This window comes from Dromiciops gliroides, chromosome 5 (assembly GCF_019393635.1).
Source record: "Dromiciops gliroides isolate mDroGli1 chromosome 5, mDroGli1.pri, whole genome shotgun sequence".
Classification (NCBI taxonomy): Eukaryota; Metazoa; Chordata; class Mammalia; order Microbiotheria; family Microbiotheriidae; genus Dromiciops; species Dromiciops gliroides.
The window spans coordinates 117,442,192-117,676,192 of record NC_057865.1 but is presented as its reverse complement, the minus strand read 5'-3'; the positions used below and the strand labels follow the sequence as shown (position 1 = coordinate 117,676,192).

Genomic DNA, 234,001 nt, shown 5'->3' with positions numbered 1-234,001 from the left:
TGCCTGCACTCTCCCAAGTTCACCTCCAAACAACTATAAAATAAGGCCTCGAAATAAAAGGTGGCTCAGAATGGGCCAAGCCCCCTTGTCTCTTACTCACCTCTCACCAGTAGCTGAGCAACAACTTTCCATTCAGGGAGAGAAGTGATTATGCACTTCTGGGTAGTCTTGTGGTAAAGGAGTGGAGGTATAGGAGACATACCATCAGGGGAAAAAAAGCCTGTTGGGAACCATAAAATTGACCTGTGTATGGGGTTGAATTGTTCTGATTTTCAGGTAGCAGAAATGTGCTATTTATCTGTCTATAATTCCTTATCTGTTAGGGAGGGCAAAGTTATCTCTCTGGCCAAGTGATTGATTACAGGTTAGGACAGAACCTCCTGGGTGAACTGCCACAAGCTGGACATGTCGTCAGGAGGCTTCCTGATTCACCATGAGTAAAGCCGAGACCAGGTCAAAGGGTGCACATAGAGGAATCCCAAACTCTGCTGAGACATCCCAGAGAGAAGATCATGGGCAGCGGCCCCATTCCTGGCTGGCCCAGGGGCAATCAGAACTGGCCAAGCCAGGTCTGAAAGAAACTTTAGTACAGAAGAAAGAGTGACTTGGGAAGTGTAGGGTCAGCCAGTCTGGGACCAGGTAGCTTCATCTGATGTGGATTCCAGTTACCTTAGCTTGGGGTCTATTTCCAGAATTTATATTCCTTTCCCCTTATAAATAAATAAATCCTAGAAAAATGTCTTTTTGTGATCTGAAGAGTGGAGAGAGTAAAGAAAAGGAGGGACTCGAAGGCTAGGAAAGCCTACCTGGAGATGGTGGGGGCAGCAGGAGAAAAGAGAGGGGAATTAGAAGTCAGAGGCAGCGATTATCTGACTTTGATGCCACGCTTGTCCAGGAGCTAGGAGGGCCCAGAAAGCCCTGGACTTTGAATTAGGACTCAAGGAAATTTCATAAGGAATATGTGAAGGCTGAAGGGAGGCTTCCTCCGCTAGGCTCTGAAGGGAGGACCTAGCGGTGGAGGGCGAGGGGCCTGGGACCTCTAACAGCTCTGTGAAGATGTAGCTGTTACTAGGGTGATACACAATCATTGCTCCTTGGCCCTTCAGTATGTGATTTTGTGTCCAAGACCTCAGGCAGCCTACAGCACGGCCCCCCAGGGCATACCCATTGGAGTGATGGAGTGGTGATACAGGGAGCCAGTCACCAGACTCCCCAGAGCTGCCCCACTCGGCCACAATAAGGTTTCACCGAGCCCTCCTCTTCTCCCCGTCTCCTGCAGGTTCAATTCTACAATCATAGAACGAAGTCCAGCTTAGGGAGGACCTAAGCCCAGAGACTTTGGCTGTTGCTCTGGCTGCAGAGATACAGGTAAGAGAAGAGAAGGCGGATGCCTTCCTCAGGGCTACTGCTTATTTCATTGTTGGGTTAAGTGGAATTGAAATAGCAGTTGCTGACTTTCTGCTTTCATAGTTCGATGACTCTGAGTGGGAAAGCTGACTTCTGGTCAAAGAATCCTAGGCTCAGAGAGTTAGAGCTGGAAAGAACCTTAAAGGCCGCCCAGCTGAATCCTCTACTTTTATGACTTGCAGACTAAAGACAAGGGAGGTTTTGTGACTTAATCTAGTCATAGTTAGTTCCAGAGGTAAGATTTGAACTCAGGTCTTCTTGACTACAAGTCTAATCTCTATCCACTGTTCACACTGCCTCTTGGGTCAGTGAGGCCAAAGGCTCAGTGCTGGAGCCTTGCATTTGTTACACATCCCACCTGGGGATCAGGTCCCTCTAGTTTCAATATGCCCGTCAGCACCACCACGATGTCTAGTAGATCAGAATGTTCCCCACAGGGAAGGAGAGGCTAAGGAATGAGGGAAAAGCTGTTCCCAGGTAACAGCCTCCTCCAGCTTCCAGTAGCACTAGGCCCTTAGATGTCTTCCTTCAGGAAAGCGTGTCTAGTTTGGGCAGCCTGGGACTAGTGGCTCCCAATCACACTGCCACCCTGGGGCCTTGGTGAAGAGAGATGACTGCCTGCTGCGAAGAAGGGCCCAGGGGGCATTTAATGTTTCAAGCACAGCTTACAGCACAGAGCCTCCCTTTGGGCTCACGTGGGCACTGGCCACATCTTCCCTTGTACCCAGGTAGGACATACTCCCCCCCAGCTCCTTCCTTTCATTTTCCTAGGCCAAGATGAGCTAGTCCTCCAACAACTCATGTATGTGAGAGAACCACTCTCTGGGCCACATCAGGGAGGGAGATGGATGGTGAACCTGGTTGGAGCTGGTGTGGAAGGCTGGTTTTCAGAGGAAAAATGGCAAGGTGGGAAGTACCTGGAGTTGGGATCAGAGCCCCCCAGTCCCTAGTGAGTACTAGTCTGAGGGGTATGTTATGAGGGGTATGGTATTAGGCCCACTCCCAGACAACACTCATGTTTTATTATGGAGGGGTTCCCCAGGGGTGGGCCTCGGGTCCATGGTAAGCAGGACAGGGGGGCAGGACTCAGGAGAGATGCAGTGAGCTTCATGCTCCACCAGTCCCGCTGGGCACCGGCAGCCGGGCACACAGGGCCGTATACAGTGGGCTTCTAGTTCACCCAGAGGCACATGTTGGTTGTAGCAGGTCCGGGGGCAAGGAGGGCCACATTCGTCAAAGATGAAGCCCCGGTCCAGGGGGCAGCCCACCACTGTAGGGAAAGTAGACAGTCTTAGGGCCAGGGATCAAGCTGGTCCAATTCTTATCTGCCCTTTCCCTGCTTCCCCGCCCAACCTACTCTAAGCAGCTTCCTCCTGTGAACACATTCTAGAATTCTAGAAGCTCAGAGGAGAAAGGGACCCCGGAAACCAGAGACCAGTCCAGAGGAATCAAGATTCCCAAGGGCCAGCTAGATTATAATGCCATTGGGAAATAATTAACAAAACCAAGAAAAATACCCTAAAACATAGATAATATTAGCCTGTGGCTTTCTAAGTCAACATGTGGCTTCGGGGGGGCCTTATGTACAGTTTAGTGGCTCTGTTTCTAGTGGAGTGTGATAGCATTGATCCAGTCCAACTCACCTGACAGGAGTTCCCTCTACACTGTACCTGGACAAGTGGTTGTCCAGCCTTTTACTGAAGACCCACTGATGGGATACTATCAGATGCAGCTCTGATGGGGCGCTACCAGAGGCAACCAATAATAGAATAAGCTCATGAGCCCTTTTTTCCCCACGATAGACCTTCAGGTAGTTGAAGGCAGCTCTTCTCTCCCTTGCCCCCTTTTGTCTTCTCCAAGTTAAACACCCCCACTATTTGCCCAGTCTTACCACAGAGTGTTGGACCCCGCCAGATGGGAATGATGCCGGCCTGGCGGCATCGGGTGGCATAAGCCTCCAGGGCATCACAAAGGCAGGCATCAGCGGCAGCACCAGTCCCACAGGCACAGAGATCATAGACACAAGCAGCAAAGAAGGGCTCAGGGGGCACAGCCTTGTGGCAGCGCTGGAATGTCGATGACTTCAGCATGGCACAGCGGGCATTGGCCTCACGCCGGGCTCTGTACCCGGCCTCCCGGCATGGGTCTACCTCTCGGCCTGGGGCACATGGGTGGCTGAGCCCAGGCCTTTCCGGGATCTAGAAGAAGGAAATACCGATGTGATGGGGCCCCCAAAGATGACCATAGCCAATGAAAAAGAAGCTTCTTAGTGGCAGGAACTGTTTTTGTATTCCTAGTGCCTAGCACAAGAGGGATACTGTGGTACTACATAGTAGGTTCTTTTAAAAAAATTTATTTTTTGCAGGGCAATGAGGGTTAAGTGACTTGCCCAAGTTCACACAGCTAGTGAGTGTCAAGTGTCTGAGGCCAGATTTGAACTCAGGTCCTCCTGAATCCAGGGCCAGTTCTCTATCCACTGTGCCACCTAGCTGCCCCATATTGTTTTCATTTTACAGAGAAGGAAACTGAGGCAGACTGTGTTAAATGGCCTGCTCAGGGTCATATAGCTAGTAAGTCTCTGAGGTCACATTTGAACTCAGGTCTTCCTGACTCCGGGTCCACATGCTGTATCTATTGAGCCACCTAGCTAGCTGCCTAGCAAAGAAAAAGGGTAAATGTCCTACTCACTCATTGCATGGTGCTAGATCTGAGCCACATAGCCACCTACCCCTTCTCTCTCCCCTTTATCCTCCCGGAAGCTTCACCTGGCTTTGTGCGCTGGAGAACCACTCATTTCTACAGCATTTGAATGTTCAAAGTGCTTTCTTCACCATGACTCTGCTCAAGGATTATTACCCACATTTTACAAACGAGAAGATGGAAGCCCAGGACGGTTAAGTGATTTGACCATGGCCATAGCTAATAAGTGTTTCAGAGATGGGATTTGAGTTCAAATATGACGAGGCCAGGGCTTTTTCATTCGTTCATTCATTCATTCATTCATTCATTCATTCATTCATTCATTCACTCATACATATATACATACACACACACACATATATATACACATACATATATACATAATTATGTGCATGTGTGTGTGCATGTGTATATGTATGTGTATATATGTATATGTACATATGATATAATGGGTAGAGAGAAAGCTTCTGAATCAGGAAGAGTGTGTTCAAGGCTTGCCTTTAATCCATACTGTTTTTGTGACTTGAGCTTCTTGGTGTCCCCAGCTATCTAAGACCAGGTGCTGAGAATCAATCAATCACATTCATTCAATCAATCGAAACAGGAAGTTTCTTACCAGGAGTTCCCTATGCTGATAAAGTCTCAGGTCAATTTCACTCCCCCTCCCAACAGTTATTGACACATTTAATCTGAACACTACAGATGCTTCCCAAAGACCCCTATAAAGACCAGTCCCTGGAAGAGTGAATTTGTCACCTTAGCAGGAGGGAGAAGCCTCCACTTTGCCAGCACATTAGTAACACTGCTGGTATTTAGCCGGAGTTTTGTTGCTTCTTATTCTCCCCAGTGCTCTCTCCACTGGACCCTGCTGCCTCTTGGGGGGGGGTGCCCTGTGCGCTCATCCCCAGCAGCCAAGCTCAAGGGGCTCAGCCACTCACCTGCCAGCTGTTGCCAAAGGCAGCCTCTGAAGGCAGGAGCAGCCCCGAGGGGCCCTGCAGCTCGTCCTGTGGGAAGCCGTTGAAGTTCCCACAAAGCCCACAGGTTCGGCCTCGGTAGGAACCTGGCACGGTGACCTCTACCTGGGATTGCCCATTCCACAGCACCTGTGGGGAGAGGCCTGACTGCACAGGGGAGGGAGAAGGGAGTGCTACAGCAACAATGGGCTGAGGACAGTAGGGGGAGCCCTGGGACCTGGAGAGGAAGCACTCTTAGGGCATCCTTGCAAACGACATCAAACAATAACCTTAGGACCATAGGGAAGAACACCGGGCAGATTTATGGGACAGGGATGTCTGTTATATAAGCTCTTCCCAAAAAGAAGCACGTCTCAGCTCATGAATGAGATGCCATCAGCCAAGGGAGTCCTTGAACCTGGGTCCCAGCTGTGAGATGCAAACCCATATTCTACACATTTCTAGAAATGTAAACGTGTTTTCAGCTACTCTGGTACTCAAGGCATAGGAAAGTGTTTTACTTCTAAATCCAGAGCTGGAAGAGACCTCAGAAACCATCTAGTCCAACCCCTTCATTTTACAGATGGGCAAACGGAGGCACAGGGAGGCAGGTGCCTTGTATGTATGTATGCTGGTGGGTGGTACTGAAAGCATAAACGGAACCCTAATCTTAGAACTAAAACATCCTCCTTCTCCCAGGCTACCACGGCCCCCTCCCCGCCCCCAGTCCCCAACAACACCATCCCTCCAGGCTGGGTCCCGCCTGAACCTGGTCTTGTCCCCCTCTTCCCAACCTTAAGGCCCAGCTGGGTATGCAGTAACACGGTGCCTCCTCTCAACTCCACGTAGAGCAGGGGCTCCTTCAGGAAGGGCGGGGACACAGGGTGTCCATCCACCTGGGGGTAGGCGGGAGAGCAGGTGAGCACAGCCAGCAAGGGTACCTGCGAAATGTTCGCGTCCCTCCCTCCCTCCTCTGCTTTTTCCCATCCACGTCCACACTGGGATAGATCTCGGGAGCCCCAGCCCCTTGACCACCCCCCCCCCTTCCCCCTCACCATGACCACTCGGTCCTGCAGAAGCCGAATGACGGTATCTCCGAGCAGGACCGTCACCTCTTTGGTCCAGGACACACCCTTCCGGCCCCGGTCATCGTTGGTCACATGGATGCTGTGGGTATAAAGGGTTCTAAGCCGTCCAGGGGACTGATTGTGGCCCCGTAGAGGGCGGGGGGGGGGGTGGCGTTCAGACCTGGGGCAGGATCTAAGGTAGGGAGGCACCTGAAGTCTCCCGCGTGGCAGTCTTTGGTCAGCATGTAGCTGCAAGAGCCCTGGAAGTGCAGCAGGCGGCCGTCGAAGGTGCGATAATGTGGATCCCCGAAGGCCAAGCAGGAAGCCGGGCGGGGGAGGCAGCGGGGACAGCAGCTGCCGGGATCCAGGACGGGGGCCTCCTCCTAGCTCAGCCCACAGAGATCATACAAATAAAACCATAGCACTGGAGAGGACAGCTTCTAGTTCCCCGCCCTCATTATGGTCAGGGGAGCTGGGACTAGAACCGCCCCCCCCCCTTGATTTTAACCCACAGCAAGGAAATGCTTTATAGAAGGCACTATCCCCTCCCAGAGTACACACGCTGGTACCTCCAGAGCTCTGTCCCTGTGCCCAGATCCTTTCCATAGGATCGGAGTTTGCCAACTTAATTTTTCCAGGAGTCTCCCAGAATCCCTAAAAGACTCCCAGCTCCCAGGCTGATATTTGTCTAGCTAGGGAGGAGTGGTCTTGATAGTCTTTGTGGATTCCCGACCTACCTTAGAACTTTATCCCCTTTGATGTTTCAGGAGCCTTCAAAGAGCTGGTACATGAAACAGAGACCCTCCCTCTCTGCTTAGCCAGATCCACATGGTATAAATCCCATGGCTAAGTCCCCAGTGCCTAGGGCCTTCCCATAGAAAGCCTCCTGGGAGGCTTGTGTTTATCTGGACTAGTACATTTCCTCTCCTTAGGCTGGAGATTCCTGGGCACTCACAGGGTCACAGGTAATCGGAGAACAGTGCTGACTGAGGCATTGCACGGTGCCTGCCACACAGGAGCAGCTGGTGCATTCATCCACCACCCATTGCTCACCTGAGGGCACCACATGGCCCTTATAGGAGCAGGAAGGGCTGGGGGCTGGGGAGACACAAAGCAAAGAAGGAAAAATTAGAGGTATAACTTTTCCTCTGCTTACTGCTTTTGCTGTGTCCCATAGCTTTTACTATGCTGTCTCATTATTGTCATTCCCTTTAATGAAATTATTGTTTCTATGATTTGTTCTTTAACTCACCCATTCTTTTTTCTTTTTGGTGGGGCAATGAGGGTTAAGTGACTTGCCCAGGGTCACACAGCTAATAAGTGTCAAGTGTCTGAGGCAAGATTTGAACTCTATCCACTGCACCACCTAGCTGTCCCCTCACTCATTCTTTAAGATTAGGTTGTTTAATCTCCAGTTAATTTTTAATCTATGCTTCTGTGGTCCCTTATTAAATATAATTTTTATTGCATGGGGCAGCTGGGTGGCACAGTGGATAAAGCACTAGCCCTGGATTCAGGAGGACCTGAATTCAAATCCAGCCTCAGACACTTGACACTTAATAGCTATGTGACCCTGGGCAAGTCACTTAACCCTCATTGCCCCACAAAAAACAAACAGAATAATTTTTATTGCATTGTGATCTGAAAAGGACACTTTTAATATTTCTGCTTTTTGGCTTTTAACTGTAATATTTTTATGTCTTAATATATGGTTAATCTTTGTAAAGGTACCATGAACCACTGAGGAAAAGATGTATTCCTTTCTAGTCCCATCCAATTCTCTCCAGATATCTATCATCCTGCACACAGGACTGTACTCCAGGTGAGATGTATATGTACCCTCCCCAGTGACACACCTTCATATTGGTCACAGCAACTACCCATATTGCATTCTCATGTCCAGTCATCAGGGCCGACCAGAGCTGGGCATTCCTCCATGTGACATTCTATATGCCCCAACTTGGGACAGACAATAAGATTTTGAATTAGAAAGAACTTTAGGGAATTAGTCCAAATGTCCACATTTAACAGAGAAGTGAAGTGATTTGAATAATCTCACACAACTCTTAAGGAGTAGAGCCAGCATTTGAACCCAGGTCCTGCAATACAAAGCCAGTGCTCTTTCCACTGTCCTCTGACGCCTCCTGTGAAGTTGAAGGTGGCTTCCGATCCAAGGGAAAGTGGCCAACACTTTTTACTAGACTTGGGAGTCAACAAGATATGGATTGAAGCCCTGGTGCTCCCACTGCTTTTGTGAACGTGGTGGGTAAATCATTTCATCTCTAAACCTCGGTTTCCGCCTCTGTAGAATGGGGACAATACTGCATGCCATCTCCACCTAACTAATAATAGCTAATAATAATAGCTAACATTTATTTTTGCAAGGAAAACGCTTCTTAAACCTAAAAGCATTATAAAAATACCCATCTTTATCATTAGCCCAGAGATTCTTCAGGCCTGAGGCCAAATTAGCTTAGAAGGTTTGAACCTTGAGATCTGGAGTCATAAAATCATTAATTTAGAGCCTGAAGGGACCTGAGATCAACCCTCTTATTTGAAAAGACCCAGAGACAGCTACAGGATTTGTCCTAGAACATCACCTAGCACAGTGCTTGGCATATAGTAGGTGCTTAATAAATGCTCATTGGCTGACTGGCTACGTGGCTGAGTTGGGCTTCAGACTAAGGACCTCTGACTTTAAATCTAGTGCTCTTTCTTCTGTATATAGGTCTTCATCCAAGCAAGGGTGGGACTTCCCTATGGGGGAAGGGGGGAGAGCAAAATGTTATTAGGCCTGGAAGAGTTCAGAGCTTTGAGCTCCCACAGACAGACATACCTCAAGGCACTGAACCCCAGGCCAGCTTCCTGAAACCCCGACCAAATGTCAGAGGGAGAGATTTCCCTCTCTGTCCTCTCCACCCTGTATAGAAGGAGAAGGCCTCAACCCTCATTGCTGCCCACAGGCCCTGTGGCCCACTCACCTATCCTGCTAAGGGCTGGCATCTAGGCATGGGGCTGGTTACTCACCACGGCAAATAGGGCAGCAGGTCCCTGGGACAGTGTGGTGCTCGGTAGGAGGGCAACTGAGCTGGGGGCAGGTTCGGTGAATACAGAGCCAAGTCAAGTCCTAGGTGGAGTGAGCAAGAGAGAGCAGAAGTTGAGATTAGGGACTTGTCAGTCAGTCAATAAACATTTGTTTACGCCAAGGATTGTGCAAAGGGCTGGGAAGGAATACAAAAAAGAAGCAAAAGACAGTCCCTGCTCTCAAGGAGCTCACAGTCCAATGGAGGAGACAACAAGCAAACAAGCCATACAAAAAACAAATAGGAAATAATTAACAGAGGAAAAGCTCTAGAATTAAGCAGGGTTGTGTATGGGGATTTTAGTAGGGACTTAAAGGAAGCCAGAGAAGTTCATAGGCAGAGTTGAAGAGGAGAGCTTTCTAGGCATGGGGGGGATAACGAAAGAAAAGAAATGGAGTGTCTTGTTCATGGGATTATAATGATAGCTGCCATTTATATATATATATATATATATATATATATATATATATATATATTTGGCAGGGCAATGGGTGTTAAGTGACTTGTCCAGGGTCACACAGCTAGTAAGTGTCAAGTGTCTAAGGCTGGATTTGAATTCAGGTCTTCCTGAATCCAGGGCCAGTGCTTTATCCACTACGCTACCTAGCTGCCCCATAGCTGACATTTATATAGTGCTTACTATGGGCCAGGCACTGTGTGTGCCAAGAACTTTATAATATCTCATTTGATCCTCACAATAACCCTAAGAGGTAGGTGCTATTATTATTCCCATCTTAAAGATATAGAAGCCAAGTCAGACAGGTTAAGTGACTTGCCCAGGGACACACAGCTAGTAAGTGTCTGAGGTTGGATTTAAACTCAGATCTTCCTGACTCCAGGTCCACTTCACCACCTAGCTGCCCTCAGCTGGCCAGGAGGCCAGTGTCACTGGATCAATGAGTCCATGGAGAAAATTAGGGTGAAAGAAGACTGGAAAAGTAAGGACGGATGGGTTATGAAAGCTTTGAATGCCCAACAGAGGATTTTATATTTGACCCTGGAGGTGATAAGGAACCACTGGAGTTTAATGAGTAGGGAGGCAACCTGGTGAGCCCTGCACTTTAGGAATATCACTTTGGTGGCTGAATGAAGGATGGACTGGAGTGGGAAGAGACTTGAGGCAGGCAGACCCACTATTACAGTAATCACGGTGAGATGATGAGGGCCTGCACCAAGATGGCAGCAGCATCCAAGGAGAGGAGGGGACATGAAGAATTCAGGAGACTGAGCAACATCTAGATGAATGGGGGATCAACTAGAATTCTCTACAGGAGCATCACTGGAAATGACCTTAGAGGCCACCCAGTCCAATGTGCCCCTCCCAATAGATGAAGAACCCAAGGTCCCCAGTGGTTCCATGATGTGCTCAAGGTTACACAAGTGTTAGCCGTGTGACCCTGGGCAAGTCACTTAACCCCCATTGCCGCACAAAAAAAGGTTACACAAGTGTAAGTAGCTGAGCCTGGGTTTGAATCCAGATGATCTGATTCCAAATTCAGTGCATTTCGGTCTCCAGAAAACAGGTAGTAACACAGGAAGAGGGGAGCTATGCTCTTTGAGCTGCTGGGCCAGAGAAGGGGTGAGCCCCTTCATTCTTAGGCTCTGAGATGGGTGGAGCTTGGGCCCACCTGACACTGACAGGTGTAACAGGGGTCCGGTGGGGTCAGCTCCCTCCCCAGCAGGCCAACAGTACAGTTACTCAGGGCTTCTGTGGAGACAGACACAGAGGGGCCAGGGCTGGGGGCCTAGGCCTCCATGCCCCAGACCCTGCACCAGCAGGAAACAACAGTTCCCAACACTTCATGGCCCGCATTCCCCTCCTTCCCACCTTCCCTCTTGGTCTCCCCACTTGCCAGCTTGGGGGACTCACGGGCACATGTTGGACAGCAGTTCTGGGGCCCAGGGGGCAGGAGCTGGCTGGGAGGGCAGCCCACCAAGCTGGGACAGAATCTTCGGTAACAATGAAGGCGTGGGGTGCCTTCTGGTGACAACTATAAGGAAGTGGGGTGATGTGTGTCAGTCTCCTGGTGAGTTGAACTACATGTGTTCCACCCCACATGGCCCACCAAGGTGCTTCCCTACCTCACAGATGCAGACCTCACAGGGGTCACTGCCTGGCTGGAAACTCTCCCCAGGCCTATATGTCTGGCCTTCATGGATGCAACCTGGGATGAAGGAAAGATCAACCAGAATCCCAGGGGACTGCCTGAGAAGGACTCCTTCCTTTATTCTTCTCCCAATCCACTTGAAAAGTTGGGGGTGAAGGGGAAACTGAGGCACAAAAGCCGAGACAAACTACTACAAGGTAGAAATTGGGGTGAGGTCCCTGGTTACAGCACAGGGAGGAGTCCTGGATTATCATTGTTTGTTGTTCATCCTTCATTCTCAAAGACCAATGAGGGTGATGGCTTGACTTGAGAGTGAATTGGGTTTAAGTGAGGCAGAGCTGCACAAGGTCATTGAACCCATTCTCTCCTCCAGAGTCATCAGAGTCCAGTGGTAAGACAAGAGTCAAAACACCTGGTGGTGGCCCCAGGAATCACCAGCCCAGCCTCCCCCCAGCCACCACCCTCGCCAAACTGTTCCCTCCTAGCCCTGACCCTCAGGTACCGTCACAGAATGGGCAGCAGTCTGTAGACCCCTGCTGGGGATGGGCACAGGAGCTGACACAGCGGATGTGGGCGCAGGTAATGATGCCCTCGTGACACATGCAGGAGGAGCAGGGAGCATCCAGAGGAGTCCATATGCTGCCCTCAGGGTGTTCCCCACTTGGGGACAGGCATCCTGCAGGAAAATGTGAGGGGATGGGTGTTCTGAGCGCCTGACCTCCACTTGGCTCCTTCCATCTCTTGATTGGCACAGGGTTCAAGGAAGGAAGGCAGAGATCTTGCTGGCTAGGTACAGTTGTGAGGGAATCTGCAATCTGTGAGGCAAAATTAACCCAGAAAGGGTCCTGAGGCTGAAAAGGCTGCCCAGCCTAAGGGAAGCCCTGGAGGAGGGAAAAGGAAAGAAGGGGTCTGAGGATCATTGAAGAGCTGAGAGGGACTTAATTGACTAAGCCCAACCTCCTCCTGAAAAAGGAAACCCAGATAAAGACCTCCAGGGAGGGAGGAAACCAGCCACCATTTCCACCTTCCGATCAATCTAATTGTTAGGGACATTGGGCAATTGGAAAATCCAGGGGTGTAGGAGCAACCAAGATACAGGGAAATGGAGAACACCCACTGGGTGGGGTCGGTACCTCTGCAGCGGGGGCAGCAGGTGCCAGGCTCTGTCACTTGCAGGATGCAAGGCAGCAAAGGGCATAGCACCCTCTCACAGGACACGTTCCCTTCCTATGGAAGATGAGGGGTCAGTCGCTCCCTTTTTCTCCCCTTCCCTCCCCTCAGTGTGAAATCAGAGCAGAGGGGTTGTTGAGGGACGTCCAGTTCACCCAATAGAACCATGCCAGATCCTTATGAGAGCCGTGATTAGGTGAGGCAGCCAAGGCTTTCCCAGGCACCAGACATAATGAGGGGGCACATTTTCTCCTTGCTGTGGCCCACAGACCCCTATCCCCACACTTCCAGGTCCTCTGTCTTCCTGTGTTCTCAGAGGGGTTGGAGAAGAAGGTGGGGTCTGAGAGAGGAAGAGATAATAGGATCGGGGGCTAACAGAAGGTGGGCAAGGGGGGGGTGGCCTCTTCTCCCATTACTACACCTATAGCTAGACTTTCCCTTTTGGGGGACTGACCAGCCCCCCACACCAATTCCTATGGTGGCACAAGCTGGACCCTTTGAGGGCCATCTCTCTCCACCCCACCCCCTTCATACTAAACTGGATTTGTCCAAGATGTCGGGATTACTGATTATAGCTTGGCTTCTCACTCCCCTAACGAAAGCGGGCCTAACCAAAGCTCAGGGTACCTGACAGTGACAACGCTCACAGCTGCCCACTGGACCTTCAAACTCTTCTCCATCCTGGTGCTCACGCCCCTCAAAGCTGCAGCCTGTGGGGAAGAAAGGAGCTAGGCTGGAGGTCGGCTCAGCCTTCAACCTTATGCTCTTACCTCCGTCTCCAGCAGGACAGGGAGCCAGTCTGGGGCAGGGTGGGGGTGCTCACTTTGGCAGCTAGGGCAGGAACAGGGCCCTGGGCTGGGGTGAGAGCAGACAGCTGGTGGGCATGGCCTCTTTAGGCACTGCACAGAACCTGCCTGGGGAGAAAGAACAGAGCCCAGTTCTTTAACTTCAAGCCTACCCACTCACCGCCTCTAGCTTCCCACCTCAGAGATACCCAAGCCTCGTGTCACATCTTTATATGGGAACCTTCTGGTCCCTCAATCTTCCTCCCCATAGCCTCCAGACCTAGGTTCTAATCAGTCAGTGCTTACTATGTGCCAGGTGCAACGCTAAGTGCTAAGGATTCTTACGGGCAACTAGGTAGCACATTGAATATATCATCAAGCACTGAGCTTGAAATTAGGAAGGCTCATCTTCTGAGTTCAAATCTGGCCTCAGACACTTACTAACTGTGTGACCCTCTGTTTCCTCATCTGTTAAATGAGCTAGAAAAGGAAATGATAAACCACTCCAGTATATTTGCCAAGAAAAACCCAAAATGGGGTCATAAGGAGTCGGGCACAACTGAAATGACTAAATTACAACAAAAGGATTCCAAGAAAGGCAAAAAACCCTCTCTCTCCTTATGGAACTTACTATCTAATGGGTGAGACAATATATCAATCCTGTCTCTCCCACTGGGTATCCTCAGGCAGGTACCAGCTCTTCCTGTGTCTCAGTGGACACCCCTCCCCTCTTCTTGCTCTGAGATCTTCAAGCCATAAGATCCCACCACTATTGAAAAAAGTCTCCCTGGAAAGGAAAGTGTAAGAAGCAACTTGTCCCAAGGGAAAAGTGGACCCTTAAGCCCGGTGGTGCTTACTTGGCAGGCACAGTAGGAACAAAGAGAATCACTGGGGTCTGGGAAGGTTTCTCCTAGGGCAGCAGTAACCCCATTATAGAAGCAACCTAGAGCATCAGAAGCAAGAAACAGTGATAGAAGAAAAAAAGACAATGAGTCAAGTGGATTTATGGAGTCCTACTATCTGTCCATCTCAATAGAAATTTAAGGCATGGTCTTGGCATGCAGGAAGTTTACCATCTAGTTGGGGGAATCAAAAATACACTTGAGGGGCAGCTAGGAGGCGCAGTGGATAAAGCCCCAGCCCTAGATTCAGGAGTACCTGAGTTCAAATCCAGCCTCAGACACTTGACACTTACTGGCTGTGTGACCCTGGGCAAGTCACTTAACCCCTATTGCCCCGCAAAAAAAAAAATCGATATAAAAAATACACTTGAAAATACAGACTCAGTATTTATGAAGCACCTATTAAATGATGGGGGCAGCTAGGTTCTGAAGTAGATAACACACTGGGCTGGGAATCAGGAAGAATCATCTTGAGTTCAAATCTGTCCTCAGACACTTCCTAGCCATGTGACCCTGGGCAAGTCACTTCACCCTGTTGGCCTCAGTTTCCTCATCTGTCAAATGAGCTGGAGAAGGAAATAGCAACACTCCAGTATCTTTGCCAAGAAAACCCCAAATGGGGTCATGGAGAGTCAGACAGTCACATCTACAAAACGACTCAACAACAACAAACTAAGTGAAAGGGATATAGACAAAAATGAAACAGTCCCTGCCCTCAAGGACCTTACATTTTCCTTGGAAGACCTAACTCCTACCTAGAAAAGTAAACAGAAACAGAAAAGGGATACAAAGTTTTGACAAAAGAATTTCCAGAAGAGGCGAGGACCAATCGGGAGGATGAAGAAAAGGCTCAAAGATGCTGGGGATACCAAGAAAGGTTGCTTTCAAGGAGTTTCCATTCTAATGGGGAGAAAATATGCTGGGCAGCTAGGTGGTGAAGTGGATAGAGCACCAGCCCTGGATTCAGGAGGACCTGAATTCAAATCCGACCTCAGACACTTGACACTTACAAGCTGTGTGACCTTGGGAAAGAAAGAAAGGAAGGAAGGAAGGAAGGAAGAAAGATAGAAAATGTGCAAACAACTACATCTACACGAGAAATATGTTGAATCAATTAGAGGGGATAAATTGGAGGGGAGCTAGACATTTCCCAAGACATGAGGACTGGGTATCCCATAGACATAAGCCCCACATGTCCAAAATAGCACTAATGAGCTTCTTCAAACCCAGGGCTGACCATATCAGCCTCCACACCTGCTGCCTCACCTGCCTATTCAATAAGCTCTGATGGCTCCCTAATTACTTGGAAGATCAAATACAAAATTTTGTTTGGCTTTCAAAGTCTTTCACAACCTGCCCCCACCCCCACCCCCTGCCTCTTAGGTCATCTTACACTTTAATCCCGTCAATGTACTCTCCATTCAGTAGTGACACTGGCTTTCTTGGTGTTCCCCATACAAAACACTCCATCTCCAGACTTGTTGCCTTTTCATTGTCTGTCCCCCAAGTCTAGAATGCTCTCCTTCCTTATCTCCCCCTCCTGGCCTCTCTGGCTTCCTTCAGGACTCAGCTGGAATCCTCTCTTCTGCAGGATGCCTCTTCTCTGCTCTGCTCCCCTGTAGTGCTGGTGCCTTCCCTCTGTGATCATCTCTAATTTATCTCATAGATATCCACGTGTTTGCACATTGTCTCCCTGTTAGAATGTGTGCTCCTTGATGGCAAGGCCTTTGTCTTTCTTTGTTTTCCTAGAACTCAACACAATGCCTGGCACAAAACACCACCTAATAAATACTGGTTGACTAGGAGGGAGTTAATTACTTCTCATAGAAACATGGCAAATGTAGGGGGCAGTGAAGAATGCCCTGACAGAAGAACGTTCATCCTGAGGAAGTTGGGGGACCTCATCATGGAGCCCCTTGGAAAGCTGGTCCCTATGTTTACCCTTTGGGCATCTGGGTGGCACAGTGGCTGAATCTGGATTCAGGAGGCTCATCCTGAGTTCAAATCTGACCTCAGACACTTCCTAGCTGTGTGACCCTGGGCAAGTCACTTTACCCTGTTGGCCTCAGTTTCCTCATCTGTAAAATGAGCTGGAGAAGGAAATGGCAAACCACTTCAGTCTCTTTGCCAAGAAAACTCCAAATGGGGTCATGAAGAGTCAGACATAACTGAACCAACTGAACAACAACAACAAAAATATTCACCCTCACAGGTTGGGCAACAATGCCCAGGCAAGGTGAGTGGGTGGCTGCAGCTTGGCTGGTCACAGGGTCTGCGTCCACAGGAGACAAAGCCCCCAATGCAGGTACATCGGTTACATGGCTTTTTTGGCTCTGGGAACTCCTGACCACTCAGGTATGGCTCCCCCAGGTAGTCACAACCTAGGGAGAATCAATGGTGAAAGGACAAAGAGGAAAAAGACACAGACAAGGGAGAGCTTAGCCCCGTCCTGGGTCCTCTTTCAAAGAAGCCTCACTGCTCAGGCAGGCAACTAGAATGAGAATGGGAGGTAGAGAATTGAGGAGGTACAATGCCAGCCAGCAACCCTAAATTAACACCCCCACCCTTCCCCACCTCCCAAATCCTAACTCTTGAGCAGGGGGCAGGGGCCCACTTCTACAAGCAAACACTGTGCTAAGCCCTGAAGACTTAAAGACAAAATGAAACAGTCCCTGCCTTCTGGGAGATCACATCCTACTGTAATCATAATTCAATGGAGTAAATCTTTAAAACATAGAGCTGGAGCTGAGAGTTCATCTTGTCCAACTCTGATCATTTTATAAGTGGAGAAATTGAGAGCTAGCGAGCTCTCCAAAGTCACACAACTAATAACTTTGTCTCTTTTTGTTATTTTCACACACACACACACACACACACACACACGTATGCACCTATGTTGCCTCCCCTGTTGGCATGTACGTTTCTAAAGGGCAAGGACTAGGTTTTTGCTTTTCCTTGGGTCCCTGGCTCTTACCACAGTGCCTGCCAACACTTAACAAATGCTTGCTGACTGACTGATTGACTCATAAGTAACAAAGCTGAAACTGGCCCAAACTGTTTCTCAGCTTGATGTGACTTCCTTTGTGTACCATATTAAGACCCTTCAGATACTCTATCATGATAGAAAAGTAAGGATGATCCAATGTCCTACCGTCCTCTTCATGCCCTTCCTTGGCCAACCCCCAACTCTGCATGCCAGGGGCACTCACCATCACATACTGGGCAGCAGGACCCTTGGGCAGGGAAGGGGCACTGGGCAGGGGCACAGGACTTTGGTTCACAGGTGACACTGCCCTCCCAGCAGAGGCAGACTTGACATGGGGATGTTGGGGAGGTGAACCGTTCCCCATTGGGCCACTCTTTTTCATCATATAAGCAACCTGGGGAGATGGGAAGAGACCAGAAGACTCCCCATAAAACTCCTCAGCCTCCTCCTCCCTCCAGACTTTCTTACCTCCCCCTCCTCACACACAGAGGAATATTACCATCACAAGAGGGGCAGCATTCCCCCTGCAGGGGGTGACTGCAGAACATTCGGGGACAGGGCAGTCTCTGGCAGGAGATGGAACCATTGAGGCAGAGGCATCGGCGACAAGGGTCCCCAGGTGGAGAGAAGTGTTGCTGGTGCTGGGCAGAGGGCATCCCAGGGACTAAGCAGTCAGCTGGGGGCACTAAAGGAATGAAATGTGGTATAGGGAGAGCTGGGCACAAAGATGTTTGCAGAATGGTAGCAGTGGATTTGGAGTCAGGGAACCTGGGTTCAAATTCTGGGCTCTCCTTGCTCCCTGTGTGACTTGGGTAAATCATTTTATTTAGTATTCCCAGGCACTTACATTAAGCATACATTATGCTTGCTGATTCAACTTAACTTCATCTCTCTGGACCTCAGTTCCCTGTTATATGTAAAATAAAGGAGTAGTTTCTAGCTCTAAAACTAAAGCATGATGGGAAAATAACTATATTTGGAGTCAGAGAACTTGAGTTCAAATTCTGATAGCTTATTATTAACTGTATGACCTGGAATAAGTCACTTCATCTCCCTGGATCTCAGTTTCCTCATATGTAAAATAAGGGGTTTAGACTAGATGACCTTTAAGATCCCTCTCGACTCTAAATCTACAATCCTATGATCCGCTTGGGGCATTCAGGTGGTGCAGTGGATAGGGTCCTGGGCCTGGAGTCAGGAGTTCAAGTCTGGCCTCAGATGCTGTGTGACCCTGGGCAAATCATTTAACCCTGTTTGGCTCAATTCCTCATCTGTAAAATGAGCCGGAGAAGGAAATGGCAAACCACTCCAGTATCTTTGCCAAGAAGACCTTAAATGGGGTCATGAAGAGTCAGACAGTGGAGGCCAGAACTGGGTAACTAATCGAGTTGACCTCCTCATGGCTTAGGGCAGCTGCCAACCTCCACCCCTACCGGCCCATCTATGTCCCACTTGCTTAGTGCTCCACTTGAGGGGAAGAAAAGAGGAGTGTGGAACATGACCCAAAGGAGGGAAGAGATAGGGGGCAGGAGGGAGAATGCTGGAAGTGGCTGGCTCTGTACCTGGACATTGTGGGCAGCACTCTCCGAGAGGCAGGAAAGGCTCTGGGCAAGGCAGTGGGGGGCACCGCTGGGTCAGGCACTGCACATTCCCATTCTGTGAGCAGAGAGACAAGGCAGACAGATAGGAAGAGGCCTTCCAGCTCAGGAGAACATTTCCAGGGGATTCTAGTATCTGGCCCTCCCTTCTTCTAGGAGCCTTCCTACCTTTAAGCAAGGCCAGTCCAAAGGGGTAGGGGATAAAGAGGGGGCCACCAAGACTTTCTCAATTGCCTTCCTCCCCACCTCCTAACTTTGGCCGTTGAAGACCCTCATTCCTTTCCTCCATCCCCAGGGCTCGGACTCACAATACAATGGCAGACCCTGCATCGATCTGTAGGATGGGGGAAGTCGGCTCCGTTGGGATACTCTTTCCCCCCAAAGTCACAGCCTGAGGGGAGCATCAAAAGGTTAAATGTAGGCTTCTCATGCTTCCCCAATCTGCTATGGCTCTCCTCACCAGCTCCTGATTATTTTCAGATAGCCCTATGAAACCTCTTCATGACTCTGTACTTTCTCCATGCCCCCCAAACTACTCCATGCCCCTGTACCCTCTCTATGCCCCCCAAGCCTCTCCATGCCCTGTAGCCTCTCCATGCCCACCAAACCTCTCCATGCCCCCAGATAGCCAACAAAGAGCCCTATCAGATCCTGAGAGATCCCAAGCCCTGCTAGAATTCTAACCCCATTGCCCCTCCCAGCCCACCCTCCTCATACCTCACCATTGCATTTGCTCTTGCAGCAGGAGCCAGGCAGTGGATGGGCACAGGGGGCCCCTGGGCAAGCACGGGGCTGGCATCGAGCCCAGCCTCCTTGGCACTGACATTCTTGGCAGGGATCCCGGGGATGAGGGAAACTCTCACCATCCACAAATACCTGATTCTCCAGCAGACAGTCTGTCCCATAGGTCAGGGTGAAGGGTGGGGACGGGAAATAGGAGACATGGAGATGTTGAGTCAAGGAGTGAACAAGACTGACTCCCTCACAATCACTGCCGGCAGATCAATCAACAAGCCTTTATTAAGTACTTGCAGTGTTGCAGGCACATGCTAATTGCTGGGGATACAAGGAAAGGCAAAAAACAGTCCCTGCCCTCAAGGAACTCATATTCTAATGAGGGAAACTATATGCTGACAACTAGGAATTTACGAGATATACAGAGTAAACAGGTAATCGCTGAGGGAAGGGCCTCACAGCAGGAGCTTTGAGACACTCCAGGGCATCACATGAGGAAGATGTCCTCTCATTCTGGATGTCCACATTCCCATTTACCAACTCAATCCAGCCCAATCCAATCCAACAAAGAGTTGTTTAGGTCCTCCTTAGTGGAGGGCACTGTTTGGGCCAGGAATAATATGGGTGTGATGACCATGGGAGAGCTAGGTTCATGTTTCTAGGAATGTAAATGTGTGTGTCTATCAGAGCCAAAATAAGACATTTTTTTCTCCTGGTGCAGAAGCAGTTTAGTTGATGGAAGAGAAGCCTAACCAAGGGTGCAGTCATCCTGGGACAGGAGGACAACCCTTACCCTTCTTGGGAATGAGGGGAAAGGTGAGCCCTGGGAGAGGGGCACAACAGTGATGGCACCCTGAGGGTGGGTGCACCCCAATGTAGCATAGACAGAGGGAGAAGCTCCCCTCCACCATGCCAGTACCCTGGTGGCAAATTCCTATTTTCCCCAAGGTCATCATGGCTCTAGTGTACATAGAAACATTTGTGTGGGAGACTGGGAGCAAGAGTGTGAGAGAATAGATATCGGCACCAATGGGTGGCTGAGGGTGTGAGGGTATGAGAGGATAAGGTACATCCCTGATGCCCCTACCCCTTCTCCTGTCTTTTGGGACCTGGGAAATGTATAGGGCTATAAAGGTTTGGAAAACCCTAGGCTAACCAAGAGGAGAGAACATGTAAGCTGGTTTGCAAAGGAATGTACAGGATAAATTCAGTGCATACAGGGGGATGGAGCAGAGCATCTGGGCCAACCTGGAGGGGGGGGGGGCTGAAGCAGGCAGGTAGTCGCTGAGTACATACCCGGACACCTAGCGCAGCACTGGCCTGGTTCTTTCTGGGGCCTGCCACAGGTTGTGGGTGGGCAGTCAATTGGAGAGCACTGGACTGTTCCATCCTGGGAGCAAGAATACAGTAAGTACTGGGAGAGGGAAAGATTCCACACTTACATGAATATTTTTATAGTACTATTCTTTGAATAGCAAAGAATTCTTGTCACAGAGGAGATGGACTAAAGATGCAGAAAAAGCATACATTACTAGACATGGCTGATGGGATTGTTTTAAACTGTATCTTCGTTACCAGGAAAGGTTCTTTTTTGGCGGGGCGGGGGGGGGGGGGACTGGGAGAAAGAGAAGGGAACAAGCATTTATTGAGAACATTAATAGATGCCAGGCACTGTGCTAAATGCTTTAAATTTTATCTCATTTGATCCTCACAACCCTGGGAAGTAAGTGTTATTATTATCCCCATTTTACAGATGAGGAAACTGAGGCAGACCACAATTAAGTGACTTGCCCAAGGTCATACGGCTAGTAAGTGTCTGAGGTCTGATTTGAAGGTGGAGAAATCATTGGGAAGTGGCAGAATTTTTCTTTTCAAGAGCAACAATAAGACCTTTTTTTATTAAAAAAAAAAAAAGGCAGCAGAGGGAAAATCCCCTGCCCTGGTGGTTCTGTTTTTGGTCTCACACACAAATGTGGGGGCTGTTTCAGGAGGTAGCATTAGTGGGAAGTACCTCACAGCGGCAGGTGTGACATGGGCGGCTGGGGTCGGTGAAGTTCTGCCCGTTGGCATAGATGTGTCCCTGGTAGGTACAGCCTTCACACCCAGGGCAGCAGGCACCTGGGAAGGGCTGGGTGAGCGAGGCCAGAGGCGAGGAAGAGGAGGAGGGGCATCTCATGGGGAAGCTGGGTCATCCGGGGGTGCTTGGGCTCTTACTGCACTCCGAGGAGAGGGATCCCGGTAGCAGGACACTCACCAGGAGACCGAGTAGGATGCTGGCAGGGAGGGGGGGTGCAGGGCACAGCCTCACACACAGGAACCCCCTGTTGGCAGGAGCAGGTAGTGCAGGGCTGCCCTTCAGGCTCCCATTGGACCCCTTCAGCAAACTCCTGTCCATTGAGCACACACACTACATGGATACACAAAGAAGGGACTGTGTCCATCACCATAGGGGATGTTGTGTGCACGCGTGCGTGCACACACACACACACACACACAATTCACCATGATGAAAGAACTTTCTTACTTTGGGTGGATATTGTTCATCTATCTGAGGGATTTGTGATACTCTCAGCTATGAAATCACGCAGCTGGAAGATACTTTGAAGAGGATCTAGTCCGATCTTCTCTTGTAAAATCGTACTGGTCTCTTTATGAGTCCAGTCCCCTTTCTCCTGACATAGCCTGACTCCAATTATAACCAAGGGATGCTAGAAGATCATTGTCCTGGGACTGCATGAGGAAGAATCATCGGTGAGAAGGAGGTGTAGTTGATAGCTTGGGCCATGAAAATGTGTGACTAGTCCTCTGGGTTCAAGGGGAGTTCTTGACCTCAGGGGACGCATTGAAGGAAAGGAGAAGAGAGGAGAGGAGAGGAGAGGACAGGACAGGACAGGACAGGACAGGACAGGACAGGACAGGAGCCTTGCCTCCAAGTCTTGCCAACCCCTGGAATGGAAAACAATGGAGTGAGAGACTCGAAAGAGGGGACTGAGTTTAAAACGAGAAAGCTGTTCAGATAACCTGGAGTTCAGGCAGTGAATGGTCATGCTTGGGGCAGGCTTAGAGCATCTACTATTGCCAAGACTAGGAAGCAGTGTGGTCTAGTAGGAATATCCCTGGATTTGAAGTCAGAATCCACTTACTACCTTGGGCAGGTAATCTCCCCTGAGTCTCAGTTTCCTCATCTGTAAAATGAAAGAGTTGAATAGATGCTCTCTAAAGTTCCTTCCAGCCCTGATTCCAATGATCCTACTAGGTTAAGATGAGAATTAGAACTAGAGGTGAAAAGCTGAATTTTTGCTAGAGGTAGAACCATTGCCAATAATAATAATCACTAATATATTGTAACCTGGAGGGGCAGCTAAGTGATGCAGTTGATAGAGGACTGCTGGGCTTAGAGTCAGGAAGACTCATCTCCCTGAGTTCAAATCTAGCCTTAGATATTTCCTAGCTGTATGACCCTGGTCAAGTCACTTGACCCTGTTTATCTCTGTTTCCTCATCTGTAAAATGAGCTGGAGAAGGAAATGACAAGCTTCTCCAGTATCTTTGCCAAGAAGAAACCCCACCCCCCAAAAAAAAGAGATCAGAAAGAGTTGGACATGAATGAAAATGATGACATCAGCATTGTAACCTGAGCCTCTGGGCATGCCCAGTTCCAACATGAAGACACCACTGAGGGGGCCTTTGGAGCCTGGCCAAGTGGGTAGGGCTAGTCTCCTTTGATTGGCTGCCTTCATCCTTAACACTGGTAAGACCGAGCCATTGTCTCTCTTTTCCGCCATCTTTGGGCTGAGCTCCTTGTGGCAAATCCCGTCTGAACTGAACCCATGATAATGGAAGGAAAATTCTTCCCCTGCTCCCTCTCTTTTATCCCAGCTCTGAGAAATGGGTGGTCAGTTACCAAAAAAGCATCAAGGTCTGTACAGAAATCTTCATACATCATCTCATTTGATCTTCACAACCCTGTGAAGCTGGTGCCAATATTATCCCCATTTTACAGATGAGGAAACTGAGGCTCAGAAACATTAAGTGATTTGCCCAGTCTCACACAGCTAGTTAATGGCTATGACTGGATTGGAACTTTGAATTGTGAGATTTAAAATTGGATATTAGATCATAAATCTCCCCTACTTAACTTTTCCCTTAATTTATCTCCCAGACTAGTAAATGGAAGAAGCTTTTGGTTTTCTAGATAGAGCCTTTATTGTATATAAGGTGTTGAGAACGATATAGGAATCTCTTAAATCTACTGGATCCAATCTGGTGTACTGTCTAGCGGCCTCACAAAGTCTATCATAAAATCTGTTTGGTCTTTCATTAGCCTCCTGAGGTAGGCTTTTTTCTACCAAAAGCGCTGTGGCCGCCACTGCTCTAAGGCAAGGTGGCGCTCCAGCCGCTACAGGGTCCAGCTGAATTGAATAGTAGGCTATAGGACGTTGGTTAGGCCCCAGTGACTGAGTCAGGACTCCAGAAGCCACCCCCCTTTGTTCTTTATGGTAGAAAATGTGGAGCTCCAGCAGTAAGTGACGGCTATCTTCCTGACAAATTTCAGCATTAGGAGAGGCCAAAAGTAAGTCATCAACATATTGTACTAGTATGGAGCCCTTAAAGGTAATAGAAGCCAGATCCTGCTGTAAAATTTGGGAAAATAGAATCATCCCGACTTCATGACCAGAACTTCATCATCTACAACTCCGAGCCTGCCTAGTTGGCAAATGTGTTTCAAGCACCCAACCCAACCCAAACAAAGCAAGATTTGGTGTGAGAGGCAACAACAAGGAGGAGCTTGTGAGTCAGGAAGACTTGGGTTCAAATCCTGCCTCAAACTCTGTATGATGCGGATTGAGGCACTTAGCCACTCTGTGCCTCAGTTTCCTCTTCTGTAAAATGATGGAATTGGGCTCGGTAGCCTCTGAGGTCCCTTCTAGCTCTAACTCTATGATCTTATGATCTATAGACCTAAAAAGGTATAGACAGATATAGATAGATATAGAAATTATACATAATTGTATATGTATATATGTGTGTGTGTGTTTATTTATTTATAAAAGGCTCCTGAAAAACCAAAGCAGGAAGCTGAGAAAAACCCAAGGAGGAACCCTGGGCCATCCTCAGCCCGGGCTGAGGTGATAAAGAATGAAGGGAGGGAGAGGGCTCCCTCAGGCCACACCAGCCAAGTGAATATGTGGTTGAGCAGATTGGTTTAGAAAAAGATTTCTGCCCTCTACCAATGAGCTCATCAGTTCTAGCATTCTTTTGTCCTTTGTCTTATTTTAATGTTTCCCTAATCCTGTGCCTAGTGTAGGATCTGGCACACAGCAGGGAGGAAGGAAACACACATTTACTAAAGCACCTACTATGGACCAGGCACTGTGCTTTATAAATATTCTATATTAAATATTATCTATAAATATTATAAATTTATAAATATATCTAAATAGTATATATTTATAAATATATCTAACTATTATATATAAAATATTATTTTAATCTCATAACAACCCTGGGAGGTAGGTGTTATCATTATCCTGATTCTACAGTCGAGGACACTGAGGCAGACAAAGGGGTCACACAACCAAGAAGTGTCTGAGGCTGGTTTGAACTCAGGCCTTTTTGACTCCAGGCCCAGCACCTTTTGCCCACTGTGAAGCAGATCCACTGGAGGTCCATGTGGAAGGAGAATCTCCTGGTTTCCATCCACAGAGAGGGCCCAGGCCTAGCTAAAGAGGGACGGAAGCTAGCAGGCAGAGGATCTCACTCACCTTGGCAGCTCGGGCAGCAGTGTCCAAGCCTTGCAACCGGGTTGGGACAGGGGCTAGGTGGGCATTGCACGGGCACACAGCGGACCAGGCTCCTCTATGACACAGAAAGAGGTGGAACACACAGGCAGAAGGTGGTGGAATCCTAGGGCTGGAAGAGAACTGGGAGGCCTTCCTGTCCACCTCTGATCGTTTTACAGATGGGGAAACTGAGGCCCAGAGAGGTTAAGGGACTTGGTAAGGCAGGCCAGAGATGTTCATGGATGAAATGGGCATGGAGCAGAAGCTGATCACAGCAGGCGGGAGCTTGGAGGCACATTGCTGACCTCCTGCCTCCAGACACGTGGGGAGGAGAAGGGAAGGGAAGGGAAGGGAAGGGAAGGGAAGGGAAGGGAAGGGAAGGGAAGGGAAGGGAAGGGAAGGGAAGGGAAGGGAAGGGAAGGGAAGGGAAGGGAAGGGAAGGGAAGGGAAGGGAAGGGAAGGGAAGGGAAGGGAAGGGAAGGGAAGGGAAGGGAAGGGAAGGGAAGGGAAGGGAAGGGAAGGGAAGCATGTGGAGGGGAAGGGGGGCCAAGGGCTCAGGCCCTAGGGAATGGTGGTAAAATCTGGAAAATGAAAATAAAAGTGCCCAAGTTTCCTAGCCTCTTGCTCCAGAGCAGAGCTGAAGGCAAGGGGTCAAGGGTGGTGGCTGAGGGTGGAGGAAGCCCTCACTCACCAGACAGGTGCAGCGAAGGCAAGGATTGGAGCTGGATGAGAAGACTGCCCCCTCCTCATGATTCTGACCCTCATACTCACAGCCTGGGAAAAAGGAGGTGCAGCTCATGGGGGAAACTGATCCCCTCTTGAGAGGCAGGGGGGAGAGGAGGGTGAAACCTGGGGAGAAGGGCCGTCCTGGGTCGGAGGAAATGTGTATGGGGTAGGGGCATGGGGAAGCACCATGGGTATGGGCAGTGGGGAAGGCAGGCTGTCTGTTTGCTTTCTTTCCCCCTGTCAGGCACTGGAATAATTGCAGGAAGCCTGAGCTTCCGGACCTGGCATGATGGAGATGGGGGGCCTGGGCTACCCCAGGGTCAGGAGGTTCCCAGTCCCAGTGAGTAAGGATACCTCTCTCTGGAGGCAGGAGGGGGAGGGGCAAGGAGGTCACCTGGCCGACAGACGGGGCAGCACTGCCCAGGTGGGGTATAACTCTCCAGGCAGCTGAGCTCTGGACATGAAGCCTCCATGCACTGAACAGTCCCATCCTGTGGGACAGAAGAGGAAGTCCTGTTCTCTGGCCACCTCCTCAATCGCCCTCTTTCAGCCCAAGATCCTCCAGAAGGTGCAACTAGCCCAAGGGCCCCCCCTGCAGATACCTCCTCATTACCTACCGCTGTGGCCAGTGCCAGCCGCATCTTTTACCTGACATCTGCAGCTGACACAGGGCTCGGGATGCCATGTTTCTCCAGCTTTTCGGTCCCCAGGGCATATCAGGTAGCCTTCGGGCCCTAAGACCAAAGATACAGAGGAAATGAACAGAGAGTTCCGCGTACATTAGTATGTGTCTGTCTCTCTACCCACAAGTCCTGGGTTCTAATAAATGCTCTACATCCATTCATTTGTTCTTCCTGGGCCATTCCATCCATTCTTGTGCTTTCAGTCTCTCCATTCAAATAGGACTTCCCTATCTTTATTGGCAGACCTGCCCTCAGCTCCCGGGCTGGACGTCTTCACTAGACTAACTTGCCAGCAACTGTAATTCAACCTGTCTATAAACAGCCCCTGGTCATTAACACTGAACATTGGGTGTTGAATTCTGCCCTTGGGCCACAGTAAGATGGTCAGATATGCTTTAAAAAAAATAAACTGCAACTAACAGAATGTCCCAGTTTCTTACACAATTCTCTTGTTCTTTCTGCTACTCTTTTTTTGGGGGGGTGGGTAATGAGGGTTGTGACATACTCAGGGTCACACAGCTAGTAAGTGTCAAGTGTCAGAGGTCAGATTTGAACACAGATTCTCCTGAATCCAGGGCCAGTGCTTTATCTACTGTGCCACCTAGCTACCCTTTCTTGTTCTTTCTGTATCAAAATGTTTGTGTTTGTGGGTGATTGTCAAAGTTGTGATATTATGGTTTTTGAAAAGGTAAGTGGGACCAGGTGCCCTGGCTGAATACCCCACATACCCTGGCATCCTGAGTGAGATGCCAGAGCCAGGGCCCAAGAAGCACTTGGAGAGGAGGGGGTAGGCAACTGACCTGGCTCACAGCTTGGGCAGCATCTCCTAGGTTCTAGGCAGGGCTTCCATGAACACAGTGGCTGGCTGCATGTCACCTTTCCTTCCTGTGGTGCAGAGGGGAATAGACATTGGGCAACCATGCCTCCAGAGAACAAGACCCCCAAAACAATAACCCCACCCTGGTGGGGGAGGCAAGAGGAAGAGGGGCCAGCTCAGCTCTGGTCTCAGTGGCATCTCTATCTCCCATGAGCAGAGAGAGGCCTCTGGCTCATCTACACTAATCTCAAGCTCTGGCATTTTGGCTATCCAGGGACTCACTAACTGCCCCCCTGGAGATAGAGACCAAGGACTGGGGGGAGTAAGGAAGAGCAGGAGTGAGAAAGATGATGAGGAGAGACAGGTGTGTATGTGGAAAGGCCAGGTAACAGAAAACGTCAGGGCTTACCAGGCAGTGACAGGTGGTGCAGGCATCCGGAGAAAAGGTCTCTCCACTGCTATAGGCCTGGCCTCCATGGCTGCATCCTGACCCCAAACACACAACAGTCATTGTGGGTGACCACCAGTCCCTAAGATCCCAGCCTCTGAGGTTTTTTTGTTTGTTTGTTTGTTTGTTTGGTTTTTTTGGTGAGGCAATTGGGGTTAAGTGACTTGCCCAGGGTCACACAGCTAGTAAGTGTCAAGTGTCTGAGGCCAGATTTGAACTCAGGTCCTCCTGAATCCAGGGCCAGTGCTCTATCCACTGCGCCACCTAGCTGCCCCTCAGCCTCTGAGGTTTGCATGTCACAAGGTGGTGTCTGAATTGGCCCTACTTTCCATCATTCCTCAGGAGAGCCAGAGAACTCACCAAGACAGTGGGCCTCGTCCCTGATGAGGGAGCACCGAACCACCCCCTCCAGGCAGACGCATGAGGTACAGGCATCTGGCTCCCAGTGGGCTCCCTCTGGCCACTCCTGGCCCTGCCCGGTGCAGGGGGGCCGGTGGCACTCACAGGACTCCAGCTGCTTCACCCTGCTCTGCAGATCTATGTTCTGGAGGAGAGGTGATAATGCACATGCTCATCTGGGTCATGGTTACTCCCCCTTGTCACCTCCTGACCCTCTTGGAGGGTGCCCATATTTAGAGCAGAACTAAATAGGAAATCATGGGCTCATAGAACACTGAGCAGGCCAGGGCCATTTGGTAGCATAACCAACCACAGTTCCAGGAGCCTGATGATGAGGCTGGCTACCCTTCTCCTGACAGAGAAGAGATGGGCTTGGGGTGCACAATGAGCCACACTTTTGGACAAGGCCATGTAAAAATGGTTACATTTAAACTAAAAAAGAGTTTTGCTTAACTGCATATTTTTCACAGGGGGTTTGTTTTTCCTTTTCTTTCTCAGTGGGGATAAGATAGGAGGGAGATAAATACTTGTTCATTTTTAAAATTAAAAAAAATAATAATAATAATAATTTTTTTTGCGGGGCAATGAGGGTTAAGTGACTTGCCCAGGATTACACAGCTAGTAAATATCAAGTGTCTGAGGCCGGATTTGAACTCAGGTACTCCTGAATCCAGGGCTGGGGCTTTATCCACTGTGCCACCTAGCTGCCCCCTCAACATTAATTTTTTAAAAAGACAGTCTGAGCCTCAGAAGCGGGTTCTACTCACTGAACCATGTTCTTGCTGTTGCCAGCATTAACCTATTCGTTTCTCTCTACTGTGTGGGACCTCAACAGTTCATGGGGTCTTGTCCTCTGCTGTTAGCCAGATGAATTATTATAGACAGAATTAAAAATAGGTTTGTAGCAGCATAGATTTAGAGACTATGAAAAACAATCCCCTCATCTTACAGATGAGGAAACTAAAGTTAAGTGATTTGCCCAAGCTCACAGAGCCAGTGTCTGAAGCAAGATTGGAAAAAAAGGAGCTAGGTAGCTCAGTGGATAACACATTGGGTCTGGAGTCAGGAAGATATGAGTTCAAATCCAGCCTCAGATATTTACTCACTGTGTGATCCTGGGCAAGTCATTGAACCTCAGTTTGGCTTAATCCACTGGAGAAGGAAATGACAAACCAATCCAATATCTTGGCCAAGAAAACCCCACGGACAGCATTGGTGTGCTATGGTCCATCAGCTCACAAATAGTCGGACATGACTGAACAACAGTCTATGACAGCTTGGACTATTAAGTTATGATTACTATAAGATTCTTTTAAATCTCTGCTACCCCTTCAAATAAGAAATCCTTCCATTTTCTCTAAGCTAAACACCCTCTTTTCTTTTTTCTTTCTTTTTTTTTGGGGGGGGAAAATGAGGGTTAAGTGACTTGCCCAGGGTCACACAGCTAGTAAGTGTCAAGTGTCTGAGGCCTGATTTGAACTCAGGTCCTCCTGAATCTGCCCCCTCATTTCTTTTTGTTTTTAATCTAAAGACATAATTTCTATACTGAGGTCATTGAGTCACAGAAAGAACCCTGATTTTGGTCAGAGGACCTAGGTTTGAACCCCAGTTTGCTGCTTACTCCCTATGTGAGCTGAGCAAAAACTTCTCTAGCCTCTCTGGGACTCGGTTTCCTTAGCTGTATAATGAGAGGAGTGCTATGAGATGATCTTCAAGGGCCATCCCATCTCTCAAGCCAGGCTCATTGTCCTTCTTGGAACCTTCTCCCATATTTACCCCTGCCCACCTTCCCTCATCTGGCCCCTGGATCCCTGTGCCCTCCTTGTCCCATATCTCCAAGGCCCCCTTCCTACCTGTTTCCTCAGTTCTGCCACCACAGCCCCCAGCTCCTGCAGCTGCATGTTCACCTTCTGCAGCTGTTCTTCCAAAGGCCCACAGAAAGCAGGTGGGTCAACAGCTGCATGCTTCTGGTAGTGGTCGATGGCACCGAATCTGGCCGACTGGCCTGGGTCCTGGGCTGCGGTGTCTACAGGAGCAGGATGGGCAGGGGAAACAGAGCTGAAGAGAGCTGGGTAGAGCCGGGTGGGACTCTCAGCTCCTGGGCCCTCCCCCCAGAGTTGGGAGAAGATGGCGATTTCCCTTCCTCCAGGTCCCTACACTGGCAGCATCCTGGGAGGAGGACACTTCTCAGGAAGGACTGCACTGGGCCTGCAGCCAGCAGATTAATGTTTGAAACCTTGCCCCCAGTCCTTCTGTTGACCGGCTGAAAGACTTTGGCCACATCTTCACCATTTTCCCAGCTCCTGGGTTGTCAAAAGTAGAGCTGGAAAGAGGAATGACAAGAGGAATTCTGGGTGCATGGGCAAAGTACACATCCAGATGCAGTGATAGCTCTGGCCATGAATGGGTGGGTGTGCCAGCCTTGGGAGTCTGGCAAGCAAGGGACAGCAGAACTGAGCCTTTCTAAGGCTCCTAGAGGTAAGAAAGTAAATGGTAACCTGGTCCCATCATCTAACGCCTGCTTGTTCAGGGCGCCAACAGCAGCCCAAGTAGTGACCTCTTGTGCAAACAGGTCTAAGCCAGGCACCCTGATGCCTCTATAGCTGGAGCCCTCCCGTAGAGAGGTCTTTGAAAGTCCATGCCCTGGTTCAGCCCCCCAGTATCTGCCTGCCCAGGAATTCCCCACCTGGGGAGTGATGGTCAAAGCCTCCACCACCAGAAAACTGGCAGAATGGGGAAAGAATCACCCCTAAGAAAAGCTCTAAGTCTCTCTTGTGCATCCCACTTCCCCTTATCCGCAGGCTCCTTTTCTTTTAGGGGTCCAGTTTATGAAAAAGATGATAAATGAGTTAAAAAAGCATTTAATAAGCACCTACTATGTACACTGAGGATACAAAGGGGGGAAAATGAAACCATTCTTTCCCACAAGGAGCTTACATTCTGTTGGGGCAACAATGCTTAGTCATATCAGTAAATGCAAAATAAATACAAGGTAAATTGGGGGGAGGCGCTGGTAGCTGGGGACCAAGAAAGGCTTCATTGTAGCAGGTGGTATTTGAGGTGAGCTTTCAAAGAAGCTAGGAGATTCTAAGAGGTATAGGTGAGGGGCTAGTTCCCCAGATACAGGGGAAAGCTCGAACCAAGGCGCCCAGGCCGGAGATGGAATGTGGGGTGAGAGACAGCAAGACCAGTTTGATGGGAAAACTAAAAGGTTCTTGGTCCTGGGACCTTCCAGTCACCTTCGACTCCAAGCCCAGCCTCAACTCTTCTCCCAGAACCTTTGTTAACCTCAATGACCACACTTGGCTCCCAACTAAGTGTGGCCTCTCCTCCAAGGCTCAGTCCTCAACCACTGAGACCCTACCCCCAGCCCCTGGAATCTCCTTGTAGACCCTGGCTCTGATTCAGAGATACAGAATGGGGGATTCTGGGAGGTCTCACTGATACAAGCTTCAGTGAAACTTGAGTGTCCCAGGCTTGGGGAGACCTGACAGAGATGAGGCCTAGCCAAAAGTACCTTGGTCCCTTCCTCCCCTCTTCAATCCTTCACCTCTCCCTACCCTCATCTCCACCAAGTCTCAGACTGTCTCTCTCCTTGTCTGTCTGTATCTCTCTGTCTCTGTCTCTTCTGAGTCTCTGTCTCTGACCTCTGTGGCTGCTTGTGTCTCTCTATGTCCCTGTCTCTGTCTCCTCCCCCTCCCCGCTCTCTCAGAGCCTCTGCCTCCCACCCCCTCCCCCGCCCCTCACGGGGAGGAGCAGGCACCCAGAACACAAAGGCCTTAGCTCCTACTGCTGCCTTTTGCTCCCCCCTCCCCAAGCCTTAGAATAATGAACTTCAGATGCACAGATTCCGAGGCAGCTCCCTTGTCCCCAGACTTCCTTTCAGGACTTGACCGGACACCCCATCCTCTTCCCCACTCTCTCCCAGACTCAGCTTTCCACCCCTTCCCTGCTCTGAACCCCCCCTCCCCTGCAAAGAGCCAGGGTGGGGTGGAGGGCTGGTAGACAGAGCTGGATGAAACAGGCCCAGAGCAGAGGCCAGAAGCAGGCAGAAGCCTTGGGGCAGAAGGGGCCCAGGCAGCCCCCCACCTCCAGCCTGGAAGCCTAGCTGGCGCTTACCGTTCTCCCCGGCTTTGGCCAGGGCCAGTTCCTGCTCAGGCAATGCCAGGGCCGGCAGGAATAGGAGAAGAGCCGCTGGGATCAGCTTCCAGGGGCCTCCCGGAAGGGCCATGCTCCTCTCCCCAGCGCTTCTCAGAGTTAGGAGGGGGGTGGGGAGTGGGGAGGCTGGGGCCGGACAAGGGGCGGGTGGGGAAATGTTGAGGCTGCTGCTCCTGCCTTTGTTCATACAGCCCAGGGTCCCTCCTCCTCTTGTCCTGCAGAGAGAGCTTAGGACAGTGGAAAAGTACGAGGTAGCCCTAAAAGACAAGGACAATGGCTTCAAAGCCTCCCTCTGACAGAGGCTCCCTCTGAGCCTCAGCCCCTTCTTGTGTAAAATTTGGGGTTAGACTAGACAACCTCTGAGGTCCCTTCCAGAACTAAATCTGAGATCTCTCCCAGCTCCATCCCCCTCATCTTCATCTCTTCTTTCTGCCCTCCCCTCAGTTTCTAGCCCCTAGAACCTCACCCATGGGGAAAAACAGCCCCCGTACCCCTGATATTCCTGGAAGATTCTTTTTTTTTTTTAAATAACCTTAGACGTGATATGTTTATCAGGTAGGCATCTATCTTGATGATTTATTAGGTGTGAGCAAGGCTTGGACACCACCTCCCTAGGTTCCACAGGAAATCTGTTCAGATTGGCTGAGGGATTGTTCTGGTCCTCTGGGTTCTGAATAAAACCATCAGCTAGATGGAATTCTGTCAGTCCTCAAGCAAAGAAACCCCTGAGAAGGAAGGGGTAAGTGGGGAGGAGAAAAGCAGAGTCTAGGCTTTGGTCCCAACCTCCTCCCCTGATTCCACACCCCTCCCCCAATATCCCCCTCCCAACTTCTCCCCAGCCGGTGGAAGACCTAAGAAACCTTGGCGAATTTGAACTTTCTAGCCTATTGGTATCCCAGTAGTATGCCCAGAAGGACAGAAGAACGGCCTGAATGAGATAAGGAAAGCAGATGAAAGTGTCTACCAAGAACCCAGCAGAAAAGCTACTAAGGGGAAACCCACCAAGTTCCCTAAGGGGAACTTCGGGAACTCTCTACAAAGGAGTGAAAAGGACTTCCAGCCACCCTAAGCAGCTGTGAGTTATTCCTTCGCCACAGGATTCTCCAAGCTTGAACCCACTTTCCCTTATAATCTGGATGTAGTGGTGAAAAAGTAGAGCGGAGGAGATTGATTAATCAATAATCAATAAACATTTATTAAACACCTACGATGTTCCAGGCACTGTGTTAAGCACTGAGGATACAAAAAGAAGCAAAAGATAGTCTCTGCCCTCAAGGAATTTACAATCTAATGGAGGAAACAACACACATGCACATATATATGCACATATATACATGTATGTATGTCTATATTAAATATTTGTTTGCATGTTGTATAAAACACACCTATATGTGTATATACATATATCTCTATCCACTGCGCCACCTAGCTGCCCCTTAACAGTTTAGAATTGGGGGAGGGGCGGGGCAATGAGAGTGAAATGATTTGCCCAGGGTCACACAGCTAGTAAGTGTCAAAGGTCTGAGGCTGGATTTAAATTCAGGTTCTCCTGAATTCAGGATCAGGGCTTTATCCACTGTACCACCTAGCTGCCCCCTCCCTTCACTCTTCTTCCTCCTCCTGGTACCCTACGAATAGGCAGCCGCCTCTTGTTTCTTTTCTCTCCTTCCTGCCCCCAAATGCTGCTACTCTCAGTCTCCCTGGAACCTGAGATGGAGGAAGACCCAATCCCTCTAAAATGTTCCCATGGACTGTCCTGTAGCCAAAGTATGGCAGGCACAAGGTGGGTCCCCAGTGGCCATTGCCTTCTCTTCCACTGCCACTCCTAACACTGGCTTCCCAGCTACTAGGTTCTGAGTTCCAGGCTGAACTATGGGATAAGTTGGTCAAGGCTGAGATAAAGAAGGGGGTAACTCAAGGTGAGGCTAAAGGAGAAGAGAAGAGGTTGGGGAGGGAGAGAGACAGAGAAAGAGAGATACATAGACACAGACACACAGAGAGAGAGAGAGCGAGCTGTTGTGAGGGTTGGAGCGAGACAGAAAAGGGAGCTGCAAGGCAGCTCTAGGTAAGAGCCAAGGCTCAGTAACTCTGTGTCCACCAGGCCAATGGACTCACGCTAGCTGGCAGTTCTGAGAAGCTCTGCATCCCTTGTCTCCTGATTGCCCTCTCTGCTCCTTACACTGCACCTCCCCAGTGGGGCCATGTCAGCTTCAGAGCTTCCTATAGGAAGATCAGAGGAAGAGAAAATGCAAAAGAGAATGAAAAGCACAGAATTCTTCCTTTTAATCCCATCAAGCTGTCTTCTATTTCTCTTTATAAAACAGGGGTTCTTAAGCTGGGGTTCATGCCACAGAGAGATCTCAGAGGTCTATGATCCTGCATGAAAAAAAATTGCATCATTATGTTCAGTTACCTCTAACTGAAATCTGGCATTTCCTTCAATGATGAATTTTTAAATAAAACAGTACTCTTAGGAGGGGTCCATAGGCTTCACCAGACTGCCAAAGGAGTCCATGCAGGGGAGTGCTGGACCCATGCGGGAACTGGCCGATATCTACAAAATCAGGACTTGATTTGTTGTTCAGTTAATTGTCTAGACTTAAGAAAGTGAAGGAGAAATTGTTAATAATTCAGATTAAACTAAAAAGTGTGTAATGTTTACAATTGCACTCTCCCTTCTCATCTCTACCTTCTGGCTTCCTTTAAGTCCCAGCTAAAATCCCATCATCTTCAGGAAAACTTTCCCTCTTATTTCATCCTTCTCTTAATTATTTCCTATTAGGGGGCAGCTAGGTGGAGCAGTGGATAAAGCACAGCCCTGGATTCAGGAGGACCTGAGTTCAAATCCAGCCTCAAACACTTGACGCTTACTAGCTGTGTGACCCTGGGCAAGTCACTTAACCCTCATTGCCTCGAAAAAATTATAATCAGGAATTATTTCCTATTTATCTTGTATACAGCCAGTTTGTATATATTTGTTTGTTGTCGCTCCCATCAGATCGTGACCTTCCTGACCTCTGGAACTGTCTTTTGCCTCTTTTTGTATCCCCATTGCTTAGCACAAGTGCTAAGTAGGCACTCAATACATGTTTGTGGATTGATTTGGAAACACACCCCTGGGTCCATGACACAGATAAGGCTAAGAAACCCTACTCTAAGGAGATCCCCAGTGAGGAAGGAGTGGTGATCCTTTTTCATCAGGAGCCCTCCGCATTCCTCAGTATCTCCAAGGAGGCAGACCAGGCAGAGGCATTGGGCTACAGCAATAATGTGAACTCTTATAACTGGATTCAAATCCACTTCATCAGCCCCAGATGAGGGATCTATGGTTAGATCCATGTGGTCACATCCGTGCTAGTTCTTATGGGGAATAAATAGGGATTTTAGTGGTCTGAAAGCTCATCTTAGGCCAAATTAAAAGAGGTGTAGCATCCAGGATATGGGAAGTGGTAGTCCTGCTGTACTCTGCCTAGGTCAGACGACAACTGGAATATTGTTCTGGGTGCCCCATTTTAGGAAGAACATTGAAAACAAGAGGGAATCCAGAGGAGGGCATTTAAGATGAAGACTTTGTGTAAATAAATATATTACATTCCTAACAATGAGAACTATACAAAAGAAGAATGAGCAACTTCATGAGGTTTGTGTATGTGGTTGGGGGTGGGGGAGTTCCACTTTGCTTGAGGCCTTCGTGCAAAGGCTGGATGATTACTTATTGGGGGTGTTGTACAGAGGATGTCTGTTCTAGTACAGTTGAACTAGATAGATTCTGAGATCTCTTCCAAGCCTTATCTAAAACCTGTGGCTAGGTGTGGGAGGGAGGGAAGTGGTGGTGGTAGGACTGGCATTACCCTCTTCCTACCAAAAGGCCCCAGGCCTGGGCTTATGAAAAACAGGTTAAGTCCCAGAGGAAGCCTAACCCCAAAGAAGGAAGTCAGACTCTCCTCATATTCTCTGGCTCAGGATGTCTACACCCTAAAACTCCAGGGGAAATCCCTTTTCCTAAAGCCTAGGACACAAAAATATTTAGCTGTACTTTTAGTAATAGCAAAGCATTGGAAACAAAGTAGATGCTCATTGATTGGGGGATGGTTAAACAAATAATGTGATACAAATTGTTAAACAAAATGTGGCATGATTGCAATGAAATAGTACTATGTGATGAGTTCCATGAACTGATGCAGACGGAAGTAAGCGGAGCCAAGAAAACAATATACACAGTAACTAGAACAACATAAATGAAAAGAATGACTCACCAAAAAAGAAAAAATCAAAAGTAAATGTAGGGGCAGCTAGGTAGCACAGTGGATAGAGCACCGGCCCTGGAGTCAGGAGGACCTGAGTTCTGGTCCGGCCTCAGACACTTAACACTTACTAGCTGTGTGACCCTGGGCAAGTCACTTAACCCCAATTGCCTCACCAAAAAAAAAAAAATTAAATGTAACAAATTATAAAGATCAAGAGGACTCAAGTGAAGTTATTTGAGAAGATACCCCCAATTCACCCCTTTATGGAGGTGGGAAGTCCACAGATGTTATACATTCCACATGTTTTTGGACTTTTTCTTTCTTTTTCTTTCTTTCTTTCTTTTTTTTTTTTTTGGTGAGGCAATTGGGGTTAAGTGACTTGCCCAGGGTGACACAGCTAGTAAGTGTTAAATGTCTGAGGCTGGATTTGAACTCAGGTACTCCTGAATCCAGGGCTGGTGCTCTATCCACTGTACCATATAGCTGCCCCCTGGACTTTTTTAAATGGATTGATCAGTTATATGGGTATTTGTCTTTTTAAAAAATACCATTTGTTATTTGGGATGGCTATCTAGCAGTGGGATGGGGATAACTGTGATATAAAAAAGAAAAAATATCAAAAAAATTTTATTTTTAATGAAAAACTCAAGAATTGATCAACCTCCAGAGGGGTTGAATGCCTAGTAAAGTGGTAGCTAGGTGGTGCAGTGGATAGGGTGCCAAGCCTGAAGTCAGGAAGACTAATCTCCTTGGGTTCAAATCTGGCCTCAGACACTTAATAGCTGTGTGACCCCAGGCAAGTCTCTGTTTGCCTCAGTTTCCTCATCTGTCAAATGATCTGGAAAAGGAAATGGCAAACCACTCTAGTATCTATGCCAAGAAAACCCTAAATGGGGTCACAAAGAGTCAGACATCACTGAAAGATGACTGAACAAAGACAACAATTGAATTTGGAAAAGTGTTCAATATACAAAATGGACCACAGATAGGAGAGTTATTTATTTCTTCCGCCCCAAAATACCTATGAGCATTCCTTGACAAGTACTTAAAACAGGTAAGGATGCTTACCCTGAGAGACTGATGCTTAAAACAATTTGTGGGAATGCTGAACAGACATTTCACCACCACCCTTACATCTTCCTTGTCTGATCACTCAGGCCCATACCTTCTGGCCACAATTGGGTTTATCTAATCCTTGGAAAAGTTGTTGCGATTGCCTCCTTCTGGGAAATCAGCACCTGGACCCAGAAACTACTGATTTTACAAACTCCTGGGAATGCTATATAAATGCTAGCTGTTATCATTGTAGTCTTCATCATCATGAGGCTGCAGTCCAGACTAGGGATATCTATCTCAGGATTGACATTTGGTTGCCCGTACTCAGGGAAAGAAGCACAAAGCAGAAGAGGCAGTTTGAGGGCTTCAGACACAGTCAAGCTCACTTGGACAAGCAACAGAACTCCAGATCGGACAATATCCACTCTGCTTGGGTACAGGCAGAAGGAAGACTAGTCAGCTCAGAGTCAAGGGGATATGGGTCAAGATGGTGGCAGCTGGTAGACTGGGTTAACCCCCTTAGGTCTGAGGAATGAGCTAATAATACCCTTATGGGCAGTCCCTCCTTATACCCCCTTCCCCCTCCCACTCCCATCGATAGCAGCTAATAAGATTATCTCATTCCATTCTGCACACACTATCCATCCTTCTGTTTGCTGGAAGGAGCCATGAGCACTTCTGAACTTGAATTCCAGTACAGACTATAGTCACCCCTTCCACATTGCGACTTTCCCCATCACAATTTCAATAGATTGTGGGTCAGCATTAGAAATTAAATGGAAATTTGGGAGGAGTTTTGCAAAAACCTCAAATGACACGCAAAGCCAGCAGATAACAGAAAAAGTTGAGAAACTAAGAAATGCATGAAATATATGAATAGTATTGTAGAATATTAACATATTCTATTTTAATACCATAATAATTCAGACTTCCCTGGTATGAAGGGAGGGCCCCAAATTTTTCCATGGATTCTCCAGATTTCCAGGGCACTGTACCCCTAACCCCTGTGATATGGAAGGGATAGCTGTAACTGGTATCACAGAGTGGGAGGGGGAAGGGGGTATAAGGAGGGACTGCCCATAAGGGTATTATTAGCTCATTCCTCAGACCTAAGGGGGTTAACCCAGTCTACCAGCTGCCACCATCTTGACCCATATCCCCTTGACTCTGAGCTGACTAGTCTTCCTTCTGCCTGTACCCAAGCAGAGTGGATATTGTCCGATCTGGAGTTCTGCACCCAGGGGCAGTAAAGGGGCACTCACAAAGTGATCCAGATCTCAGAGCCATGAGCTTCCTGAGCCCTCAGTCTGGGGCCTGATGGAGCTGTGGTCAGGAGCACTCAGAAATGAGAGACAGCTTCTCCCTCCAGGTAAGACTTGGGGGGGGATGGGGGGAGCTGGCAAGCTTAGCTGAAGACATTGGGAGGAGTCAGGTATCCGGGTATAGAGTAGATTCCTGGGTTTTCTTTTGAAAGGACAAGTTTGGCTCTAGGACTGAGGGGAAAATCCTAAGGGATCTAGAGAAATGTAGGCATGGATGAAAGACTGGTCACAGGGCCAACCAGTCAATCAGAGACCAAAATATTCAAGTTAGAAAAACAGAAGGGTTTCTGATGGCTAAAAGTCCAGGCAAGGGACAGTTCGTTTCAAGAGTCCAGGAAGGAGAGGCTGGGCATCTGGGCTAGGCAAAGGGGCTCTTTCCCTCAGCCTTATTTCCTAATTTTTACCTGACAGGTGGAGGTATCATTCAGCAATGGTTGAGTGAGGTCAAAGAATACAGTCTTCTCCAGGGTTTAAGAATTCCTAGACTGAGCCCTCACTTAAGGGCCCAAATGCCCAAGCTCTGGTTCTGCCCATCTGTGGGGCAGGCTACTACTTCGGTTAGCCTTTCTGCTTGTTGCCTTCAGTTGCACTGCTAACTCTGCCAACCCTTCCTGCCCCACATCCCGTCCCCTTCACCTTGGCCCAGGACAAACCATGCCCTGGGGGTAGGGGCAGAACTTGGAGTCACATTAAAAAGCACCAGCAGCATATTCAGGAAGAAATCTAAGGTTGAGATAGAGCTGGGCAGGCCAGGTTGCCACGTCCATCTGCTATGAGAGTACCATCCTTGTCACCCATCTGCCCCTGTTTCTTTCTCTCCTCTGATTCTTCCTTTTTATTACAGGGAGAGAGAGCCACTACAAAGAAGTAGGACTGAAGCAGGCCCCACTCCCCTCCCTCTGATGAGGAGATCTGGGCTCGGGCCCCTTAACCCAACAAAAGACACAGGGTATGTTCTGAGTCTGCCCTCTCCCTTCTCTATGGGTGGGTGGGAAGAGGTTGGGGATGAGTTGGGGAGAGGGATCTATGTGCTGGAATGAAGCTCAGGGGGGTCAGTAGATCCAAGGGTCATGTGATCTCAGGGTCTTAGTGCCAGGCTCTACCAATGGAAAGAAAATCGAGGTGGCCACCTTCTTTCTCCTGCAGTGGACGACAGAGAAGAGCAGACTCCGGAGGCTGGAATGGCTAAGAGGAGGTTGACATGGCAAGCCTTGCTGCTGACTGCAGTTGTGACTTTTCACTTAAACACAGGTACAAGGAAGAGGCCAGCAGCTCTCTTTCCCAGAACCACCTTTGGCCAGTAAGGGCAGGAGCTAATCCTTTAGGGTTATGGCCACCAGGAAAGTGGGTCAGAGTCTGGAAGGTTAGGGTGTAAGAGAGAGGAGCAGGGTCAGCCCTCCTCCCTAGAACAGGGTTAAATTTAGGGCTGGGGCTACTACCACCAAGCCCAGGCTCCTAGCTCAGAGTCTACAGCTGTACTTCTCCCATGGCCCTAGTATTCTGCCTTATTGATTTGGCATCTAACCAAGATTTCAAAAAGCAAATCAACTATATTGTAATTTAGGTGATAGAAGTTTTTTCACTTTATACCATTTAATTCAATAGACATTTATTAAGGTTTGCTATGTGATATTTCAGGAATGGATGAAATGCCTGATGGGGAACATATAGATCAGGGGTCTTTAACCTAGATCCATGGACTCCTGAGAGGGTCCTTGGATAGATTTCAGGGGCTTGTGAACTAGGATGGGGTAGGGATCGCATCTTTATTTTTACTAACCTCTAACTGAAAATTTAGTATTTCCTTCAATTGTTTAAAAATACTTTTCTGAGAAGGGGTCCCTATGCTTCACCAACCTGCCAAAGAAGTTCATGTCCTGGCACATAGTAGGCCCTTAATACATGCTAATTGACTGAATGGATGACTTCTTGATCTACACAAGAAGGTTAAGAACTGATATAGGTAGAATACAGGGCTGAGGGCAGCTTGAGGACGTGCCAACACTTGGGAACAGAACTATGCTTAGGAATTAAACTGGGGCAAAACAGTGTTGAGAAGGCGGCGGTAGGTGTAGTGGCCAATTTGACAGGGATAGGGGTCAGTGGCAGGGGGAACAGGAGACAGAACAACTCTGACTATTCTGAGGGAAGAGTGTCTTGACTCTCTCCCTTCAAGGATTGGAGGGGAATCCAGGATCACAGGAGCTGAGATTTGAGAGAGACTTCAGCAGTAGTTCAAGCTATCCACAAAAGAAATCCCCACTCTAACACATACAAATGGTCACCCAGTCTCTGATTGAAGACTTCTAGTGAGGGAGAGCCCACTGTCCTGGAATGAGGCCACCCTTTCCACATTGGCATAGCTCTGATTGTTAGCAATGATTGCTCCTGGTTCTGTCCTCTGGAGCCAGAAAGAAAATGTCTAATCCTTCCTCCTCAAGACAGCCCTTGGAATATTTGGATGAATGAAAAAGCACTGTGCTAAGCACAGTCTGGGAACACCAAACACACAAAACAAAGACTGTCCAGGTCCTTAAGGGATTTACATTTTAATGGGGGTGACAACACAAAGAAAAATGGTGGGTGGCCAAGGAGGGCCAGTCCAGAGAGTTACTGGGACAGTGAGGGGAGCTGGAGTCATGTAGATTGACACATCTCATGCAGGAACTATGGGAAAGTTGAACGTGGTCCGTAGTTCCAGAAGTTTGGGGGTGAGGGAGAAAGGCAGGGGCTGTGGAAGACATGAGTAGAGAGTCCAGAGTGGGGTGAAGTATAGCCTGAGTTTGTCCTGAAACAGAGGTCCTAGAGAGTGGGGCACCAGGGCAAATGTTTTGCTGGAGCTAAAAAGTGCTGGGATTTTCTTCTCTGGATTAAACATCTTCAGTTTCTTTAATTGACCGTTATATGACGTTAACATAAGGGCCTTCATCATCCTGGCTGCTCTTCTCTAGATCCTCTCTAGCTTGTCGGTGTGCTTCCTGAACTATGGCACCCACAAATGAACAAAAGATTCCAGATGAGGTCTGATCAGGGCAGACTAAAGAAGGAACATCACCTCTGTATTCTTGGTAACTATGCCTCCCTTAATGCAGCACAAGATCCCATTAGCTTTTTTTGGCCACCAAATGATAACGTTGACTAGTAGTGAGCTTGCATTCCACTAAAACTTCCACATTTTCAGAAAAAAAAATGCTCTCTAGGCTTTCCCCATCTTGTATTTGTAAGATGATTCTTTGAACCCAAGTGTAAGAATTCACATTTATCCCTTTTGAATTTCATAATCAGTCATCAAGAGTTGATTAATTGTGCCAGACATTAAGCTAAGAACTGGGGATACAAAGAAAGGCAAAAACATGGGATGCATTCAAGGGGCTTACATTCTAAGAAGGGAAATAACATGCAAAAAAAAAAAGCAGGTGCATAATGCAAATGGAACGTAATCTTGGAGGAAGGGCACCAGCAGTAGAGACCATGAAAGGCCTCCTGCAGAAGGTGGCACTTGCATTGAATCTTAAAAGGTAGCCAGGAAAGCCAGGAGATGAAGAAAGAAAATATTCAGGCATGGGAGGGCAGCCAGCGAAAAGAATGTAGTCAAGAGTTGGAATGTCACCTGTGAGGAACAGCAAATAGGCCTGTGTGATTGGATCACAAAGTGCATAGGGCGAGCCTGGAGTAAGGAAGACTCCTCTTCATGAGTTCAAATGTGGCCTCAGACATCTGCCAGCTGTGTGACCCTAGACAAGTCACTTCACCCTATTTATCTCAGTTTCCTCATCTGTCAAATGAGCTGGATAAGCATATGGCAAACCATTCCAGTATCTTTGTCATGAAAATCCCAAATGGGGTCATGAAGAAATGGACACGACTGAAAGATGACTGAACAACAATGAAAGTATAAGAAGATGGCAAAGGTTTTCAAGGCTTTAAACACCAAACAGAAGATTTCATATTTGATCGTAGAGGCAATAGGGATCCACTCTAATTTATTATATAGGGAGAGTAACGTGATCAGACCTGTGCTTTAGGAAAATCACTTTGTTAGGTGAGTGAACAATGGGTGGAATGGAGAGAGATTGGAAGAAGGAAAACCAACCAGAAGAATGTGGCAATTGCCTAGGCACGTGGTGGTGGGAGCATCTGTGAGTGGAGAACAGGGGATGTATATCAGAGAGGGTATGAAGGGACAATAACAAGATTTGGCAACAGACTGGGTATGTGGAAGGTAGCATCAGATTGTGTCAGTTCAGCCCAGTTTTCTAGACTGTCAAGATCTTTTTGCATCTTATTTTGTAATCCTGTTTATTAGCTACCCCTCTCAGATTTGTGTCATCTGCAAGTTGGATAAGCATGCCATCTATGCCCCTATCCAAGTCTTTGAAAAAATGATAAATAGCATGGGTTCGAGCAAAGATCCCTGAGGCATCCTACTGGAGAGCTACTGCCAAGTTGACACTGAACCGTGAATAGTTAGTCATCTAATTCTGAACCCTTCTAATTGTATTATAATCTAGCCCACAGCTTTCTATGTTTTCCAAAGGAAGAGTAAGAGATACTTGATCACATCTTTTGCTAAAATGTAGGTGGTGGTTGTTCAGTTGTGTCTGACTCTTGGTAACCCCATTTGAGGTTTTCTTGGCAGAGATACTGAAATGGTTTGCTACTTCCTTCTCTATCTCATTTGATAGATGAGGAAACTGAGGCAAACAAGGTTAAGTGACTTGCCCAGGGTCATACAGCTAGTAAGTGTTTGAGGCCACATCTGAATTCAATATGAGTTTTCCTGACTCTACTCTTAGCACTCCATCCACTGTGCCACCTAGGTACCTCCCCCAATCTAGGTAAACTATATCTATTAAAGTCAGGCAAGGGGACCATGCTGAAGGGATGCTGGCAATAGTGTTTGAGTAGTGTGACTAAGGAGTACATTGGAGGACTACAGAGAGAGACACACAGGGATGGTGATTCATTTGGGGAGGGAGAGCCCTACCTGATGTAAACAGCTTGGGCCTAAGTCCCTTTCACCCCATGCCAGTTCCAGTTCTGTTTAGGAGGTAGAACAAGAAAGACGAAGCAGCAGAGGAGTCAGTGGTTAGAGAAGAAGGGCAGTGCTCTGTCATGGATGCTTAGGGAAAAGAGTATTTTTTTTAGTATTTTATTATTTTCCAGTTACATATAAGGAAAGTTTTCAACATTTGTTCTCATAGGATTTTTAGTTCCAAATTTTTTTCTCCCACCCTCCCTTCCCTCCCTCCTCCCCATGATGGAAAGCAGTCTGACATAGGTTGTATATGTACAATCACATTAAACATTTTTCTATATTAGTCATCTTGTGAAAGAAGAATCAGAGCACAAGGGAAAAACCTCAAAAAAAGAAGGAAAAAAACAGTCCAAAATTAGAAACAGTATGGTTCAATCTGCATTCATAATTCACAGTTCTTTTTTTCTGGCTGTTGAGAACATTTTCTATCATGAGTTCTTTGAAACTGTTTTGGATCATTGCACTACTGAGAAGAGCCAAGTCTATCCCCATTGTTCATCACACAGTGTTGCTATTACTCTGTACAATGTTCTCCTAGCTCTGCTCCTCTCAGTCAGCATCAGTTCGTGTAAGTCTTCCTAGGTGAGAAGAGTATTTTAGAAGGGAAGGGATGCTTAGCAGTGTCCGATGTGACAGAAAGATTCAGGAGAATAAGCTGATGAGCAAAGTTGATTGAATTTGGGGATTAAGACCTCACCTGTGACCTTTAAGAGAGTGGTCTCTACATTCTGGTAGAGGTTCCTATTGAGGCCCTCAGAACTCATGTCTGTGTATCTCCAGCTGGTGCAGATCAGTGCATGGGGGGCAGCAACATCTTCACAGAGATCCCAGAAAACAGTCCCAATGGTTCCTTCGTGGCCAATCTGACAGGCTTTGGGGACCCACTGACCAGCGGTTTGCAGCTCTGCCTGAGTGGCACCGACGCCCACTGGTTCTACCTGGAGGGGAAGACGATTCGTCTGAATGTTTCCACAGAGAAGACCCTGGATCGAGAGGTGTGGGCAGCCCTTGGGGAAGGTCTGGCGCATGGGAGGAGGGCTCTGGGGGAAGCTAGGGTTCAGAGAGCGGGGTTGCAAAGGGAGATAGGTTTAATGTAATCTAATGGAAAGAATGGAGAGGTAAGCTGGTCAGCCACATATAGGCTGTGTGCCCCTGTGCAAATCAACTCAGTTTTTGATACACTAAGCAGCTCAAAGACTACAAGTTTCAGAGAATTGAGGGTGTTTCCTCCCTATACTGATGGAACCACAGGCCTAGAACCAAAGCAGAATAAAGCACTGGGCTCAAAATTTGGAAATCTGGGTTCTAGACCCAGAGTTGCTACTATGTGGTTATATAATTTTGGACAAATCATTTCCCCCTGGCCTGGCTTCAGTTCCTTCAATTGTAAAATAAGGCAGTTGAACCTAGTGATCCTTTTTTTTTGGGGGGGGGGGTGTTAAGTGACTTGCCCAGGGTCACACAGCTAGTAAGTGTCAAGTGTCTGAGGTTGGATTTGAACTCAGGTCCTCCTGAATCCAGGACCAGTGCTTTATCCACTGCACCACCTGGCTACCCCGCAACTGAGTGGTCCTTAAGGTCCTTTCTAGTCCTAACAATTCATGAGACTCTGAATATGCTGATGGAAATAAACAAAACTGTGACATTTCAATTGTAGGAGGCTTGATGTCTCAGCCCTCTGATTAGAGAGAGCACAGGCCAGGTAGAGGGAGACAGTGGTCCACTCTCCTTTTCCATCCACCCAGCTGGATTCGATCTCTCCTCAGTGACCCTGGGATCATGGTGATAGTGGCAGTGGAGAAGAGCCCTAGGGTAAAGTGGACCACGGTACTAGAAACAACAACATCAGTGATAATGACTGGCATTTAAGGTTTATAAAACACTTTAAATACACGACCCTATTTGAGTCCCACAAAATCCTGTGAAGTTTAGTGCGATTATTGTGATCGTGCCCACTTTACAGATAAGGAAGTAGAGGCTGAGAGGTAAATCTGCCTAGCTTTACACAGCTAGTAAGTATCTGAGATAGCATTGGAACCCAAGAATTTCTGACTGTAAGGCCGGCAGTGGGTGGGGTGTGAGGACCGGCTCTGAGAACAGTAGGATGTGAAGGACTGGGACAGCATCAGGAGCCATAATTACTCTGGGCAGGCTGGTCAAAGTCTGTTGTCTTTGACATTTGCTGTGGCCGGGCTACGATCCCTGATCCTCCCAGAGGTGGTCCTTGGGGATGGGACCAGACGTGGGTCCCAACAGCTAAAAACTTCACTAAGACTTTAGGGACACCAGCTAATCTTCTGGGTCCCTTTGAGGAAGAAACACTTCCCAGCTTCTGTCCATGGGGATGCCTACCTAGACTAGGCCATTGGTACCTCCATATCTTTGGGCAGTACCAGTGGGCATGGAAAGAGATTATCTAGCCCTAGGTTCCCCTTGCTCCTCCCAGAAGCCCCGCCCTGCCCCCAAGGCACTTCTCTGTCCAGAGCACTTTGGGTAGCTTGGGCTGAAGGGAAGCCAGGACTAACCTCAGTGTCCCTCTCTAAATCCACAGGCTTTGAATCCTCCTGTTCTGGTAGTGACCCTGTTCTGCTCTGAAGACAGCCTCCCCACGGTAAGCCACTCACCTCCTCCTGCCCCTCTGCTATCTCAGCCCCTTCTGAAGCCCCTCCCCTTTCTGGTGGGCTTCCTCTTGCATCCCATGACCTTCCCTTCATCCTCCCCACTGCTCAGGTGGAGTATAGGGTCATCGTACAGGTGCTCAATGAGAACGATCACCGGCCCCACTTCCAAGAAGAGCCCCTCATTACCCAGAACATCAGTGAGGTAAGGCCCGGAACTGGGGAGGAGGAGGCTAAGGAGAGGCTCCGGAGCCAAAGGTGGGGGTGATGGCAGGATAGGGTTTGGGTATAAGAGGGGGTATCTGGAAGGAAGGGAGCTGTAATGCAAGGAGGGTGCAGCTAGCTGGGAAGGCGTACCCAGGGCTCATCTCGTCTCTTCCTAGCTGGCAGCTCTTCATTCCGTGGTGTTTACAACACAGGCTGAAGATGGCGATGGGGACTCCCTCATCTATTCCATTGACAACACTTCTGTGAGTCTCTGCAAAGCAACTGGTAGGCCAGGGCTGAGGCTCAGGGCACAGTGATGGTTCTCTAGAGCCACTCAGGGATCTATCCAGTGCCTTTGTGGCTGGCCCTCTCCAAATTCCATTAAGGCTTTTTCTTTTTGTTTTCCCCCCAGGGCAATGAGGGGTAAGTGACTTGCCCAGGATCACACAGTTAGTAATTACTAGTGTCAAGTGTCTGAGGTCAGATTTGAACTCAGGTTCTTCTGAATCCAGGGCCAATGCTCTATCCACTGTACCACCTAGCTGACTCCCCCCCCCCCCCCCGGGCCAGTCGAAGCTTTCGTGAAGGGATCTCGGGATTCCCAAAGGGGACTTTGGGAGTAAGGAAGGAAAGAAGATCATTGGATCATAGATTCAGAGTTGAGAAGCTTTTAGAGGTCATCTAGTCCAGGGCTTCTTAAACTTTTTCCACTCAAGACCCCTTTTTGCCTAAGACATTTTTACATGACCCAGGTTATATAAGTATATAAAATAGGTATATGTAAGCCTTTACTGTTGCCAAATTTTTGGTGACACCTCCCCCACACACACACACACACTCAGTTATGTGACCCCATATTGGGTCGAAAACCACGGTTTAAGAAGCTTCGATCTAGTCCAACCTCTCATTTTAAAGATGAGGAAACCGAGGTGTAGGAAGGTTGTAATTTGCCCAAGGTCACACAAATAATGAGCATCAGAGGTAGCATTAGAACCCAGGTCCTCTGACTCCAGAGCTGCTGCTCTGGAGCACACTGCTTCAGAACTGAGCTGTGGCCAGCATAGTAGAACAGTCCAAGGCACGGTACGGGGGGCCAAAGGAGGAAGGGCCCACTGACGAACTCTCTGATTCTATCATTTCAGCCTGATGCTCTGCACTTCCAAATTGACCTGCCCAACAGCGGGAGGGTGGTCCTGGCACAGCCGTTGGACTTTGAGGCCAAACGCCAACTTGAAGTGGTGATCCAGGCCATGGTAGGAAGTGACAGGACATAGATCTGTGATCTAGGAGTCTAGAATCCTATGGTCCAGCTGGCTGAGACCCACCCCTTCCTTCCAAGGAGAGAGCTGAGAGCCCCAGTAGAAAGAGGACAGTCTGCAGTCTTCCTGATGCCCTGCCTCCTACCGCACCCTGGTGTCCATCTCCTGCGGCTGCTGCCCCCAATCCCTTTTTCTAATTTCTCTGAGTGGTCTAGGCCGCAGCCAGTCTCTGCTCCCCCTTTTTTTTTATTTTGTTTAAATTTTTATTTTTACGTAGGGGGAAATCAAACATACATTTAACCCAATTTAGTTGCAAGTTCCTTAGCTTTTGCCTTTTCCAGCTTGGCAATACGGGCCACTGACTTTGGACTCAGAATGTTGCCACCCCAGTGACGACGGATCTCATCATATCTGTCATTGTAATTGGTTTTGATGGCTTCTACCAGCTTAGCCAGGGCTCCCTTATCTTCAGGGTTAACCTGTGTGAAGGCAATGCTTGTGCAAGTCTTTCTGTGAACTAAACGGCCCAGTCTGGCTTTACCTTTAATAATACAGTAAGGAACTCCCACTTTTCGGCACAAGGCAGGAAGGAAGACCACTAGCTCAGTGGGGTCCACGTCATGTGCAATCACTACCAACTGTGCCTTCTTGTTCTCCACCAGGGTAGTAACAGTGTTAACGCCCGCCCTGAGGACAGGTGGTCTCTTAGTGGAGACATCTCCTTTGCCGGCAGCTTTTTGTTCAGCTCCAGCCAGCAGCCTTTGCTTCTTCTCTTGCTTTGTCTCAGGTCTGTACTTGTGAGCCAATTTAAGCAGTTGAGTAGCTGTCTGACGATCCAAAGCCTGGCTAAACTGGTTAATTGCTGGCGGTACTTTCAAACGCTTATAAAGGATAGATCTTTGACACTGCAGTCTGATGTATCGAGGCCATTTGACAAATCGAGTAAGGTCCCTTTTGGGCTGGATGTCCTGACCAATGCCAAAGTTCTTGGGCCGCTTCTCAAACAGAGGATTAACCACTTTCTTGGCCTCTTGCTTCTTTACAACAGCAGGGGCTGGAGCCACCTTCTTCCCTTTTGACATCTTGGCTGGCAGAACGAGAAAGGAAGAGAAGAGTCTGCTCCCCTTTATAGGATCAGAGCTGGTGGTCCTGGAACAAATCCCCACCCCCCCTCCCCCAACCCAAGTCCCTGATCCAATTGAAGGATTTGCAGGAGGCAAGGGAGGTCATTTGCTTATCACTCAGACCTGCTGTTGCAGTGGAGTGTATGTTTGTCCCCAAACATTGATCACAGGATGGAATGCTCTGGGCTCTCTGGGCTGTTACCTGGGCACCAGGGAGGATTCTGCCCTTCCTAGAGGCGGGCACCTGCTTCCTTACCCTCACCTTAGAATAGAATAATCATTATCATAATAAAGATAATAGCTACATCTATACAACCTTTTTTTTTTTTTTTTGCGTGGGGCAATGAGGGTTAAGTGACTTGCCCAGGGTCACACAGCATCTCACCTTTTAAGGTTCCCAAAGAGCTTTATGTATGTTTTCTCATTTTAGGCTCCCAACAACCCTGTGAGGTAGATAGTATTTTTATCCCCATTTTACAGATGAGTAAACTGAGACTGAGAGAGGTTAAGTAACTTTCCAAGGGCCACCCAGCTGGTAAGTGACCAGGGTAGGATTTGAATTCAGGTCTTCCTGACTCCAGGTTCAATAGATGTTGTTGGCAATGAGGGTGTTCTCTTCAGGTTGGGGTAACATGTTCTGTGTTTTGGGTGAGGGTCCTGTCCTTCCTAAGCTGAACTTGGTCTTTCCCAACAGGAGATGAGTACTAAGGAACGATACAAGTGCACCACCACTGTCCATATCAATGTCCTGGATGGGGATGACCAGTACCCAAGCTTCCTGCCCTGCCGCCCCCTGGGTCCTCAGAACTCCCACATCTGCCTAAGCCCCATTTACACAGCCAATGTCACAGAGGGAGAGATCCCGGTGAGTTCCCTGGGACAGCCATTGGAATGGGTCTCTAGGAGTGCCAGGAGGTTGAAGCCATACCAGTAACCTCCAGGACACCAGTTCCCAGGGGGACAGGGGAAAGAAGGGAGGGAATAAGCTCATGGGGTGGGGGTGGGGGAATAGAGGCGCCACTGATTTTCCCAAAGGAGTGCAGGTCACTAGGCAAATACCCAAATCCTTGTTCCCATAACTCCCTCCTCTAATTAGGTCCTTTGGTCTTCAATCCAACAAACATTTATTAAGCATCTGCTGGGGACACAAAGATGTTCTTTTAAATAACATGGTCCCTGCCCTCTGAGAGCTTACAATCTAATAGGAAGACCATCATGTGTATACAGATAAAAGTGGTATAAGAAATAATGGGAGAAGGACAAAGAAGAGAGCTGGGCAAAGTAGAATAAGAAAACTTGAGGACGGAAGTGGCCACTTCTTGTTAGGGGTGATTAGAGAAGGCACAGAAGCAGGTGGTAACCTGAGTTCAGCCTTTTCAGGGTTCGATGTAAAGGCTAAAATTGGGTAGTGTCGTGAGTAACAACAAAAGGTAAGGAACCTCTGGAATACCACAGTAATAATAAGATAGATACCATTTACATGGAGCTTTAAGACTTGCTAAGCACTTTACTTGATATCTGTTTGATCCTTGCAATAGTTCAATGGGCACGCCTTCAGATAAGATTCTTGGTTCTTAACTTTCTCTAAATTCCTGCTGACACCATCCCTATTCCAACCCCTACACCATCCTATCCCAGGCTAAAGTGTGAGGTGACCCTTAGGAAGTTACCTTTAATGAGCCTTGGGGTCTTCTCCCTGTCCAGGAAGGGCCTTTACACTTTCGACCTGGGGCAATCTATGCAGAAGATGGAGACCGAGACCTCAAGGCTGCTATCTCCTATTCCATCCTTACAGGTATGGGACAACTGGGCCTCCAGAAGGGATTGGGTCTCCAACAAAAAGTCAGGTTCTAGTCTTTGATCCCCAGTCTCCTTCCATACCAGCCACCCTCCCTCTTGTCTTCTAATGGGGTTACAGGTCACAAGTCCTCAAAGTAACTTTCAGAAGGTGATAGTAGTGGAAAGAATGCTCGGATTGGGAATCAGACAATCTGTGCTCAAATCCAGAGTTTGCTCCTTATTACCTCCATGACCTTGGATAAGTCCCTGTACCCTTTCTGGGCCTCAATGTCTTCATCTTAAAAAATGAGGTTGGTTGAACGAGATCAGTGTTCTTTAACCTAAGGTCTTTAAATTTGGTGTTGGTTTTTAAAAATATTTTGCATTGGTTTCCTTTGAAATTTTATGTATTATTTTTTTATGCATTTATTCTAAGAAAGGGTCCAGAGGCTTAACCAGACTCCCAGAGGTTTTCATGACAAGAAAAAGGTTAAGAACCCTTAAAGATGATCGCTGAGGTCCCTTTAAACGTCCAGCGTCCGAGGCACACTGGAGAGGGAGCTGCCAGACTAATTTTGAAATGCATCACTGTGGGACCAGACAGAGAGCAGAGTAGGAAGGTAGAGAGGGTGAGGGTCCCCATGGAGAGGGGCTGAGTCTGGCAGGTACTGCCCTTTAAAGGAATAGTGACTCACCTGTTTCCCCTCTTGAAGGAAGTTTCACAGGCCTAGTCCTCAGGGAAGCTAAAGTGAGGTTATTTAAGGAGTGAAGAGAGTAGGGAGTAGGAAGAGGCCAGGTAAGAAGTGAGATTAAGGCCTCTCACTTGGCCATTTTAATTTGCAGGGGCAGACGGTGACCGTTTTCATATGGATAACACCACAGGGGCCCTAAGCATGCAAAAAGAAGCCCCCAGCAACCAGCTCATGTCTGCCTTCCACCTCACTGTGATGGTATGGCCCAACAAAGATGGTGGTCTGGGGCCTATTAGCTTGAGGAAACCCCACGAGGCTCTGGGCTACTCCAATCCCTGGAAATAGAGGGTCCACGAGACTCTGTATACCTCAAGAAAGGGTGAACAACTGGGCAAGAGAAGCTGTCACCTTCAGGACTGTACAGAGGAGGGAGGGAATGGTAATGATAACTATGTGGAGCTTTCATTTCTCATCCTTTTTCCACCCAAGCCTGGACAGTTTTGTGGGGAAGGAGGCAGCCCTGTGCTGCTACTTATGGGAAGGGAGATGGGAAGAGAGATGTGATTCCTGATTGGCAGAGAGAATAATGAGTGAGATGCTTAATAACTAGGTAAGGAGTTCGCTTTTTGTCATTGTTGTTGTTGTTGTTGTTGTTTTTTGAGGCAATCAGGGTTAAGTGACCTTCCTAGGGTCACACAGCTAGTAAGTGTCTGAGACTGGATTTGAACTCAGGTTTTCCTAACTCCAGAGACAGTGTTCTACCCACTAGGACATCTAGCTGCCCCAGAGATTCACTTTAGACTATGGCAAGACATGGGAGAAAGACTTTGGAGACAAGTATGGAGAGAGGAGCTCTGGATAGACAGTCAAGTGAGAAAAACTTTTGCATGGTAGATGGGGCCTCTCAGGGTCCAGGACAATTTCCCTACCTGTCTGCAGCTCCAAGACCTCTATGCCTTTCACTTGCCCCCTTCCCTGGGGCTCTTTTCTCCACATATGTCTCCAAAATCTCACTCCCGTGTCTCTAAAACAAAACAAAATAAGTCCCTTTCACAGATACATAGCATCCCCTCAACATTCTCTCAGTCATCAGGAGTATTACTGTCCTTGGATTAAGCAGCCCTTGGCATAGGGTTGGTTGGGTTTCTTTCCCCTGTGCAAAGCCACCCCCGGTTTTGGTAGATGCAGAGTGGCACAGGTTTACAAAGGGCTCTCCTCCTAGTAATCAGTGAGGGAAGGAGTTCAGTTTCTATTATCTTCATTTCACAGATGAGGAGACTGTGCGTCACAAAGGTTACAAGATTTGCCTAGTTGTCACACAGCTAGCTCATTCATGAAACAACGAGAACAGGTCTTCTGCCTTGCAGTGCTCTTTCTACTGTGCCATGGAATAGTTTTAGAAAAGCAGGATGGTGAGGGGGAAAGAGGAGATGGGCTAGGAAAGCATTACGCTCCAGGAGAGGGAAGACCTGGGTTTGATCGAGTTGGAATCCTGGGACGCTGTGCAAACCACTCAGCCCCTATGGTTTACTCATCTATACAGTGAAGCCTGAACTAAAAAATTCCTAAGACTCCTTCCAGCTCTAAAATTCTATGACCTTGCGGCCCTGGAGGATTGGAATAGTCGAACCCACTGCATCTTATGGGGAGGAGGTTAGAGAAAGGACAGGGTGTTCTGCATTTCTGAACCAAAAACTCAGCTGGGCCAGTTGGGATTAAGAAGCAGACGCACATCTTGACTTTGGGCTGAGAGCTCAGGGTCACCATCCTTCTCCATGCTTCCGTTTTACCCCCTCTGGAAGGGGTCACTTGATAAACAGTATGCACGGGAGTCATTACCTGTAGAAGAGAAAGATAGCAGAACTGCAGAAGCTCAGGGACCAGGTGTGCTCCATCCTATAAGGAGATGGCATTTCCATCAGTAGGATGGGGCTTTTCTTCTTTTCTTTAGAAATTTTTTTAAAAAATGATCAAAGGCGGGGTGGCTAGGTGGCGCAGTGGGTAAAGCACCGGCCCTGGATTCAGGAGAACCTGAGTTCAAATCCAGCCTCAGACACTTGACACTTACTAGCTGTGTGACCCTGGGCAAGTCACTTAACCCCCATTGCCCCACACACACAAAAAATGATAAAAGGGGCAGCCAGGTAGCACAGTGGATAGAGCACCGGCCCTGGAGTCAGGAGAACTTGAGTTCAAATCTGGCCTCAGACACTTAACACTTAGTAGCTGTGTGACCCTTGGCAAGTCACTTAACCCCAATTGCCTCACCAAAAACAAAACAAAACAAAATGATCAAGCATTTGTTTCTATCACTCTCCTTCTCCTCCTCCCCTTGTCCCACTACTGAGGTGAGGGGCTGGGGGAGTGGGGAGAGGATAGACAAAAAACCAAACACCTAGCCAAACAAAAACCCCTTGTAACATATAAGTATCATCAAACCAAACAAATTCCCATATTGGCCAGTCCAAAATGTATGTCTCAATCTGCATCTTGGTCTCAGGAGGAGGGTAGCATTCTTTATCAGTGGTCCTCTATAACCACTGCGGATCAGATTTTTAAGACTTTTAGAACTGTTCATTTTTACAATGTTGATGTTATAGTATAAAATTATTTTGTTCATTTCACTCTGCATCAATCCATCAATATAAATCTTTCCAGGTTTCTCTGATACTTCCTCTTCTTCTCCTTCCTCTTCCTCTTCTTCCCCAATGAAAACATGTCATTCATCTCCACCGTGGGAAGGGAGCCTCATAGTAACAGTGGGAAGAGAAATACTCATCTCTGTCTAGACCCTGAAGAATTTATAGACCTGAACCTGGTATTCTTTCCCTTTCTCATGCCTCTACAGGCGGCCCAGGTGAATGACCCCAGAAAGTATGCTGTGTCAGAGGTGCTGGTGAGGGTTCTGGCTGCCAACCACTACCCACCCCGCTTCTCCCTGCCCCACCATGCTGCCTTTGTGTCTGAGGGTCCAGACACTGCCACCCTCCTGGTTACCTATGGTGGGCAAGTCCTTTCTCTGCATGCGGCGGACCCTGATTTCCCCAATGTAAGTTATAACCCCTTCCCCAGAGATTGGGGCCTTCGGTGAATATGTGAGATATTTCTCCAACCCTTTAAGAACTCTACCCAGACCATGGCTAACCAAAGACGGGGAGAGACAGCATCAATCAGTTGACAAGTCTTTATTAAACTCTGCTGTCCTAGGAATAAGACACCCCATCTCTTGACTCCTGCTTCTCTCTGGCTACCCCTCATGCCTGGGGTTTTCTTTCTCCAAATCTCTACCTCCTGGCATCCCTGGCTTTCTTCAAGTCCCAGCTAAAATTCCACCTTCTAAGAGAAGCCTTTCCTGATCCCTCTTTTTTTTGGGGGGGGGGGCAATGAGGGTTAAGTGACTTGCCCAGGGTCACACAGCTTGTGTCAAGAGTCTGAGGTCAGATTTAAACTCAGGTCCTCCTGAATCCAGGGCTGATGCCTTATCCACTGTGCCACCTAGCTGCCCCCACTGATCCCTCTTAATGCTAGTGTCTTCCTCCTCTTGATTATTTCCTATTTATCCTGTACATATTTTCTTTTCACATAGTTGTTAGTATGTTGTCCCCACCTTAGACTGAGCTCCTTGAAAGAAAAACTCTCTTTTGCCTTTCTTTATATATCCAGCATAGGGGGTGCCTAATAAATATTTATTGACTGACTGACTGATTCTTACTGTTCTAAGTGCTAGAGAAATGCAAAGAAAGCTAAAAATAGTCCTTGTATTCAAAGAACTTTCATTCTGATGGCAGAGACATGTTAATAATCAGGCATATACAGTACAAGATACATACAGAAGGGGCAGCTAGGTGGCGCAGTAGATAGAGCACTGGTCCTGGAATCAGGAGTACCTGAGTTCCAATCCGGCCTCAGACTCTTGACACTTAGTAGCTGTGTGACCCTGGGAAAGTCACTTAACCCCAATTGCCTCACCAAAAAAAAAAAAAAAAAAAGATACATACAGAAGAGATGAAAGGTAACCTTGGAAGAGAAGGCACTAGCCTAGCACCTGTTAGGGACAGGAAAAGGCCTCCTGGAGAAGGGAGCATTTGAACTAAGTTTTGAAGGAAGCTAGGAATTCTAGGAGAGGGAGGTGAGAAGGGAATGGGGATTTTAGGTGGGGGACTGGCAAAAATCTTGTCTACTTGGATAGTGAGACAGGTACCTCTGATGGGGAATGAGGAGAGACCTTTGGGAAAAGCCAGAGTTGGGTATGGAATTATGGGACACACACACGTCAACTGCCTTCCTCCCGGATACATCGAGTACCTATCCCCAACAGGGAGTTAACCCAAACCTTTGGTACAAGCTACTGCCTGAAGGCAACCACTCCCAACTCTTCTCTGTCACAAGGGATGGACTGCTCCTCGCTAGGTCAAACCAGCTCCAGGCAAGGGAGACATACATCCTGCAGGTAAAAGACCCTTACCCCCAGCCCGGCCTCTTTTCTGGTCCTAGAGACTAATTCTCTGTCCTCAACCCCACCCCTCCCTCAGAACTTCCTTCCTTAAGATCTTCTGACTTGTAGTTGCAGCTAAACATGAGTCTCTTGTCATGAGGGGAGGCTGGGTTCACTTCCCAAATTGACCTTGTTGGGCAATCCTGGGTAACTCTTATAGTTCCATAACTGAAAATGCGACTTCTTTTTTACTGAGTGTGTGTGGAGGTGGGGTGGGTAGGGGGAGAAATTAAGGGAAGAAGAGACGGCTGAAACATCCCTAGTTAACTCCTTCATGACTGAACCAGATGCTCCCTAGTCTGGCTTTCTCTCTCTGATCTCCCTGGTCTGGTTCTAGGTGATTGCCCAAGATGAGGAATCTGGGGAGGTGACCAACGCCACTGTTGGCGTGGAGGTGCTGCCCTTAGGCCAAGCCGGTAATAACCATGTCCTAGTAAAGGGGAGGGTGGATGGGCCATTGGGAATGGCAGGAGGGTTGAAGACATAGATCCCAAGTCTTGTCCAAATAAGATGGGGGATTCCTGGGAGGGTGGCTGGGCTGGCTACTCCCTTATTGCATCTTCTCCCTCACAGTTCCTCCAGATCCTTCAGAGCTGTCCTCATCCCCAAGTGTGGCTGACAGGGTAGTAGTGGTGGGCAGCCTGTTGCTGGCAGTGCTGTTTCTGGTGGCCGGATTTGGTCTGGGTATTTGGGCACTGAGAAGATGGCAGCAGCACCAGGAATCCTCCAAGCAGACAGCACTGGCTGATGAGAAGCATCCCAACGTGGTGAGCAGACGAGTTCCCTGGCCCTCCCTCTCTGAGAAAAGAGGCTGACCTTTGTCTTTCCCTGACCTCTGACCCTTCTACTGAGCCTCTCTACTCAAGATTGTAAGGTTGTAGAATGCAGAGCTGGAGGGGACTTCGAGACCTTGTCCGACCCTTTCATTTTATAAAGGAGAAAATTTCCCTAGAGAAATGAGGTCATTTGCCCAAGATCAATAAGACGCAGGGCCAGAATGTGACCGCGGGCTCCCCTGACTCCAGATCTAGCACCCTCTCTGCTGTACCGCACCTCCCCTCTTCCAAAGAGAGTTGGATCAGTCATTATTCGTGATGGACAAATGTAGGAGTCACACAACATGAGACTGAATCATGTCTCTGCTACTTCTTCCCTGCAATGACTGGGGCAAATCCAACCTCTCTGGGCCCAGTGGATGGGTTGGACCAGAGGATCTCTAAAGTGCCTTCCAGCCCTAGACGCTATGAATGTGATGCCAAAGAGAAATGAAGAGCTAGAAGGAAAGCAGGACCAGGGCTGACCCTGAGCTACTCCCCAGTCACAGATATGGAGAGATTGTAGAGATGTCTCTCAGTCTGGATGGGGAGGATATGAAATTGGTCCCTCCTGTGCAGAAGAACCTCCCCAAGGTCTGTCAACCCTTCTGGCCACTATCCTTTTGTGGTGGCCCACATGAAGAGAAACGATCCTTCCGGGAGGAACCCAAAGACCACTGATAGGAGTGATGATATCCTGAGTGGGATGAATCAGTGACCAAGTCCCTGTGCTTTCTCCCTTTTAGCTATTGGTGTCTCAGAGACTGCAGGACCAGGTGAGTGATGCTGGAACTTCTCCTCTCTGGATTCTAGGGCAGCTCAGGCCTTGAACTCCCCCAAGCTACTGACCTCTTCCTGTCCCTCTCAACTCAGTCATTTCCACTTGATAGAGGCAACACTGGATCAATAGATTAGTCAAGGAGCCAGGGCATCCATCATCTCGTCCTGACCTAGTCCCAATGCCTCTTTAGCTCCCTCTGAATATTGGCCTCCAGGATTCCAACACACACACACACACACACACACATCCCCAGCACCCCAAGGATCTCATTTCCCAATCCCCTCCCCAGTCATTCAGGAGGTAAGGAGACCCACATTCCCAGAGGGAAAATGACTGGAACACAGAGGAGGGGAGAGGACTGTCAGATAAACCCCAATGGAGAAAAACATGCCATCACATTTGTTTTCGACTTCTACCTGCTCTACTGCTCCCAAGCCTTGGTTGCTCCCAACAGATACCCAAAACATTCTTCCCTGGAAAAGTTTCAGAATCATTTCCTAAATCTGTTCCTTTCAAGGCTGAGAAACCTCACCCTCCCAAGCCTCCACTGTCCCAACCAGTCAACCAATCAAGCACCTACTATGTGCCAGGCACTGGGTTAAGTGCTGGGGATACAAAAAGAGGCAAAAGACAGTTCCTGCCCTCAGGGAGCTCACAATCTCACTGGGGAGACAACAAGCAAACAAATATGTACACACAAGCCATACACAGGATAAACAGGAAAACAATTAAGAAAGAGAAGGCAATAGGATTAAGAGGGGTGGGGTGGGGGCAGCTAGGTGGCACAGTGGATAGAGCACTGGCCCTGGAATCAGGAGGACCTGAGTTCAAATCCAGCCTCAGACACTAGACACTAGCTGTGTGACCCTGGGCAAGTCACTTAACCTTCATTGCCCCTGCCCCCCCCAAAAAAAAGAGGGGTTGGAAAAAGACATTAGGGGTCAGTAAGGAGGGGAATCAGCCAACTCCAAGGAGAGCTTCAGACCTCCTCCGGGATTCCAGGGCAGGGAGACATGTGATACAGTCACCTGCTAGTTCCATCTGGCTTAGGTCTCCTAGAGGCTGAGAACAGTCACCAGAGAGGTGCACAGGTCCCTGACCCATTTGATATGGCAAGCTTGAGTCACCTTTGTGCCTTGGTTGCTACCTCTGGGGCTTGCAGGCCCCACTCAGGGTAAGAAAGGGAACTGAGATTCTGATCCTGGGGTTACTCTTCCCATTGGCCATACTGAAAACAGACAATCAGTAGGAGGAGTGAGAGTTGGCAAGGATAAAGACATAGAGCAATAGGGCTGAGAGGAGGTCCAAAGGAAAGAGCAGAAGTGTAGACTTTTTTGTCCTAGAGAAGAAACTCTGCCCTACAGGTTCCTAAAGCATGCTGGGACTGCCTGACCCTGCTAGACTCCTGCCCATTGTCTTACACAGGTCAAAGATGGAAAGTTGGGTCCAAGCCCAGGGAGCTTCTACTTCCAAAACAAAGGCTTTGATGAACCCGAGGCCCCAGCAGACAGAGGGCCCAGAAGAAAAAGAGCTCAAAGTACCGGAGCCAAGGGTCCCTTGCCTCCCACTAATGGAGATGAAGGGCCTGGATCCAACGCAAGGACTCTTCCCAATGGCAGAATTCCAGAGCCTGCTGTGGCTTTGGGGGCTGTGTGGCCTGAAGAACCGTCCCAGACTTCCACAGAGCATATAGACACTGTGACTGGAAGTGAGGTCATGCCGTATCAGGGGGGAATGACAGGGGAGGACCACCCTGAGAAGCCTGCAGGAGAGACACAGATGGGAGGGAACAGAGGACCCCAGGGCCCCAGAGAAGGGCTCAGGGATGTTACTCCTGCGTCCAACCACACATTTAGAGAGGAAATCAACTTTCCTTAGGTTAGCTCCCATTCACCTGCTATGAACAAGGCAGAAATCCCTTTGCTTTCTACCCACTAGGAAAGCTTCCATGAGGACAATCTTGCCATTCGGAGAGGACCACCTGATTCCATTCTCCCTGGGTTGCACAGAAAAGTCTCTATTCAGTTCAGGGAAGCCTCCAACCTGCCCTCTCTTCTTCATGCCTTTCTTCTGCAAGGATGGACATCGGGAAGGGGAAGGCAAAGTCAGGAGAACCCAGGAGATCCTGTCAGAAGCACTGAGTTTGGGAACAGGCAAACAAATGTGCCTTTCTCCTGAGGATGGAGAAAGGCAGTGGGCTAGAAGTGTCCTGATTTCTGAACCACATTGTTCCACTCAAAGACCTAAGCTCGATCCTTTCCCTTTTCTGTTTCTTAGATGCCTTTGCCTATAATTGTTGTTCTTGTTGTTAAGTCATTTCAGTCCTGTCTGACTCTTCATGACTCCATTTGGGGGTTTTCTTGGAAAGATACTGGAGTGGTTTGCCATTTCCATCTCTATCTCTTTTACAAATGAGGAACTGAGGCAAACAGAGTTATGTGACTTGCCCAGGGTCACACAGCTAGGAAATATCTGGGCTGGATCTGAATTCACAAAGAGGAGTCTTCCTGATTGCAGGCCTGGCACCATGCCACCTAGCTGCCCTCTGTCTATAACAAGGAAGAACAAAGTCTAGGGCAGCTCTGACCCGGGAGAATCCAGGGTCCCTGAAGTTCCCTGGAGTTACTAGGGGAGGATATAAATATTTATTGTCTATAATATCTAAAATGTTCCAGTAAACCCGATCCATGATCCTTCTAGCCCTGTATGAGGATCTATAGAAGGAATGACAGAATCTCAGATTTGGACGGGACCTCAGTAGTCATCTAATGTAACGCATACCTGAATGGGCCATCTCTAAGAAGTGGTCATCCAGCATCCAGTGAAGACTTCTAGTGATAGGTATCTCTTAAAACAGCCTTCTCCACTGGACAACAGTTCCAATTGTTAGGAAGCTTTTACTCACATCTCAACACTTTTTTTAGAAAAATCAAACATTTGTATCTCTGCAACTCACTGGAGACTCACTCTGGCCTCTGGGGCCAAGTCTGATTCTTCTGTATATGTCACTCTTCAAATACTTGAAGAGACCCGTTTGGTGGCTGCCCTCCATCACACTGTTCTCGATGATCCCTCATGAAGCAATAGCCTAGGGAGGCTGGAGACAGCATCTGGCCCTACACCTCAACAACCCTTCCCAGAAGTCTTCTCTTCTCACTCTGCTGACACTGCTGGGTCTAGTCTGGCCTGGTGGGGGTGGAGGGGTGGGGGCGGGGAACTTCTTTCTCTTAAACAATACAGGTACAGATGAAAACTCTCCTCAATTCAGTCAAGATATCATTGGAGTCAAAAAATGACAAAAAATAAAATAAAACCTTTACTAGAGAATAAAAGTAAACAAAATAAAATTGTTACATTTAAAAAGGAAATAGATATTTATTAAGTGCCTACTGTGTGCCAGGTATTATACTAAGCTCTTTATAAATATTTCATTTGATCTGGAAAGTTCTATTTTGACCCTTCATCTCTAAATCTGGGTTAGTTTAGCCCATTATACAGTGGAAAGGACATTGGATTTGGACTCAGAGGCCCTGAGTTCAAATGCTGGTTTTGCTACCTGTCTAACCTTGTGTCACACTTTATCTCTCAAGGCCTCAGTTTCTCTATCTGTAGAATGAGGGAGTTAGATTAGGCTACTGGCTTCCTTTCCTCAATTCCCACCAAATGGTCCAACCTCAAAATTCCTCCCAAGGAATTCTTCACATTCCTCTTCACCCTGGGCCCACTTTTAATGCTGGAATGACTGACATTTTCCAGTTCTAATCGGTGCACACCTTTCAGAATCTGGCTACTGGCTTGACCTGTTCCCCTGAGGTCTCAGGTTAATGACTTATTTGCCCCCACTGGGAAGAAGTCAGTCAAATAGATATCTTGAAGTTTTATAATACTACATATATTTAAAATATAAGGTGGCAATGTGATTTCTAACAATGCTCTCATCACACTGCTAATTTGCCCTTAATACTCTATTATATCAGGCTCCCAGAGCTTACAGTCTAGATTCTCCTGACATAAGGTGGGTAGAGGTGTGTGGGTGCAGCTAGGAGGCAAGGATCTAGCTCTTTCCAGAACAGAGCAAGGACCCAAGCCTGCCACTCAGGTCAGGATCTAGGGACTGGTGTTCTAGAGGAACACTGAGTAAGAGAATGTTTAGGTTTTCTAGCCTAGTACATTTCTTTCAATGGGTCTGAAGAAGTCAGATCAGAGGAAAGACTTTTTACCTTGATTAAGGGGATGCAAGAAAGTGGTATTTTTTTCTTATTTCCCCTCTCCAAAAGCCCTATGTAACACAGTTATCTTGTGGACTATATAATAATCTGTCTTTTTCTTCTACTAGACTTTAAATTCTACAAGGATGGGGACTGTCTATTTTTGTTTAAACTTTACATCTTCCCCAGTTTTTAGCATGGTGTTCTGCACACAACCCTAGGGCCAACCGCTGACCTCGGACCCTCCTTCAACTTTTTCTTCCAGCATGGGCACAACAAGGAACAAATTACAGCTATGGAATGTTTCCCCAAATGAGCCCCAGCCATGTGTTGCAAACTGTCCAGATATACCTGTTCTAGGGACTTTGTTTTAAGAAGCTAACAATATAAGGTGATATGTCATAAGAAGTCACACAGACTGCACAGGCATGACTCAGACCAAGTCCTTTCTATCCATTCACACCTTTCTTTAGATAGTATGGCTTTTTTTGTTTGGTTGGTTGTTTGGTTTTTGCTTCCATATTTCATCTCTACCAAGAAATAGGACTACACTTCACAGGATACCTGGAACCAGGGCATGAATGGTCATTGAAAGAATAAGAACTACAATTCCTGTGAGATTTAGTGTGAATAAGAGAGCAGGGAAGGTAGAAAAGGTAAAAAGTCATTCATGAAGAGAGGGCAGAAGTTCAAAATTCCAAATTATGGAGGTACACCGCCCCAAATAATAATGTCTAATGTGTGACTGTTTGGACATGACCAAATGACTAAATAACAACAATGAATGACTGTGCTTGTGTGTGGCTGAAGTGGGATGGAAGAAGGAAATCAGAAGAGTTGACAAAGTTGAGAAATTGGGAAGCCAAGTTCTTGTCTTGTGAAAATGAGAAGCTCTGTCTTCACAATATTTATTTAAAGAAGGCTATAAAAGATCTGTGTGTCATGTATAACATCTAATTGCTTGCCTTCTCAATGAAGGAGAGAGAGAATTTGGAACTTAACATTTTAAAAACAATGTTAAAAATTGGTTTTACCTGTAGGGGAAAAATAAAATATTAGATAAAAAAGATCTGTGTACTTGCAAAGCTAACTCCTCCCTTTTAACATCTTTCTCCTAATGCTTTCCAGTTATTTGCTGTGATATTGATTTTATGTCAACAGCACTTTTCACATCTGTCCCCTCCTTCCCACCCATATAGTCATCACCCCTAATTCAGGGTCTTATCACCACTTAATCAGATTATCACAACAGCTTCTTTTAAAAATAAAATTTTAAATTAAAGAGTAGATTTTTATTGATATCTTTTGTTTATTCATTATCTGCATTTCACTTGGATCTCTCTCCCTTCACTCTCCTAGACAGCCATTTCTTATAACAACATTTTTAAAAAAGGAAAATATTTTAGTAAAACCAATCAACACATTGAAAAAATATGCAATGTTTCACATCTGTGACTCTCCAACTGTTGCAAAATAGTAGGGAGGGGTGTCTTCTCATATCTTTTCTTTTCCTTTTTTTTTTTTTTTTTTTGCAGGGCAATGAGGGTTAAGTGACTTGCCCAGGGTCACACAGCTAGTACGGTCTGAGGCTGGCTTTGAATTCAGGTCCTCCTGAATCCAGGGCCAGTACTTTATCCATTGTGCCACCTAGCTGCCCCCTCTTTTCTTTTCTTTTTTTAATCATAAAAAGTATTTTATTATTTTCCAGTTACTTGTAAAGATAGTTTTCAATATTTGTTTTCATAAGATTTTTAATTCAAATTTTTTTCTCCCTCCTTCCTTTCCCTCCCCCTCCCCAAGATGGAAAGCAATCTGATACGTTATATATGTACAATCACATTAAACATATTTCTGCATTAGTCGTGTTATGAAAGAAGAATTAGAACAAAGGAGAAAAACCTCAAAAAAAAAACAAAAACAAAAACAAAAGTAGAAACAGTTTGGTTCAATCTGCATTCAGAACTTGCAGTTCTTTTTTCTGGATGTGGAGAACATTTTCCATTATTCTCATACCTTTTCTTATGGGCCAAGCTAGGTCTTTATACTTTTCACAACATTCATCTTCTGTTGTTTTGTAGTCATGAGGTGAAACTTCATGGTTATTTTTTTAAATCATAAAAATATTTTATTAATTTCCAGTTACATGTAGAGATAGTTTTCAACATTTGCTTTTATAAGATTTCTAGTTCCAAATTTTTCTCCTTCCTTCCCTTCCCTCCCCCCTCCCCAAGACGGAAAGCAATCTGATATAGGTTATATATGTACAATCACATTAAACATATTTCTGAATTAGTCATGTTGTGAAAGAAGAATCAGAAGAAAAGGGAAAAACCTCAAAAAAAGTAGAAACAGTATGGTTTAATCTGCATCCCAATTCCACAGTTCTTTTTTCTGATGTGGAGAGCATTTTCCATCATGAATCCTTTGGAATTATCTCTGATCGGGGCAGCTAGGTGGCGCAGTGGATAAAGCACTAGCCCTGGATTCAGGAGGACCTGAGTTCAAATCCGACCTCAGACACTTAACACTAGCTGTGTGACCTTGGGCAAGTCACTTAACCCTCATTGCCCCACACACACACAAAAAAGGGGAAAAATGGAATTATCTTGGATCATTGTATTGCTGAGAAAAGCTTAGTCTACCACAGTTGATCATCACACAATGTCACTGTCAGGGTTATTTTTGATTTGCATTTCTCTTATTAATGATTTGGAGCATTCCTTCATATGAGTGTTAATAATTTGCAATTCATACACTAGTGAAAAGCTTTTGGTCTTATATATTTGTTAGTTGCGTATATATTCTGGGTATCAAACCCTTATCAAATTGCTGTCCAGAATAGCTTCATTAACCTTATAAGACACAGAGAATTTTTATCCCAGGCAACCACTTCCCTTCTTATCCTAGACACATTAACTTTATTTGTGCAAAAGCCTTTCAATTTCATGCCATTAAAATAATCTCGTTTATCTTTTTTAATTGCCTCTATTCCTTATTTGGTTAAGAATTCACACCCTAGCAATAACTGGAATAGGATCTGCTTCTCTTCTCATTTTTTATGGCATTTCTTTACCATACATTTAGGTCAAAATCCAAGGAGCACCTGACACAGTCATTGTACATAATAGGTGCTTAATAAATGTTTCCTGGATTGCTTGCCAGAAGGAAAAGACAAGGTATATAGAGCAGGTGGATTTTAGTCCCTGGCCATTACAAGGTGTCCATGACAGAAAGCACTGTGCAAAGAACTGTACAGGTCAAGGTGTGTGTGTGTTGGGGTTGCTACTGGATTTGACAACACATTGGTGTGAAGTCAAGGCCAGGTAAGAGCGGGATGGAGATCAGATTCCAAGGACAGGACAGTGGGCGACTAATGGCAACATGGGTGATAATAAGGATTTGGTGGAACAGAAAAAAAGGGAACCAGTGCTATGATAGGAAGGCTTGAGGGAGAGGCCTTTGGGAAAAAATGGAGAGGATGATGTGTGTTTTAAAGGCGTATAGGGATAAAGAGAAGGTTGTTGGTTTTTTGAAAGCCAAAATACAGAGCCAAAGCAAAGGCCTTTGCTGTTGACAGGTAAATGCAAAATAAGGGCAGGAATGTGTGCTAGGTGAATGAAGAACAGTGACCTCATTTCTTTTTTTTTGGTGAGGCAATTGGGGTTAAGTGACTTGCCCAGGGTCACACAGCTAGTAAGTGTTAAGTGTCTGAGGCTGGATTTGAACTCAGGTCCTCCTGAATCCAGGACCGGTGCTTTATCTACTGTGCCATCTAGCTGCCCCCACCTCATTTCTTTAACTTAACCTTGTGTTGAGGCTTAAAAGCAGCTGTGTGCTAAGCCAGAGAAGATCTTGGGAATATATAACCCTAGCTTAGATAGCTAGAGGTAAAAGAGGGCTTTGATCCAGACTGAGTGATTAAAAACAAAAGATAAAAAAAAAACTCTGCCTATGGTGGTTGGTTGTGGGGGCTATGACTAAAGAGCAGGTGGAGGTTCCCACCACTCTACCCTAGGAGACTGAGGCCTTGAAGAGATGAGTTCAGAAGGTGGTAGCCAGGAACAATGCCCAGGAGAATCCACCACGTCTAGCAGGCACCCACCAGCAAGAGAACATGAGGGGAACTAATAGAGTAATATGCTTAGTGTAGATCCCACAACCACAGGTTTAGTGAAAGTGGCAAGTCCTGCTGTGTGGGAGGCAGGCATGAGTTGTCCCACTATGGTCACATGTGTGCCCCTTATTTGTGATAAGGCAACTAGGTGGTACAGTGGATAGAGTCCTAGGCCTGGAGTCAGGAAGACCTGAGTTCAAATCTGACCTCAGAGACTTACTAGCCACATGACCTTGGGCAAGTCACTTAACCTCTGGCTGCCTCAGTTTCCTCAACTATAAAATGGGGATAATAATAGCGCCTATATCCCAAGGTTATTGTAAGAATTAAATGAGATAATAGTTGTAAAGCATGGTGTCTGGAGAACAATAGGTACTATATAAATATTAGCCATTGTTGTTACTGTTACGATTATTATTATCTCTACGTATACCCACTCTTCCTATGGATGATATTTTTGTTTGTGGGAGAGTGCGCCCCAGGTTTATGGGAATAAGGTTTTACTGCTAACTTTCTTACTATGTTATTTCATTAACATCCTTTGCTTTGAACGAATTGTGTCCTCTGGCTTAGTGACATCAAACTCAGTTGATCCCCAGGCTGCATATTGACTTTAGAAAACCCCAACTTGACATTATCTATGTTGTATTGTATTTTTATTTATTTTGTTAAAATTTTTTGAATTACCTTCTTAATCTAGTTCAGGCCACACTTGGGAGTTATTCCAAAAGCCTGCTGGTACATCTTTTAGCTGATTAAATAAGAAGTAAATCACTTGGTTTTGATTGGATGGGGAACCACAGAACATCTTAAAACTGAGGTTGCTGATTCTGGAGCCTCTGTGTGTGAGGGGAGGGTGCCCTGGGTACTGCAGACAGAAGAGACAGCCTCTGGATAAGATACTTTTTTTTGATAAAATACTTTTGATATGATTTGGAAGGTGTCTATGAGACCGTAAGAACAAGAAACTCTATCTGGCACAAGAAATTCTGCCAAAGCATCTGCCTTTGAGAGACCATCAATGTTTGTTCAGCGTCACCTGGACTCAGTCACTTGTCTGCCAGAAAACAACCCTTTGGAATAAAATACTTTTTCTTTTTTGCGGGGCAGTGAGGGTTAAATGATTTGCCCAGGGTCACACATACTTTTTCTTTTGTAAACTGAAAGACTTGGGCCTTTTGAAAAGTCATTCAACTCTTAGGATCATCTGAATGAGTTATCATAGAGAAGGTGGAAAAGTGAGAGCTACAGGAAGAAGAAATAGGAATTGAATGGTCAGTTCAAGAGGAGGGAATGAATTTTCAACCAAGAAAAACCAGCATTCTGATTTCGATATTGAAAAGAGCTGGTATGATGTAGACATCATGGGATTTAGAGTTGGTAGATACCATTTGATCTGGCTGATATCTATGGTTGAAGCCACATGGCTTACAGAAAAAAAAAAAAAGGTAATAGCAAGTACTTATATTGAGTTTTAAGATTTGCTAAGTGCCTTACAAATATAATCTCATTTGATCCTTGCAACAACCCAAGGAAAGAGGTGCTATGATTATCCCCCTTTTTACAGATAAGGAAGATGAGGTAGAAAGAGATGAAATTAATTGCTCAAGGTCACGCAGCTTAGTTAGTGTCTGAAGCCACATTGGAAATCAGGTCTTCTAGACTCTAGGTCCAGTGCTCTATCCACTTAGCTATCTTGCTGCCTCATCCTAAAGGTAACCTTGAAGAAGTCAACCAATTCTGAAGTGTAGGTGGCAGAATGGGAACTGGGGGTGCTTCTGTAAACAGTGTCAGCCAAGCTGGATCTGGGATCATTTAAATTTTTTTAAAAATAAATTATGTGGGGCAGCTAGGTGGCACAGTGGATAGAGCATCAGCCCTGGATTCAGGAGGGCCTGAGTTCAAATCCAGCCTCAGACACTTGACAATTACTAGCTGTGTGACCCTGGGCAAGTCACTTAACCCCAATTGCCCCCCCACACACACAAAATGTAAGAGCAGGATGGGGATGACATGACCATGCCACAAAGTTCAGTGGAAAAAGAAATGCTGGATTAATGAACAGCTCAGTGATGCGAGAGGGCAGCTGAGATAACTAATTCAGTCTTGTGTTAGTAGAAACGGCTTCCAGAGGGAGGTGGTGTTTCTACTGTACCTGGAGCTATATGTGGAATTCTAGTACCCCAGGCCAATTCCGTTGGCTTGGGAGAGGGATGTGTGCTGTGGAGAGGAAGTGTAGGGAAGATGGGGAAGTGATCATGGTTGGAAGAAGCAATTTCCAACCCACCACTTGTCCCTGGGCAGTCCAAGAGCGTTGCAGCTCTTCTTCCCAAGTAGAATGTGCCAAGAGGTCCCCCCGAAATGCTCCCCCCTCCAAGGCAGAATGAGGTTCAAAGATGCACATACCCTTCAGAGATGGACAAGGCTAGGGCAGGGGGAAAAATGATGGGTTTGGAGCCACGCGATTAGGGTTTAAATGGAGGCTTTGCTACTTAATTTCTCTAGGTGGTCTTGTAACCTCTCCAGACTTCCATTCCTTATCTATCAAATAAGAGGACTGGACTAGCTGACCCCCACTTTTAACTCTCTGATTCTAAATGGGCCCATCTCCTCAGTAGAAACAAATCTAGTGTGCCATTCACCTCCAGGGTCTTTATTGCTCTTCTGCTTAGGGCTATACTTAGTCTAAAGGAGGGGTATCTCTCTGGGTGACTATATTCTTGCCTGTTCCTTATCCCTGGACTGACCTCACCTGGAACTTAAGCTTTTCTCCCCAAGATGAAAGACCACTTTATGTCAGCATTCTGGTGCAAAGCTCTACCTGCCCCATCCTAGTTGCACCTCTGACCATACCTAGCATGGAATATGAGCCATCTGGACCCAATCTTGGGTACCATACATATTAGAAAATTGGGGTGCCTCTGGAGGAAGGTAACCAGAATATCAAGGGAGCTAAAGAACACATCATACAAGGATCATCTGAAGGTACCAGAGATGTTTATCATGGAGGAGAGAAGACTTAAGGGAAACCTCACAGCTGTCAAAGTATTTGGAGACCTCTCTGGCGGAAGAGGGGAGAACCAGGAGCTGAGGAGGCTTAATTTGGAGAAATGAAGATTCAGAGAGAATTAGGACAAATGGGTAGAAGTTGCAGAGAGACAGTTTTCAGCTAAATGTAAGAAAATACATTTTTTTTTTCCTAACAGAGCTTATCCCAAAGAGCTGCCTCAGGAAGAAGGGGGCTCCACCTTACTAGAGAATGCAAAACAAAGGTCTAATGACCACTTTTTTAAAAAAAAAGGTAATCAGGGTTAAGTGACTTGCCCAGGGTCACTCAGCTAGTGTCTGAGGCAGAATTTGAACTCAGGGCCAGTACTCTATCCACTGTGCCACCTAGCTGCCACCTTGACCACTTCTTAAGTGTATGGTAGAGGAAGATTTTTTCTCCCTGTAGAGGTTGGCCTAAATGGCTTCTGAGATCACTTTCAATTCCAAACATTACATGATTCTGCGATTGGTTCAAAATCTTACAGAGTAAGTGTCAAAGCTGGGACTCCAACTAAAGCTTTTTCCATTCCGGATCCAGAGTATTTTCCCCAATATGTAAGCAGCAGCTCCAGACACTGGCTGTGTGAACCTGGACGAGTCATGTAACCTCTGCGCCTCATTTTCCACATCTGTAAATCAGGGATGGCTCCTAAGGTGCTTGTGAGGATCTACCGAGTTGACATATGCAAGGTGTTTTGCAAACCTTAGAGTGCTGCGTAAATGAGCAATGAAGGGGCAGCTAGGTGGCACAGTGGATAAAGCACCAGCCCTGGATTCAGGAGGACCTGAGTTCAAGGCCAGCCTCAGACACTTGACACTTACTAGCTGTGTGACCCTGGGCAAGTCACTTAACCCTAATTGCCTCACCAAAAAAAATAAAAGAGCAATGAAGGCAATGAATCTGCCCCAGGGTCCTCCACAGCTCTGGCTTCTGACCTTGCCCCTCGGGCTTCTTTCCTTTCCTTCTGCTGTCCTTTTCAGTTCCCCTCAGAATACTTTCTTTCCCCATCAGCTTCCTCCCCAGGCAGGGGGGCGGGGCACAACTCCTCGGGGTTCAGTCTCTCCTTTCCAACCCTCACCTATACTCAGAGCTTCGTCATCTAAGGGAAGTGAGAAGCAAGGACTGCCCCTCGAATTTGGGAGGGAAAATCCCAGGGGGCCTCAGCTGAGCTTGCCTGGGGGCTTATGGAAGACCGAAACCTCCACCTCCAGCTCAGGCCCCAACTAAGAGAATGGGGAGTCGGGGTATTGTTACGGAGACAGAAGGTTCTAGTTCCTCTTTTCCGGGCCCCTCCCTCGCTTACCCCCAACCAAAGGGAGCAGGCCAATGGGAAAGTAGAGACCGTTTCCCCAAGAGTTTGAAGGGGGCAACATGGTGGAGAGGATCGTGCTGGACTTGCTGTTAGGAAGACACTTATCTCACAGGGTTGTTATGAAGCTGAAATGAAGTCATGTAAAATCATGGGTTTTTGGACTTTTGTTTTATGTTTTTTAAATTCTGAATTTCAACAGCAAAAAAAAAAAAGAGATAACTTCCCTACATTAAGCAGAACATGAAATAGAAGATTGGATATGAAACTGGGACTCTCCAACCATATCACTTGTTTTCTCTCCACAATTTAGGAATATCCTGCAGGAGGTTGGAGGCCCAGGTTACATAAGGGGTGGCTCTTTGAGAGGAAGGGGAAGATGGATACAATGGGAAATGTAGATAATATAAAACAAAAGATAGCAAAAAACATTATTTAAGAAAAAAATACATGCAGGAAGTGTAGTCTGTATCACACACACACATAAGCACAGTGACTAGACTACAAGTGGTTTCTGAGCTCAGAAGAGTGTATCCCTAAGAGGAGTTAGGATATTTACCAGATTTTTTTTTTTTTTGCAGGGCAATGAGGGTTAAGTGACTTGCCCAGGGTCACACAGCTAGTACATGTCAAGTGTCTGAGGCCGAATTTGAACTCAGGTCCTGAATCCAGGGCCAATGCTTTATCCACTGCACTACCTAGAAGCCCCCTATTTACCAGATTCCTAATGACATTTTCATTCCAAGTTCTGTATCTAGTTAGGTCCCATAGACTGAGATGCTTGGGGTCCTGTAATCTTTATGCCTCAATTACCTCCTCAATTATTGGGGGTTGGGAGAGTTATCTAGGGTTGGCAGAGGGTAGAAAGAACACCAATAGTACCATCTTACAGTTATGGTTCAATATTGTTTACCTGTTTTCAGTTGTTCCTGACTCTTCACGACCCCCTTTCCTGGGTTTCCTTGGCAAAGATACTGGAGTGGTTTGCCATTTCCTTCTCCAGCTCATTTGACAGATAAGGAAACTGAGGCAAACAGGGTGAAGTGACTTGCCCAGGGTCACACAGCTAGGAAGTGTCTGACTCGGATCTTCCTGACTCCAGGCCCAGTACTCTACCCACTGCACCATCTACCTACCGTGTGGTTCAAAGTACTCCCCAATTATATTACTTTAGCCTCTGAGGCAGGTATTGTCATTTTACAAATGAGGAAATTGAGGGGTTCAGTGACCTCTAAAGCTTATACAACTACTAATTAACAAAGCCAATTGATTTTGCCCCAATCTGTGGATTCCAAGACCAGTATTCTTTCCATTTTGATTACTTTGCAGACTGTCTAGTCAGTGGAGCTGAATTTTTTGTTCCCACATGGGTGCCTCTGCACTGGTAGAACCATGTGTCTGGATTGCAGGCCCTCCTCACCACTGTCTCCCAGAAGTAGTCCCTAACTTCCTTTCAGAACTGATCCCCCCAAATGTTAGTGACCTTTCTAACTCCCTCGGTTTTATTTTAAATTTATTCTGTATATTCTCCTGTAGGCACAAGGCCTCCCCCATGGAATATGTGCTTCTTTTCTTTGTTGGTTTTTTGGGGTTTTTGCGGGGCAATGGGGGTTAAGTGACTTGCCCAGGGTCACACAGCTAGTAAGTGTCAAGTGTCTGAGGCCAAATTTGAACTCAGGTCCTCCTGACTCCAGGGCCGGTGCTTTATCCACTGCGCCAGCTAGCCGCCCCTGAATATGTGCTCCTTGAGAGTGTTGATTAGTCATGTCTGACTCTTTGTGACCCCGAGTATGCATCTCAAGGTAAATAGAGTACTGTGTCTGGAACATGAAGGCCTATAATAAATGCTTGTTGATTGATTGAGTATAAAGGATCCTTGGAATGGGTGGGAGAGCCTGTGCTTATATCCACTTCAGAGGGAAGCAGAAAGTGTGCCTCGGCTACCCTGTAGCCCCAATGCGAGTAAACTAAGAGTCTTGCTTCTTTATGGATAGAGAGCACCAGGCCTGAAGTCAGGAAAATCTGTGTTCAAATCTTGTCTCCTACACTTCCCCAGTGTGTGAGTCTGCGCAAATCATTTAACATGTTTGCCTCAGTTTCCTTATCTGTAAAATGGGGACAAAAATATCGCCTACCTTCCAGGGTTAAGTTCAGATGAGATAATTGTAAAGCACCTAGCACAATGCTTGGCACATAAGTGTTATAGAAATCTAAACTTTTATTATTGTTATTATCATTGTTTGTTATTATCATCATTATTATTGTGAAAGCTGAGAGCCTGCCATCCCCTGCCCAGTGCCTTGCCCACGGTAGGAGCCCAAGAAAAGTGTCTTCAATTGGCTTGGACTGGGGAGGAGTGGGAGCAGTGAGATCAAGACCAGCCCTAAGGTCTAACTGGAACCCAAAGCCCGGGGCTTGTCTTGATCGGTTGGTGCCTGATTCCTGAAGGGGGGCTCCTTAGGAAATGTCCAGTCACAAGATAAGGAAACTGAGGCTCAGAGAGATTAAGTGACCCGCCCACGATCACACACCTGGCCAGGAAGGCGCTGAGCTCAGCCTCAAATCCAAGTCGAGGGGCACTTTCTGCCCCGGGTGCGGCGCTTCCCGGGCCGAGGAGGCATGAACGCCAGGCGGGTTCAGCCTCGGCCAGCTCCCCTCTCCACGGGCAGTGGGCTCGGCTGCCCGGTGGGTGCCCCGAGGGGAAGGCGGAGGCGGGGGCGGCGCCACGCGGAAGTGGCGGGAGGGCTGGCCGGCCGGCCGGCGGGCGGGGGAGGAAGGCGGAGGAGGCAGCTCCAGGTGAAGCCGAACCGGCCCGAGGTCCAGGAGCGCAGGAGCCCCGGGCCCGGGGTCGGCGGCGCGCGCACACCTGCCTGCTCACCTGCCCAGGTAAGTGCTGGGCCGGAGGGGGGGGGAGGGAGCTGGCTGCAAGGACGAGACGCCGGGCGAAGCGGCAGGCCGGTGCCAGCTCCGTAAGCGCACGGGGGAGCCCCGCGCCCCCCGGTCCCCCGGCCCGAGCCTCAGCCCCTGCAGCAGGTGTCGAGGCTTCTCGGGCTTGGAACCGTGTCGGGAGCCCAGCCCCGGTGACTCCGCCCCCAGCAATGCTCTCCCCTGCTCCCGGCCCCCGGGCCCCAGCGGGGCGGGGCCTCGCCGCCCCAGTGGCCGCAAGTGGGGGGCTCCGGGGCTCGGTTCCTCTGCTCCGCCACTGGGGCTCCAGACCACGTCTGCTTTCTGCAACTGGCCTGCCCCGTTGGGAATCAAAGAAGGAAATGACGGCTTTCTAGACCGACCCGTCTGTTAAAGCCTTTTTTTTTTTTTCTGGGGGGAGGGGGGAGGGGGTGAGGAGGACGGCTGTTTAGAAAGGTATCGCTTAAAGTCGGAAAAGGCTGTAATAATAATGATAACTAACATTACTGGAGCGCTTTTAAGTCTGCAAGGGACTGACTTCTCAACTCTTATTTCGCTTGGATAAAGAACTTCAGTTTCTCTTAAATTACACTCCCCCCCCCCCCTCCATTTGAAACACTGAACGCCATTCTATCCGGGGGAAAAATCGCTCACTGAACTGTTGAAATAGATCAAAAATGATCTCATTGACTGGGGAATATCCTCCCTCCTAGGATGCAGATCCCGGTCCGGCCTGTCTTCTCTTTAATTCAGCGGGTTGGGAGGGGAGGGGAGCGGAGGGGAGCGGAGATGGGGGGGGGGGGGCGTGGTGTCCATACAACCTGCCTCGGTTTTTCCTGACATCACAGGCTACCAGCCAACTCTCTGCCTGTCCACCTGTCATCCCTTGCTCGTTCCACAGCACCTGCGAGTATTCATTCTTCCCCTCTCACACGTTTCTTTGGTGGGTGACGTTTGAATTCCTCCTCTCCAAAGTTCCTCATATAAATAATAATAGCTCAGATGCCAGACGCTGTTGCAAGCATTTTACCATTATAGTCTCATTTGGTCTTCAGAATTTCCACCAGTTCACACTCACCATGGGCTTCTGCATTACTCATTATAATTTTTAAAAAATTTATTTTCTCTTTTCCGGGACTTATATACCTAGCTCTTTAAAGTTTGCAAAGCGGTATAAGTCTATTAATTTATTTAAGTCTGGCAACAACCCTGGTAGGTAGGTGCTATTACTGTCTCCATTTTACAGATAAGGAAACTGAGGCAAACATTAACCTCCTCAGGGTGATTGAGCTAGTATCTAAGGTATTTGACCTAAAGTAGCATTTTCCTGATTCCCACTTAGCTGCCTCATTTGGTTTTTTTGGAAATTGTCTTATTTCATCTATTCAGGTACTATTTTGAAAAAGATATGAAGTACTCCAACCCCTCAAATTGTTAGGGAGATTATCTTGTATTTACTTCCCTCTATAGTGTATGTATTCTTATAGAATATTAAGCTACTTGAGGGAAAGAATTTGTTGAGTTAGTGTCAGACTCTTCATGACTCCATTTTGGGGTTTTCTTGGAAAGATCCTGGAGTGGTTTGCCATTTCCTTCTCCAGCTTATTTTACAGATGGAAAACTGAGGCAAACAGGTTTAAGTGACTTGCTCAAGGTCACAGCTAATAAGTTCGGAGGCTAGATTTGAATTCATAATGATGAGTCTTCTAGATTCCAAGTTCAGTGCTGGATATATCCAGGGTGCCACTCAGTTTCCCTTAGAATTTGATGCTTTTTGCTGTTGTATACCCAGAGCTAAGGACAAAGTCTTGTGCATAATAAGCTTTAAGTGTTTGTTGAATTAAAATTGTCTTCTTCTGAAATTCCTTTACCTCAGATCCAAATTCATCACTTGGAACCTAGTCCATAGCATGATGAGGAGGGAGGAAGGGAGGGACTCAGAATGTATGTGGTTCAAAATCTGAAGTCACCTAGTCCACCCCTTCACTGAGGCCCAAAGAGGTTAAGTGATTTGCCATAGTCACACAGTTATTAAGTGACAACCAGTTCCTCTGATTTCCAACCCAACACTTCTCACCAGACTCTATAGCCCAGGACTTGGCCTAATTAGCATCCTAGACTTAGAACTGGAAGGCACTCTGAAACTTTCTGGTCCCATCCCCCTTATTTTGCAGATAAGGAAACTGACACTTAGAGAGGTTAAAGAATTTGCCAAGTGGGGCAGCTAGGTGGTGAAGTGGATGGAGCCTGAGCTCTGGAGCTCAAATTCAGCCTCAGACACTTAACTAGCAGTGTGATCCTGGGCAAGTCACAACTCATCTTGCCCCCCCCCCCAATTTTTTTTTTTTTGCCAAGTAATAAATGTTAGAGAAGAGACTTGAACACAGGTCCTCTGACCCAGTACCCAGTGTACTCTATCCTCAATACCAACGTGCTTCCCATAAGAGAGACCTGTGCCCACCGTGCAGATCTTCTAGGGAGGAAAGATCTCACACACTTGAGCCACCAGTTCCCGGCCCTCCCCTCTCCAAATATCTATTTGGAGGTTGTGGTTAAAGGACAGGAAAGGAGACCCAATGGGGCAAGGCTGAGGAAATCTGAAGGGGAGTGGTGGGAAGGGGCTGAGAGAGGGTGTGGGCAGGCCAGGCACCTCAGCCTCCCAGAATATTTCTCAGGTCTTTTCCTCTGTGAAAAGGAGAAAGGAGCAAAGGGGGATCCTGGGTAACCCTGTAGAGCCGGGAACTTTCCCAGAGCTTACCTAGGAACAAGCCTGAGACAGAAGAGCTCGGCTGAACAGCTATCTCCTCTGCCCATCCGGCATCATGACTAGGGTTTGGGAGGGTGTTTAGATCACTCTCCCTCCATCCTCAGTTCTGTCCTGTCTTTCCTCCATGCCCCAGATGGATAATACAAACCTCACTTATCCCTGGGCTTCAGGAAATCTGGCGTCTATGCAAAGAATATCGAGGTTTGGTAGGGGGAAGGAGAGACAGCCTGCCTCTGTCCGAGGAACCCACAGGGAGAGCAATTTGGGGTGGTTAGGACTTATAAAACAATGCAGGCCAGGGGCCTGGCCCTCACCACCCTTCTGTCTGCCTGCCTCTGTGGGCTTTCTTGGGGAACCGATGAGAGGTGGGAAGAGGTGTGTGTGTGTGTGTGTGTGTGTGTGTGTGTGTGTGTCTGGACCCCTTCATCTCATCTGATGCCTGCCAACTGTACTTTTTCTCTCTTTTCCCTCTCTCCTCCCTCTCTGTTCTCACCTCCCATTCTCACTTCCAGGGAGGAGCCTGGATAACAGAGTGGCCACCTATAGTCAGTTTCAGCTTTTTATAGCCCAGGGAATGCCACTACCTGGCCCTGGAGGTCCAGAAAAAGTCAGTCAACAAGCCCTCGTTGGACACTAGGGGCAAGGTGTGCATCCAAAGAAAGGCGCAAACCTTGCCTGCTCCTTTTCCCCAGTGAGGTATTGGGAGCCTAAAGGAAGGGAGGAGAGGGGCAGAGAGCACTTAGCCAGGAAAATTAGAAGTGCCCCCTTTTCTTTCCTACATCATCACCCAAGCAAGCACTTATTTAGCCTCCGCTCTGTGCCAGGTACTGTGCTAGCTGCTAGGCCTATAATATACTATTTATTGTTATTGTTATTATTATTTTATACCACTAGTCTCCTCCCTGCAAGAGGATGGGAAAGTGAGGTTGGGATATAGGGTGGAAGGAGAGGGGTAAAAAGGGTTTCTAATGATTTGGGTAAGTCACTCCAGCACCTCGGTTTCTTCATCTATAAAATAAGGGTGGTGGGCTAGGTGGCCCCACTCTGGACAGTGGAGAGGAGCTATGTCAGTATAGACTTGGAGTAGATTTATCTTTTTTTTTTTCTTTTTCTTTTTTGGGTGGGGCAATGAGGGCTAAGTGACTTGCCCAGGGTCACACAGCTAGTAAGTGTCAAGCATCTGAGGTCAGATTTGAACTCAGGTCCTCCTGAATCCAGGGCTGGTGCTTTATCTACTGTGCCACCTAGCTGCCCCAGGAGTAGATTTCTCTATCACTGGGCCCAGGAGTAAAAATCAGAGCCTCTCATTTAAGTTCCTTTCTGCCAATGAACTCAGAAAGCTTTGCATTCAGCCTCCGCCTGGCTCTTGTGCATCCCTATCCCATCCCCCCCCCCCCCCCCCCCCCCCCCCCCGCCTCAAACACACAACAGGGTAGGGGGCCCAGAATTGGTTGTCGGAAGAGAAACTAAGACTAGTGAGGGATGTCTCTTCATTTCTAAATGAACCAAGAGCTAGGCTAGAATTCTTTGAATTCTGAATCGGAAGAAGTTAGAACAATACAGGAAGGGCGGGGGGAATCCCACAGAGTAGATGACTACTGGAAGTCACTGAGAAGCAGACCCCAACTAAGCAAACCTTTAGTGGAGGGGGGAAGGGGGAGCTTTAGAGAGCCCAGCCAGAGGATGGGGGTTGGGGTGGGCTGGCTAAGGAGGGAGGAGCCTGCAGGGGAGACAGCTCTTACACCATCCTTTGGGCAACAAAGCAGAAGGGCCCAGAAAAGGCCTGTTCTAGTCTTGCAGTGGGGGTGGCAACCACAGGAGACATAGGGCCCTTGAGTCAGAAGCTACACCTGATTGACCAGGACTGCAGCAGACAAGGTGTCTCAGTGCCCTAGAGACCACAGCCTATCTAGGGGCATCAAGAGCAGGACTTGGTAAGTTCTATGTGCCTTTGGGGGAAAGGGAGTGGGAAGGGTTGTGTCAGGTAGAAGAAGAGGCTAGACTGGGCCCCCCCCAACTTCTTGCACAGCTGGGGAGACAGCCAGGGCAGGAGACAACCTGTGGCCAGGGTGGAGGCTCTCAAGGGGAGTTTCAGTGAGGTAGAGTGCCCAGTGCCCACACCCTGCTTGCCTATCTGCTGCTGTGCCTCCCAGGCTGTGAGGATGACAGAGTCTTCACCTCCTGCAGCCCCTTGGGGTGGTTCCTGCAGCCCCTTGGGGTGTGGATCTAGGGAGTCTCTGAGACTGTTCCTTTGGAGGAAGATTCTGCCTTTGAAACTCCCCACCCAAGGGCGTGTAGTAAGAATAATAATAATGTTTACATAGCGCTTTTTCCTCCTGCCACCCAACGAGGTAGGGAAGTGCAGGTCTATTTATCCCCATTTAATTGGTGAGTAAATGTGCTCTGAGAGGTTCAGGGCCTTGCAGTTCACCTGGCAATGGCTTTCCACAAAGCTTGTAAGGCAGGGCTGGAGAAGCCCAGCTTGACTGCTGGGGCCAATTTGTTTGCCTCAGATTCCCCTTCTGTGGAAAAAAGAGGATCCAATGATCTTGAGCTCCCCTGGAGGGACCTCCTTAGGAGGAGAATTGGCTGTTTCATCCCCAATCTGGAAACTCTTACTCCATCCCCCTGGGATGGGGAGGTAGGTGCTAGAATGACTGATGGTGCCTTGGTGGACGTTGGGAGGGAGATGGTCAAGGAGATAGATGCTTGGGCTTGTACTTTAGAATGGGAGAGGGAAGATGGTAGCCTGTGGGTGAGTGAGGTGGGGTCTGTAAAGCCTGGGGCATCCTGGGCCCATAGCCTGACTCAGGGCTGTTTGTCTTTCCTGCACATCATTCCCTGCATCTCTGTGGCCTAGAGGGGATGAGAGGGGGCCAGTTTCTCAGAATGACTCTGAGGTCCTAGGGAATCCTGGCCAATAGAGGAAGGTAGGGCCCCCCCCCCCCCCCCCGCCCGCCCCCGGCTCCCTTCCTGGAGCCTCATCAACGCTGGGGCTGACCTGTGCTTTAAGCAGTTTCTCCTGTAGCTGAGGCTGAGCTCGGCTGAGCCATCCCACCCCCACCCCCACTCCCACTCTGGTGACCGGAAGTACAAGTTTGTAGAAGCCTTTCTGAACCCCTCTTATGTCTAGTGCCCCTGCCATTGATTGCTTCCTACTTATCCTGTCCTTAGCTTCTTTGCTAGCATTTGTGATTGGGAGTGCCTGGCTTTTGCTTTTCTCTAAACCCCAGCACTTAGCACAGTACCTGACACATAGTAGGGGCTTCACAAGTGCTTGTTTAATTGATGTATTCTTTTTATCACCTGTCATACTTAATGCTTCTATTTACATATGCATCTATAAATTGATAATAAATAAAAATAAAAGGCAAGTTTCGAGGGTCAGACTAGAGCCCATCACTTTGGTCTAGTTTTCTCCTTTGTGTGAGGACTAAACGCCTGCCCTTGGTGACATTAGAACCGTGTCAGTCTCTGGACAAGAAGAAGCCAGACCTGACCACACTCTAGGCGGGATCCTCATCTGGGGAGGAGGAGGTACTTCACTGACTTTGACAATTTCTCCACTCTGATTAAAACAGCAACAACAACAACAACAACAAAAAAAAATTCAAACCCTATCCCCTAAGAAAAAGAGGAAGGGAAACTGGGGGCGAGAGTGGGTAGGGCGAGGTGCTAATCCATTTTCTAGAGAAGCCCCTGGGACTGCACTGGCCCCAGACTTGCGGGAGAAGAGACCCTGAAGATATCCGAGAGGGAACGAAGCTGAGAGTCCGGGGAAGGATGGGCACCATCAGGTAGCAGAGCAAGTTGTGGGGGTGGGGTGGGGTGGCATAGAGTCAGAATGGGAACCCAGGAGTCCTGGCCCTCAGGCTGCCACTCCCCATTGGAGGAAAAATTCCCCAGTTTAAAGGAAAACACTTCCTGGGGACTGGCTGTAAGGCCAAGGTTTGTTTTGGGGACTAAGGGCCATGAAGAAGGTACGGCAAGTATGGACTTGAACTCTCTGCCCTGGGGGTGGGGAGGGAAGGTGGTTGCTCTCTGGAGTGCTTCCTACCGGGGGTGGAGAGGAGAGGCAATATTTCCCATGACCCTGTTCTGGAATGAACTGTCCCACTCTGCTGAGAGTTACTGCTCTCCTTCCATTCCCTTCCCAAGTGCTGTCCAGGGTAAAGACTTCAGTACGAAGGCTTCCATTTGCAAATCTCCCTGTAATGGAAAGTGCTGAATCTGGAGGCTGAGGACCCAGGTTTGAATCCCAGCTCTTCTCCTTCTCAGTTGTGTGACTTTGGGTAAATCACTTCCCCTCTCTGGGATGTACTTTCCTCATCTGTAAAATGAAGGCATTCAACTAGATCAGGGATTTGTAGCCTTTATATTGTCTGGGGAAGCAATGGATCCCTTTTCAGAAGGTTTTTAAATGTATAAAATAAATCACATAGGATTGCCAGGGGAACAAATTATGTTGAAATACTCCAAAATAGAACTGAAATACAGTTTTCAAATTTATATGTATACATATAAATAAAGAAAATATGTGTATGTGTGTATATATACATATATGTATCTGTGTATAGGTATATATATATGTGAGTGGGTGCATATATACATAGATCTATCTATAGATATCTAGATAGACCTATGTATGTGTGTGTGTATACACACACACACACACACACACACGCCCCAACACATAAAAAGTAAGTTCACTTCCCTGAGTTAAGAACCCCAGGACTAGATGATTCCTAAGATCTCTAGCTCTCTATCCCAACATCTGCCTAGACTAGGTACTTTAACTTTGAGGTTTCGGGAGCCCTTAACACTCTTATAAATTATTGAGGTTTTCCCAAAGAGCCTTTGATTTCTAGAGGCTATATCTATCAGTATTTACTGTATTAGATATTAAAGCATCTTGGTACTATTATAAAATAATTTTGACCACAAGGAGCCCCCAAAGAGTTGGGGTCCCCCCTTTGTGCTCCCCACTTTGAGAACTTGGTGTCCTGGACTATAATAAGAAGAAGGTGGAGTCCTGGGGCCTAGGTCTCTAACCACAGGGTGCTCCTTCTCACTGTGCTTTGAGTTTAGGGAGAGGGTATAAAGATGATGACTCCGTTTTTCCTATTCCTCTTCTGAGAACTAGGACTTTCCACTATCACCACTGTCCTCTATAGGGCTCAGGGGATGGTGTTGAGAAGGGTGGGGAGATCCAGTGCAGACGATTGGACCATTTCTATTGATTTATTCTGCCCTGGGACAAGTCCCCTATACCAATCCCTTCTTCTCTTGTCCTGGGCAAGTAGGAAGGCCCCTATCTACCAGCAGATACCCAAATTCCCATTGCTGACCAAACCTTTTCAAATCTACATTTTTGTTGTTATTCAGTTGTTTTCAGTTGTGTCATGACCTTATTTGGTGTTTTCCTGGCAAAGATACTGGAGTGGTTTGTTATTCCTTTCTCCAGCTCATTTTACAGATGGGGAAACTGAGGCAAGTTAGGGTTAAGTGACTTGCCCAGGGTGGTACAACTAGTAAGTATTTGAGGTCAGATTTGAACTCAGGAAGATGAGATTTCCTGGCTCCAGGCCTTGCCTCTATCCACTGCATCACCTAGCTGCCCTAAAAACTTACATTTAGAGAACTTAGTGTGAATATTCCTAAAGAAGGCAACAGGTTGATTTAAGTTTATAGTAAAGTGTGAATGACTCGAGTAAGACTCCTCAGTCAATCAGTCAGCACCAGAGATACAAAGAAAGGCAAAAGACAGTCTCAGCCCTCCAAGGGTTTCACAGTCTAAGGGGACACCTGAGAGAAGCATTAGGGAGTGAGGCCATTTACAATTTTGTCTAGTGCTATGGGTGAGATTTTTCTCTTGAACTTAGGGTTGAACACCTCCCACTCCCATCAGCAGTTCCTGCTCCCCACAATGAGTCAGGGTTCAGAGTCAGCCAAGCACTGGCCAGCCTCTGGTACTTTCATTTCCCCCTGGGTTGGGTGGAGGAGGGGAAAAAAGAGAACTGAGCAGTTGGCCTTGGGGAGGGGATGGGAACATGGGAGGCAGGGGTTGGGAAGCTCCCCCCTCCCAGCCCTCTGTCCCCAGAACTGGCACCCACGTCCTGTGCCAAGAGATGGTACACTAGGCAGGGTCTGCAGAGAACTAATGAGCTGGGGGGCTTAAATTAGGGGAGGAGAGGCCGAAGTCACTCGTCTGTGACCTGAGAAGACACACAGCAGAAGGAGGTACCAGGACATTTCTATGTTCCTTTATAGCCATTCGGCAAAGTTCCCCCACCATTCTCTCAGCAGAGTAGAAATAATATTAGATCAGGAAGGAGGTTGAGACCCGGCTTCCGGGCCAGCTTTGCTAATGAGTAGTTGTATGATTTTGGATGATCGCTTAACTTTGATAGGTACTGCGTTCCTTTGCTATTCATTCATTCATTCATTCATCAAATATTTATTAAGCACCTCTTATATGAAAAGCTATATGAACCTTGGGTAAATGACTTAAATATTTTTGGAGGCTCAGTGTTCTCATCTGTAAAGTGGAGATTATGTTTGATACTACCTCCCTGGGTTTTCGTGAGGATGAAAGGAGATCGTGTATGTGAAGAGACTCGAGGTGCTGTATAGTACACTCTGCAGGAGTTCAGAGCTGTGATAACATTGGGCTGAGGCATTCCTGGTGAGGAAACTCCCTTCACCAGGAGAGATCTGAAACTTCTGCAACATATGATGGTTAGTTCTTGGAAGGGTCTTCTCTTCCAGGAAAACAGGGCTTGCCTGAGTCCCATTTTGACTCCCCAGGAGTTATGGTGGTGTGATTGGGCCTCCATCTGTCTCCATGGGTGGAGAAAGATGCTAGTGAAATACCCACCTTATCGTGTCCTGGGGTTCTGGGACCACAAACAGATATTTGTCAGAGTCCAGACCGAGGTCTTCCTCACTCCTAGACCATCCCCATCTATCAAACCCTGCTGCCTCTGTGTTGTATAAATACTACCACCATCTTCACCATCGCCAGAGAGGCTGTCCTTCCGCTTTGACACGCCCCTCCCCCTCCCCAGGGCTGCCCGTTGTGGACGATCATTCCTTCCAAAGGCTGGCCTTAATCTACACTTTTATCTGATTCCAGCCCTGTATAAATCTTTGAGGTCAGGAGTTTGGGAAGGTTGCACAGTAAGTGATTCATTCCCCTAGTCCTTGCACTCAGTTTCCTGTGCTCTGTTCTCCAGCCAAACCGGACCACTCACTGTTACTCAATGTCACGCTTCCCCTTCCTGCCTCTCATCCCTCAGACCATTCTATCATTTGTGCCTGGAAGGGAAATCTCAGAGTTGTTTTAATTTGGAACGTATTTTCATGTGGTGGTCTTGCTTTGAAAACTATTACATATTCCTTGAATATTTTGGATGGAAGATTTCATCAGGGATATTCAAGGTGAATGTTTTCTCATTCTACCATTTTCCATCTAATTCTGTCTCTGTTGGCATTATTCAGGAAAAAAGTTGTTTTGCTTTTTTTTTTTTTTTTGGAAGCAGTCAGTGACTTACCGAGGATCACACAGTGTCTGAGGCAGAATTTGAACTCAGGTCCTCCTGACTCCTGGGCCTGTGCTCTATCCACTGCACCACCTAGCTGCCCCCAAAGTTATTTAATCTTATGTAGTCAGAATTGTCTGTTTGAATGCTGGCTTTGGAATTCCTAAAGTTAAATCCTGGATCTAGTCTTTACTCTCCATGCGACCTTGTGAAAGTAAGTCACTTAATTTCTCTGGGCCTCGGTTTCCTTATGTATAAAATGAGATAAGTTTGGACTAGATGGTCTTGGAAGGACTTTCCACCCTTTTATATTATGATCTTTTTTAGTTTCATCTAACCCTTCTTTTGTCTAAGAATTCTCCCCCTAGCTGTAGTGGTGGAAAATGCTTGATCATGCTTCCTTTTTTTTTTTTTTTTTTTTTTTTTAGTGAGGCAATTGGGGTTAAGTGACTTGCCCAGGGTCACACAGCTAGTAAGTGTTAAGTGTCTGAGGCTGGATTTGAACTCAGGTACTCCTGACCCCAGGGCTGGTGCTCTTATCCACTGCGCCACCTAGCCGCCCCTCCTTTTAATTATTATTTTTTTTTTTTGGTGATGTGATGTTTTATATTCAGTCGTATATCCATTTTCAAGTTATTGTGGTTAATAGTAAAAGTTGCTCATTTAACCAGATGGCTTCCCAGTTTTCTCAACAGCTTTCTTTAAAATTAAAAAAAAATTATTTCTTAAGATTTGTTTTTTGGGGGCAGCTAGATAGCACAGTGGATAAAGCACTGGCCCTGGATTCAGGAGTACCTGAGTTCAAATCCAGCCTCAGACACTTGACACTTACTAGCTGTGTGACCCTGGGCAAGTCACTTAACCCCCATTGCCCCGCCAAAAAAAAAAAAAAAGATTTATGTTTTTTAAATCTTGAGTTCCAAATTCTCTTCTTCCCTCTGGTCCCTCCCTCATCTATTAAGAAGGCAACCAATATGAGATCAATGATACATGTAAAGTCATGCCACAAACAGTTCTTTTCAAAATGTGTCTCTCTTCCGCTAATTTATGTTTGGGGATTTATCAAACACTAGACTAGTGGTGTTTCAGTGGATAGAGTGCCAGGCCTGTAGTTAGGAAGACTGCTCTTCTTTTTTTTTTTGTGAGGCAATTGGGGTTAAGTGACTTGCCCAGGGTCACACAGCTAGTAAGTGTTAAGTGTCTGAGGTCGGATTTGAACTCAGGTCCTCCTGATTCCAGGGCCGGTGCTCTATCCACTAGGAAGACTGCTCTTCTTGAGTTCAGATCCAGCCTCAGACATTTAGCAGCTGTGTGACCCTGAGCAAGTCACTTCATCTTGTTGGCCTCAGTTTCCTCATCTGTCAGATGAGCTGGAGAAAGGAAATAGTAAATCACTCCAGTATCTTTACAGAGAAAACCCCAAATGGGGACACACAGAGTTGGACATGTCTGAACAAGAACACATTTTTTTTTGCTTAGCAAGTTTGTTCCATTGATCAACTTTTTTGCTTAAGCAATATCTAATAGTTTGGATGTCTACTGCTTTATAATGTGGTTTGAAGTCTGATAATGTCACGTCCCTTTCATTTTTTACTTTTCCTCATGATTTCCTTTGTAATTCTAGACCTTTCGTTCTTCTAAATGAAATGTTCTTAATTTTTTTAATTCTAAAAAAGTATCTCCTTGGCAATTTTACACCAAAGAATAATGATAGAGGTTAAGTGACTTGCTCAGGGTCACACAGCTAACAAGTGTCTAAGGTCAGATTTGTCAGGTCTTCCTGATTCCAGCCCTGGGGCTCTATCCACTACTTCCTAGGTATGTTATAATGTTAGGTGGCGCAGTGGATAAAGCACTGGCCTTGGATTCAGGAGGACCTGAGTTCAAATCCAGCCTCAGACACTTGACACTTAACTAGCTGTGTGACCCTGGGCAAGTCACTTAACCCTCATTGTCCTGCAAAAACAAAAAAACAAAACAAAACAAAACCAGAATCAAATAGGATATTCTTTTTTGTTTGTTTTAAGCGCTTAGCATGGTACCTGTCACATAGTAGATATAATATATAAATGCTTACTTTCTTCCCTTCCCACATGGTTAGCAGACTGAAACCAGTGGCAGAATATTTACAGATGCTTCAAAGTCCCTCCAAAAGATTCTATTCTGTGTCATCACAACACTTTTGGAAGCAGGTTCTCCAGCTTCTCCAAGCGGGGAATTTTGCATCAGCTCAATATCCTAGTGACCTCCATTCATTCAATAAACATTTACTGAGCACCTATTACACGCCAGGCCGGTGCTAAGTTCTCTGGATACAAAAAGAGGTAAAAAAACAGCCCCTGACCTCAAGGAGCTTACTCTGTGCATGCACTAATCTCCATTTTTTGACATGACCTAACCATGAAGATTTGATCTCTCTCCAATTATGTTTCCCTTTATTTTTATAAAAACAATTAGGTTTTTTAATTAAAATTTTTTTCTGGGGGGCAATGGCGATTAAGTGACTTGCCCAGGGTCACACAGCTATTGTCAAGTGTCTGAGGCCAAATTTGAACTCAGGTCCTCCTGAATCCAGGGCCGGTGCTCTATCCACTGCGCCACCTAGCTGCCCCCTTAAAGTCATTCTTAAATCAATATTGCTGTTCCTGTATATGGTATTCTCTTGGTTCTGCTCATTTCCCTCTTCATCATTTTGTGCAAGTCTTTCTATGCTTTTCTAAGATCAGTGAATTCATTATTTATTATAGCACAGTAGTATTTCATCACAACCATATACCACAACCCGTTCAGTCATTTCCCCAGTTAATGGGGATCCCTGAAATTTCCAGTTCTTTGCCACCACAAAGAGCTGCTATAAACATCCCATTCACATTCAAAGTTATAATTACTATTTGTGAATTTCCCTCCCTCTAATTTTTACTATTTTCTTTCTCAGCCTCTCTTTTTACCCTATCCCTCTTACCTTATCTTCTCCCTATACCCTCTCAACCCCCACTTCACCCATCCCTCCAAAAGTCCTCCGGTCCTCTCCCCTCACACTCCCAAATCCCAATTTACACACCCCTCCAAAAATCCTTCCCTCACCCTGTCCCCCAGTTTTCTTACCTCTCTACATGTTCCAAAGCCTTCTACACTCTTTCGGATATCCATTGTTTTTTCTTTAACCCAGATGAGAGTAAGGATCCAACATTACCAGCCCCTCTACCCTAAATTGCTTCCTCTATATAAATTCTTCCTTTCATACCTTATTTTTATCATATACTTGCTCCCTTTTACCTTTTCCTGCCCAATTTTGTTTTTGAGAATCATCATCATACACAACTCGGCCCCAACCTTTCTTCAAACTACCTTAGTAATGATGACAATTTAAAGAATACTGATAACAATTTCATATATATTATAAGTCAACAGTTTGACTTTAATGCATGCCTTGTAATTAGTCTTTAATGTTTTCCTCATATTTCTTCTGGATCTTTTATATCAAAATTTCCAGTGATTTCTGCTCTTTTTGTTAAACACCTGAAAGTCTTTCAGTTCATCAAATGACCTTTTTTTTCCACTCAAAATTATATTCAACTTGCTGGGTAAGGTATTCTTGGATGCAACCCCAGTTCTTTTGCTCTTCAAAATATAATGTTCCAAGATCGACTCTCTTTTGCGATGGAAACTACTATGTCTTGTGAAATCCTGACTGTATTTCTGCAGTCTTTAAATAGGTTTTTTCCTTGTTGCTTATAATATTTTCTCCTTAACCTGAGAGTTTTGAAACTTGGCTGACATTCCTGTAAGTTTTCCTCCTGGGATCTCTGGTGGTGAACAGTCAAATTTTTTCTATTTCTATTTTACCTCTTAGAACTTCAGAGCAATTTTCCCTAATAATTTCAAGTAATATTTTATCCAGATTATTTTTTTGATCATAACTTTCAAGTAGTCCCACAATTCTTAGGTTGTTTTCCGGGTCAGTTGTTTTTGTAATGAGATGTTTCAGACTCTCTTCTATTTTTTTTTTTAGTGTTAGTATTTCTTGGTGTCTTATAAACAATTAGATTTTAAGTTGTAGTCAGGGTCTGTATCTCACTTCTTTGTATCTCATACACCTAGTGCACAGTAGGTAGGCATTTGACTTTGTGAGAGATAGATGAGGCAGGATCAGAAAATCTGCCAAATGTTCTTAGTTCTTGGCACTGTCAACATCTTAGTAATTTTTTTATGCTATCCCCAGGCAGAAAGAAATACCTAATAGTTCTGTTTATTACATATTTAGGTCCAAACAACTTAATAAGTATTTATGTTCTTTTAATTTAATAGCTGTTTAAAAATACATATGAGAGAAAAACATTATTTTAAAATTTCATTCTTAAATAACCACATTACTTGTGGCAGCTAGATGGTGTAGTAGAGTCCCTAACTTGGAGTCAGGAAGACCTGAATTCAAATCCTGCCTGTCACTTACTAGCTATGTGACTCTGGGTAAGTCACTTAACCTCTATTTGCCTTTTCTGAAAATGGGAGTAATAATTGTTGTAAGGATCAAATAAGATAATACTTGTAGAATGCTTTGCAGACCTTTAAACGCTATATAAATATTTGCTGCTATTGCTACTACTATGACTGTTGTTCAGTCATTTTTCAGTTGTGTCCTATTTTTCATGACCTTATTTGGCATTCTCTTGGCAAGGATACTGGAGTGGTTTGCCATTTCCTTCTCCAGCACATTTTACAGATGAAGAAATGGAGGCAAATGCATTAATTAACTTGCCCAGGGTCACACAGCTAGGAAGTATCTGAGGCCACATTTGAATTCAGATCTTCCTGACTCCAGGGTCAGCATTCTATCCATTGGGCCAAACTATCTGCCATAGCTATCATGAGGGTGTGTGTGTGTGTGTGTGCTCGCGCACACGTGCCCACATGCACTCCTGTTGGACACTGTGCAACTTCTCAAACCTTGGAATCAAATTGGATTCCATCACCCTCATTTCCTGTTCCACACTGGTTTTCTTGCAAACCTTACATTTTATCACAGCAACTGCCAAGATCTTAGCTCTGCAAAGATATGATAGTTGCAAACAAGAACACTAAAAAAGTTGCTTGTGTAGGCAAAGTACAAGTAAATTTAAAAAACATATTAAGCATATCTCAAACTCCAAAGAACGTAGCATGATCTAATGTTGGAAATGTGAACCACCTCAAGCTAGAAGATTGAGGGGTGCATGAGACACATGTGAATATTGTGTTTTCCTTAAAAATTTAAGATAACCCAGGTTCCTCTTTGAGTTCACACAGTTTGGGAATCATCAGCATAGTTGACAGAATTCCAGACTTGGAATCAAGAGAGCTAGACTTTAATCCTGACCAATACTTACTAGCCATGTGAATCTGGGCAAGTTAACCCCTTTATAAAAGTTTGCTCATTTATAAAATAGGACTAATATTTGAAAGCCTACACTAAAATCCTACTTCAGCATAATGACATGGGCCTGAGCTTAGACTCACAGGCTCTAGCAGGTACTACCCAGTTCTTTGATTGTGGACCCAGTTGGGCTATCTGTTGGTCAAGGACTGGCCCAGCTAAGCCTGAGGAGGCTCTTCATCAGAAAGTTTATTAGAATGTGATTTGGAGGGGGAGGCTCCAGAAACTCCTAAGGACCACCTTCTTCATGCTACAGGAAGGTTGAGATTTCTGTGGAAAAGGTACCCATTGGCTGAATTATGAATGTAAATCTTTGATCCTATGATATTCTGAAGTACTGGGAGAGAAAACATCATGTCTAGTGGAAAGAGCTCTGAATTTGGACTTGGGTTGAGTTCCTGTTCTGTCATTTCTTTGCTCTGATCTTGGGGAAATGACAGCCTGGGAGCTCCAGTTTCCTCACTATAAAACAGGAAAATGCCTGTCCTATCTACTTCACAGAGTTGTTGAGAATTGAATCAAATGATAATGAATATGAAAGCGCTTTGCAACCATCCAAAACACTTGATAAATAGATCGACTATTTTTTATCATGTTCTCCCTTCCTGGCATCCCCCTTTTGCCACTTTTTGCTTTGTGTAAGGCAATGAGACATTCATCTTTGATTACGTGTCCACCCCCCTTCTTTGTACCATACCTTCCCTTTGCCTTTCTAACTGGGGAGATGAACTTGGGTGACCTCCTCCCAAACCCCAAACTCCAACATTTTCTCCAGATATGCCTCTGTTGAGCACTCAATCATTTGCCCGATAATCTCATTGTCCTCAGCGGCAGAGATGCCCCCAAGTAAATGGAAGACATCCTCTATTCCTTGCTCAGGAAATACATAAATAAACATGCTCTAAGTGCACCTTTTCATCTGTGAGCACGTGTATACACACACACACACACACACACAAATCCAGATTTTTGTATTCAGATCAAGTATAATTTGACATAGTCATCACAAACTAGACTTTTTTGTTGTGAGTGGAGACAGTGTCTATCCTAGGTGTGGGAAGGAAGATCTGAATAACTTACTGTGAGGAAGAGGCGGTGTGGTATAACTAGAGAGAACATTGGACTGAGAATCAGGAGACCCAGTTAGGTTCAAGTGGAGAAGACTCAGAAGGGACCATGGGGGCTATGTTCAAATAATTGATGGGCTGTCACATGGAAGAGGGCATCCTCTTTTTTTTATTTTTAAAAATGTATTTATTTACTATTTTATTTTTTCCTCAATTGCATGTAAAAACAATTTTTAACATCTTAAAAAATAATTTTGAATTCCAAATTCTCTCCTTCCCTTCCTCTCCCCCTCCCTCACTGAGTAGGCAGGCAATGTATACCTTCTTTTTTTTTTTTTTTTTTTGGTGGGGCAGTTGGGGTTAAGTGACTTGCCCAGGCTCACACAGCCAGTAAGTGTCAAGTGTCTGAGGCCAGATTTGAACTCAGGTCCTCCTGAATCCAGGGCTGGTGCTCTATCCACTACACCACCTAGCTGCCCCTATACCCTCTTTTAAAATATTTTTTTTAAAGAAAATAAACCTTATTTCTTACTTCCTTAAAATCTTAAATTAGAAAATCCTTTTATTATTATGAACTTTATAAACATCAACAAACTTGAATATTTTCACCAGTGAAAAAGGATGGAAAAAGAGGGCTGTATATGAACCATGTTATATTATTATTATTCTTGGCCACAAAGGAGAGAACTGGGAGCAAGGAGTAGAAGTTGTGAAGAAGCAAATTCGGGCTAAAAAAAACCTCCCTGAGATTCAGGGCTAGCCAAAAACTTCCCTTCTCACTGGATGCAAGAAGAATCCAATAAAAGACCTAGGCACAGCCGGATGACCAATTGCCTTCTCTCCTATAGAGGAACTCGAGGCTCAGTGCAGTTAAATAGCTTGACCAAGGCCATCCACATTTTAGCAGAGCTGGGATCTGAACACAGGTCTGCCAGCTCCAAATCGCATGCTTTTTCTTTAAAATACACTGCCACAGGGCTCCAATTCCTTCTTCCCCTGACCTCTCTTGCTTTTTCTTCCCCTCTCCCATTCCCTTTTTTCTTTTTCTGTCCACTTCCAAATATAAAATTAAATGAGGTGACTGAAGCATAGAAAGGGGTGGATGGGACTAAATTTTCAGGGCCCCTATCTGGGGAGGGTGTGGTAGGACAAGTATCCTTGATGATGGATGTAGCTCAGGATTTATTCTGGGCTTCCTCTCTGTTTAGTAACTCTGAAGGCAACAAGAGATGAAGATGGGAGTGAGGATCCCCTCCCCAAGACTACCCTGGAAGTGCCTGTGAGAGTAGAGCCGGGTGTCAGACACGTTCAGGTCCAAAGCAAAAAGTCCGGTCTGAGCAGCACAGCTGCTGGTGGGCCCCAGACTCCAGTGTTCCTTCAGCCTCTTCATCTGGGACCAGCTTTCCCACCTGACTTCCTCCACAGGTCCAGCAGTCTGCCATGACCCTACCAGTGCCACCCCCGCCTCGCCGGGTGCGGCTCAAGCCCTGGCTGGTGGCCCAAGTGAACAGCTGCCAGTACCCAGGCCTTCAGTGGGTCAATGAGGAGCGTAAACTCTTTTATATCCCATGGCGCCATGCCACCAGGCACGGCCCCACCCAGGATGAGGATGACAACACCATCTTCAAGGTGAGCAGGGACATCAGGGGACAGGGGAGGAGGCTGGGGATTTAGGCCTCAGACCCTCACACAATACCTTGCCTTGCAGAAAAATGACGTAATCCCCACAGGGTGTGCTTTGCTGACAACCCAGCAGTCAACTCCAACTCTGTATTCTGGATTAGGATTTGAACTTTGGCCCCGTTCTCCCTCCCACACTCAGAGGATAAGGGGATAGGCATGTTGTTAGTGACAGTAATCCATCACATTTGTTTTTTGGCTTCACATACCTATGACACCTAGAATTCCATTGGACAAAAATAGCTTGTGCTTAGTGGAAGGTGTTAAATTTGAAAAGGGAAAGATTCGGGTTCAAATTCTGCCTCTTGACACTTACTAAGCTGTGTGACACTGACTCTGAGGCTCAGAGATCTTAAGTGACTTCTCCATCATCACATAGCTAATAAGAGCCAGAGGCAGGATTTGAACCCAGGGCCCTTCTCATTCTGAGTCCAATTGCTCTCTCTACTCCGCCACACTGCCTCTCATGTGATCCCCAGCAATCATGTGGTGGGGAAGGATAGGCATGGCTCTTTCCATTTTTATAGGTGAGGAAACTGAGGGACAGAGAAGTCAAGACTTGCCTAATTAATCTGTCAGTGGCAAAGCAGAAACTAGAAGTGATAAATGTTATAGTTAAGAAAAGGGAGAAGGTGTGTTTCCCAATCTTCTGCATAGACAAGAGCTTTAGGAATCAGTTTCTGCCTGGAGGCTGGAGAGAAAGTGAAGCAGAATTGGGGAACAAGAGATGGTCAAACTTCCAAAAATGCCTACCAGCCCAGGTTTCTTTCAGGTGGTGGGCACCTGCTTGTTGGCCCCCCTGCCAAGCTTAAAGGACCCATTCCGAGACTTACAGTAGGGTGCGGTCTGTCTTGGCTTCACTCCTAGCCGTGGGGCTCAGGGGTTAGGGTTGGAGACCTTACTCTTCCTGCCCCTCCAGGCCTGGGCCAAGGAGACGGGGAAGTACACAGAAGGCGTGGATGAGGCAGATCCTGCCAAATGGAAGGCCAACCTTCGCTGTGCCCTCAACAAGAGCCGCGAATTCCGCCTCCTTTATGATGGGCCTCGAGACATGCCGCCCCAGCCGTACAAGATCTACGAGGTCTGTGCCTCGTGCCCGACTCCCGCAGGTACTTCCCCCTGCCCCAAGTGGGTCCTTGAGACCCCTAGGGGTGAGACCTGGGGGTGGACCCTGGGGAGTGGTGCAAGTGACCCAGCTTGGCCGCAGTCCGCAACGGACATTTACCTCTGTGAGTTGGAAGCTGCCCTGGTTCCCAATTCCCTGCAGCTGGTTCTTTCTCCTTAGGTTCATGGTGTGGGAGGATGAAAAGCAGTAGAGGGAGTATAGGAGTTAAAATCCTGCCCTGGTGTGACCATGGGCAAATCCCTTAACCTCTCTGTACAATGAGGGGGTTGGAATGGATGACCTTGGAGTTGCGGCTCCAGACTTATGATAGACCCTGTGTCCCAGCAGGTGATAAAGGAATCATATTTGGCTTTGGGAGTCCACTCCAACTACAGGCTGTTCTAGGTGTGATCTCTTGATTTAGATTGGACCTACAGGATGCTCCTGGGGGAGGGTTCTGCAAGGGCAGGAGAGCAGTTAGGAACAGATTCTTCCTGGAACTTAGTGTCTGGGTACCCTCGACAGGGTCTCCAGAGACAACATTCCCCCTCTCCATGAGGAAGTCCAGCAGACCAGGAACTGACTCCTACTGAGCTGGCCCTGCTTGGCCTGGAGTTGGCCCTAGGGTTTGGGAACGCGGCAGTAAGTTCAGAAACCTCTGGGGAGAAGAGAGAAGAGAGAAGAGAGAAGAGAGAAAAGCAGGCCTCCCTTGATGATTTACTCTGAATGAATATGCATCTGTCCTGGTCTCTTAGGGGTTTCAATGTTAGGGCAGCGTCAGGAGGTGTAAATCTCATCTGGGGTCTCAGCCTCCTTGGTTGCCATCCCACATGGAACCTCTGAGGCCCTGGACACCACTTCCTCCCATGCTTCTCCTTTCTTTCCTTCCTTCAGAGGCCCTGCCTGGTGAAGAAGAGGAGGAGGATGAGGAGGTGAGTGCGGAAATAGAACCAGGTTGAGTTGGGGACTGGGGTGCCTCTAAACCCTGTCCTCCACAGATCTGAGGACTTCTTTGGAAGTTGTCCCTTTCCTTTTTCTAAGATCCTACATTCAGCAGATATTAAGTACAAGGCATTTCCAATTCCTAGGATAGACATGAGGGATATAGAGTGGATATCCCCTGAAAAAGACATGTCCACAATAATAACTGCTAGCATTTATACTGCTTCTGACTTTGCAAAGCACTTAACATGTTACCTTGTTTGTTCCACACAATGACCTTATGAGGTAGGTGCTATTATCATCCCCATTTTGCAGATGAGGGAATTGAGTCTAAGACAGCTTAAGTGACTTGCCCAGGGTCATACAGCTAACACGTGTCTAACGTGGGAATTGACCTCAGGTCTTCCTGACTCCAAGCCTATCATGCTAGCCAATTTTCTACCTAGCTACCGAATAGCCATAACATAAAGGAGAACATGAGAATTATCTTGGTAAAATGCTGTGAGAAACCCAATGAGGCAGGGAGATACCTTCCATTCCCTCCATCCATAGATTATTTCGGGAGATTTCTCTCCAGCCCTGACCTCTCTCCTGAGCCACAGACCCCAGTCTCCACTTGGATATTCCACTGCTGCCTCAAGTTCTTCTTGTCCCCACCCAGTCTTGTTACTTTCCTGGTGAGCTGGTTCTTCCTTCTGTCTTCTATGTCCAAAGCCTTGGTGATTTTGTTGTCATTTCCCTTTTCCTTGTGTCACAACAAAGCCAGCTGGCTAGAGTCCTACTGATTCCCCCTTCCAGGCTCTCATATTCATTGCCAACTCCCTCTTCCCACTACTTACTCACCTCCCAGTGTTTCTCCTCATCACCACCTGCTTCTCTGGTTTCAATAACCTACTAAGTGGCACTCCCTCCTGCCGCCCCTATCTTTAGGCAGAGCCAATTTATTCCTCTGTTAACATATCTTCGGTGGCTCCTAACTGCCCGCCGGGTGAGTGAAGTCTAAACTCTGTCCACCTAGCCTTCGAGGCCTACCACAGCCTGCCTGCCATCACCTTCCCTTTCCAGTCTTCTCATTGGAGGTTCCTCCAGCCCCGCTGAGCCAGTCCCTCTCCTGTACATACCTTGTACTTTCTTTCTTTCTTTTTTTTTTTTTTTTTTGGTGAGGCAATTGGGGTTAAGTGACTTGCCCAGGGTCACACAGCTAGTAAGCGTCAAGTGTCTGAGGCCGGATTTTGAACTCAGGTACTCCTGACTCCAGGGCTGGTGCTTTATCCACTACACCACCTGGCTGCCCCACTGCACTACCTAGCTGCCCCCATACTTTGTACATTCTTACCTCATGCTATTCCCTATACCTGGAATGCCTTTTCATTTGATAAATCCCTCTTCATCCTTTAAAAGCCCACCCCAATCAGGTAATTAATTTTCCAAGTGCTTACTGTATGCCATTCCCTATGCTAAGTGCTGGAGACACTAACAAAAAGCAAAACCGGTTCCATGTTTACATTCTAACTCAAGGGCCGTCTTGTCCTAGAAGCTCTCTCTGAAAGCCCACCCAAAGGGGACAGGGACCCTTTCTTTTTCCCTCAAAACTCACACAAAGTGTATTAGGGCAAGTGGAGAGGAAGTGCCACCGAATATTATAATTACCTGTGTATGTGGCATACACTGATAATCTACTCCCCTCTCCCTCCCCCCCCCCAAGCTCCATGAAGGTAGGGCTTAAGTAAAATTGATCACTTCCAGAGCCTAGCAACAATTCTTTGCACACAGTAGGAGCTTACCACATGGGAGCTACCCAGCTATTAGAGAAGCTCAGTTAAGGAAGGCATGAAAGATAAAGCTAGGGAAGGAGTGTGGCTCCAGACCATAGAGGACTCTCAGCCCTAGGAGGGGTTTGCACTTCATTTAATAGGTGATGGAGAGCCATCAAAGGGTGGTCCTTCCCCATTTGGGGGACTGTTCTCAGAACTTTCCAAGTCTCCTTTTCTCCCAAGGATTTTTCCTACCCATGCTTCTTATTTGTGTCGTCTTTTTCCTTTCCAAAGTGGCTCTGTGTACACAACAATCTTGAGAGAGAGAGAGAGAGAGAGAGAGAGAACACAGATAAAACAATGATCATTAGACAAGTGAGGTTGAGTGACCTGCCTGATCTGGCATCCAATCCCAGGGCTCCTGATTGCTAGTCCAGGCCCAGCCAAGGCTGAAGACAGGGGCATCAGCATCTATAGCCTCATATCATAATACCAATGATTTCTTCTTCTCTCTCTCCACTAGCTACAAAAGATTTTGCCGTCTCTGAGGATCACAGGTGGGGCCTGGGGGCTTGGTGTAAAGAAAAAACCAAACCCTTAGAGTAGCAGAGGTACTGCGGTGGGGTGGGGAGGAAAGAAGGGAGGCCTGAGTGCTGGACCTGGTAGCAGACACTGTGGGGTCTGGAGTTTTCTTGGGAGGGCTTCTGGGGAGGGGGGGTTAATGACTTTTGTTTTCTGGGCTACAGAACCCCCACAACCTGCCCCCTCCATGGCCTCCTATGCTTTGCCGAAGGAAGAACAGAAGTGGCCGTCTCCCAGTCTCCAGCCACCTTTTGAGCTGGGCCCATCCCCTCCCGAGCCTCCCCTCCTGGCCCCTCCACCTGGCCCCCCTGCCAGTTTTGCCGAAGGCTTTACAGGCTTGGAGCCTGGGCCTCTGCCTGCCGACTTGCCTGCCCCTCCCGAGCAGCTGCTTCCTGAGCTACTTATAAGTCCCCACATGCTGCCATGTAAGGACCCCTTGGCTGGGGATGGGGAGGGCTGAGGAAGGAATGGAAGACTATTTAGCACTGGCTGGGCTAAACGAGGGCTTCCTTGGAAACAGAGGCCCGAAGCATCCCCTCCACCAAGTGAAGTCAGCGTGTATTTTATTCTGTGTCTCCCTGGTGCCGGGCATGGCGGTAGGCAGCATGGTACGGGTGCTAGCTATTCCCTGCTCTCCAGCAGCTCAGTCTGATGGAGCAGACAGCGTGCAGACAACTGTACAAACAAGGGAAAAACCACTTAACGTGGAGATAATCTCAGAGGAAATGAAGAAGGATCCAGGGCCGCAGTAACGGGACTGAGGCCCGGAGGTCCAAAGGCACCATTAGGAAAAGGAAGCACTAGTTAGAGGGTGGGCAAGGTAGAGTGACGTCTGCCTAAGACACGCTTGAGGTTGTCTGTAGAGGGAGCTGGGATCGTGGCGTGGCTCACACGGGGTTCAGGTGTTGGGTTGTCCCCTTCGGCAGTGACTGACCTGGAGATCAAGTTCCAGTACCGAGGCCAGCCACCCTATTCCCTCACCATCAGCAACCCCCAGGGTTGCCGCCTCTTCTACAGCCAGCTGGAGGCTACCCAGGAACAAGTGGAACTCTTTGGCCCGGTGAGCCTCGAGCAGGTACGTTTTCCTGGTCCCGAGGGCATCCCCAGTGAGAAGCAGCGCTTCTACACCCACCAGTTACTGGACGTGCTAGACCGAGGACTCATCCTGCAGCTCCAGGGCCAGGATCTCTATGCCATCCGTCTTTGCCAGTGCAAAGTGTTCTGGAGCGGACCCTGTGCCACACCCTCTGCCACACCAAGACCCATCCAACGAGAGAAGACGACAAAGCTTTTCAGTCTTGAGCAGTTCCTCAATGGTGAGGCCCTCCTCTCTGCTCTCCCGGCCATCTGCCTTTGCTTTCCTCTAGGATTTCTCATGACCCCATCTGCTCCTAAATCCTGTCCCTGTCCTGACTTTTGTCACGAGGGTTTGCTCCCCCACTGACCATTCTGGGCGTTGAAGGATGGGTGCCAGGCTGAGGACTAGGTCTTACTAAATGCGACCTCTTGGTTCTCTTTTCTACTCTAGAGCTGATCCTGTTTCAAAAGGGCCAGACCACGACTCCACCAGCCTTTGAGATTTTCTTTTGCTTTGGGGAGGAGTGGCCTGATAAAAAACCTAAGGAGAAGAAACTCATTACTGTACAGGTATGTATTGACCAAACAAGTCCAACTACTTCACAACCTGACTCCTTCCTGTCTTTCCAATCTCCTTGTGTTACTCCCCTCTATGCAGGCTACACTCCCATCTCCCCTCTCTCTGTGCCTTCCACATCTAGAATGCTTTCCCACCCACCCTCTCAAAGGTTCCCTGGCTTCCTTTAAGACTCAGCTTGAGGGCAGTGAGGTGGTGCAGTGGATAAAGCACCAGCCCTGGATTCAGGAGGACCTGAGTTCACATCCGGCCTCAGACACTTGCCACTTACTAGCTGTGTGACCCTGGGCAAGTCACTTAACCCTCATTGTCCTGCCAAAAAAAAAGGAGTCAGCTTGGATGTCACCTCCTCTAGGAGGCCTTTTCTAGTGTCCAGAGCTGCAGGTGGAAGACACTGAGACAACCCTCCATCTACTCCATCTTCTCTCTTTTTTTTTTTTTTTTTTTTTTAGTGAGGCAATTGGGGTTAAGTGACTTGCCTAGGGTCACACAGCTAGTAAGTGTTAAGTGTCTGAGGCCGGATTTGAACTCAGGTACTCCTGACTCCAGGGCCGGTGCTCTATCCACTGCGCCATCTAGCTGCCCCCTACTCCATCTTCTCTCGACTTGTATATTCTCTCTCATTAGAATGTAGATGTGTGTTTGCTTTTTCTTTGTATCCCCAGGACTTAGACCAGGGCCTAGCATGGAAGTGCTTAACAAATGCTTGTGGAGTCAAAGGGCCCAGTCTTCTCATCAGCAGAGTGAGCAGATTGGCTCACTTTTGAGGCTCCTTGCAGCAGAGTCCCATCAATTCTCCCCTGCCTCAACGGGAGTGTTGGAGATGGCAGCTGCTCCAAGTATGCCCATCTCCTTCCCTATCCCTCTCCTCCAGGTGGTGCCTGTAGCAGCTCGGCTTCTCCTAGAGATGTTCTCTGGGGAGCTCTCCTGGTCAGCTGACAGCATCCGGCTGCAGATCTCAAACCCAGACCTAAAGGACAGGATGGTCCAGCAGTTCAAGGAGCTCCATCACATTTGGCAGCTACAGCAGCGACTGCCGCCTGCTCCCTCTGTGCCTCCTGGACAGGGCCTCCCTGCTGGCACAGGGCCCTGGCCCATTCACCAAGTGGGCATGCATCAGTGAAGTGGCTACTCAATCATTACCCATCCCTCACTAGCTTTTATACAAGAACTGACTTCGGTGTGTGCTGAAGCCCCACCAGCTGCTTTTGGAGTCAGCATGGGCCACGCCTAGTCTGCTGAAGAGGGCTTTGCGCTCAGAGTGTGTGTGTGTGTGGGGGGGGGGGGGGGATGGGAAGCCCCTGGGTTCTCTCCACCAACAGGAGCTCAGAGGGAAGAGGATGCTCAGATCTGGGCTGCCACAGCCACGTTCAGAGGGGATTTCTGGGACCTAGTAGGAAAAGGCAGTGCTTTCCACATAGGAAGAATGCTTTCTGTCCTCTCCACCTTCAATGGAAGGAAAAAGTGCTGCCAGCCAGGCAAGCCCCCAATAAGAGGACAGTAGCAGCTCCCAGGGGTTTGGAGATCTCTCATCTACATCATCAGCTGTTTATTCCTAAAGGACACATTTCCCAAAGGAGCCACAATTTAAGGTGGTAGCTATTCCCATTTTTGTGGGCACAGCAGACGGCCACAGTAGCAAATGGGATTTTGCAATGTAATTTGTAATTGCTGTGAGGGTGAACTATGGCTGATAAGCCATATTAACATTAAAAGATTATGAATGTATTGGCTTGTCTGAGTTGCTCATACCTTTTTCGAGCATCGCTGCCTCCCCCCACTCCTGAGCCCCAACATCTATCCAATGTTAACCAGCATGTCTCACTTCATTCCTCAGCAGATCCAGAGCAGCCCTGCTTTCCAACCAAAGGTCAGTGAAATGGGCTTACCTAACTACACAGTAATTCATATCATCTCAGCCACTCACTGGGATGGCCAAAACGTCGATCTTTTCATCACCATCTCTACAAATCTGAGATCCCTGTAGCTGGCCTTCACCCTCCAATCTTTCCATTTCTCCCTGTGCCTCACCCTTCCTACCCGCATTCTCTGCAAGCTGTGGTCACTGCAGCCCCTCCCTCCACCTCCTGGGTCTTTCAGTCTCTTGTTTGTTGGAGGTTTGCTTGATTGAAGGTAATCCGAAGAGAGCAGTAATGTGGGAAAACAGGAGAGCTTGTGATATTAAAGACCTATTCAACAAGCTCCAAAGAGAACTAGTGGCATCGCTGTTCGTACAGATAAAAACAAACCCTGTGCTTTAGGCTGTGCTGCAAGATGCTTCACGTTTTAGGCACAAGTCACGTCAAATGCCTGCGTGGCGAGGACTTTCACGATCACGGCACTCTCGATAACAGTGGTCTAAGCCCTTCACCTACTTTCTCTAGTGTGCCTATTTCAGTAGTAAAATTATCCTGTCATTCTGAGGGATGATAAGAACGTACAATTCACCCTATTTCCAGTTTGTTATCATTCAATCGTGTCCAACTCTCTAGGGCCCCATTTGGGGCTTTCTTGGCAGATATAGGAGTGATCCGCCATTTCTTCCTCCAGCTCATTTTACAGATGAGGAAATAGAGGCAAACAGGGTAGAGTGACGAGCAGGTTCACACAGCCAGTGTTGGAGGCTTCATTTGAACTCAGATCCTCCTGACTCCAGGACTAGCATGCTATCTACCGCACCAGCTAGCTGCCCATTTGTTTTCAGTTAGTCTCATAAAACCATCTTATTAGTGTCCACGGGACAGTTGTTGAATTCACAATGATGTCAATTATTAATTTTCAGAGACATGATTTTGGGAAGCTCATAGTCAAAGCAGCTAACTTTTTTAGATTATGCCCCTTATACACTCAAACTGCTATTTAATCATTTCTACCCAATCCTTGTATTGTGGCTTAACTAAGGTATAATGGGGTTTGGTTTGTTTTTTAACATACAGAACATCAAGTGGTGGAAGGGCAATTGGGTGCTCTGATTATTAATATGCATTTTTCAAAATGGCTTTTTCCCCTCAGCTTTTCCTGATTGCCCCCGGTATTGAAGCCCCATCACCCATACTATTTTTTTGGGGGTAAACATTCTGTATTTTTTGACCAGTGAATATGGCATTTCCCCTTAGTAGAATGCAAACTTCCTAAGAACAGGGAGTATCTCAGTTTCCTTTTTGTATCACTGAGGGCAGCTAGGGGGCGTAGTAGACAGAGCACTGGCCCTGGAGTCAGGAGGATCTGAGTTGAAATCCAGCCTCAGACATTTGATACTTAGTAGCTGTGTAACCCTGAGCAAGTCACTTAAACCCATTTGCCTTAAACATCCAGGGCCCCTCCTGATGGGTATCTTGCTACTGGCCCCAGATGGCTCTGGAGGAGAGAATGAGGCTGGTGACTCTGCACAGCTCTTCCTTGCTTACATCCAATTCAGTGGAAGTCATGACAGCACCACCTTCATATCATGGTCCTCTTTGAAAACAAATGACAAACAACATTTGTAACCCCAGTGCCCAGAATACAGTGGGAAATTAATAAATGCTCATGGATCCTATGATGCCTTAAGACAGTCATTTTGATACACAATGACAACTCACTCCTTAGGTTCAGTGCTATAGAAAGAGTTGGATTGGCTTAGTTCAGCCCCACCTCTCACTGGAAAAGAAACCAACCAACCTTTCTTCCATTCTAATTGGAATCTACTCCTTTTAGTTTAGTATTTGCATAAACAAAGGTCATAAAAAACCATTTTATATCTTAAGTTGGAGAAGACCTTTCCCCTCTAGGATATCACAGCTTTCACTTGGTAAGAAGTTGTTGCTATTGGCCAAGATTAAAGCATAATTAGGATGTGCTTCCTCCCCAAATGGGTTAAGACCCTGCCAGGAAACAGATGTTTGTTTGTTTGTTTATTTATTTAATTTTGGTGAGGCAGTTGGGGTTAAGTGACTTGCCCAGGATCACACAGCTAGTAAGTGTCAAGTGTCTGAGGTTGGATTTGAACTCAGGGTCCTCCTGAATCCAAGGCTGGTGCTTTATCCACTGTGCCACCTAGCTGCCCCAAGATGTCTATTTCTTAAAGCTACTTCTTTTAAAGAACAAAAAACACTAAGAGAGCTTTCTCTATGGCAGAGTTCAGCAGTCTCCTGCCCATTAAAGAGGTGCTGTCACCATAAATTAAGTCCTTGCTAATGGCCCACAATTACCAGCACATGTTGGGATTGATTGTATTAAAGCAGGCATATACCTGTGGCACTGTGGAGAACACACCAGCACATTAGCTAGCAGGTCTAGCTGTGACAGACTCATCAATTTCTCCCATAGGGGCCACAATGGCCAGTGTAGACAGACTCACATCACTGGTTTATTTCCCTCAGCCCTCACGCCCCCTATTAGTACCAAATTCTTTAGATGGACAAAGATCAAGTGCTGTTGCCACTGCAGCTTTAGGAAGTTCTGTCAGGATGTCTGAATCATTCCAAATACTGGAGAGTCAAGCACAGGACAATTTCATCTCAGGGGCAATGCTGGCTGGCTAAACAGGTTAAGGTGGGGGCATTGTTCCCATCACCCAGAATCGACAACGCTCATAGACTTTGAAGCTAGTCACTGACTAGACACAGGTCAGGTCACAAGTGATGGTAGTAATGCAAAGAGATTAGAAACACCTTCCTCCAAAGACCAGCCCTCATCCTTGAAAGAGATGATGTCTGGTCCATAGTAGGAATCTAATAAACACTAGCTGACTTCCAGGGGGAAAATGAAGGAACTGATGACTAAATGCGCAGAAAAAGCATGTGTTAAGTGCTCAGTGTGCCAAGCCCTGTGCTGACTGCCGGGGACATAAGCAGAGACCCGCTGCTCAGCTGTCTTTCCCCAGCACCCCCAGGGCTCTGCCTGGGGATGCTTTCACCTTTTTTTGCCTGGCACTGAAGCCATTGCATCACTTTCTTGCCATCTCCTAAAGGCGGGTGATCCTAAGAGTCCCAGGCACTCCTCACTACAGGTGTGTTGGACAGTATATGCCACTGGCGTTTTTATCAGTTGGTGCAGGTACCCTACCCTCCATAAAGACCTATAAAAAAAGAAGAAATTCAACCTAAGAATTTTAGACTTTAAAGAAAAAGTTGAGGGACACTGGGACCAGGTCCTTATGAAGGATGAGAGAACAACACCCCAGGCAGAAGTCAGTCTTCTTCTTGTAAAATGATCCAAGTATTAATCTAGACCTTTTCAAAGCTTTTTTTTTTTTTTTGGGGGGGGGGGGAGGTGGGAAACCAGGGAAGAGAGGGGAGGACTGTCCATTGAATAAGCAAATTAGGGGAAGAAAATGTCAAACAGAAGAAGGTAAGACAGAAACACAAATGAACATTTTTTTAATTTATTTTTTTTTGTTGTTTTTCAGTTTATTTTTTCTTGTTGGTTTGTTCTCGAGATGGCTACAACACCAGACGGAACAATGCGCTCAAGTCCAACACCAGCGCAGGGCTACATTGCTTTGAAATGTTAAGATCTGCTTTTGGCTCCCCCCACCCCCATCAAATAATTTTCAAATCTTTGAATAAAAGTTATTGGTCAGCCCCGTAAAACACACCTCTTTAAATCTCAACCCCTTTTCCTCTTTCCCATATCTGGGAAAAAAAAAAGAAAAAAATATCTCAAAATTTTTTTTAAAAAAACACCTAAAAAAGAGAAAATTTATATATATATATAATATATATATATATATGACTCCCCCAGTTTTGGACTCTTCTCCACGAGGCTGACGACGACTGGATGAGCCAGATGCAAGTAGACTTAGGGTCTGAATGGGGCCAGAGTTGGGGTGGGCTTGAACTTGGATGCTCCCATCCTTCCCTGACTTACTGGTGAAGTACATGTACAGGTCAGGACTAGCTCTAGCTCCCGTGCTCATTGTTCCTTGTCTGAACATCAAGTTTAAAGGGGGAGAGAATTGGAAGGTGGGAGAAATCCTTGCTCCACTTGGATCCCTACCCCCAACAAAATAAAACAAAATAGCCCCCCTCCCCCCACGCCTCCAAGATGTAAGTTTCCACTTTCCCAGTGCAGCCATTTGATTCATTCATCTCAATGCCCATGTCTCCATAAGCAATTCTATCATGTGGTTTTTGTTGCATTCCACAGAAAGTTTGCTACTTTTAGGGTGGTGTTTCTCTGGGCTTTTTTTGTTGCTAAGCAAATGTTTCTCTTCAGGCTTCCATTTAGCTTTTCCTTTTTTTTTTTTGTTTTTTAAATATTTTTTTCCCTTTTTAAAAATGCGTCCATCAGGAAACCAGCTTCCCTCCCACCATGCTGGACAGGCTGCAGCCATCTCTTAAAAAAAAATCACTCTGATTTGCCCTCTCACTCATACACAGAACTCCCCACAGGACTGCCCCAGGAGGCCGGAGTCTCTCCCTGTTGGCTGTGACAGCACTGGTGAAAGGCTGTGAAAGTCCCTCTGCCACAAGGAAGGTTTCTGATTGTGAGACACATTCTGGGTTTCGATTTTCCTGTCTTCTAATAAAAAGACATTCCTGGGAAAAGAAAGAGAGGGCAGTGGATTATCAGTGCAGAGTAAACTGTTTAAAGAACTAGGTTACTGGGCAGAGGCACCACCCTACCCCCAGCACCTGCCCCACTTCTCTGGCCTGACCGGCTCAGCTGTGCCCCATCTATACAACAACTGGGCTTCCACCAAGGGCAATCACTAAATCCGTGAATAGAGACTGGTTCCAAGAGGATTTCTTGTAAACAGAGCAAACAACTGTTTGAAGCAGAAAGGTCTTCATCACTTAACCAAAAGGGACTGCAGGCCTTGGAATCCTGCCTACCCATTCACAACATCCCCTTAAGAACACAAGCTACCAACGCACAGAAGTGCTTTTTTCTTTTTTTCTAACTGGTACCACAGACAAGAACTACCTTGGATGGGGGTCTTGGGCTCCATGCTCCTGCACTGCTGAGCTTTCAGTAGATAGATTCTTCAGCCGAATGGAAGAACATAGCAGCAGGCAGGAGCCAGTTCTTGCTTTGTATTGTTGTTGTTTTTTTAAATAATAAACATTTTAAAAATATTTAAAGTTTTTAGTTCCAAATTCTATCCCTCCTTCCTTCCCCCCTCCCTGAGGGGCAATCAGATATAGGTTATACATATGCAATTAGGTAAAACATTACCATATTAGTTATTTTGTATAAGGAAACTCAAAGAAAAGAAAAAAATGAAAGTGAAAAATAGCAAGCTTCAGTCTGTTCCATCAATATCAGTTCTTTAGTTGGAGGTGGATAATATGCTTCATCATTAGTCCTTTGGGATTGTCTTGGATCACTGTATTGCTGAGAATAGTTAAGTCATTCATAGTTCTTTACCTAACAATATTGCTTTCACTGTGTTCAACATTCTCTTGGTTCTGCTCACTTCACTATACATCAGTTCATACAAGTCTTTCCAGACCTTTCTGAAATCAATCCTGCTCATCATTTCTTGTAGCACAATAATATTCTATCACCATCATATACCACAGCTTCCTTAACCATTCCCCAGTTGATGGGCATCTCTTTGATTTCCAATTCTTAGCCACCACAAAAAGAGCTGCTATAAATATTTTTGTACAAATAGGTCTTTTTCTCTTTGGGACATAAACCTAGGCGAGGTATTGCTGGATCAAAGGGTATGCACAGTTCTATAGCCCTTTGAGCATAGTTCCAAATTGCTCTCCAGAATGACTGGATCAGTTCACAGCTCCACCAGCAGTGGATTATCAGCTCTTTCGTTGGCTTGTGCCAAAACTTTCAGTGCTGCTTTCCAATTATTATAGTAGAAATTTTGCTAATTGTGAAAACTCAGACTGAGAAGCAATGCATATAAATCATTATTAGGGAAGTAGTTCTGTCCAACCCCACCAAAGTCTTTCATGCCCCAAACAGTCATCCACTACATGAGACATATAAACAAGATTTAACTGCTTGTTACCTTTTATGTGAACTTCCTAAGAATAATTTTAATTTCATTTAAAACAGTTTATTCATGGAGAAAAGTGACAACACCCCTAGGACTTGGAATTTCACTCCAACAATTAAAACTGCACTAAGAATAATTTTGACTGTCTATGTTTGTGTATGTTTAATAAAGGGAAAGAGGGAGAAAAAAGGGATTGTCTAGGAAAGTCCGAAACAGATCAATGCTGTCTAAGTTTGGCTCAATTCCATAAGAAAGTGAAAACTCGTCCTTCATTATATGTCAATTAATGCCATATAGTTATAAGAATGCCCTACAATAATAGGATTAATGTTATTATGTGTATATATATATATGTGTGTGTGTATATATGTGTGTCACTTTTCTCCATGAATAAACTGTTTTAAATTAAATTAAAATTATTCTTATATAGATATATAGATATAACCTATATCAGATTGCCTGCTGTCTGGGGGAGGGGGGAGGGAGAAGAATCTGAAATTGTAAAGCTTGTATAAACAAAAGTTGAGAACTATCTTTACATGTAATGGAAAAAATAAAATACCTTATATGTAAAAAAAAAAATGCCCTACAATGATCATTAAATATTTTAAATTCTTCAGACCCTCATGCCCTAGCCCTGTGTATTTGCTTTCAGTGAGACCTAATCATCATCACTGAGTGGTTACTAACAGCCTGAAAGCTCTTGCAAAGCTGGAGATAATATTCAACTCACCTGGGAGACAGGCACCATACAGGAGCTCAAGTTATCGAAACAACCTGGTGAAGTCCCTCAAGGCCCAGCAAACTTGTTTACATTCCTCAGCACTGGAAAGAAACAAGGTCAATTCTAAGGTTTAGTAGTGAGAAGAGAGGAGGTGAATCAAGATGAAAAACAGCAACTCAAACTGTGCTGATTGGGAAATATTCCAACCCAGGCAGAGATTCTGGTTCAAGGTTCCTTGACCACATCTCATGTTTATCCTTTAATTGGGAGCTTTACAAGGATTGTGTGTTTTGAAGAAGGGTTGAGATGAATGTAAAAGCATCTTTTTTGGATGCTCTATTTTGGCTGAAGATCTTGGTACAAATGCATGCTAAGTAGCAAAAGCCTCTAATCAATGCAAAAAGCAAGTACACACTCTACTGAGGTTCTTTTTTTCTATGCTAACTTGATATTACACTAAATTCTCCTCTACTCAGAAGCATAATTTAGGCTAGAAAAGTTTGGATGAGAAACTAAATCTACATCAGTCACTGATTTTCTAGTTGAACAGGCTGCTCGGGATTTCTTTCTGGGGGAGGAGAGAGGAGCTGAAGCATGTAGAGCAGCAGCAAGAGGAGGAGGAGGAGGAAGTTGGATATGGTCCTCAAGCAAACACCACAGCTTCCTGTGGGGCACATCAACACTGAACTGACCTGGAATGCATTAACTTCATTCTATCTTTTCAAAACACTGTTTGGCACCAAAAATGTGACTGACACTGGAACATGACAACAAAATGGGTACAATTCTGGACCCGGCTTCAACAACCTGGAAGAATTAACCTCGTATAGATTAAGGAGCAACACAAAAAGTCCTAGTATCTTCTTCTGAATACCACCATGCTTGGAATGAGTCCAGGTGACCAATACCTTCCAGGCATCAAGGGAGAAAAGTGCAAGGAGTGATGGGACAGGATAGGAGAGAAGAAAAGTCAAGGCTTCAGGCACTTACATTCCAATTTCCCACTTCATGCAAAGCCTTCCAAGTCAGAACCCAGATCTGAATAAACAGCAGAATCTTGGGAGTGATCTCCCATTCCTCCATCCCAAAAATGCAACGAGGAAATTCTTTCCTTCCTACATTTAACAAATTTCGACAATTAACTTTCTTAGGCAAGTTAACTATGAGGGTTTGGGCAGCAACCAGAGCGAACAAGGCCATTGATGCGGGAAGGAGGGAGAGGTCAGCAATCCAAGAGGTGGCAATCGTGGTTAGTGACAGAACACGGGACTCGGCCGCCCCAGGCTCAAGGCCAGCAATAAAGAGTAACTTGGATCCTACAAAAGGCCTTCGACTAACTCCTGGAAGATCTTCAAAGACCTGGGCTTCTTCCTACCTCCAGACTCTGCTTTTCTCTCTCTCTCTGTTCGTTTTTAGGGTTACATGTACTCTTATTGGTCTTAAAAGCCACTTTTATTAAGGCCTGAAATCTCAACGTCTTTCTCTTTTGGGAGGAGGTGGGTGGGGGTGAGCCACTGCCTCTGGGGTTTTTTATACTGTATGCTTTCATCAGAGAATCAAAATTTTAAATAAAAACAACTGAAGCCAAAATGCTAGTAATGCAGAGAAGCTGTGTAGAATGATGGATGGATAGAGAATAGATAGGCCCCAAAGTCTGAGCTCTTGGCTCCCACTCCCAATTTTGCCCTCAATTTTCTTTGCTGGGAGGTAACTTTCTATAAAGTCCCTGATCACTTTAAAACCATCAAACCTGAATACCTGCCACAATGATCATAAGTAAGAAACGGAAGCTATTTTTCAGCTGTTTTCTATCTGGCACCTCTTCTGGAAACTTGACATTCAATTTTTTTTTCATACTAAGTTTCCTTTCTGACATTTTAAAACTTAGATCCTTTCCTTCTCTTAGCCTGCTGTCCAAATATCTTTATTAGTCTCCATTCCATAATTTCCAGGTCCATAACCTTTGATTTTTTTTTATTCACTTAATTTTCTTTTTCAATTAACAAGCATTTATTTTGTCTCTCTTACCTCTCCCAATTTAAAAGAAAATGACAGGACCCCCCTCTTGTAACAAATATGCATGAGCAAGCAAAATAAACCCTCATGCTGTCCAATGTATGCCACATTCTGCATCTTGAATACCCCACCACTCGGTCAAGAGTCAGGCAGCAGTAACTATCATCAGTCCTCTGGAATGAATCATGGTGGGCCACTGCACTGGTGAGAGATTTTAAGTCTTTCTAATTTGTCTTTACAGTGTTTCAACAACCCTAAAAAGGGGATGCCAAAGTACTGTCTTCTACCTGGCATGCTGGGAGAAGATTTACTGAATGGAATTCTGGGGTTTAGCTTGAGAGCAGGTAGGTGGTCACGAACATAAGTAAGCAAAGGATTCAATATTGATTTGGGGGGACAGGAAGCAGATGCAGAATGGCCCATCACAATGTGGGTCAGAAGCTGTAGACCCCTGCCCTAGTCAGCAGTGCCTATATTCATTCAGCAGCATCTCCTTGCCCTGAGGATCCTCATGCAATTTACCAGAGGGCCCATGACATAAAAGCAGAGAACAGAGAAATGTGAAATGGAACTGAGAAGCATTCTAGCTATTGGTAGTCTGTGTCAAAAGAGAGATTTATTTAGGGGCTTGAATAACTCTGAAAGCCAGGAGGTTGCCCATGCTCTTGTAAAAGCACGCTGGGGCTTGCTAAAATGAAACCGAACCAGTTCCCCCTCTCTCTGCTAGGATGGCAAATCTCTAACATGTTGATGCTGGTTCTACACCCAGAAGGCAGGCTGAGTCACAGAGCCAGCAGCGTAAGGGCAGCAGGCAACTGAAAGAAGCCAATTAACTGTAAAAGGTGAGGAATAATCCCAGGGCCTCTTCAGAACGACACCAGCACTGCCTTTTCTGCAGTCTGCTCACTCTTTACCATCATGTCACAGGCTGTTCTAGGAGGAGCTGCCAAACTTGTTTAGCAATGAACCATGCAGGGAAGCCAAGGCTGCAGCTTGGCACAGCTCACTCTTTTATCTCATACAGTGAAATCAAGTCAACAAGCACTTTTTATACACCTACTGTGTACCCACACTGTCCTCAGGGCTGAGCTAACAAAGAAAAGCCAACCTTTGTTCTGCCCCAAACCCTGACTCTCAGCACCACCACTAAACAAACAACGGGCTCCTGATCTCTAGGAGCTCCCAGTATAACTGGGGAATCAACATTCAACAACTACATACAAGCAAGGCACAGGTGGGATCAATGTGAAATAATCAAGAGAGAAAAGGCTGGTCTTAAGAGGACTTGGGAAAGGCTTTCTTGGAGAAGGTGAGTCTTAAGCTGGGACTTGAAGGGAGCCAGAAGAGCTGGGGGCTGGAAGCGAGGAAGGAAAGAATTCCAGGTGGGGAGACAGCCAGGGACAAGACACTGAGCTGTGAGGTGAAGGTCTCATGTGAGGAAAGGCAAGGAGGCCGGTGCAACTGTGAATGTGTGAACTGCGGGGGGCTTTTCCAAGCTTTAAATCAATTTTCCAAACAAGGAAGTCAAACCTGAGAACCTGTGTTGATCCAATGAGAGACACCCTGTTGTTTCATCAACACACAAGCACTATCAAGGCAATATGGGGCTGTAGGGCATCATTATCTTAGAGCTGGCCGGGGGTGAGTGTGCCCCAAAGCCCTCCCACCCCACTTCCTTTCTGACTGACATCTCCAAACTCTTAAAGGGTTTTCATCTAAACAAATAAGACTGAGCACTCTTTCTATCTCTTTTGTCACCATGATTTCTTTAGTTTGTCACACTTAAAACCAGAATTTATTCTTGGATTTCCATAGTGTCATTGTTCATACCTATGTCTATGGCTGGAAGAAGAAAAGACTGTAAGCCTGAAATGTTCTCTGGTGAGCAACTGTACCATTCTTGCATATGAAAGAAAGAACTGAGGACCAGTCAATAAGACACAGACAACCATTACTTTCTATTCTTGATGTCTCCTAAATCTAGTTTCTTTTGCCTGATATTACAGTACAGGAAACAAGGAGAGAAAGGGTCCCTCCCTTCAGAATATGAAAAAAGTGGGGGAGGTCAAAATAATTCTTTCTACTACACCACATTTTCTCTAAAGTTTTATTCTGATGGAAAAAGAGGAAAAATCATCAATAAACGAACACAACTCTGCCTTCCACTTGACCAAATCCAAGAGAACCAGGCAAAAGCACAGCTACTGTTTTCTCCCTCACTGTCTCTACACACAAACATTATGGAGGTAACAATTCTAACGAACAAATTCAGTTATAAGGAGATTAAAGCCATTTTATAAGGCTACTTCAAGAATTATATATAAATACCTCATGAAATGGAAATCCCCATTTCCAGAAAAATGTGACAAGGCTGTCACATGTCATTCCTCAGTCATGCATACACAAACACTTCGCCTACTACTGAAACAACACCTATTTCTAGAGCAGTGAGATTTAATGACTGCAGAGCAATTCTCAATAGTACGGAGGCCAGAAATGATGAAAACAAACCCGTGGGGCACTTTGGGAAATGCTACAGTTTAGTTATTTTGAAAAGTGATATAAAATAAACCAACTCTCCACAGGGTATTTAACTTCTATCACTTGTCCAGGCAGGTAACAGTAATAAATAATAACAGCTTATTATACTTTTATCATACCTCACACTTACAAAATGCCTTACATATATTACTATTTTACCCCCTCACACGAGCACTGTGAGGTGGGTAGTGCAAATATATATATATAAATAGATTCCTTTTCAGATACAGAGACCAAGGCTCAGAAAATGCCTTGGCTGATATGATGTGACCATTCAATGAGACAGTCAGGGCATGAATACAGGACTCGAAAGGGTGAGATGACAATTCAACACCAAATCCCATTCTCAAAGCTCTGCTGTTTAGCTTTAAGATCTTACAGAGAATGAGGCATGGACACAAGGAAAATCCTGGTATTAATGACTGGTATTCCTGATTTGTGTGTGTCACCTATGGCAGGGAAACTCACTTGTTGAAACGCTAAGCCATAGCACATGTCCTTCCATCATCATTATAAGAATTCATGCCCTACTGCTTGTGTGTTAGCGTCAGATGTGTATGTAAAGAAAAGCACTAACTTCCCTTCACCTACCTCATCTATGACATTATTTAATATAAAAAGAACACGTAATAAAGTATTATTGATGCCTACTAAAATCTAGCTTTAGAAAGGAACTTCCAGTTCAAGGGTTACACTATGTAATCCTTTTCTACTCTATGCATAGTGTATGTAGCAGCTGAATTCAATCCAGAACAGACACAATGGTATGGATTCACAAGGACACCCACGAGCTCCAGCAGAGATGAAACGAGGGTCAGAGCTGTTTGTTCTGTGCTGCCCACAACCCCCACATTCCTTAGAACCTCCCCAACACTCACTCACCTAGTAACCTGCTTATGGAAGTCTGTAAGTTGTTTATGTGTCACTGTGACGGCTCCCACAGTTGTTTCCTTTGGTAAACCCTTCAGAGAATTCTCTAGCCAACGACAAAAAGTCTGTATTGAGAAAAGAGAGGTAAGAAATAAGGAAGCTGCAGAGTGGTAGGGTCCATGCACAGCAGCTAGCCAAAGCAATGAGTCCTTCAGCAGCATTTATTTATTTTGCGCAGGGCCATGAGGGTTAAGTGACTTGCCCAGGGTCACACAGCTAGTAAATATCAAGTGTCTGAGACTGGATTTGAACTCAGGTCCTCCTGAATCCAGGGCTGGTGCTCTATCCACTGCACCACCTAGCTGCCCCCCACAGCAGCTTTTATTAACCTTGCTAGGTCTGGAGTCAAGCTATCCCTCAAGTCCCCCGAATCCTGAGGTTAACCCTTCACAAGTAACTGAAGCAGTCTAAAGAAGCATACTCCAAACTTCCCATCTTGACAGTAGCAGATGAACTTCCAACAGAGTCCTCTCACATTATAAACCAGTCATCTTGCTGGGGTGGTTGTGTTTCTGCTTGTGGCTGCCAAGCCATATTCTCAAAAACGATTGAGATGAACCTTTTCATCAGTACCAAACTTCCTCTCAGGATTAAAAATCCAAAGTAATTCAGAGAGGAAGAGAAGCAAAAAGCCAAAACTAGATGGGCCTGACAGCAATCAAACTTCAGACAGCCTGCTAATGGCCGAAACCCCCAAACTTTGGGGATATCAGTAGGAATCTATCAACTTGGTGTTCTTTGGTAATATTACAGGATCTGCCTGCTCTTTGGGACTGACAATCCTTCATTTAAAAACCTAAATTTCACTTTTGCTGCTATTTATGCTTATTTCCTCCTGTTCTATCATCAGTGGGGAAGAAGAACCCATCTATCTGGTTGTTACTCCCCCCGCCCCCTCACTCACTCACACACACACACACACACACACACACACACACTTTTACTTTCTCTAATTATAATTCTTTTTTTTTTTCCTTTTTTGGTGAGGCAATTGGGGTTAAGTGACTTGCCCAGGGTCACACAGCTAGTAAGTGTTAAGTGTCTGAGGTCAAATTTGAACTCAGGTCCTCCTGAATCCAGGGCCGGTGCTCTATCCACTGAGCCATCTAGCTGCCCCTCTTGGTTTTCTTTCAAATAAGCTATTTCAGCTATTTCCTTGTTTTCATTATTCTTCCCTGGATTGGCTTCAATATCCTAAAGAAAATATTCTAGCCAAGGGCTTCACATCAGAACTCTTGCTGGAACACTTATTTTTCTGCTCTCAAATGTTTTCTACTACTGACATCTCCTTTCAGCTGGCTTAAATTCTTACTAAACTTGAATAAAGCTAACTGCTGAATAAGTGCTAAAACCCAGATATTCCTCCAAATGCTGCCACCTAGGAAAGACAGATAGCACTGCATACACTTGTTAGAAAAAACTGGAGCACTTAGGAGAGAAATCTACCATTTGGCAAAAAACTAGCACTTTTCAATGACCGAACCAAGGTACGAATCAATCAATATTTATTAGGCATCCACCATGTACCAGGCACTATGCTAAGGTACAATAACAGCCACAGAGAAAATTATAACAAAAAAACAAACAAGTTATATTGCAGTCCAATATCTTATTCAGCAAAATGTAGGGCCCCTTTACTGAAGCCAACCCAAGATGTGTTAATATTTCTGGCATACTCTATTTCAACGTGCTCATTACTACAACTTGTCCTCATACTTATAATCTGAGACATTTTATGTATATGTATATATGTGTGTTTATGTATGTATGTATAGTCTCAGATAATATATATCATATATATGTATGTGTGTGTGTACACACACACACACACACACACACACACACACACACACACACACACACAGAGAAATTGATCTACCATAATCTACCATTCAAGAGATCCTATTCCTATTCTTGAAGCCAATTTTAAAAGATTGGAAATTAAACAGAAGACTAAAATTTATAATGGAGTATAAGACACTGCTGTCCTTCTAAAGACACATGCCTTGGGTGGGTCTGTATCAGCAGTGATACCTGTGTTAGCTTAAGTAGTTAACATTTCTTCAATAGCTAGTAACCATTAATGGTATCATATAGGCATTTTCCATTATTTTAACAAATAATGTTTGGGAAACCGTCTTATTTGTTAATAACATTAACATAAAGCACATAGCACCATTTGGCTTTACTACAGACACAGCTAGAACCTAATAAATGATTTAAAGGGCCCAGAATTCCAACAAAATGAAACCCAGCAATATCCTTGTAAATAATATCAGAGTTGGTTTTCAAGCCAAAATAGTCTCCAGGAGCCAAAAAGTAGTAGGAATTTTTGACTTCTGAAAATAGACTATAGAGTTTAATAACGCGAGTAGAATTTTCTTACCGGTCTATCGACTTGCATGATCTCCCAGAGCACTTCGGCTACATCTGGAAGGGTATACGGGGGTAGGCAGAAACAACATGTGTGTAGCAGTTGGCTCACAAGTTGCTGTCCAAGCTGGTTCATCACCTGTCCAATCAACTCTTTACGAACTTCATAGTCTTCTTCATGCTGGAGGAAAACAAAGTGAAGCCAGTAAACCAGTCTTCCAAAGACTTAATCCCTTTCCCTCAAAAAATCTTTACCTAGCCTTTCTTCCCTTCACTGATTTCTCCAGGGAATAGGTGTATCTCTTCCTGGCCTAAGCTAAGCATACATTTGCTTCTATCTTCTCTCATCTCTTTTGGGAGCTTGCTCCATATGCTTCAGGATGATAGACTGAAAGCTAGAAGGGCAGGGCATATAGTACAAACTCCTCATTTTACAGAAAAAAAAAAGAAAACAAAATCCAGGGTATCTGAGTCTAAACCCTGTACTCTAATCTTACAAAAAGTGACCCTTTTTTGGGTACCCCTTGTTTTTGTGCCACCTTCTATATTCCTCCCCACTTGGTTGGCTTTGTTACAAATCATGGCTACAAAAACTGCCAGCTGCCTACCCCACCCCCAACAATTCAACCAAATCAATCAACATGTCCACTATATCTGACTGTATATGTAATATTCTTCATCTACAGTCAGTCCATTACACTCTTCCTTACCCCCTGCAACAAAGGGAAGGAAATACATATTCTAAACTTTTCTCTGAGGTCGAGCTTGACCATCATAATTACCCAGGATCCCGTGTCATTTTTTTGTACTTTCTATTTACATGTTTTGTGGTCATTGTGTATGCTATTTTCATGGTTCACTTTGCAGCAGTTTATATAAACCTTCCCATGTATTTCTGAATTATTCATATTGTTATTTTATATGGCACAGTAATATTTCATTAACATTCCTGTATTGCCATTTATCTTCAGCCCTTTCCTAAATTAACAGAACCTACTTTGTTTTTTAGTTCTTTTTTGCCGAGTGTGTGAAACCTCAAAGTTATTTTAATTTGTACCTCTATTTATTAGTAATTTGGAGCAATTGATCACATGGTTAAGAATTTGCAGTCATTCTGAGGACTACTGGTTTGTGTCCTTTTGACACTTGGTGGTCATGATCTTTGCCCTTGCTCTTTTATATTTATGTTAATTCCTCATATATCTTGGATATCAGAGATATTTGATGCCCTACTGCTCTTTCCATGACAAACTACTCTCATGCCTTTCTTACTTGCACTCTTCAAGAGTTATCAGTGATGTCTTCATCAACAACTCCAAAGTCAATCCTTATTTATTTTCCTTTCCCTTTCTCCAAAATGTAATACCTATAGGGGGGGCAATGGATAAAGCACCGGTCCTGGATTCGGAAGGACCTGAGTTCAAATCCAACCTTACACACTTGACACTTACTAGCTGTATGACCCTGGGCCAGTCACTTAACCCTCACTGCCCTGCCCCGCCCCCCCAATGTAACACCAATGACCACTCTCTCCTTCCTTAACATAATCCTTTAAGTATGGTACAAAAAAAAATGCTAAACTAGGCATCAGACCTGGATTGCTTAGATTCAAATCCTCATACTTATTAAAAGTGTCATCATGCTCTGTGCCAAAATAAGGTTAACAATGCCTATAGTACCTACTCCACAGTTACTGGCTCCTTTCTCTCTAGCTACAAACCCCATAGGTCTGCCCTTTCTTTAAATGGGAAAAATCAGGGGCAGCTAGGTGGCACAGTGGATAAAGCACCGGCCCTGGATTTAGGAGGACCTGAGTTCAAAATCTGGCCTCAGACACTTGACACTAGCTGTGTGACCCTGGGCAAGTCACTTAACCCCCACTGCCCCACAAAAAAAAAAAAAAAAAAGATGTAAATGGGAAAAATCACTTCAGTTCTACTTCCACTTCTCTTGTCCCTTTTCCCTTTCAAACTTCCTGAAGTAGTCCACAGGCACTGCCCCTAATCTATTTTCCATTTCTAAATCACTTGCAATCTGGCTTCTGTCCCCACCACTCTATTGAAACTCCGCTCACAAGAAAATCAAAGTCACCAAAGACCTCCCAAGGCAGTTATTCAGTCTTCTTTTTCTTTGGCCTTCCTGTAGCATCTGACAATACCCTTTTCCTCTCTGAAATTATCTCTACCCTCAGCAATATTATCATATACTAGACTGTTAACCCTCTCAAACTACTGCTCCTTTGTCTCCTTTTTCCTCCCTGACTCCTTACCATGTGAATTATCCAAAGTTCAGGCTAATGTCCTTTTCTCAAGAACTCATTCATCCTGGATTTCAATTAACACCCCTATGCAATTAAGTCACCAGCCGTGTCTTCACACAAGTGCCAATGGTATATCTCCAACTACTGGTCAGATATTTCCTTTGGATTATTATGCCATTTTAATAAACTTAGCAGTGACCAAAAGCAATATGGCAGAATGGAAGGGGAATGGGATTTGTAGGCAAAAAGACCTGGTTCAAATCTCAATTGTGTTTAATGTGATAAAGCTTATTAACTAAACCTAACCTGGCCTCAGTTTCCTCTTCTATACAATGAAGGGGTTGGACTACATAATCACCACAATCTAACCTTTTCTCAGCTCTTTTTCTCTATCCTACCTATATCCTATATACCTCACTCAACCTTCAACCTTTCCCTGACTACCAGTGGCTTTCCTAATGTCTAGTAACACATTTGTATCTTCCCCATCCTCAAAAACCCCTGACGTTACTGTGCACTATTCTCCTATATGATCTTTCCACTTCAAACTGGTCTGCTTCATTTTTTCCTCCCTTCCTCTTTTTCCTCCCCTAATTTCATGATTAAGAAACCTTTGCTCACCATCTTTCCCCTCTCTTCTCTATCTTTCCATATGGTACCCCACTTCTTATGGCACAGATGAAGCACCCCTAGCTCCAGGAAGCCATTCCCAACTCAGTATTCTCTCCTTGTTATTCAAGTGAAGCTCTTATTGGGTATACAACTCATTTGTTATATAAAACAAATTATATATTGCTATTTAACATTCCATGTATTTATGAGGATTTCTCTCTACATTCAAAGGCAGAAAGTATCTTATACTTCTTGAAATCTGACAGTACCTAACATAGCACTGTGGGAATAACTGATCTTTAATAAATTATTTGATGATTAATTTTTTTTTTTTTAGTGAGGCAATTGGGGTTAAGTGACTTGCCCAGGGTCACACAACTAGTAAGTGTTAAGTGTCTGAGGCCGGATTTGAACTCAGGTACTCCTGAATCCAGGGCCGGTGCTCTATCCACTGCGCCACCTAGCTGCCCGATGATTAATTTAACATGATATCAGCCATTCCAGAATAGATGAGCACAATGGCACTCCAAGAATCCAAGGGCATAGCACTCCTGAAAGCAGTTTGAAAAGGGAGCTAAACCCTGTAAAGATGATGATACCTCTTTTACTCACATCATTGGCTACTCCTGTATGGATGAGGTCTCGTAGGAATTTCATGACACTGCAGTTGGCATCCCGGTGGTCGAGGGTAGTTGAGGCAATGGCCCACTGTAAGATGGGGATAACCACTTGGCTCCTCAACAAGGTGACAGGACTACGTTGGATAAACCTGTGGATGGAAAGAAAAGTTAGATACAAGAACACAAATTCTACATACAGAAGGGAATCATACTTTAGACTCTTACAAATCTACTGAAAGGGTATAAACTTATCATAGAATTAGGTGGTACAATGGGCTTAGAGTCAGGAAGACCTGAATTCAAATCCTGCCTCAGACACTTTCTAGCATTCCAGTTTGGTGACATTTTGGGATCCTGGTTCTTTCATCCAACAAGCTAGCTAATCCTTTGATCTTTGTGTCATCTGTAGATTTGATACACACAATACTAATATACATTGGTAGAGATGTGGATTAGTCCAACCACTCCAGGAAATAATTTGTAATTATTCAAGAAAAATCATTAAATGGTTCAGTTTGTCCTAGACAGCTAATGGTGCAGTTTACCACCTGGAGTCAGAAAGAACCGAGTTCCAATTCGGTTTTAGACACTTCCTAGCCATGTACCATTTTCTGTGTCATTTGCCCTCTATTTGCCTCAACTGGAAAATTGTGATAGTAAAAACATCTAACAGAGGATTGTCATGAGGATCAAATCAGTTATCTGTAAAGGGCTTAGGCTTAGCACAGTGTCTGGCACATAGAAGGTACTACATAAATGCTTATTTTCTTCCCTTTCCCAGTTAGTATCAATTAATCAACAAGTGTTTATTAAGCACTAAGTCAGGGACTGTGCGAGACAATGGGGATGCAAATATAAATAACGAAACAATCTGAACTTACAAAGTGCTTACATTCTAATGGGGAGACAAGTTCATAGATAAGTTTCTAGAGAACAAATCTCAATAAATACAGAGAAGCTAAATTCAGGGCGATTTTGGAGGAGGGCAGAGGTGAAGACGGAATGTATTCTAGGCATGGGGAAACAGTCCAGTGCAATGGGATACCATTAGCAGAGAACAGGAAGAAGGCTAGTTTGGCTGGATTGCAGAATATGAGGACAGGGAGAAGGAGACTGCAATGAGGGTAGAAAGATAGGATAGGACCAGGTAAACATAAAGGGTAAATAGCAGTCTATATTTTATCCTAGAGGCAACAGGGAGTCATTGGAGTTTAATGAGTAGGAAAGTGACACGATCAGATGTACACTTAAGAAAAATCACTTCAATAGAAGTGTGGAGGGACAGACCTGAGGGGAGAAGAACAATTAGAAAGCCATAGCAGTAACCTAAGTGCGAGGGGATGAGATGGCAGCTGTGTGAATAGAGGAGGGGACAGTTGTGAGATGTGAATATAGAAATGGTAAGATCTGGCAAGTGAATGGACACATGGGGCAAGGGTGAGTGAGAAGGGAAAGATAATGCTGAGATTATGAACCTGGGAGACTGGGAGAAAAGTGATCCCTTTGCCAGAAATAGCAAAGCTTGGAAGAGGAGTAGGTTTTGAGGGAATGAGGAGTTCTGTTTTGGCCATGTTGAGTTTGAGATGCCACTGGGACAGCCAGTTTGAAATGTCCAATAGACAACTGGTAATATAAAAGATAAATGTTTTTTTAATGGAAATACTAAAATTTATAATCACGGGATTTAATCTAACATGCCATATTCAAATCACCCAGTTGTATACATTTTTTTTTTTTGGTGAGGCAATTGGGGTTAAGTGACTTGCCCAGGGTCACACAGCTAGTAAGCATCAAGTGTCTGAGGCCAGATTTGAACTCAGGTCCTCCTGACTCCAGGGCCTGTACTCTATCCACTGAGCCATCTAGCTGCCCCCCCAGTTGTATACATTTTTAGACTAAAGCCCATTTACTGTGTTTTAATCTCTATTTTTGAACCGAAAGTGGTTTTGAATGATGAGCAGAAAATCTCAAAAGACTAATTACTCCTGAGTCTTGAAGATACTTTTTTTGTCTTACTACTATTGCAAATGGTTCTTTCCTAGAAGGTTACTGCAGCCTACAACACAAAGTCAATCTCCAATTAAGTCACTACTGCTTAATAAACAAAAGCAGAAAAAAAGTTCAAGTAAAATAAGGCAGAAAAGATGTAAAAATGCAATCTCTTCCAGTTTAAATTTAAAAATTTAGAAAGCCCAGAAATTCATATGCTAAATCTCCCACATCACTTGGATGAACAGGGTTCTAATAACCTGTTTTGAGAAAACAAAGGTAAAATGTTCAGTACTCAATCTCAGGGTAAAATATAGCTGAAGAAAGTAATCTCATAATTTTCTCCTACCCGTCCTAACAATTATTGTTATTGCAAAATTCCAAATGCTGAGTAAGAAGGTCAAGCAAATGAACAACAAAATTAGATGATGGCTAATGTATAGCGACAAGAGAAATATTTTTTATCAGGGAGTTACCTGGTAGCTAATCTGAACAGATCGTCCACAGTGTCAGGGTGGTTCTGAAGGCCATTTTGCTGTTCTAGGAGCTGGAAAGTAGGGACGCATAGTGCCTAAAGAGAAAAGTAGATCTTTTAGCAGTGACTTATCTAGAAAAAAAAGCAGCAAGAAGTAATGGTTAGAGAGTGAGTTTCAGAGTTGAAAAGACAAGGGTTCGATCCCCACTCTTTGGTACACAGTTTTGTGTGATCCTGGGCAAGGGTCCTAGGAAATTCTGAGACTATAACTTGCATAACAATTGTTGATGTGCATTGGAAGCAGGAGTTTCATGACAAGGACTTCTTTATACCAATGAAAGAACAGGTCTAAGCCATAACCCACCCTTCCCCCCTTCATGCCAAAGAAGAAAACAACAACTATAAAGAAAGATCAATTCATTAACAAGCATTTATTAAGTCCCACTTTGGGACAGACTATGTTAGAGACTGAGGATACAAAGACAAAAATGAAACAGGCCTTGCCCTCAAGGGGCTCACACTCTGGGGTGGGGAGCTGATACACAACATGTACATAGATAATAAATACAAAACATATACAAAGGAAATACAAGTTAACTTTTGAGGTAGCACTAGCAGCTCAGGGATGAGGGCCACAGAAGATGGCACTGGAGATAAACTTTAAAAGAAACTAAGGGTTCTTGGAAAAAGAGAGGATGATGGTGAATGCTCTAAGCATGGAGGAAATATCAAGTAAGTTGGTTTGGCAGTAACAGAGCTGATGGGGCCCAGCACATGTAATAATTCTGAGAAGGCAGTTAGAACCACATCATGAAAAAAGTTCTATGCTGAAGGAGCTGACATTTTATCCAAGGGTCAAAAGGGAACCACTAGAGTTTACTGAATAGGAAAGAGTAACACTAATGAGGACAATGATTTAGAAATTTAGAAATTCTGGCTGCTCTACATAGGAAGCAGATGAGAGCAAAGTGGAGGCAGGAGGACCACTTAAGGAAGCTATTACAATTGTACATATAAGCAAAAGGTTATGATGGCTGAACTAGCACGGCAGGCATGTGACTGGAGAGAAGGGGAGAGACAAGAAATCTTGTGGACGTAGAAGTGACAAAACTTGGCAACTGACAGGACATTCTGAGGAGGGAAAGTAAGAGTTAATGGTGACACCGAAGTGGCATGCCTGACATTCATAGGAATTGGGAGGATGGGTGGGTTTGAGGGTAAATGAACAAGTTCTGTTGAGGACATGTTGAGCTTGAGATGCCAATGGGACATCTGTTTGGAAATGACCAATAGGTAGTTAATTATGTAGAGCCAGAGCTCAAGGGAAAGGTCAGGGTTTAATTTATGAATCTGGAAGTCATTGGCATAGAGATAACAAATGAACCTATGGGAGCTAATGAGATTATTGAGAAAAAGGATGGAGGAATAAAGAATGACGCAGGACAGAATCTTGTAGCAAACCTACAGTTAGGAGCTAGAATATTGAAAATGATCTAATAAAGAAAAAGCCAGGCAGTTGGAAGGAAACCCAAAAGAAATAGATCAGGAAAGTCCAGGGAGAACAGAGTGTCCAAGAGAGGAGTCTGGTCAATGGTTTCAAATGATGCAGTGAGGTCAAGAAGGATGAACACTGAGAAAGGGCCACTGGATTTGGCCATTCAGCAACTGTTAAGATTTACTCAACTTGTAGGTGACAGAAATAGGTCCAGATGGCAAAAGACATGGGATATATGGCTGAGAAATGAAAAGCAAAAAAGAAAAGTGGCAGAAGGCGGCAAAAGGGATAAAGAAAGTAAAAAGGGGGAAAGAAAAGGAAAAGAAAAAACAGAAGCAGAAGAAAAGTGAAAGAATTCTTGAGCTGACATAGGCAACCTGAAAATTACAATACAGTTTTAAATTAGAAAGGAGGAGAAAACTGATTTTGGTTGAGTAAATAATGAAGGTACCAAAAAAACCTCAAAACATCTTAAGCTCTAGATTAGTTGAATACCCTATGATGTAAATTACACTGTGGATAATCTAAAACTAAAAAAGCTTATTTCACATAATTAAAATTTTATTATCGCAATAATGAAGTGCCCTCAATTTCAAATTAAAAGCTATCTCAGGAAAAATGGAAACGATATTGTTAAGCCCTTTTGAATTACTTGTTGCTAAATCCTGTCATCAGTTGAAAAGAATAAACCAAAGAACATCTCAGATGCTTTTTTCTTTCTCTATTACTTGCCGCAGATCTTGGTACCACTTCTGCATCTTAACTAGCGTTTCCAAGCTACTAAGCAAATTAAGCTGGCTATCTCAGGCAGCTAATTCAAAACAAAATCAGTCTTAAACTTGGAGCTTTCATCCAAATTCTGCATGCTCACATATATCTGTGGAGAGCCCAGTAGGAAAATAGTGCCTATTATGCAATTAAAAAGACATACTCGGAGGGGCAGCTAGGTGGCGCAGTGGATAGAGCCCTGAAGTCAAGAGTACCTGAGTTCAAATCCGGCCTCAGACACTTAACACTTACTAGCTGTGTGACCCTGGGCAAGTCACTTAACCCCAATTGCCTCACTTAAAAAAAAAAAAAAAAAGACATACTCGGGGAAGCTAGATGGCGCAGTGGATAGAGCACCGGCCCTAAAATCAGGAGGACCTGAGTTCAAATCTGACCTCAGACACTTAACACTAGCTGTGTGACCCTGGGCAAGTCACTTAAGGCCAATTGCCTCACCAAAAAAAAAAAAAAAAAAGACATACTCTCCTATACATGACCTTCCACAGAAAAGACAGGAAATTTCTACTGATTTTAAAGGTTAGTTCAATTGTATTTGAAAATCAACATGCCTAGGAACATAATATCATAAAAGAAGTAGTAGAACTAGGAAACTGATGAAGAATATAAATATCACATTTGTAGCCAGTTTCTTAAGCTTCTCAGGCTTAGGAGGCAGCACTAGTTCTAAAAATAAACCTACCTGTAACATGTCTAGCAGGCCCTGGCGACAACCCTCTTCCATCCCATACTCATCCACCAGGATACTACCAAGGTACAGGAAACAGGAGTGTTGATGGACCTGGTACACATTCACCATCTGTTCAAGGAAAAGCAGTAATCAGCTAAAGTTAACAAGTCCTTGAGCTCTACACAAGCACAACAGATAGTCTGGTCTATTCTCTTAAAGGCCCACCAAGCCTTGTGAGAATCAAGATGGCAGATAAACCTTCTTCAAAACACTGGGGGTTCAATACCTTTATAACCTCAAATTCTCAAAAATTTAAATTAGTTTGTATTACATATTAAAAAACAATAATCATTAACATTATTTGTTAGTGATTAAAAATTAGAAAAGTATATAGGTTGAGCTGGCGCAGTGGATAAAGCACTGGCCTTAGTCAGATTCAGGAGGACCTGAGTTCAAATCCAGCCTCAGACACTTGACACTTACTAGCTATGACCCTGGGCAAGTCGCTTAACCTTCAGTGCCCCGCAAAGAAAGATAAGCACACTGTTAAATACACTGTTGATGGAACTGTGAATTGGTCCATCCAGTCTGAAAAGCAATTTGGAATTATGAGAGGGCAAAAAAAAAAAAAAAAGAAGAAAATGTGTATACCCCTTGATTCACTGGTAGGCACAGAGTCCCAGGACAGAGATAGGAAAAAAAGGCCAAAGTCTTCTACTACATCTAGGGCCATCTCCAGTCTTCCTAATATATATCTTGCCATTGGACCCAGATGGCTTTGGAAGAGAGAGAGGCTGTTGACTTTGCACAGCCCTTCCTCACTTAAATCCAATTCCCTGCAAGTCATGACATCACCCTGATGTCATGGTCCTCTTTAAGAATAAAGGACAAGGGGCAGCTAGGTGGAGCAGTAGATAAAGCACCGGCTCTGGATTCAGGAGGACCTGAGTTCAAATCCGGCCTCAGACACTTAGCCCTCATTGCCCCACAGAAAGAAAAGAAAGAAAAGAATAAAGGACAAATTACAAAAATACAAATTGCCCAGGTTAACTGAAGAGGAAATAAAATCCTCAAATAAGCCCATTTTAGAAAAAGAAATTAAACAAGCCATCAATGAACTCCCTAAGAAAAATCTCCAGAGCCAGAATTCTACCAAACATTTAAAGAACAATTAATTCCAATATTACACAAATTATTTGGAAAAATAGGTGGAATTCTACCAAATTCCTTTTATGACACAAATATGGTGTTGATACCTAAACCAGGCAGAGCCAAAACAAAGAATAAATGACAAACAATATCCATCCATCCATCCATCCCTCCACTCATCCATCTACCCCTCCCACCCACCCCCTCCCTCTCTATCTATACCAGAATATTTATGGGACTACTTTATGTAGTAGCAAAGAAATGAAAAACAAAGTAGGTACCCATTAATTTGGGAAGGAGCTAAAGATAAATGGTGATACATGAATGTAATGGAATATTACTTTGTCATAAAAAAATGACAATATGAATAATTGAGAGACACATGGGAAGGTTTATATGAACTGGTGCAAAGTGAAGTTAACAGAACCATGAAAACAGTACACACAATGACCAAAAACAATGTGGAATACTGTCAGGCATAGTGGATATGCTTGTTGATTTTGCTGAACTGCTTTTTCTTTCTTTTTATTATCTTTTTCACAAGTGATAGCTTTGAGATAGAAAGGATATGTTCAGAAACAAGTGATGTTAACAACAAAAACTGATATTTTTTTAAATTATCAGGAAAAATATAAAGCATCTTTTGGTAACAATCAGTCAAAAAGCATTTAGATTAAGCTTTCCATTTCTTGTCACAATGTTGAAAGTAGGAATGTTATAGATCACTTAGATTATTTAGCCCTTCTAGCTTCATTACCAAACACATACTACAAATGAGTAGTTAAAACCCAACCAGAAAGGCTGACTCATCTAGGACCGCCCAGGTATCAAGCCCCTATGAGAGTCCCACATGGTTTCCTGAGGACTCACCTGTGTAACCAGGGGCTGCAGAAGGGCTGCGGACCCTTTACCTACACATCGAACAGCAAAACGCAGGCACCTGCAACATCGCTCCACAATCCGGTTATCAGCTCGGTGTTTGTTCAGGGTTTCTGACAAAACTGGCCAAATCTGAGCCAAAAAGGAAGAAAAAGAGCAAGATCAAGAGTAAGCAGCTAGAAGCTAAGAAGGCCCACCAAATGTGGCACTCACTGATTTACCTCATAAAAGGGCTCTGACTGAGCTTTTGAGATAGAAAAACATACATCTTAGAGATCAGATCAGCCCCACTGGGACATAACCATCTTTGGAATTAAATACAAAGCAACTTAAGAGCTAAGTGGCAATGCTATATAACTGACAGTGAATGGAACTGTTCATACATTGTAGGGGGGCAGCTAGGTGGTACAGTGGATAAAGCACTGGCCCTGGGCGGGTTAAATCTGGGCTCAGACATTTGACACTTACTAGCTGTGTGACCCTAGCCTTCATTGCCCCATAAAATTAAATTAAATTAAAAAATCATACACTGTCCTATCCTCTGGACTCCCTGAATTAAAGAAGAACTAATACACTTCCCAAGGGAAAGATAATGCCAGCAAAGTGAGAAAATGTGGACAAAAGGGTTGTTTTAAGGAAAAAGGAGTCCACATTCATTATCCAAACACAGTAAAGTACAGTAAGAAACATTTAACATATACATAATTTTCTTTAGAGGATTATAAAGTATTTGTCCAAAAATGCCTGTTGATTTATAGCTCCACTGAGACAGGGAGAAAGCCAGTCCTTCAGAATTGAGCGAAGGGAGATTTAGTGGCTTTCTCAAAAGTACTGCACTATCAACACTGCTAAAAAGAGAATGCAGGGTTTTCTTTTGAGTTTTTTGATCAGCCCCCTTCAGCCTTTGTTCTAAGAAATGTATGAAGTGTCTACTTTGGTGGTTCATTCTCCTTTTTTATTGATATTCAGCCTGTTTCAATGGAATGGGTCTGCCAGGGTCACATTTCAACTACCTGGATCTCAGTCAAGGAAGGTGAAGGAGACCTAGATACATAAGCCCATACTAGCACTTACTTCTTGTATGACTTTTTGGCACGGATGAGTCTGTCCATTTTCTACAATAGGATTGGTGTGTCTGGAAAGAGACAATGACCCAAGGTAATGAAGAAGCAACAGCTTCTCTGAAAGAATAGCTCTTTATGTATATATTCAGTGATGTCTACTACTCCCACCAACAAAACATTAATCCCATTCATTATGCCTCCCTCAATTCCCTTTCCAAATTAACCACAATTCCTTTACAGATAATGAAATAGCCATTCCAACCAAAGATGCACTGGTAAATGGTTACATTTGGCTTGGGGGTGAGGGTGAGGGGACAGGAAGAAATGGATAAGACACATTTAAAAGTTAAATCTGTATTACTAACATTTTCTCCATTATTTTCTTAAATCTAGACAATCAACAAAGCAATTAATTTAAGACTTGATTTGTGGGGCAGCTAGGTGGCACAATGGATAGAGCACCAGCCCTGGAGTCAGGAGGACCTGAGTTCAAATCCAGCCTCAGACACTTAACACTTACTAGCTGTGTGACCCTGGGCAGATCCCTTAACCCCAATTGCCTCACTTAAAAAAAAAAAAAAAAAGACTTGATTTGTAGAGTTTGCAGATTTCTGGGGTATAAAATGCTCACAATGAAAATTTAACAATGGGGGGGGGGAATCAATAATTGACTTGTAGGTTCAAGCTGGCACCAGCAAACCACTGATTTTACCCCTCTCCCAAGCCTCTAAAACCCAGAAAGTCCTGGTGACCAGTCTAGCTCTGGAGAAGACTCCTCTAGTTCTTAGGAAGCAATTTGCTGCAAACATTTTGAATTTCTTCTCTTTAACCTCAAATCAGCAATTAGAAAGCATAATAACTGAGAAAAACATTTCCATCATCAAAAGATTTGAAGACATCAAGAGCTTTAGTCAAGTGTGGCTGTTTCTCACTATTCTAGAAAAATGAAACAGTATCAAGCCAACAGTAAACCTAGAGAGAAACACATTCAATTATTCTTTCAGATCCCAGTCTCCAATGATTTGAAGAGGCAAGTAGTAAATGAACTTTGGATATCTGGGTTTCAACCCTCTTTTAACCTTTGTAAGAAAACAACCTTTTACTTTGGGGCAACAACAAAAGCAAAGACTAAGCTTAAACTCCTTTACCTTTAAGTTAGAATGTCCACCTATTAATGATTTTCCTTAACACAAGGTTATAGTTTAACAGTTCATAACTAATGAATAAAAATCCAAATGCTAATTCACTGAAAATAAATTTTTTTTAAAAAGGGGAATCCACCCACTTTAGCTCTTCTTTTACTTTGGGGGAACACAGGGGTCATTCTCTCTTGCCCAGGTTGGAAAGCCTAACAATCTTTCACAGAGACAACCCCAATACCGAGTGCACACCTGGCTCCATTTTCTGACTTAGCAGCTTTGTCCCTCCTCTGGCAGCCTGCTTGCCCCCTATCTACAAGGCCTTAACTCTAGCCCTACTGCAGCATCCAACTCTCCAATTTGAGTGATCCACCAGCCTCAGCCTCCCTAGAAGCAAGGAGAGATAACAGGCACGGGTCACCATGCTCAGCTCTTCATTTCATTCCTCCCCTCTTCCCCCTTATTTACTTTCCAGTAGTTGTTAAACTTTATTTGGTGTTTCAATAGTTGTCACAATCTCTACAGGTCTCACAGAATACTTACAAACTGTACGAATCCCTTACAGACTCACTTTCCCCACTCTAATCCATCAGGCTGCCTCTCTGGTTCTTGGGATGAAATGAGCTCCAATTCTAAGAGCCTCACCAGAAGTGATCTGTCCACCACAGCATCCAATCACTCGCTTATAATTTTACAAGAATCTATTGACAAAGGGATAGGCTTGGGATGATGTTTAGGATTTACCTTTCATCTTGAGGAACACTATAAAATGCTTCACTTTTAGGCTGCAAGCTTAACTCTTCTCCTTTTCCAGGTAGGGACAAGGAAAGTCAAATACGGCCATAGAAGTATGAGAAAGAACACTTGCCTAAAGTCATGGGTGCCAGTCTAGTGCCCCATCCACAGTCCTCCCCACTTCTTACCTAAATATCATTGCCAGACGATCTAAGAACACAGTGGGGTCTGAGGAAATGCCATTGCTGGGCTCTTGAGATAGCAGCTAAGGAAAGAACAAGTTAAAACACAGTTAACACCATACCCAGACCCACCTTCTAAATCAAATAGACTACCTTAAACAAAGTTCTGTCTAGGTTTTCTTTTTTTTTTTGATCTTCCTATAGTATCTAGTATAGTAAATCTAAATCAGTGCTAACAGGCCCTCATCACTTGCATGTCATCGCTTGGAATGGGATTAAGAAAACTGGGGGAAAATATTTCATGATCTAAGAAACCTGTGGTTTTAATCTGCTGCATCATTACAGATCAATTACTGAAACAGAAAATCAAGAGGTCTTGGCCCTCATCTTTTTTATTCTAAGACGATAATGACAATAATAATGGGTGCCGTTTATGGCTACAAAACACTTTCTATACATTGCATCATTTAATTATTACCATAACTCCATGAGAGATACAAATAACACCCCCTTTTTACAGATAAGAAAACGGAAACTCACCCAGGGTTTTATAGCTAGAAAGTAGCAGGCCTAGAACTTGAACTCTTAAATTCAGGGAACTTCCCACTTCTGAGACTGAGCTGTCTCCTCGTGATTCTTTAATACACCAAGGGAGGCCTGGGCGGCTACCTCAATAACAGAAATGGGAAGACATCTGAAACAGTCTCACCTTTTTCAATGCCATGACCTGAACTGCACACAGCTCACTGAAGCATTCAGCAATTTTTTCTAAGGGTAATCTGGCTAGGACCAGGGCTGTCCCTAGAGAGCAAAGAAACAAACATGGGAATTGAAGAAGCAAACAAACCACCCACCATGCTCAAGTACAAGAGTTCCTGGGCTGGAATGATAGGACAGAGGTATAGCTAGCTCTTGCCTGTTGGGACTGTCCACTGTCCTGACCCTAAGTTTAGAAAAACGATTTTGTTCCTTGTGTTTTGTTTTCCTTTATGTGGCTCAGGAGAACATACATACCATTGCCAACTCTGAATATTAAGTTTATGATTCTCAACAACCCCATGAAAGACCCCCAGCACATTTCTCCCTTCTTCCGAAAGTATCTTTTTTCCCTCCTTCAAAAGATCTTTTGAACACATAATTCCAGTAAAAAGTCCACTCCCAAAGCTGCTTTCTTCATAAGTCATTAATTTTCAGTGAACAATCACCACTTAGCAAATGACTACTCCATACAAAACACTGCACTAGACTTCACAAGGGATAGAAAAACATGGAAAATGTGCTCTCTCTCCTCAAAGAGTTTTTCTCACTTGATATGGGGGATATGATGCATATATGGAACAGGAGAGTGCTGGCACAGTGAACTCCCAGGGGAAGAAATTCTCTCTACGAACAAAAGCTGGCATTTTCTTAGCAATTTACAGACAGAGAGTTGCCAGAAAGACTGAGAGGTTAAAATGCCTTGTCCAGAGTCACACGACCAGTATGTCTGAGGGGTGAGATTTGAACTCAAGCCCTCTTCATTTTGAGATGACTATGTTACCTTTCTGTGGAATACTATACAGTACGTATATCACTCTAATATGAAATAATACCTATGAGCATAAGAATGGAACAAGTACTTGGAAAAACTGCAAGACGGAAAGATCATTTCTAACTATGGAAAGGAAAATACAAAGGCTTCATTAAGGATAATGCCTTTGAGGTTTTAAAAGGGAGATGGGAATTTTTTTGCTAGACCTCAAAGGACAGTAAAGATTTTAGAAAAGGCAAGGAGACTAAAAGAAGGGGGAAAGAGCATTTCATGTATAAGGTGTAGGTGAGCCAACGTTTCAAGGTTCATCTATGCTGGAAAGGGAAGTTTAAAAAGGAAAGAAAAAGGAGGAATGTGCCACTGTTAATCTTCATTTTGCTCTGGTGAGTTTTGTGTTAACAAGTCCACAGATCCCTCCCATAGCTGCCCAGTGTAGAAGATATTTAGGAGGGCATCATTAAACAGAAAGAACATAGGTGGCCCCATGACCTTTTGGGATAAGTACCCTTCCCCCTTCCCCACTTCACAGTTAAGTTTCATTTAAGCTGCACAGAATCTACCTAAGATTATGAAAGCTGTTTTCCTACTCAATGATACCAATGTCATGGCTGGCTATTTCTATGACAATACCAAGGGCATCTGGAATAACCCTATTATCTGTGGAATCTTTTAATAGTCGTCAATAGTAGCCTGTATTGGAGCACACTAGGCCTTGACATGGCTTGATCATAAAGTGCCTGAGTAAGTAACCTGCTTCAATCAGTTTTATTTTATTTTAATTTTTTGTGGGGTAATGAGGGTTAAGTGACTTGCCCAGGGTCACACAGCTAGTAAGTGTCAAGTGTCTGAGGTCAGATTTGAACTCTGGTCCTCCTGAATCCAGGGCCAGTGCTTTATTCACTGTACCACCTAGCTGCCCCCAACTTGCTTCAATCAGAACTAATTTAGTCTTTGCAGCCCTTTGGAGTATTGTCTACACATTCTTGCTTATTGAGTTTTCAAGCAATTTCAGACAGGTTTGTTTGATGAAGAATCATGACATACTATCTTTCCATACACCTGACAATCTAATGTCACATGAGGAAAACTTGGGGAGTAGGGCTCTGAACTCTACCAAGCTGGGTGGTTGGCAACTCAGCAACAAAAAGCAAGAGTAGAACTAATGAAACTTAGAGGGAAGATGGCTGACAGAATGGGAGGGAACCACTCAGCTCTCATATGCTTATTCCAGCAAAAACCATGCAGTTCACATCAGACTGAAAGATTGTTTGGAAATCCAATGAGAAACTACAGTGACTTCTTCCCCCAAGAAGTGTACAAAGTCAATCAGAAGCCTTCAGGTGATAAGAAAAAAGGGATGTATCTTCCAATACAGCAAGCACCAAATAGGACCACAGACTGAATTCTGAGTCCCAGAATACTCTTGTCAGAAAATCTAGTAGTTCTTCTCTTCAAAGACCCACTGGAGGGTAGGGGAAGAGACACCTAGCAACTGGTCAATGCAAAACCCCAGATGATTCTGGGGGAGAATAAACAGGGTTACCCACCATATCCAAATCACCACAAAGAAGCAGAAACCTGGCTCTGGTCCTGGCACAAAGCCCCCCAGTCTAGAACTAAAACTGGGGAGATGAGTAAGTCAAATATTACCCAAGATCAAAAATGACTAAATCTAAAGTTCCAAAAAAAGAATTAAGTACAAGTGCAAGCACAGAATCAAAGGAAAAAGAATTTTCCGCTACTAGGGAAAAAAGGTAAAGCAAGAGATTAAAAAGTTAAATAAAAGTTCCTGGAATTAGGGGGGGGGGGGGGGGGAAGCTTTAAAGAAAGAATGGTAAACCTTACCCAAGAAATAGACTCTCTGAAAACAAAAGTGGAACAGAAATAGCAATTAATGACTGAGACAAGCAAGAAAAATTTGAACAAAATCAAAACACTGAAAAAAATGGAAGAAAGGAGGGCAAGGTAGCTGATATTTAAAAAAAAAACATTTGACATGAAAAACAGATAAAAGAGAAATTGAAATAATCACTGAACTTCTTGGATACTCAAGTAATTAAAAAAAAAAGTCTGGAGATGCTATATTTCAAGAAATTATAAATCAAAATGACCCAGAACTCTTAGAACCAGAAGGTAAAGATAGAAAGAATCCACCAATCACTGCCTGAAAGAAACACCAATAAGGAAAGTCCTAGGAACATTATAGCCAACCCCCAAAACTTCCATATTAAAAAAAAATAATAATCCTGTAAGCATCCAGAAACAAACAGTTCAAGTACCATGAAACTAGTCAAGATCACATAAGCCCTAGCTGACAATTTATCTGAAGGAGAACTTTGAATATGATATTCCCAAAAAGCAAAAGACAGACTTACAACCCAGAAAAACTTAACCTAAGAAGCTGAGCATAATAATACTATAGAGAGAAAAATGGATCTCTAATGGAAAAGAGGATTTCCAAGCACTTCTGATGAAAAGACCAGAGCTGAGAAAAAACTCTGAAATACAACACAAGAGGACAGAGAAACCTAGAAAGAAAAGTTTATTTGAGCAACTGAAAGGAGCTGATGATGTTGAAGAATAAGGAGGGCAAAAGAAGCGGGGCAGCTACATGGCACAGTGGATAAAGCACTGGCCCTGGATTCAGGAGGACCTGAGTTCAAATCCAGCCGCAGACACTTGACGCTTACTAGCTGTGTGACCCTGGGCAAGTCACTTAACCCTCACTGCCACACCAAAAAAAAAAAAGAAAAGAAAAGAAAAGAAAAAAAAGAGGCATGCCATCCACCTCCTCTCAGAGACATGATGGATATCAAGTGCACAGGTATATTTTTGGACATGGCCACTGTGTGGATTCATTTTCCTTAACTGTGCTTATTTGTTATAAGGGGGTTTTTGCCCCCTTTCAGGAGATTGGGAGGGGGGTAGCAACAGTAATGCTCCCCCCCAAAGAAGGCATTTGTAATATTTTCAAAAATGCATAGCATAGAAGGGGGTTCAGAGGAAAGCACAAACAGAATCACTTTGAAGGAAATGCTCACAGTTTATTAATAAATACTTCCTAATTCTATATCCCTTTTTAATGTGTTATTTTGCAATTGCTGGTATTCTTTCATCTGTATTTAGTATTGTTCCCAATCTGACTGAACAGTTACTATCTTCTACTATGTTTGTTTAATTCCCTCCCCCCCACCCCAATCCTGCCTGTACTGAAATAGCCCGCATGTGTGTGTGTGTTTTATACACAGGAATGAATGGACCCAACAATGTACACCACCCAAAGCACATACCCCTCTGAGCTAATAAACCTTCTTCACAATGACAACTGCAATACTACAAGTGGTACAAAAGCTATGACATCATCCCAGAGGAATGGCTCAGAAAAAAAAAACCAAAACCCTGTTACTAATAATGCAGTAAAGTAGTAAGTACCTTTCAGTAAGCCCACAGCAGCTTCTGGAGACAGCATGAAGGAGTCAAGGGAGCGGGCAATTTCTAGCAGTCCATTAAAGTGCTGAGCCATGTGGTCCCGGCAGACTGAGCAGATGTTGTGAATGGCTTTGGCAGCAGCAGAGGCCAGGGGCTTCTCACACAGGCCTTTCATCAAGTAGCCCAACACAGGGTCTGATAACAGAAGGCAGAAATCTGAATACTAAGAAAAGGTATAGATTGCATGAGAAAGTTTGCAGGAAACAACTACTTATTCTGGCACCTGAGATTAGAATTCTGACAATTTCGTTGGGTCTTAGTCTTTTCACCTGTAAAATGAAGACAGTAACACTGTACTATCCAGCCCCAGAGGGTTGTGTTGTTAGGAAAACTCTCTGTAAACCTTAAAGTCCTTGCCAAATGTGAATTATTGTTACTATTATGCTAGGGAATATCTCAAACAATAAGACTGAGATCGTCTAAGGAGCATACAAACATAGACCACCACAATCACATTGTTCAAGTCATTGAGTTATATGGTAGAAACAAAAACAACAAACAGGTTCGTACTATGGTAACTCTCAAAGGGTAAAGAATGCCTAGGTCCCTGTCTCAATGCCTAGCAAAGTACTCTGCACAGCATCTAGCAGGAAGGGAAAGAAGGAAAGGACTAAAGCCAGGAACTAAACACTCAAAGAACCTTTAAGTTGTCTAGTCCAATCCCCTCACTTTATAGAGAAGAAATTAAGTCACAGGGAGGGCGGGTCATCCAAGGCCAAAAGGGTGTAAGGAAGAGAAGTCACATATGATGCCAGATCTTGCAGCCCCCGAGATCCAGTGCTCCTTCCATGATCCCACACTTTGTGAACCTAACAAGAAGCTGTAAAAGCTTCCTGTGAGGGAGGTCTGTATCAGTATGTTTGCAGAACAGATAAAGTGAATTTCTGTACAAATCTTTTTTCCCCTTCCCATCTTTACAAAACCAGGTGTGTTTAACAGAAAAAGCCCCTGGGCTCACGCTGACAAGTTCATGAGGAAAGGTTATGATGGCAACCAGATCTGTAATCTGCTTGAGTGCCAAGTCAAAGTCTACAGCGTTCTCAGATATGCACCTCAACTGCCATCAACCTAGCCCAGATCTTCATCACCACAGGCCAGACGACTGTGATAATCTCTGGTCTCTCCCCACCACAAGGGTCTATACTTTGAATATTCCCCAAGTTTCGCTTTAAATCATGCCACTACTCTACTGGATAACCTAGAGTTCCCTTCAAATTCCCATCAAAGTCAAGAAAGTTCTACTGTTTCTAACATCTACCACTCTGCTCCAAAAAGATGGTCTCTTCTCTAGTCAGGGAAGTCTCCTTAGCCCAGCCCCAAGTCTATGTTCTGTCCTATGTCCATCCCCCAGCCAATGGTCCTGGGCCCAGAAAGCCCTCTTCTGCTTTCACTCCCAAGTCAATGTTTGTCTACCCATCTTTTATGAACCAGTTAAAAACCTACTGATTCCCTATAAGTTTTTCTGATGAGTCCTATTCTTCAATAATCTTTGCTTTCTCTAAATTCCTATATTTATGATCTTCACCACACAGTATAGAAGCTGATTATATAACAACAGTGGCTCACATTTTTACAGCGCCTTTTCAGCTTTATAAAACTTCCATTCAACAATTCTATGAAGCAGGTCCTGTACTCCCATTTTTAGAGATGATGACATTGAGGATCAGGGAGGCTAAGTGACTTGCCCACAGTCTTATCAAAAGAGCCAGAATTCAAACCTGTGAGAAAATAATGGGATTTGGCAGATACCCAGGGGCCCCACCTGGAGACTGATCTGAAACTGATTGAATTGGGTGAGACTGACTAAGAACCTACTTAAGGTTGATTAAATCAAGACCACACCTGGCAGGCCCTGAGTGGGGGTGTTGTTCTCAGAGGCTGTGGACTACCAACATCAACAGGAGACCACCCTCAACCAATCAGCTTGAAGGATGGCCCCTTCTGGGGTGGGAGACAGGAAGTAGGAAGGGAGGCTGGCTCCCTAGCTCCGGCCTCTTTCCTTCCAGAACCTCGGGCTGGTGGCTGAGGGAAGGAGAAGAAGGAGTCCATTCTGAACCCTAGGGTAGATAGGCTTTGGCTATCTTTCTGAACTCCATTTGTTCTATCTTTACTAATTTCTAATATACTTTAATAAATGCTTACGGCCCAAACACTGTTGCTGAAGTTTTAAATTTATAAGTAAATCCTAGCTAGTTTTCACTCACACTAGGGGGCAGGTAAGGACATACACATTAGATTTTACTCATCACAAACTCATCTTCCTCATCTAAGACCTGTATTCTCTCCAAGTGTCCTGCTACCTCTCTATTATCTCATTTTCTTTAGCTTGTTTTAAGTTTGGGGTCACCTAATAACTAAAAGCTCTTCTAGAACAAGATGATTTATCCCTTCCAATTTGATGATACTTCTCTATTCCTCTATGCCCTGAGGAATTCTTGGCATACTGAGTCTCTAATGTTTACAATTCACTTTCCCCACCATTTTACCCTTGGTTTTTACCACACCTTTCACCATTAGCTACCCCTCACACTCCATGGGAATCATTTAATTGCTAGCGTAGCTGGGTCCCTTGACTCCACACACTGAGCTCTCAGCACTTTGCTTCCCCCCTCCGTCTGGATATTCAGGATGTCTAACAGATCTGAGCTGTGATTTCTTACTTTGTCATTAGCATAACCATCTAACATATGGTGTACTGAAGTTCAGTGTTTCAGGGTCTGTAAAATTATAAAGTTTTCAGTTGATTTCATAAGTTTGAAATTATATATGTCTGGTTTACTTAAAATAACAACATGATGCCAAATAGATGCGAAAATCATGTATTTAAAGTCACATGAGTAAAAGTCAAACTATGACCAAGTAAAAGAGGGCTGGGCCACTATAACTGATTATTAAGGACTGCTTCAATAAATACTTCTCAGTAACCCCAAAACAAACTCTAAAAGAAGAGGGATAAACTGAGGTAACAGGAAGCCTCTAATAGCTTAGGAATGATGAAACAACTTGATTTTCATGTCTAATATTCATTCAATTAAAAAAAGAGGGGTACGGGGCAGCTAGGTGGCGCAGTGGATAGAGCACTGGCCCTGGATTCAGGAGGACCTGAGTTCAAATCCAGCCTTAGACATTTGACACTTACTAGCTGTGTGACCCTGGGCAAGTCACTTAACCCCAATTGCCTCACCAAAAAAAAAAAAGAGGGGTACAGATGACATAGTGAACATAACAGGAATCTGAAAACCTGAGGTTCTTAGCCTCAGCTCTGCCACTAACTAGCAAAGGATTTGAGTGACCCTGGACAAGTCACTTAAAATCTCTGGGCCTAAATTTCCTGAAATGAAAAATGAATAGATTGGACCAGATGATCTCCAAAGCCATTTTCAAGTCTAAAATTCTATATGGTTTTTATTTTATCTTTAAAAACCAATCAGGTCTAAAGATATGAAAAACAAATCCAGAACCCACAAAACTTATCAGTTTCTTCAAATATATGCTTGTTTAGATTCTGACATAACACTTTAAATAGGGGGTTTCTTTAGCATTGAAAATCTCGTCCTTAGTTCTAACAAATGAGCTACTATTAAATTTAACACACATCCTACACTAACATAATATAATATCAATTCTTGTGTTCCAGAAGTTTTAGTAGCAGGATGTTTCCTAGTTCAGAAAAGATCCTCCTTTTTAAGTCTGTAAACATTCAACTGTTTAGAAGGCTGACTATACTTACTTTGATGACAACACAACTTCTCTCTCCTAAGAACCTGCCACCTTTAAAAAAGAAAAAGGCAGAACCAGAGAGAGCCTCACATTAATGATCTCAGACTCACCAAGAAATTGGGGGTTTCGATCAACTACTTCACTCATCTCTCCCACTAGCTCAATGCTAGTGTAGCGAACAGCTGTGTGTACAGTCTCTGGGAGACGGACAACTCCTTCTAGGACCTCCACGAGTGTTGGGTTATTTTCTCTGAGAACAAAAGGGAAAATTTTCACCGTTACTGCATTGAGAGGTGGTATCCTGCTCAAACAATAGGCAGTAAGAACACCCATCATCTCTCTAATGAGCTGCTGACAACGGAGAGACAAACTAGACTGAAGTGTTTGTCACTGGATGTTAGGGTTTCCTAAATCTTTCTGAAGGAAGAACTGCAATGAAAGCTGTTTTTGCTCTTGGAACAGCATTCTTCTTGTTCGTTCTATTTGTTCTTGACAGAGTACCTAAAAACGCCACCCTCACAAAAACTAAATTGAGGCCCTTTGAATAGAAGATGTAGGTAATTACTATGATAAAAGACCTTTTTAAGCTTATCTCAGAAATATTTCTTTAGTAGAGATCGTCTATTATTTGGTACTGAGAATTTTAAGTGCTAAGAGGCATGAGAAGTCCACCTTTGCTTCCTGCCTCAGATAAGAGGAAAGAAAACAGATTAAATGGACAGGCTCTGAAATGGTACCCCATGCATGGTCTGTTACCAAGTTCATGAAGTCCTCTGGATTAAGGAGATAAAGGCAAGTAGACATCAGACCCAAAAGTAAAAGAAACTTTTAGAAAGTTTATTTAATCTAATATAGAAATATGTTTTACACAATTGCACATATTTAACCTACATCAAATTGTTTACTGTCTTAAAAAGGGGGGAAATGGATGGGGGTGGATTTTAGAACTCAAAATATTTTTTAAATGAATGTTAAAAATTGTCTTTACATGTAATTGGGAACAATTAAGATACTATTTTAAAAAAAGAATTTATTTAACCACAAAACTATCATTTTTCAATTCTGTTAATACACCAAATTAAACAAGTTCATTTCCTGTTGATAATACTGTAAAATTCATTCTTTTTATGTAGAAAGAGATAAGAGTTGGAAACAAAAGTTGATCAGGATGCAGCTGTAAGAAAATTTTAATTCAGAATCCACATTTTCAATGATCTCCTTCGTTCTCCTAGGGAACAAAGCTTAGTTTCTGATAACCACTGACATTTATATGGTGCTTTGAAAGTAACAAAGCATTTTCTCCAAAAGAAACCCAATGGATTAGGCCACACAAATACTGTTTTTCTCATTTTACAGATGAATCATGTGAGACTGAGAAGTTAATGACTTGCCCATAGTCAAACAATGAATACACGCCAAAGCCAGCATTCAACAATTCAGCATTTCTATTATGCCACAGTGCCTTATAATTCTGAAGCTCCAAACCCACCTATCCCATCAAATCAACAGTTAGCAAATAATAAGTGAAAGAACAACAACAATGACTTCTACTTATCTTCCTAAAATACAATCAAAGCTCCTATCAAGAGAGGCTTCTAAATGGATCAAAACATACAAGTTAGTCTTTTTGAACCAAAAACCCAACAACTAAAATAACCAAACCCTACTACTTAAAGTCCTTCTAAATGACAATATTCACTTTAAAGTCCAGTTTTCTATGTGCCATATATATAGCAAACTGCAGATGTTAATCAAATTCTGAAAAGTAGCCATGAATAAAGGTCTTTATCTTTACAGATATCTGTACTCTTTTACCATGCACAGTCCTAGGAAGAGATAATCAAATAGAGAAAGTTGATCTCAATACAAGGCAAGTTCAAGACATCTTTACTTTCTCTCTTCCATCCTAACAATACAACCACAAAGAGTCAGTAACCAGAGTATTTAGACTCATTTGACAGACGGGTTGCTAAATAATAAAAGCAAATCAGTGGCTGAGTTAGGACAATGACCAAGTTTTATGACTTTCTCATGAGATCTTGTTCAGGCAAGCTCAACAATTTACCACATCATCAAAATAGTTTATCATCCTAGGAAGCAAATTAATATTTATAGTAAACAATGAGGGAAAAATAACCTTTATTTAACTAAAGAAGGTGAGATGGCCTAGTATACCCAATTTTACTGGGGAAATGGATACTAAGGATGTAAGTGCTGTTATATAAGATAAAGAGGCAAAGAAGAAAATGGTGAGTTGCTATTCATATGCAGAGCATTAGGAGTTTTCTGAAGACATATAAAGATAAAAGGAAAATCATGTGATTTCTATTCTCCTTCATTCAGAGGTTCCTGCAAAAAGCTTATAGATACTTACGGATCAACACTCTTGGCTATAGAGGCCATGATAAAGAGAACCGCTTCTGTCACCTCCCAGGGTGGGTTGCCTTCTTTCAGAGTAGAATACAACTAAAGAAGAGGAAAGATGAATCAGAGATCCACTTAAGGAAATAACAAAAGCTTTTTCCCCAAAAAAATATTAAATCTATAAAAATATACCTCATATACCTAACTCTTATTCATGAAGTCAAACAATCTGTTTAAGGGATCAGAATGTTCTTCTAATAACAAGAATGATATTCATAATTTCTCATCCTCATTTACTAGAATGTTTAAACTACTACTCTGTGATATGATATAAAATATATGAATATACTATTCCCTGTCCACTGTGTCTCTACAGTGACACTGTTATGATAAATAGGGTAAAGCATGGGCACCTTGGACTACTTGAAAGACTAGTACATCAAAGCTGTCTTCTACTGAGATCAGCCATCCCTATTTATTCATCTCTTCCAAGGATATGGCACGTAGTGAAAGAGTACAGATATCTGTAGAAACACAAGCCCTTATTGATAGTTTTCTGTGGTTATTCGGTTGTTTCATTTGTGTCCAACATTCCATGACTCCACTTTGAGTTTTCTTAGCAAAGATACTGGAGTGGTTGGCCACTTCCTTCTCCTGCTCATTTTATGGATGAGAACCTAAGGCAAACAGGGTTAAATGACTTGTCTAGGGGTCATACAGCTAGTGAGTGTCTGAGATCAGATCTGAACTCACAAAGATGAGAATTTCTGACTTTGGGTCCAACATTCTATCCACTATACCACCTTGCTATCCCCCATTCATGGCTCTTTTACAGATTTTGATGAATAACACCTAATCATATGTCAGACATTTGATTAATAATCATTGTTTGAACATAACATTTCTAATGCTATGGGAAAATAAGTATCTCTTTTGGGCTATTGAGGCCCTTTTTTTTTCTTTTTCTTTTTGCTGGGGCAATGAGGGTTAAGTGACTTGCCCAGGGTCACACAGCTAGTTAAGTGTCAAGTGTCTGAGGCTGGATTTGAACTCAGGTCCTACTGAATCCAAGGCCAGTGCTTTATCCACTGTGCCACCTAGCTGCCCCTCTGGAAAATAAGTATCTCATACAAGTGTCTTCTTGGGTAAGCAATTCTGATAGAACTAAGAAACTATAAGGTGAGGTTGATAAAAAGCACTCATATAAAATGCATATGATGTAAATGCTCAAAAGTTATTTATGTATTTGCTTAATATCTTATTCTGTTAAGTTTATCCATATTGTCTTAAAAGTATAAATTCTTGGAGGCCAAGAACCATATCTACCTGTAATGCTATATAAAACAATTACCAAAGGACCATATCCAACCAAGTAGTATCATGGAATTAAAGAGAAGGAGGGGGGGTGGCTAGGTGGCGCAGTGGATAAAGCACCGGCCCTGGATTCAGGAGTACCTGGGTTCAAATCCGGCCTCAGACACTTGACACTTACTAGCTGTGTGACCCTGGGCAAGTCACTTAGCCCCAACTGCCTCACAAAAAAAAAAAAAATTAAAAAAAAAAAGAGAGAGAAGGAGGGGACTCTAGGAGAAAAGATAGTACAAACCCTCCCATTTTACAGATTAGATTCAACTAGAATTCATAAACTCTTAAGGCATTTATACCTCCACCTCTGCCAGTGTCTGATACTAGATACATACAGTACATACTAGATTAAACGCTGAATTAGGATCTTGAGCTAGAATAACTAAGGTCAACAAATACTGCCCAGGATCATGAACAGAAGGTAACATAAAGGCAAGATTCATAACTCTCAATTCAATTTTTTTAATACCATGCTGCCCTTTAAGAGTGTACTGGACATGTATAACCCACATATAATTGCTTACCACCTCAAGGAAGGGGATGGGGAGGGAGGGAAGGAGGGATAAAATTTGGAACTGAAAACTATTTTAAAATGGGTATATTTTGCTGAGTATAGAATTAGAGGATTCCTAAGTGCTTATGACAGATGATGAAAAACTGAGCTCAAAGAAGTAGCATAATAGCCTGTCCCAAAAAGGAGAATACTTAATGCAAAGAAATTTTGGAGCAAAGTTATATGAAGCTAATTATACTGCAGCCTGATTCAATAATTCAAAGACTGTTTTATAAGTATTCCAGGTGACAAGGATGAATACAAGTATACCATTCATTTCTCATAAGTGAAAATGTCACCTGTCAGAAACATGGAATACTCATCTTCCAATTCAGGAGAACCATGTCTAGGATGCAATATGACTACTTGCTAACTAATACCAATAGTAATCTGTGAAAAGAAGAAGACACAAATGAAATTTCTAAGGGACACTGAAAGGCGGCAGATAATCGGGAAAGACCTTTTTATTTCTTAGATGCCAAGCCTCCTAGAGGTTCCATGGGCTTTTAGTAATCAGACATGACTTTGGCTTTTTGTCAAGGAATATCTTTCCCAAATGGTGACATGAAGCAGCTCCACTTTAATACTAAGTTAAACCACCCAGCCTTCAAGTGGTTTAAAGAAATACTGAAGACAGAATTGAGAAAGGGCAACTGCAAAGACACCACTAAACAATTCAAAGAAGCAACAAAACTGTCCAATGGACTCACCTGAGAGAAGCATTCCATAGATCCAACCAGGAAGATCAAGTCCTTCACCAAGTCAGACACTCTCATTCGAAACTCTCCAAAGTCATCAGTCTCTTCAGGGACCCCTTCCTAAAAGTTCAAAAGGGGAAGAATGGATGTTTCGTCTTACATCTCTAGAATCAAATCAAGGCAAAGCTATCATTTAAAAGCTTGGAATATAAGGATACTCACCAATCTTGGGGTTTATTTTTAGACAAACAAAGTCACAACAACCCAGCCTAACAACAGCTATTACTTCTATACTATACTAATTTCAGTTTGTATCTGTCAGATGAGAGACTGGGGAATCAGGGATAAGGAAGAGATAACCTTGGGGAAAGAATCTCCAAGATACAGAGGACAAGGATGTAAGACTAACAGGTTCTCTGAAACTTCAAGAATCAGTCCTTACCTTACATGAACTGATGCTGAGTGAGATGAGCAGAACCAGGAGAACATTATACACAGCATCAACAACATTGTGTGTTGATCAACTGTGATAGACTTGACTCTTCTCAGCAATACAATGGTCCAAGATAGTTCCAAGGGCCTCAAGATGGAAAACGCTCTCCAAATCCAGAAAAAAAACAACTATGGAATCTAGATGCAGTTTGAACCATACCATTTCTATTGGGGTTTTGTTTGTTTGTTTGTTTTTCCTTTTTGAGGCTTTCCCTTTTTGCTCTGCTTCTTCTTTTACAGCACGACTAATGCAGAAATATGTTTAATGTGATTGTACATATATAACCTATATCAGATTGCTGTCTTGGGGAGGGAGAGACAAAAATTTGAAACTAGAAATCTTATCAAAACAAACGTTGAAAACTATCTCTACATGTAACTGGAAAACAAAATACTTTTATGAAAGAATTAGTCCTTACAACCTGACACAAACTTTAGAGCTGGAAGAGACCTTAAGGATGGTCGATTGTTCCAACCTGTACATTTTATTTCTCCTAATTGTTTATAACCTTTCCCTCCTACCATCCCTCCCTTCTTAAAAAAAAAAAACAAAAAAAACGAACAACAAAACTTCTTAAGCCCCCATACAATAAACATATACTGTCCAGCAAAACAAATTCCCATATTAGCCAATTCCAGTGAAACACGCATGTTTCATTGTGGATTTTAAGTCCACTGTTTCTCTGGCAGGCAGTGGGTGGTTCATCTTCTGGACTAGTAGTTTAAATAATCAGAGTACTTAAGAATTCCAAGGCAGTTTTTCTATATAAAGTTATTGTGTAAATTGCTTTCCTAGTTCCACTCACTTAACTCTACATCAGTTCATAGACATCTCAGTTTCCACTGAGATCATTTCTTACAGTACAATCATATTCTATTCTATTTACAAACACCACAATTTGTTTAGCCATTCCCTAATAGGGGGGCACCACCTTACTTTCTAGCTCTTACAAAAAGAGCTGCTATGAATATTTTTGTAAATTGATCCTTTTTCTTTAATTTCTAAGGGGTATAGGCCTAGTAGTGGTATAATTAGATTAACATATACCCACAGTTTAGTTTATTTGGGGGCATGGTTCCAAATTATTTTCCAGATGGCCATGCCAATTCATAATTCCGATGGCAAAACATTAAAATGACTATTTTCCAAGGTCTCCTCCCCAGAAGATCTAAAATGATAGGCTAGCATTATTCCTTTAGGTCTGTTGCCATTTGGGGGCGGGGGGGGCCCCCCCGAGGGGCAATGGGGGTTAAGTGACTTGTCCAGGGTCACACAGCTAGTAAATGTCAAGTGTCTGAGGCCAGATTTGAACTCTGGTCCTCCTGAATCCAGAGCTGGTGCTTTATCCACTACGCCATCTAGATGTCCTGGGTATGTTGTTCTAATTTGTATTTCTCCATTATTGATGTGAAGCATTTTTTCAAATGGTTATTGACAGCTTGGAATTCTTCCTTTGAAAACTGCCTATTTATATTCTTTGATATTTTATCAAATGGAGAATGGTTCTTGTTCTTAAATTTTTAAACAGTTACACTATTTCTTAGAAATAAGATCTTTGTTGGGGAAACTTGTTGCATATTATCTCCTATTCCCTTCTATTATTAATTTGGTTTTGTTTATGCAAAAACTTTTCAATTTTATAAAATTAAAAATTGTCTGTTTTATATTTTGTGATCCTTTATAGTGTTTGTTCATTCATGAACTTCCCCTATCCATATATCTGAAAAGTAATCTCTCCCTTGCTCTTTTTTTTTTAGTGAGGCAATTGGGGTTAATTGACTTGCCCAGGGTCACACAGCTAGTTAAGTATTAAGTGTCTGAAGCCGGATTTGAACTCAGGTACTCCTGATTCCAGGGCCGGTACTCTACCCACTGTGCCATCTAGCTGCCCCTCCCTTGCTCTTCTAATCTACTTATGATGTCACCTTTTATGTCTTAAGTCACATCTCCATTTAGAGTTTAGCCTGGCACACAGTGTAAGATGTTAATTTACAACCAATTTCTGCTAAATTGTTTTCTAGTTTTCTTAGCAGTTTCCTCCCAAAATTGTGGGACCAAACCCAATAACTGGGGTCTTTGGGTTTATCAGAATACTGTTCTCCTTTATTTGCTTGTTTCTGTATGTTGTTTACCCAATCTATGTCACTGATCAACCCCTTTATTTTTTACCCAAATTATTAAATAATCACTGCTCTGTAGTACAGTGTGTTGAGAGCTGCTTCCTTGCCACTTCCCCATTACCACCACCCCATTATTATTCTTAAGATTCTTGACTCTTTGTTCCTCCATATGAATTTTATTTTTGTCTCACTCTAGGAAATGATCCTTAGGTAGTTTAACTGGCATTGCACTGAATAATTAAATTAATGTAGGAAGTATTGTCATTTTTATATTGGCTTGACCTACCCATGAGCAATTGGATACTTCTCCAATTATTTCTGCCAAGAGTACTCTATAGTTAGATTTATATAGTTCCTAGATGTATTTTGGTAGATAAATTCCTAAATAGCTTAAAATTTCTTTAGTTATTTTGAATGGAAGCACTTTTTCTAGCTTATCCTGCTGGGTTTTGCTAGTAACATACAGGAATTCTGGTGATTTATGTGGATTTGTTTTATATCCAGCAACTTTGCTAACTTTATAAATTATTTCAATTAATTTTTTAGTTGATTCTTTAGTGTCTTCTAAATAAAACACCATATCATCTCAAAAAGCAGTTAATTTTGTTTGCTTATTCCCTAAACTTTCTCCATTACATGTAATGTTTGCTCTTGGTTTTAGACAGATATATTTACAATATTAAATAAAGGTATTCATATGCTTTCTAAGTTTTTTTTGACAAGAACAGGTGTTGGGTTTTGTCAAAAGTCTTTTTGATATCTATTGATTCAAGCATGATTTTTATCAGTTATGTTATTAACATGATTTATAATATTTATATTCTTCACGTTGGACCTGGTGTAAATGCAACCTGGCTATAGTGTATAATTTTTCTAATATTTTGTGGTAGCTTATTTGTTAATGTTTTATTTTAAATTGTGCAAATGTTCACTAGAGATATTGGCCTATAATTTTCTTCCTCTGCTTTGTCTCATCCTGATTTATGTATCAAAGTCCATCATGTCATAGAAAGAATGAGAGGGTACCTTCTTTCCCTATTATTGAAAACAATTTATAAAGCAGGCCTGAGAAATAAAGTGACTTAATTGTCCCATAGCTAAACAATGACAAAATTGGGGTTTACCCACTCCTATTCTGGCTCCCTTTCCACTATACTAAACTGCCTCTTGCAAGAGGCAGGAGACTTTCATTATTGTTTCTGAAGTGACCTACCTCTAGTCCTTCTAGTCCCTTCTCAAAACTCTACTTTCTTAAATCAAGATCTTCTAACCTTACCCTCATAAAGGCAACAAGTACCAAGGGGAAAAAAAATGAAGTTGATAAAACACTGAAAAACAAAAACAAAAACAAAAAACAAACAAAATACCCAACAGCAAGAGAAAGCAGTTGTCTGCTGCCTATGATTACTTTTTCATCATTATATGTGTTGTCTTCAGTAGGTATTTAACAATTCTGGAAGAATTATGGGGTGGCTCAAGTTATTTCTAGGTAAAGAAGAAAAGTGTTGCAGGAGAACAAGACTGAGAATCAGATCTGGATACTAGTTACTGTTTACTTTAACTATGTAACCTAGAAAAAAGCTATTTACTCTGTATTTTTTCATCTCAAAGCATTCTTGGCTTTAAAATTTTTAAATGACACCTGAAAACCTTAAGTAAGGTTTAGGCCAGTAAAGGCTAGTTTCAATGTTAGATTTCAAGTCCAATTTGATCAGATTTGATTTGATTTGATTTGATTTGGCTATTTCTTAGACCATTCTGACCACTAAGACTAAGGAAAAGAAACAATGTATTCAAGACACTGAAGGTCCTATAATGAGAGCCAGAAGTCCCTGCAGAACCATAATCAGCTTCAGAAAATTGTGAGGAGAAAAAAAGAAAATTGTGTGGAGTCCTAGGAAAAAAATTCAAAGAGGAAAATAAGAGCAAGCTTGATTGAGGTAGTACTCACATAAGCAAAGAGGTTGGTATATCAGTGTTTGAAAAAATTCTCAAGAAACAATTCTTCGAATCCATTTGACTGCCTACGATCTTTCTTCTAGGCTAAGGAGCTGGCTAAGGAGCCTTTATTATACCTTCTTCAGGCTCTTTACTGAGAGAAGTGGAGTAACAGGAAACCCAGGAATGCTATTGCCTTTGTACTCCAATCTCTAGGCCCTTCTCACACCTTCATAACAAAAAAGAAATACAAGAATGGGAGTTGGAAATAGAAGGAAAAAAACCTTACATGGTCTGGTTCCAGTTGACAGTGTCTAGCCAAGGCATGGAGCAAACGCTGAATATAAGCTTTGAAAATGCTATGAATAACGGCATCATCTGTTTTGTACAAATGCTCCCCTAGTCGGTACCAAAAGTTAAAGGATATTTCCACCACCTATTAAACAAAAAGAGTGAAAAAGGTTATTAGGATACTGTAGATCTGAGAAAATAAGTAAGGTGACAGATAGTATGGCATTTCTTGGGGATTTAGAGAATAAGACACGGTTGGCTTCTAAGGAGCAAGATATGAAATAAATCTATCTTATATTTCATTTAGATTAAAAATGAATATAAAATTTATTAAAGGCAATTCCACTCCAAAATCCCAAATGGGAAAGCTCCATTTTATTAGGAGCACATAGAGAAAAAAGTACTTGTGAGAGAAATGAGTGACAGAAGGAAGCAACTCAATTCCTATAACATTCATATTATATACCATAATACACAAGAACAAAAGCCATTCCCAAAAGATAAATGGTCATTGGATAAGAACAACTGTCAAAAGAATTCAAACCTATCATCCACATGAAAGAATCCTCCAAATTCACTATTAAGAGAAATGTAATCAAAACAACTCACACCAAGGCAAACCAGATTATATAAAAAGAATGAATGTCCATACCCTTTGACCAGAACTTGTTTAGCCATTACCCAATACATGGACATAAAATTTATTTCTTTTACTATAGAAAGAACTGATATTATCAGTGAAATCAAGTTCTGTATGAAATGGAATATTGCTGTACTGTAAAAAACAATGAATAATATGAATACATGGGAAAGTTTATATGAACTGATGCAAAATGAAAAGGTCAGGACCAAGAAAAAAACAAAACACTACAACAATGTAAAAGGAAAGAACAATAACAAAATACTTGCAAATGAATGCTGTAAATCATAATGGCCGTGGGGCAACTAGGTGGTGCAGTGGATAAAGCACTGGCCCTGGATTCAGGAGGACCTGAGTTCAAATCTGGCCTCAAACACTTGACACTAGCTGTGTGATCCCAAGCAAGTCACTTAACCCTCACTGCCCCAACAAAAAACAAAAACAAAAACAAAAAATAAACAAATCATAATGGCCAAGCCAGGCCCCCAAGAAATATTAGAGGACACTTTCCTTCCTTCTGTACAGAGGTAAGTAACTATGGGTGTGGAACAATGAATACAGGGTCAGGCTTTTTCAAAGGATAGATTATCTTGCTAAATTGTTTTTTTTTTTAATCTTTTTTATTCTCTGGGAGATGGAAAGGGAGTAATACATTGGGAAGTTTAAGTAATATAAAAAAACAAAAGCTATCAATACATGTTTTCCCCCAAGTAAAAGCCACTTTCCAGCATTATTTATCACCTACCCTCAAAAGCAACAGACAAGGTCACTTCAGGCCCAAAATTCCAGTTGGGATCCTGTTGGGCTCTCAGTATGTAGAGAATGAATGTAAATGTTAAAATGAATCACCCTAGTAGCAGCTTATCCACAAACCACTGAAGATGGCTTTCTTTTTTTTTCTTGGGGGTGGGGAGGGGGGCGGAGACCGTGCAGCAATGAGGGTTTAGTGACTTGCCCAAGGTCATATAGCTAGTAAGTGTCAGATGTCTGAGCCTGAATTTGAACTCAGGTCCTCCTCAATCCAGGGCTGGTGCTTTATCCACTGTGCCACCTAGCTGTCCCCAAGGATGGCTTTCTAAGAAGATCTGGGATTCTGAAGTTAGGAAAAACAATGTGCAAAGGGAGAAATTTACAAAATCTACACAAAAGCTTCCTAATATCGTTTCCTATATCAGATTCAAGTCAACAAACATTTATTAAGGGCCTATTGTACACAAGGCCCTGTGTTCAGTACTATGATGGGCTTTATGGTGAGGAAGAGGTGGGAAAAGAGAGAAGAGAAGAATACATATATAAAAGGTAAGTAAATACAAGACAATTTGCAGAGGGAAGAATCACTAGCAACTGGAGAAAGCTTTCCCAAGGAAGTGGCACTGGAGTTAAGTTTTAAAGGGGGGGGGGGCGCAGCTAGGTGGCACAGTGGATAAAGCACTGGCCCTAGATTCAGGAGGACCTGAGTTCAAATCCAGCCTCAGACACTTGACATCTACTAGCAGTGTGACCCTGGGCAAGTCACTTAACCCCCACTGCCGCCCCCCCCCCCCCCCCAAAGGAAGTCAGGGATTCAAAGAGGTGGAGATCAAGAAGGAGTAGGGTCTAGGCAGGAAGACAGGAGATGGAATGTCAAATTTGGGAAAGAGATGGCAAGCCAGTTCTACTTAGGAATTGAGAGTGCAATAAGGAGAGTAACATGAAATAAGTAAAGAAAGGTAGGAAGAAACCAAATTGTAAAGACTTTAAAAGACAAGTTTGAGGAGTTTATACAGGGTGTCTCACCCTACTCCTGCTTTGGCCCAGCTTCCTAAGGTGTCTACTAGACACCCCTGCCGGGATATATTATAGACTTCTCAAAATCAATATCCAAAACAGACCTTGTTATGTTTTCCCCTTATTATGTTTTCTTGTGGATTCTACCTCTATAACATGTAATATGTAATATCTGTAGCCCTTCTCTCCAGTCACATGACCACTATACTATTTCATTCATCGCTCCTCTTGCTTATACTGTTGTAACAGTCTCCTAATATTTTTTTCCCTGGTTTAGACAGTTTCCTCTTCCCAAATCATCTTCCATAAATCTGTCATAGTGATATTCCTAAAACATAGAGACATGGTACTTCTCTGACCAAAAATCTTTAGTGGCTTCCTTTTGCCTCTGGATTTTATACTGGGTATCCCGAAAATCTTAGTGCTGCTTTCAGCTTTAGTAGCAAGGACAACACCATGTTAATTCAGAGCCTATTTACAACAATCCAAAGAAGAGGTAATATGGGTTGAAATAGGATAACACCAATGTGATTAGTTAGAGAAGGTTACAAATATTAGAAAGATGTTGTAACGGTAGAATTAACAAAGATTAGGCAAATGTTTGAATGCAGAGGTTAAGGAAGAGGGAAACATCAAGGATGACTCTAGGTAAGTGAAAGGATAGTGATGTCTTTTTTGTGTGTGTGTGAGGCAATTGGGGTTAAGTGACTTGCCCAAGGTCACACAGCTAGTAATTGTTAAGTGTCTGAGGCCGGATTTGAACTTGGGCCCTCCTGAATCCAGGGCTGGTGCTCTATCCACTGCGCCATCTAGCTGCCCCAGGACAGTGATGTCTTCAACAGAAATATGAAGTCTGGAGAGGGGTTGAGGAAACATAACCAGGTCTATTTCAAACAGATTGTGTTTGTGAAGTCTACAGTATATTTAGGGAGAGGATGTCCAGTAGACATATAGGCAACTAGACTAAAGCAGGACTGGGATTCAGAAGAAATTAGGGCTGCGTATATTAATTCTGAAGTTATCTGTAGAGAGATTTAGCACTTAAAGAAATTTCTTTTAGAAGAACACAGTTTGGGGCAGCTGGGTGGTGTAGTGGATAAAGCACCAGCCTTGGATTCAGGAGGACCTGAGTTCAAATCCAGCCTCAGCCACTTGACACTTACTAGCTCTGTGACCCTAGGCAAGTCACTTTACCCTCATTGACCCACCAAAAAAAGAAGACGACAGTTGGAGTAAAGAAGTGTTTTCCAAAGCCAGAAATCAGAATATCCAACCACAGGAGACACCTACAATACTCTTGGGTATCTTAGAGACCTGTTTCAGCTCTTCATTTTGAAGTAGTGTGAACACCATGGCAGAGTTACCAAAGGAACTTCTTTAACACATAGATATGATTGAGCACAATTTTAATAAAAGTCAACTCGAGGAGCTGCAGAGTTTGGAAAGGATAACTTGTCAGTTGCTCAAAAGTTCACAGCTCAGACATTTTCCCTACCTCATACTGGGGGTGGCCAGCACAGATGAGGAGCAGTTCCAGCGTCCGGAGATCACCTAGCCCTTGGCCTGGAGTACAAACAATTTTTTCAAGAAATGTTTCACACAGTTCAGTGAAAACTCGGCAATAATTCAGAACCCTGTAGGAGAAAAGGAAATAAGAACAAAGTCATAAAGCAGGGGATGGATATTTATATACATAACTGACAAAAGTACTGAATATACAATTTTTCTACTCAAAAACTTTCAGGTTACAATTTCCTTATGTCAATACTGAACAAAAATATTTTAGAACCAAAGAGAAACAGGCTTCAATAACGTAAAAGAAATGGAAATAAGAGACCCCTTTGACTGAAGTTGAACTACTGTCTACATGTTATGTTATATAATATCCTTAACTACAGTCACCTCTGGTTACATTTTATACACAGGCCATGAGTACATCATAAAAAACTTGGGACAGCAGTCAAAGCGACAAAGACTTTAAAAAATTTTCACCAATCATATTCTCAGCATTTATTTCCCCCCTCTCTTTGGCTAGGCCTCATTTCACCATCATGCATGTTTTGTGCTTCTATGGACAAATTTCTATAGCTTCCAGAGACTTAGTATTCCTGGGTTCCCAGAGCCCTCCCCCCCCACTACGCGGCTCTAAACCGTATTCCTGGGTTCCCAGAGCCCTCCCCCCCCACTACGCGGCTCTAAACCACAGCTCTAGAGTTGTAAGGGACCTCAAAGGTCATCTCATCCAATCTTCTCATTGTTACAGATAAAGAAATTTGGGCCTAGAAGGCCCCCCAGGCTCAATGGGGGCCTACTAAATTGTCTTCAGGTCTCCAGATATGCACAATTCGTAAAATATGGATTAAAAAAAACAAATGCAGAGTTGCAAGTAAAAACAACTTTCCATCCATCCTTTGGTATGCAATCAACTCACTTGTCTAAGTCTTCACGAGCCACAGCCATATGATAGGCTGCTTCCAAAGTCAAGACCCCTTGAAAGAGTTGTAGGGCCAAAGGTAAATTGGTCTCTACATTCTCAATGGCGTAGAGGGCTGAGCACACACAATCCGATGCTGCTTCGTGCAGGTTGGATGATGTCTTGTCTTGTTGCTGGGAGAGAGCATTAGAATAGGGAAAGGAGAAGTGTTATTACCAGATAACTGTTTAAAAGTGATCACAATTGTCACTAAATAGTATACTCAAAATAGGTGTATTTGTGGCATACATACTCCTAGTTTCACTCTCAAAGAGCTACCAACTTGTGCAAACAAATCCAGGTTAAAAAAGCTAACCAAATGTCTTGAACCTGGTTCCTACCTTCTCTACAAATATATTTATGAACATGATGGCACTGTTGCTACTGAGAAAATTACCAGAACTCTAAGAAAAAAAATTAAATGTTGGTTTCTTCTTCTTCTTCTTTTTTTGGTGAGGCAATTGGGGTTAAGTGACTTGCCCAGGGTCACACAGCTAGTGTGGCAAAGGCCATATTTGAACTCAAGTCCTCCTGAATCCAGGGCCGGTGTTCTATCCACTGCGCCATCTAGCTGCCCCTAAATGTTGGTTTCTTTAGAAAGATACTGTCTTTACTTATTTCTGAACTTATTTAATGATACTATGTTACAAAATAAAAAGGACTGGTTTTTTGAAATGCATGGGAGGAGTATTCTTCTAAGTAAAGAAGGGAGACTTTATTGTTATTTTGTACATTTCCCTTTACAAATTACAAACTTAAGCTAATATGAAAAATTCAATAGAGGTTTTATGGGGATCCAGAATGAAATTCAATGTAATAAAATACAATCATGTATATTGTTATGACCCTACAAAAATTAATGAACTGAAACATCTAGTTACTGAATGAAATAGAACACAATTCAGTTACATTCCTCAACATCTCCAAAAGCTCACTCTTACTACACTGAAAGTATGAAGTGTTCTAACTACCTGATTCACCAAACTGAGACAAAGAAATACTACTCATTAAATCAATCAGAAGTAAAGAAAGGAATATAATGAATTATAATTTATAAACTTTTATGGATCTTGTGTTTTTTAAAACAGCAAGATTTCTCTATTATCTGTCCTCCTCATCCCAGACAACTAATAAACAACAGCAAAACCAAAAAATATATTGAAAATAAATAGGGGGCAGCTAGGTGGTGCAGTGGATAGAGCACCAGCCCTGGATTCAGGAGGCCCTGAGTTCAAATCTGGCCTCAGATACTTAACATTTACCAGCTGTGTGACCCTGGGCAAGTCACTTAACCCCAATTGCCTCACCAAAAAAAAAAAAAAGAAAAGAAAAGAAAAAAAAAAGAACTGTTTGTTTGAAAATAAATAGAAGTTGTACACCTGTGGACTTTCCACCTCTGTAGAGGAGTGGGGTAGGAGTCTTTCTCATATCTATTCTTTGGGGACATGTTGCTTTTTAATTTTATAGCATTCGTGTTAGATTGTTTTGTGTTGGTGGTTCTTTCCATTTATAGTACTACAGTCCATATATATTATATATATAGTTTTCTTGGATGTTTACTTAATGCTGTATCAGCTGATAGAAATCTTTCAATGTTTCCACATATTAATAATATTAATCATCTTACAGCACAATAATATTGATTATGTTCATGTAACACAATTTGTTTAGCCATTTCCCAATTGATGAACAGCGGCTTAGTTTCCAGTTCTTTGCTACTATAAAAAGTGCTGTTAAATTTTGGTATATGTTGATGGCTGGGGTTGGAGGGGTAGGAGAGGAGGATAAGGAGAGCAGGATTTCTTCTTGGGTTTATCCCTACTACTGAAATCTCTGTCAAAGGGAGCCACTTTATTTGCAGAATGCCAAACAGCTTTCCAAAATGTCCGCACAGCTCCATCAACAATGCACTGATCAACCTATCTTCTCTCTGACTATTACCATCTTTTGCAGGGTGTGAAGTGAAACCTCAGGCTTATTTTGAGTTTCCCTTGTTACTGGATCAGTGATTTGACCATTCTTTGACACAGTTCTTAATATTGATTCTTTTGAGAATCATTTGTTAGTACCCTTTGACTCTACTACTACTACAACACCCTGCCCCCCACGACCAAATGTTTATATATTGTGTGTAAAAAATTAGGAAAAATAAATAGGAATTCAAGTTATCTATTTCTCCTTTTATTTCACAATCTCCTCTCTTATGCTTAATTTTGCATTTGGTAGCTTTCTAAATTTTAAAAAAGCATTAATTCTATCCTATTCAATTCTGCTAATATAGTTTTGAGGCTATAACTTCTCCCCTGAGGCCTGCTTTAGATGCATCACAGAAATTTTGTTAGGTTGATTCATTGTTATCATTTTTTTCACATAATTATTATTTCTATGATTTGTTTTTCAAATCATTCATTATTTGGGATTTCACTGTTAGAAAGGAAGCATAAGTCTTTTTAGCACTATTTCATCCAGCAACTTGTTCAATTATATATTTTCCCTTGTGTTTATCTGTTAGATTTGTCCAAAATGGAGGAATTATTACATCAAATGTCTAGGTCTTTTGATAATTCAGTTAATTTTTCCTTTATGGGTTCAGATTGTAAGGCATTTGGAGGGTATAAATTTAATACTGATATTGGTTTGTTGTCCCTAGTTCTTTTCAGCAGAATGTAGTTTCCTTGTTTTGTTTTGGCTTTCTCTAATAACATCATAGCAACTTCTGCTTTTATTTCTGGATTTATTTGGTCCATAGTAAATGTTGGTTCTAATCTCTCATTTTTATTCTGTATATATCTTTGCATGTATAGGCATGTTTCTCGTAAGCATCAAATTGTGGGGTTTCAGTTTTTTATCCAATCTGTTACTTTCATTTTACTGGACTGTTTAATCCATTCACATTTAAAGTTGAGTTAGGTTTATATTTTCTTCCATTATTCTATTTCCTGGTTGGAGCAGGATAGTCTTACAATATTCTGATTTCCTTTCCTTTATATTTGAAGGTCTTTCTTCAGGTCACATTACCGAATTTATTATTTTCCATTGGAATATGCATCCTAGTGTTTGAAATATAAAGGTCCGCCCTGCCCTGCCCCACCCTGGAGATCTGTAGATCACTGACTGGCACGTTGTTTTCTACGTTTGGAAGTTCTTGGCAGTTTTCTTATACTATTTCTTGCACTGTCATATTCAGACTTCTCATTTTCTGGGAGATTCACGATCCTAAGTTTTCTCTGCACATCCTGTCTTCAAGTATTTTTCTTGTTTAGCAATCATATATTTTTTTACATCATTACTTTTTGCTTTCTTCCCGATCAGCTTGTTCTCTCACATCTTTGGAAAGACTTGCTACCGTGGATTCAAGCTTCTCTCTTCTGCCAATTATTTCTGCTTTCACAATTCTTATTTCTCTAATGAACCACTCAGGCCATCCTGCTGTGTTTCCATGCTCTCCTGGAAACCCTGTGGTCCTGTGCCTAATCAGGTGTTGGTTCCTTTTTCTTACAACAGTTATTCAGAAATATTTGGATTAATTCAGATGTTCTGGAGGTCCTCTCTCTTCCTGCTATAGTATCTTACTTGTTATCTTTATCTGTTTAAACTAAAGATTTTTAGCCTTGTTGTTTTCCTCTAAAGTGCTTTGGTAATTTCATTTCAGTCTTTCTCCCCTCTATTCTCCTTTCACTCACTTTCTGACTCCTTTGAAAATAGATTGTCCCGGGTTATCTCAGCCTCTGCACACCCCAGGGAATTTGCTTGTCCCTGGTCTTGGTCTCTGTCTTAAAAGACTTCTGAGGGGGGCAGCTAGGTGGCACAGTGGATAAAGCACCGGCCCTGGATTCAGGAGGACCTGAGTTCAAATCCGACCTCAAGACACTCGACACTTGCTAGCTGTGTGACCCTGGGCAAGTCACTTAACCCCCACTGCCCCCCCCCCAAAAAAAAGACTTCTGAGGGGACAGAACTGGTCTCAACTGGATGTCAACCCTGGTCAGGTCTCCCACACCACATGCTGGTACCCTGACTCAGTTACTTCTGCTATTTAGTTCTTTGGTAGGGTGTTGCCTCAAGCAGAGTACATAGTCACTTTCCTGTGGCTAGATGCCATAGAATGAGAGAGAGAAGGTGGGGAAAAGCATACTGGAAAGAGTAAAAGAGTGGCAAGGAAATTGCCAAGTGGATCCCAGAGCATGAGCTCATGGGCCCCATGGTACTGTGCTTGCCATAACATGGAGGCTGGTGGGGAAGGAGTTTAGCGCATTGAAGATGAGGCTAATGCCTTCTCTGCCGCCAACTTATCAGGTTATCTCATTCGACTTTTTGGCGTCTCAAATCTGTGGAGACAACTGCAATTTAACTCTTGCACATAATTCTTACGTTGGGGAATTTTGAGAGTTGCTGTGCATCAGAAAAAAAAAAGGTTTAGTCCTTATCTTTTTGGCCATGTGACCACAGTAGTGGGGAATTAATTTTTAGTTTTTAAATCTGTACATCTGAATCGGTCTCAGTCCACTCCTTCAAGAGGAAATTTGCCCTTACATTTTTCTTTTCTTTTCAGCATGCTGAACCCTCCCCATTTGCATTGCTCATTCCCCAATTAGCCTTGAAATTTGTGAAGTTCTTCACTTTTTTGAAATTTTCACTTAACACTGACTGACAATACACCCAAAAAGTAGTCACTCTTCACCTCCCAAGGCAGCCCATTCTACTTTGGAATTGTTCTAATAATCAGGAAAATTTCCCTGACTCAAATGGATCTGTGATCTCCTTGATTAAGGAGGTCCCTCTAACATGCCTGTTTATCATGTGTGGCCCTCATCTAGGTCCTCCAAGAGTTGGCTTTAGAGGGTCCATACAACATGCTGGAGGGCTTTCTCAATTTCTTCTGACATCACAAGGTCACTCTGTGACTTGAAGCACTGGCCATCCACCTGTCTCCCCTCACTCTAGTCAGACGACCCGTCAGCCCCTTTGTTTCTTTCTCCTATGTAATTCTTTGATGACATCCTTTACTCCTGTTCTTTGAGTTCCTTGCTGTTTATATGCCATACTGGACTCATACCCATCATGCATCTTTTCATTATCTTCTGCATGATACTTCTCTTTAATTCTTTAGTAGAAATAATGTTGAGGGTCAGCTAGGTGGCACAGTGAATAAAGCACCAGCCCTGGATTCAGGAGGACCTGAGTTCAAATCCAGCTTCAGACACTTGACACTTACTAGCTGTGTGACCCTGGGCAAGTCACTTAACCCTTATTGCCACATCAAAAAAAAAAAAAAGAAAGAAAGAAATAATGTTCCAGGTCTTGCTGAAAGGAAGCCAACCCAGAGAAATGTTTGTACTGAAAAAATGGGCCTTTGCTGTTATGGGAAGCTTGGGTCAGTAAAAGTACTTTGCTATTTATTTCCCAATCCAGCCCTTTCTCTCTTCCTTATCTACTTTGGGTCCAGCTCATTTTCTATATGTATTGTCTGCCCCAGATATAAATGCCGAGAAAAGGTGAGGGAAGGGAGCAAACTTTGGAACTCAAAATCTTTTTGCATGTAATAAAATACAATTAAGAGGGGGAAAGGGGGCAGCTAAGTGGTACAGTGGATAAAGCACTGGCCTTGGATTCAGGAGGACTTGAATTCAAATCCAGCCTCAGACACTTTGACACTAGCTGTGTGACCCTGGGCAAGTCATTTAACCCTCATTGTCCTGCCCCCCCCCCCCCCAAAAAGAGGGGGAAAAATCCAACCTGATCTTCTGGCTAAAGCCTAGCTTATAGAATCTTAATATCCTTACTGGCATGTGAAATAAAAGCAACTGTCTTGTAATTTGAACATTCTTTGGCATTGTCCTTCTTTGGAATTGGGACATAAACTGATCTTTTCAAATCCAGTGGCCACTGTTGAGTTTTCCAAATTTGCTGACATATAGAGTGTAACAGTTTAACAGAATCATCTTTTAGGATTTTAAAGAGTTCAGCTGGAATTTCATAACTTTTACTAGCCTTACCGTTAGTAATGTTTCCTAACGCTCACTTGACTTTATTCCCTAGGATGTCTGGTTCTAGATTGGTAACTATACCATCATGGTTATCAGTGAGGTTAAGATCTTTCTTATATAGTTCTTTTGTGTATTATTGCCATGTCTTCTTACTCTCCTGCTTCTGTTGAGCCCCTACCATTTGTCTTTTATCATGCCCATTTTTGCATGCAATGATCCCTTGATATTTCCAATTTTCTTGAGATCTCATCTTTCTCTTTCTACTGTTTTTTTTTCTATTTCTTTGCACTGCTCATTTAAGAAAACCTTATCTCTCCCTGCTATTCTCTGGAATTCTGCATTCAGTTGGGTATATCTTTCCCTTTCTCCTATACCTTTTGCTTCACTTCTTTCTTCAGGTATTTGTAGAGTCTCTTCAGATGGCCATTTTGCTTTCTTGCTCTTCTTTTTCTTTGGGATGTTTTTTGTTGCTGCCTCCTGCACAATACTGAAAACCTCTGTCCATAGTTCTTCAGTCACTCTATCCTTTAAATCTATTCTTCACTTCCACTTCATATTTGTAAGAGATGTTATTTAGGTTATACCTATACAGTCTGATGGTTTTCCCTACTGTCTGCAATTTAGGTCAAAATTTTGCAACAAGAAGAAGCTTATGATCTGAGCCACAGTCAGCTCCAGATCCTGTTTTAGCTGACTGTTTAGAGCTTTTCCACCTTTGGCTACAAAATATATAATCAATCTGATTTCAATATCAATCATCTGGGGATGTCCATGTATAGAATTGCCTTTCAGGTTATTGAAAAAGCATTCACTATGAGCAGTGAGTTAGCTTGGAAAACTCTCCAAGTCTCTGCCCCACTTCATTTTGTACTCCAAAGCTTTGAATTTGAACAGATAACATCCTTTCCTTTTTGAGATTACACCCCAGTACTGCTTTTCTGACCTAATCACTGGTTCACAGAAAAAGAATGAGAAAAGAGGTTTCTTTTAAACCCAAAAGAAAATATGACTATGCATGTTTAAACACTCATTATAAACATTATTTCAGTGTTTAACTAAACCATCTCACTAAACTTGTTGGAAGAATCTACACAAGTAACTACACACCATATCTAAAGCTCTGTGGCACTGGGACTTCTAATGTGCAAATTACTTATACACACAGATTTAATGGCAAAGCCAATTTTCTTCGATCAACCTAAACTAAAGCCTGCTCTGGATGTTAAAGAAAGAGAAGAAGTTCATAATTCTGGCCCTGGGACATAAACAAACCAAAAAAGTACCACTTCTGCTTTATCAGTATATATTAAGTAGAATTCTGAAAGCTTTGTTATTTCTACATAAGTCTATTACTAAAGTTGTGAAAGTGTAATGCAACCAAACTCTGGAAAATAGCAAAATTCAATACTCACCAAAACTTCAAAAAGAAGAGCTAGCAATTTATTGTTAGCCATGAAGTTACTATCCAGGACACCGAGGTTAAACCAACTACCTAAGCAGCGAAAAGCCTTCATGAGCATCTTCTCATCTGTTCCTGCCTTTTCTACACAAGTCATCTGAAAAAATTTGGAGAAATATGAGACAACTTATAAACTAATAAAATATAGATAATGACTTCCATAATGCAAAAGAACAATAAAAAAAACAAGCCCCCAAACAAAATGTTATGTGATTATAACAATCAAGTTTGGCCTCAAGAAAAAGCACCTGTCTCCCTTCATTGCAAAGGTGAGGAATCATAAGTAGAATTATTCCATATGTTGTTGGACGTAATGTATTGGTTTTGTGGAATTGCTTTTTTCCTATTTCATTTTAAATCAACTCAAGAAATGGCTGGATAGGGATGGGAAGGTGGATATATTCAGAAACAAACACAACACAAAACCAAAAGCTATCAATAACAAAACCCTTCCGCCCCCGCCAAATACATAAAAACAAATTCTGGTGAGTAATAAAGCCATCACGCCAAGACACATAAAACAGTAATGACAATAAAGACCTAATACTGATAAAGTACTTTAATATTTACACAGAAATCTGTAACGATAAGAAACCTTCTAGTTTCTAAGGGAAATGTAGCTCTAAAACCTGACCCTAATTTCAAGAAACCTGTGCTCCCCTCTTCATATGTGATTCATTCGCCATTCCAGGCTTGTATTTACTGAGTATGTCTTTAAGATATTCTGAAAGGTAAAGCCTGAAAATAGTCAGCTACATGTTTGACCATTACACTTCTAAAACAGATTCTTTTATGCAATGGATATGAACATCTGTACCATGGTACAAGAAATTCTCCTGATTCATGGCACTTAGTATGAAGATGATGATTTGCCTGAACCCTAGGGAGTGTACAAATGCACCTATTATGTACCACAATAAGCCATTTAATTCTCTAGTGGACTAGTTAAGATATCAAGACTAATTTGAAAGACTGCAAACATAATTTCCCCATCTCACACCTGCCAATTCAGGTGGCTCTTGTCCAAAGGCTTTCCAGCCAAATTCTCAATAAAACTCTTCCTGAAACAGAAGGCAGAAGGAAAAGAAAAGGGAGAAGCTATCTGAATAACCGCTTCACCCACCGTATTCCATTTTGTTTATCTCCCCCCACCCAACCCCACTACTGGATACATTCTGTAACCAGATTTCTTGATTTGCTGAAATATGATCTCATGTATTCTTAAATTTTCTTAGGGAAGTGAATGATCATTTATTTAAAAGAGGATTCAACCAGAAAAGTTTGTTTATATGAAGAAGGCATCAGGAAAAGGGAGTATATAAAGGCAAACAGGATATTCTCAGGAATCATCAGCTAGGATTCCCAAAAGTTTATCCCACGGGCATCTTAAATGCAACACGTCTAAAACTGAACTCATCTTTCCCTCCAAACTATTACTGTTGAGAACACCACCACCTTCCCAGTCATCGAGGATTCTGTGGAAATTTATTTTGATTTGGGGACCCTACCTCTGGGCTGAGATTAGAAAGCCTTAGGCCCTCAGAGTCTCTTCTGTGTGGGAGGTGCTAGTACCCCTCCCCCTCTGCTTCAGCTGAGCCAAAAAGCCCCGTGGGCTGTACAAGACACCAGGTCAGACAGCTGGGGGAGGGAGCCCCAGCTCCCTTCACCCTGAGAGGATCTATCAGAGAGATCCCGGGCTCGTCCAGGCCGGGCTCTGGCATAGCCCCTGCTGAGGTCCCAGGCGCACAGCAGGGGGATGAGCCCCTGGAGCCCTGGGTGTGGTACGCACAGGAGGCTGGAGCGTGCCCTGCCCCTAGCCGAAGCCCTGCCTGGCAGATTAGCTTGGTATGTATGGGGGTGCAGAAAGCCCCGAGATTTGAGTGGAGAGAAGTAAGATATATGTAGACCTGGGAGTTAGATGGGAAGGGAGGTTGAAGGACAATATTGAGAGACTGACAAGATTAGAAGAACAGAGAGGGAACTGACAAGATTAGAAGAACAGAGAGAAAATGCTCTAAATCTCTAATGATTAGAGAGATGCAAATTAAAACAACTCTGAGGTACCACCTGACACCTATCAGATTGGCTAAAATGACAAAAAAGGAAGATAATAAATGTTGGAGAGGCTGTGGGAAAACTGGAACACTAATGCATTGTTGGTGGAGCTGTGAGCTGATCCAACCATTCTGGAGAGCAATTTGGAATTATGCCCAAAGGGCGATAAAGCTGTGCATACCCTTTGACCCAGCAATCCCACTTTTAGGTCTTTTTACCAAAGAAATCATGGAAGGGGGAAAGGGACCCACATGTACAAAAATATTTATAGCTGCTCTTTACGTGGTAGCAAGGAATTGGAAGTTGAGGGGGTGCCCATCAATTGGGGAATGGCTGGACAAGTTGTGGTATATGAATACAATGGAATACTATTGTGCTGTAAGAAATGATGAGCAGGAAGAGTTCAGAGAAACCTGGAGGGTCTTACATGAGCTGATGATGAGTGAGATGAGCAGAACCAGAAGAACATTGTACACAGTATCATCAACATTGAGTGTTGACCTACTGTGATGGACTATATTCTTCTCACCAATGCAATGGAACAGAAGAGTTCCAGGGAACTCATGATAGAAGAGGATCTCCAAATCCAATAAAAAAAAGAAAGAAAGAACTGTGGAGTATAGATGCTGATTGAAGCATATTATTTCTTTTGTTTTGGGTGCTGTTGTTTTTTTTTTTTTTCTATTTTGAGGTTTTGCATCACTGCTCTGATTCTTTCTCTTGTAACAGGATTAATGCAGAAATAGGATTAATGTTATTATGTGTATATATATATGTGTGTGTATATATATATATCTATATGTATATGTATAGAGATATATAGATATAACCTATATCAGATTACCTGCTGTCTAGGGGAGGGGGGAGGGAGGGGTGGGAGGGAGAAAAATCTGAAATTGTAAAGCATGTATAAACAAAAGTTGAGAACTATCTTTACATGTAACGGAAAAAATAAAATACCTCATACATTAAAAAAAAAAGAGGTGATGAGTTTGAGGTATAGAATCTCTCTCTCTCTCACACACACACACACACACACACACACACACACAGAATTTGTTTTGCTTGACTGTATGTTTGTTAAAAGAATTTTTCCAATGGGATGGCAGGTGGGATGGAGAAAAGATAGATTTCTATTAATTAAAAAATAGGATGGGTATACTACATAATATGTTGCATGCATTTATAAATGACATCATTTTATTATTAATTTTATTTAACTGTTTTACTTCCTTGAAAGAGACTAAGTGGAAATCATCTGTATATGTATGTATGTATGTACATATGTAATATAAAAATAAAACATGCCAATAAAACTGAAATTGACAAAAAGAAAAAAAAAACAACAGAGAGGGGCTGACGGGGCAGCAAAGGTGGCAGAGGGCAGACTGCCGGAGTAGACAGACAGAACAGGAGGCATCGGAGAGCACAGAAGCAGTCAGCACAGGGTACAGATGGAGTTAGTGAAAGTAGCTGAGCAGTGAAAGTGGAACATACCCTAAGGCAAGAGGTGGCTACAACCCTTATTGTATTAAAAAAGTTCCAGGCCAGCAGGTGGAAAGAGACCCACTGGAACACAGTCAGGTTGTACATTTTATTTCCCTGTATTTTAAATTTTAAATAGTATCTCAAATAAACTCTGCTTTGATTATTTAGTTAAGAGGCTTCTTAATCTTTTGCTTATCAATTTTGGGAGTGGAGCAGTATGGTGGAATTCTATAAACAGCCCACATTAAATTAATAGCAGTCAGATAGCCAATGAGTCAAAAGGTCACAGATTAGTCCTCCAGATAGATTAGTCCCCAAATTAAGCAAGCTAGTCAAAACATTTTTACATTTGCAACCTAGATGTTATCCTCAATTTCTCACTCTCTCTCACCTCCTATATCCAATCAGTTGCCAAGATCAATTGATTTTATCTTTGCAACATCTTATGAGACCTCTTCTTTCCTGTGACACTGCTAACCGCCCTGGTGCAGGCCTTCATCATCTCACATCTGGACCTGACTGAAATCTTTCCCCATGCCAGTCCATCCTTCATTCAGGTGTCAAAGTAATTTTTTAAAAATTCAAATCTAATCATGTCACACACACACAGCCCTCCCCCATAAACTCATCCTATCTGGCATTAAAAGTCCTTCACAACAATTCCCCAACCCACCTGCCTTTTCACTCTTCTCATACCACATTCCACACACATGCTCTAGTGTCCAGCGACACTGGCCTCCTTGATGTTCCTTGAACAAGACACTATCTCCTAACTCAGAGCACTTTCATTAGCTTGTTCCACAGGCCTGGAATGTTATCCCTCCTCATCTCCACCTCCTCCCTTCCCTTACTTCCTCCAAGTCCCAATTAAAATCTCACCTTCTAGAGGAAGCCTTCTCCTTGTTGGTTATCTCCAATTTATCCCCCAGCTACATAGTTGTTTACATACTATCAGTCCCATTTAGACCATGAGCTCCTTGGGTGCAGAGACTGGCTTTTGCCTTTGTGTCCTTAGTACTTAGCACAGAGCCTGGTACAGTGACTGACTTTGCTTGATGCCATCCCCCTCCTCTACACCTCAAAACTTCTGAGCTCACCACCCCCGCTCATCGTTTTTTTTCTCTCATCTTCAATCTCTCTTTATCCACTGGTTCCTTTCCTATGGGCTCCAAATATTCACAAGTCTCTGATATTCTAAGCAATTATTTAATTGATCCCACTACACTCTCAAATTATCATTGTATATATTACTTTGCTCCTTCAGAGCTAAACTCCTAGAAAGGATTATCCAGTCATTCTCCCATTTCCTCATGTCACACTCCTCAATCCCTTGTATTAGCACTTTAATCTCAACACTTTAACAAACCCTTCTCTTCAAGATTATTATCAGTCTCTTAACTACTAAGTTTAATGACCTTTTCTCAGCCTTCTTTCCCCCCTCATGGGGCAATGAGGGTTAAGTGACTTGCCCAGGGTCACACAGCTAGTAAGTGTCGTGTCTGAGGCAGGATTTGAACTCAGGTACTCCTGAATCCAGGGCTAGTGCTTTATCCACTGCACCACCTAGCTGCCCCCAGCCCTCATTATTCTTAACCTCCCTGCAATGTTTTATACTCCTGATAATCCTCCTTTTCCTGTGTATTCTTTCCTACTTGGGTTTTTGTGATATTCTTCTTATTCTCCTTCTGTCTAATTAGTCATTCTTTGTTTTTTGGGTTTGGGGTTTTTTGGAGTTTTTTTTTGTGGGGCAATGGGGGTTAAGTGACTTGCCCAGAGTCACATAGCTAGTAAGTGTCATGTGTCTGAGGCAGGATTTGAACTCAGGTATTCCTGAATCCAGGGCTAATGCTTTATCTACTGCGCCACCTAGCTGCCCCTAATTAGTCATTCTTAAACTCTTCTGTAACACTAGATTGTCTCACAAAGCCTGGCCCTCTTAGCCTCCTTTGGTGATTCCATCATTACCAATCATCTCTATGCAACTCATTCCAAAATTTATAAATCAACCCCACTCAAAGACAATATATGTATATCATTATTAAGGCAGTTAGAAGAAGTTTACGTAGAGGGCACAGGTGAGTTGACCACCAAAGGATGATAGCCAAAAAAAAAATAATAATTATGGGGTAACAAAGAGGGATGCACTGGGAGAAGGTAGAAAGGAGAGGCAGAATGGGGTAAATTATCTCACATAAGAGGTATCAAAGAGATTTTACAGTAGACAGGAAGATGGGGGCAGGTTAGGCAACATTTGAACTTACTCATCAGAACTGGCTCAAAGAGGGAATAGTATACACACTCATTTGGATATAGGAATCTATCTCACCCTACAGGGAAGTAGGAAGGAAGGGGAATATGAGGTGAGAGTTGATAGAGGGTGGATTGGGAGAGGGAGTGGTAATAAACAAAACATTTTTGAGGAGGGACAGAATGAAAGGAGAGAGGATAAACAGAAAAGTAGGACAGAGGGACACACACAGTTAGTACTTATAAATGAATGTGAATGGTATGAACTCACCCATAAATTGGAAGCAGATAGAGAAGTTTGCATGATTTAGACATAAAGGTTAAAACTATAAGCAAATTAGTATTTATGTCAGATCTATGGACAAGGGAAGAATTAATGACTAAACAAGAAATAGAGAGTATTATGGGATATAAAGCGGGTAATTTTGATTACATGAAATTATAAAGATTTTGAACAAATAGAACAAATGCAGCCAAGATTAGAAGGAATGAAGAAAACTAGGAGGACATTTTTATAGTAAGTTTTTCTGATAAATACCTCATTTTTCAAATATATAAGGAATAGAGTCAAATTTGTAAGAATAGAGGTCATTGCACAGTTGATAAGTGGTCAAAGGATATGAACAGGCAGTTTTCAGAATAAGAAATCAAAGCTATCTATAATTAAACAAAAAATGCTCTAAATCACTACTGATTAGAGAAATGAAAAATAAAACAACTCTGAGGTATCACCTAATAGACTGGCTAATATGACTGAAAATGATAAATGTTAGAAGGGATGTAGAAAAACTGGGACACTAATTTGCTGTTGGTGGAGTTGTGAAATGATCCAACCATTCTGGAGAGCAATTTGGAACTGTTCAAAGGGAAACCAGATTGTGCATACCCTTTGATCCAGAAATACCACTAATAGTCTATGTCCCAAAGAGATCAAAGAAAAATGAACAGGACCAATATGTACAAAAATATTTGTAGCAACTCTTTTTGTGGTGGCAAAGAATTGGAAATTGAGGGAGCGTCTATTAACTGGGGAATGGTTGAACAAACTGTGGTATATGACTGTGATGGAATATTACACTATTAAGCTATAAAAAAACGATGAGCAGGGCAGTTTCAGAAAAACCTGGACATATATAAATTGATGCAAAATGAACTGAGTAGAGATAGGAAGCCACTGTACACAGTAACTGCAAAATTGTACAATGATTAATAAGTTGGCTATTCTCAGAAATATAACGATCCAAGACAATTCCAAAGGACTTATGATGAAAAAATGCTATACACCTCCAAAGAAAGAACTGATGGAGTCTGAATACAGATCAAAACATACTTTTAAAAAACTTTTTCCTGGGTGGCATTTTTTTTTTTGGTCTGTGATTTCTCTCACAACATGATTAATATGAAAATGTTTTGCATGACTGCACATGTATAACCTCTATCAAATTGCTTGTCTTCTCAATCAGAAGGGAAGAGAGGGAAGGAGGGAAAGAATTTGGAACTAAAAAAATTTTCAAATGAATGTCAAAAACTGTTTTTACATGTAATTGGAAAAACATAAGATTAAAAAAATCTAGTAAACAAAAATCAACTCCGCTCTTGAATTCCAATTTGACAACAAGCTGAACATCCTTACCTGGATATTTTATCAGAATCTCAAATGCAACAGAGTCAAAACATAGCTTATTATGTTCTCCCTGTCCCATCTTGCTCCAAACTCTTTTTTTTAATCTAATAAACATCCTTCCAGTTCTCAACCTCAGAGTTACCCTAGATTCTTCACTCTCCCTGAGTCCTGCCTATATCCAATCAATTGCCAAGAGTTGTTGATTATCCACATCTCTCTAATTCACACCTTCATTACCTCACACCTACTACTACAGAAAAAGCCTAACTGGTTTTCTTACTTCAGTCCTTCCTCTCTCTAAATCATCTCCTCTACAGACTGCCAAATCAGTATTCCTAAAGGAAAGATCTGACATGTATATCCCCTTTTCAAAAACCTTCAGTGATTCTCTATTGTCTCTAGAAAAAATGCAAACATCTCATTATTTAAACCTTTCCATAATATTGTCCCCACCTACCTTCCCAGACATTTTGTATTACTTGACTTTCTGAACTGTGTTCCAGTCACACTGGCCTATATCCATTCCCCAATGTAACCTTCCATCTTGAAAATGCCTTTATACTTCCCCATCCCTCATCCCTCCACCTCTTAGAACTCTTTGTATCTTCTGAGGCTCAGCTCAGGTATGATTTTATCTGCAGGCAGCCTTTTCAGTGATTAGTTCTTCATCCCTCCTAAGATAGAAGCTCCTTGGAATCGAGGATTATTTCAACCTTGTCTTTGTATCCCAGCACCATTTATTTAGTCCCCTGTACATAGACACTAAATAAATATTTGATGAACTGAACTGAAAAGCACAAGATAAGGCAGGAGGAAAGGTTGTTAAGGACATGTTTCAGGGGAGAAGAGCAACTATTAAGTTTGGGTGGAATAGTCCACGTGGAGGGAGGTAATATGAGATAAGGCTGGCACTGGATCTGGGAAGAATTCACAAACCAGAACAAAAAGGCGCTTGCTCCAGGGAGGCAATAAAGAACTGCTGAGAATGTCAGAGTCTAAGAGTGACACAGTCATATCAATGAATTAAGAAAGACTCTTTTGGCAGCAGTATAAAAGAATGTATCGAGACAATGAACGGGCCTCCTACAAAATTATTGCAATAGCCAGAATGGATGGCAATGTGGCTCTTTACAAGGGCAGTATCAGGAGATATAAGAATCTGAAAAGTTTTGTGATGAAAAGATTAAAAACAATCCTGAAAATCAACAGCCTGTAATGTACAAACATTCCAAAGGATGGGAGTGAATATTCCTGAGTGCATTACAAATATTTTATATACATATGTACATACACACACACACACACACACACATATATAAAACAATGAAATGGTAAGTTTCTTTTTTCAAATATGGTCTCAAATTTTAAAGAAAATTTTCTTACAAATTAATTGTGAAATGAGACTTCCAAGGGGGCAGTAAGAGAGCCACTGACTGAACCAATCAATATGAAACTGTATAGAGTCAGAACTTATAGGTCTTTTTAAAGTTATAACTTCTTTGGTTTGTAGATTTGAAAATTATTGCAAAAACCTTGACAAAAGAAATCAGTTTATGAATAAAAATGAGGAGATCAAGAAGAGATAATGATTTTTTTTTAAAGAGTTGAAGCCACTAAAGAGAGAAAGCATAAAAAGGTTTTTCTGACCAGGTATTAGAAACAAATATAGCTTTCTGTTGGTATTTACTTCCAGGTTCTACAAAATAAGAAAACTATATGATGGATGGAACTACAGTTCTGTCATGCACCGCTGAAAGTATACTATATTTTATCTATGTGATTTATCTATAAAAGCCACACAGAGCAGCAAAAAATAAAGAAAATCTCATTGAAAGTCACTTCTAAAGTATAAACTATCCTTATTTTATAGATTACAGTATCATTTTAGTCACCACTCAGCATTTAGTTTAAATGTTTTATTATAGGGGACAGCTAGGTGGCGCAGTGGATAAAGCACTGGCCCTGGATTCAGGAGTACCTGAGTTCAAATCTAATCTCAGACACTTGGCACTTACTAGCTGTGTGACCCTGGGCAAGTTAACCCTCATTGCCCTGCAAAAAACAAAACAACAACAAAAAGTTTTATTATAGGGAATTTTTTAAAATGGAATTTAAATTGTTTTTTAAATCTTAAATCAAGATGCAGTGCCTTTCCAAAACCTTACTTGGATTTAGAATAGACTTTGGATGCCAATTCTATCAATTCCCCTCAAAGCTCCAGCTTCCAACATAAGAAATGACTGGGGGGGGGGGGGGGGGGGCTGAGGCGCAGTGGATAGAACACTGGCTCTGGAGTCAGGAGTACCTGAGTTCAAATCTGGCCTCAGACACTTAACACTTACTAGCTGTGTGACCCTGGGCAAGTCACTTAACCCCAATTGCCCCGCGCAAAAAAAAAAAAACAACAACAACAACAACACACATAAGAAATGACTCAAGGAAATAGAGAAAGAAGAGAAAATCATCAAAGTCCTTTCTTTTGCTGCAGAACTTTTTAATGCTTAATTATCACTGTTCTGAAGAAACATAACTAAATCATAAACAGAAAAGTATGGACTTAGTAATAAGTACCTAGAAAAGAAATATCTCTGGAAAAATCACTGTAATACAGGGTAGGCCAAAAGTCATGAAGGGTTTTCAATATTTAATAACTCCTTTATTCTTTGTTTTAAATTTATAATACAATAGCATCATATGCACTATGTATAGGAAATGAATTTATATTATGTGAGAAAAATAAAATCTTATAAATGGTGAATAAGGAGGAATAGAATTTGAAACTCAAAACTTTAAATTAAAATATTTATTATATATAAAAAAGCTTATCCTAATCCGCTCTACAGCTGCTAGTATTTCCTTTCCTGTAAACATGTTATTTTCCCCCAAAAGAATGCAAGCTCCTTGAGAACAGGGCTTGCTTTATTTTAGCCTATTTTCTTTCTTTTTTTTTTCATTTTAGCCTATTTTCTCAAGAGCTTGACCCATATCAGACTCCTAATAAGTGCTGCTGAGAAGACTGATATAAAGCAAAGCAAAAAAACAAAACAACCACTCATAAGACAATATGCATGATGACAACAAAAACCCCATTACACAACCTAATTCAGATCAGATGCAATGACCAGTACTGCTTCCAGAGGGCTGATGTAGAAACATTCTTCTCTCTTCTCGGCAGAGGTGGAGCACAAATGCAGAAGGATGAAATACTGGTGGTGGAATGAGGTTGTTGTACCAATTTTGCTTAATTTTCACTGTTTATTAGTATAAGTGGGGGTTTCATATTTAAGAGGAAGTGACTGGGTCAAAAGGGCAAATGAGATAAAGATACAATACTATATGGGGAAGGGAGAGTGGGAGCAGTCCAGGGCGTTAGAGGAGAGAAGACATAGCATCTGAGAAAGCGAGTAAACACCTCAAACCTACTCACCAGCAGGGAAACTACTGTGCTTGAGTAGTAAGCCAAGTCTTCTATGATCTCTGTTCGACGATTAGCTCCAATTCGTAATGACCGGCTATGTACCTCCTCAGGTAATACCGTCAGAATCTCCAGCAGAAAAGGCAAAGAAGTTACATCATTGCTATATCTTGGAGGGGAAAAGAAGAAAATAAGCCAGGAAAAAGAAAAGGTGACAGAATATACACAACAAAATAAACAGTAAAAAAAAAAAAAAAAGCTAAATACTTCTAGCCACAAAGGCTTTAATAGCTTGCATAAAGGGACGTTTAAAAGGACATGCTCTAGTTGCCAGGGGGGGATAAAAAGTTTGGCCAAATATTAAGGAAATAAATTTTAGATTATTCAGGATTGGATGCTTAATATTTTAGTATCACTTAAGGTTCTTTAAAATAGAAGACTCTACTTCTTTAGGAAGAACATTATCCATCTGCAATATATAAAGCAAATTTCCCCCTAAAATAGAGCATACTATATGCATAGCATCCATGTAACCACAAAATAATAATTTCAATGACAAACCAAAACTATTATAATTTCCCCAATAATATAGTTTCAATAGTCTGGTAGCAATTTATAGAACTGCTTAGATACAATTTAGTGGGAGTTATCCACAAGGCAACATGGAAAATACCAGCAGCAAATAAGGAATACCTCCTAGCCCTGACAGAAACAAGGAACAAGAAAGTTTAAGGAAGCCTCAATTAGTCCTCCTCTGTCAGAAATTTATTTGAGGCCTTTGGATGATAGACAAAGAAATAAACAACAAAACAGATACCCCAAAGCTCAAAGGACAAACATCATAGTTTAAAAGAAGAAAGTATGTCTGCCTCCTTTTATCTTTGTCAAGGAACCGTCTACAGAATTAACTGCTGCTCCCTTTCTCTGAAATATCAAAAAACAATTTCTAGACACTATTAATAAACTTCTCTATTAGAGATGATTTGTGTTTCCCCCAAAGATCAGGCAAATTACTTACTTTTCCACCAGGGTCTGCACACAGCCTTTCCAGGAAGGCATCTGCAGGGCCAGGTCTGCTATTGCTAAAGCAAGCTGAACAAAAGGAAAAGAGTAAATAAATACACAGATACTGAACCTAGTATGTCAGTTTACTGTTAGTGCTAATCAAAAAACCAAAGACTCTAACTCCTTTCGACAAATCTGACAAAAAAAGTTTTCAGATAAGCTCAGGGGTGAAAGTTAAGAATTTATTAAACAGACTTCTAAATTAAGAAATTAAAAAGGTTAGCTACCTTGGCACTTAAAAAACACAATTATATACTTATACATTATATACTTATATACATTAATTTTTTAAAAAATTTAAAACATCTTGGAGCAGGCTAGGTGGCACAGTGGATAAAGCACTGGCCCTGGATTCAGGAGGCCTTGAGTTCATATCTGAACTCAGATACTTGACACTTACTAGCTGTATGACCCTGGGCAAGTCACTTAACCTTCATCACCCAGCAAAAAAAAAAAAAAAAGTTTTTTAATTTAAAACATCTTGAAACCACCTGCATGGTTAAATAGACTACAATGAGGCCAGAGCTCCATAATCAAGGTTAAGAACTTTTTTTTTTGAGTGAGGCAATGAGAGTTAAGTGACTTGCCCAGGGTCACACAGCTAGTGTCAATTGTCTAAAGTTGGATTTGAACTCAGGTCCTCCTGAATCCAGGGCTGCTGTTTTATCCACTGCGCCACCTAGCTGCCCCAAGGATAAGAACTTTTACCCACTCTTTAATGAAGACTGCTGATTGCCTTTTCTTCTGTCATCTTGCACTCTAGTACAAAAAACTTCTAGAAAGAGTTAAAGCAATTTCTGGGTAAGTAAAAGGATATATGTGACACACCATTCCCTGAAAGGTTAGAGGTTTTTATCTCTGAGGTGTTCTTCTGCCTGAGGGGAAAAAGCTGTTTGATGAGACTTGCAATTTCTCATTTGTGTTAAAGCAGCATAGAAAGAAGCATTCATCTAGTGTTTAAGACATAAGGTCAAGTAAGACAGAATCTTTTTCCAGCTAACAAAGCATTTTTGTACTATATAATTTTCACACCTAAAAACTAGCTGCCCACAGGACTGAATGATTTCTAAGGTACCTTCCAGTGTTAAGTCCATGATCTTTTGTGTTAGGTAAGATGGCCCCTCAAAACCAGGCAAAAAATTATGTAAACTACAATGCTTACCGCTCCGATTCAAAGTTCAAATAAGATAATGTGTGTAAAGTGATCCTGGTTCACTTCAGTGCTGGAACTCAAACTCACACTTCTGGAGCACCCTGTTCTAGAATGCCCAGGCCAGCCATCTCTTCATTTCCTTCCAGCCTGCATTCCTCTGAACTTTTCCATCATGCCCCAGAGCTAGAAACCTCTCCTCCCTCTCCACCTTTTCAGCTTCCTTTTATTTGTTGTCTTCCCTGTTAGAATGTAAGCTCCTTGAAAGCAAGGACTTTCCTTTTGCTTATATTTGTATTCCCAGCACTTAGCACAATGCCTGGCACATAGTAAGTGTGAGAAATGGGTAGTTGTCTCCTCTCAATGTGGATATAACAAGTCAGTCATACTCCCCTGACAAAGGTCTCAGATCCCCTCCTCCCCCTCAGGTTAGCAAGGTCACATGGTTCAAGGAGCCCTGGCCTCAATTAGGTCCTCTACAGAGTTCTGTCCATATAAGGAAGTATAAGGTCCACTCCTGAGTTATGCCCATACAAGGAAGAGGGGTGGGAATACTTCCTTCCGATTAGCTAGTTTGTAACCCTGACCAGTGATGAAAAAGAGGAAGGTCCATTCGAGTTAGGGACTAGGGTATAAAACAGGGCCTGTGAGCCCCCTTTCTGGGCACCCACTAGCTGCACACTAGGGTGCCTCCTTCTCATGAGAAGAAAATAAAGCCTTTGTCACCTTGCTGCTGAGTTCCTGAGAATTATTGAGAAGAGGATGGATGTTTCCCTCAAAGTAAGCATTTAATTTTTGATGACTAACTGTACTAGCGCTTGTACACTAGAAAATATCATGTAAATGTCAGTTATTATTTGAATTTTTCATTATGAAACAAGATTTATACACCCAAAATATGTGATACTACCTCCCCATAAGCCATTTTGTACATGTATCATATCTCTTCTCTATATACACCAAATTAACTACTTGTTCCCAAGAAATAGATTGCCTAGGACCATACCATCAACTACTGTGTGCTATTTCTAACTAGTTATTCAGTTGAAACAGGGCCATTTAAAGATAAAATATATCCCATAAGTTCAACCTGAAATAAGTGTCTTAGAGGGCCCCTCTATTCAGATTTTAGATCTAACTGAAGGTTAAGTGGTCTATAGAGACTTAAAATCCTACCCTTAAAACAGTGGGTGGATGGATGGATGGATGGATGGATGGATGGATGGATGGATGGATGGATGGATGGATGGATAGATGAATAAGGAATACTAAGCTTGCTCAATACAGTGGGAGAAGGGGTATACCCTCATATATATTGAGAATTTAGGAGGGATGAAAGGCGAAATCTTTGAAAAATATTGTTTGGCTATGATAATAGAACAAAAAGAGCAACATTGTAAATTAGATGTTTGCCCAAAGTTTGTCATGTTTCATTTGGGAAGACAGGAAGGATGTGGACTATGATGGTGGAAAAAAAAAAGATTAGTAGGAAGAGCTTGGTGTACTTTAAAAGTGACAGCAGGAAAAAAAAACCAGCAACACTAACATCTTATAAAAACATATCCTTGAAATTCTGAAGTACTGGCTCTCAAGACAATCAATATCAGAATTATATTATACCAAATCCTCCCTTCTTTTAATCAATAGGTTTTTCAGAGAAAGTACTGTGTTGAAGGGAATTGTTTGTATGCTTGTTATAAAGAGTATGTCAAAATACAATGTATCAATAATTTTAAAAAACATACAATTTGAAGGTCATAATGAAGAAAAGAAGCTTTAACTAAACATAGAAATGTGACAGTGTTGGGAGGTTTCTTCTTTCCCCTAAATACAAAGCTCCTATCATGTTAATACCCTAAAAAGAAGCAGGATGATAAGGCAGTATATTACTAGATGCCATTTAAAAACAAGAATGTGAAGGGAACAGTCTTCTTTTAAAAGTGGAATTGAAACACACATTCCACTGTGACTGCATAAAAAATGCAAGCCTGAGGCTACTCAGACCCTTCTTCCATTCCAGGACCCTCCAAATAGAAGATCTCACTTCCCTTAAGAATGTACATTATGTATATTATATAGATATATAGATATAACCTATATCAGATTACCTGCTGTCTAGGGGAGGGGGGAGGGAGGGAGAAAAATCTGAAATTGTAAAGCTTGTATAAACAAAAGTTGAGAACTATCTTTACATGTAACGGAAAAAATAAAATACCTTATACGTAGTAAAAAAAAAAAAAAAAGAATGTATATTAATCAAAAGAATAACCATTCACCCAAAAATAGCATGACAAAATTTGGGGGCATGAATCTTAGATAGCTAATCCTTTACTTTCTTGACAAAATCTTTAATGCTATCCTTGTAAATAAAATGGAGAAATGTATGTTTGGTGACAATTTGGAAATGATTAAATGAATGGCCAAACCCAAAAAGGAATCGCTGATAAATGCACAAAAATGTGGAGTACAGTAAGGATCTCTCTTTAGCTCAGGCTAATCAATATTTCATCAATGACTCCAAAGCATAGATGGCATCTTGTCATATTTGTGGATGACACAATCTGGAGGTGATAGCTAAAATACTGGATGACAGAGGATCCCAAAAGTTCTTGATAATCTTGAACAATGGGTGGAATTGAAGTTTAACAGGGACAAATGTAGTGTCACAGTGAGTTCAAAACAATAAATAGACTTCCCTAGTAACAAGATGGGGGATATGTGTCTACACAATTCCACCCTGAAAATTTTAGTGTATCATAGCACAGTATGACTCAATAATGTGTTATGGCAGGCAAAAAAAAGTTATCCTAGACTACAATGAGAAGCATCGTAACCAGAATGAGGAGGTAAAAAAAAATAAGTGACCAAACGATACTGGAATACTCCGTTCTATTATTCTGGGCAACACATTTTGAGAATGATATTAAGTTAGGGGAGGACAAATCCAGCTCCAACAGTGAGCAGGCTAGAGAACATGTCCTAGAAGGAGCAAATGAAGGCACTGAGAGTGTTTCTCCTGAAGACTCAGGAGGGAACATCTTCAAGTACTTGACAGGTTTTCTTCTAGAAAGGCACTGAGCTTTGTTTTACTTGGTCCCAGAGGGCAGAACCAGGAACAATGGGAGAAAAGTGAAGAGAAGCAGATTTAGACTTGATTCGGGGAAAGATTTCCTAACAAAAGAAATGAACTGCAGGTTCTCTTTTATTGAAAGTTTTCAAACAAAGGAATAACAACCACTGGCAGAGTAGAAAAGGTCCTTGGAGCAAATGATCTCTCTGAGATCCTTACCAACTATGAGATTGTGATCCCTTGACTTCTTCCACCCACTAACTTTTTTTTTTTAAGCAACAAACATTTCTTTTATTTTTTCTAGTTACATGTAAGGGTAGTTTTCAACATTCATTTTTCATAAGATTTAGAGTTCCAAATTTTTCTCCCTCCCTCCCTCCCCCCTCCACAAGATCGCAACCAGGTTAAATATATACAATCCACAATTGTTCTTTTTATCAGTTCTTTCTATGGGGGTGCATAGTAAGCTTCTTCATTAGTTCCTTGGGATTCTCTTGGATCACAGCATTGCTGAGAGTAGTTAAGTCATTCACAACTGCTCACTGAACAATACTGCTGTCACTATGCACAATGTCCTCCCAGCTCTGCTCACTATACATAGATAGTTTTTCCGGGTTTTCTGGGGATCATCCTGTTTGTCATTTCCTGTAGCACAAGACCATTCCACTACAATCATATAACACAGCTTTTCCCATCATTCCTCAATTGATGGACATTCCTTGATTCTCAATTCTTAGCCTCCACCAAGAGTTGCTATAAATATTTCTTGTACAATTTTCCCCCTTTTCTCTTTTTCAAGATTACTATTGTTAACTGTTTCCCTTCCACCCTATTCCCTTCCCCATGATATTCTATTATCCATCTTCTTTCATCCTATCACTCTTCAAAAGGCATTTGCTTCTGTCTGTCCCCTCCCCCACTCTGCCCTTCCTTCTTTTGCCCCTCTCTCTTTATCCCCTTCCCCTCCTATTTTCCTGCTGGGTTAGAGAGATTACTCCACCCAATTGAGTGTGTACATTATTCCCTCCTTGAGCCAATTCTAAGGAGATTGAGGTCTTTGAGCCAATTCTGATGAGTGTTAGGCTCATTTACTGCCCAGATTAAACAGATTACTCCACCCAGTTGGGTGTGTCTGTTAGTCCCTCCTTGAGGCAGCTCTGATGAGTTTAAGGTCTTTGAGCCTTTTCTGATGAGTGTAAAATTCATTTACTGCCCTGCTCTTCTCCCATCTCTTCCCCCACTCCATAAGCCTTTTCCTGTTTCTTTCATGTAGGATTTCACCTCTACCCTCCCTCCTCCCCCAGTGAATTCCCTTCACCCCTCAATTTAACCCTAAAGATGTCATCACCTAGCTAAGTGACACAGTGGACAAAGCACCATTCCTGGACCCAGGGGGATCCCAGCCAAAACCCAGTCTCAGACACAAGACAGTCGCCCACTGTATGTCCAGGTATGTCCCCCAGTTCCAATTTTTTTATGGTTCTCTAGGGTCTTGTATTTGAAAGTCAAATTTGCCATTCAGTTCAGGTCTTTTCATCACAAATATCTGAAAGTCTTCTTTTTCATTAAAGTCCCGTTTTTCTCCCCTGAAAGATTATGCTGAGTTTTGCTTGGTAGCTGATTCTTGGTTGTAATCCCATTTCTTTTGCCCTCTGGAATATCATATTCCATGCCCTCTGGTCCTTTAATGTAGAAACTGCTAGATCTTGTGCTATCCTGACTGGGGCTCCACAGTAGTAGAATTCTTTCTTTTTTGGCAGCTTGCAATATTTTCTCCTTTACCTGAGAGCTCTGGAATTTGGCTATAATATTCCTAGGAGTTTTCCTTTGGGGATCTCTTTCTGGAGGTGATCGGTGGATTCTTTCAATTTATTTTAGCTTCTTCTTCTAGAATTTCAGGGCAATTTTCCCTGAGAATATCTTGGAAGATGGTGTCTAAGCTCTTTCCTTGATCATGGTTTTCAGGTAGCCCAATAATTTTCAAATGATCTCTCCTGGACCTATTTTCCAGGTCAGCAGTTTTTCCCAGAAGACATTTCACATTACCCTCCTATTTTTTTATTCATTTGGATTTGCTTTATTGTGTCTTGGTTTCTCATAAAGTCACTGACTTCTATTTGTTCAATCCTAATTCTTAGGCAATTATTTTCATCAGAGAGCTTTTGTACCTCCTTTTCTATTTGGCCAATTTGACTTTTCAAGCTGTTGACTTTTTTCTCATGTCTTTCCTGCATCACCCTCATTTCTCTTTCCATTTTTTCCTCCACCTCTCTAACTTTATCTTCAAAGTCCTTTTTGAGCAGCTCTATGGCCTGAGACCAATTCATATTTTTCTTGGAAGCTTTAGATATAGGGGCCCTGATGTTGACATCTTCCTCTGAGGGTGCCCCTTGGTCTTCCTTGTTACTGAAGAAACTTTCTATGGTCCTCGCCTTTCTCTGTCAGCTCATCTTGCCTTTCTTTTACTTGACTTTTAGCACCTTAAAGTGGGGCACTGTGTCCAGGTTGCAGTATCCCAAGCTTAAGAAGTCCCAGGTGGAGGGCAGCTAGGTGGCACAGTGGATAAAGCACTGGCCTTGGATTCAGGAGGAGCTGAGTTCAAATCCAGCCTCAGGCACTTGACATTTACTAGCTGTGTGACCTTGGGCAAGTCACTTAACCCTCATTGCCCCACAAAAAAATTAAAAAAAAAAAAAAGAAGTCCCAGGTTGTATGATTTAAGGAGAATCAGGTTCTTCACTTTCCTGGCCTGTTTCCTGGTCCTAGATGACGCCAGACCAACTTGCTAATCAACCAGCTTTGTGTGTTGTGGTTGTTAGCTCCGACAAGCCTGTGCCCCTCCCACACCTGGGCGCCACTGCTACTCAAGCCTACCTCCTGGTTCCCAGCAGGGGTGTAAAATCCAAGTTCTGCCTCAGCACCAGCATAGACCCCTGTAGTCTCCCCCCTGCCCAGGGCTCAGCCCACTCACCAGACTGTGAGCTCAGTTCCAGACAACACTGGTGCTTCAGATGATTCAGAGGCTCTGGGGGTCTCCTTCTCTGGTGAGGCCTTCCTGGGACTGGATCTGTGTCAGGGTGACTGTGGGGTTGGGCTCAACTCCTGTATCAGCACAGCAGCTCCCTCCTTCTGACCTTTCAAGCCGTTCTTGGTTAGATGATTTCAGCACATTCTTCTGTGAATTTTGCTGCTCCGGGCATTTTCCTACGACCTTATTTGGATGTTTTTTGGAGTGATCATCTCCCACTTTCTTTTTACAGTCATACTACCCTCATTCACATGCTGCTAGTGACTCCTCTCCCAACAACTGCACCCCCCCAACAAAACAAACTTCTCTAATTATTCTAGTCTAATTGCGCTTTATAGAAGGAACTAAAGAAATCTGCTTTGGATCTAGGCTCCAGTCATGCAAATTTAAGAGCTGGTTCTCCCACCCCTCCCCCTTTCTAGCCTTCAAGGAAAGAAAAGGTGAAGGGAAAAATATTGATATAGATTAGTTTACAGCCTCAAGCCAAGACCGAAATTAGGATCATGGAGTATTATATAAGGGTCTCAAAGAAGGTTATGGAGCTAAATGCATGTACTTGGGGTATTTCCTGGGTCATACATGGGACAAACTCCTGTGACAAGGATTGAGATGCTCTTCGAGGGAAGAGAATTAAAAAAAAGAAAAAAAGTTCATGCTGGAACAACTATAATGGCGGCTGAGAAATCTAAAGAATCGGTAGGTGAATTGCTCCTACCACTAACACTAAATGGCATTAAATGATTTCTATTTATGTTATCATGTGTTACAAGAACAAAGTAGTCCATGATTTGGAATAAGATAGCACTGAAAACATGAGGCATGCAGAAACAACTGGTTGTCATGGTCACCTGATGAGTGGGATTTGATAGAGCTGGCACAACATTTTGGATCTTAACTTTTTTTTTTTAGGCAAAATCCTGAGGTTTGTTTTTCTTTTTTTTACTAATATTCTATAGAAATTATTTCCTCCCTCTCTAAGATGATGCATCTTTTTCTGCTATCTTTCCTCCTATACTCCCAAGAAAATTCTAACCTCCCCAAAAATCAGCTAAACCCCTCTTCACTCCTAAATGGGAATCTATTTACTTCAAGTGAGAATTTCTCTCACTATGTGAAAGTTCCTGATGAAACACATCAGAATCTGGACTGCTTTTCAAATCTACCTCTCCACTTTTCTCCTTTCTTTATCTATTCTCAGAAAGATAAAATATTTAATAATGCTACTGATCCATAATTTCATTGGTTGCGTGGGTACAGATTACAATCTATCCAAGACTATCTTTAAGACCTCCATAGAAAACATACCCAAATGCACTGGGGACCCTCCTCCAAATCTTTTTAATATTTCATACATACTAGTGCAAAACTCAGTCTGTCACTACACAAGAGTACAAAGGATGGAAAAGAAATAAAGCATCCCAAACTACTAATTTGTACCCAATTCAATTCCTTAGCATAGTAGCATAATGGATAGAGAGCTGGCCTTGAAGTGAAGAAAACTGGATTTTAAAACCACCTCTGACTCATATGGACTCTGTTACCCTGGGAAAGTGACTTAACTCTCAGTGCTCTAAGATCTACTATGGTAAGTTGGAGAGAAGGTTCAGTGTCTCTCCCCCAAGGAGTTCCCCACACCCATGAAATGACAGGTCCTATCTTCTGCTTTCTTTCTGATCTTGGCTACATTTGTTTTATTTGTACAAAAACTTTTTAATTTAATGTAATCAAAATTATACATTTAATACTTCACACTGCTATTTCATTTGTTTGTTCATAAACTGTTAGCCTATTTTCTTTAAATACCTTTCTTTATGTCTAAGCCATGTATCCATTTTGACCTTATCTTTGGGTATAGAGCTATATGGTATAATATATTGCTCTATACCCAATTTCTGCCATACTGCTTTCCAGTTCTCCCAACAATTTTCACCAAACAATAATTTCTTATCCCCCAAACTCCCCAAAACTTAAGTCTTTACACTTGTCAAATAAAACATTACTGGGGCAGTTAGATGGCGCAGTGGTTAAAGCACCGGCCCTGGATTCAGGAGTACCCAAGTTCAAATCCGGCCTCAGACACTTGACACTTACTAGCTGTGTGACCCTGGGCAAGTCACTTAACCCCCATTGCTTGCCAAAAAAAAAAATTACTATATTCATTTGCAGCTGTGAATTGTATGTCTACTCTGTTCCACTGATTTAATCTTTCTATTTCTTAGCTAGTACCATATAGTTTTGATAATTACTGCCTTATAGTTTAATTGGGAAAACATTTTTATAAACAGTTTCTCAGATAAAGGTTTCATATCTCAACTATATAAAGACCTTTGTCAAAACTGTAAGACTATGAGTCATTCCCCAAATGATAAATGGTCAAAAGATATGAACAGGAAACAAAACAATTCATAGTCATATAAAAATATTCTAAATCACTATTGATTAGAGAAATGCAAATTAAAACAACCTTGAGATAATGGTAGACATCTCTGGGGTAAGGCAAAGTGGGGCGGAGGGGCGGGGGGGGGGGGGAGAGTTACATGATAACTTTATTATATATTTAAAAGGAATAGCAAGTTGTACATCATAGATTTGCAGTTTCATCTGCAATCATCTTTTTTATCCTCCTACATTATGGAAATTCTTGTGTTGTTTCATAAATTAAAAATAAAAGTTTTAAAAAGTTTTAAAAGAAAAGAATGAAATGACAGATCCAGTCCCTATTTCCAATCCTATTCCCACACCTTGGAGGCAATGTAGTAAATGGAAAAACCACTAGATCTGAAAGCTGGAGTGCCTCAGTTTGAATCCTGCTCTGCCATCCAAACTACCTGGATGACTTTGGGCAAGTCACTTCATTTCTCTGCTTCTTAGTTTCCTCATCTGTAATATGAGGGAGCTGGAATGACTTCTAAATTCCCATCCACATTTAAATCTATGACCCTAAATTTGGAAAGAGTTCAGACTCTATTCCCACTTCTTCATCTGTCATCAAAAGTGTCTATTTTAGAATGGAAGCAAAGCACCTAGAAAGAAATGAGCATCAACTTTCTGGTATTTGAGGCTTTACCTTTCTTGCAATAGGCTGTGTCTGCTCCATTCAGGCCTTCTCTTCCTGCCTGCATCACTTCAATTTTTTGGAACTGTCTATACCTGGAACACTTCCATGCCTCACATCAACCTCACTAATTGGCAGTCCCTTGCCTATGACAACAGAGGTAGAAAAGCAATCAGAAGAAAAGTAGCCCTTTTGTATGGTACAACCCAGGTATTCATACACCAAAATGGGCAGTGACCAGAGTCTGATAAAACCTGGGCATTTTGGATGGGCTGCCTCACTAACTATCCCTATATCAATCCTATCCCTTCCTTTTCTACTGTGGCCTGAAACTCACCCCTTCACTGGGTGAGCTGCAATTATATCCTTTGTCCCAACTTCCTTTGTTTGTGTGAGGTTTGATTTAAGGCCTATTGCGCTATTAGTATTTACTGGCTAGTATGCTTCTTCTATAAAAGCAACTATAACTGAGTAGGACACTTTTTAAACTTATGTAATGTATCATGGTCAGAGGAGGCAGTAAAAATGACCATAACATGAATCAGTGCTAGAACAAGGGAAACCTACCTACCATGACATTAGGCAAACTATCTTTAACATGTTTCCACTGGGGGGCAGCTAGGTGGCACAGTGGATAAAGCACCAGCCCTGGATTCAAATCCAGCCTCAGACACTTGACACTTACTAGCTGTGTGACCCTAGGCAAGTCACTAAACCCCCATTGCCCAGCAAAAAACAAAACAAAACAAACAAAAAATGTTTCCACTGAAAACTAAGTTTTTTATAGGATTCTAATGGTTAAATCATATAGAAATACCTGTGTACTTTAAAAAACTGAAAACTAACAACAGCAAGTGTGAAGTCTATAAAAGCATCAATAAAAATAGATGATGATAAGGTAATAATAATATTTATATTGTACTTACCATGTGCTAGGCACTATGCTAAGCACTTTGTTATTATTATCTCATTTGATCCTCACAACAACCCTGGGAGGTAGGGGTTATCTATTGTCCCCGTTTTATAGATGAAAAAACCTAGGCAAACCGGGGTCAAGTGATTTACTCAGGGTGACACAACCAGTAAGTGTCTGAAGCCACATTTGAACTCAGGTCTTCCTGACGCCAGGCCTGGTGCTCTACCCACTGCACCACCTAGATGCCCAGATTACAATATGAAGTTGGATAGGAAGCCCAATCAGTTAATGTATCAGTAAATAACAACTCCTAAAAGGCTTCCTATCCTCACAAGCCCTGGTTCATTACTGTCATTCATTTCCTCTGTTCTCACAAAATGATACTAAATGGTATTGGAGAAAGTCCCAGAACTACGCAGAAGCTTTCCACTGTACGTTCATTCCTCTCCCCACCCTGTTACAACTTTAACTACTAGAAGACAGTATTATTTCTCCTTCGCTTACTGCCTGGGTAACTCACTAAATTAATTACCCCAAACCACCAGTGTTGTTAATATACTACATAATATCAGGGACCTCTGGGGAGGAATGCCACCAGAGCTGTGAAGACAAGCAACTTAGCTCCTCCAAAACTCCAGAAAAACAAATAAACACACCAGATCAAATAATGGAAGTTTGTGTGTACATACTGGTATTTAAATTCAGAACAAAGTTTAAATTATTCTAATGTAATATGTGAAAAATATTATTGTAAAATATTTAAGATAACATATATAGGCTATGGAAATGCATATATGAAATGTTATGTGAATAAAGTAGATCTCTATAACATCTCCAGCCATTTTTAACACTCTCCATTGCCACTGATAACTTCTAAAATACTTCACTGAAGAGATAAAAGGACAACATAAACTATCTCACAATTTCTATCTTCAAATCCTTTTCTTCTTCTTCCCTTTTTTTTTTGTGAGACAGTTGGGGTTAAGTGTCTTGCCCAGGGTCACACAGCTAGTAAGTGTCAAGTGTCTGAGGCTGGATTTGAGCTCAGGTCCTCCTAAATCCTGAGCCGGTATGCTGTACATTGCGCCACCCAGCTGCCCCTCCTTTTCTTCTTTATCCAAATATAAGCCTATTTCTCATCTTTCAAATTACTGCCATCATTTGGGCTGGATCTTACAAATGTCTCAATAACAAATTTGCCTGTGGCCCTTATAAAGGTTACAAACTGTAAACCCCAAATGTCCCTTTCAATAGGAAAGTGGCTAGGCAAACTATGTATGTTTCAAGTACAACACAACTATTTTATAATATGTGTACTATGGAAAATTATACATGAAAAAAAATCAATATAATAGATCACAAATAGCATAAAATACTGATCAGAATTATATAAAAAGTATATCTGTAGATCAAAAGAATGGAAAACAATTTAAAGTTTACTGTTCGCAGAATTAATTCTTTCTTTCTCAAATTATTATTTATGTTTAGTGTCTTTTTAAACTTTAAGTTCCAGGTTCTCTCCCTCTTTTCTATCCCTCCACTAGCCATTGAGAAGACATACAATATTATATTAATTTTACATATGAAATAATGCAAAACATTTCCACAGTAGCCATGTTGTAAAAAAAAGAAAATTATGCCTCAATTCATACTCAGAATTCATCAGTTCTCTCTTTGGAGGTGGATAGCATCTTTTCATCATGAGTCCTCTGGATCATGGTATTGATCACAGTAACCAAATCTTTCACAGATGATCATTATAATATTGCTGTTACTGTGCACTGTGATATCCTAGTTCTTTTCACTTTCTTGCTGGGTTTTTCTGAAACCACCCCCCCTCATCATTTCCTATAGCGTAACAGTACTCTGTCTCAGTATTATACCACAACTTGTTCAGCTATTACCCAACCAATGAGCATCCAATTTTTGGTCACCACAAAAAGAGTAAATGTTCTTGCACATATAGGTGCTTTTCCTTTTAACTCTTTGAGGTACAGATCTAGTAATGGTACTGCTGTATGGAAAGGTATACACAGTTTTATTGCTCTTCAGGCATAATTCCAAATTGTTCTCCTCAATGGCTGGACCGATTCACTACTACACCAAAAGTCCATCAGTGTACCTCTTGTTCTCTCATCCCCTCTAGTATTTGTCATTTCTGATAGGTATGAAGTGAAATCTCAGAATTGTTTAATTTTCCTTTCTCTAATCAATAGTGATTTAGATCATTTTTTTTTCATGCAACTGTAGTTGGTTTACTTTCTTCTTCTAGAACTGCCTATTCATATACTTTGACCATTTATCAATTGGGGAATAGCCCTTATTTTTGTAAATTTGATTCAGTTCCCTACAAATCTGAGAAAAAAACTTAATGTAAAATTTTAAAATACGACTTTATTGTCTATGATACCTTTTAGCACAGTATAGTTTCATTGATTCTCTCTTAATTAGGTCTATTTTTGCTTTTCCTTTGTCATAAATCATAATTGCTACCCTTGCCTTTTTAACTTCAGCTGAAGCGTAACAGATTCTGCTCTAAGCCCTTTATTTTAGTTGTGTCTTTCTGTCTCAAGTGTGTCTCTTTTACACAGTATATTGTTGGATTCTGGTTTCTAATCTATTCTGCAATCCACTTCTGCTGTATGGGTGAGCTCATCCCATTCACATTCAGAGTCAAGATTATTAAATGTGTATATTTCCCTCCATACTATTTTCTTCCATTTATCCTTCTTTTTATCCAGTCTCTCCTCAAAAGTCTGTTTCGGGGGCAGCTAGGTGGCGCAGTGGATAAAGCATTGGCCCTGGATTCAGGAGTACCTGACTTCAAATCCGGCCTCAGACACTTGACACTTACTAGCTGTGTGACCCTGGGTAAGTCACTTAACCCTCATTGCCCAGCTAAAAAAAAAAAATGTCTGTTTTGTTTCTGATTACTGTCTTCTTCAGTCTGCCCTCCCTCTTATCATGTTCTCCCTCCACCACCACCACCCCCAATCCCTTATCCCTTTTTCCCTCCTGTTTCCCTACTGGGTAAGATAGATTTCTATACCCAACTGAGTGTGTACACATATTCTTCCCTCTTTGAAGGAATTCTAATGAAAATGAAGTTGAAGCATTGCCCACTATCCCTCATCTCCATCATTCTCTCTACTATAAAAGCTCTTCCTTACATATGTCTCTTATGTGAGAAAAATTTCCCCATTCAACTAACAGCACCGTTGGTGGAGTTATGAACTGATACAACCATTCTGGAGAGCAAACTGGAACTAAGGGCAATCAAAAAATATTTATAGCAGCAGCAGCTCTTTTTGTGGTGGTAAGAAATTGGAAATCGAGGGAATGATCATCAATTGGAGAATGCTGCGACATTTAAATTCTAATGCGTGGTCACCTTGTTTCTACCCCCAGAGTGGGGGAGAACTAGTTACGGTTTACTTATAAGCTAGAAACGTCAGCACCAGTTTTCAGCATTAAGTATTTATTAAAATATATTATAGGTTAGTAAGAGAAAGAGATATCACACACTAATAAATGCAAGGAAGGAAGAAGAGATTGAAGAGATTAAAAGGCAAAAGAGCCAGAGTTGACATTAGCTCAGCTTGAATTGATTTGCAAAACTGAATGGAGTGCAAACTATGTATTTTTCTCCCTCCCACAATTTTTATTTTTAGAGACTTTTTTTTTTAGTACCAGCTGAACTAATGTTACCATATGAATAAAAATGCCAAAGATTAGAATGTGTTTTAAAATCACCCCCCCTCATTTTACTTCTCCCACTTTCTCACTCCTACCATGGGAGTAGGAGTCTGACTCATGCCCTCTGTCTATATAGACTTCTTCTAATTGCCCTAATAATGATAAAGTTCTCAGGAGTTACATGTATCATCTTTAGGCACATAAACAGTTTAACTTTAATAAGTCACTTGTTACTCTCATTTTTACCTTTTTATGCTTCTGTTTGAATGTTAAATTTTCTATTCATCAGGAATGCTTGAAAGTCCAATATAATTGAATGTCCATTTTTCTCCTTTAAGGACTAAATTGATTAACTCTACCTCCTTTGCCTTCTAAACCCTTTGATCCTTCAACCTGGAAGCCTCTAAATCTTGTGCAATCCTGACTATGACTCCCTGATATTTCAATTGTTTCTTTTTTTGGCTACTTGCAATATTTTCGCCTTGACCTAAGTCTGGGGATCTCAGGAGATGATTGATGGTCCCTTTCAAATTTCTATTTTACCCTCTGCATCTAAAATATCATAGCAGTTTTCCTTGATAATTTTTTGAAATATGATGTCTAGGTTCTTTTTTTGATCATGGCTTTCAGGTAGTCGAATGATTTTTTTCATTTTTAGAATAGATGGTTTTATTACTTAAAAAAAAAAAGTAGTAATTTTTTTGTTTTTTGTTTTTTTAGTGAGGCAATTGGAGTTAAGTGACTTGCCCAGGGTCACACAGCTAGTAAGTGTTAAGTGTCTGAGGCTGGATTTGAACCCAGGTATTCCTGACTCCAGGGCCTGTGCTCTATCCACTGCGCCACCTAGCTGCCCAACATTTGTTTTTGTAAGATTTCTAGTTTCAAATTTTTCTCCCTCCCTCCCCTCTCTCCACCCTCCCCAAGATAGCAAGTAATCTGACATAGGTTATATGTGTACAATCACATTAAACGTATTTCTGCATTAGTCATGTTATGAGAGAAGAATCAGAGCAAAAAGGAAAAACCTCAAAAAAGGCAAACAACCCTGTGCCAAATAACTTCTATAGCTTGAAGCAGCTAGATTGTCTAGTGGATATAGGCAAGGCCAGGAGTTAGGAAGTTCAAATCCAGCCTCAGATGCTTACTAGATGTGTGACCCTGGACAAGTCATTTAACCTCTGTTTGCTTTGGTTTTCCTCAACTTAGAAAGTAGGTTCTTAAACCTACCTTGAAGTGTTGTTTTGAGAATCAAATGAGATACCTGTAAAGCATTTAGCACTGTGCCCGGCACATGGTAGGTGCTACATAAATGCTTATTTCCTTTCACCTTTCCCTTCCCTGGTCCAGGGAAGTGGCATGTGTTTAAGCCAGACTGACCCTTGCATTGCACATAGCTGGACAGAGTGACCTTTCATGGACATGGCTGGAAAGACTAACATCAGTGGTAATGGACACAGCCGGATAGACAAATACTCTGGAGAACTGTTTATGCCAAATTGTAGAGGAGTAACAATCTGTCGATGGAAGGAGTATGTGCATGAACAAAATCACAAGAGAGTTGAAATACTCAAGTGCAACAAGTTTTAATGAAGTTCCCATACTGCTCAAGAGTCTTTATTATGGTTTTGGGGAACCCATTCAGAAAATGTTGGTGCTGGGAGGGAGCTTGGAACAGGGAATGTCAACAGTCTTCTCCCCCACCCAAGATAAATAGCTCTTTGTACCTCTCTACTGCACTTACCCTATAAAAAAAAAAAAAAAGGCAAACAACAAAAACAAAAACAATAGAAATAGTGTGGTTCAATCTGCATCCAGATTCAACAGTTCTTTTATTTTCTGGATTTGGAGAGCATTTTCCATCATGAGTCCTTTGGAACTATCTTAGTCCAATAATTCTTAAATTATCTCTCTCTATTTTCCAGATCAGTTGTTTTTCCAGGAGATATTTTACATTTTCTTTTTTACATTCTTTTAACTTTGTTTTAGTGTCTCTTAACATTCTGTGGACTCAGTTTCCATTTGCTCAATTCTAATTTTTGAGTATTTTTTTCACTGAGTTTTTGCACCTCTTTTCCAATTTGACCAATTCTGCTTTTTAAGGAGTTCTTTTCTTCAGTGAATTTGTGTGCCTCTTTTACTATTGAGCTAATTCTGTTTTTTAAGGTGTTATCTTCAGTATTTTTGTGTGTGTGCCTCTTTTACTAAGCTGTTCTCTTTTCATAAATTTCTTGCATCACACTTGTTTCTTTTCTGAATTTTTTTTGTCTACCACTCATCTCTTTCTTTAACACCTTCATAAATTCTTGCTGGCTTTGGATCCTATTAGCATTTTCCTTTGAGGCACTGTTTGTAGCTGTTTTCATACTGTTGCTTTCTTCTGAGTTTATATCTTGTTCTTCCCTGCTTTTTATGGTTAAGTTATTTTTGTTGTTGTTTGCTCATTTCCCCAACCTGTTTCTTCACTTCGAATTTTATGTTAAAGTTGGGCTCTACTCACCTTGGGGTGAGAAGGCACTGTCCCCAGCTTCAGGCTTTTTCTTGTGCTGTTTTCAGAGCTAGTTCTAGAGGTCAGCAAGTTAGAGCTAGTTCTACAGATTTGCAAGTTTTCAGTGTTTCTCTGCTCAGGAAGGGCCCCTACACACCTGCAGCTGCAAGTAATAGTACTACTCTTGGTCCTGAAACTATGACCAAGGCTTCTACTTCCATGTGACCAATCACAAGTGCTCCTTTCTACCCTGGAAATGTGGCCAGAAGTGCTTATGTGCAAATGAGCTGCATCAGTGCCGGATGCACCCAGTGCTGGTAAAGGGTATCCTGTAATCTTTTGGACCAATCATCTGATCCTCTTACTGTTTCTCAAAGCTCTCAAAACTGGTGCTGCTCTCATGTTACAGACCTCTCCTAAAGTATCTTAAGCTGGAAAAATGTCTCCCTCTGACCTTTTGTTTGTTCTACTGCTTGACAATTAAATTTGAGGCATTACTTGGAGGGGAATATTGGGAGTCCCAACCTGTACTCAGCCATCTTCCACTAAATTCTTTCTAAAGGTCATTAGAGGTTGAAGGAACCTCAGAGGCTCTTGGATTCCAAGGCTCTGATAAATGAACTTGTGCTCTATCTTGCCCAGAAACAGGCCTCTATAAACTTACTGGTCACCTCCACACCATACCTTAGTGAACACATTCTCACCACCACCAGCAGCACCTAGTCTACTAGCTCTCCATTAAATGTTTTCTTCCCCCATTAGAATGTAAGTTCCTTGAGGGAAGGTGCTGTTTTAGCTGCTTGTGTCTGTATTCTTAGAGCTTAACACTCTGAAACATAGTAAGTGCTTAATAAATGCTTCATCTCTCAATCTATACATGGAGGTTATGTGATTTGCCCAAGAACATTTGAGCCCAGGTCCTCTGACCCCAGAACCAGGGTTATTTTTGCTTACTAAATTAAAGTAGCTTATTATATTCACAATAAAAAACGTTTAATACACATGTACAAAAACCCATTCCCATGCATGTCTTTCTTTAAGTATCTTTAAAAGCACATTATAAAAACATTCAGTAAGCTGGACTCTTCCTTCTAAATAATCAGCTGCCTTTTAAAAAAAAACCTCTTTAGTATGACTTTAAACACCAATATGGCCATTTCTATATGCAAAGAATAAAAAAGATCATATATAAAACTTTGAATTTGTTATGTAGCTTTTTTTTAAAGTATATATTATACTTAATGTGATATGGAAAAATACTCAGCTTCTCTGTGATCTGTTCAAAATTCCTATTGTCTTCCATGTGTCTTTTTAAAAAAATGTTTCATTGATGCTCTTTTCTTCCTGAATTCAAGTCTGGCCCCAGACACTTACTAGCTGTATGACCCTGAGCCCGTCCCTTAACCTTGTTTGCCTCAATTCCTTATCAATAAAATGAGCTGGAAAAGGAAATAAATCACTCCAGTATCTCTGCCAAGCAAAATCCAAATTGGGTCATGAACAGTAGGACACAATTGAACAACAATAACAAATCAGATAACTACCCCTGCTCCATGTGTTCACTAGTTCAAATGATTGAAAAATTCTTGCTCTATCATGGTAAGGCAGTAAGACTGGAATAAGAATATCAATGCTTCCCCCTATATATCTGCTACCAATACTGATTATAACATTTTCATTATTCATCAGTTAATGGAAACTTGACAACCCAACCTGTACAAATGTTCCCCTAAATGGAAGCAAAAAGATTTACCTGAGTTACAATAACAGGAGATAGGTCTTTCAAGTTCTGGATATGTGACAGCAATGAGTCCCGTAAAGAGGCATGAGAGTCCGTTGGGAGTTCATAGAATGAGGTCTGAATCTTCATCTTCATCGTCTGTGCTGCAAAATAGCACGATTCTACATCCTGCCGGATCTGTAACAACTGATCAGAGATCTCCCATGCATGAACCTAAGAACAAATCAAAAGAGAGATGCTCAAGATCTTTTAAAGATAGCTAAGCACCACCTAAAATAGCAAAATACTAAGTTGGAAAGAGAGTAGGTTTCACCCTGAGAAGTACCTATCTCCAAAATAATGGTAACATGAATATAATTAAATAAAAATGTTATTTAAAGTAACATGATAGCAGCTAGGTGGTGTAGTGGATAAAGCACCAGCCTTGGATTCAGGAGGACCTGAGTTCAAATCCGACCTCAGACACTTGACACACTTACTAGCTGTGTGGCCCTGGGCAAGTCACTTAACCCTCACTGCCCTGGCCCGCCCCCCTCCCCAAAAGTAACATGAAGAATTCAAATATGCAATTATGTAGAGCAGAAAGCACAACCAAAAGAACAATATACATGCCAATAAAATACAATAAGAGCAACCACTGGTCTTGTCAATCTGATTTCTATTTAATAACAGCTAGCATTATACAGTGCAAAAACAGTCCAAGTCCAATATCTATTATATAGTAAGCTGCCTAACTCACTACCTAACCATCAATACTACTAACTCTCAGGAAAATGTGATCACACCATTACTGAATATTTCATTTTTTCATATTCAAAATTCAGAAAGGGATATCTAAAGAGTTTAGAAATTTAATCATCTGCCAATGTTCCAGTACAGATTTGTAAAAAGCTTATTTGTAAAAATCCAATAGAGATTCAGTATTTCATGTGTCATTTTTCTATTTAAAAAAAAAGGAATTTAGAAGCAAAAAACTATTAAAGATGACTAATTCAGCTAGTTTTAGTCATACGACAGAAGCTTGGTCTAACATTATTTGCTATAAAGGGAAAACTATTAATTGCTGGGCCCATCTTGGGCCTCAGTTACTGAAATACCGAAAGAACTTTATCATAATACTGTGTCATGTACAGTAAGCCCAGGCTATGAACTTGGAAGGTTGCACTGTAACAATGATCTGATCTAGCTTACAAGAATCAATAAACTAAGGACTCTGCCAAGTAACACAAACATACATCTTAAACTACAATACAGTCAAACCTAAATTCACCTACATGTGAGTTAAGAACCAATTGGGGGGGGGGGGGGGGAGAGACGGATAGCTAGGTGGTGCAGTGGATAGAGCACCAGCCCCAGATTCAAGAGGACCAGAATTCAAATCCAGTCTCAGACACTTGACACTTACTAGCTATGTGACCCTGGGCAAATCACTTAACCCTCATTGCCCTGCCCCCCCCCCCAAAACCCCAATTTGGTATGTGATTTGACTGCCTACATTTTCATTATATTTATGCTACATTACAGCTCATTAGCAGTAGGTTGGTGTTAAGGGTCAGGCCTGACTCAGGCCAGCGGTCAGGTTCAGAATTGGTAGAAAATGAGACACTTGAAGACCAGCTAACAATTTTTTTTTAATGAATTTTACTTACCTACAGCCTGGTCCTTTACCTGGTAGATCTGCTTATAAGGGGATGTGAAGCCTGTAACGATTGGAATGACGCCACCTGCTGGAGACTTACTGTAAAAAAGCTCCGCCATGAGGTGAAGGTCTCTGAGGGCAAGACCATTCGTCTTTTCTTTGGCTTCAGGAAGTGACGTTTGCTTGTGGGAGGAAGAAGGGGGAGGCTGGCACTCTGACTCGCTCTCTTTCCTGTGGACTGTGGCAGGGAGCAGAGCTAGGAATGCTCCCTCTCTTTAGATGAATCTAGGCCTTTTCTCTCTCTCTCTTTACCAAATTCTTATTCTCCTTAATAAATGCTTAAAAGTCTAACTCTTGCTGAAGTTTATAATTTATTGGCGACCACTCACTAGATTTTAGATAGTTTAGCTAGAATTTTAGCCCTTACAAGTCTGAGGGAAGAGCACCTGACTCTTATCCAGACAGCTAATAGGAAAAGGGAGGAGTATTTTAGTAGGCAAATGATATTTAAGTATTATTAAAAAGTTTTTACTTCATGGACCCCTTGAAAGGGTTCTCAGGCCATCACAGGGATCCCAGAGGTCCTTGGACCAAAGCTCTAGGGAAAGTCCAGGACTGCCACACCTGGTGGGTCTGGAGATCAGTATCACACCCAAACTCAAAAGTTGTACATATTCAACAAATGAGTTTACAACATTTATCATCTCCAGGGTACAGGTTTTAAAGATATAGAACATAGTCACCTCTGTTGCTAGTTGCTAAATTTACTTTCAAGTATAATTTGCTTTTTTTTCTGGAAAGTAAAGAGATTTATTAGTATGCTAAGGAAGCTACTCTCGCCAATAGCAAATTCAGATGCCTGGGGTACAGATTTGGTTTTTATAATCTTTCAGGCCTATTTAGGGCACACCACAATTTGATTTCTATTCTCACCAGGTCAGTGGGAGTTGCTTTCAATTGGGGCCACAGGTTGCATGGGCTTCTATTTCAGAAATTCTAATCACTCAGGGCTCCCATTTTTCCCCACTGACCTCCCACTTCAAAAATATGGTGGGGTAGGCTGCATTTGGCCCAATGTGGCATTGCAGAGATAAGATACTCATAGATCATCTAAGAGTTAACAAAAAGGATATTTACTTAGCATTGGATGAAAAGGATATTCTGTAAAGGTATAGCATTAAATCATTTGGGCATAGTTATCTTGCCTCTGCTTTGATAATGCATGTGCTCTGGTCAAAAGCATGTGAGAAGTCAAAGGAAGGAGCTCCTGACTCCTCATGAACTGGCTTTTGTACTGAGTTCCCTAGACCAATGAAGTGTTGAGGGCCAATTTTAATACCTTTTAAGACAAAACTAATTTAGCCTGAGGGGGGTAAAGTTGCTCCTATGACAGCTGTCAGCAATGTGATGAGGGGTTTTTTTTGGACAAAGAAACTCATGAAATCACTTATCTTTCTGAAGAACTGATGTAAGGCCATTATCATGTCATCAACTTTCAAACACCACATAACAGCTAAGCAGCCAAAACACCATACACTATGAATTGGCCTTGCCTTCTTGTTTTTAATGTTTATGAGAGAGCCTGCTAGAATACAGACAAGGTCAGAGTCCCAAGCCAGTGACACTATTTGACCTTTAGATAACACCTTGGCTCGAAGACTAGAATTCATGCTTATTCAACATTTATGAATATCTAACTTTGTGGAAAGATAGACACTTATTAATCAACCAGGAAAGATCACCAAGCATTACCTCTACTTCTGTGCAAGACAAACTGTTTCTCAACCCATTTTATCCAACCATCCTATTCTCACCTGAGCTGTTCTATACAATTTGAATGTCCCTTTCTCTGAAAGTCTATCCATTTACATAGACTCTAGCAGTGCTAAAAATAGACTAAACACTCATTGACTCTTCTATCACCCAAAAGATTATTAAAGACTTAAAACACATTCACCATATTAGTTAACAAATAAACAACAAATAAATTTCACTTTAGCGTACAGCTTGTTCTTTTAATTTGCACAAGTGTCTCCAGGCAGAAAGATGGTAAGACTAAAGATGCAGAAAGACATACCTTTTTGAACACAAAGTGGCTTTGCTTATAGGGTTTTATTTTCTTTTTTTTTTCCCCAACTGGGACACTGTTCAAGTTTTTATTATATTCACCTTAATATAAGTCTCTATTTGCTAATACCTACATCCTACATTCACATCCACCAATGAAGAACTCATTTACTTTCCTAAATTTCAGCTATCCCATATATGAGGATGTTTCCCAATTCTTAATCTCTAGTCCTAACATCTCATGGGTTCTAGTCATCTACCTCCAACTGTCTACTAGACATGTCTACTTGGACAACCAACTATCATCTCAAAACCAAATATGTCTAAACCAAAAATAGGCTAAAACCACCCACCTTGTCTTGACCCCAATATTTAACACTTATATTCTCCTAGTAACTGCATTGTAAAACTTTGTAGTCATTGCCTCCTTCCTTGTCTCCTATATGTAATTAGTTAACTAATAAACCTTTCTATTGATTTTTTTCCTGCATAACATCCTTTTAATCTATCTCCTCCATTCTATTCCCAAAGTCATTATCCTGATCCAGGTCTTCATCACCATTCGATTACTAAAGTGGCTTCCTCTTAGTCTCTCCCAATCAAATCTATCCTAAGACCACCACTAGCAGAACATTATTCCACCTGAAAGGCATTTCCTACAGGATAAAGTCTAAACTCACTCCTCTTAGAAGCATTAAAGACTCGATCTCTATGCTGTAGCCCAAGCTACTTATCTGTCTAACCTTCTCCTTCTCCTATTGCCCCACACAAACCTCAAGCTCCAACAAAAAGATTTACTTCCTTCCACCTAAAAAAACTACAAGTGCTTCTATTATCTTTGTTGTGACACAGAAGACAAAGTAGGATTTAGAGCCAGAAAGTTTATGTTGTTCAGTTGTTTCAGTTGTGTCCAACTCTTCTTGAATCCTTTTGGAGTTTTCTTGGCAAAGATACTGGAGTGGTGTGCCAGTTCCTTCTCCAGCCCATTTTACATATAAGGAAACAGAGGCAAACAGGGTTAAGTGACTTGCCCAGGGTCACACAACTACTAAGTGTCTGAAGCTGGATTTGAATTCAGGAAGATGAGTCTTCCTGATTCTAGGTCCAGCACTCTATCCACTGTACCATCTAGCAGTGTGACCCTGGGTAAGTTACAATCTCTTAAACTTCAGTTTCCCCATCTTTAAAGTGAGAATAATAACAGCATCTACCCTCACAGGGTTGTGAGGATCAAATGAATTAGCATACAGAAAGCACTGTGCAAACCTTAAAAAGCAAAATAGAAATGCTAGCTATCAGCACCACAATTATCTTCCTCTTATTTGCTTCCCCCCCCTCCCCATCTAAATCAATCCTTTCAAGATACTCAGTTTGTCCCACTTCCTCCCTGATGCTTCTCCTGGCCATTTCACTCTACTTGAACCATTTAGCTTCAACAGGACTCTCTGTTCTGTATGATCCACTCCAGGAAGGTAACAGAAGACACTTTTAAAATATTCCACTGTAGATACATGCTCTTTGCCCCCAACATCATGTATAATTTCTTTGTTCAAGCTAAAAGCCTGCTGAGAGTAAAACTTTCTCTAGAGAGACTGACATAGTAATCTAATACCTCTATTTCTAGAGGCATGTAAAAAAATGTCCAAACTTACAAACAGAAAAGTTAGTAGTTGATCATTCAAATTATAAAAGTCATCTTCTTTTACAGCAAGCTCTGTAAACTTCAACATGGTACAGCAGAAAGAACAGGGCAAGATGCCAAGAGAACAGGGCATTAATCCTGGCTACATCACTAACTTGCTAGATGGCCTCAGGCAAGTTACTCAACCTTTTTTAGGCTTTAATTTCTTCATCTTTAAAATGAGAAGAATGAGACTGTATTATTGCTAGGAGAGCTATAGGAAAGAATCCATGTTTAAGGATTATTAACTCCTTAACAAAAAGGCTAGGAGTTAAAGGATGAGAAAATTCAAATGTTAGAAACTACTGCCAATTCAAACTGAAGCATCCTAATGAATCCCTTTGGGAAATAAGATTCTCTTATAAAATTTCAATTTACACACAATTTTCATGAGTACATTTATTATGTAGGTTTGCTAAAAGTGGCCGTAATAATAAGCAGCTCCCATTCAAGAAAATAACACCTTTTACAAATAATAAGGTTTCATTATATTCCTGTCTCTTCTTGGCTCCACTAGCATTAGAATTTAATGATGTAAGTATAACAGAAGAGTGTATATGCTTAGTCACATATACCAACTAAGTGTAGTTATATACTTTAAATGTAATATAATGCATTTAAGCCTTTTACACCATTTTGTATCCTCAACCTGGGGATAATGAAACACAGAAAAGCTAACTGTTAGATAAGTAAAAAATAAGGAAAGGATGTGTGGTAAAATAATGGAATTTGGCAGATGCCCAGGGGTACGACTTGATTGACTTAGTAGTGTTTGAATTGGGTGTGAATGAGAAACTACAAAGTACCCACTTAAGACAATTAGCTTTTTAGCCACCTAGTTTAATCTTGTCCAACCCTGAGAAGGAGTGTCCTCATCAACAAGGAACCAGCCTCAGCCACACTACTTGAAGGACCTCCCCTTTGGGGAAGGGAGAAAAAGGTAGAAGGGGGACCCCAACAGGAAGTAACTCACTCGAACTCTCTCGTGTCTCTCTCAGGCCTTGGAGGAGTATTCAGGGCGGACTACAGGCTGAACAGCTGACTCCCATAGAAATTACGAACCCCTGGTGGTGAGTTAAATCCAGCCCTTTGAATTAGCTGAGCTGAAAGTGAGCCAGGGAGATTATCCATTTTCCTCTTTCCCTATTCCCTTGACCCTGACTTTTTTTGTTTTGGGGGTTATTTTTATGGGGCAATGGGGGTTAAGTGACTTGCCCAGGGTCACAAAGCTAGTAAGCGTCAAGTGTCTGACGCTGGATTTGAACTCAGGTCCTCCTGAATCCAGGACCAGTGCTTTATCCACTGCAACACCTAACTGCCCCTTGTCCTTGACTTTTTTTTTTTTTTTAAGGCAATGGGGGTTAAGTGACTTGCCCACGGTCACACAGCTAGTAAGTGTCAAGTGTCTGAGGCCGGATTTGAACTCAGGTACTCCTGAATCCAGGGCCGGTGCTTTAACCACTGCACCATCTAGCTGCCCCTGTCCTTGACTTTTAATAAAACCTGATTTGTTTTTGGAAAAGAGGCTGTTAAGCTCCTTTCTTATTGGCCTGGGAGAAATAACTAAAAAAAGCAGTTCAGAGGGGAGGTAGCTTTGGACTTAGAGGTCCCTCATTATTTTCTGAACCCCAATATTACAGCGAGCCACCCAATTAACTCTTCCCATCTTAAACTTGGCACCTACAGATGGAACTAGCATTTACAGTGTGGGACAAAAGTCATGAAGGGGTTTCAATATTTCATAATGCCTTTCATTTTTTGTTTTAAATTTATAATACCATAGTATCATATACTATATATAGGAAATGAATTTACATAACGTGAAAAAAATCAAATCTTGTAATACGCAAAAAATAAAAGAAAAATAATTCCCCAAAAGTTATTAAAACATCATGACTTCTGGCCCAACCTGTAGAAATATGGGAGACCAACAGACTAGAATTTTCTTAAGTGGCTACAGGCATTTCTGGTACTTTTGAAGGCTATGCAAGTCAAAAGATACTGCAAGGGAGGTTAATGGGGAAGAAGGGTTAAGATCTGAAATTATTTTTCAGTCTTAAAGAAAAAGTCAGAAGAAACAAAGAAAAGAAAATACTAGCTAATCTTTAAAGGTATATTATTCTGCACACTTCTTGCCAAAGCAACAAGAGGAAGCTGACCTCCTAGTTCTCACATTCCTATTCCAGCAAATCTCTTTATTTTAACATACACAAACCAGAATGAATAATAATTAAGATGTACAATGAGAAACCACAATGATTTTTCCCTAGAATTGCCAAAGTCAGCCAGAAGACAAGAGAATAGGAAAGAGTCAATTCAAGTAAAAACAATACACATGTAGCATACAAGGCTCCGTGTCAGTAGGCTCTTAAAAGAAAGAAAAGAGCTCTCCTAAAATAGACCTTGCATGGTCAGAAAGTCCCAGGGTGGGGGCCTTGAAAATATCTGGGATGGCAATGAGCAGTAACCAGCAAGGTATCAAAACCCTCAGATAGGAGGGAAAGCCCAAGGTCCCTAACACTCTTAAAACTGGTCCCCACATGTATGAGCTAAAGCTCATAAAAATTCAGAGCTCTTTATCCTCAAAGATCCATGGGGAGAATCTAACCCTAGAAGAAAAGGTTAATGTAAGAACTCAGGGTACCTAAAACAAGACTACTCAAAAGTATAGAATGAGAAAGAGTAGGGGGCAGCTAGGTGATGCAGTGGATAAAGCACTGGCCCTGGATTCAGGAGGACCTGAGTTCAAATCCAACCTCAGACACTTGACACTTACTAGCTGTGTGACCTTGAACAAGTCACCTAACCCTCCGGGGGGGGGGGGAGAGAAAGGATCACAGAATGGGGAAGAGTCTGGCCAAGTTCAGGAACTAAAGCTAGAAGAGATGAGCAAATAAAGAAAACACTGAGAAGTATTAAAAAAATATCACAAATTTAGAGATTCCCCAAGGACTACATGAATACTTAGATATTAAAGGCATAAGACAGATAAAGAGGAAATAAAACTATCCCTCTGGCCAGGTAACATCATGTTTTCCTTAGAAAATTCTAAGGAATCAGCAAAGATACTGAGAAAATAGCTTCAGTAAAGTCACAGGCTACATAATTAGACCTCAAAAATCAATGGCATTTCTACATAGTAACAAAATCCAAGAGGAAATAATCAAAAGGGAAATCCCATTCCAAATAACTACAAAATGCATAAAATTATTTGAGGATCAACTGCCCAAAGGGCAGAAAAGACTTGTATAGATTCAATTCCCACATGTCCCTTAACAAAATAAAGAACTTAAATGACAGTTATGGCTGGGTTGTGCCAATATAATAAATACCAAAAGGATATTTTACAAATTCTATAAAATAAATTCATTGTTTAAAAAAAATCTAACATTTATACAGTGTTTTAAGGTTTGCAAAGCACTTGTTTTATGTTACCTCATTTGATCCTCACAACAGTCCTATGAGGGTGGGTGCTATTATTATCCCATTTTACAGGTGAGAAAACTAAGATAGCAATCAAGTGACTTACCCACCAGGATCACATAGTTTAATAAGTATATGAAGTAGGATTTGTTCCAGACCTCAAACTATTTCATAAAGCAGCAGTATTTAAAGTATTAGTCTAAAAATAGAGAAGAAGAAGTGATGCAGGAAAAAAAAATGTAAAGGAACAGAACAAAGTTCAAAAGGAAATATAGACAAGGAGGATAGTTTTGAAATTAACATGTAGAATTATTTACCTTTCTTTAAAAAAAGCAAGCAGTACAGGACAGCTAGGTGGCACAGTGGATAGAGAACCAGCCCTGGATTCAGGACCTGAGTTCAAATTCTACCTCAGACACTTAACACTTACTAGCTGTGTGACCCTGGGCAAGTAAGTCACTTAACCCCAATTGCCTCACCAAATACAAAAAAACCCAAAACAAAACAAAAAAAAGCAAACAGTACAAAATGGAAGGTCAGGTTTTACATAGAATCCTGTTTTCTACAGTATATATGGAAATGGGTATTTAGTGTTTAAGTTCAGAATAAAAAATATTTCTTCAAAAAGATATATCATACTGTTGTTTTAGGGAGGAAAGAAAACAAGCATAAAAACCTAAAGCAGGGGGAGCCAAGATGACAAAGGATAGACATTAAACGCACAGAGCTCCTGACATAATTACCCCCAAAACAGCAATAAAACAAGTCCTGGAGTGACAAAACCAACAAAAACACGGGCTGAGATTATTTTCCAGATTAAAGGAGGCTGTACTGGGCTGCAAATAGAGTCCAACTCCACTATCGTGCAGACAGACACAGACCCCAGACATGCTGCACAAGAGGAACTTACCTCCGAATGACCTACAGCACCAGCATCTTCTGGAACTAAGTTTACAGTCAGGTTCGAGGGCTGAAAGGCTGATAGGGGAAAGTTACAGGGGTGTCTGCAGGACCTAAGGAGGAATTCAGCTATCCCACTCCAGCAGGGAACCAGGAAGAAAGCCTGAGTGGCAGGAGGCTCAGGTGGGGGAGGAGCACAGGCTCATCAGAAGCTAAGAACCAAAAGAACCACCATAGCACTCTGCTGGCTAGTTAACTAGCAAGTTGGCTTGAAGTTATCTTCCGACCAGAGAACAGGCCAAGCGAGAGAAAAACCTGCCCTCCCTCAAACCAAAACACCTGGGACCCTCTGAAGATTGGGACAGTGTAGCTTCAAAGTAGGATCCCACTGTAAGAGGGAGTTAAAGTCAGGTAAAAAACAGCAAAGTGAGCAAAGAAAGTTGAGAATAGAAAGTTTCTTTAGCAACAAGATCGAGGTACATCCTCAGAAGAAGATAGCAACCTCAGGACCCCTACATCCAAAGCTTCCAAGAAAAATATGAATTGGTCTCAAGCTGTGGAAGTGCTCAAAAGGGACTTTGAAGAGAAAGTAAGAGAGATAGAAGGAAAATTTAGAGATGGAAGAAAAATGGAAAGAGAAATGAGAGCAATGCAGGAGAGCTATGAGAAAAAAAGTCAACAGCTTGAAAAGCCAAATGGAAAAGGAAATAATTACAATTGAACAAATGGAAGCTAGTGACTTTATGAGAAACCAAGACACAGTAAAGCAAATCCAAATGAATAAAAAAATAGAGGGCAATATGAAATATCTCCTTGGAAAAACAGCTGACCTGGAAAATAAATCCAGAAGAGATAATTTGAAAATCACTGGACTACATGAAAACTGTGACCAAAAAGTTTAGACAGCATCTTCCAAGAGATTGTCAGGGGAAATTGCCCTGATATTCTAGAAGCAGAAGGCAAAATAGAAATTGAAAGAATCCACCAATCACCTCCTGAAAGAGATTCAAGGAAAACCTCCAGGAGTATTATAGCCAAATTCCAGAGGTCAAGGAGAAAATATTGCAAGCAGCTAGAAAAAAGGAATTCAAATACTGTGGAGCTACAATAAGGATAAAAAAAGATCTAGCAGCATCTACATTAAAGGACCAGAGGGCATGGAATATGATGTTCCCAAGGGCAAAGGAACTGGGACTACACCCAAGAATCACATACCCAGCAAAACTGATTATAATCTTTCAGAGGAAAAAATGGGACTTCAATTAAAAAGAGGACTTTCAGTCATTTGTGATGAAAAGACCTAAACTGAATAGAAAATTTGACTTTCAAATATAAGACCCTAGAGAAGCATAAAAAGGTAAACAGGAAAAAGAAACCATGACGGATTTTAAAAGATTAAACTGTTTACATTCCTACGTGGGGAAGATAATACTTCAAACTCATAAGAACTTTTTCAGTAAGGAATACACTGAGGACACAGGTCTGAACTGAATATGAAGGGATAATATCTGTAAAGCATTTATTTTTTGTTTATCCTTGTTTTTTGTGGGGCAAAGAGGCTGGGCTGTCTTATGTCTGGGGCCAGATTTGGGCTCTGGGCCTCCTGGGTCCAGGGCTGGTGCTTTGTCTACTGGGCCACCTAGCTAACCCATGATGACATCTTTAAAATAGGGTTGAGGGGTAGGAGGAATAGACTGGGGGAGGGGGAAGGGAAGAGGTGGACTGGGGAGAGGTAGTTCACATTGTAACGACTGGAATGACGCCACCTACTGGAGACTTACTGTAGAAGAGTTCCGCCCATGAAGCGAAGGTCTTTGAGGGCAAGACCAGGAGTCTTTTCTTTGGCATCAGGAAGTGACGCGGGCTAGTGGGAGGAGGAAGGAAGAGACTGGCGCTCGGTCTCACGCTCTTGCCTTTGGACTCTGGTGGAGAGCGGAGCTAGAAATGTGCTCTCCCTTTAATAGATAGGAATCTAGGCCTTTCTCTCTCTTTACCAAATTCTTATTCTCCTTAATAAATGCTTAAAAGTCTAACTCTTGCTAAATCTTATAATTTATTGGTGACCACTCACTAGATATTTTAGACAGTTTAGCTTGAATTTTAGCCCTTAACAACATGAAGGAAACAAAAAAGCTTATGGAGGGGAGGGGAAGAGGGGGAAGGAGTGGGGGAGTGAGTGAACCTTACTATCATCAGAATTGGCTCAACGAGGGAATGGGCATAGTAATATAGTTTTGCCCTGAGGGAACATGGGAGGGGAGGGAGATAAGAGTGGGGGAGAAGGGGGCAGCTAGATGGCTCAGTGGATAAAGCACCAGCCCTGGATTCAAGAGGACCTGAGTTCAAATCCAACCTCAGACACTTGATACTTACTAGCTGTGTAACCCTGGGCAAATCACTTAACCTTCATTGCCCTGCAAAAAAAAAAAAGAGAGAGAGGGAAAAAATGAAGCTCATTAAAGGGTTCTCTCTCCTAGATTAAAAAAGAGTGGGGGGAGAAGAAGGGAAAGAGGGAAGGGCAGACTGGAGGAGAGAGCAGTAAAAAGCAAAACACTTTCAAGGAAGGTGAAGATGTTCTGCATAACTGCTCAAGTATGACATACTGAATTGCTTGATTTGATAGGGAGGGTTGAGGAGGGAGGGAGGAAGAAAAATTTATAACAGAATTAACTCAAAGACCTTAACCTCATCAGAGTGGGTTCAAGGAGGGAATAACATACACAAGCAATTAAGAGGAGTAATCCATTTAACCCTACAGGAAAGTAGGAGGGGAAGAGGTTAAGGAGGGAAGAGTGAAAGAAGGGAGGGCAGAGCAGGGGAGGAGACAGTCAGAAGTAAAACACTTTTGAGGAGGAATAGGGTAAAAGAAGATAGAAAATGAAGTAAATATCATGGGAAGGGAATAGGATGGAGGGAAAAAGTCATGATGATTGACTATAATGGTAAAATGTATGGTACCTACTTTGCTGGGCTATTGTGAAGAAAATTCTTTGTCAAGTTTAAGGTACTATATAAAAGTTATGATGAACAAGATACTATCAGAAAAGCCTGGAGAGACCTACATGAACTGAAGCAGAGTGAAATGTACTGCATACAAAATAATAGCAATAGTGTAAGGGAAGCATGTGGTTATTTTCAGCAAGGCAATGATCCAATATAAGCCTGAAGGACTTATGAAAATTGCAATCAATCTACAGAGAAAGAACTGATGGTATCTGAAAACAGATTGAAACATTTTTTTTCTTTGACAATTCCTTAATCTGAAGTTTTGTTTTTTTAACAGTTTTCTCTCACAACCTAGCTAATGTGGGGATGTTTTCCATGACTACTCATGTATAACTTATATTGAATTACTTTAGTTCTTGGGAGCAGGAACAGGAAGGGAGGAAGAGCAATTAGAACTCAAAGTTTAAAAAAACTGATGTCAAAATTTGTTTTTACATATATTTTGGAAAATAAAATTCTAAACAATAAACAATAAAAACTCTAAAGCAGGGGTTCTTAACCTTTTTTGTCAAGGACCCCTCTAGCAATCAGATGAAACATATTTCCCTTCGAAGAGTAATATTTTTAAATAACTGAAAGAATTACTATGTTTCACTTAAAGGTTAGTGGGGGGAAAAAAAAGATGTAATTTTTTTTCCCATCCAAGTTCACCCTCCTCCCAGGTTAAAAATGCCTGACCTAAAGACATACTACTTTATTCAGTCACATGCCAGAAGCATCCCTAGCAGCAGCAACAACAATTATTTTTAAAATCTGGGAATATTTTCTTTCCATCAAGATGGCAGGTCAGTAAGGAAAAAAAAAAGAAAATATGGCTGAAAATGTGGTCAAGAAGCATTGCAACTCAAACTCCATTATGGTCAGAGAGACTGTCAGATACTCTTGCTCTGCAACATACCAGAGAAGAGTCTTGGATTGAAAGGTAAAAGATTCCTTCTACTATTTCAAAGCCAGTTGATGGTGCTATCTACTGGTGACAAGAATGGAGGTACTCCAAATGGTAAAAAATTGTAAATTGCCTAGGAATTACCCAAAGGAAGATGCACCTCTCAAGCTTCTAAGTCACACGGAAAAGTCTTTCAGCCAACATATGAGACTGAGCACCAGCATCATTCCTAGCAAAGCTCTAATAATGCTTATTGGCTGCCACAGTGCAGTTTTCCTGAAACAGGCTATTAGTTCGATACCTGTAACTGGACCACTGATTATCAACAGTACTGTTCCTTGGAGAAGGATCAATCAGATATTTGTCAATGCCATCTCTACAAAGGCTACCCTTTCAGATATAAACATTCTAAATCATCTTACTGATGCCTACTTCAATAAGAAGTAGCTGTGTAGACCAAGACATCAAGAAGAGATTTTTTGATCCAGAAAAGCAGAAATATGAGGTTACAGAGCAGTTGCAAGGCTGATTTTAAACAAAGAAAGAAAACAGTAGATTCTGCCAAAAATCAAAAAAGTTCCTCAGCTCTGTTGGTACCTGTGTTTAGTATTCTCTCTCTCAAATGAAATTCATGCTTATAAATTAATTATTTTAAATACTTTACAAATAACTCATTAAACTATTTGGAATAACAAAAAAATCTGAGAAACTTTGACCTATAAAAATGACTAAAAGGTAAGGGGGGAAAATCGTAAGGAGGAGAAAATATTTCCTTATTAAAAACTAAGTATAATGATTTCACATGAAGGGGAGAGAGGAGAGATTTTTGAACTCAAATTTTAAAAAAATTATTATTAAAACTCTTACATGTAATCAATAAAAATATATTTAAAAGACAGATTTTCAAACATCTGAATGGCAATAAGTTTTTTAAAATCAAGTACAGAATGTCCATTCTTTATATTTAGTTCTATTTAATAAGAGAAAGGTTGGGGTTTTTTCCCTATTTATGTTAATCTAAATAATTAAATTAATTTGGGAAGAAAAATCATCTTTGACATACAAACTGTGACATAGCCCAAGCCCTTAATTCGTGAAATTAATATTGCGTTACTTAATCTTTTCTACTTCAATACATATCTAACAGAATTGTGTCAGAATTATTACAAAATAACTGAGCATGTATAACCTTTATCAGATTGTTTGCTGTCTTGGGAAGGGGGGGGGATGGAAAGAAGAAAAATTTGGAACTCAAAATCTTATAAAAAAATGAATATTGAAAACTATCTTTACATCACCAAAAAGAGAAAAAGACCTATTTGTACAAAAATATTTATAGCAGCTCTTTTTTGTGGAGGCTAAGAATTGGAAATCAAAGGAATACCCATCAACTGGGAAATGGCTTAACAAGCTATAGTATGTGATGGTGACAGAATATTACTGCGCTTTAAGAAATGACAAGAAGGATGATTTCAGAAAAGCTTGGAAAGACTTGTATGAACTGATGTATAGTGAAATGAGCAGAACCAAAAGAATGTTGTGCACAGATGCAGCAATACTGCTTGATGAAGAACTGTGAATGACTTAACTATTCTCAACAATACAATGATCCAAGACCATCCCAAAGGACTACTGATGAAACATACTATCCACCTCCAAAGAAAGAACTGATATTGATGAAACACAGACTGAAGCATGCTATTTTTCACTTTCATTTTTTCTCTTTTATTCAATTTTCTTGTTAATGTTTTCTTGTTAATGGTTAATATGGTAATATTTTACGTAATCGTACATGTATAGCCTATATCTGATTGCTTACCAATAGGGAGGGGGGCAGGGATTGGAACTCAAAACTATTAAGCCTAGTTTCAATAGAAGAACAGACTATGAGGGGGAAGAATGTGAAACCAAGCTAGAAAGATAGGTTGTAGGCAGATTATAGAACAGGGGTTATTAATCGGTAAACTTAAAAAACCATTTTGAACTTTAAAAAAATCATTTTGATAATTGTATCAATGTAATTGGTTTCCTCTGTAGTCTAAATATGGATAAAGAGTTGAACACATACACTACACATACTCAATGGTATAAGAAATACATTAAATTCAAAAGAGAAATAGAGGATGGGGAGGGTGTATTAAGCTGGAGTATAATAATACTAGGGAGGAGAAAAGAAAACAAAACAACCTTCCCATCCTGAAAAGAGGAAGTGGAAAGGGGAGACAAACGAATTAGAATCTAAACAATTGCTATCAGGCATTTTCAAATTTTATTCTGAAAAGGGGTGCCACGGGCCCAAGGGGTCCAAAAACAAATCAGGTTAAGAACTCTGTCATAGAGGGTTTAAACAATCGCCAGGACAAAATCACAGTTGGAAATCGACCATCTCATCCAATACAACATCAGTCTCTACTTGAAGACCTCCAAAGAGTCTAAGGAGTTTGTATTTCATGTGAGAAAAACAGATCACTTTCTGCTTTTGAACTGGGAAGTCACATGGTCTGATCTGTGCCTTGGAAAGATTAATTTTCATAGATGTGTGAAGGCTTAGAGAAAGAACAGAATGGAAAATACAAAGACTACGACTATAATAATCCAAGCAATATGTGAATACGGCCTGAATAGCATATAGAGAGGAAAGACAGATGGTAGACGTGTTGTAGAGGGAGAGTCAAAACAAGATTGGCTGAAGGGGTAAGAGAGCTTTTGATGTTCTTTTACAAATCGTGTTAAATCACAAATTATTTCTCTGATTCAGAAGAGTCCACAGGATATTATTTTCATTACAAAAATCTCTGTACCTATGAAGTCAAAAAGCTATGAATGTTTAACAAAAGTGTTTAAAATAATTCATTTTACTGAATGACAGGATCTAGGTGTTTACCACTGTGTGGCTTAACTTTGTATCCACCACTGCATCTAATACAAGCCCTAGCTATTCAATAAATGTTTGTCAAATGCACAAAGCACCTGGCACTCAGGTAGAAAAAAGAAAAACAACCATTCATTCTTAAGTCAGTTTAAGGAATGGCCTTGAAACAAACCCCATTCAAGAAAATCCACTGTTGAATGACTGATTCTTAGTTTTACAGATCTTAATTTGACACAGAATAAGTATGAAAAAAAGAATCACTGTTCAGACTATAGGAATGTATTTTCCAAAAATACTTGCACCTTTAAAAAGCCAACATCTTTGTTGTGTCATTTTCAAGAAACTTAAAATGATTACAAATATGTTAACAAAACTGTAAATAATGGGAGAGGGAGAGAATAAAATATTTATAAACCTTAAAAGATCAATCATTTTTTTATTTTAAGGCATCAGTCACCAAAAACCGTTTTAACATTTCAGATAAGCCACCTACTCCAGAAGTACAGCAGACAAGTATCTTCATCTTGAAATAGTTTTGTTATAACAAGTATCTTAAAAATGTGAATTTGTTCCAACATGATTGATATCAAAGAAAACATTTTGAGCCTAACTCGCATTTCTGTTTGCTGCAAAAGATTTCTTCTTTAAAAAACAGTGAGGGGCAGCTAGGTGGCACAGTGGATAGAGCACCAGCCCTGGAGTCAGGAGGACCTGAGTTCAAATCTGGCCTCAGACACTTGACACTTACTAGCTGTGTGACCCTGGGCAAGTCACTTAACCCCAATTGCCTCACAAAAACAAAAACCAAAACCCAGTGAGAGAACTCAGAAAGCTGCAGCACTTGACAATAAATCACAAGCTAACCCCTAATTGGAATGCCTCCTTCTACAACTCGGGACTTTTGTAAAGGTAAAGCGCTGTGTTTGCTGTTTACCTTCTGGTGTAGTAGAATTCTGAGAAGAACTGGTCCAAACAAGCCAGGGTCCTCAGCTCAGAAGCTACCTAACTATTGTAACATTTATGTATTTCTTAATCATTATATCTAATTTTACTACTTTTTTTAATGTGTCATTGACAAAGTTTACTACTCCACAAGCTCTTTCATTTCAAAATTTTGCATACTGCAATGCTTTGGGGGAGTCTGTATGTTGAGTTATAGCAGAACTGACTATTTGAATTCAAAGGAAAAGTGGAAGTATGGATGAGTTCAGAGAGAATGAGACCTCAGTCCAGCCATATTACAACAAATAAACAATCCATCCACTTTAACCTCCTATTATTCTGCAGTCATGATCATCACTGGGGGAATAATGTTGAGATTTACTTTTGGGGAAAACAGGTAAAATTTGTAATACAGCCATAAAACAGAACATACATACTATTTCATATCAATGTGGATAGGCAAAGTTTGGCAGAGCTATGAAAAGTGCCAAAGTTTTCTTCCAACAAGCATACTACCTCACAGACTTAATAATTAATATAGTAAGAGCCCCAAATATCTTGCAGATGAACCAATAAAAACTGTTAAGATAGAATATCATCTGACCAACGCGAGAAGAATGGAGTAAAAAAAAAAGATTCATTTAAAGATAAGAATTCATGCTTATTTAACATTTCTAAGCACCTACACTGTGCAAAGCTAGGCACTTATTAAGCCACTAAGAAAGATCACCAAGCAAGACAAACTGGTTCTGAACCCATTTTATGCAATCATCCTAACTCTTACCTGAACTGTTCTATAAAATTGAAATGTCCTTTTCTCTTAAGTCCACCATCATTTATAGACCCCAGTACAGTACTGAAAACAGACCAAGCACTCATTGACAATTTTAATCTTGTTAAGTTTTGAACTGGTAACAAGTTGCTGATACCACTAAGTAAAATGACATTCTGTTATGCTTTGGCTCTATACCTTATATCGCCCTGAAAAACTGTAGCCTACTTCTACAAGTCCTGATCCTTTCCCTTGGCCTTTTGTCTCTAGGATAATTGAAAACCATGTCAGTGAGTCAATGGAAGCTGCTATCAGAGCAGAATGTCAGTGTGTCAATGAGCATTTATTATGTGCTTACTATATGCCAAGCACCATGTTAGAAACTGGGGCTAGCTACAAAGTCAAAAGAGTCCCTGCCCTCAAAGAGCTTACATTCTTTGGGGGGGGGGGGAGTGGGGCACACGGCTAGTAAGTGTCAAGTGTCTGACTCTGGATTTGAACTCAGGTCCTCCTGAATCCAGGGTCGATGCTCCATCCACTGCGCCACCTAGCTGCCCCCAAAGAGCCTACATTTTTAAAGAAAACTTAGAATTCAAGGCTGAAAGAGATCATCTAGTTCCTACTCTGTAATAACAAATGATAGGGGCAGCTAGGTGGCGCAGTGGATAGACAACCGGCCCTGGATTCAGGAGGACCTGAGTTCAAATCTGGCCTCAGACACTTAACACTAGCTGTGTGACCCTGGGCAAGTCATATAACCCCAAATGCCTCACCAAAAAAAACAAAAACAAAATAACAAATGATAAAAGTAATTTTCCAATATAAATTTGCCATACTTTGCTTGATCTGATATTTTAGTAGTATGTTTCCCGACTCCTCTCTTCTCCTTCACTTTTCCCCTCCAACTATCGTTTTCCTCCATCCACGTTGTTATATATTGTATATATTGTTTTCTTGTTTTCAGTTACTTCACATAAGTTCACATAGGTTTTTCTGTTTTTCTAAATTCTTCCTATTCCTCATTCTTAGATAGGTAATATTTCATTACATCCACATGCCATCATTTGTTTAGCTATTCCCCAAATTAAGGGTTTCTACTTTGTTTCCAGTTCTTTGCTACCACAAAAAAGTAAAAAAATAAAAAACACACACACACAAAAACCATTATGGTAAATATAGAACTTTATTTTCTGTCTTTGACATGAGATTTCTGAGTCAAAATATATGGACATTTTGGCCTTTTTTCAAAAAGCCTGAATCCAAATTGCTTTCAGGAAGTCAAGAATTAAGAAACTCACATGATCTAAAAAATTCACTGTGTCCTGGTTATAAATTTTTATACACATACACACACACACACCCCCGCTACATGAACTCCAAGGCTGTTGCCATCAATGCTATTCTCTTGGGGAAGCTAGGTGGCGCAGTGGATAGAGCACTGGCCCTGGATTCAGGAGTACTTGAGTTCAAATCTGGCCTCAGACACTTTACACATTTACTAGCTGTGTGACCCTGGGCAAGTCACTTAACCCCAATTGCCTCACCAAAAAAAAAAAAAAAAAAAGAAAAAAATGCTATTCTCTTAAGAGAATTCAGTTCCATGCCTGACAGATACAAGATGAGGTCTAAGGAAAAATAGGATATGTTATGATTCCAAACTTTATGCATCCCTCATGTGGCCTAGCCTGATGCTCCTAAGTATTTCTCTTTGGGATCATCATCATTTTGGAATAGGAATAGGAAAAAATTCTATTCTCCAAAGGAATCAAGGATAATGTAGAAACTGTAGGTAACTAAAGTAAATAACCAGTGAGACCAGGGCAGTTTGTATAAAGATTAGACCACACGTCTCAGAACTGGGAAAGCCGGGATTCAATTCCTTTCTCTGACTCTTACTAGTAGGACCTCTCAGAGACCCAAAAGAGTAGCCAGTCTGCACTAGCAGAGGGGAGGTTATTTTCACTGGGAGTTTCCTGTACCAATAAAATCAGAGGGGAATGAACACCCCCCCCCTCATGATCTCAGTCTGATCACTGTTTTCATCATTTGAAAAGGAGAAGCATATTGCAGGTGAGTGATCTGTTAGGTTACAGATCTATCTCGTTCTAATCACCACAGGGGTTTTCAAAAGCAGCCCTAATCCAGGGATTGCATGGTTTTAAGGCAGACTACTATCCCTAACCATACTTCCCATACCGAGGCAGATTTAATCACAGAAAAGCACAGCTTTGGGGCTAGAAAGGACCTTGGCTCATCTAGTCCAACCTGCTCATTTGTAAGATGAGGCAAATGAGGCCCAAAGAGACTGACTTGCCAAATGTCACACAAGTATTAATAGAGTTCCAGAATCTGAACCCAGGTCTTTTGACTCCAGATCCAAGGTTTTCTACATTCACAAAAACAAAGAAAAAGAAATTGTTCTTGCCACTAAATTAATGAAGCCATGATATATAAGTAAAAATAAGCCAAATGCTGATAGACTAATTCACTAAACCCAATATTTTTTTTTCCCTTTCACTTTCCAAGGAGAGAATAAAGCATTTATATACATCATAGGACTTTAGAGCCACAGATGCCAGGCTTGCACTAAGTTGCACATGTCAGAAGGGACCATCTCAAGTGAAGCCTGGGTCTCAGAAGCAACAGGAGGAAGCTGCAGCTCCCACCTGCAGCCCATTTCAAAGGGTCTGCAACAAGAGAATATTTTCCATTTAATCACCCACTTCCAACTTCCCATTTCACAAAAGCTGCAAAGAGGCCTTTACATGAGTAAAGCAAGGTCCACTCCCAAGAAAACATGACGGGCTGTATAGAACTTTTTCACAGTTTAGTCTAAGTTCCTTTACTATTAACTTCAACAAATACAAAAAAGGGTTTATCCCCCGTTTAAAAATGAGTACTGATGGGGGAGGCTAGGTGGCGCAGTGGATAAAGCACCGGCCCTGGATTCAGGAGTGTCTGAGTTCAAATCCGGCCTCAGACACTTGACACTTACTAGCTGTGTGACCTTGGGCAAGTCACTTAACCCCCACTGCCCCGCAAAAAAAAAAAAATGAGTACTGTCGTTATATGACTCATCACAACTTTGAAACTGTAAATAGATCTTAAAACTGCTAACCAGTGAAATCACAGCCATTCCCTCAAAAATATAAGCACACATCCAACAGCAGCCCAAGGATTTATGACCTGCCCAAAACTGAGATAAGCATTGCTCATTTATTCTACACACACACACACACAAATTAGTTAAAACACTTCAATGGGTATGCCAAACCCAATCAAAAAGGCAGCACCTACTATGAGAAAGGCATTGTACTAGGTGCTGCCAATAATAAGACAAAAGAAAAAAAGCAATCCCTAACCTCGAACTTACATTCTCCTTTGGGGGGGGGGGGGGGTGTTGGGAAACTGAAGACACCGGTTACAACAGATAAATACACACAGGAGAATTCAAGAAGGGAAAGTGGGAATAAACATCACTCAGGAAACATGAAATTTCTTAAATAAACAAATCCAATAAAACACTCAAACTGTTTCAGTTTCAGGTGTTGAATAGTTTAAAAACTTTCCAACTTCTGATTCATTTGCTCAATGAAGAAATGTTCATCACATGGAAAGATATACCCCAGAGATATTGGGGGTTCAGTTCCAGGCTGTGCAATAAAGCAAATATTGCAATAAAACTATTCACAGGAAATTTTTGGTTTCTCAGCGCATATAAAATTTATGTTTACACTATACTATAGTCTATTAAGTGAGCAATTGTATTGTCTTGAAAAATATACATACCTTAATTTAAAATGTTTTTTTTTATTGCTTATTTTAAAATGCTAACCATCACCTGAGCCTTCAGCAAGTCTTTTTGCTGGTGGAGGGTCTTGCCTCAAAATTGATGGCTGGGTGGTGGTTTATGAATGCAGATTGAAACAACCATACTGTTTCTACTTTGGGGCTGTTTTTTTTTTCTTCTTTTTTGAGGTTTTTCTCTTGTGTTCTGACTCTTCTGTCACAATATGACTAAAGCAGAAATTAAAAAAAAACAAAAACAAAAAACTGATGGTTGATGGCTGGGGCAGCTAGGTGGTGCAGTGGATAAAGCCCTGGATTCAGAAGGACCTGAGTTCAAATCCAGTCTCAAACACTTGACACTATCTGTATGACCCTGGGCAAGTCACTTAAACCCTCACTGCCCTGACCAAAAAAAAAAAAAAATTTTTTTAAATGATGACTGCTAACTGATGGGTGGTGGCTGCTGAAGGTTGGGGTGTCTGTGACAATTTCTTAAAATAAGACAACAATGAAGTCTGTCTGACTTCCTTTCCCTTTGAACACTTGGAGGCCATCAAAGGCTTATTAATAGACCTAATTTCAATATTACTGTGTCTCAGGGAATGGGGAAGCCCAAGGACAGCCAATGGGTGGGACAGGCAGAACATACACAATATTTATCAATGAAGTGTGCTATCTTATATGATGCCTCCAAACAATTACACCAAAGATCACTTATCACAGGTCACCATATCAGATATAATAATAACAAAACAGTTTAAGGTATTGTAACAATAACCAAACTGTGACAGAGACAAGATGTAAGCACGTGCTGTTGGGAAAATGGACCCAAACCTCCAATTCGTTTTTAAAAAAACCAACAAACCACGGTATCTGTGAAGTGAGTAAAGCAAAGTGAAATAAAACAAGGTAAAGTCTTGCTATACTCCGACAGAACTAGTAATTCCTACTACAGAAAGGTGAGAAACAACAAACATGGCTTTCAGAGAGGACAACTTTTCAGATATCTCCAAATTCAACTCAATTAAGTGTGACAATGGATCTCATGCTGGAAAATTAAAATGTCCCTAATCAGGGGAAAAAATTTTCAAGAAACAAAGGAAGAACAAATTTAATTTACCTAAAAGTGAAAAGGGAATCCTTTGAAGTAGGTTGCTTTTCGAGCTAGCCCATACATTTGTACCACTTGCAACAATAGTCATTTCTAGGGTAAATTGCCAGTCCTGCCACAACAGACTGGGTTTTGGTTTGTGTGTGTGTGTGTGTTTTTTTATAAGTGAGGCAATTGGGGTTAAGTGACTTGCCCAGGGTGACACTGCTAGTGTTAAGTATCTGAGGCCGAATTTTAATTCAGGTACTTCTGACTCCAGGGCCGGTGCTCTATCCACTTCGCCATCTAGCTGCCCCCCCCCAGACTGTTTTAAAAACAGTTTTAAAAACAGTATTCTGGGTGGTAGGGAAGGGTTTGAGAGTGAAGGGAGATTGAATTGATTTCTTAAAATATCAAAAAAATCTGAAATTGGAAAGCTTGTATAAATAAAAGTTGAGAACTATCTTTACGTGTAACAGGGAAAAAATAAAATACTTTATTAATTTTTTTAAAAATTATATCGGACAATTTGAGGGACTCATAAAGTGACCAGCACAAACAAAAAGCCATTTGTTCCAATGTAATTCATTTTGTAAGAAAGCCTGAAATCCAGAAACCACAATAAAATTGAAGGCCAATATACACACCACTGAGTGAAACACAGGAAAGACGAAAAAGAATTTATGGAAAAAAAGAAACCAAAGACCCCAAGAAGCAGACTGAAATTCAGAGAATATGTATACCCCAGCATAGAAAATCAAACTTTTCTGGAAGCTTTCAACTCGGCAGCAATTTCTTTAACAATTAGAAAGGGATGGGGAGAGAGAATTATTGGCTCTGGGAATAAAATATATTCAAAAGAAAAGCATCTTGTCCAATTCTGAGCTCATAATTTTAAATAACACAAATAATAAACAGGGGATTTCTTAATTAAACATGTTTTTCTAAACAGTCTAGGCCCATGAAAGGCCAGACAATACAAACCAAATATAAATAAGCCCCGGGGGCAACCAGTTGGTGCACTGGCCTGGCACTTGACACTGATTAGCCGTGTGACCCTGTGCAAGTCACTTAACTCCAATTGCCTTCCCCTTCTTCCCTTCCCCCCAAAAAGAAAGAAGCCCAAAACATGTTTTAAAAAAGACTAAGCCCTACACCATGTTCCATCTTTATGTCAAAGTAACAAGTCCCTGAGAATGAGGAAGATGACTGCTCTCTCCCCAGTGTTAACTATCCATCCCTTTGCTCTCTGGGCTGCACTCCTGACTCCCACACTTTCTCTGCAAATGCTTCAGCTCTGAGTACCTGCAGCTTTTGAGTTTCCTATGTGTTCTCTTCTCCCCTTATAATGTAAACTCCTAGAGGACATAGACTTTCTACTTCTATTTGCATTCACGGTGCTTAATACAGTGCCTTGCACATAGTGAGTGCTTAATAAATATTTGTTGACTTGACTATTTGGTTTAAATTAGCCCTAGCTGGTGGGGAAGGGAAATGTCAAATCCAATTCTGGCTCAAGCCAAAAAATGTGTGTCCCACGCAAGGAGGTGTCCTTTAAGAGTTCACTTCAGGGGGCGGCTAGGTGGCGAAGTGGATAAAGCACCGGCCCTGGATTCAGGAGTACCTGAGTTCAAATCCGGCCTCATACACTTGACACTTACTAGCTGTGTGACCCTGGGCAAGTTACTTAACCCCCATTGCCCTGCAAAAAACAAAACAAAACAAAAAAAGAGTTCACTTCAGGGGGCAGCTAGGTGGCGCAGTGGATAGAGCACTGGCCCTGGAGTCAGGAGTACCTCAGTTCAAATCCGACCTCAGACACTTAACACTTAGCTGTGTGACCCTCGGCAAGTTACTTAACCCCCCAAAAAAGAGTTCACTTCAAGGCAAGTGTGGGGACCCTGGACCAAAGCCATATCCTGAAACCCACTCAAAAGAACCATGAAATGACTACAAGAAACCCTGCTTTAAAACGGGAAATACAGAGCTTGAATCCAATTCCATATTATGTAAACTGAGTGCCAGTTCTGGGGCTCCTAGCAAACTAGAATAATGTAACCTCTCTTAACCACCAGCCCCTACCCTCACTTAAATGGAATCATTTTTGGACGTGTTAACCAGAAGAATATCTCTAAGATCCCTTCCTATTGTAAAATCCTTTAATTCTGTAACTCTATTAATGAGCTGGGTTCCTGGAGGATAAGATACCACAAGCAAAAGTTGTTCAAATTTGCAAGGGTACCATGGAATTATAATGTAAAACACTGAACTATATATTCAAGTTTAAAACCAAGATTTCATATTACTTTGGAGGATAGATAAAAGAGAAGAGCAAAGCATAGGATATATACGGAACAGGTCAAAAAAACTAGAGTAAGACACTACAAAAAACCACATCAACCTAAAAATCTTCAAACACAAAGTTCAGATAAAAAGACCCTGTGTCATCAAAATGATCAAATGAGTGTAATAACCACAGGAGCAAGGCAGATAACAGTTAAGCTTTCATATTACATACTTTACAGCTTATAAAGCTCTCTCCTCTCAAAAATCTTGTGAAATAGATTGGAAAAGGCCACTAGTTGTGCTTTAAGACTAATGCAAGGAATACCCTTTGACCCAGCAATACCACTTTTGGGTCTTCTTCCCAAAGAGATCATGGAAGGGGGAAAGGGACCCACATGTACAAAAATATTTATAGCTGCTCTTTACGTGGTGGCAAGGAATTGGAAGTTGAGGGGGTGCCCATCAATTGGGGAATGGCTGGACAAGTTGTGGTATATGAATACAATGGAATACTATTGTGCTGTAAGAAATGATGAGGAGGAGTTCAGAGAAACCTGGAGGGTTTTACATGAGCTGATGATGAGTGAGATGAGCAGAACCAGAAGAACATTGTACACAGTATCATCAACACTGAGTGTTGATCTACTGTGATGGACTATATTCTTCTCACCAGTGCTATGGTACAGAAGAGTTCCAGGGAACTTGTGATGGAAGAGGATCTCCAAATCCAGGAAAAAAAAAAAAGAACTGCGGAGTATAGATGCTAAATGAACCATACTATTTCTTTTGTTTTTGATGCTGTTGTTTTTTTTTCTATTTTGAGGTTTTCCATCATTGCTCTGATTTTTTTTCTCTTATAACATGACTAATGCAGAAATAGGATTAATGTTATTATGTGTGTGTGTATGTATGTATGTATGTATGTATATATATATATATATATATATATATATATATATATAAAACCTATATCAGATTACCTGCTGTCTAGGGGAGGGGGGAGGGAGGGAGAAAAATCTGAAATTGTAAAGCTTGTATAAACAAAGGTTGAGAACTATCTTTACATGTAACGGAAAAAAAAAATACTTTACTAATTAAAAAAAAAAGACTAATGCAAGGAGGGGCATCTAGGTGGAGCAGTGAATAAAGCACTGGCCCTGGATTCATGAGGACCTGAGTTCAAATCCAGCCTCAGACACTTACTACCTGTGTGACCGTGGGCGGGGGGAGGGGGGGGGGGCAGCAAAAAAAAAAACAAGAAAACACTAAGGCAAACCAGAGACTATAACTTTCCTAGAAAGAGGAATGCTGGTTCTTTATATCATTAGGAACAGAGGATCATAGGTTTAGAGCTAGAAAGGACCTTAGACTTCATCTAGTCCAGTGGTGTCAAACATGCACAAAGCAACACTAAGTGCCAATTCAAATTATGTAACTAGGAAACATTTAACAAAATTAAAATACAATAAAACATGGATAATACTAACATGTAGTTTTCTAAGTCAATAGCACCTACAGAAATCCTAATGTACAGTTTATGGTTTGAGTTTGATATCCCTGGTCTAATCCATATAACACCTATCATTTTGTAGAGGGAGCCCAGAGAGTTCAAGTGACTTGCCCAAGGCCACAAAGGCTGTAAAAGCAACAGTGTCAGAAATTGAACACAATCCTCTGATTTGAAATCCAGCAGAATTCTGATTCTGAAATCCAGAATTGTTTCCACTAGTCTACAAATTTTCGGCATCACTGTAAAGCCCCAACAAGCAAAGAACAGCACTACACTATACTAGTCACCCTTCGATTGTAGAGTCGACCTGTAAACATCTGGTTACAATTTAGTGTTGAGTACAACCCAAGGAAACACAATCATCAAAGTAATGTGGAAGTTATTTTTTTTAACTTTCAAATAGCTCAGTAACTGACTATCACAAAAGTTGCTTTTCATTTTTCTTTTTCATAAATGCAGATGACAAATTGAGGGCATGCTAGCTATTATAATAATCTTCATTTAAGATAGGAAGACTGATGAACTTGAAGATCTGGAACAGTAATGTCCACCCTTGACCAGAAATACAAAAATACTCATGGATTCCACAGTGGTTTATCAGTAATCAGTAAAACCATCACCCCTTGTCCAGAGCCCCAGTTCTGAAGAATATTTACCTAAATTTCACTCATTTCTTCATCTGTAAAGTGAGGAAGCTGTGCTTGATAATTTAGCTCTTGTTAAAAAGAATTCCAGCTTTCTTCTAGTTCTAGATCTGTTTTAAACTAGTCTAAACTGCTACAATTCAATAGGAACCAAAAGAGGGTGTATTTTTATTCCTCCTATATTAGATTGTAAATTTCTTGAAAGACACTCCATTAGGTGTGTGACCTTGGATGAGGCACTTCATCTGTCAGTTGCCTCATTTATAAAATGAGGAGAGTAACAACACCAATTTTGAAGGACTGTTTCAGGGATCAAATAAGAATAATATATGTAAAGCTCTTTGCAAACCTTAAATGCACCATGTAAATATTAGTTCTTATTATGAAGAATTCAACTAGAAATGCTATGACTCATTTATACATGGCAAAGCTTTTTACAGAGCTTCCTAATTTGTATTACTAAAGAGAAAGCACACCAACAGAAATATCCTCCTCCTCTTAAACAGCTCTTGCATTTTCAAAAGTCTATCTTGTTTGGTGGTTAAAACCCCCACTCTAGTTTAGATCCTTGTCACTTTTGCCTGTTCGATTGCAATTGTCTCCTACTAATCTATCTCCCGTCTTCAAGTCTCTCCATTTTTCAATCCTTAAAGCTGCCAAAATGTTATTCATAACGCACAAGTCTGATTCCATTATTCTCCTGCTCAAAAAGTTCCAGTGGCTCACTGTTACCTCTAACATCAAATGTGAGCATTGGAAGCCCTTCCATAGGAGGTTCCAGCCTACCTTTCCAGACTGATTCCACTCCTTCCTTTCTCACCCTTCATCCATCCAAACCAGCCCACCTAACGTTCTCTCACACACAACACAACACTCCATCTCCCATCACTATGCCTTTTCAGACTGTCAGCACCTCCTCACCTCTACCTAGCCTCTGATAATCTCTAGCTTCCTTCTTAACTCAACCCAAGTGCCACTTCCAACATGAAGAAGCCTTTCCCCATTTCCCAAAGTTGCCAGTGCTTTCACCCACACACATACCATTGCCACCGCCTTGTGTTTATTTAAAATATGTATTTTGTATTTACTTATATATGCACACGTTGTCTTCTCCAAAAAACTGCAAGCTCCTTGAAGGCATCTTTGCTTTTTTTTTTTAGACTACCTATCTTCACCCTTGAGCACAACGCCTGGAGCACACCTGTGGTAAGTGCTCAGTAAGAACTTGTTGGTTGACTGACAGCTTAAGCCCACCAAATAAATGCTTAGTCTTCAGAAAAAGAACCAAGTCAAACCAATGACAGAAGGAAAGAAAACCCTGATGTTTCAAGAGAACTTCAGGGAAATAGGAATAAAGAGGAAAAGTACTAGGGTACACATGCCACAGCCTGCCTCATTTGTTATAGGGGAAAAATTCCCAAATCAATTATCATTGTCCCAAGATTATCCTGGCTCATCTGCTGCCATGGTGCACAGCACAGCACAGCAAACCAAACCAAATCTGCTCTTATTCCAGTCAGAGGACAAGCTAATAGCATTCCTGTCTATAAAATACACCTCCCTTCCTCTTGATTGAAATAACCATCTTCAACAATTTAGCAGGTTTTTCCCTGTTTCTTATGAAGGGGTGACTTTTCATCCAATGCCTCCCTCTAGAGTCTTGGTTCGCTGAGTTAGATTAGGACAACTCCTTCCTGCCATGTTTAGCAGACTCTTGCCAAATAACAGGTTCCTGATAAGTAAAAGTCAGCCTCCAAAACAGAGAAATATAGTTTTTCTTATTTTAGAAAATTTTCAAGATTATCAATTCTAACAGCCTCCCATATGTCAATCTCTGCAGCAGGTTATTTCTAAGAATGAATGGGAGGAAAGGATAAGACAGTTGATAGATACAACATGAGGAAAACATCCTATTCCAGAATGTGTTCGACTGTATCAAAGTTGTACTACTTACAGATGATTAACTATTGCCTCATATTGAGCTTGTCAAGAAGACCAATTGGCACAGATCCCTGGAATTACAACTCTGTGATGACTTTGCAATTTCAAGAAGAGAAAAAAATATGTTCTACCAAAAAAAAAAAGTGAGTTTCTTCTTGAAACAGGTCTTATGGCACAACTGAGATTTATTTAAGCAAACTTTGTAACGCCAAAGGGAATAAAAGACATACTGTGCTAGGAGCAAACTTGAAGTTCATTACATACCACTGAAACAACTTGGGAAAGGCTCTTTGAATTAACAAATCACTTTTCCTGTTCAAACGAAGCACTTCCTTCCTATAAAAATGAAGGTAATTTTAATCTCACAAAAATGACTACTGCTAGCAAACTGTAAAACAAAGCACCACAAAAAGGCTTTCTCTACAGACCAAGGAAAGTGGTTGTGTGTTGTGATTATCAAGTAATATCTACCTTATAAAAATTTCTCATTACTTGAAATCAGGTAAGCCAAGACTTGGATCCAAAGAAACATACCCCAAAACCACCCACCACCCACCCTATTTCAAATGCACAGTTGCAGACTGCCCAACATATAGGATACTAATATGCACTAAAGAAGTTAACTTTAAAAGGCAGAGCACTAAAACTCTAGCAAAGAAAGAAATTGGGGGAGGGAGGGAATGTAAATATTAGTGAGAAAAGGATTTGTGCTTGGGAGAAGGAAAACAAATAAAATGCAACATCTTTTAATTTCCAAAGTATTTTCTCATTTGTTAAAAAAGAATAATAATCCATGGCTCTATAATCCAAATCAATATGATTAAAAAGTTTTTCCTACATTTCATAAAAAAGATACTATGCAGTAAAAGTTGAGGGGAGTGGGGAAGAGGGAATAAGTCTCAACATGAAGTTAAATGATGAGGAGGTGGCAAAGGAATACAGAAAGAGGGCAAAATTGGCAGATGTAAAGACCCAAGAGTTGAGACAGCAATGGATGAAAATGAGGACGAGGGGGCGCGGGTAAGCCTGAATGGGAAAGAATCACAGGCTGCAAAATTAGAACGTAGTGGAAAAAAAGGAGCAGGCACCACGGAGTGGGCGTGCTGGACAGGGAAGGGAGGTGGGACAGAGGCTCAAATTCAAAGAGATGGGGAGGGAGCAAGGCTGGGAGTCCCTTAGAGACAGTTAAAGAGCGGGAACCCGGAAAGGCCTGAGCTCCCCAAGGGGCTCAAGGCCAAGGAGACCACGCGAAAGAAGGGATCGGAGCCTGGAGAAGAGACCCAGAACCTCGGGGTGCCCCTTCTCTAAAGAAACTTCCTCCAGCCGCAGCTCGACCGCCGCGCCCCGCCCCGCAGCCGCAGCTCCTCCCCTCGGGCTGCACGAGGCCCCGCGGCCGCACCTGGACCCGGCCGCCTAGCCTCTCTGGGCCTGGCCGGAGGCCTCTTCAGCCCCGCAGCCCGCCCGCCCGTCCGCCCCCCGCGACGGGCCCTCGCCAGGCGCCGGCCCCGCTCACCGATCGCTGCAGCTCCCCGAGCCAAAACGAGGCGCGCTCCTTGCCGCTGGGGTCCGGGTCGTGGTAGAGCGCTTGCACGGCCTGGTACACCAGCTGCAAACTCGGCTTCGTGCCTTCCATGGCGCCGGCTCCTGCTCTTCACACGCGGGGACTCCGGCTCCTCGGGCTTCACTCCTCCTCACTGCCTTGGCCACGGCCGCTCCCTGGCCGGCGCCATCTCCTCCTCCTCCTCGGCCGTTACCGGGGCGGGGGGTGTCCCGTGCAGGCGGCCCCCCTGGAAACAGTAGCCTAGTCGCGTTCGGGTTCCCTCTTTCTTCTGTGCCAGCAATCGGTGGCCGGCGTCACCATCGGGCTATCCCCCAAATCAGCTTGGGAGTCCGCGTGTTCTCTCCACCTTGCCCTCTCCCTCCCCCCTAGTTCTGGGATCCTCCAACCTCAGCCGGCTCTTGCAAACCACACAGCCTTGCAGTAGGAGTACCGCTCTACCCGGACCGGAAGCAGCGACACTGCTACCTTAGCGTACTTCCGCCGGAGCCTCAGCAAACCGTGCCCCCCCTTTCAGGGACCCCTTGTACCGGAAGTGACCCTCCCCGACCAGAAACCGAAGAAGCGCGAAAGGAAGCCGTGCGTTCAGCCCTTGGACTCCCGGGGATTCACGGGAATCCGGACCCCGACAAGCCGGTTCCTTTTGGTACTAGACGGAGGGCTTTACTCCTCCTGACGTCTGGAGATGCAGCCTGGATACATCCTGCGGTCTCTACAGCGCTGCTTCCACGTGGGGGCCCCGGGGCTGCGTCTCTGAGTAGGGATCCATTCTCCTACGAGCCGGGGGTCAACTTCTTCTACTGCCGGAGCGACCCCCGTTTCATTTTCACTCTGCCTCCCCTCGTACCCCGGCTGTTACGTCTTTATTGATACTGACCTTTTGTTTCTTTTGTAGTCCTCTGCATTTTATGAATCTAAAAACACGATTGTGAGAAAAGGTCTACACATAAGCTTCACCCCTCTCCCAGAGGAGCCTTATGACACAAAAAGAGATCAAGAACCCCTCCACTAGATGATCTCTAAGACTCCTTCCGTTTCAAAATGCCGCCTCCAGCTTGTATTCTAGGAGTCCACCCTGTGTCATCGCCCGGGACAAAGCCCTTTGTGGAGCAGGACGTTCCATTTCACCAGTTCTGCCTCAATCATCTCCTGCTGCTGAGGACGTTCTCCCTATTGAAAAGGGGCAGCTAGATAGTTCGGAGGATAGTGTTGGACTGGGAATCGAGAAAGACCTCAGTTCTGGCCTCAGACATTAGCTGTATCACCCTGGACAAATCACTTCGTTTTGTCAGCCTCGGTTCTGTCTTCTGTGTAATAGAGATAATGATAGCGCCTACCTCACGGGATCGTTGTGAGAATCAATGAGATAATATACAGAAAGCGCTGCTTGCAAACCTGATAGTGCTATGTAATTATTAGCTGTTATTGTAGCCCTCGAACAACACCACACATGTGCTCAATGTGTATTCCTTGTCTCAGAATCAACCCCTGGACCAGTCTGTACCATTCCCATCACTGGTTCGGTGGATAGAGTCCTGAGTTTGGAATCAGGACTTGGATTCAAATTCTGACTTTCACTTCCTACCCCAGCGATGTTAACCTCTTTAAACCTGTTTCCTCATCTGTAAAATGAAGGATTTGGACTAGAAAACCTCTAAGGACCATTTTGTGATGGCTACACACTCCTATACTCTAATAGTTGGCAAAGGCTGATGCAATACTTTGTAATTATTCTGTGTATTCCTGATTTCTTTCAACTAGTTACATTCCACAAATTCAAGGCTTGTGTGTTCTACAACAATTAGTTTGTAATCTTCCCCCTTAATACATGGCAGTGTTCTGCTTAGGTGCTCAGAAATGCATAAGGAGAATTTCCGGATGCACAAGGCTACTAGGAGTAAAAACATGAAAAGAGAACACCAGTTTTTTGCATATTTTCTGCAGCTGACCTACAATATCTTCAGTTGTAACTGACAGATGTGATAGGGAATATAAGATTGTGCCATTGAGTTTATTATGCTAATTGATGTTTAAAGTGATTCCAGAGAGCAAAATGTATCCCTCTCCAGTATGTTCCCTATGCATATTTTATCATACAAGACTACAATAAATACAACCACAGAAATAACTTTTCAACAATCCTTTAAGTATCAGTATCAAAGTATATAGATATTTACAAGTCTGCTGGGGAATGACCCAAATAAAGGCAGTGCAATGGATAGAATGATGGACTTGGAGTCAAGAAGACCTGAATCCAAATCCTGTTTCAGACACTACCTTTGTGCCCCTAGGCAAGTCACTTCAACTTTATCAGCCTCAGTTCCCTCTGTGAAATGACAATAGCATTCAACTCACAGCATTATTCCGAAGGTCAAATGAGAGAAGACATTACAGCATTTTGCAAACCTTAAAGTGTCATATAAATGCTAGAAGTTATTTCAAATAGAAGAACTCTACTATACATGGTGAAGTTCTCCAGGAAGATAAATCTAGTGGTAGTGTAAAGGATGGACTGGAGCAGGGGAAAGATTAGAAAAATGGAGGTGAGTTATGAGGCTATCCAATAATGCAGGAATGCGATAAGGAAAAACTAGAATGTTAGTGGGGATTGAAAGTAAAGTAAATGCCAATTACAAATAATAAAAATAAGCATTTTGGGTAAAAAAAAGAAAAAGGAAAGTCAATAATCAGTAAACATCAAGCCAGGCACTGCCTTCAAGGAGCTTACAATCTAATGAGGAAGACAACACCAAAAAGGAAGCCAAATGGAATTAGGGAGCCATCCAATGTGCAGGTAAAGTAGATAATTCAATCAAGGAGGGGACAGCTAGGTGGAGCAGTAGATAAAGCCTGGACCCTGGATTCAGGAGGACCCAAGTTCAAATCCAGCCTCAGAAACTTGAAACTTGACTAGCTGCATGACTTTAGACAAGTCACTTAACCTTCATTGCCCTGCAAAAAACAACACCCAGAACCAATAATTCAATCAGGGAAATCTCAAGCTAGGGTAGCCAGGTGAGAAATGAGATGTCTGGGTGGAGATCTCTCCTTAAATGGAGGTTTGGAGGTCTTGGGCCCACCCTCCAATCAGAGAGATAGAAGGTAGTGATGAAGTAGAGTATCAAAGCTGATGAAATCTTACCTGATGATGAGGTTATCCCAATTATGGGCATGGTGGAGTAGTCAGAGAAGTCCCACTATAGTGCAGTAAAAAAGATATAGAAAATATTGTAGAAGAAGAATCAGTGGAACTCAGTGATTAATTGGTTTTGAGGAGGCAAAGGGTTATGACATTTTGAGTCTAAGTTCTCTATCCTAGTCATTATGTAGGAATAAGGTCAAGAGGGAGAGCCTATTGAGTTTAAAGTGACATTAGGAATCCTCCAGGAAACCTTTGCTGAGCCCTCCTGTTAGTAATGACTTTCTCCCCTCTGACCTCACATAATGCTTGGTTCAATAATTGTTATCACCTGCAACATCTAGCATAGTGCTCTACAGGAAGTAAAAATTTTTTTGCATTTGTACTTGTATCTTCAAGTAGAGATGGCCAGAAGGCACTTAGATATGTATCTATATTTAATAGTTCCTTCTGTGCTACCTACAAATATCCCTAAGTCTTCCCCATCCTTCAAAAACCTTTACTAGGTCTTACTATCTTTGCTAGCTATTATCCTCCCCTTCTAAGCTAAACTTGAAATGGCCTTCTGTCCTCAGTGCTTCTACTTCCATTCCTCTAATCTAGCTTCCAAACTCATCATTCAACTCAATATACTTTCTCTAAAGTTACCAACAACCTTATAAATGGCAAATCGAATGGCCTTTTCTCACTCTTCATCCTCCTTGACATCTCCACAGCATTTGTTAGTGTTGCCCCACCCCTTCATCCAAAACTGCAATCTCAACCCGGATACTCTCTTTTCTTAGGGTTTGTTTTGGGTTTGTTGGTTGCTCCCTTCTCTTGGTTCTCTCCCTGCCCATCTGACCATTCACTCCTCTGTGACCTTTGTTGGATATTCATTCACATCACACTCACCAGTTGTGAATGTCTCCCTAGACTATCCTAACCACAGGGGCAGCTAGGTGGCAGGGGGCAGCTAGGATAAAGGACTGGCCCTGGTTTCAGGAGGACTTGAGTTAAAATTCGGCTTCAGACACTTGACACTTACTAGCTGTGTGACCTGGGCAAATCACTTAATCCTCATTGCCCGGCAAAAAAAGCCAAAAAAAAAACAACCATAGAGAACAAAGGACAAATAACCTGGGGTCCATGAACTTGAAATATATTTAGGGGCAGCTATGTGTCACCGTGGATTCAGGAAGACCTGAGTTCAAATCCAGCCTCAGACAATTGATACTTACTAGCTGTGTGACCCTGGGCAAGTCACTTAACCCCAATTGCCTCACCAAAAAAAAAAAAAAGACTATGCTAACCTCATTTTTTACTTTATACTCTCACTTGATCTCATCAATTCACATGGGTTCAATTATCATCTCTGTGCACATGAGGGAGAAGATTTTGGGAAGATGGCATAGTTCAGAAAACTTTGGGCTCTCCAAATTTCCTCCAGAAAAAAAAAAAGAACATCACAGAACAACTCAAATTCACTATATCCAAAGAAAAATTCACTATAATTCCCTGCAAAGCCACCCTTCTTCTTAGCTTTCCTATTACTGTCAAGATGACCACCATCCTTCCTATCACCGAGGTTCACAACCTCAATGTCATCCTCTCACTCACCCTATGTATTCAAGAGTTGCTAAATTTTGTCATTTTTGGTTCCCCAACATTTCCATATACATATTTATGTATATATATATACATATATATGTGTGTGTGTGTGTGTATGTATGTAGATAGATATCTCCTCCCAATTCACACAGCCACCATCCTAGTTTAGACATTTGTCATCTCTCACCTGGAATATTATAATAGCCCCCTAATTGTTCTCCCTGGCTCAAGTCTCTCCCTAATCCAACTCATCCTCTCCACAGCTGCCAAAGTGATTTCCCTCAATTTCAAGTCTGACCATGTCACCCCTCTACTAAATAAATTGCAGTCCTCTCAGCTCTTCTCCCAAGCTCAGTGCCAGGATCCACTGCTGCAGCCACATCCTGGAGACAAGATGGTGAAGGTTGGAGTCAACAGATTTGGCCATATTGGGCACCTGGTCATCAGAGTAGAAAGCCATGGATCTTCATCCCCAGCCAAAAAAGGAGTTTAGCCACTGGGGAGTCCACATACCTAACCTCTCTCCCTATATTGAGGATCCCATGTCCCATTCACATCCTTGCCCCAAATCACCAGTGTAGTAGGAGGGTATAGCATAGAGTCCTATATTGTATGCCATCAATAAAGTTACCATATTCAGTGCAAAACAATCAAATACAACAAAAAAAACTAAAAAAGAAAAAAAAATCAATCTCCAGTGGTTTCCTGTTATCTCTGGGATCAAATATAAAATGCCTCTGTTTGGTCTTTTTTGTTTGTTTGTTTTTTGAATTTAGTGAGGCAATTGGGGTTAAGTGACTTGCCCAGGGTCACACAGCTAGTAAGTGTTAAGTGTTAAGTGTCTGAGGCTGGATTTGAATTCAGGTACTCCTGACTCCAGGGCTGGTACTCTATCCACTGCGCCACCTAGCTGCCCCGTTTTGTTTGGTCTTTAAAGTTCTTCCCTACCTGACCCCTTCCTTCTGTGACATTTAAAACTGAATGTGTCGGGGCAGCTAGGTGGAGCAGTGAATAGAGTACCAGCCCTGGAGTCAGGAGTACCGGAGTTCAAATCCAGCCTCAGACACTTAACACTTACTAGCTGTGTGACCCTGGGCAAGTCACTTAACCCCAATTGCCTCACTAAATTCAAAAACAAAAACAACCCTAAATGTGTGGTCACCTTAAATTAGAAGCTTTGTACCCCACTTTGGGCATTAAGCATTTATTAAAGGGGCAGCTAGGTGGCGCAGTGGATAGAGCACCGGCCCTGGAGTCAGGAGTACCTGAGTTCAAATCCGGCCTCGGACACTTAACACTTACTGGCTGTGTGACCCTGGGCAAGTCACTTAACCCCAATTGCCTCACTTAAAAAAAAAAAAAGTAAAAAAAAAAAAAAAAAAAAAAAAAAAAAAAAAAAAAAAAAAAAAAAAAGCATTTATTAAAGCATGGTAAAGAGAGAACACATGAAGTTCAAAATGATAGGAAAAAACCTATCTACCCTAGCCTGCTTCTTCTGCCAACACGAGCTTGTCCCAGCCACCAAAGAGACAGAGACAGCCAGCCTCACTTCCTACTTCCTGTCCCCCTTCCCCAGAAGGGGAGGTCCTTCAAGCTGATTGGTTGAGGGTGGTCTCATGTTGATGTCTAGTCCATAGCCTCTGAGAATGCTCCCTCTTGGGAGTCAGGCAGGTGTGGTTTTAATTTAATTAACTTTAAGTAGGCTAATCAGCAAAGTCAATCTTCTCAGTCAGTTTCACTTAATTCAATCAGTCTAGATTAATCTTCTCTGGTTGGGGCTTTTGGGTGTTGACAAAAAGCCCATTATATCTTACACTTCCTTTCTAGTCTTCTCACACATTGCTTCCTTCTACACACTCTGTGGTCTAGCCAGACTGTCCTGCTTGCTGTTTCACCTATAGAATTCTCCATCTCTCATCTCTGTGCTTTCACACTGGCTGTCCCTTCTTGCCTCCATGGCTTTCCTCAAGACAGTTCAAATGCCAGCTTTCTCGATATCCTCTATAGTAGGAATGATATCCTAACTCCTGCCCTCATGCAAGTTAGTCTAGTTTTCCCTTAAAAGGTATTAAGGCCAACTTTCAAATTTGGTTGGCTTGGATAGCAAACAACCAGTTTGGGTGGACTGTAAAATGCATGAAAGGGAATATAATAAAATAATAACCCTGGTAAAATATGTTGGAGCCAGGTTGTAACAGACCTTAATAGGTCAAGAAAAGGAGTTTATAGTTGTTCCTAGAGGTAATAAAGAGCCACAGAAGAATTCTGAGAAAGGGAGCAACATGGCCAGATATGTATATTAACAATACTCCTTGGGCAGCTATGTGAAGAAGCTGGAAGTACTCAAGTGATACTTCTGCCTAAATAATCCATTGCTTGTCATCAGAAGTAGAGAACTTTCCCCAAACATAGACTGTTGTAAATACCTAGACAAATTCCTACTCTTAGTTTCTTCTTTTTCTAAACTCATAAAAAGAAAATCATCCTTTTATCACTACAGTTTTTTCCTGCATATAAAAATATACTGTACCTAATACAGTGCCTCAAATAGCAGGTGCTTAATGAACATTCATTCAGTCATTCATTAAATACAGTTAAGTAAGTCATGTTTCTCTACATTTAGTTACATGAATAGAATCTTAGAATTGGAAAGTACATTAGGGACCATCTAGTCTAAATCTTTCAAAGTAAATTAATAAACATCAAATGGTTTGTAAGTCGTTCTCCTGGGAGCTTGGTTAGTATAAAACAGTTTCTCACAGGCTGATTTTCTGTAGAAGAATGAATAATATCAGGTTTCTGAGCCTAGAAAGCTGAGGACCAGAACTTTATCTTGAGATGATCCTACTAGTGTGTTGCCACCAGGCTTAGGTACAGGCTTGGTCTCAGCCACTCCTTCCAGCTTATTTTTTTCCTCCCACCTTTCATTAACATCATATTTTACCAATAGCAATATGTGAACTTTCTTTTGCTTGTTCAAAGCAGTTTTTATTTATTTTTTATTTTCTTTTTGCAGGGCTATGGGAGTTAAGTGACTTGCTCAGGGTCATACAGCTAATTAAGTGTCAAGTGTCTGAGGCTGGATTTAAACTCAGGTACTCCTGAATCCAGGGCCAGTGCTTTATCCACCGTGCTACCTAGCTGCTGCCAACTCAAAGCAGTTTTAATTGGTATTTACTCCTAGGATTCTAGGATTTGATGAATAAATCTGTTGAATCTTTATTTCTGGTGCTTATAAATTTAAATTGAAACTCCTCTCAGCCTTTGTCTTTCCAGATGAAGACAATGGTAGACTCATAACTTTTTGTGTGTGTGGGGAAATGAGGGTTAAGTGACTTGGCCAGAGTCACACAGCTAGTAAGTGTCAAGTGTCTGAGGTTGGATTTGAACTCAGGTCCTCCTGAATCCAGGGCCAGTGCTTTATCCACTGCGCCACCTAGCTGCCCCGACTTATAACTTTTTAAACTGTTCTTCATATAGAAGTTTCTTGATCGTTTTAGCTTCCCCAGTATACCTTCTTCAGTTTGAGTATTGTCTGAAGTGAAGCTACAAAAGCCGTGTGCACCAGTTTTGGAATCCAAGACCTTGATTCAGAATCTAAACTCTGATACTTACTACCCATGTGACCTTTTGCAAGTAACTTTTCTCTAATCCTTGGGTTATTCACCTAAAAAAAGAAGAGGTCATAGACGGTCCCTGAATATTCTTCCAGCCCTACAATCCTGTGGTCTTTCAGTCCTGTGACCTTTCCTAAATGATGCCCCAAGGAAACAGTTCACAATGACTATTTCTGTGTCACATCACTATGTTAGAGTCAAGTTACAGTCTGTCCAACTGTGACTGATCAAACCAATATGATCTCAGAATGCTCTACCACCACAAGTCGGACACAAATAATCTATGTGAATTTTGGGGTTGGATTCTTTAAATCTGTGCATCTCACATCTCTTTTGAGCTAGTTCAATTCTACTTTGCTCATAGAGCACAGCACCTTCTCTGATGACTGCATACCATGCTGGGTGGTCCTATGCCAATATCTCCCATGTCATGCAATCAGTTCCAAAGTTCTTAAGAGAGACCTTGAGAGTGTCCTTATATCGCTTCTTCTGACTAGCACATGAGTGCTTGCCCTGTGTGAGTTCTCCATAAAATAGTCTTTGGGGCAAGCATATATTTGGCATTCGATTAACATGGCCAGTCCATCAGAGTTTGAATGCTCAAGAAAGGATCTCAGTGTTTCATATCTTATGCTGCCAGGTGATCTTCAGAACCTTCCCAAGGTAATTCAAATGGAAGTGATTCAGTTTCCACTGGGAGAAGTATAGAACACCGGTTGGGGGCTCTTGTGCTAACATTAGAAAGATTCACACTCTCAACCCCTCAGATTTATCCCAGACTCTGAAGAGACAGGAAGTAGTCAAACACTGGGCACCACCTAACCAGTCAGCAAAAGTGAGGTTTGGGTCAGGCTCAGAAGACAGAAGCCCAGGGAGAGGGGCTGAGCATCAGCAGCCCAAACAGGCCAAGGGAGAATGCAGCAGTGCTGGCAGTGCTCTAGGCAGATGTTTAAAAGGCCATTACTAGCCTTTTCCTTAAGATGGTGCTGAAGGTGAAGAAGGAAGCGCTTGTTCCCCACAAGATGGAAGCCAAGGCCAAGGCCTTGAAGGCCAAGAAGGCAGTATTGAAGGGTGTGCACAGCCACAAAAAGAAGATCCGAACATCCCCCACCTTCCAGAGACCCAAGACTCTAAGACTTGGAAGGCAGCCCAAGTACTCTCAGAAAAGGACCCCGAGGAGAAGCAAGCTTGACCACTCTGCCATCATTAAGTTTCCCTTGACCACTGAGTCTACTATGAAGAAGATAGAGGAAAACAACACCCTTGTCTTCATCGTGGATGTCAAGGGCAACAAGCATCAGATTAAGCAAGCTGTAAAGAAGCTTTACGACATCGATGTGGCCAAGGTCAACACACTGATCAGGCCTGATGGAGAGAAGAAGGCCCATGTCTGACTGGCTCCAGACTATGATGCTTTGGATGTTGCCAACAAAATTAGAATCATCTAAACGGTGTCCAGGAGGACCTCAGTTCAAATGTTTCCCCAGACACTTGACACTTAATAGCCACGTGACCATTCATCAGCAACTCACTAAACCTGAATTGTCCCACATGCTACTACTATTTGATAAAGAGCACATACTACTATGGAAAAAAAGGCCATTACTAACCCCCCAAAAAGTGAGGTTTGGGACAGTAGCTCATGAGCTCTGAGTAAGGTGTTACATAAAGTAACAAATATCTCAAAAAGATCAAAGAAAGGGAGAAAGGATCCATATTTACAAATACATACATAGCATCTCTTTTCATGATAACAAAGAATTGGAAACTGAGGAGGGGTACCCATCAATTGGGGAATGGCTAAATGTTATGTATGGGTATCCTTGTATAAATGGATGCTTGGCACATGGTAGGTACTTGATAAATGTTTATTGGCTGAATGACTGATACAGAGTGAAATGATCAGAGCCAGGAGAATTATTTATGCTATGACAATGAGACCATAAACACAAACAACTTTGAAAGACTTAGGAACTGTGTTCAGCTCAATGACCACATATTATTCCAGAAGACTCATGATGAAACATGCCTCCTACCTTCTGAGGCCTCAGAGTGTAGATTGAGACTTTTTTTTTGGACATGGCCAATATTTGAATGTGTCCTGTTTGCCCATGCATGCTTGTGAGAGGAGGTTTTTGTTTTGTTTTGTTTTTTTAACTTTCTCAAGTGGAAGAGAGGTGAGAGAGAAATAAGGTAGACTTTCATTTGTTATGGGGAAAAAAAGAATTTAATTAATTTTTTTTCACAAAAAAAGTAATAGGTAGCCATTAAGCCAAGTAAGGAGAGATAACTAAATCAGAACATGGTTGAATTATCTGAAAGAAGGAGTGAATTACACAGTAAAGAATGGGAATTTCCTAGTGTTGCTGACTGAGTCAGGAGCGGACCAAGAAATGATGCATAAATTTGTTTTCCAGCTCTTTTAGAAAGAAACAAAATGTGCTACAGCAGACAGTGATATCTAGTCAGAAAAGACCTTGACATAATGATTCACTAGGCTGCAGAGACTTAGTAGAGAGTGACTGAAGAGATCTAGGCAATAATGAGGAGACCAAAGAAGATACAAATTTAGAAGAGTGACTCAGCAGTCAAAAGGCAGCTGATTTTTCTGAAGCAGTGCTGGAGTGCTGGATCAGTTCCTCTGACATGATCTAGTAAGGGTTTGGGGATCAATAAAGAGATAATATATCAAATATTGGGCTTCTCTAGCCATGAAAAAAGGAGTTTTGTTTTGTTTTTAAAGAAAGAGCCAACACAAAGAAGCAAGAAGACAAGAGAAGGAAGTGGCCTAGAAAGAGCTTATTTGCTCACAGAGTTTCAAGCATTATCTAAGCACTGATGACTCCCCAGTCTAATCTTTAGGCGTGATGTTCACTCCCTTTCCAGCGCAGTTGCTCCTATCTAGAACATCTCTCCTTGGATGTATCTTTTTTTCCTCTTGGTCTAGACCTGTGATATCATTTTTTAAAATTGAAAAAAAAATTTTTGTTTGACTATTTAGAATTTTTATTTTCCCAAGTTACATGTAAAAACAAATTTTGACATCAATCTTTTTAAAAACTGTGTGTTCCAAATTCTCTTCCTCCATCCCCCAAAGAACTCAAGTAATTCAATATAAGTTATACATAAGTAATCATGCAAAACATTTCCACATTAGCCAGGTTGTGAAGGAAAACAGACAAAAACAAAACTTTAGATAAAAGAACTAACAAAAATGCTTCAAACTGTATTCAGTTACCATCAGTTCTTTCTCTGTGGTTGGAATGCATTTTTCATAAGTCCTTCAGAGTTGTCTTGGATCATTGCATTGCTGAAATTAACCAAGTCCTTCACAGCAGATCATCTTACAATATTGCTGTTATTTTGTATACGGTACATTTCATTTTGTATCAGCTAATGTAGCATCCTGCTCATCATTTTTTAATAGTAAACTACATTTATATAGTACTTTAAAGAGAGATTTCATTACAATAAACCCATGAGGTTGATTATTGCAACAACAGTAATAAATAACATTTATTTAGTACCTTATACCTGACAAAGAATTTTCTTCACAATAGCCCAGCAAAGTAAGCACCATATGTTTTATCATCATCCTCATCAAACAATCCTAATCTTCATCCAATGTGATATCATCATTTTGAGGAGCTCACAGGGTGGAAAGTTCCTGCACTGAAGCAAATCTCTGTAACTTAAAGTCTTATAATCCTTAATAGAGATTCTAGAGTTCAAATCTAAGTCTCCTATGATAAACTGAACAATTACCATATGGTTTATGAATCAGTCTCCTGTGAGCTTCTGAGTGGCTTAGTGTAAATCAGGTCCTCAGATTCTGATATTCTATGGGTGGACTAATGAAATAATACTCCTGATCCTGGAAAGCTGAGGACCAGACACGACTCCATTTGGTGTTTTCTTGGCAAAGATACTGGAATTGTTTGTCATTTCCTTCTCCAACTCATTTTACAGATGAGGAAACTGAGGCAAATAGGGGTAAGTGACTTGCCCAGGGTCACACAGCTGTTAAGTGTCTGAGGCTGGATTTGAACTTAGGTTCTCCTTACTCCAGGCCCAGTACTCTATCCACTACTTCACCTGGTTGCCCTGAAGAGA

The 234,001-nt window shown here is 42.7% G+C and overlaps 5 protein-coding genes across 9 annotated transcripts; 2 read left to right on the top strand and 3 right to left on the bottom strand.

The window, feature by feature from the left end:
- Nucleotides 1-2,420: 2,420 nt before the first annotated feature.
- LOC122729450 (kielin cysteine rich BMP regulator) lies at nt 2,421-32,600 on the bottom strand. The gene is made up of 34 exons (XM_043968340.1): nt 32,469-32,600; nt 30,203-30,375; nt 28,311-28,494; nt 27,912-27,988; nt 27,486-27,570; nt 26,651-26,736; nt 26,397-26,493; nt 25,968-26,050; nt 25,259-25,352; nt 21,749-21,901; nt 21,506-21,612; nt 20,791-20,884; nt 19,482-19,655; nt 19,068-19,150; nt 18,724-18,817; nt 17,661-17,846; nt 17,385-17,555; nt 16,380-16,556; nt 14,131-14,216; nt 13,312-13,402; nt 13,116-13,198; nt 12,452-12,545; nt 11,821-11,994; nt 11,293-11,375; nt 11,081-11,201; nt 10,839-10,918; nt 9,155-9,254; nt 7,083-7,225; nt 6,338-6,510; nt 6,116-6,227; nt 5,855-5,956; nt 5,046-5,210; nt 3,299-3,605; nt 2,421-2,677 (listed from the first exon to the last, which is right to left on the bottom strand). The coding sequence occupies exons 1-34, from the start codon at nt 32,578-32,580 to the stop codon at nt 2,421-2,423; spliced, it is 4,401 nt and encodes a 1,466-aa protein (XP_043824275.1). The 5' UTR covers nt 32,581-32,600.
- Nucleotides 32,601-48,493: 15,893 nt separating this feature from the next.
- On the bottom strand, nt 48,494-49,539 carry LOC122728803 (60S ribosomal protein L7a-like). The gene is made up of 2 exons (XM_043967569.1): nt 49,502-49,539; nt 48,494-49,403 (listed from the first exon to the last, which is right to left on the bottom strand). The coding sequence occupies exons 1-2, from the start codon at nt 49,537-49,539 to the stop codon at nt 48,551-48,553; spliced, it is 891 nt and encodes a 296-aa protein (XP_043823504.1). The 3' UTR covers nt 48,494-48,550.
- Nucleotides 49,540-73,396: 23,857 nt separating this feature from the next.
- On the top strand, nt 73,397-99,714 carry IRF5 (interferon regulatory factor 5). 5 transcript variants are annotated; one of them, XM_043966575.1, is made up of 9 exons: nt 73,397-73,506; nt 91,521-91,941; nt 92,912-93,101; nt 93,992-94,029; nt 96,317-96,350; nt 96,540-96,800; nt 97,302-97,691; nt 97,904-98,022; nt 98,904-99,714. In XM_043966575.1, the coding sequence occupies exons 2-9, from the start codon at nt 91,753-91,755 to the stop codon at nt 99,150-99,152; spliced, it is 1,470 nt and encodes a 489-aa protein (XP_043822510.1). In that variant the 5' UTR covers nt 73,397-73,506; nt 91,521-91,752; the 3' UTR covers nt 99,153-99,714. The 5 variants fall into 5 exon arrangements, with proteins under 5 accessions (XP_043822510.1, XP_043822511.1, XP_043822508.1 ...); XM_043966576.1 differs by lacking the exon at nt 73,397-73,506 and adding an exon at nt 78,100-78,225 and having other exon boundaries at nt 91,738-91,941; XM_043966573.1 differs by lacking the exon at nt 73,397-73,506 and adding an exon at nt 78,100-78,225.
- Nucleotides 99,715-103,378: 3,664 nt separating this feature from the next.
- On the bottom strand, nt 103,379-222,021 carry TNPO3 (transportin 3). Its single transcript, XM_043966571.1, has 23 exons — nt 221,498-222,021; nt 190,549-190,749; nt 171,349-171,422; nt 170,343-170,499; nt 159,455-159,598; nt 152,014-152,189; nt 151,078-151,216; nt 147,174-147,320; nt 142,346-142,453; nt 139,728-139,819; nt 137,464-137,603; nt 133,577-133,768; nt 129,323-129,414; nt 128,620-128,696; nt 126,568-126,628; nt 125,485-125,625; nt 123,478-123,594; nt 120,516-120,610; nt 118,043-118,199; nt 114,572-114,739; nt 112,138-112,250; nt 106,708-106,799; nt 103,379-104,550 (listed from the first exon to the last, which is right to left on the bottom strand). The coding sequence occupies exons 1-22, from the start codon at nt 221,615-221,617 to the stop codon at nt 106,739-106,741; spliced, it is 2,772 nt and encodes a 923-aa protein (XP_043822506.1). The 5' UTR covers nt 221,618-222,021; the 3' UTR covers nt 103,379-104,550; nt 106,708-106,738.
- An 8,847-nt stretch (nt 222,022-230,868) lies between these two features.
- LOC122730112 (60S ribosomal protein L23a-like) lies at nt 230,869-231,282 on the top strand. The gene has a single exon (XM_043969338.1). It carries the CDS (start codon nt 230,869-230,871, stop codon nt 231,280-231,282), a length of 414 nt encoding a protein of 137 aa, XP_043825273.1.
- The last annotated feature ends 2,719 nt before the right edge of the window (nt 231,283-234,001 follow it).

Bases quoted from the DNA above. Each gene is read 5' to 3' on its own strand.
- IRF5 (XM_043966575.1), top strand. From the start codon at position 91,753: ATGACCCTACCAGTGCCACCCCCGCCTCGCCGGGTGCGGCTCAAGCCC. The intron at 93,102-93,991 runs GTACTTCCCCCT...TCCTTCCTTCAG, and splicing joins CTCGTGCCCGACTCCCGCAG to AGGCCCTGCCTGGTGAAGAA. The intron at 96,351-96,539 runs GTGGGGCCTGGG...TCTGGGCTACAG, and splicing joins GCCGTCTCTGAGGATCACAG to AACCCCCACAACCTGCCCCC.
- TNPO3 (XM_043966571.1), bottom strand. From the start codon at position 221,617: ATGGAAGGCACGAAGCCGAGTTTGCAGCTGGTGTACCAGGCCGTGCAA. The intron at 133,769-137,463 runs GTGAGTCTGAGA...TTCTGTTATCAG, and splicing joins TCGAAACCCCCAATTTCTTG to ACCCTGTGTTGGGCTACTTG. The intron at 126,629-128,619 runs GTAAGAAGTGGG...GTCTCTTTCCAG, and splicing joins CGTCTGGCAATGATATTTAG to ACACACCAATCCTATTGTAG.
- LOC122730112 (XM_043969338.1), top strand. From the start codon at position 230,869: ATGGTGCTGAAGGTGAAGAAGGAAGCGCTTGTTCCCCACAAGATGGAA.
- LOC122729450 (XM_043968340.1), bottom strand. From the start codon at position 32,580: ATGGCCCTTCCGGGAGGCCCCTGGAAGCTGATCCCAGCGGCTCTTCTC. The intron at 21,902-25,258 runs GTGAGTGAGATC...GTATCCATGTAG, and splicing joins CTGCTGCCCGAGCTGCCAAG to TGTGTGTGCTCAATGGACAG. The intron at 9,255-10,838 runs GTGGGCCCAAGC...CACTCCACCTAG, and splicing joins GTTACACCTGTCAGTGTCAG to GACTTGACTTGGCTCTGTAT.
- LOC122728803 (XM_043967569.1), bottom strand. From the start codon at position 49,539: ATGTTTGGGGACAAACATACACTCCACTGCAACAGCAG. The intron at 49,404-49,501 runs GTCTGAGTGATA...GATTTGTTCCAG, and splicing joins ACACTCCACTGCAACAGCAG to GACCACCAGCTCTGATCCTA.